Source organism: Anabrus simplex, chromosome 1 (assembly GCF_040414725.1).
Source record: "Anabrus simplex isolate iqAnaSimp1 chromosome 1, ASM4041472v1, whole genome shotgun sequence".
Lineage (NCBI taxonomy): Eukaryota > Metazoa > Arthropoda > Insecta > Orthoptera > Tettigoniidae > Anabrus > Anabrus simplex.
The window spans coordinates 139379109-139667466 of NC_090265.1; the positions used below are offsets into that span (position 1 = coordinate 139379109).

Genomic DNA, 288358 nt, shown 5'->3' on the forward strand with positions numbered 1-288358 from the left:
GCTAGTAAGGTTAAGTTGGTAGCACTAAGGTTTAAGCCCGTTAAGATGGCAGCACTGCGGATGACAGCTGTGACGAATTTACATCTACTACGATAAAGAGGGCAGCACTGTGCTCTATAGATTAAAGATGGCGGATGACAGCTGACAGAAAAGCACGTGAGTTTGTTTACTAAACAAGAGCACGTGGAATTTGTCGCCACCACATTTCAAAGGTAAGTAGCTAAAGAGGGCAGCACTGTGCTCTATAGATTAAAGATGGCAGACGGTAGCTGTCGAAAAAGCACGTGAGTTTGTTTCCAAACAAGAGCACGTGGAATTTTTCAATTTGCCGCCACCACATAGAGGGTAGCACTGTTCTCTCTGGATTAAAGATGGCTGCATGTCGAAAAGCATTTTTCAAATTATCCGCCACCACATTTCAAAGGTAAGTAGCTAAAGAGGGCAGCACTGTGCTCAAAGATGGCGGATGACAGCTATCAAAAAAGCACGTGGCTGTCAAAAAGCACGTGGATTTGTTTATCTCGAGCTAGTGAGGTTAAGTTGGTAGCACTAAGGTTTAGGTCTGTCAAGATGGCAGCACTGCCGATGATAGGTGATGAAAGAGGGCAGCACGGTGCTCTGTAGTTTAAAGATGGCGGATGACAGCTGTCAAAAAAGCACGTGGCTGTCAAAAGCACGTGGCTTTGTTTACCACACGCTAGTTAGGTTAAGTTGGTACTACTGAGGTTTAGGCCCGTCAAGATGGCAGTACTGAGGTTAGCGATGCGTTGTTGTCGATGACAGCTGTCAAAAAGCACGTGGCTTTGTTTACAAATCTGTCAAAAAGCACGTGGCTGTCAAAAAGCACGTGGATTTGTTTATCTCGCACTAGTTAGGTTAAGTTGGCACTACTGAGGTTTAGGCCCGTCAAGATGGCAGTACTGAGGTTAGCGATGCGTTGTTGTCTGTCAAAAAGCACGTGGCTGTCAAAAAACACGTAGCTTTGTTTACCTCATGCTAGTTAGGTTAAGTTGGCACTAGTGAGGTTTAGGCCCGTCAAGATGGCAGCAGTGAGGTTAGCGATGCGTTGTTGTCGATGACAGCTGTCAAAAAGCACGTGGCTTTGTTTACAAATTCAAATCTCGCGCCAAAATTCAAATTTCCCGCCAAAATTCAAATTTCCCGCGGGCGGCGGCGGAGGAGGAGGCGGGCGGAGGCGTGCGGCGGAGGAGGCGCCAGAACTCTCCCATTATACTACTGAGGTCTCAGAAATTTTCACAGTAGAGAAAGAGGTGGTTTGTCGCCTTTACACTTTCCACACTTAATTTCACTGTTGAACATGTCTTTCGAAAAAAAAAAAAAAAAACCCGTACACCTTTTAGAAACTCTCTTCGGGGCAATTACTGCGTAGCGGAGGTGACAAATTCCGTCTTTCACTGCAGAAGTGCCACCGACGATGATTTTCGGTATCTGAGGGCTCCTCGATCTTGAAAACGAATAAGACACAATGTTGGACTTTGAGTAGCTGGAGAAGAGATATGTTCTAAACAGCCTTTACAGTCTGTTTTTTCTTTTGCCACACGAACCATAATGTCATTTTATTCCGCTTGGTGTCTTAGGTAGCTGAAAAAGCGCTCGATGTCATAGCGCGTTAGGTTCCTCGTCAATGCATAATGTAAATGTATACTTATGAGGTTTTTACGCAGGCCACAGTGGATTGGGTAGTCAAGATCTATGCCCGATACCTTTCTCTCATGAATCTTTTTTACTTTCTCTGAATGAATTTGAAGTTTCTTAATATATGAGAGGAAATCATTAATTAACCAATTGAGGCGTTCATCTTCAGCACTCAAAGATGCTTTTTCTTGCTAGTGGCTTTACGTCGCACCGACACAGATAGATATTATGGCGACGATGGGATGGGAAAGGCCTAGGAGTTGGAAGGAAGCGGCTGTGGCCTTAATTAAGGTACAGCCCCAGCATTCGCCTGTGTCAAAATGAGAATCCACGGAAAAGCCATCTTCAGGGCTGCCGACAGTGCGATTCGAACCCACTATCTCCTGGATGCAAGATCACAGCCGCGCGCCCCTAACCCTAAGACCAACTCCCCCAGTTGAAAGATGCTCGTTTGTTCTCATTCCTGGAATATGTCCCATGTGAGGTGTTGCAGACGTCATGCGCATCGAACAATTCATAAAATGCTCCATAAAACAAATGGCTTATTTTAAACTGTATTTAACCCTAGAATGGTAACAAGGAAATTTAACGCTTATTGGTAACTATACGGTTCCAAGGCGTACACGGCGCGAAACAACGTATGTACTGTTGCTTACTGCAACCTGCTCATGGAAGCACGCAAGTAAATCGGCCCTCCGTTTAAGCGAATTTTGTAGGTGAACGGAAGCAGTGTGTGGTGTGGAAAAGTGCAGATCTGTGGAACTTGTGCCAGAATTCAAGTTGAGACCGGTTTTTAATCGATATCGTTGTGTATATCAGCATAATATTAAAAATGGGTCGTCATCGTAATAAAGCTAGCAATGGTAGTGCCAGCAGTGGTGCCAACGAAATCGAACAGGCGGTGAGAAAGGTACTGGACGAGGCCGTGCTCTCCGAACGCTTCGTGGAAAGTATTGTAAGTGCAGTGGCGAGACAGGTGACGGAAATTGTGGTGAAAGAACTTGAGCATAGTCTCCAGTTCAATGCCGAATTGGTGAATGACCTAAACAAAAAAACTCGAGTGCCGCGAAAGAGAAATAAAACATCTCAAAGAAGAAGTTGAGGCGAAGTGCGACTCCCTGGAACAGTACCAGAGGAGGTCAAGTTTACGTCTGTTTGGTATTGATGAAAGTGAGGGTGAGAACACAGACGACATTGTTGTGAGCCTCTGCAATAAACTGGACGCCAAGGTAACCAAAACTGACATTGACAGGAGCCACAGTGTAGGACCGAAGGTGCCTGGAAAAGCCCGGCCCATCATTGTGAAGTTCACGTCCATCCGCTCCAGGCAAGAGGTTTTCACACGGAAGCGCCAACTGAAAGGAACACCTACCACGATACGAGAAGACTTGACTGCAACTCGTCTAGCAATTCTGAAGGCAACCATCACTGTTCATGGGCCAAGGAACACTTGGACTGATCACGGGGATATCATAATTAAGTTGGCAGATGGTACAAGGCGTCGTATCAACCGCAAGTGTGATATTCCTAGATTGTAATCTGCAAACATCACCACATCAATACAGAACTACATTCGCTTTTAATGTGAGTACCGAAACATTGTCTTCCCTTGCTTTCATAGTAGGAATTCACTACAGTTAACTTTTACTTTCTCTTTCCCCCTCCCCTCTCTCTCTCTCTCTCTCTCTCTCTCCCACCCTCCCATTCACTCGATCTCCCATAACACACTTCCTATCACATCTTTTACTATACCAGGTATCTGTTTTCCAAGTATAACATCACTAATTAGAACCCTCTAATTTAAAATTAGATTCATTTGTGTTTACCTTGTATAATCTGTTTGTAGTGGGTTCTGTCAATGTTATTAGCTTTGCACTGTCTTTTATTTCTCCAGTAATCAGTATTGCTTGAACTGTATTTAACCGTAGTCCTCTCGTTAGTACTGTTTTAGTTTTAATTTTCTGTTCCGAAGTTGGCATACCATTTAACACAACAAGGACATGCTTCTGACGACAGCAGGCCTAAGCGCATTCCTGTAATTCCATCCCCTTGCCCCCCTGTTCCGTTAATCGCTCCCTTCACTCACATAGGTGCTACAGCAAACCCAGGTCCTATTTCAGCCGCTATTATCTTGAAGGAAACCGTGAAACAATTTCCAAGAGCTCTTAATGTTTGTCACTGTAATGTGCAGTCCCTGCTCTCCCAAACGCGCATGGATGAAATGCATAACCTGTTTTCTTCGCGCCAGTTCCATGCAATTCTTATGTCTGAAACGTGGCTGAGCAGCAAATGCCCCAGTTCACCTGTTGGCATAGACGGGTACGTCCTTCTACGAAATGACCGCGAGAGGAAAGGCGGTGTGGGGGGAGGGTGGCTGCTTATGTTGCCAGAGACCTCAACCCTCAAGTAATTATCCATTCACCTTCACAGTATGAACGTAAACCAGAGTTTTTTTTTGTAGAGATAACACTGTCTAGAACGAAATGCTTGCTAGGAGTGGGTTACAAGCCTCCGAAAGTAGGGTATTTGACCGACCTTGAGACTGAAATACTAAACCTTCTGCCAGACTATGAACACGTTATTGTAATGGGTGACTTCAACACAAATTTGTTAGACAGTACCGCAGCTTCACCTCGACAGAGTCGTAACATTTTCGAAGCATGTAACATGACAATTTTACCTCTCGGACCAACCCACCACACTAATAGCAGTCACCCCTTCTCGATCTAATAATAACAAACAATTCAGCGAAAGTCCTGCAACATGGACAGACATCAGCCCCGGGGCTATCTGGACATGACATAATCTACCTGTCCTACCAATTACAAACTCTGAAACCAAGGTCGAAGGTATTATCATTCAGGGACCTCAGACGAATTGACGCAGATAAATTAGAAGAAGATGCTCTTTCCGTGCCGTAGAAGGAGATAAATCGCACCAATAATCTACAGGAAATGGTCTCAACATTTAATAACCTAGTAACGCAATTCTACGTTCGGCACGCCCCAGTGCGTACGGGAAAAGGTTCCAGAGCTCCTAAACCGTGGATAGATGACGAAATTCGCCACTTAATGGCTAAACGAGACACTGTTCATAGACGATACAAGCACTACCCAACGGAAGTGAACCACCAGACTTGTAAAACACTGCGTAATAAAACGACCTCTAAAATTCGAAGCGCCAGACTACGTTACGCCCACAACTTGATTGGACCTGACGTACGCCCTGCGACGATGTGGAAATCTATGGAATATTTTGTCATCAATAACCAGAAATCTAACGATGAACTAACATAGATGAATTAAATGACCATTTCATTTCGCCAACGGGAATTAATCCGGTCATAAAGGAGAAAACTATTAATACATATGACAATACGCCATCTCCACAAAGAGATCAATTTTACTTCAGTCACGTCAATCAATCAATCAATCAATCAATCAATCAATCAATCAATCAATCAATCAATCAATCAATCAATCAATCAATCAATCAATCAATCAATCAATCAATCAATCAATCAATCAATCAATCAATCAATCAATACTGATCTGCATTTAGGGCAGTCACCCAGGAGACAGATTCCTTATCTGTTGCTTTCCTAGCCTTTTCCTAAATTATTTCAAAGAAATTGGAAATTTATTGAACATCTCCCTTGGTAAGTTATTCCAATCCCTAACTCCCCTTCCTATAAATGATAATTTGCCCCAGTTTGTCCTCTTGAATTCCAACTTTATCTTCATATTGTGATCTTTCCTACTTTTATAAACGCCATTCAAACTTATTCGTCTACTAATGTCATTCCACGCCATCTCTCCGCGGATAGCTCGGAACATACCACTTAGTCGAGCAGCTCTTCTTCTTTCTCTCAATTAATCCCAACCCAAACATTGCAACATTTTTGTAACGTTACTCTTTTGTCGGAAATCACCCAGAACAAATCGAGCTGCTTTTCTTTGGATGTTTTCCAGTTCTTGAATCAGGTAATTCTGGTGAGGGTCCCATACACTGGAACCATACTCTAGTTGGGGTCTTACCAGAGACTTATATGCACTCTCTTTACATCCTTACTACAACCCCTAAACACCCTCATAACCATGTGCAGAGATCTGTACCCTTTATTTACAATCCCATTTATGTGATTACCCCAATGAAGATCTTTTCTTATATTAACACCTAGATACTTACAATGATCCCCAAAAGGAACTTTCACCCCATCAACGCAGTAATTAAAACTGAGAGGACTTTTCCTATTTGTGAAACTCACAACCTGACTTTTAACCCCGTTTATCAACATACCATTGCCTGCTGTCCATCTCACAACATTTTCGAGGTCACGTTGCAGTTGCTCACAATCTTGTAACTTATTTATCACTCTATAGAGAATAACATCATCCGCAAAAAGCCTTACCTCCGATTCCACTCCTTTACTCATATCATTTATATATATAAGAAAACATAAAGGTCCGATAATACTGCCTTGAGGAATTCCCCTCTTAATTATTACAGGGTCAGATAAAGCTTTACCTACTCTAATTCTCTGAGATCTATTTTCTAGAAATATAGCAACACATTCAGTCACTCTTTTGTCTAGTCCAATTGCACTCATTTTTGCCAGTAGTCTCCCATGATCCACCCTATCAAATGCTTTAGACAGGTCAATCGCGATACAGTCCATTTGACCTCCAGAATCCAAGATATCTGCTATATCTTGCTGGAATCCTACAAGTTCAGTTTCAGTGGAGTAACCTTTCCTGAAACCGAATTGCCTTCTATCGAACCAGTTATTAATTTCACAAACATGTCTAATATAATCAGAAAGAATGCCTTCCCAAAGCTTACATACAATGCAAGTCAAACTTACTGGCCTGTAATTTTCAGCTTTATATCTATCACCCATTGCTTTATACACAGGGGCTACTATAGCAACTCTCCATTCATCTGGTATAGCTCCTCCGACCAAACAATAATCAAATAAGAACTTCAGATATGGTACTGTATCCCAACCCATTGTCTTTAGTATATCCCCAGAAATCTGATCAATTCCAGCCGCTTTCCTAGTTTTCAACTTTTGTATCTTATTGTAAATGTCATTGTTATCGTATGTAAATTTTATTACTTCTTTGGCCTTAGTCTCCTCCTCTATCTCGACATCATCCTTGTAACCAATAATCTTTACATACTGCTGACTGAATACTTCTGCCTTTTGAAGATCCTCACATACACATTCCCCTTGTTCATTAATTATTCCTGGAATGTCCTTCTTGGACCCTGTTTCTGCCTTAAAATACCTATACGCACCCTTCCATTTTCACTAAAATTCGTATGAATGCCAATTATGCTTGCCATCATGTTATCCTTAGCTGCCTCCTTTGCTAGATTCAATGTTCTAGTAAGTTCCTTGAAATTTTCCTTACTTCCACAGCCATTTCTAACTCTATTTCTTTCCAGTCTGCACCTCCTTCTTAGTCTCTTTATTTCTCTATTATAATAAGGTGGGTCTTTACCATTCCTTACCACTCTTAATGGTACAAACCTGTTTTCGCATTCCTCAACAATTTCTTTAAACCCATCCCAGAGTCTGTTTACATTTTTATTTACCGTTTTCCACCGACATAGTTATTTTTTAGAAACTGCCTCATGCATACTTTATCAGCCATATGGTACTGCCTAACAGTCCTACTTTTAAGACCTTCCTTTCTATCACATTTATTTTTAACTACCACAAAAACAGCTTCATGATCACTAATACCATCTATTACTTCAGTTTCCCTTGCGTCACACGCAAGAAGTGATTGACTCAATAAAACGCATCAAGACCACGGCTAGGGGCGTAGGTAATATAGGCCACGAAATGCTCATGGAAATTCTCCACCACATCATTTATCCATTGGTGAATATTTTTAATTACTCATTGCAACAGGGGACTTATTCAGAAATATGGAAAATGGCCATAGTTTGCCCGCTTCCGAAAATAAAACTGGCGAAGGACGTTGGTGAGTATCGGCCGATTAGCATCTTATGGATATTGTCAAAAGCTTTAGAATTCATAGTTCACAAGCAAATTACCGGATATCTTATTCAACACAATCTTCTTGATATCCACCAGCCCGACTTTAGACCGAGATACAGCACTTGCAGTGCATTAACGCATGTGACTGATGACATAAGGCAAGCTATGGACAACAAACAACTGACAGTTCTAGCGTTATTGGACTTTATAAAGCTTTCGATACTGTTGACAGGGACATACTTATATCCAAATTAAATAGTTTAAATTTCTCCGCGAGTGCATTCCAGTGGATCAGATCCTATCTCACCGGTCGTCGGCAGTGTGTACTTAATAACAACAATGAATATTCAAATTGGCGTACGGTCGACGTAGGAATACAACAAGGATCTGTACTGGGCCCCCTATTTTTCTCTTTGTACATAAATGGCATATCTTCCGGATTAAAACACTGTAAATACCACTTATTCGCTGATGACCAACAGATATATATACACAGCAAACCCTACACTCAGAAACAGTGGTACTCCGATACAGTATAGCCAAAATGTAAGAAATCTTGGTATAATATTTGACGAACATCTGTCGTAGTCTGCCCAAACTATATCTGTGTGTAGAAAAATATACGGAACGCTACGCTGTCTCAGTAAATTCAAATTTACTTTCCCTTTTAAACTAAAGAAAATTCTTGTTGATTCACTCGCATTACCTCATTTTGATTATTGCGATATAGTTTACAACAACCTAGGAGTAAACTGGGGAAGGAAATTACAGTGTGCTTAGAATGCTTGTGTAAGATTTATCTGTGGACTTCGTTACGCTGACCATGTCACACCGTCTTACGCGCGGCTCGGGTGGCTTCGCCTGCAAGAACGACGCACACTTCATACTCTTTGCTTCTTGCATACTATTCTTAAAAGTTCTCAACCAGCCTATCTCCGTGATCGAATGAAGCTCCTGTCCACAGACCATAACAAAAATACCCGATCCTGTAGCACCATGTGTTTATCCCTTCCTGTACACAGAACAGCAATCTACACGAAATCATTCACCGTTACCGCAGCCCGAATGGAATCTCTTACCAGTGGACGTCAGAAGTATGTCCAGCAGCTTAAATTTTAAACATGCCTGTGTCGAAATACTAGGTAAACATGCATGAATCATCAAATTATGACCTGAAAACACCTACTCCTACCGCTTCTTAATCATCATTTTCCTCTTCCTTTCACATAACTTCTTCTTCTTCTTTTCCTTCTTACTAACCCTAAGTAAAAAAAACTAGACTCTGAAGACAGTCTTACTACCTTGTTGAAAGTAAATTATTGTTCCAGAAGTAACTCAAGTAAAAAAAATAACCTACAACAAATTTGATAAAAACTCATATGAAATAAACTAGAAAGAATCACACCAATTGATGGTAACTACGCGCTTCTCAGGTGCACTACATTACGTAAGAGGAATTATTACTCACCAAACGTGGAGAGGAACACGGCTGGGACGTGACTGACACACGTAGTGGGGGGGGGATTGTTTGAAGCATAGCTGGAGGGTAGGGATGCCGTGTCAAGGTCACTCGCTTTGGCGGGTTTTTAAATTTGCGTGTACGTCTATGAGGCGTATTGTTACCATTCTAGGGTTAATGTTCTCGGGACAAACCCCCTCCATACTTTTCAAACCAGAGATTGTTTCAGGGAAAATACAATATTTTTAGCTCTTGCCACATTCATTTTCGCCAAGTTGTTGGGGCAAATTATTTTCCTTGTTGGTTTCCTAATTTAAGATTTATGAGTTTGAAGATGCCTCTCAAATGATCGCCGGTCACGGTTTACAAAAAAGTCCAGTGACAAATTTTGGGATCGCCCGATTCTTATGACGTAACTCGGTTCAAAACTTAGGAACAGAGGCCTATTTCGATCAGCTTGAATCCGTATCTCATGTGTAATACTTCCTCTATATAATGTTTCGAACATTCACTGGAAACTTGTGAAACGAAATTCCACTACCTTTAATTTCTCGTGAATAAACCATGACTGGAATGCTTAACATCAGACGAATACATATTACATTCACAACCACAAATGCACATGGCGCCTGCCGGTCGTATTGCTCCTCAAGCTGTTGAGGATTTTCAGAAATGTCATAGTTTAATGGAAAGTAGTGAGTGCATAGAATTTAACGACGGGAAGAAGAAGGTGTCAAATACCAGTGGAAGTGTGGATCAGGTCATAAGCCAAAGGGAAAATAATTCGCGAAATTTTTGTGTGTGTGACGGACGCATCGTGCATGCGGAAGCGGGAAAGTGTGTTGACTGTGTTAATTTATTATCCGAATTGGCCTCAAGGGATGAAATTATTCGAATGTTAAGGGAAGACATTGAAAGTATTAAACGTAATAGGCTTAGTTTAAATGGTGTGACTGAAGTGCAAACTGAGACATGGTCGGAAGTAAGTACGAGGAATTGCAACAGTAGGCCTAAAATTAATCATGATCGGGGCGTAGGCCTAGGTATTGAATTAAGGAATAAGTTCCAGGTCCTTGAATCAATTACCTCTAGTGAAGAAGAATGTGTAAAGATTAATAACGTTCCAGCCATTACAAGGAAGCCTGCACTGGGGTTGAAGAAGAAAGAATGTAAGGTAGTTGTGTACGGGGATAGCCATGGTCGGGGTATTGCTGTCGAACTAGGTGATATGCTACCGGAGACTGAAGTTGTAGGTTTTGTCAAGCCAGGTGCTCTGTTCAAAGAGGTTCTTCAGTCAGATATGGAAGAGATGGGAACACTTAATGAGAATGACTACGTGGTTATTATGGTAGGGACGAATGATATTGCTAGAAATGAAGCATCAAATGTGATTTCTGGGGTGAAGAAAGAAGAAGAGCTGCTCGACTAAGTGGTATGTTCCGAGCTGTCAGCGGAGAGATGGCGTGGAATGACATTAGTAGACGAATAGGTTTGAATGGCGTCTATAAAAGTAGGAAAGATCACAATATGAAGATAAAGTTGGAATTCAAGAGGACAAACTGGGGCAAATATTCATTTATAGGAAGGGGAGTTAGGGATTGGAATAACTTACCAAGGGAGATGTTCAATAAATTTCCAATTTCTTTGAAATCATTTCGGAAAAGGCTAGGAAAGCAACAGATAGGGAATCTGCCACCTGGGCGACTGCCCTAAATGCAGATCAGTATTGATTGATTGATTGATTGATTGATTGATTGATTGATTGATTGATAAACATTACTTTGAAAATTAAAGACCACCAATGTAATATTATGTAATATTCCACATCGACATGATTTAATTGAATGGTCTTGTGTAAATAAGTTAGTTGATGATACAAACAGGCGGCTACAGAAAATTGTCAAATGCTTTCAAAACACAGAAATAATTGATATGAGCAATATGGATGGAGGGTATTTCACGAATCATGGCATGCATCTTAGCAGAAGAGGGAAAAAGCAGCTATGTAATATGATAATAAAGAAAATACAACAGACTCCAGGAACAACTATCATGAATAATGCCATACCACTGCTGTTCGATAAAGATGAGGAAGTTGCAGAACATTTGCAGGTAATGAAAGTAAGTAGAGTTGTGGAAGTAGTTGAGGTGAGTGCTACCACTAAAGAAGGATGCCTAGGAGAAGAAAATCAGCTGAAAGGGATTAATGTGATTGTACCACAATCATCAGAGACACCAGTACCAGAAAGCACCGAGTACTCAGGGAAACCTTGTGAGGAAACCATTGAGATCGTCAGTAGCAGTCAGTTGGATGAACGAGGAGAGGAGTTACTGGAGAAGTTGGATGTTGGAGCACCATCAGGACGAACTGAAGGAGGGCAAGCTAAACAACCAGAAATAAGAACGTCAAGTAGGACAAGGAAACGACCAGTATTACTAGAGCAGGATTTTTTAAGGTAAAAGGTAGCAATAGTTATAATCTAAAGGGAGAGCTAAATTTGTTCCACCAGAATGTTCAATCTTTAAGAAATAAAATTCTAAGTATGGAGGTTCTGTTGGCAGATAACCTACAAGGGTATGATGTTTTATGCTTAACTGAACATTGGTTGATACAGGATGAGATTTCAAACTTTGTATTAGAAGGTTATGCTCTTGCAAGTAAGTTTTGTAGAAAGTAAATGAAGTGTGGAGGTTCATGTATATATGTGAATAATAATATCAAATGTAAGCAGTTGGATAAATTTGAATATCTGAATGTAGAGGAGCATTTCGAGGCTAGCTTTGTTGAACTAGTGGATTATAAGTTAATACTTATATGCATTTATAGAAATCCTTCTAGTAATGATGAAACTTTTTATAATAATATTGAAATTATTTTAGATGACCTACAGGATAAGAACAAACATGTAATAATCATGGGCGACTTCAATGTAGATTTTTTAGGGAATAATGGTGGGCGAGATAAGCAAAGGCTAGAAATGTTGTTTTCCTTGTACGGTCTAAAGGTAGTTGTAAATCAACCAACTAGAATATCTGGGGATACAAAGTCAGCAGTAGATCAAGTTGTATTGAATGAGGAAATGTGGAACTATGAAATAGAAGTTTATGATACAGGTTTTTCAGATCATTTTGCTCAAATTGTGCATCTAAATTTTAGGGTAATAGGAAACCATAATTTAAAAAATAACAATGTAATTTACAGGGAATCTAGAATGTGTAACAAGGAAAATATTTCATATTTTAACCAGTTATTGGCCAAGGAAACTTGGGAGAGTGTATATACACTGACTGACAGACAGAGCAAATGCAACACCAAGAAGGAGTGGTCAGAACTTTATGCCAATTGCAGGGTAGACTGACGTCACTGAGGTATGCTCATGATGTGAAATGCGCCGCTGTGCTGCGCACGTAGCGAACGATAAATGGGACACGGCGTTGGCGAATGGCCCACTTCGTACCGTGATTTCTCAGCCGACAGTCATTGCAGAACGTGTTGTCGTGTGCCACAGGACACGTGTATAGCTAAGAATGCCAGGCCGCCGTCAACGGAGGCATTTCCAGCAGACAGACGACTTTACGAGGGGTATGGTGATCGGGCTGAGAAGAGCAGGCTGGTCGCTTCGTCAAATCGCAGCCGATACCCATAGGGATGTGTCTACGATGCAGCGCCTGTGGCGAAGATGGTTGGCGCAGGGACACGTGGCACGTGCGAGGGGTCCAGGCGCAGCCCGAGTGACGTCAGCACGCGAGGATCGGTGCATCCGCCGCCAAGCGGTGGCAGCCCCGCACGCCACGTCAACCGCCATTCTTCAGCATGTGCAAGACACCCTGGCTGTACCAATATCGACCAGAACAATTTCCCGTCGATTGGTTGAAGGAGGCCTGCACTCCCGGCGTCCGCTCAGAAGACTACCATTGACTCCACAGCATAGACGTGCACGCCTGGCATGGTGCCGGGCTAGAGCGACTTGGATGAGGGAATGGCGGAACGTCGTGTTCTCCGATGAGTCACGCTTCTGTTCTGTCAGTGATAGTTACCGCAGACGAGTGTGGCGTCGGCGTGGAGAAAGGTCAAATCCGGCAGTAACTGTGGAGCGCCCTACCGCTAGACAACGCGGCATCATGGTTTGGGGCGCTATTGCGTATGATTCCACGTCACCTCTAGTGCGTATGCAAGGCACGTTAAATGCCCACCGCTACGTGCAGCATGTGCTGCGGCCGGTGGCACTCCCGTACCTTCAGGGGCTGCCCAATGCTCTGTTTCAGCAGGATAATGCCCGCCCACACACTGCTCGCATCTCCCAACAGGCTCTACGAGGTGTACAGATGCTTCCGTGGCCAGCGTACTCTCCGGATCTCTCACCAATCGAACACGTGTGGGATCTCATTCTACGCCGTTTGCAAACTCTGCCCCAGCCTCGTACGGACGACCAACTGTAGCAAATGGTTGACAGAGAATGGAGAACCATCCCTCAGGACACCATCCGCACTCTTATTGACTCTGTACCTCGACGTGTTTCTGCGTGCATCGCCGCTCGCGGTGGTCCTACATCCTACTGAGTCGATGCCGTGCGCATTGTGTAACCTGCATATCGGTTTGAAATAAACATCAATTATTCGTCCGTGCCGTCTCTGTTTTTTCCCCAACTTTCATCCCTTTCGAACCACTCCTTCTTGGTGTTGCATTTGCTCTGTCAGTCAGTGTAGAAATAACTCAACTAATGAGGCCTTCAGTGAGTTTTTGGGTTTGTTCGATTATTATTATCAAGTGGCAATACCAGTCAAAAGGGTAATTGTAAAGAATTATAGGAATGGGTGGATTACAACAGGAATTAGAAATTCAAGTATACGATTTTTTAAGCAAATGTGTGAAAGAGAGTAACACCTCATCTGAATTGAAGGATTATTATAAGAAATATAAAAACATATATCAAGAAGTTTTGAAGGCTGCCAAAAGATTGCATAATGAGAATGAGCTGAAAAATTCTAAAAACAGGTCTAGATGTATGTGGAACATTATAAAAAGGGAGAAAGGTACTCTAGTTCCTTTAAAAAATAATATTACTCTTACAAATGCAGGGAAAGAAGTCAGTGATCCAGAAGAAGTTGCAGAAATATTTAGTAACTATTTTCTAGAAGCAGTTTTGAGGTTAACGGAAAATTTTCAAACATCAGTGACAAGAACAAACTTGAATACAGTTCACAGGAATGTATCATCCATGTTTCTTACTCCTGTGACTGAGCAAGAGATAGATAAGATAATAAAACAGATGGGTAAAAAGAAGTCTTCTGGTTTAGATGGTTGTTCAAACTACCTTATTAAATGCTGTTACCAATACATAATCAAGCCTCTCTGGTATTTGATAAATTTGTCACTAACCACTGGTAAATTTCCAGAAAAATTCAAGGTAACCAAAGTTGTTCCGATACATAAAAAGGGTAGTGAAGAAGATGCTGGTAACTATAAGCCTGTCTGCCCCCCCTCTGTATTCTCCAAAATTCTGGAAAGAATTATGCACGATAGACTGTTATAATTCTTAAAGAAGCATAATATATTAGCTCGTTGCCAGAATGGCTTTCGTAAAATTTGATCAACTACCACAGCATTCATTAACTTTATTGAACGGATATATGACACAATATATGGGAAGGGTGCATGTTTAGGTATTTTCTTGGACTTAACAAAAGCTTTTGATATAATTGACCACAGCTTGTTTTTAGAAAAGTTATACATGTATGGAGTTCGGGGAATTACCTATGACTGGTTCAAATCATTTTTAGGGGATAGAAGACAGATTGTTGAAATATCATATACCGGTACTGATTTGAGCAAAAATGTAATTAAGAATGTGTATTCCTGTGCCAGAAACATAGATCATGGTGTTCCACAGGGATCAGTTTTAGGACCATTATTATTTTTAGTATTTATTAATAATATCGTCCAAATTGTCGATGATATTCAAGGAGTGCAATTAACTTTGTTTGCAGATGATATTACTGTTTTTGTAGCTGATGAAAGTTCTGAAGGGTTAGAATTGAAGGCAAGCAATATAGTGAGTAATATCCTGAGCTGGCTTGAAGATAATAAATTAATTTTAAGTAAACAGAAAACTTCTGTGATTAGATTTCACCATAATATTAATTTAAATATGGAAATTAGTCCAATATCATTTGGAGAGACCATAATTGAGTACTCATCATCAACAAAGTTTCTTGGCTTGTGGATGGATGAATCATTAACCTGGGAAAAACATACAGAGTTTATAGGGAAAAAGCTTAGTAGAATTTATTTCATGATAATATCTTTGAAAAATAGTCTTATTTTAAAGGCTTGCCAAATTATATATTTTGCATATGTCCATCCCATACTAACCTATGGAATCATTTACTGGGGGAATTCACGATATAGCGAAATCATCTTTAAGTTACAAAAGAAAATAATTAGAGGAATGGCCGGTGTTGGCAGGAGGACAAGCTGCAAGAAATGCTTTAAACTTTATTTTATTTTACCATTGCCTAGCCTTTATATCTTCCATACACTTGTATATATGAAGGAGAATGTAAACAGCTACACCATAAACTCTGATGTACATAGGTATAATACTAGAAATAGACACAGTCTGCACATAGAACCACACAAAACTAAGCTATATGAATCAAGTTTGAGTTATGCAGGAGTACATTTATTTAATAAATTACCAGACTACATTAAGCAGATAAAACCATGTTCAAAATTTAAGAAAGAATTATTCAAATTTGTTTCTAACCATTGTTTTTATTCTATTGAAGAATACTTAGTTCTTGAAAATTAACTTATGTATCACTTTTTTTTAAAAAATCTGTGCCTCTTTACCACATTGTATATTTCTCTTTATTTATCATGGTAGGCCTATGTATATTACTGTTTTACCCTTTGTTACTGTAAATATGATTATTGACGTGTCCCATATCACTGTATGATCAGCTGGACGAAATAAAATACAATACAATACAATACAAAACTCAGTTAATAAACACGTTTAAAGGTGCGAACCTGGTAGACGTGCGGGCAAAAAAGCGATCCTAGCGGCTCGGCAATGAACTTCAGTGTAACCACTTCCATAACGTGTTACGGGCTCTATTTCCAGGCTTTGCATTATAACGTAGGCTACTATTTGGAGAGTCATCTCTTTGGTGCCTATTTTCCAAGTTTAGTTTAACAGTTGGCCAGCATGAAGGTGTGTGGTAGTACTGTAACTGTGATAAGTTATTAATCGCTCCGTATTTTGAATGTTGGATTTAGCTGTCGTGTTCGATTGATAGAATAAGTAAAGAGTGTGCGGAATGTTAATTTAAATTGTTACCTTCTTCATCTCAGGTGTTGTAGTTTATCAGACTTTTCGACTTTCATCATTTTGCGTTGAGCAGTATGGCATTAGAGTAAGTAAGCTATGAAGTTTTGATTTTCTTATGAAGTAATGGTGCTTTGTAATTATTTATGAAGTACTGTGCATAGAATATCAAAATACGGGTAGAAAAACTGTTTACCGTTGGAGAGTAAACAAAAGGAGGAATTACTGTAGTAGTTGAGGCGGCTTGGCATTATATTTTACCGCACCGTATATTTCACAAATTACGTTTGTTGTAGTGGTTTGATAGACGACGTGTGGTTTCCGTAGAGGCCTGGTAATAATTTCGTGTGGCTATTTCTAGCCGAGTGCAGCCCTTGTAAGGCAGACCCTCCGATGAGGGTGGGTGGCATCTGCCATGTGTAAGTAACTGCGTTTTATTGTGGTGGAGGATAGTGTTATGTGTGGTGTGTGAGTTGCAGGGATGTTGGGGACAGCACAAATACCCAGCCCCCGTGCCATTGGAATTAACCAATTACGGTTAAAATCCCCGACCCGGCCGGGAATCGAACCCAGGACCCTCTGAACCGAAGGCCAGTACGCTGACCATTCAGCCAACGAGTCGGACGTAGAGGCCTGGTGCAGATCGTGAGACCCCATGGGCGACCGGCGCATCTGGATGTAAGTTTACAACGATGAGGTAGAGGGAGGGTGAAGCCCTGTGTCAGCACGTAACCTACGCCTGTGGAATAACTCCAAGGGGTCTGCTCAAGGCTTTACGCCTCCATCCAACGAAGGAATCTCTGTCAGCAGCGTCATTTACCCTTTCTCCATGTAAACACTGCAAAAAAAATGTTTGGAATTGAATCCAGGGGTTTAGCATGCGAAATAGTGATTAGAAACTGTGTACTACCACCTCTCCTATCCTGCCGGTGTCAGACCATTGAGACTTGACGTTTTAGCGATCATGGTTACCAGGCGGACTATACTTTTGTAGTAAAGCTAGCTGCTTGGTGGATAATTTAGTTTTGTATAGGTTTAGATGTCAAGTTATGCATGGAATATTGGAAATAAATGAGCTCATTACATATGGATGAAATTAGAGATTCTAACTTGTTAAAAATGTAGGATTGTCGCCATAAGACCTACGGTATCTGTGTCGGTGCGATGTAAAGCCAATAGCAAAAAATAAAAAAAGTTAAGAAATGTAGGCACGTGGACAGTGGGTGCCAGTTTGTTTCTACTTTTGAGAAATACATATTTAGGAATCACACCCAAATAGAGTTCAGTTGAGTTAGGTGCTGCCTTCACTACAGATATGTTTGAAATGAATAGCATGATGCATGCCATTAAAACTGTGGTGGTGAATTTGTGGGTATAGCAGATTAATTAATTAATGGCGTATGGCCTCCGGAGAGGCCTGGTGCAGGTCTTTTTCTAGTAGACTGCCTATTAGGCGACCTGCATGTCTGTGAAGATGAGGGCCCTACCTAGGATGATTTCTAATGTTGAATACGCCACACACACCCAGCCCCTGAGCCATTGGAATTAACCAATTAAGGTTAAAATCTCCAACTCGGCCGGGAATCGAACCCGGTATAGCAGATTACTTCCTCGTTAAGAAAATTGAAGCAATTTGTCCTTAGCAATAGGTCTACGCTTCGAAGTTATTCTTGTACATTCGATGAAATCTTCATATTTATGAAAAAAAACCTTCTACTTAAACACCAAAAACTCTGGTATTGTAGACCTACAGTATTTTAATTGCCTAACTTAAAGTATGGTTTAAAGTTGTTCAACCTAGTTTTCACTTTGTATTTCGTTGTGAACAACATGCCATGTAGGCTAGCCTATAGTTTTTGCCCTAGAATGGATTTGCTGTTCACTCTCCACTTTTCACATCAGTGTCCTATTGTCATAGTAGTGATCTTTCCAGGAGAATCTGCCTGCAGTAATCATATGAAGGGCTGACATGTATGTCCGCCTGGGTGAATATTTGTGCTGACAGAAATACATAAAATCCCAGAATCAACTGAATAATGTTATAAGACAATTTTCTGCACCAGGCAAGATGAACATGTCTTCAGACACTCCCGGCACTAATAGCCATACAATTCTGTATGACCTGTTGGGTACAGAGGGTAAGAACTGTAGAGGATGCTCAAAGATCAGCCTTGATAACACCTCACACCTTATCCATTACTTCCTGTTGTTTGTTCACTTATTCCACACATTCTCCACATACTGGCTTCACATGTTTCTGGCCTATTAGTTTTTTGCACATTACACAACATGTTGTGGCTTTTCTGTCCTTTTTATTTTCAGTCTTCTCATCTTCTTGCTTGACACTTTCAGAGGACTGTACTTTTCCTTTCCTCAGATTTTCCAGAAAGCCAATGAACACTAATTCGGAGATTTGTTGGTAGAGTCAGTATTTTACTTCTTGATGCCAAATGTTCCTTTGTGAGATAAAAAGGACAACATTTCCAAGCAATTGGGAAGGAATGTGTGTTCAGATTTGAGTTGAGGTGGTTTGATTTATAGATAACTTGAGGATTTGAAATAGGATACAATTGCCAATCACTAGAGGAAATAAACACGTTAGGAATGTTCCTGATCACTTTTTTCTACATTGTCAGTTTCTCAGTCATCACTAGCTGTGATATCGCTGTCTTCCTTGGGAGCTGCGTCACGGTGTGATACATCTTCAATTACTGAAATTCACTAAAATTTCCTGTAAACTTGCCGAAAAAATGCGCACTTACTATAAAGTACACTTGTTTAATAATAATTACTGCTTTATCCGTAAAGACAAAGTAGTTAACAATAAACAAGAATGGCATTCTGAAACGTATGAGCGAGTCACGGTAGAAATTTACCCAGGCGACGTTTCTCTCACAGTATGAGCGGAACTAAGAAACCTGCGCAGGTAATTCAAAGTCAAGACATTTGGAAGGGGTCACCCCGAAGGTACTGAGAGAGGAGGCCTGAAGAACATAAGAAATAACTGAAGTATACATTTCAATTTTGCCTGGGTGATTTTTACCCATGTGCGCATCCTTACAGGTTAAGGTGATTCGTGTTGGTGAATATGAGACTTGAAGATAACAAATGAAGAGCTCTGTTATATAGCAGTTAGTCAGTACTTAGGCTATTATTAAATTGTTCCTGAATGATGATTTATTTTTCAGGGGAGAAATATTAAATGATGGATTCGAGCACATACGAGCTGCTGAGAAGTCGCTACGGCATGTGACAGATGAAAATAAATTTCCAAAGTATTGGAAAATATTGATGGGACGCATTGCAGTAAGTATCAGTTTTCTTTCGTAGGTAAGGAGGTGGTCATTAAGAGCGAGTGTATGAATGAATCAGTGAATGAAAGAACAAATGAATCAATCAGTAATTAACTTAAGTGTATGAATATTTACTCATAACTTAGAACGTTCACAAATAAGATGTGGAGTTTCAAGGAATAATTCAGAGCAGTAAAAGTTTCAGAAGGTCTGAATCAAAGAAAAGTGGCTAACTGAATGTTGTTATTCATATTAAGTAAAGTCTGCATGATGCTTCTCTCGGTTTGTAATTTATATAGAAGTATTTATATTTGTGTATTCCTTTTTAACTAACACTCCTGAAAAATTTGAAAATACAGTATTTCGAAGGTGAATCAAAGAAGTTGTGCTCGATTCTTGCTGTTCAAGAAACTTTCATTGATACATAACAAATAAAACAGGAAGTTCAAAATCTTTAACTATTTTTTTATATTTTTGGCCAGTATTGAGTCCATGATGATTTGCCCACTAGAAGCAGAACCATTGTCTCGGTATTTCGGGGTTGGTATTTGTATTATCTGAGCACTTTTTAGTGATAGATTTTTGTACTCGTTGGAGAAGTAAGAAGGGTTCTGTTAATACTGCCAACTGAATGGAAATGAAATCTGAATTGAATCGATAATATGATCGATCGATATGAATTTTATAAACCTTTATTATTTTAAGCAAACAACTGCGTCACACACACAATATATAATACTATATAACATTTCCCATTGCGAAACGTGTTCCTAGCATGAATTCTATAGTTTGGCTTTACTGTGTAAACAACAACAGTACGAGTACTTAAAGTGTACGCCAGATGTCGCACAGCGATGATAAGTGATTCTTAGTTTGTGTTTCAAAGGTTGCCAATACGAATCTCGAAGATAACCGAAGTCGACCACTTCAGCACTAGGGTGTAAACCTATCACTAAAAAGTGCGCAGTTAATAGTAGTACCAGTAATATATGCCTTTGCTGTCGAGATGTAGTGTTTCCAATGCACTATGTCTTCTGGTATGGGTTAGGATAAATTTGTTACTTTCATCGACCTCTCTAAGTCTCATCCTTGGCTTTGACTTATGAAGGTGACCGAGGTATGAGCGATGCTAGTAATACCATTCCTTATGCAGCCAGTCCCTGTTATGAATGGTGTGAAAATATCACTCATAGAGTCAGTTGGTGCATGCATTTCAGTGAGCTTGGCAGACTGATATGTAATAGCAACTTCTGGCTCAGTGAGGAAAGCAACGAGAAACTACCTCACTCCTCATTTCCCTAGTATGCCTCTTCAGTGACGCCTAGGCTATCTGTGACAGCTGTTGGCAGAACTATGGAGGATCAAACCAGCCTTCAGGCTTAATACTCAACATACATACATACCGGTAATATGTTAATGTTTTTTGAGTAACACGTTGCTTATAAAATTGTACTTATACACGTTGTTTTGTATTCTTCATACTACTGTATTCTTGAACCTAAAAAAATCTTCTTTTTAAACAACTTTTATTTAGAACTTATGTAGAAACTGTTAAAAATGTGTGATTATATCAATGGTCTACTTGCTGTGAAGTGAAGGGGATTTCTTATATTGTCGTTAGACAAAATGGATCATATATTTCTTGAAAGAGGTTAAAATTCTGTGCACTACTGTAATGTCTGAAATCTGGAAGAAGGGAAAACAATACGAAAATACATATGTGAAAATGGTCAAATTGTCGTGTGTGGTTGGTTCTTAAGCGTACTCACCCCATGGTTCCTTCTCACATTTGACTCCGTTATTGCTACCTGCTGTACTGACAGTTGTTATCCGTCTGGTGTTATATCTTTGCATGGTTGTGGGACCTCTTTGCGCAGTAGGGAGGAGGGGCGGAGGAGAAGTGTTCCGTCTGTCAAGGAAGGGAAGTTTTTTTCCCCCCTTAGATAAGTTTTGTTATCGGTGTCTAATACTGCTAATAGGGAAGAGGTTTTCTCATAGAGGGGATTCTTATTGTCCAAACCATCATTTAGATTACTTATTTCTGTTTCGTCCATATGGGTACTCATTGCAGAAAACGTACAATATTTACCTGCATTCACGTGTTCCTTGTACCAGATTGTGAAGCTTCGCCCCATCTGTCCAACGTACGAAGCTTCGCAATGAGTACAATTAAACCTATACATGCCTGAGCCTGTGTAGTTGCTATTCTTCGAGTTAATGCTATTGTGATTAAAAAACCAAATTAGAGTTAGTATTTTGAGTAGAGTATGTTGGATCTGTCATTTAATCTTTGTTTAATGCTTCTGTGACAAAACACAGGGTAAGTCAGATTCAAAATGAGACAAAAAAATCAAAACAAAGTATCACAAAATCAATAATCACAGAAATCGCACCAACAATCGGGCACACGCTTTTACATTCATATACGCAAACTTATTTGATCTACTTTTATGTCTTTATTATTAGTTAATGGTCGCGCATCTAATGTGAGAAGATTGTTGGTCTATTTCTATCCAAGATACCGGTATTAGTGGAGTGGTGATGGAATTATGTACCGTACGTCACTAAATACAGTAGATCTATTCACATTCAATTACAACGATGACTTCAGAGAATAAAAATCGAAGAAAAGTAGGCTTAATATCCAATGAAATAAGCATCATAAGTCCAATAATAGAATGCAGATAAAATAGAGACATAAACTATACCAAGTTGAGTGTAGGAAATATCCATTTAATTTTATTCGGAATAGCAACGTGGCAATCACCACCACCAACACATTGCTTACGTTCTCAGGTGCTCCTTCATTCTCGATTCTTCAGAGTCATCAGCTCTGGCTGTATATTCCACCACCTAGTATCCTATAAGTTTAGAGCACATTTCGCCCTCAAACCAAACCACAATACAATTTTAAAACTATCAACTTTACTAAATTATGACGTTAAACCAGCGTGCTCATTTATTATTATTGAACTATTATTAGTCTTGTCCCTCGTCTTTTATAACTTAAGTAACTGCAAAGATGAACCTTGTTTTAACTTAGTTCATATGTCTTTCCGTAAGAAAATAATTTTACCACCACCATAATCGTGACAGACTAGAGAAATTATTTAATTTACCCTTAACATGAGGGAGCTTTACTTTTAAACTGTGATTATTAAATCCAACATCTGTCGTAAGAAATTCAGATACTGAAGACCGCACTCACACAACATTCTCAAAATACAATCAAATCTATCCCTCCCTCCCTCCCCCCCAAAAAAGAAAGGAAAGAATACTACAGTAGACAACTTATTAATAGAAATAAAACCGAGCTAGATAGCTGCAGTCGCTTAAGTGGGGCCAGTATCCAGTATTCGGGAGATAGTAGGTTCGAACCCCACTGTCGGCAGCCTTGAAAATGGTTTTCCGTGGTTTCCCATTTTCACACCAGGCAAATGCTGGGGCTGTACCTTAATTAAGGCCACGGTCGCTTCCTTCCCACTCCTAGCCCTATCCTGTTCCCTCGTCGCCATAAGACCTAATTGTGTCGGTGCGACGTAAAGCAAAAAAAAGAAAAAGAAATAAAATTGCTAACGAGAAGGATTGTTCTACAATCTATTGAAGAAAGTAAAATATAGTTCAGAAAGGGTTCTTAAATTAAGGTGAGATGAGGCTCAAACAGATGTCTGTCAACATCAGGAATCCGGCGTCTTCATCCTAAGTGTTGGGAAGGCACTCTCCATCTAGTGACACATGGCGATGGTGTAGAAGGGGCTGGAATTCCTCTTTCACGTCATCCTTAAATGGTACGCATTGTGAAATTTGTCTGTACAATTTACATCCACTCCAGTCCCACATAGCGAAATTCTTCAAACACTGAAACTAACAGATGAATTAAAATCTGTGCACGACCAGTAAAACACCATGAAGCACACAGGTTTAAAACTTAACTTCGTTCTGCACATAAGTAAGCCAGATGGCTTGTATAACACCGTGTTGGTCATGCACAGCTCAAATGGGAGCAGCAACTTTTTCAAAGTCAGAATCAGCTGTGTAACTCGGTGGCAGTCGAAGTCCACAGTCAGCAACTGCCAGAATTGTGAGAGAAAAACCAGAATGAGCAGGCGAGGTTTGTAATACCTAGGTCATGTGTCCTCGGGTAACGAAGGTGTGTCTCATAACACGCTTGTTTATTGGCTGTGCACAAGCTTCATTAAGGGCTCATTGGTTCCCATTATTTTGAGATACTTCCATTTGTCACTTATGCTGACGATACTCAAAATATGGGGCCGATGACCTTCGATGTTAGGCCCCTTAAAACAATAAGCAAGCAGCAGCAAGCAGATACTCAAAATACGTCATCTCTCCTCAATACATGCGGCGTGCGACGGCACAAACAGGTTTCCCGTTCGACTTCAGAGCGGATTCCCAGTCCCTTACTAGTCCCAAAAACCGAGCTCGATAGCTGCAGTCGTTTAAGTGCGTCCAGTATGCAGGAGATCGTAGGTTCGAACCCCACTGTCGGCAGCCCTGAAAATGGTTTTCCGTGGTTTCCCATTTTCACACCAGGCAAATGCTGGGGCTGTACCTTAATTAAGGCCACGGCCGCTTCCCACTCCTAGCCCTTTCCTGTCCCATCGTCGCCGTAAGACCTATCTCTAATACCAATATAATGGTCCGTTATTGGACATTATAAATTTTCCAGCTAACTCATTCCTGGTTGCCTGCGTTTCGCCCTCGTGTGCTAAGTTAGGCTCGTCAGTTGGGACTTAGTGTCGGTGCGACGTAAAACAACTAGCAAGAAAAAAAAACTAGTCCCAAAGATAAAATAAAATTTAACTAGATGTCAACTCCAATGACTTGGCAATCTTTTCACATATTGTACTCGAAATAAAATATGGACAATATATGTCCCACCAGAATTTGCCCTGTAATTAGGTAGTAATTATGAGCACAAATCTGAATTGCCATTGGCATCATCCATTAATCAAATTAGAGCACTGGCTAAGAAGACTGATAAGGTTGTAGAGGAAAGACCACGGAATAAAACAAGGCAAGCTACCTGATTTTACTGAAAACATGGCGATTTCTCACCAGACAGGGAGAACAATTTTCTTAATATTGATAATCATTGTCTTGCTAAGGAGGGGATATACCTGGTGAAGCAGCTGCCCGTACCAATATTGTTTTATGTAAACCACAGTTTTATATATGTCCTGAAAACATCTGTCCTTCTGGTATGCTTAGTAGACACAGTAAAATGGATAGGGGATAGGCATAGCTTTGTATTTATGACCTACACAAAAAATACGAAAATGTTATGCCAATATATTATTAAATACTAGAAACCATGAGTATCTAATATGTAAATGAAACTTCTGTGACCGAGCTCGATAGCTGCAGTCGCTTAAGTGCGGCCAGTATCCAGTATTCGGGAGATAGTAGGTTCGAACCCCACTGTCGGCAGCCCTGAAAATGGTTTTCCGTGGTTTCCCATTTTCACACCAGGCAAATGCTGGGGCTGTACCTTAATTAAGGCCATGGCCGTTTCCTTCCCACTCCTAGCCTTTCCCTGTCCCACCGTCGCCATAAGACCTATCGAGTCGGTGCGACGTAAAGCAACTAGCAAAAAAAAACTTCTGTGAAATATGAAGTGGACTTTGCGACCGTGTTAAAACTATCGCATGAGCTGTAATCTACACGCATTGTGCCGCAATGCAGAATAGTTGATATAGATGTTAATTCCCATAGGGAATCTGAAATATTTGTCCTGAATGAGTAAATTTATAATACCAATATAAATGGTCCGTTATTGGACATTATAAATTTTCCTGCTAACTCATTCTTCGTTGCCAGCGTCTCGCCCTCGTGTACTAGGGTGGGCTCATCAGTTGGTACCTAGCACACCTACCAATATGCTGGCTAGTGCATACCGTGGAGGCCACTGCGTAGGCTAACTGGAGCCACCGGCAGTGCCAATGCACTAAGAGACTTTGTCTCATCAGCAAAAATTGATGCCTGCTTGGCCATCAGATGATATAGATGTTAATTCCCATAGGGAATCTGAAATATTTGTCCTGAATGAGTAAATTTATAATACCAATATAAATGGTCCGTTATTGGACATTATAAATTTTCCTGCTAACTCATTCTTGGTTGCCAGCGTCTCGCCCTCGTGTACTAGGGTGGGCTCATCAGTTGGTACCTAGCACACCTACCAATATGCTGGCTAGTGCATACCGTGGAGGCCACTGCGTAGGCTAACTGGAGCCACCGGCAGTGCCAATGCACTAAGAGACTTTGTCTCATCAGCAAAAATTGATGCCTGCTTGGCCATCAGATGATATAGATGTTAATTCCCATAGGGAATCTGAAACGCTGGCAACCAAGAATGAGTTAGCAGGAAAATTTATAATGTCCAATAACGGACCATTTATATTGGTATTATAAATTTACTCATTCAGGACAAATATTTCAGATTCCCTATGGGAATTAACATCTATATCATCTGATGGCCAAGCAGGCATCAATTTTTGCTGATGAGACAAAGTCTCTTAGTGCATTGGCACTGCCGGTGGCTCCAGTTAGCCTACGCAGTGGCCTCCACGGTATGCACTAGCCAGCGTATTGGTAGGTGTGCTAGGTACCAACTGATGAGCCCACCCTAGTACACGAGGGCGAAACGCTGGCAACCAAGAATGAGTTAGCAGGAAAATTTATAATGTCCAATAACGGACCATTTATATTGGTATTATAAATTTACTCATCCAGGACAAATATTTCAGATTCCCTATGGGAATTAACATCTATATCATCTGATGGCCAAGCAGGCATCAATTTTTGCTGATGAGACAAAGTCTCTTAGTGCATTGGCACTGCCGGTGGCTCCAGTTAGCCTACGCAGTGGCCTCCACGGTATGCACTAGCCAGCGTATTGGTAGGTGTGCTAGGTACCAACTGATGAGCCCACCCTAGTACACAAGGGCGAAACGCTGGCAACCAAGAATGAGTTAGCAGGAAAATTTATAATGTCCAATAACGGACCATTTATATTGGTATTATGCAGAATAGTGTCGATGGCAAGAGCAAGCCGTATACTATGGTGTGCCAGTCTTACATGTGATAGGTTCGAGTCTGGGGAAGGGATACTTTTTATTTATTTATTTATTTATTTATTTATTTATTTATTTATTTATTTATTTATTTTATTTTAATTTTTTATCCAACATAGGACTGCTTAGTCAGGTTTATGGAGGTTTTTCTTCTTTTTGTCAGCCCAATACTGTTTCATCCTTTCTAAACGTAATTTTCTGTCTGCTTCTTTTTTTTTTTTTTGCGTCGCACCGACACAGATAGGTCTTATGGCGACGATGGGACAAGGAAGGGCTAGGAGTGGGAAGGAAGCGGCCGTGGCCTTGATTAAGGTACAGCCCCAGCATTTGCCTGGTTGTGAAAATAGGAAACCACGGAAAACCATTTTCAGGGCTGCCGACAGTGGGGTTCGAACCTACTATCTCCCGAATACTGAATACTGGCCGCACTTAAGCGACTGCAGCTATCGAGCTCGGTCTTTCTGCTTCTGGAATCACTCTTCCTATTCTTTGCTTGTTGATTTTTGTCTGTAGTTTAGTGTGTTTATCTGTAAATATGTTGAGTGTATTTGTTTTGTATTTTAGGCCTATATCTTCTGTTGTATGCAACTCTCTCATGTCTTTAAGTTCTATGATCCATCTAATATTATTCTTACTCTTCCATAATGTTTCTATTATTTTTCTACTGATTCTATTTTCTGGTGACCGTATTTGATGCCCTAAGAATGATATTCGTTTCTTTTTCATTGTGCTAGCAAATACTTTAATACACCAACACCGGACAGCTTGCTGTTTTCAGCAAGAAAGTTGATAGTGCTGCTACCTACATGGCTTGGTGTGACCAACTCTCCAATAACATATTGCCATCTGTATGATTCCTGGCGCACTGGTGTGTTGTTTATAATGAACAAGTGTTTGTCACTGAATAATCTTACATTGCAGTTATATATCAAGAAAAGTGTTATGCTCTGAACAAATTACCCAGCAACATAATGGCATGGGAACTGATAAGGACCGCAAGTATTTAAAAAATGGAATAATCTCGTATCTGTATTGAGGTTACATTCTATGCCCCTTATATTAAGAAAACAATCAAATACTCTACTGAAATGTTAGTGGGACGTAAAACCGATAACATTAACAAATATGGAACTCTAGTACACTCAAACTTGAGGGTTCACATAGTTAAAGAGTGCCATAAATTTCCCCAACGAAAACTTGTGGGCCTGTAGCATAATGGTTATCGCGGTAGTCTTGAAATTGAAAATTGAAAGCCAGGAGTTTCGAATTCGGTCAGCTTTTTTTTTACTGTAAGAAAACAATATTTTTCTTTACGTCCCACTAACTACTTTTACGGAGACGCCGAGCTGCCAGAATTTAGTCCCACAGGAATTCTTTTACATGCCAGTAAAACTACCTGCACGAGGCTCATGTATTTGAGCACCTTCAAATACCATTGGATTGAGCCAGGATCGAACCTGCCAAATTCGGATCAGAAGGCTGGCCCCTCAACTGTCTGAGCCATTCAGCCCGGCATAAGAAAATAATTTCAGTGTATCGTTGGCATACGGTGGAAGAATTTTAATATTGTAAATCTCGGTGATAGGCTTGAGTGTATGGTAATTCTTCATGCATAAATTTGTGAAAGAGACTTTAGGAAATTCTGAAGCTTCTTCCTTGTCAGGAACATCGTAGTTCACTCACATGAGCCCAATATGTATTATATATAAATCGATTACGCATTTCTGTCTTCAGAGGTAAAACAGAAAATTCAAAGTAGGCCTATAGCAAAAGCGAGATAGCAGCGTGAGGTAAGTTCCCCTGTAGAGCTCGGGAAGATCGACCGTACCGAAGAAAAGAAGAAGAAGTCAAAATAATGGACCAAAACTCAGGCTCCTTAATTGCAGTTTTTCTTTCCCCAAATATTAATAAATCATGGAAGTTGTTAAGTTATCTGCCCCCCTCCGGCGCTTTGGCTTCGTGGCCCTTCTCTTTCTTTTGATGATACCTTCATTCTTCGGAGTGTTGGACCTCTTCCATTTCCCTTCTGATTGGTTGCCCCGTTGTACTTCCTCTTAAAACAACAATCACCACCACGAAATGGTCAGAGTACTGGCCTTCGGTTCAGAGGGCCCTGGCATGACTACTGACTGAGTCGGAGATTTTAATCACGTCCGTTAATTCTTGTAGATCGGGGCTACGGGTGTGTCTTAGTATTCATACGCATCTTCAAAGATATTCAACACATCACACGAGAAACAACCACAGAAACACGCAACAGTGAATATATATCCTCCACATATGATTGGTGTTAGAAAAGGCATCCAGCTGCGAAACTAGGCTAAGTTCATACAACCGAGCTTGATAGCTGCAGTCGCTTAAGTGCGGTCTGTATTCAGTATTCGGGAGATAGTGGGTTCGAACCCCACTGTCGGCAGCACTGAAGATGGTTTCCCCATTTTCACACCAGGCAAATGCTGGGACTGTACCTTAAGTCCACGACCGCTTCCTTCCCAGTCCTAGCTCTTTCCTGACCTATCGTCGCCATAAGACCTATCTGTATTGGTGCGACGTAAAGCCAATAGAAAAAAGACAAAGAAAAGTCCATATAAAGTCCTGCGCCAGGTAATTGGGAAAAGGCTAGAAAGGAGAGAAGAGAATAGTTGTTAAATATTCCTACCAGAGGCTGGGTGGATCCTCAGACAAATTCTGCTTTTAATTTTTAAGACTTAGTGAAAGGCACAGCTAACATAGTGCTCATTTGGAGGTTTATAAAGGAGGCATTTCATATTTTAAAAATTCATCCTTAATTATAATGATTGTTCAATTATTTTAACAAAAATATTTCGAATGAGTGTATATACGTTCCTCTGAACTGTAGCATTGACAAGTATGCAGTTCACACCAACACGCTAGATGTCACCACCGTCGCTGTTCGCACTCCACTCAATGCTGTTGAGATAGAGCTGTCCGGTATTGGTGTATTAAAGTATTTGGTGCTAGTCACAGGTTCTATTTCTTTATAAACTGTCTGATTGGAAGCTAGTCTCCAGACTCCGTTTACTTGATAATTTTTATTTAAAAAGATTCTCACTATTCTCCTTTCTAACTTGAGTACTCTATTTATCGCAACTGTGTTTGTTGTTTTGAATAATGTTTCACATGCATATGTAATTTGTGGCTGGGTGACTGTTTTGTAGTGTTTCAATTTGGTTGCTATTGAGAGAGACTTTTTGTTATATGTATTCTTGGTAACATGGTGTGCTGTAACCAGTTTATCTATTCTATTTTGCCATGCTGGTTTCTCGTTCAGGTTGTATATGATTATTGCACCTAATTATTTAAATTTTTCTACAATTTTCATTTCTTGGTCTCCCAGCTTAATTTTGTTTGCAAGCGGAAGATAAGTTAGTATAATTTCTGTTTTTGAAATGAAATTTCAAACCAATATTTTGAGCAATTTCCTGTAAAAATTTTATTTGTTGTTTTGTTTCCTGAATATCATTGGACAGAAGAGCTAGATCATCAGCAAATCCTAGACAGTTAAAATGTATGTTATTATTCTGAGTTCCAATTTTTATATTTTTCGAGTTGTTCTTGTACCATTCCCTCATAAACGTACTCTAGTGCACAGTTAAAAAGAAGAGATGACAATCCATCACCCTGTCTTGAACCAGTTTTTACCAAGAATGGTTCAGAAAGTTCTCCTCTGAAGTCCAAAATATCTTAAAATTTTTAATAATAATGGTCTGTGGATGGAGTCCTGACCTTTTTTGAAATCTATAAACGTTATTGAAAGGGGCTTGTTTCATTTTCTGTAATATGCCATGACTAGCTCAAAAGTTGTTCAGAGCAGCTTCTCCACGGTTTGAAGCCTCCCTGGTATTCACCTAACTCTTGATCAAGATGTTCTCTAATCCGATTAGGCCTATATAGTATCTTGGAGAAAATCTTGTACGTGAAGTTAAGGATGGAAATACCTCTATAGTCGTCTGGATTACTTCTTTCACCTTTCTTATGAATTGGATTAATTATTGCTGTTGTCCATTGTTCTGGGAATTCTTCCGATATCCAAATCTTCTGTAATATTATATGGAGGGATGTTTTGAGTTCCACTGCCGGCATATTTCCTCATCTCTGCAAAAACCTGGTCTTCTCCACAAGCTTTGTAGTTCATTTCCTTAAGCACCGTTTCAACTTCTTTTGCTGTAGGTGGGTTTACATTTTCTGGTTTAGTTTTTATCGGGGTATATGTATCAATAAGAGCTTTTCAGGTTCATCACTGTTCAAGAGCTTGTTAAATGCTTCCCATCATGATTTCTGCGTTTTCTTTATTGTTATGTGCTATTTTTCCATCTTTATTTTTCAACAATAATATGGTGGGGGGTGTATTTTTGCAATTGTTTACCAAAGGCTTTGTAATAATCTCTAAAAAATCAAAAATCAAAATCTCTTTATTTGCAAACGAGGTGTCTATCTCGGTGGCAAACGGTACACTAAAATACATTATTGTCAAGCACTAAATTTTAAATTAATAAGAGAAGAAGAAAATTTTCCTAGAATACAATATTATACAATTTACGCTAACAATTTTTTTCTATTAAACACACAGCTCATCCTTAATAAATTTATATTGTTTACAAAATTCTGCTTATAATATCTCCTGTACTTAAAAACGTAGTCAACTCATATACAGTATATGGAATTACTTCAAATAATACCATACAACTGGTATAAGATTAAAATTTACATTGCATTTATTTATTTATTTTTTTACCCATTTTGGAACCTAAGTAGCATAACGACGTACTGCGTCTTAACCTGAGCCTCTTTCGCCACCACTTTTCAGAGTTCTTGAAGGGCCTTCACAGCTACCGTAGCGGTCCCAGGGCCCTCAAAGTCCCCACTGTACTTCACCCCTACAGGCAGTCCCCTACTTCGGCTGTCCAAACTCCATAGACCAGGTGATGGAATTAATTTATTCACACACATTTTTTATTTACAATAACCTGCACTGGTCGAATGCCCTCTAACATTTCATTTATTTTCTCTGTTGCTGTTTATTCTCTTCTTGAATATCTGTACAGATTTTGGAAAAGGATCAAACACTACTCCTGGTAAACTGTTCCACTCCTTTACACCCTTCCCAATGAATGAAAATTTACCTCAATTGCTTCTGCTAAAATTCCTTCTAATTTTATACTTGTGGTCAGTTCCGCCGATATAATTATTTTCCAACTGAAGCCTCTCACGGATTTCTTCCCATGCTTCTTCTCCTATATAGGCTCTATATAATCCTATAAGTCTAGTTTTCTCCCTTCTCTTACTTAAAGTTTCCCACCCAAGTTCCTCTAACATTTCTGATACACTACTTTTTCTCCTGAAATCCCCTGTTACAAATCTTGCTGCTTTCCTCTGCACACTATCAATTTCTTTTATTAGGTATTCTTGGTGAGGATCCCAAACACCGTTTGCATATTGCAATGATGGACAAACCATACTTAGGTAACTTTTCTCTTTTAATTCTTTGTTGCATCCTTTAAGTAGTCTCATTATGACATGTAACGATCTGTATGCTTTCCCAACAATGTCATCAACATGACCCTTCCAGTGCAAATTACTTTCAAATCTCACACGTAAGTATTTGCACTTGTCATGTTTTGGGATAACTACCTCATCCAAAGTATATACAAATTCAATTTTAAAGCTCCTGTTTGTAAATGTTGTAACAGTTGATTTGCCTGCATTAACCTTCATATTATTTTCTTCAACCCAATGTTCGATACTCTCAAGGTCCCTTTGTAATTCTGAACAATCCGCAATGTTATGTTATTCCCTAAATCATTTGCATATATTAAGAAAAGTAACGGACTGATTATACTACCCTGTGCAATTCCCTACCAAACTCTTCTTGTGATATACAGTATTATTTCCTACTTTGACTTTCTGAACCCTTGAATTTAGAAATGTTCTTATCCAACGTATAACCCTTACGTCCAATCCTATTCCCTCCAATTTCTTTAATAATATTCCATGTTCCACTCTATCAAAGGCTTTGGAAAGATCTATGGCTATGCAATCTAACTGGCCTCCTGAATCCAACTGATCTGATATGTCCTGCTGTAATTCCACCAGTTGTGCCTCACAAGAAAATTTCTTTCTAAATCCATACTGGCTCCTCATGAACCAATTTTTATCATTACATATCCCTCTGATGTACTTAGCTATTAAACTCTCCAGTATTTTACAAACTTTACTGGTCAGGCTGATTGGTCTGTAGTTCTCTGGTTTCTTTTTATCATCCTTTCCTTTATAAATTTGTATTATTATAGATTTCTTCCATTCCTTTGGTATTACACTATTATTTATGACATAGTGCCTTATTTAAAATTTATCTTTGACTATGTACCACCCCATTGTCTTTAATACGTCCCAGTAATTTGATCACTTCCTACTGCTTTTCCTTGCTGAAGCAGTTGGATTTCTCTGAAAATACCTTCATTTGTGAATGAGAAGTTTCTTGTTTCCCTATGTGTCTCTCCCTCTCTATCTTCTATTACGGTTTCCAACTCCCGACAGTCTTCTACTGAATCTCTGAATTCCCTACTAGATAGATTTGCTTTCTCAGTATCTGTTAAATAGTATTCACCCCCTTCTCCCACCATTGTAGGAATTTGGATTCCTTTTCCTTTTTGATTCCTAATATCTGAATACAGCTTTTTCCATTTCCATTTGTGGTCATTACCCTCTTGAAGTATGCCATTCATATAATTCTATTTTGCTACCTCTTTCACTCTGTTCAGTTCCCTCATTAGCTGTTTTCTAGTTTCTCTATTCTCCCTACCCTCTTTGATTTTTCTGTTTACTATTCTACATTTTCTTTTTAATTTTTTCATTTCCCTTGTATAATAAACAGGGTCTGAGGTCATTTTACCCTTCTTAACAGGAACAAATCTCTTCTCTCCTTCCCAAATGGTTCCTTTAAATTTAGCCCAAAGTGTATCCACATTACTCCCTTCATTTATCCAACAACTGAATTGTGATTTAACGTAAGTCCCAAATTCATCAACTTTAGTTTTTCTGTATAATTTCTTATCTTGTGTGACCCTCTTACTAAGCATTTTTGGTACGAGTCTACATCCATTACCGTATTACAGCCTTATGGTCACCTATTCCTTCAATTACCTCAGTTTTATCAGCAATTTCCCATGGTTTAACCAAGAATACATCTAGCAAGTTATTGAGATGAGTCGGTTCTTGTACTACTTGTGTAAATCCTCCCTCCCAAATTAACTTATTTGCCAGTTTCTGTTCATGGGCTTCGCTTGCAGATCTATTCCATTCAGCTTCAGGCAAGTTTAGATCTCCCCCAATTATTACCATATCATTCTTATTGTTTTTATGAGTATAATCTATTATTTTCTCAAATATTTCCATGTCTCCTCTCTTCCAGGCCTGTATGTTCCTATAATTCCCACCTCCTTCAAATTATCACAAACTAGTTTTATCCCTAAATATCGTCCCTTTCTCGGTAAACCATTCATATGGACAGTAAGTTTCCTTCACCAGAATAAACGCCCCACCCCTCCCATTTTATCTCCTCGGTCTCTACGATAGACTGTATACCCTTCTGGAAATTGGTTTCATAATTATTTTCCTCAGTAGAATTTATTCAATTTTTTGATAATTTCTCTTAATTCTTCTAATCGTTTGGGTGAATTCTTTTCCGACATTCTTGAGGTTCATGGCGTTTTTTTCTATTTGCGGGCTTGAAATTTCAACTAAGCTTGATTAGTGATGGGACATTCGATTCATTTTACTGAATCGATTCCTTTGATTCCGTTCACGTTACTGAATCGATACAGTGATCCGATCCACGGCTCATTGGTCACCGCTCCTACTGCATCTGTGTAGTATGTGCTGGTAAGACAGCAGCAACAGCATTCAGTGCTCGCAGCTGCCATCTGGTCTTCATACTATGAGCTCCTTTCTTAAAAAAATGCTAGTTACTCTAATACATCGAAGGTTTCCGGCGACGCAGGGTGGAAAAGGTTAGGAAGGTAGCAGCCATGGCCTGAATTAAGGTACAGTCCTAGCATTTCCTGGTGTGAAAATGGGGAAACTACGGAAAAACCATCTTAACGGCTGCCGACGGTGGGATTCGAACCCAAATGCCCCAAATGCAAGCGCATAGCCAAGCGATATTAACCGCACGACAACTCGCTCATTCTTTTTTTAAAAGTATTTTTCTATCAGCTGAGGATTTTTTTTAAATAGTCATATTTGTATAGGCTACCCGAGATGTACAGTAGCCCGCTGGTTTTCTGATTCAACATACTGTTATTGCGTCTGTCCACATATGATTGAAGTCTTGTGCAACGATGTGACATGAACTGAGAGAATACTGAGCCGTTCTTCCCAATATAAAACAGGTACTTTTGAGTGGTCATGACTCATGAGCATGACTCATAGTCATAGGGCAGGCTAGAGTCGAGTTTAACTGTCAAATGTCAACTAAGTTATAATACTAAGATTCATTAAACTAATAAATAGTATAACCTAATAGCCTACCTTCTTACTAGCTACTTCAGAATTATGTTGCGACTACCTTTTTAACACTGCAAATAAATCCATCTATTATTTAAACCTCCCTGTAAGAAGAGGACAGTGAATGCAAATGGGTATTATTTTCAAATGTGCTGAGCTCGAGAGTCCATTATAGCATACGATTCTTTCAGTCTAGCATGGCTCACTGTATGTCTCTCTGCAGCGGAAGCTCGGCTCTCCGTGTGTCCAGTGAGCCGATAAGGAGCCGTGTGTATCATGTGTCTCACTGAGCCGCGCTCGTTCACGATTCTTTTGATGTGCCATGATTCACTGTATGCCTCGCTGCAGCGGAAGCTCGGCTCTCTGCGTGTCCAGTGAGCCGATAAGGAGCCGTGTGTATCATGTGTCTCACTGAGCCGCGCTCATTCACGATTCTTTTGATGTGCCATGATACACTGTCTCGCTGCAGCGGAAGCTCGGCTCCCCGTCGACGTCCAGTGAGTGCGCCACTCAGCACTGTCCGCTGGGAGTAAGCTGAATCGTGTGCCGTGAGCTCGCCTTTCCTGTGAATCGATTCACTCGGACACTTGAATGACTCGATACACTGCTTCGAATCATGCATTCAGTAGCCAACACTAAGCTTGATGTCTTTCTTCATGCATTCTATCACAATCAGAGGTTCACCAGACATGTCTTTTACTTGGATTTAATGGAGCTAGATCTTCTGAATTCTGTTTTCGAATTGGTATTAGGTCATGTAAATTATCTGTTAGTCTTGTATTTCCTGTTCTTTGCCGATACTAGGCATTCTGGATTAACTGATGAGGGTTGTATGTCCTTTTCTCTCCAACTCTATTTTTTTTTTTTTAATGGAGTAGATTTAATCTTGATTTTAATTAAGTAATGATCTAAACCAGTGTCCATTCCCCTTAGAACGTTGACATTGTGGATTTTCTTGTGAAAAAATTTGTCCATACATACGTGGTCTAGCTTCCATTCTCCTTTTGTCCAATCAGGATGTTTTAAGTTTGTGTGGTTTTCTTTTAAAATATGTAAATTTGGAAATTAGTCCATGGGTTCTGCAAATTTCTATGAGTCTTTGGCCATTCCTGTTAGTATATTTATGAGGAGCCCACTTTCCTACTAAATCTCGATACTTTTTTTCCTTACCCAGTTGAGCGTTAAAGTCCCCTATAAGGATCTTGATGTTATTCATGTTTATTTTATTCATTGTCTAATCGAGGAGATCCCAGAAATTATCGACTTCTTGCAGAGTTTTTGTTAGGAAAGTTTTTCATTGGTAGGGGCATGAGCATCTATGATGATTATGATTTATTTATTTATTTATTTATTTATTTATTTATTTATTTATTTATTTATTTATTTATTTATTTATTTATTTATTTATTAACTTCCCTCAGTTGAAGGTTACCACAATGGACAAAGCATAATGAAACAAATTAAATTATAATTTTGATTTACAATAATTTTGTTGATTACATTATTTTCATAATGTCTTTACACTATGAGTTATAACACGTAGCAGTGATTTCTCAGTAATGAAATTGAATCTCTTAAAGCTAACAAAGACATAGTTTGTAGTTCCGGAACCTCTAAATTAAACTGCTTCCAAAAATTCACAATGAATTTAGGAATAGTTCCTCGAGCTCCTACAATTAATCCTATCACTTTAATGTCCTTCAATCCAAATTTATCTTTATAAAAAATTATGGTCGGTTCATAGATAAGCTTCTTTTCCCTATCAACGTTTTCTGGCTGGTCTGTGGAGATTTCAGAACGAACTGTGGGGTTTGTTACATATCCCACACCCTCTGATTCCTTGTAAGCTGTGATGTCAATTCTCCTATTGCTACCGTTATCGGCAAGTCTGGATACCTCTTCGGCGACCCTATAATTTTTCTTTCTGAGGGTATTTGCTATAAAGGACCGAATCTTGTTATGCCTGGTGCTCCGCATCATCTCTCCATGAAGACAAGATCCCAAACCATGAGGAAATATTTCTCTCTCTCTCACTCTGGCAATCCCGATAGAGGTTTCCATTCTGGGATTTGTCAGGCAGAGATCGAACAGCGCACACATTGGCAGTCAGTTTTATTTTATCACGCCAGTCACTGACTGATAAACCAGTAGGCTATGATTTTTAACCCAGTTACTGTCACTTAATGTATGTGAAATATCCCCTTTTTTATGCATATTTTCAGTGAATGAAAGTGTATGTGGCACTAAGAAGGGCCAGTAAATCATCAGGACCAAGCTCGATAGCTGCATTCGCTTAAGTGCGGCCAGTATCTAGTATTTGGGAGATCGTGGGTTCGAACCCCACTGTCGGCAGCGTTTGAAACCACAGTGCCTGACATTGAATGTGTCGCGCTGATCACCGGGAGCTGGCAAGTTGCTTCAATGAATCTGCTCGTCTTCAACTCCTACACGAATATGGACCTTCGTATGTGTTCGATTGTGATGTGACTTTATGCCTAACAGTGTTTAAATAACTGGCTTTGAACAGTTCTCCGCTATTCGTAATCATTGTGGGACTTTGCCTAGCGCTGCGTGTGCCTTGCTGCCGCTAAGAGAAATGCACACTGTTTTTCTTTTGAATGACTTGTATTTTACTTCTTCTAAGTTTTACAGTGTCTACCCCCGTTAATTTCCTTTTCATATTGCCTCTTCTACTGATCCTATGCATTGTTTTCCATTTCTTAATCGGCTGATGATGACCTGGACTAGGGTCGAAACCGGTACCATTTCTAATTATTATTAAATGAGAATGTAATTCACTACATTTCTTATTCTTTGGTATTGAATAGGTGGAATCTCCTTATCAATTATTTCAATTTTAATTATAAGACATATGTGTCGGTGCAACATAAAGCAACTTGCAAAAAAAACCCACTTTTGTTATATAGTATTTATCGATAGGAACACTAATAACGTAGATATTTGAGAAATTTTAGGCCTTACCCTAAAGTACCATTTCACACAGTGTGAATAGAGTTATTCATAGCATAAAGTGTAGTGCCTTATTCCCTAATGACTTCGCATACAGATTTTCATCAAAATCTGTTCAGCCATTTTCTCGTGATGCATGTACATACAGACACACGACGGAAAATGTCCTTACTGTGAACACGACCAATACAGAAATATCATTATATTTAAATTCTGAGTAATGTACAGACAAAACTCTTATTTTATATATGTAGATGGAATATAGCGCTTCGAGTTTCCATCTGTTTAATACTTTGTCACTATTCATGGCAAGAATTGAAATATCTTTGTGGATTTTAACTTTTCAGCTGAAGATGGTCTATTTGGGCCAAAATATGTTTGTAAAATATACAGGGTATTTCAGAAAAACACAGCATAATTTTGGGGGTAGTTTCTTCACATATAGAGAAGGAAAAAAGTGTATATGTACTTATCTGGAAATGCGTATTTTCCGAGATATCAGACTAGACTAGACTCTGAATTGTTGTGGGCTAGCTGTAGGCCTATGCTTTTTACAGATGTATGCTGGGTATCATCTTGCAGGTGCTGTTAAAAATGCCCGCTTTCTGCCATAATGCAGGCTTCTGCTTGTTTCCGCATGGAGTTCACACATGCTGGAGTATGCCCGGTGTTGTATGGTTTGGAAGGTCCTTAAAATTCTGTTTGAAGTGTTGCTTCATCCTTTACAGGTGTCGTGTACACCAACTACTTTGCATAACCCCACACAAAGAAGTCCAGCAGATTAATATCAGGTGACGGGAGAGGCCAAGCAGTTGGTCAACCTCTACCTATCCAAGGTGACATACATTAAGGTGTTTATGGACATTGTGACTAAAATGTGGATGGGCGACGTGCATTAAATACATTTTCTGACGTATTTGTAGTGGCACGTCTTCTAGCAGAGCAGGTAACGTGGTGCATAACAATTGCTTTTAGGCCTTCCCTGTTAGATGGTTGGGAAGTACATTGGGTCCCAGCAAGCACTCGCCAAGAATGCTGGCCCAGATTTTGATGGAGAACCTCTGTTGGTGAACTCTTCAACAGTGGCATGTGGATTGATATCTGCCAATATGTATTGGTTATGAAAGTTTTGAATGCTATCACGTGTGAACGTTGCCTCATCGGACCATAATACTAATGCTGGAAAATGCGGCAAAAGGAACACACTGTTGGAGGAACAACTGGCAGAACATCAGTCATGCAGGAGCATATGCCGGTGCCAGGGCTTGGACCTGCTGTAGGTGGTAGAGATACGGTTGGTGTTCTCACAAAAGTCGCCAGATACTGACATGAGGAAGGTGTGTCTGTCTACTTAAACTCCTTGTGCTGACGTGAGGATTCTGGTGTACAGCTTTGAGAACAGTTAAAGTGGTGTTCTGTGGATTAAAAACATCGTTTGTGTTTTCCTCAGTGAAGAAACTATACGCTGAAAGTTCTCCCAATGAATTACCGCTGGATACCTTTCACGAGTAAGGAATGTGAGAATCCACCAAACTGCTTTCGGATGTGCTGATACACCTGTCAGTCTGGTATTTCAGAACACCATGGTCACTGCCGTTATGTACATATTAGCAGATATATTTGATAGATTTCACATTACTGCAATAATAAGTGTAAAAGGTTCCTTTGGTTAGGTGGATTCTAAATACAGTATGTAGTTTGGTTGACATATATCAAGTACAGCTAAGAACTTGCATTTGGTAGATAGTGGGTTCGAGCTCCACTGTCGGCAGGCCTGAAGATGGTTTTCTATGGTTTCCTATTTTCACACCTAGCAAATGCTGGGGCTGTACCTTAATTAAGGCCACAGCTGCTTCTTTCCCACTCCTAGCCCTTTCCAATCCCATCGTCGCCATAAGATATATCTGTGTCGGTCCAACGTAAAGCAAATTGTAAAAGAAAAAGACATATATCCAGCGTAAGTTATTACTATTATTATTTTTTTTTTCAGTTACAGAAATTAGCTCTACATGCAGCCTCTTTTGGGCTATGTCTGCTTGCACTTGGACTGTAAAACATTCTGTTAATAAAATCTCCCATATTAATCCTCCTACTCCGCCTCTGTGGTGTGGTTAGCATGATTAGCTGTCACCCCCAGAGGCCCGGGTTCAATTCCCGGCTCTGCCACGAAATTTGAAAAGTGGTATGAGGGCTGGAATGGGGTCCACTTAGCCTCGGGAGGTCAATTGAGTAGAGGTGGGTTCGATTCCAACCATCCTCGAAGTGGTTTTCTGTGGTTTCCCAATTCTCCAACAGGCAAGTGCCGGGATGGTACGTAACTTATGGCTACGGCCGCTTCCTTCCCTCTTCCTTGCCTGTACCTTCCAATCTTCCTATCCCTCCACAAGACCCCTGTTCAGCATAGCAGGTGAGGTACTGGTCTTCCTCCCCAATTGTATCCCCCAACCCAGTGTCTTGCGCTCCAGGACACTGACCTTGAGGCGGTAGAGGTGGGATCCCTCGCTGAGTCGAGGGAAAACCGACCCTGGAGGGTAAACAGATTAAGAAAGAAAGATAATCCTCCTACAGAAAATGTGTACATAAGAAAAGTTTTAGAAATGGGATTTCCTTTTTGGTAGGTATATTTCAGTTAAGGTTGATCATCGATATTTTGTGGGACAGTAAAATCACTTGTTTCAGTCTTCCTATAAACCCCAATCCATTCCATGATATTGAAATGGAATATACTGGTGTACAGCTTTGAGAACAGTTAAAGTGGTGTTGACCCTAAAGCCTACCTTTGGATACGTTGATTATAAATATGAAGTTTGGTTAAAATATGTCCAAAATTTCCTATTTATAAAAAAATCAGCTGTATACTCCTGCTTTTGGGCTATGTCTGCTTGGACTTAGGTTGTAAAACATACTGTTAATATCTCCCTTATCAGTCCTCCTATCAAAAAAGTGTACACAACAAAAGAGTTTTAGAAATAATTTCCATTAAGGTGGATCATGGATATCTTGTGGGAGAGTAATATCACTGTTTCGTTCTTCCAAACCCACAGTCCATTCATTCAGGGATTTTGAAATAGAATGGAACTCAAATTTTACCTTTAGATAGTTTGATTCTAAATAGGAAGTTTTGTTAAAATATGTCCAGTAGTTTTCCAATTGTTAGAAATCAGATCTACATGCACCTGCTTTTGGTCTGTCTGTTAGGATTTTGACTGTAAAACATCCCATTAATAATATCTCCCATATTAATCCTTCCACCGAAAAAGTGTACATGAGAAAAATGTTTTAAGAATAGATTTCCGTTAAGGTTGGAAGATTTCCATTAAGGTCGATCGTGGGTACAGTATTTCATGGGAGAGTAAAATTACTGTTTTGGTCTTTTTTATAAGGAAGGTGGATAAGGGTAGGTGGATTCTAGGTAAATATGTAGTTTGGTTAAAATATGTCATGGAGTTTTTGAGTTATAAGACATCACTTCTATGCGCACCCGCTTTTGGGCTATGTCCACTAGGAATTGGGCTGTAAAACATTCCGTTAATATCTCCCTTATTAATCCTATGAAAAAATGTACATGAGGAAAAAGTTTTAGATTTCTATTAATGTTGGTCATGTATATTTTGTGGGAGAGTAAAATCACTGCGTCAGTCATCACATAAATCCCCAGTCCATTCAGGATTTTTGAAATGGTCATCATCAATTTCCCATTTCCAGCTGACACCGGGTGGAAGCAAATAGGATTCCTAGCCACTTTGTTCTGTCGTTCCATCATCCTTCTTCCGATATGATGTTCCAATCCATGTTTCGTTTTATAATGCTACTCTTCACCAAGTCCATTCACCGCATTCTTGGTCTTCCTCGTCCTCTCTTCCCTGTCATCCGTCCTTCCAGTGCTCATCTTGGTAGTCTTACTTCATTCATCCGTTCGACATGTCCAAACCATTTCAATCTGATTTGCTCCAGTTTGTCCTTTAATTTCTGTACTCCCAGTTCTTTCTGTATATCTTCGTTTCTTACTCTGTCCCTCCTTGTTTTTTGTACCATATTTCTCAGGAATTTCATTTCAGCTGCTTGTACTCTGTTCTTATCCCTCTGAGTCATTGTCCAAGTTTCTGCTGCATATATCATTATAGGAACATAATAAGTTTTATACATAACTTCTTTAGCCTTCATTGGTATATCCTTGTTCCATACTAGTCCTCTCACCTGTTGATAGAAAGCACTTTGCAGTTGTATTCTGTTAATTTCCAAATCTATTCTTCCATCTTCGGACAGTACACCTCCCAAGTATTTGAAGTGTTTTAATACTTCCAATTTCATATCTCCCACTTTGATTATTCCTTTTCCTTCTTTCTCGCCTCTACTCATCACCACTGTTTTACTCTTCTCCACATTTATCTTCAATCCCCATTTTGCAATATTTTTATTTATTGCATCTTACTGTTCTTGTACCTCCACTTCATTCTCATCCCAAATTACCACATCATCTGCAAACATCACCTTCATCTTCTTCCTACTGTAATTTATCATTGCTGCCTTCATGATGTCATCCATCACCATTAAGAACAGTAAGGATAACAACACACTTCCTTGTTTTAGTCATTTCTCAATTCTAAACCATTCTGATGCCCCGACTGTAGTGTTCACACAATCAATCAAATCAATCAATACTGATCTGCATTTAGGGCAGTCGCCCAGGTGGCAGATTCCCTATCTGTTGCTTTCCTAGCCTTTTCCTAAATGTTTTCAAAGAAATTGGAAATTTATTGAACATCTCCCTTGGTAAGTTATTCCAATCCCTAACTCCCCTTCCTATAAATGAATATTTGCCCCAGTTTGTCCTCTTGAAATCCAACTTTATCTTCATATTGTGATCTTTCCTAATTTTATAAACGCCATTCAAAAAAAAAACCCATCGACCTTCATTTCGGTTCTCCTCTTTCAAATTTTAACTCTTGTCTTGCACCAACTTCGAATACTTCAATCATGACCTAAAATTTTTTCAATTTAAAAAATAGCGCACTGTGCATATAAGTTTTCATTTGTTTTCCGATATTGCGCTTTTTACTATATTTTTTTCTCTTTACAGTTGTTTTTTCAAGTCAACTGTTTTCCAAGAACTTAGCATGAGCACAAGTACTCATTCAATTATACTGATTTGCGTTGTATATTTCTATATACACGTACTTAACTTCCCGCAACCGAGACAAATACTGGACCTTCAGGATATTCTCCATTCTACTTGGGCGTTCGAGACCGCAGCGCATGACTTTGAATGTGCCGCGCTGATCACCGGGAGCTGGCGGTTTGCTTCTACAAATCTATTCGTCTGCGACTTCAAGTTATTTATGATCTTCATATATTATTTGATAGTGTTGTGACTTTGTGCCTGACAGAGTGTGGAAACTGACCCTTTTGACTGTTCTCCAATATTCATAAACATTGTGAGACTTCGCCTATCATTGCGTGTGCCATACTACCATTCTTAATATTACGTACTGTTTCATCTTATACCGATCCAGAGTTTAATTAATCCTTTTCTTTTTCATATGCATTGTTTTACATGTTTTTACGGCTGACGATGACCTGGACTAGGATCGAAACCGGTCCCATTTATATTTACTATTAAATAAAAATGTAATCACTACATTTCTTTCCTATGTATTGAATAGGTTGAACCTCTTTTTCAATTATTTAATTTTTAACATACCACTTAGTCGAGCAGCTCTTCTTCTTTCTCTCAATTAATCCCAACCCAAACATTGCAACATTTTTGTAACGCTACTGTTTTGTCGGAAATCACTCGGAACAAATCGAGCTGCTTTTCTTTGGATTTTTTCCAGTTCTTGAATCAGGTAATCCTGGTGAGGGTCCCATACACTGGAACCATACTCTAGTTGGGGTCTTACCAGAGACTTATATGCCCTCTCCTTTACATCCTTACTACAACCCCTAAACACCCTCATAACCACGTGCAGAGATCTGTACCCTTTATTTACAATCCCATTTATGTGATTACCCCAATGAAGATCTTACCTTATATTAACACCTAGATACTCACAATGATCCTCAAAAGGAACTTTCACCCCATCAACGCAGTAATTAAAACTGAGAGGACTTTTCCTATTTGTGAAACTCAGAACCTGACTTTTAACCCCGTTTATCAACATACCGTTGCCTGCTGTCCATCTCACAACATTACTGAGGTCACGTTGCAGTTGCTCACAATTTTGTAACTTATTTATTACTGTATACAGAATAACATCATCCGCAAAAAGCCTTACCTCTGATTCCACTTGTTTACTCATATCATTTATATATATATAAGGAAACATAAAGGTCCAATAATACTGCCTTGAGGAATTCCCCTCTTAATGATTACAGGGTCAGATAAAGCTTCACCTACTCTAATTCTCTGAGATCTCTTTTCTAGAAATATAGCAACCCATTCAGTCACTCTTTTGTCTAGTCCAATTGCACTCATTTTTGCCAGTAGTCTCCCATGATTCACCCTATCAAATGCTTTAGACAGGTCAATCGCGATACAGTCCATTTGACCTCCAGAATCCAAGATATCTGCTATATCTTGCTGGAATCCTACAAGTTGAGCTTCAGTGGAGTAACCTTTCCTAAAACCAAATTGCCTTCTATCGAACCAGTTATTAATTTCACAAACATGTCTAATATAATTAGAAAGAATGCCTTCCCAAAGCTTACATACAATGCATGTCAAACTTACTGGCCTGTAATTTTCAGCTTTATGTCAATCACCCTTTCCTTTATACACAGGGGCTACTATAGCAACTCTCCATTCATCTGGTATAGTTCCTCCGACCAAACAATAATCAAATGAGTACTTCAGATATGGTACTATATCCCAACTCATTGTCCTTAGTATATCCCCACAAATCTGATCAATTCCAGCCGCTTTTCTAATTTTCAACGTTTGTATCTTATTGTAAATGTCATTGTTATCATATGTAAATTTTATTACTTCTTTGGCCTTAGTCTCCTCCTCTATCTCGACATTATCCTTGTAACCAACAATCTTTACATACTGCTGACTGAATACTTCTGCCTTTTGAAGATCCTCACATACACACTCCCCTTGTTCATTAATTATTCCTGGAATGTCCTTCTTGGAACCTGTTTCTGCCTTAAAATACCTATACATACCGTTCCATTTTTGACTAAAATTCGTATGACTGCTAATTATGCTTGCCATCATGTTATCCTTAGCTGCCTTCTTTGCTAGATTCAATTTTCTAGTAAGTTCCTTCAATTTCTCCTTACCTCCACAGCCATTTCTAACTCTATTTCTTTCCAGTCTGCACCTCCTTCTTAGTCTCTTTATTTCTCTATTATAATAAGGTGGGTCTTTACCATTCCTTACCACCCTTAATGGTACAAACCTGTTTTCGCATTCCTCAATGATTTCTTTAAACCCATCCCAGAGTGTTTACATTTTTATTTACCGTTTTCCACCGACATAGTTACTTTTTAGAAACTGCCTCATGCCTGCTTTATCAGCCATATGGTACTGCCTCACAGTCCTACTTTTAAGACCTTCCTTTCTATCACATTTATTTTGAACTACGACAAAAACAGCTACATGATCACTAATACCATCTATTACTTCAGTTTCCCTATAGAGCTCATCTGGTTTTATCAGCACGACATCCAGGATATTTTTCCCTCTGGTTGGTTCCATCACTTTCTGAATCAGCTGTCCTTTCCATATTAACTTATTTGCCATTTGTTGGTCATGCTTCCTGTCGTTCGCATTTCTTTCTCAATTGACATCTGGCAAATTCAGATCTCCTGCTACAATCACATTTCTTTTTATGTCGTTTCCCACATAGCTGACTATCCTATAAAATAATTCCGAATCCGCGTCAGTGCTACCCTTTCCCGATCTGTACATTCCAAATATATCAAGTTGCCTATTATCTTTAGAAATGAGCCTTACACCTAGAATTTCATGTGTCTCATCTTTAACTTTTTCGTAGCTTACAAATTCTTCTTTCACCAGAATGAACACTCCCCCTCCCACCCTTCCTATCCTATCTTTACGATACACACTCCAGTGCCGTGAGAAAATTCTGCATCCATTATATCATTTCTCAGCCATGATTCAGCTCCTATTACAATATCTGGTAAATATATATCTATTAAATTACTTAATTCTATTCCTTTTCTTACAATACTTCTACAGTTCAACACTAACAATTTTATGTCATCCCTACTTGATTTCCAGTTCCCTGTTCCCTTATCACCGCTCCCTAGGCCATCCCGTTTCCCTGAATGAACCTCCCTATTACCCTTCCAAACAAATTTCCTAACTTATACGTACCACTGCGGTTTAAATGAAGGCCATCTGAGCGCAGATCCCTATCTCCTACCCACCCATTAGGATCTAGAAATTTCACTCCCAGTTTCCCACATACCCACTCCATAGTCTCATTTAAATCCCCAATCACCCTCCAGTCAGAGTCTCTTCTACACAGTATTCCACTAATAACAGTCTCCGCTTTCTTCAACTTCACCCCTGCTGCATTTACCAGATCCCACACATCTCCAACTATGTTGGTACTTATATCAGGTTTCCTTACGTTGTTGGTACCAACGTGAAACACTACCACCTTCTCCTTCCCCTCCTCCTTCTCTTCTACTTTCCTCAACATCTGCCTCAACCTAATTCCTGGATAACACTCTACCCTGGTACCCTTTCCTCCACACACTTTCCCCACGTGTCTAACAATGGAATCCCCCATGACCAGAGCCTCAACCCTACCCACCTCATTTGATCCCCTCCCCTCCTGGTCAGCCCTATCTTTCCTGATAGCTGCAGAAGCTACTTCCTCCTCCCTTTTCTCCTTCCCATGACGTTCCACCTGTCTTTTCCTATCCTCTACTCTACATTTTCCTTTCCTACCTTTTCCCTTCCTCCTACTTCCACACATCTCAGCAACAGTTCCCTGTCCCTCATCTTCCCTCTGTTGTTCTACCTGGAGTGACTCGTACCGATTTCGCACAGACACCTGTCCTGAATTCTGATCCTGAATAGAGCCCTTAGCCTGTAATCTCGTTACCCTTAGAACATTAGACCACCTGTCTTCTACAACTCCTCCCTTTCCTTCCCCTCCCTCTTGTACACCTACTGTAACCTGTACATTGTTTGAGGAAGTCCTCTCTTCCTTCCTGTCTTCTGTGAGAATCCTAATTATCTCCCTCAAACTTTCCAACTCCTCCCTCATACCCCTCAATGCCTCGCCACACCCACAGTAAGTACACTTGCGCTCCTTAGCCATTCTTTACGGGGGGAAAAATGAAATTAAAAATAAAATAACTTATTTGCAAAAAATAAATGAATGGAGGGATATATTGTCTGGGATAGTACACAACAATAAGGTAATTAATATACGACTACACTACAATACTACTTAGTCGTGCTCTATTTTTTTAATATCCTACAACCCCTGACAGGATAAAAACTGCTGTTAATTACTGAATATCGAAGGTAATAGCCTACACAAGAACTACACAATTCCAAACTGCAATTAAGCCTATTCTAATTACAACAACAGTATTTTAGTAAGAGTTTCTACGGATACCTCTACTACACCAGTACTACACAAATCTTTTACAATAATAAAATAATCACACTAAATTCTAATAGGATATTACTCGTATACTACTGTACAGTACACTACAGTAACTTTAAACTACTTTCAGACGTATCCTAATTACGATACCGGTACCATACCGTATGTCACTAAACTAAGCACAACAGAAATGAAATTTGCAAGAACTACTGTACTCGAAGATTACCAACGAAGCTAAATGCTTAGACAAATTATTATTAGTATTACGGTCTAATAGATACACACGAATATAGCAGGCAAGATACGGCACTATCTAAATTTACTGTATCTATACTACCATGTATCTACACTACACTACACTGCGTTTGGTTAAATGCTTAAGTATCGAAAGGATTGCCGTACACGAAGAAAAACACAAATATAACTGGCAAGATACTATCTAATATATTCTACCTTATTTTCACTACAATTCTACTGAAATGTGGTTATGTGGTTATTACAGCTGGTGGATTACTATTATTTTCCCTACTCCACGGGACGGAGAATGAAAGTGTCCTTAATTAGGCCTACTGAAAAATACGAGGTTGTCTACAATAATTTCTCAAATATTTCTATCAAAACTACTACTACTACTACTACTACTACTCCAGGGACTTGAACTGCAATTACTGGGATATATGAACTTTATTATTATTAGCTAACCGCTCATAAATACTGAAAGATCGAGGGAGCGAAATACAAATTACGGATATTTTAACTACGTACTCAGAAGTACAAATGAATGGAATACAAGGTCAGCTGATTTTTATTTATATTTACTTGACTACACTACACCCTTTGTTCACGAGTGTAGCCAACAATGCAATATTTGAATATGAGGAGCGACAATAATCAAGAACAATATAACGACTGTTAACTATTACCGTGTAATCTCTTTAACTTCTTTTTAAATGGAAGTTTACAGGCGTATCGTGTTTTTTAAATGCAATCCTTGTACATGGCATTTATCATATTTCTCAATTCCTTGTCAATTCCTCTATTGTTTTTGAGCCCTAAAACCTACCTTTGGATAAGTGGATTCTAAGTATGAAGTTTCATTAAAATATGTAGAGTAGTTTTCCAGTTATAAGAAATCATCTTTACATCCATCCACTTTTGGGCTGTGTCTGCTAGTATTTAGACTGTAAAACATTCTGTTAATACTATTCTCTCTTATTATTCCTTCTATGGAAGTGTACATGAGAAAAAAGCTTTAGAAATAGATTTCCGTAAGTTTGGTGGATGTCCATTAAGGTTGATCATGGATATTTTGTTGGAGAGTTAAATCATTTTCGGTCTTCCTGTAAACCTCCAATCCATTCAGGGAATTTGAAACGATATTGATCCTAAAACCTACCAATGAACAGATGATTCTAAATATGAAGTTTGGTTGAAATATATCCAGTAGTGTATCAGTTATAAGAACTCAGATTGAGAGACAGACACCAAAGCTAAAAAAAATATGTAAATGGTCATTATTACACCTAACAAATAACTATAAGAACATTTTGCCAAAATAATAATTGTACAGACACGTGGTGATTACGATTTTATGTATATATATTCATTTAATAAGGGTTTAAGGAATGTTCTTTCTGTGCTACTGAGACTCTGAAAATTGTTCATTTACTTAGGATTTCACAACATTTTTCGTTTCATAATCAAAGAATCTTTTTTTGTGTAAAATCTTGCAGAAGTTCCCACTTGAATGTGAAATACTTGACACACGAGAAGAAGTTGAAAAAATGTGGACAAAATGTTTGAAAAATAAGGATGACTTGCATATCCTAAAGGAAACCTGGTCCACTGATTACACAGAGGACGTGCTGCAGAAGCATAAAACAGAATTGGCTGAGCTCAACAAATTTTATACTAATAACAGGTATTGTTTGCTTTTTCTTCTCTTTTGTCCTTAGAAGGACTTGCTTCTGTATGTGGATAGTATGGGTATAGTTGGGGACAAAACATAACGACCTCAGTTCCTAGAAGCGAGTTCGAAGCCAGTAGTCAACAACACCCTGCACCCTGCTGAGTTAACGAGTTCTAAGTGATCCTTGTTTGTTTTGGAGAGGCTGCCAAACCACTTTCTTCCTCACTCTGTGTAGTATTTATCCTTTCTTCGTGTAGAGTGCAGGATTGAAATAATAACATTAAGTTATTTATTAGACCACCTAATCAATACAAAATCGTCTTGGATGATTTACATAAATTTGTTAGCTAATAGTGGTACATGTTTCGCCTTCCCTGAAGGCATCATCAGCCATAGTCTTAACCTTAAATTAAAAATAAGCGTCTAAATAACATGTAGTAATGAAATGAATTTTAAAATCTTGAAGAGATTTGAAGTAAAATAACATTAAAAATAACAATGATGGTTTGAAAATACAATGTGATGAGATACAATAGTGGAAGTATTAACAAAATTAACATTAGAAGGCTGCTAAAATAAGTACAATGGATAAAACAACAGATTGTTATACAACAAGTAGTAAGATTGCATAAAAGTAAAGTTGATAGTCTGGCGGTTATAATTGGACGATGGCGAAAAATCTTATATAATCAAAGTAAAGAAGAGAGAATAAAAGTCAAAGTTAGTCGAGAGATCCGAAGTTAATCATGATCTTGAAGATAAAAGACGAAAGTCAGATGCGTATGGTGAAGTTGTAGAACACGTTGAGGATATGAAGTTGGTGAATAGAAGTTGAAGAACAGTTTCAAATAGGATCTATTCACCAACTTCATATCCTCAACGTGTTCTACAACTTCACCATACGCATCCAACTTTCGTCTTTTATCTTCAAGATCATGATTAACTTCGGATCTCTCGACTAACTTTGACTTTTATTCTCTCTTCTTTACTTTGATTATATAAGATTTTTCGCCATCGTCCAATTATAACCGCCAGACTATCAACTTTACTTTTATGCAATCTTACTACTTGTTGTATAACAATCTGTTGTTTTATCCATTGTACTTATTTTAGCAGCCTTCTAATGTTAATTTTGTTAATACTTCCACTATTGTATCTCATCACATTGTATTTTCAAACCATCATTGTTATTTTTAATGTTATTTTACTTCAAATCTCTTCAAGATTTTAAAATTCATTTCATTACTACATGTTATTTAGACGCTTATTTTTAATTTAAGGTTAAGACTATGGCTGATGATGCCTTCAGGGAAGGCAAAACATGTACCACTATTAGCTAACAAATTTATGTAAATCATCCAAGACGATTTTGTATTGATTAGGTGGTCTAATAAATAACTTAATGTTATTATTTCAATCAAATATCATCAATACGGACCAAGAATGATATTTGTTACATGTAGAGTGCAGGAGCCGATTTGGCAACTCTGGCTGCAGTAGAGGTAGTAAATCCTATTAGCCCCTAATAGACACCGAGCTGCCGCTGGAAAGTAGTGGTGTGAGGCGAGGTCGTCATGATTTGTCCCCAACTATAATTGCTAAATCCAACATTCCTTGTTCTCATCTTGTAATCTCAGTTGTACTGTAAGTAGTAATGAATTTCATATTCAGAAGTTGAAATAGATATTTTGATTATGATTTAATTGTACTAAGATATTGGACATGATGGCTTTTTGAGGTATATGATAAGAATGGTCTGCTTGAAATCTTTGTTTTATGTATTCTTTCTACTTTACCACTCTTGTATGCCTTTAATGTGATATGCGGTTTTGCAAGAAGTACCGTCAAACGGGGTGATTTCAGACAGTTTTGAGGTTATTTTAATCTAAACTCACAAAGGGAATCTTAAATTGTATTGTTTATCGTCCTCATAATGAGGAATATATCTAATTAATACAGTACCCTACAAACGGAAAATATATGCTAACATATATTTTCCTGAGAAAACAAAAAATAGTGTCCGAATTCACCCTGTACATCGGGATGATTTCGGACGCACATGCTTTTTAAACTGCTGTGTGAAGTTTCAAAGCGTATTAGGTGATTTCGGACACAAATAGTCCTTTATTTTACTTCTACGTTCTTTCCGCTTTAGTGTTGTGATGTTTAAAGTGTTCTGAGGGTGTCCAATATATGACTAGCTTGTTAAAATCATTGTAATGATAAATTGAATGTGTTACTGATCGATCTTTATTTCCTGACAAGGTAAATGTAAACATTTCTGGTCTAAATTGAAATATTAATAGTTAAAAACTGCAGAAATCCTACTGAACAATCTTAATAATTTTTCTTACATACAATACAAATCATAGCTAATTTTAAAAAAAAACTTGTCAATACAATTAACATGTAGCTGCCAAGACCTATAAATCCAAAATAAATTTTCTGTGAAAATAAACGTTCCTTTCTTCTCAATTGGGCTGGAAGTATTTTCGAAATTTATTCTTTAGCAATTGTATTCTTATCAGGGATGTTAGGGAACACAAACACTTTTCTGCTGGGCGCAAGTATTTGACATCCACATCCCTTGAATGAATATTTGAGGTCACGCCAACATACTGCCTCGTATGCTTTTTGTTCCTCAGCTTGTATTTGTAATCTGCTACAAGGAAAGCCTCTTTTTGCAACACCCCGGCAACACCAGAAACGTAATTACCTTGGTCATTCCCTTCATTGTGTGTTTCATCCCATTCATTTTCATTGCTGCTGCCAGCACTAACACTTGTTTCTGCACTGCTTTCATCTTGGCGGAAGTTACGGCCAAAAATTGACTTCCCAGGAAGAATATTTCATTTGCGACTGCGGGAAGTAGCAATTTGTGTTGGAGAGTAATGAGCTTGCTTGAGTATTTCCTTCTTCCTCATTTAGCACTGGTTGCATTTTTTCGGATGTACTTTCTGCACTTTATTTTGTAGGGTGGACCAAGGTATATCATACAAATCAAATGCTTTCCTATAAGACATTTTGCCCTTTTAATATCACGTAGGTCTACAGCTTTTTCTAATATTTTGTTTTGTAATTACACCTTGACTTGGCTCCTTTCTGCGTCTGATAATTTCTAGGCATTGTCGAAAATCTCCCAGGCTGCATTCAGTTTTCAATAAAATGTGCGTAAAACACTACTTTTCACTAAACCGTGCCAAAATTCCACAGCAGTCGTTTATAAACATTTCAGTCAGTTGATGTGACTAAGAACCACTAAGAACCATAGTTATAATGCATTCCTTCCGGTCGTGACAATCGAAAGTATCCACTTAATGATCCACTTTCAACAATGCCACTGCACACTGGATATTTTCCAAAGTAAGAAGCTGACTCATAATAAAAAACATGGAACGTGGGAAACATAACCTCAAGGTCAAACTAAAACGTGCGCGGAAGTGCAAAGCAGCGGTCGCTGGTTCTATGCAACAAAAAATGTAAATCTACCACACTGTCCGAAACCACCTCTGTGTCCGAAATCACGCTGTTTGACGGTACCAAAAAAGATGTAATTGTGCTGAATTACAGATAACTTACCTGAGAAATATTTTACTGAATTACAAATTACTTTTTCAACAGATAATCAATAAAATCGTTATTACAATTACTTCGTAGAATGCCAGTCTTCAGGAAATCACTGACTTTTTTTTTTTGCTTGGGGCTGGAATGAACCAAAGTTTGCAAGGGAAAATATATTACTTTGTTTTGAATTTTTTAGTATAGACACATTAAGTGGCTATCATTTTTTTTTTGCTAGGGGCTTTACGTCGCACCGACACAGATAGGTCTTATGGCGAGGAGGTGGCTATCATAACTGAGACCAAACATGATACGTTGGTTTTTAAGAAGTAATTTTTTCCCATAATTTTTATTTTAGCTAATGACTTCCAGTCTTCTGCAAGTCCAACCCCTCACCATGTCATGGAATAAGCGTGCTTTCAAGGCAAATACAAGCCTCAAATCAAAGGACTCAATATGACAACAGCTAGGTGCGTATGACAGCTTACAGCCCGAAGCTTCACCAGCTACAAAACCCTGCCAGATTGGAACCTTGAGTATTCTAACACTCACAAATAAAACTGAAGAGATAGTTGATGTAATGAGAAGAAGGAAAAGTCTCATCACGGGGATGAGTGAAACAAAATGGAAGGTAATTTATAAGACACCTCCGACAAAACTGTAAGGTATAGTGGTTTGGAAGTAATTTGGAGTCAAGAAATGAAGTGGGTTTTACATACTTCACAAAGATGTAGCTGTTTTTAGCCAGATAGATTTTGTCAGTGAAAGAATAATAAAAGTGTCAGTAAATTGGAATGAAGACAAATATCAAACAATCCGGGTCTGTGCTCCACAATCAGATAATCGAGTGAAAAAGAAAGAAGCCTGCTGGATCATCTTGGAAGAACATGTGGATTGTGGAAACTTGATAATAATGGGGAATATTGATGCTGAGGTTGGATCAGACAGACTGGACTATGAATCCTCCCTGGGTTCTTAAGGAATGAGGAATAGGACAGTAGAGGGCAAGCATCTTCTAGATCTGTATATGAAAAACAATATAGTTGTTAGTAAGGGACTCTCACAAGATATAGTTAGGAGAGTAAGTATGGAACACTGATTAATTACATACTCGAGTGTAGCTTGAGCAATCGGTGAGTGCAGGCGCGTGGTGTAGTGCGTGCTGTGAAATATCGTGGGAGTGGAACAGGGGCGGGCTGTGATTGGGAGGTGGCAGAGGAAGGAGTTCAAGAATGGTTTGGTAAGAAAAAGAAGAGATGGTGAAGATGGGTGAGGCGGTTCTGGTAGCAGCAGTGTTAGCTGTGCTTCTGGTTATTGGGGGAGTGGAATTAAACCCCGGCCTGAATACCAGTGGCACCTTCAGCTTGGAAGATTTGGCAGCACTGAAGGTGATAGTGAGGGAAGTCATTCATGAAACCTGCCCTTGGGACCAGGTGGAAGAAATAAAGGATATGATGAAAGAGCAAACAAAGGAGATAGGGAAAATCAAGAAATGGGTAGAAGCTAAGACAAGAATTGATGAACAGAACGTGTAGTAATGAGAAAGAAAGAGCTGTTAAGGGGGAAAGTAAAATATCTAGAAGAGGAGGTGTTGAAGAAGCAAGCAGAAGTGTGCAGACAGGAGAGGATGAAGAAATCTATATTTGTATATGGCGTGGAAGAAGATGAGAAGGAAGACAAGGTGGACATTATTTGTAAAGTTGTAGAGATCATACAGAATAAGATGAAGATAAATTTAGTGAAGTAAATATAGACAATGTGGAAAGAATGGGCAAAGCTATAGGTCGCAGACCAATTAGAGTAAAGTTATCTACCCTAATGGCAGAAATAGTTAAGAAATGTCAATAACTTACAAGGACAGAAATTATGGGTAAAGAGAGACATGAGTAAAGAAGGAAGTGAAATTATGAAAACTCTGAATAGACATCTTTGGAGAACGAGACAACAAGGGCTAAAAGTGCACATAAAGGGGCAGAGGCTAGTGGTGTCAAGTGGAAAATGGTTTAGAGGGCTTTCGGTGTCAAAATTGAAAGCGATGGATGATCATGACAGTACGGAGGTGGAAGTTACGGCAGTGCAAGATGGAAAGAAGGTCGCAGAACCAAATAGGGATAGAGTGGAGGGAAGTGAGGAGAACAACCCAGGAGGAAGCGGGCAGCGCAGTGCAGATTCAGAAGAGGAGAGTCAAGAAGTGGTGAGTGAGGGAGAATGGAAAGAATCGTTAAGTGCAGGGTGCAGTGGTCAAGAGAACAATAAAATAGGTGAGAGGCGTGATGAACAGAAAGGTAAAGTAGTTGTGAACAAAGGAAGAAGTAAGAGTCTAAAAGACTTGTGGCGTAAAATGTATAAAGGTATGGAGAATACTGAGGGAAGAGAACGACAAAAATTGTTAAAGGAGAAATGGAAACAAGAGAGTGAGAGGGCTATAGTAACAAGAAGTAAGAATAGGGGAGGTAATTTGGAAGGCAGGGAGGGTAAGCCATAACTAAATTGGAAAATAGTATTTGTGAATATTGAAGGACTATTAGCCAATAAAAAGGTTAAAGAAGTAATGGAAAGTTACAATATTTTGACACTCTTGAAGACTTGGCTTGAAATAGGGAAAGAGATAACATGGGAAGGGTTTGTGGTTAAATATGAATACAAAAGAAAGGAGAGGAATAAGGGACACACCCCAGGAGGAATAGTTCTTCTAATAAAGGAGAAATTAGTGGGCTAGTAGAGGATATTGAGACAGAGATGCAAGAGGTTATCGGGATTAGATTTAATATGGGGAGGGAAGGGTTAAGAAGATAAGTTTAGCATTCGCATATTGCCATCCTAGGAGTTCTTTGTACACAAATAAGCATTTTTTTTGAAGAGTTATTGGTGGCTATTAGCATGATAAGAGAGAAGTTTGCAGAAGAAGATATGTTGTTATTTGGAGACTGGAATGCGAGAATAGGGGAACAGAGCCCAGTTTATAGTAGAGAAGGAGGAGGATTAATGATGAAAGGTAGAAGTGAAGATAAGGGCACAAATAGTTACGGTGAGAAACTCCTAGAAATGTGTGCAGCAGGGAATTAATATATTCTAAATGGATAGGAGGGCAATAGTACTGGTAAAATGGCATATGTTTCAGAGCAAGGAGGAAGGGTGATTGACATAGTATTAAGCTCGGAAGATGTGCTAGAGGAAATTGTAAGGATGGGAGTAGGAGATTGGATTGAATCACAGCACTTTCCAGTGTGGGTGTTGTTAAAAAAGAGGGAAGGGAGGCACAAAAAGAAAGAGGTTAAGAAGAATGATAAACTAGGGAGAGAGTATATTAAATATAAATGGACGGAGAAAGCAGAACGGGAATGGAATAAAATAGTAAAAGAAGAGTTACAATTACTAAGGTATGGATGGGAGGTCACGTTGGAGGAAAATAACATAGATAGAGCTTTGGAATTGCTTCTACATCCAATCAAGAGGATAGCCCAGATTGAAAAAGATAGGAGAAAAAAGAGAGAGGGGAAGAATGGTTTAGTAAAGAGTGTGGGGTAATGCGAAAGAGGGTTATAGTCGGGTCAGGAGAGTATAGGAAAAAAGGGGGGAGCTCAGAAAGAGAAGTTTTCTGTTATTTAATTAAAGAATACAAAAGGAAAATCAGTGAGATAAAAAAGTCATGGATGAAAGAATAAACCGAAGCGATATTAGAGTGTAGGATGAATAAAAAGGTTTGTTTTGTTGGCCACCACCATCCCATGGGGGATCCGCTGGGTCTGGTCGACTGTGTCCTCGTCGCCGTTGATAACGATCAGCAAGTCCTCGCGTGGCAGCCGGAACTTCGGTGGTTTTCCTTCCGTCCGCACTCGCGTCTACTTTTGGGGCTTGAGCGCCTTCGTAGTCCTCTGGTGTGATGCCCGGGACTGGTTTGCTCGTCCCATATTTGGCCTTGCTAAATTTTCTTTTCTTCCAGGGTGCGGAATTTGATGTTCGTACCGGCACGCAGCCTTGTGGTGGAACAAGTGTCCTGGTCAGGTGTCATCCTCGTTCGTTGGTCATCAGTTCGTCTTCCATTGCTGCTCCGTCTCCTAGTATGGGTCCCTCCAGCCGTGGCGTTGCAATCGCTGCCTCTGTCTCTTGGGCCATCGTCAGAGCCTCTTCATAGTTCTGTTTCTTGCCGATCGTCCTCTCTGGAAGGATCTCAGCGCCACGTAGTTTATCACAGGCATCAGCCGCCTCGAGCTTGGTGTCACCTCACGATAACTCTTCCACGATCACGTCGCCTAGTCGCTCGATCTCGGCGTCGATTATCCATGGCGTTATATCTGTGTGCTGAGTTCTGGACTCGGTAGGTGACTCTCGGTTGGTGGACACCGCAGAATACGTCGAGCACTCCCACAACTTCCTCGTAGGTCGAACTTGGCTGGAGGCTGCGTTGTACTGTCATCTTCTGTACACGTAGTCCAGCAATCGGGTATTCTGCACTCTTCTTGGACGTCGATCCGGTCTCGAACTGAGTCCGGCATGTTCTCTTGGAAGTAATCCCGTTGTGCTGTAGGGTTTCCAACTTCACGATGGTGGAGCCGCCGTTGCTAGCAGGATTCATTCGCGTCTCCACAGCCATCGTTTCTGCACGCAGGGCACTCAGTTCCACCGCTGGGCCTCGAACTCCGGACTCCACAACCGTGAGCATCTCTTCAGATCCCTTCTCGTCCAGTTCGTTGTCATCCCGCACATCGTCATCGTCAATCTCGGTTTCGAGAGAGCGCACTTTGCTTTCTGACTTTTAACTGCTCACTCTTCCGATCACTTAAGTCTGTTTCCAGCTGGTCTGGGAAAGAACTCCGTTCAGATCTCAGTTCACTAACGAGTTCGTCATAGGTAGATAAGATTTTGTTTTCAAGCTCACTAAACTTGCTTAGAAAAATCTGAAGCTGTTCGGAATTAATTTCGCTAGTAGAAATTTCTGTCGACTACAAAATTCACTACAAGGTACTCGATTCTGACACCAGTTTTAACGTAAAAGGTTATCTACTAGTTTATCACACTTGTCCATCCCACTTCTGCCGCCAGTTGTAGCGTGTTGGCGGGGTAAATAAGTAAATAAACGAGTACAGAACCTGGCAGCGCCCTATTTCTAAGATTTATTAACTAAGCACTACAATTACAGATTTACACACACACAGATGATAGCCAAGCCACAGCTTACACAAGCACACGGTTACACACTTACACGGTTCGCGCTCTCTCCGTTAGTTTCTCATGTCCTGTCTACAATGACACACACACAGTCATCAATTATTTACAGTACACTCTCTCAGCCACTCAGTCACACTCGCTAGCGCTGTCACGGTCCACAGCCTACACGTCAGTCTCGCAGGTCGGGATAGTATCCCCTGTTCACTCAATCCGTCGAACCCCGCTCGCAGTCCGCACAAGTCGGCACCCACTGTTCACTTCGCGCTGCTCCAGAACACTCCAGGTTCTCCTCCAGCAGCCGGCCTTAAGGTACACGCACACACACACACACTACATCAGGGAAACAGGAACGAGTCCTCGGCTCCAACAGGCAGATACTCCATCAGGCTGACATCTCAGCCCAGGCTATCACTGATTGCGCTCTTCGCTAACTCACACTAGCAAACTCAATCTCGCTCTCACTCACTCACTAACTCTGTCAAACTCTCACCGACCGCAGGCAGGTCGTTCCTCTCTTATATCTATCTATATATATAAAATAACTTGTCCTGACTGACTGACTGACTGACTGACTGACTGACTGATTCATCATTGCCGGGCCAAAACTACTGGACATAAAGAAATAAAATTTTGGGCATAGATTCATATTAAGATGTAAGTGCTCGCTAAGAGAGGATTTTTGGATATTCCTTCGCTAAGGGGGTGAAAAAGGGGTTGAAATTTTAAAATGAGTGTATCTATATCTCAAAACTTTGAAAGTTTACAGATGTAAAAATTGGTATATAGAATCTTCTTTAAAAATAAGGAAACACGTGTTTTTTTTGTTTTCAGAAATTCCCAATAGGAGGGGTGAAAAACGGTGAAAAAGGGGTTGAATGCCTTTAATCAGGATACCAGTACTTATATCTCAGAAACTGAAGATATTACAGACCTAAAAATTGGTACTTTTGATCTCTTCTAAAAATAAAAAAACACATATTTTTTTGTTTTTGGAAAATCCAATTAATGGGAGGGTGAAAAGGGGGGTGAATTTTAAAAATGAGTGTATCTATATCTCAAAACTTTGAAAGTTTACAGATGTAAAAATTGGTATTTAGAATCTTCATTAAAAATAAAGAAACATGTATTTTTTTGTTTTCGGAAAATCCCAATAGAAGGGGTGAAAAGGGGTGAAAAATGGGTTGAATGCCTTTAATGAGGATAGTTATATCTCAGAAACTGAAGATATTACAGACCTGAAAATTGGTGTTTGGGATCTCCTTTATTAATGAAGAAACATGTATTTTTTTGTTTTTGGAAAATCCAATTAATGGGAGGGTGAAAAGGGGGGTGAACTTTTAAAATGAGTGCATCATTATCTCAAAACGTTTAAAGTTTACAGATGTAAAAATTGGTATTAAGTATCTTCATTAAAAATAAAGAAACACGTACTTTTTGTTTTCGGAAAATCCCAATAGGAGGGGTGAAAAGGGGTGAAAAATGGGTTGAATGCCTTTAATGAGGATACTTATATCTCAGAAACTGAAGATACTACAGACCTGAAAATTGGTGTTTGGGATCTCCTTTAAAATAAAGAAACACGTACTTTTTGTTTTTGGAAAATCCAATTAATTGGGGGGGGGTGAAAACGGGGTGAATTTTTAAAATGAGTGTATCTATATCTCAAAACATTTTAAGTTTATAGATTAAAAATTGGTATTTAGAATCTCCTTTAAAAATAAAGAAACATGTATTTTTTGTTTTCGGAAAATCCCAGTGGGAAGGGTGGAAAAGGGTGAAAATTGGGTTGAATGCCTTTAATGAGGCTACTGATATTTCAGAACCTGAGGATATTACAGACCTGAAAATTGGTATTTGAGATCTACTTTAAAAATAGTGAAGCAGGTATTTTTTCGTTTTTGGAAAATCCAAATATTGGGGGGTGAAAAGGTCGTGAATTTTTAAAGTGAGTGTGTCTACATCTTAAAAGTTTAAATGTTTACAGATGTAAAAATTGGTATTTAGAATCTCCTTTAAAAATAAAGGAACACGTATTTTTTGTTTTCTGTAAATCCCAATAGGAGGGGTGTAAAAGGGTTGAATGCCTTTAATGAGGATACACATATCTCAGAAACTGAAGATATTACAGAACTGAAAATTTTTATATGGGATCTCCTTTAAAAATAAAGAAACACATATTTTTTGTTTTTGGAAAATCCAATTAATGGCGGTTGAACAGGAGTGACAAATTGGGGTGAATTTTTCGAAAGACTATATCTTCAGAATATCTGAGAAACGTAAAATGTTACAGACGTAAAAAGTGGGTATTTGGAATTTCCTGTAAATGTAAAGAAATATAGGTGATTTGTTTTTGGAAACTCCCCTTAAGGGAAAAAAAGGGGTGAAATTTTAAAATGAGAATTTCTACAGTATATATAAAAAAATGTAACATGTTACAGAAGTGACAATGGTATTTTTTATCTCTACTAAAATAAAGAAACGTGTATTTTTAGTTTTCGGAAATACCACTTGGGAGGAGGGGGGATTAACTGAAAATGGTGTTAATTTCTTTTAATTAGGCTACTGATATCTCAAAAATGAAGATGCTACGGGCGTGAAATTTGATGTTTGGAATCTGCTTTAAAAGTAAATAAACACGTATTTTCGGAAAATCCAATGAGGTGCGCGGGGGGGGGGTGAAAGAATTGAAAAATTAATTGACTTAATTGTATGAGAATATATACATCTGATAAAAATTAAGTTGTTACAGACGTGAAAATTGGTATTTGGATTTCCTTTAAAAACAAAGAAAAATGCGTTTCGGGGGGGGGGGGGGGCGGCAGGTGAAAAATCTTGCGGGGCGTGAGTCAAAAGAAATTCCTTTCACGAGGACGCATAAATCAAAACCTGAACAAGTTAGAGTCGTGATAGTTGGTATTTAGAAGATCGTTTACTATTAAAGAAACAATATTTTTTGCCGGAAAATTCACTTGTGGGGGGGCGGAGGTGAAAGGAAGTGGAAAAAAGTGAATTATTTTTATGGGGATTTTTATATCTCAAAAACTGAAGGTAATAGACGTGAACATTGGTGTTTGGAATCTCCTTTAACATAAAGAAACACGCCTTCTTTTAATTTTTTTTGGGGGGGGATAAATAAACTTTAATGCGGTGGGTTATAAATGGAGGTGAGACCAATTGATTTTACTGTTCATAATGTACTCATAAGGAGCCTCCGTTGCTCAGGCGGCTGCGCACCGGCCTATCACAACTGGGTTTCGTGGTTCAAATCTCGGTCACTCCATGTGATATTCGTGCTGGACAAAACAAGGCGGGACAGGTTTTTCTCCGGATACTCCAGTTTTCCCCGTCATCATTCATTCCAGCAACACTGTCCAATATTTCGTTTCATTTGTCATTCATCGGTCATTGCCCCAGAGGAGTGCTTCGGCAGCCAGCACAATTCCTATTGTCGCCGCTAAATGGGGCTTTATTCATTCCATTCCTGACCCTGTCGAATGACTGGAAACAGGCTGTAGATTTTCGTTGTACTTATTCTGATCATAAATCGATCATTTTTAATCTTTCCTGGGTTCGATTTCAACAGCCATCTTTTCTTTCGGAGAACGTTCTCAGATTACAGTAGACTCTTCTGACATATAAATAAAAATTTAAACACATTTGAAATAAACGATAGGAATGAGATTGCCCGTCAAATTGTTCACCTCTATAATATGGTCAATAATGCACGGAGGTATGTCATTCATATCGCCAGAAATCCCGCACACTTGCCTACGCGCGACAATGGTGCTGGTCACATTGTCAACAATGACAATGGCAGCAGATGTAATTTACCGCCAAGTAGCGGTCTTGCATCTTGCTGTGGTGTCCTGAACATCCACTAATAATAATAATAATAATAATAATAATAATGTTCTGGACCGTGGTCAAATTGTGCGGACCGCGCTGGAAACGGCTCCTGACCTGGTAATGACTGCGAATACAGTCCGTCCCCGGGTTCAATACCGCCAAGGCACCCAAGACGACACTACGCCGGATCTCCTTCAGGATTTGATCCATACTAAAAATGCTTATAGGAAAAGATGGCAAAGCTTTAGGGACCCAACTGACCGCGTGGAATACCTGGATCTAGCCCGGGAAGTACGAAATCGATTACTGGAAACAAAAACTGAAAATGTGAGGAACTTTGCCGTAATCTTTCAGAAAATGAGTCACATCGCAAATTTTGGTGGATTATCTCAGAAAACGAGTCAGATCGCGAATTTCGGAGGATTATATATAAAACGTTAAGCATTCAGTTATAAATTTCAGAATAATACCGTAGCGAAGCACGGGTATCTTGCTAGTATATATATAAAATAGCTTGTCCTGACTGACTGAATGATTCATCATCGCCGAGCCAAAACTACTGGACATAATGAAATGAAATTTTGGAGATACATTCATATTAAGATGTAGGTGCTCGCTAAGAGAGGATTTTTGGATATTCCTTCGCTAAGGGGGTGAAAAGGGGGGTGAAATTTTAAAATGAGTGTATCTATATCTCAAAACTTTAAAAGTTTACAGATGTAAAAATTGGTATTTAGAATCTTCTTTAAAAATAAGGAAACACGTATTTTTTTTGTTTTCAGAAAATACCAATAGGAGGGGTGAAAAAGGGTGAGAATGGGGGGAAATGGGTTGAATGCCTTTAATCAGGATACCAGTACTTATATCTCAGAAACTGAAGATATTACAGACCTGAAAATTGGTGCTTTTGATCTCTTTTAAAAATAAAGAAACACGTATTTTTTTGTTTCTGGAAAATCCAATTAACGGGGGGGGGGTGAAAAGGGGGTAATATTTTAAAATGAGTGTATCTATATCTCAAAACTTTTAAAGGTTAGAGATGTGAAAATTGGTATTTAGTATCTCCTTTAAAAACAAAGAAACACGTATATTTTGTTTTCGGAAAATCCCAATAAGAAGGAAGGGTGGAAAAGGTTGAAGAATGGGTCGAATGCCTTCAATGAGTCTACTTATATTTCAGAACCTGAAGATACTACAGACCTGAAAATTGGTATTTGGGATCTCCTTTAAAAATAAAGAAAGACGTATTTTTTTGTTTTTGGAAACTCCAATTAATGGGGGGGGGGGGTGGATGAACAGTGGGTGATTTTTTAAAATGAATGTATCTATATCTCAAAACTGTTAAAGTTTATAGATGTAAAAATTGGTATTTAGAATCTCCTTTAAAAATAAAGGAACACGTATTCTTTTGTTTTCGGAAAATCCCAATAGGAAGGGTGTAAAAGGGTGAATAATTGGTTGAATGCCTTTAATGAGGCTACTTATATTTCAGAACCTGAAGATATTACAGACCTGAAAATTGGTATTTGGGGTCTACTTTAAAAGTAAAGAAACACTTATTTTTTTCGTTTTTGGAAAATCCACTATTGGTGGGTGAAAAGGGGGCGTGAATTTTTTAAAATTAGTGTGTCTACATCTTAAAACTTTAAATTTACAGATGTAAAAATTGGTAGTTAGAATCTCCTTTAAAAATAAAGGAACACGTATTCTTTTGTTTTCGGAAAATCCCAATAGGAGGGGTGTAAAAGGGTGAAAATGGGCTGAATGCCTTTAATGAGGATACATATATCTCAGAAACGGAAGATATTACAGAACTGAAAATTTGTATATGGGATCTTCTTTAAAAACAAAGAAACACGTATATTTTAGTTTTTGGAAAATCCAATTAGTGGCGGTTAAACAGAAGTGACAAATTGGGGCGAATTTTTTGAAAGACTATATCTCCAGAATATCTTGGAAACGTAAAATGTTACAGTCGTAAAAAGTGGGTGTTTGGAATCTCATGTAAATGTAAAGAAACATGGGTGATTTGTTTTTGGAAACTCCTTTTAAGGGGAACTCAAAAGGGGTGAAATTTTAAAATGAGAAGTTTTACAGTATGTCTAAAAAAACGTAACGTGTTACAGAAGTGAAAAATGGATATTTTATCTCTATTAAACATAAAGAAACGTGTATTTTTAGTTTTCGGAAATATCACTTGGTTGGAGGGGGGGGGGGGGGTATAAAGGTTTCTAAAAATGGTGTTGAATTCTTTTAATTAGGCTACTGATATCTCAAAAATAAAGATGTTACGGACGTGAAATTTGATATTTGCAATCTGCTTTAAAAGTAAAGAAACACGTATTCTTGGAAAATCCATGGGGGGGGGGGGGGTGAAAGAATTGAAAAAATAATTGACTTAATTGTATGAGAATACATACATCTAATAAAAACTAAAGTTGTTACAGATGTGAAAATTCGTATTTGGATCTCCTTTAAAAACAAAGAAAAACGCGTTTGGTGGGGGTGAACCATCTTGGGGGGCGGGAGTGTAAAGGAGTTGAAATCCTTTCATTGAGTTTACTGTACTTAATGTACTTATAAGGATCCTCCGTTGCTCAGGCGGCAGCACGCCGGCCTCTCACAGCTGGGTTCCGTGGTTCAAATCCCGCTCACTCCATGTGACGTTCGTGCGGGACAAAACGGAGGCGGGACAGGTTTTCTCCGCATACTCCGGTTTTCCCTGTCATCATTCATCCCAGCAACATATAATAATAATAATAATAATAGTAATAATAATGTTCCGGACTGTCGTCAAATGTGCGGACCGCGCTGGAAACGGCTCCTGGACGGGTAATGACTAAGAATGCAGTCCGGCCGCGGGTTCAGTGCCGCCAAGGCACCCAATATGACACCACGCCGGATCTCCTGAAGGATTTTATCGATATTAGAAATGATTATAGGAAAAGATGGCAAAGATTTACGGACCCAGCTGGCCGGGAGGAACACCTGAGTGTAGTCCGGGTAGTACGAAATCGATTGCTGGGAAGAAAGATTGAAAAATGTGAGGAAACGTGCCGTATTCTAATAGAAAACGAGTCAGATCGGGAATTTTGGTGGATTCTCGCTGAAAACGAGTCGGATCGCGAATTTCGGCTGATTATATATCTAAAACGATAAGCATTCAATTATAAATTTCCGTAAAATACCGTAGCGAAGCACGGGTATCTTGCTAGTGTATATATATATATATGCACAGTAGAACCTCGATAATTCAAAATCGGTTAATTCAAAATCCCACGTAATTTGAAGAAGTTCTCGTTCCCGGATACATGAGATGCAGTTTTGCATGTTATTTAAATTGTTTAATTCGAAATATGGATAATTCGTAATTCGAAGTACAATGTCGGCCCCATTACCAAAATTCAGACTTTTAATTCAAAACTGCCTTTATTTTAAAACAATAGTATGTTACAGAGTAATTTCAACTCGAAATTTATCCGCGTCATAATAGAACGCGTGTTCCGGAACGTGGAGGGGTAGCTTTCCGCACTTACACTCACTTCGGTGGGTCTACAGTGCGCTTCATGATTGCCAAGTTGAATGAAATCTGAATTCTTTTGTATTCAACCTTTTAATGGAATGCCGTAATATCACGCAACAGGCATTGTGCGGGAAAACAGAATGCGCGAACGCTGGCGATGCCGACAGTTGACGAAAAAGCGTGGCTCATATAATAAATTCGTAGGCACCGAACAATACTGTAATTGAAATAATAACATTAAGTTATTTATTAGACCACCTAATCAATACAAAATCGTCTTGGATGATTTATATAAATTTGTTAGCTAATAGTGGTACATGTTTCGCCTTCCTTGAAGGCATCATCAGCCATAGTCTTAACCTTCAATTAAAAATAAGCGTCTAAATAACATGTAGTAATGAAATGAATTTTAAAATCTTGAAGAGATTTGAAGTAAAATAACATTAAAAATAACAATGATGGTTTGAAAATACAATGTGATGAGATACAATAGTGGAAGTATTAACAAAATTAACATTAGAAGGCTGCTAAAATAAGTACAATGGATAAAACAACAGATTGTTATACAACAAGTAGTAAGATTGCATAAAAGTAAAGTTGATAGTCTGGCGGTTATAATTAGACGATGGCGAAAAATCTTATATAATCAAAGTAAAGAAGAGAGAATAAAAGTCAAAGTTAGTCGAGAGATCCGAAGTTAATCATGATCTTGAAGATAAAAGACGAAAGTCAGATGCATATGGTGAAGTTGTAGAACACGTTGAGGATATGAAGTTGGTGAATAGAAGTTGAAGAACAGTTTCAAATAGGATCACTATGGACCATCTCAAAATTTGAAGTGATGTTCAAATGTTGTAAATTGTGAGTTTGTAGATATTCTAGTTGAAAAAGCATATAAAAGTGGAATCTGTAAATGGAAGCAAGAAACAAAGAGTTAATTGTGTGAAAAGATATTTGAAAGATATTGAAGTAGAATCGTATGCACTTACCATTTGACGGTGACAAAGATAGCTTGTAATATTATGAGTTAGAAGTATTTGCAACAGTAGATTTCTTGCTACGTGTGTTATAACTGAAGTTTTGTGCTGGAGGGGGATCTGTTTGCATTGACGTAACTATTGGAGGGGGGCTGCTATTGGTGGGAGGGAAGGAAGAGAGTGTATTACTGCGTGTGTTGTAACGGTGTAAGGCTATTGGAGGGAGCGATGTTACGGTGGGTGTGGCTATGGGTTTATTGGTTGTATTTGAATTAGAGGTACTAGCGGCGGGGGGAAGGGAGGGGGGTATATTAGCTGTAGGGGAGGTGGAACTCTAATTGATGTGAGGTTGAAGATTTTTAAGAATTTGTTGGTGAGGGAAGTTGATTCTCGTAATAAAATAAGAATCTGTTCATACAAGGGGCTTTTTTTATCAATAGTGTCATTTAGATTTTTATCTTTATTAAAATGTTGGTCGAGGAAAATAAATAAGTTTTCATATTCTGTCATGAGTTTGCTTTTATCGACTCTTTTTAGGATATGGAGGTCTTGTTCTATTGTGGTGAATTTATGCCCGGTGTCCCTCATATGGTTGGCCATTGCGGAGAATTTGTTGTGTCTTTGGGCATTGTAATGCTCGGCGTATCTGGTAGAGAAGCTGCGGCCAGTTTGGCCAACATAAGAAAAATTACATGTAGAGCATTTCAATCTGTATATTCCTGATCCAGAGTAACTATTGTCTGTGATGTTAATAGGGTTGTGATTGAAGAATAAATTACGATTAGTGTTTTTTGTTGTGTAGGCTATTTTTATTTCGTGCTTCATTAATGAATTGGTTATCGGGTAAATGCTATGGTTAGTGAACGTGAATTTAGCGTATTTTGGTTTGACGGGTTTTAATGGAGTTAAATTGGTAGCTAGTTTCAGTTTGGTTTTATTGATGATTTTATCAATCATACTCGTGTTAAATCCATTGAATTTAGCTATTTCCTTGATGAATAGTAATTCTTTCTTTAAATTAATAGAGGACATAGGGATCTTTAATGCTCTATATATTAAACTGTGGTAAGTGGCTTTTTTATGTGAGTTGGGATGTAAAGAATCATTTTTTATGGTTGTTGGAGAAAAGGTGGGTTTTCTGTATATTTGGAAGTCGAATTTGTTCAATACTCGTGTGATTTTGATATCTAAGAAGTTCAAAGAGTTATTGAACTCATCTTCTTTAGTGAATTTAATATTATTATCTAAGTTGTTGAGGAATGATAGTATGTTATTGCTGTTGTTGATTTGTTTATCAATGATAGCTATGGTATCATCAACATAGCGATGCCAAAGACAGAGTCCGTTGATGTTATTAATAATCTTACTATGTTCGAGATTATCTAAGTATATATCGGCTAGTATTCCAGATAACGGGTCTCCCATCGCTAGACCTTCTTGTTTGTAAATTTTCTTATTGAAGGTAAAATAGTTGTTGTCTAAAACGAAATTAAGTAATTTTAACCATTTATCAATTTCGATTTTACTCAATGTGCTATGTTTCAACAGATTGTTTTTTATGATGTTAATAGTATTGTTGATAGGGATATTAGTATACATGTTAGTGATGTCAAAAGAACATAAAATGTGGTTTGGTTGTAGACTGAACTTATTTAGGGAATTACAAAGTTTGATCGAGTTCTTTATGGGGTTGGAGTTGTGAAATTTGAAGTGTTTTTTTTTAGGAATTTGTGTAGGAATTGAGAGGTTTTATAGGTAGGACTATTGATACAGTGATCTGACTGCCCAAAATTCATAAAAATGATGTCCCCATTCGGCCTATAATTAATAGTATCAATAGTCCTACCTATAAAACCTCTCAATTCCTACACAAATTCCTAAAAAACACTTCAAATTTCACAACTCCAACCCCATAAAGAACTCGATCGAACTTTGTAATTCCCTAAATAAGTTCAGTCTACAACCAAACCACGTTTTATGTTCTTTTGACATCACCAACATGTATACTAATATCCCTATCAACAATACTATTAACATCATAAAAAACAATCTGTTGAAACATAGCACATTGAGTAAAATCGAAATTGATAAATGGTTAAAATTACTTAATTTCGTTTTAGACAACAACTATTTTACCTTCAATAAGAAAATTTACAAACAAGAAGGTCTAGCGATGGGAGACCCGTTATCTGGAATACTAGCCGATATATACTTAGATAATCTCGAACATAGTAAGATTATTAATAACATCAACGGACTCTGTCTTTGGCATCGCTATGTTGATGATACCATAGCTATCATTGATAAACAAATCAACAACAGCAATAACATACTATCATTCCTCAACAACTTAGATAATAATATTAAATTCACTAAAGAAGATGAGTTCAATAACTCTTTGAACTTCTTAGATATCAAAATCACACGAGTATTGAACAAATTCGACTTCCAAATATACAGAAAACCCACCTTTTCTCCAACAACCATAAAAAATGATTCTTTACATCCCAACTCACATAAAAAAGCCACTTACCACAGTTTAATATATAGAGCATTAAAGATCCCTATGTCCTCTATTAATTTAAAGAAAGAATTACTATTCATCAAGGAAATAGCTAAATTCAATGGATTTAACACGAGTATGATTGATAAAATCATCAATAAAACCAAACTGAAACTAGCTACCAATTTAACTCCATTAAAACCCGTCAAACCAAAATACGCTAAATTCACGTTCACTAACCATAGCATTTACCCGATAACCAATTCATTAATGAAGCACGAAATAAAAATAGCCTACACAACAAAAAACACTAATCATAATTTATTCTTCAATCACAACTCTATTAACATCACAGACAATAGTTACTCTGGATCAGAAATATACAGATTGAAATGCTCTACATGTAATTTTTCTTATATTGGCCAAACTGGCCGCAGCTTCTCTACCAGATACGCCGAGCATTACAATGCCCAAAGACACAACAAATTCTCCGCAATGGCCAACCATATGAGGGACACCGGGCATAAATTCACCACAATAGAACAAGACCTCCATATCCTAAAAAGAGTCGATAAAAGCAAACTCATGACAGAATATGAAAACTTATTTATTTTCCTCGACCAACATTTTAATAAAGATAAAAATCTAAACGACACTATTGATAAAAAAAGCCCCTTGTATGAACAGATTCTTATTTTATTACGAGAATCAACTTCCCTCACCAACAAATTCTTAAAAATCTTCAACCTCACATTAATTAGAGTTCCCACCTCCCCTACAGCTAATATACCCCCCTCCCTTCCCCCCGCCGCTAGTACCTCTAATTCAAATACAACCAATAAACCCATAGCCACACCCACCGTAACATCGCTCCCTCCAATAGCCTTACACCGTTACAACACGCGCAGTAATACACTCTCTTCCTTCCCTCCCACCAATAGCAGCCCCCCTCCAATAGTTACGTCAACGCAAACAGATCCCCCTCCAGCACAAAACTTCAGTTATAACACACGTAGCAAGAAATCTACTGTTGCAAATACTTCTAACTCATAATATTACAAGCTATCTTTGTCACAGTCAAATGGTAAGTGCATACGATTCTACTTCAATATCTTTCAAATATCTTTTCACACAATTAACTCTTTGTTTCTTGCTTCCATTTACAGATTCCACTTTTATATGCTTTTTCAACTAGAATATCTACAAACTCACAATTTACAACATTTGAACATCACTTCAAATTTTGAGATGGTCCATAGTGATCCTATTTGAAACTGTTCTTCAACTTCTATTCACCAACTTCATATCCTCAACGTGTTCTACAACTTCACCATATGCATCTGACTTTCGTCTTTATCTTCAAGATCATGATTAACTTCGGATCTCTCGACTAACTTTGACTTTTATTCTCTCTTCTTTACTTTGATTATATAAGATTTTTCGCCATCGTCTAATTATAACCGCCAGACTATCAACTTTACTTTTATGCAATCTTACTACTTGTTGTATAACAATCTGTTGTTTTATCCATTGTACTTATTTTAGCAGCCTTCTAATGTTAATTTTGTTAATACTTCCACTATTGTATCTCATCACATTGTATTTTCAAACCATCATTGTTATTTTTAATGTTATTTTACTTCAAATCTCTTCAAGATTTTAAAATTCATTTCATTACTACATGTTATGTAGACGCTTATTTTTAATTTAAGGTTAAGACTATGGCTGATGATGCCTTCAAGGAAGGCGAAACATGTACCACTATTAGCTAACAAATTTATATAAATCATCCAAGACGATTTTGTATTGATTAGGTGGTCTAATAAATAACTTAATGTTATTATTTCAATCAAATATCATCAATACGGACCAAAAATGGTATTTACTACATGTAATACTGTAATTGCCGATGAAACTGCATTGCTTTATTTTAATGCGAGCCCAAACGGTCTTATGGTTTTGCAATTGCAATGCACATGGAAGCGAGAAACTTTATCCCCTCGTCATAGAAAAGTTCGATAAGCTACAATGTTTTAATGGCGTCGGACACTTTCCATGCCAGTACAAAGCATCTAAAAATGCAAACAGTACAGATATCCAAAAAATAATGCATTTGCACAGGGGAACCAGCATAATTTATCGTCGTCTTTGAATTGTGTGATTTTTTTTCTTTCGTTGCGTGAGGTTATGTTTGTCAGTGATTTATCCAAGTGCATTATTTGAACATTGTAAATGCACCTTGTTGGATACATTTCGGAAATAGTTTTTCCATGGCATTGGAAAGGTTTAAACTGTGAATCGAGGTGATTGCATGTATTAATAGGTCTTAGAATTCTTTGTGACGCGGCAAGTATTTATTTCTGAAGTACGAGAGAAGTGCCATGGCGGGAAATCGTACAAGGATAGAGTCATAGGAAAGTTTGATTTTAAGGGCATTGGGTACTTTCTGTGTAAATACAAGGCATCTAAAATGCATACAGTATAGTACTCCAATGAATAAAGCACTTGCACATGGGAGCCAGCATAGATTTCTCCTCGTCTTTGAATCGTGCTTTTTTTTTCTTTCTTTCGTTGCGTGAGGTTATATTTGCCTGTGAGATATGCAAGTGCATTATTTGAATGCTGTAAATGCACCTTTTTGGATACATTTTGGAAAAAAGTTCTTTTTTCATGGCATTTGAAAGGTATAAACTGTGAATCAAGGTTAACTGCATGCAGTAACGGGCCTTAGAATATTTCGTAACGTGGCAAGGGTTGGTACTTCTGAATTGCGAATTGGCGGTTAATTCGAAATCACGTAATTCGAAGTCCGATTTTTGAGTCTCAGCGACTTCGAATTAACGAGGTTTTACTGTATATATATATATATACCTGTGTGGGCCTTCCAGAACAGCCTGGATGCTTGATGGATCCAGGAACCTCGCGAAATGGAAGACTCGAGATTAATAGTCGAGTAATTTCCGCCGTCCCATGCGGTGCGACTACGGGTAGAAGAAAGAAGGGCCGGCCCAGCGCTTAAGTGTTGCTTGCGATTGGCGCGGTCGAGCGTAAGGGGGTGGGGCGATGGGTGACGAGCTCGGCTAGTAGCAAGTTGGCATGGCGGACGCTATAACCATTACAATATATATATATATATATATACATATATAGTGGCTTTAATTCAGTTCATTTATTGCTTTATGTTAAATACGCATTTCTTTATTTTTAAATGTGGCTTTAATCCAGTTCATTTATTTCTTTATGTTAAATACGCGTTTCTTTATTTTTAAATGTGATTTCAAATACCCCTTTATACGCCTGTAACATGTTAAGTCGACGAGATATATTCAGTTTAAAAATTCACCCCAGTTTTCACTTTTTTCACCCCCCTTAAATGGATTTTCCAAAAACAAAAAAAATTGTGTTTATTTTTAAAGGAGATTCTGTGTACCAATTTTCACGTCTGTAACAACTTCAGTTTTTGAAATATAAGTATCCATATAAGAGGGATTCCACCCTTTTGCTCTTATTTTTACTCCCCTTAAGTGGATTTTCCAAAAACAAAATAATTACGCGATTCTTCATTTTTAAAGGAGATTCCAAATACCAATTTTCACGTCTTTGAAGTTTTCAGTTTTTGAGATATAGATATACTCATTTTAAAAATTCAGCCCCATTTTCTCTCCCTTAGCGACAGAATATCCAAAAATCCTTCCTTAGTGAGTATGGACACTGTAATATAAATGTATTCTCAAAATTTCATTTTTTTATGTCCAGTAGTTTTGGCTCGTCGATGATGAGTCGGTCAGTAAGGACATGTTATTTTATATATATAGATATAGATTTTTGCAGCAGTTCAAGAATTATTTTATTCTGAGCCATGAAGATTTAAGCTGGGTTCTTGATCCATTTATGGAGGTTTCATATTTCATTCCCTTAAAATTTTAAAGCACTAAGTGATCCTAAGGGTTATGAACATTGACAGTAAAAATTTATCAAGTACATTTGGACAAATGTTAGTTTTCAGTAAGGAAGACATTAAAAATTTATCAAGCACATTTGGACAAATGTTAGTTTTCAATATGGAATGTATAAATTATTAGCTCTGAGATGGCAGTTAATGTGTTATTTTATGCTTGCAATAGGTGTGTGAACAGAGATATGTGAAGTATACTGAAATTAAGATGTTAGGGAGGGGAAAAAGGTTAGAAAACAATAGTTGTGAGAGACAAACTTGCTGATCATTAATCAAAACTCACCATTTATTCTGCTAGTACTAAAGAAGTGTGCTTTAGTTTCAGTTTTGTAGTATTTTGGATTTAAGAAATGTTTCAGAGTTTCCATACAGATTTCTGCTTCGAATATGATTAAGTTATTGTAATTGTATACTTACAGCTTCTGTGATTTGATTAATAAGCTGTACAAAGGGCACTAGGAAAGTTTTGCAATATGCAAAAATGGTTGGCTGGACACCCCTGTTATGGTGAGGAATGAATAGAGGGGTGAAAGCTGGTCTAGAAAACAGCAAGGCACGACCCTTCACACCAGTTGTTACCAAGTAGTGGGACTGAAAGCAACTTAAGATGTCAGTGTGGTCTAAAGGTGAATATCACTCAATTATCCGCTACAATTTTGCTCGTGGATTAACTGTTGACCAGTGCCTGGAGGAAATGACTCCTGTGTTGGAGGAAGACTGTCCACATCGGACAACAATTTTACGCTGGTACAAAGAGTTCCAGGAGGGAAATTTTAGGGTTGAAGGCGATCCTCATTCTGGGCGACCGTCTGAATCAGTGACTGAGGAAAACATTGAAGCTGTGAGGAAAATGTTACAGCAAGAGAGGTGGTTGACATATTGGTAGGGAGAAGAGACCCTCCACATCCCTGCACCAGCTATTCATTCAATTCTACACGACCATCTCCATGTTAGAAAGGTTTGTTCCCTTTGGGCGCCCCATTCACTTTCAGAAGAACAAAGGGCACATCGAGTGAAATGGTGCCGAAAAATGCTAAAACAGTTTCAAATGGAACTTCGCGTAACAGCAATAGCCTCGTTACAGGTGACAAAACTTGGCTTTATTATTACGATGACCCAACGAAATCCCAGAACAAGGTGTGGCTGTTTGAAGATGAGGGTACTCCTGTGACTGCGAAAGTCGAGGTCAGTGAAGAAAAGGATGATTGCAGTATTCTTCACTAAACGGGGCATCCTGACTCTGGTTGTGCTAGAAACACAAAGGACAGTTACTGTGAAGTGGTACAGTGAGACTTGTCTGCCTCAGGTCATCCAGGCGCTCTCAATTAGCTCCGTCCAAGGTCACGGCTCAACACTTGGCTCTTGCATCACGACAATGCTCCAGCACATCGTGCTAATGTAACAATTGATTTTCTTGCCAGATCAGGGTTGACTATGCTTGATCACCCTCCATACTCTCCTTATCTTGCCCCATGTGACTTCGCACTCTTCCCAGAAGTGAAGATGAAGCTGAAAGGGCAGCGTTTTGCATCCGATGAGGAGCTTCTGGCAGCATGGGATCAAGAGTGTGAAAATGTAATCGAAGAAAAGTGGCAGAGTTTGTTCTGTGACTGGTTGCGACGTATGGAGAAGTGTATTGAGTGTGGTGGAAATTATTTTGAAAAAGTCTAAAGCATTCACTCACATTGCAAAACTTTCCTAGTGCCCTTTGTTTATAATTTTGCGAGTGTAAGCATTTTGATGTACAATGTAGGGTTATGGATAAAGTTGGTGCTCTATCAATAGGAGAAGATTCATTGAGCACTGGGGTTGATATTTAGTTTCCTAATTAGAGCAGTATCCTTTGTGTTTGTATACATGCAGGAGACTGCCTGAAATTGAACTGCTGTTTTTAATTCGTGTCTAATTTTTCTAGTAAAATTAACTTTGTCTGTTGTTTACTTGTAGAGAACTTATTGACTTGCTAAACAAGTATGAAAGTTTATGGCAGTGTTTGGCCAATGTAGAGAAACAATCTCATGACCCAGAACGACTGTTTAAAAATAGAGGAGCACAGTTGTTAAAAGAGGAGCATGATCGCCGGCTCTCCAGTAAGGTAAGTTCTGCTTTTTCTCTTGAAACCTGATTGAAAATAATACTGTATTACAGTAAAATTGTATTTATCTTGGAAGTCTGTAAAATTAATCTTCAGTCCTCGCTGAGAAGGTTGCGATGAAGTGGGGAACTAAGTCTCCAGCCTTCTTCCTGCACCCTTCCATTGAAACAAGCTGATGTTGCCATTGCAGATTCTTCACTACTGTGTAGTTGAAAAGTTATCGCCTGCCTGCTTCATTCTGTTGTCAGACTTGGTTTCCGTGTTATTAAAACTAATGAAGAAATTAAATCCATGCAACATGCATACTGTCTTCCTAATAAGTATTATTCGATGCCATGTTTTTAGGAAAGCAGTTATCATTCAATGCCACAGAATCTGGAGTGTCTGGCATCCCACTGGTCACATTCCTGATGCTAGCTATCTTCTCAGAAATAAACAGTGGAGTTATTGGTTTGTTTTTAATTCAAGAAAGGAACTTGTCATAATTGCTGTGGAAAGTTGAGGCATAAGTCCTCATATGTCTTTCAAGTTATGAGGACTTTAACTGAAGTTTACTGAAGAACTTGCTATATGTGGACAAGGCCCACAGTATTGACTCAGTCGATGGTGAATATTATGTATTAGCATTAGCTTTTTTTAACTTTAATTTCATTCAGATAGTTATAATAGTCTTATTTCTTCTGGATTACATCTGACATGTTAATGCTGTTTTATTTTGTCCTTTGGTTACAAGGCAGCTGCAGATTCTTTTGTATGTTTCGTATAGTAAATATTCTACTGTATGTCTGGCTGGGTGATCTTGCTAGGTTTTGGGGTAGACCATACAGCCAATGTCTCAGTGAGTGTTGGGCAGCGGTAAATCGAATCCCTAAGGGGATCAATGGCTCTATCCAGATAAGTCCCTTTAGGTGGAGTGGTCTCTTGGATGGAGAAAATGCCACTTGAATCCATAAAACAGCATGTGTTCTCTGTGTTAGGAGCGGCTGCAGTTCTTATGCTGGACAGCACCAGTATAGGGAATGTCTGAGGTGGATGTTGACTTGTGTAACAATGGCAAGGAGAATGGCATGGGAGAAGGCAATGGTAAACCACTCCTGCATGAGGAAAATGGATGAAACAAATGAATTTATAGTACGTGAAGGTTGGATGGTACTCATCATACTACTGAGGAAGAACCTATGAATTTTCAGGCGACTGGTGATGCCAATGATGCAGCAAAGACTGTGGATGCTGCTATTCAAGAAAAGAGAATCTGAAGCAATAAGAACAGTTTGCTTGTGGGTACATGTAATGAGCGGAGTATGAAACAAATCAAATTAGACATTTTGAAAGAAGAAACAAGCTGAAATTGATATTTTAGGTGTCATAGAATTAAAATGGCCTCAGGTTGGTCATTTTCAGTCAAGAGAATACATAATGTTCTACTCAGGGCATGAGAATCAGACAATATGATTTGGCTTTTGTGATCAACAGTAGGATTGCAAGACCTGTTCTGGGTTACAGTGCTGTAAGTGATTGAGTGATGTCTATAAGCTTCAGGAGTCAGCCTTTTAATATATTTTATATTTTATATTTATATTTTATATTCTATATTATATTTTATACTTAATTCTATTTATTTACTGGTATTTATTTAATCTGCACATAGAGGAAGAAATTATTCATTGTGTTTTCATCATGTTCTAATAATGATCAGGAAACGCATACTAACTTTCTATGGGCACATACAGAGAATGGACTGCAACAGACTTACAAAGAAAATCTTTGATGTAGTAAACAGGTCAAGCAAGAAAACAAATTGGTATCATGAAATAGAGGAAGACTTCAGGCAGGTGGGGATCAACAAGCAAATGATTTTTTTTTTTTTTTTTTGCTAGGGGCTTTACGTCGCACCGACACAGATAGGTCTTATGGCGACGATGGGATAGGAAAGGCCTAGGAATTGGAAGGAAGCGGCCGTGGCCTTAATTAAGGTACAGCCCCAGCATTTGCCTGGTGTGAAAATGGGAAACCACGGAAAACCATTTTCAGGGCTGCCGATAGTGGGATTCGAACCTACTATCTCCCGGATGCAAGCTCACAGCCGCGCGCCTCTACGCGCACGGCCAACTCGCCCGGTAACAAGCAAATGATAGGAGACAGAAAATAATTCAGAAACAAAATTAGGAATACGAAATTTATAGTAAATGTGATGAAGAAGACAGGAACATTGTGGACAGAACAAAGGAACAGGAGCATAGCCAAAGGATGAAGAGATTTTGGGAAGAGAAGAGGAAGAAGGGAAAGAAGTGAAAATTGTCATCATGAGATATTAGAGTTCAAACACTGTGCATAAGGGCAAAAATGATATGAATGAATGAAATTTAAAATGTGAGAAAAAGTAACATAATATAAATTTGGAGAGAGAGAGAGAGATGTACAGAAGAAAAATACAAGAAACAGAAATGAAGCAAAATATAAGTACATAAATTAATAGATGAAAAAACATGATCTGAACTTGTATGTCTAGTTTTTGCCATTGTTGATACTGTCAGAAGGTCAGCGATAGTCCCGGAGAAGGCTCTGTGTGGGAATCTGAAGGTGATGTTTCATTTTCTGGAATTCTTCCCCAGTCACAGCTTGGAGAAGGCTGCAGGCTACAAGAATAAATCACAGAGCCACTTCTTCCATGCCTTGTGCACACTCTGTACAGAGGGACTCGTACACTCCGCGAAAGATGAAATCCGGGCACATAGTGTTGAAAATTGATCTTCATTCATATGGGTCTTTGCAGTCCAGTCTTCATTCCAGGTTTACAATCCTGAGTGATTTTCTTTCATCAGTTTTTGAGCCAGCAATTAATTAATACGATATTTGTACATGGCTTCGATCTCTGTAAATCTTTTGCCACTATTTGCACCATATGATATGAACCTGCGTGTAATTGTAATTGCGGGAGTGTAAAGTGTTGAATGCGAGGTAAGGAACTTTAAGGACGACACAAACACCCAGTCCCGAGGCCAGGGATATTAATCATTTACAATTAAAAACCCCTGACTCGGCCAAGAATCGAACCCGGTGCTGTCGGGTGACAGGCGGACGCGTTTCCCCCTACGGTGTAGGACGATTTCTGGTTTTCAGTTGGGTTGATATTATGATGATGATGATGATGATGATGATGATGCTTGTTGTTTAAAGGGGCCTAACATCTGTCATTGGCCCTCGGGTTGGTGTAATTCTGTGGATATTTTGATGAATTGGAAATGATTTATTGGCCTTAATTTTATATGCTAAATGGACTAGATTGTTCATATGGCATAATCTGGTGGAAGGATGTGGTTGAGGATTGGAAACCAGTTCAGTGGGTTGGTTTTATATGATACTGGTGATTATTCACATTATCTGATTCAGGACAGTGTCAGTTTTCTTGGTTTACAAAAAGGTATCGGTCCAATATCTAGCCTTGCACTGGTGTCATTCTAACACAATACCCTTCCACCAACAGTCTGTCCGCAAATGAGTTATACCACTTGTAAAGGAGAGTCAAATGATGGCGTCTGGGGTAGGTGATTGCTATGAGCTTCCTGTCAGTATAGCTATAAGATGGATTCACTAGTATCGCAAAATAGGAAATTGCAGTAGGCGTGTTAGTAGTGGATTGTGGCATGTTTAAACACCAGCCCAGGATAATGAGCTGGTGAATGCATCACATCAGAATCCGAGGATACTATTCGGTGATTACTCTGTTCCACTGCTGGCTTCCATAGTAAAAGCAAAGCCATTAAGTCAAAGCTGACTGACAAACATCAGCTGTACCACCTAGCATTTGTCTAGTAAAATATCAGTTGCGACTGGGTAAATGTTATTTCCTCTGACAAATTTTCATTTTCCTTGGTGAATGATGGTCTGGTACATGTGTATTGATCATCGGGTGCTCAATACAAGCCCCAGCAGGTCAAGGAGTCTTCCCATAGTGGTTGCGTGTCTTTACCAATATGGGGGTCTTGTGTCCTCCCTTGGACTTGAATGTTTCACAGGATACAAGGTCGGCTAGATGCACCCCAAGATATTCATATTATGAGTAATATTATGGTCCCATCAGTGTGACAATATCCTGAAGGAGTAATTCACTTTCAACAAGACCATTTTTCCATACACACCAGTCCGATGACCTAGATGTTAGGACCTTTTAAACAACAGCAATGGTCCAGAGATGGTTCCCCAAATTGGACAAAATCAATCTTAAGACTGGCCTCCTTGCCACCTGGATCTCAGCCCAGTCGAAAACATGTGGGCTGAGACAAAGCACGTCATGAGGGAGAACTGGCCTGACCCCACTTTCAGATCCCAAGATGACCTTTGGGTTCTAGACTTTGATGCTTGGGAGTAGGTTGCCGAGAGCAAGCAATATATTGCTCATTTCATGGCTTCTGTTCCTCATAAACCTCTAATGGTAATTGAAGCCAAAGTCCTCTGTATGAGTTACCAGACAAGCTCGTGGTGTGGTTTGGATGCTGTGTAAAAATATATGTTCTGCCCACTGTAAAATTGTCAGCAGTCACTCTCTCACTACGGTGAGATATATAATTCCACCAGGGTTCAGTTAGCTGCCTCCCCCACGGAATCATGATGGTAATGTCAAACATAAAAACATTGAACACACGAAAAAGGTACAGACTTGGATTCAAGCCACAATATTGTTAACCGTGGTATCCGTCACTATCCAACAGTTTTACAGGCTGAGCTATTATGTACGTCACAGGTCACCAACAGCAATTCTTATTATCTGTCTATTGCCTTCAGTCATAGGAATCACAGCCGAGGCCATTTATGTTATGGTTAATGTCAGATCAAAAATTAGATGGATGGCTTGTCCGGCGTTTGCTCTATGGTTAATGTAGCGATGAACTAACATTTTCAGTGCATTAAACGATAAAAGAATGTGTCTAATTACACGCGAGTAAGTAATAACAAAAACAAAATATGCCTTATCTGTACACTCACCATTTTACCGATCCTAGTAATGAACCAAATACTATTGTACATACTAATATACAGAGAAATTAAACAAAATAAGGGAATTACTCTAACTCTTCCCCTTTAATATTGTTAGTGTATTCCTAAAAGCGACTATGCTTACAGGTTGTTCTAGTTAGCAATTTAAAATAAGGGTGGCGAGCAGTGGATGAATCGAATCACGGCGGTTTATACCCCTTCCCCCATTTACAGCGCGTCTACCAATCATGCTACTATATCCCACTATCAGAGTAGGTCGCATAACCTCCAATTAATGATGAGGTATGATATTAATGGGTTTATTGGAAAGATAGCTGCTCCTTTACCTTCTAGAAACAATTTTCTGTGCTATTTGTTGTTTATAGGTGGGCCGGCACAAGGTTGCACTTGACAGTTGTAGTTCACGTTGGCACTACTACAAAAATAATTGAAGAACGTCACCCGTCAATCAGAACGACCAATCCAATTCTTTTTATGTCAGACGGAGTTATGCATTTTATACATGTTAGTTCGTATTAATTTTGTATAGCGCATGCAACCTTTTATTTACTTAACTAAAACGTAAGCATTTTATTTAAAAAATGTAATGTTTAAGCGAGCTGCAAAATAAAGCTGTACTATTTTCATTTGGTTGTTGTTGGCAATGTGGCTAGTATAGTGGTGCCATCTATAACTACCTTGACTTCCGTATTGAAGTGTTGCCGCTTGTCTGTCATCGCTAGCACATGGTCAGGTGTGATTCGCGTGTTGATGAAATTGTTGTGTGTGTGTGTGTGTGTGTGTGTGTGTGTGCGTGTGTGTGCGTGCGTGCGTGCGTGTGTGTGTGTGTGTGTGTGTGTGTGTGTGTGTGAGATGACTGAAGTTTTTTTTGTAACTAATGCAGTGCATTGTCATGGAAACGACAACATAGTGACGAATCGGGAAGTGATAATCCTTTGCGCCGAGGAGTGCCCCTTAATAGTTAGGGAATTCGTATGCTTGCGTGGTCAACCCTCTGTTACTGCAGATCAAGTTGTGGAACGTACAAGTCAAACATTAGGGCTTTCAAAGCGTACTGTTATTCAGAAAGGTGTTCTCCTCCAGGAATTGAAGGAAAAAAGTAAGTCTTTAGGACCATACTACACAGTACCTGAAACTCTGAAATGCATAAAATTAACCCAAAAAGCAATCTACCGGACGAGATGATTGTTAGACATTTTTATTCAGATAAATGCATCCCCAATATAATATCTAATAAATTACTGTAATTATGAATGTGTCAGCAAAACCTATATAACATTCCCTTCAACACTGAGGGGGGTTTTTTTTTTTTGCTAGTTGCTTTACGTTGCACCGACACAGATAGGTCTTATGGCGACGATGGGACAGGAAAGGACTAGGAGTGGAAAGGAAGCGGCCATGGCCTTAATTAAGGTACAGCCCCAGTATTTGCCTGGTGTGAAAATGGGAAACCACGGAAAACCATTTTCAGGGCTGCCAACAGTGGGGTTCGAACCTACTATCTCCCGAATACTGGATACTGGCCGACACTGAGAATCAGGTTACAACTAAACAAGAAAAACACTTCAAACTGGTTGAGTGGTCAATGGCCCCGTTTAGCATTAATAAACAAAACAAAAATTAAAAAAAAAAAAACATTGAAATGAAATTACACACTTAATAGAATGGTCCACCACTTGGGACAGAGAACTACGAACCCAGAATCATCACGTGAGTAAAATTGGAATTAATTTAGAACAATCAAATCACTTGCATAAGCAGTCAAGAGACACAAAGAAAAACAATTAAAAATGCAAAATCTATCACGGGCTGTATTATGTACATATCTGTCCAGGTCAAAGAAAACCCGGGCGATTTCACGTTGGTTGTGCTGGGATTCGAATCGTGGGTCTTTTGATATCGTTGCGGGTTGCTGAAAGAAAATTCCTATCTATTTTATTTGCGATAAGGGTTCCTCACCTACATTAATTACCTGGCCCTACGGTCGAACAGTTTCTCTGTATACGAACCAAACATAACGTTATTTACAACTCCCTTGTGACAGAAAATATGATCTTGGTCAAGGGTCTGTCTTTTACCGTAGCACTGTTCTCCTCTGTCATACATTTCAAAGTGACAGCCAAAATAGATGGGAAACCACGCCCACTTGTCTTCTTTCATTCACGAGTCCCTTTTAAAAATCTCAACTCTGCATGACGTCACAAAATACTCTAAACTTCTCATTCTATTTGAACACCAAATCACATATGCTTTAAAACTCATAAAGAAATGTCCGTACCAATATCCCTTGCAAATAAATCACAACTTTAAATAAAACGTCAAAAGGGATCTTCTTACTGTTGAATTCATACTGACACAGACTCAAGAAATCAGACCGGGGTTTGTGACCTGAGCATGCCGAAGAATAACAAAGAAACAACACTTAAACTCAATAATCAGACATATAAACAATATTATATACTTCTTTAAAATGCAGGGGAATAGAGGAATTAATATAAAATGTTTCCTTATGGAAATCTCTATCTAAATGGAGGTCGTGGATTCGAATCCCAGCGTCGTTCATAATACATCATACAGCAAATCTGTAGCCATGGACCTTACACTACAAAACTACTACTAATTTGACATTTATAAGAAAATGTATTGAGTGCTTTCCTACTTCAAAAAAAAAATACATGCATTAATTATGCTCTATTTTCATGCACTGATTATAGGCCTACTATATACAGTGTCATCCATTTGGGATGTCAGAAAAGTAAAACTCTATACACAAGAAACTATGCACATTTATTGCTTTTTAACGGTGCATACATGTTAAGGAGAGTCTGGAGTTTGTGTCACAGCACATTAGCACTCAACATGTCCACCATCGCGCGTGCGGCACAAACGATACCTCGAATCCATGTTGTGGCGTGCAGCATTTCTGGAGTGATTTGCTGAAAGGCCGCTGTAATCTCCCTCTGTAGGTCAGCCAGATTCTGTGGTCTTTGTGTGTACACTGCCGACTTGACGTAGCCCCATATAAAAAAAAATCTGGAGGGGTTAGGTCAGGGCTATTAGGAGGTCATGGGATTTTCTGTTCCCCAAATGATGCAGTTATGCGTGTTGACTCGGCCACTCACATGGAATGTGGCTTTGTCCGTGAACATCCGTTGTTTTAACCATTGATTGTCACCTTCCTGGCGCTCACACATCATCAATCATTGTAACAAAATTGAGTCGAGCTCCGTAATTCAGCTGTGTCAATGCTTGCATGCGCTGCATACGGTGTGGATGCATGTGAAAATAACGCCTAACAATCCTGTGACATGTTGTGAATGGTGTATTCTGCCCTGCGGATAAGTGGCTGAGTGCCTTTCGTGGACTCTGCGTCATGGCTTGTCGAATATCTTCCTCGTTGTTGCTGTCACGCCGCCTTTCACCTGTGCGAGGTATCTGCAGTCCATTAACAATGAAAGCGACGGTAGTGATGGCAGTGATCTGGAAGGTATAGAGCCTCTAGCAATGTGAATAAGGTAAGAATAACGTTTCTGAACTTTCGTAAATTTAATAGATTTTACTTGAAATCTTTTGTGTTAGCACCGTTGTATATTATTGTAATATTTATTGGTGTATTTAAAGTGAGATTTTTGTCTGCCGATTTCTTCGGTATTTTCTAACATCGCAATAATAAAAACTTTGTAGTAGATTTATCTTGTATCATTTTGTGTGATGATGTGTGTTATTGTAAACTTAATCGGTGTGTTAAGTGTGATTGTTGTCGGCCGATTTCATTTGTATCATGTATTACCGCGATGACATTAAAAACATTTGTCTCATGTTTCTAAAATATCACGTATCGTGCAATTAGCTGTTATGGTGGCAACATCGCTTCGTGCGCCGTTGCAGTGTTACCAACATTTTGCCCAGCTGTCATGTGCAACCTTACGCTGGCCCAGTTATAGTGTGTTATGCGTCGATCTAGAAATCGGATCACAGTGTTGTCAAGAAGCCAGATAGTATGTATGGTTCTGTTTTATAGCCAGAACTATACATGTTATCCTGATTGATCACTCTCTAACGTGGCGGATTCTTCTATTTTATCTAGCGGCTAAATTTGTGGTTGAGTATACCTGGAAAGAGATTACGTGTAAGGAAGGGTTTCCCTACAGTTGTCTTTGGATGTGTTTATTCTACAATTAAAAATAGGAGAGGATTTCCACCAATCAATACTTATTTATTGTATATATTAAACTACAGGACCGGTTTCGACCTCATATTCAAGGTCATCTTCAGCTGAACCATACATACATATTTATATAATGAAGCTTTGATTAAGATTGTGGTGTTGAGGGAATGCCATATGATGATGATGTACATTTAGTTACATACAAATGGGGCACGTCTTAGCCAAATGTATGGATGAAATTCAAGTAAAATATGTTCAGCTCTGCTGCGTGTTGGCACCTTTTTAAAATTGAAAGTGTTTTATCTCACATACGCAAAGGAAGACAAAACTTTTATCCATGCAATTTTACAAACTCCAAGAATAGCAGCTGAAGTGTACAACTGTGAATAAGACTTAAATACGGAAGTTAGTCGATGTATTGACCACCAAGCAAGAACGAATGTTCATATGCATGAAGTGTTTTTATATATTGTTTTTATCTTGTACATATATATAAGTTAGTTTAGGAAAAGACGTGTTTTATACACTAGTTTTAAGACCTTCAACATTTTAGACATACAGTTGCAATATTGTACAGAATGACATATACGCCAGTTCACGCTAAGACGTGCCCCATTTGTATGTAACTAAATGTACATCATCATCATATGGCATACCTTCAACACCACAATCTTAATCAAAGCTTCATTATATAAATATGTATGTATGGTTCAGCTGAAGATGACCTTGAATATGAGGTCGAAACCGGTCCTGTAGTTTAATATATACAATAAATAAGTATTGATTGGTGGAAATCCTCTCCTATTTTTAATTGTGCAATTGTCAATACGGAAATGAAGATTATAGATTACGATGTGTTTATTCTAGTCATTAGAAGAACCACGCATGTTTATCCAAGTAATATTTTCTATAGTATTCAAAATCTTCAAGAATGGGTATTAGGAAATATGAGATTTCCCAGAAATGTCTTGATCCATGCTTAACAGAATTGTTTGTTATGAAGGAAGCCATATTTCCCAGTGTTGACTTAGTGAAATATAACTTAAAAGCTTTCCAGTCTGTCAAATAGAAAGTTTCAAAATAAAATGGAAGTATAACACTAAAACATATCTGTAAAAATAAACACTATTAAACAAAGAATGACATGTTTTGTTCTACAAGAACATCCTCACATTCTATCAAATCAGCTAAATCATGCATGTGTATTGTTCACATTGCGTAAACTTGGCAATGCTTGAGAGTTTGGTGATAATACCGGGTGTCCACAATTAAAGCACAATTCAGCACGGGCTGTAATGATCATGGGAGTCTGGAATTTCATAGATATCCTAACTAAACAATGCGCTCACGAATTATGCTACAAAAAAATATTAGTTCCAAGTAAAAATATGGTGCTGTAAGCAATGGTGTAAGGGTGACAGAAAAAAGACAAGGAAAATCAAACACGTGATAACGGTGGTTCTGGGAGGTTTATTAACATTTATGGTTACGAACTGTTCAACATGGCCTCCGAACTCAGCAACATGCTGCATCCATAACACGGCATAGTTGAAAGTTGCCCACAGCATATCGGGTGAAATCAGAGTGACATGTCGTCATATGCTAGCCTCTAGATCAGGCAGAGACTGGACATTCCCTGATAGACATGATCTTTCAAAAATCCCCACAACCAGAAGTCACGTGGATTTAGGTCGGGGGACCACGAATGCCACACATCTGGAAAATGCCTAGAGACAATGCGGTTGTTACTGAAGATTTTGCAAAGAAATTCTTTCACCTGGCGAGTGAGATGTGGTGTTGCCCCATCTTGCATGAAAATGACAGGTGCGTTCCTGCAAAGCTGGAATCACGTGTTGCACGAGGAGGTCTCTATAAAATGCAGATGTCACTGTACACCTAGCAGGCCCATGAGGGGTCACCTCCTCAAAGAAAAATGGACCGAGAATGAAGGAGCTTGTAAAACCACACCAATCAGTCACTTAAGCTGAATGCAATGGTTGTTCCTGCACAACGTTTGGAGGAGTCGAACCCCATATGTGCAGTTCTGTGAATTCGCTGTACCCTCCAGAGTAAAATGCTCCTAGTCAGTCTACAGAATACCGGGCGAGTTGGCCGTGCGCGTAGAGGCGCGTGGCTGTGAGCTTGCATCCAGGAGATAGTAGGTTCGAATCCCACTATTGGCAGCTCTGAATATGGTTTTCCATGGTTTCCCATTTTCACACCAGGCAAATGCTGGGGCTGTACCTTAATTAAGGCTACGGCCGCTTCTTTCCAACTCGTAGGCCTTTCCTACCCCATCATCGCCATAAGACCCATCTGTGTCGGTGCAACGTAAAGCCGCTAGAAAAAAAAGTCTAGAGAATATTCGCTGGCCACATGTTGTCCACTTCCACGTGCGATAGAAACCGAAGGGTAAAGTCACGGCGTTGTGCAACATCTTGGGGTTTCAATTTGTGAACTGTACGAAGTTTGTTGGGATACCAGTGTAAAATGTGCCACAAAATCTTGTGAACTGTTGACCAGGGTAATGACAATTTATGTAACACAGTTCGAGTACTGTTACAGAATTGGGAGAATGTGCTGCACAGTCTGCTACAGCTACAGCAACTTCATCAACATCCATGGGGATGGGCCACCATCCTCTCCCTGGTGCAAGACCTAATTCACCTGTTTCCTCAAATTTCTTAGTCATTTTCTTCAGCCCATTACTTGTCATGGGACCTCTCTGCTGTTTCTGTCGGCAACATTCCCGCAATGCAGCGTTGCTATTGCTGCCATTAAAAACTTCACTAGTAGTGCACGGGGTCTCTCTTCCCAATAGGCATTACGTTTCACACGGAAAAGTTCAACTTTCTTACGTTACAATGAAGATTCACTTCACAAAAGGAATCCAAGTGTGTCACCAAGTAACAACCAAGGAACTGACACAATACAGTTCTACCGGAAGAACATTTTGACATCAGAGTTATGGAATATTGCATAGTCTGATCGCTTACAGTGCCATATTTTTGCCTGGTGGCAAAACTTTGAACTAATACTTTTTGAGGCATAATTTGCAAGCGCATTGCTTAGTTAGAACATCTACGAAATTTCAGACTCCTATGATCATTACAGCCCGTGCTCTACCACGCTGAATACCATAACTTTAATTATGGACACCTAGTATGAACAAGTATTAACAAAAACGATTGTATTAGTATTCAACCATTGCTGTATTAACTTAATGAAATATTTCTGTAATTATCTAATCTGCCGAAGTGTAGCCCATTGTTTTCAAACACTGTTTCTGGACTGTGGTCATGTAGAGGCTCAGTGGAAAGTTTTTGTGGGCATTGCATACTGTTCTGCGGAGAGGTGGTGGGGGGGGGGGAGCAGGGGAGGAGCGAGTGGAGCATCGTGGATCCTTCTTTCTATCAATTGGAGAGGTGAGAGAAGGTTATTTTCCTTCATGTTTTAATGTATTTTATGTATTGTGGAGTAATGCAAGTTAATTATTTTGGTTAAATGAAGTATGGAATTGAATTAGAGAGTATCTTGTGAGATGTTATTTTTAATGATAAATGATAATCTAAAAGATCTTAAGTGCTAATTCAGAATGTGTAAATGTTGTCCAGGTGTAAATTAAGTAGGGCAAAGGGGGGCATTTTATAGTTTTATGATCATCTCTGTTGGCTTGGCTAGCTTTGCTTTGTACATTTTGATTGTTTCCTTTAATATTCAAAGATTTTGCTTTTTCTATAAACTCTGTTCCATGTAGAGGGGAGGGGAAGTAGGTGAGCTTGGGGAATTGTTGCTCATGGTTCTATCTATTGAGCGGGGAGGAGTGTGTTTGTTGCTTCATTTCCTAATGTTCTAATGTATTTCGTGTATTAAGGAGAAATGCAAGCTAATGATTTGACTAAATAAAGTATAGAATTTAATTAGAGAGTTTCTTGTAAAAAGTTATTTTGAGTTATAAATTATAATCTAAAAACATAGTCTCAAGTGGCGAAGACAGTGCGTACATTTCAGAGAATTTACTACAGATAAGATTATCCTAACGTACATCCCTGATATTTGTCAAGAGTTTTCCTCCTGTGCGATTCTTCCCGAGAAGAACAGCCTGCCTAATATTGGCGTGAAATAGCATGCCATTCCTCTGGTTCATACATGTTCTGATAACTACTGCTAAGTGACACACGGTACGTTCCATATTCAGACTTTCACTCATGCTGGGAATCGGATTTATTTTCTCGAGTTACCCCAAACACTAAAATGGCCGACCTGATTACATTTTTCACAACATTCCGAATATTTCTGGAAATATTAATTTGTTATAAATGATCCATCTAATGACGATTATCGAATATATACCTTATAAACTTTTATAATTATATTTTTTTGTGTCTCATTCATTTTTACTGTATAATGGATATACAGTATTTGCAAATTTAAGATTATTGGCAAGTCCATCAATGGAAATTCTAAGTTTCCATGGAGGGAATTAGATATTTTTCCACCAATAGAGCATATAAAAAATCTGATCAAAAATTAGATGTCGGCTCTTCCAGCGTTTGCTCTATTACCAGCGTTTCGTCTTAGGTCTGACACTAGACTCGTCAGAGTGGGATGTGTCAGACCCTACCCACTATCTCCCGTATGCAGTTATCAGACTGTGCCTCTTAAATAGGCTTCTGATAAGTTCACCTGCAAACACCCAGCATCAGTGGATAGGGTCTGACACACCCCACTCTATAATCTATCAGCTTCATTGTCCGTATTGATGAATTAAGAATGCATACTTACACCCCACTCTGACGAGTCTAGTGTCAGACCTAAGACGAAACGCTGATAATGGAGCAAACGCCGGAAAAGCCAACATCTAAAGTCCATCAATGGCGAGCATTACCAACGGGGTTAGCCTGTATTGTTCTGTCGTCATGGTAATCAACTATTTAATAATGTTGGTGATTGCTGTGATTGTTCAAATAAGCTGCAAATCTGCTCAGTCATTAACCACCATTGATCAGAAAGATAATGAAGATTACTACTGAAATGAGAAGGAAAACTCAGTCACTCGAAGAATGGGGGGAGGGGAAGGAAATCATAAGGGAGGTAGTTGCTCTAATGACACCGAGCTTGAAGAAAACAAAATGTGATAGTGCGGAATGTCCTTAGTCTATAAAACTTATCAACTGTAACATTACATTGACTCACTGTTGTTTGTCAAGGTGTTCTGCCACTTTACTGCCTCAGTTATACAAACAGTAACCCATCAACGATGAATACAACAGCCAGTAGCCAATAAAGTAAAAAAAAAAAAATGTACTAAACTAGTCACAAATGCAAAAGAAAGAAAAGTTTCTCTCATTTACTTACAATAAATAACGACAATAATCTCCTAGTCACTAATATCTTTAAAAAACTAAACTTCAATATAGCTTTAAACTAACCACACCAATTCTAATTTTTTTTTCAACGCCCACACCATTAACAATAACAAATATTCAGATTCTGGTATTTACAAACTCAAATGCACATATTGTAATTCTAGCTACATAGGTCAAACAGGAAGGGATTTTTATATAAGGTATCAAGAGCACATAAACTCCAAAAAATACAACAGATTTTTGGCCATGAATGAGCTTATGATTGGTTTCAATCATAGTTTTACTTCTATCAACCAAGATTTATTAATACTCCATAAAATGCAAAAAACAAAGTAATTCAGTGAATATATACAAAAAGTTCATATTTTATTAGACCAAAAAAATCATCCCAGTAGTAATTAAAAGGAAATTCACAAACACACCAATATACTTTTTGAGGAGGTAATTAACATACTTTAAGAACAAAAAGTAATCATTAATGATCACAATACTCAGCAGAACGCAGTCCCTCTTACTTCATGCATCCCTCCTCACTACTTCCCCTTAATCCAGCAATACGCTCTCCTCGCAGTCCTATATTTCAGTTAACCTTCAACAAGGCATGTTTCCTTTCCAAGCGATATCAGGTGATAACGTTGGTCTGCACTCTTCAACAGGTTATATAAAAAGAAAAGGAAAGTTCCCTTTTGATTTCACCGGTCAACACTCGGCGTGGAACACACGGCATCTAGTCCCGTCACATAAAATTCACCGTCGATCACAATAGACCTAAAATGTCACATCCACCACCTGATTAGTTTAAGATTTTGTTCACAACAAAATTTTACTTTATGATCTCAAACATTCTATTATGTGGCATTTATGTCTTAGATCCATTAGGTAGCTTGTTGATGAAGTTGTAGAATTAGTCCTTGTAATGACTGTGAGAATTGGAAGTGTTTGTTCACACAATGACTGTAGTTGTCAGGTGTGCAGTATTTATGTGGCTCTTCTTTCTTCTGTTCTCCCTTTGCTGAATAAAGTTGACATGTGCTGGAATTTCATCTTCAGGCGGATAATACAATTTTAAATTTTCAGAGTTAAACATGATCTTCCAAGTCTTCCATTACTTTCTCTATTGCAGCGAGAATTTCTTCTGGGTCTTCATCAATGCTCTTCCTGTCCCATGAATACATTTCGTCTAAGACTTGGGCATTAATGCCTTCTGAATCCTTAGCTTCCATTTCAATGGACTCGTGCATAAGAGGGTTATCTAGAGTGAATGACATCCTTTCAGTACTGTCTGCTCCACGGAACCTGATTTCATTATTGGGAACGTTGATAATGGCATTGTGCTCCTTCACAAAATCAAATCCTAGGATAATATTGAAATTAATTCTGGGCATGACAACAGAGGGATGCGAATATATAGTATTGCCAATCGTTAAGTCAAGGAAGGTCTGTTCTTTGCATGGAGCTGATTTATCATTAATAATTCCTTTAATTTTGACTATATCATCACCAGGCAATGTCATAATAAAGATGTCCTTGTTACAAGGACTGTAAGAAACGTCGATCACTGCTGGACAGATCCTAAGCTCCTTTTTTGCTGGTTGAGATTCTCAATCTGTTGCAAACCAAAAAGATCCACCCCAACCTTCCCAGAAAGAAATACGATACAGTCGAACCTGCCGTAACGGACACCCTTATTTAGCAGACACCTCCCTGTACGGACAATTTTCCTTAGAACCGAATTTAATTTACATAAGACAAGTATTAAATTTGCCTCATTTAAGCGGACACCTCAAACTCCGGACAGCGGACATCGCCATTTGTCCCATCCACTTGACTTAAGCGGACACTTTACACGTTGCTGGACAATTTATTACGCCGGACCACATGTCATACTTTCTCTTAAAACCATTCTTCACACATAAGTGCAAGGGGAGAGAAGGTACATCGGAATGCAGTTTTACCTAGTGGTGTATAGGCCTATTCCGAGAATTCTAATTGCCCAGAAATGCTGCCAGATACTGTTGACTCACAAATTACCTGGAGATTTTCTTTCCTTCTTGCATCATTCTTTTCATAACTCGGATTGTCGCTGATAAGGTCGAGCTCAGGTAGTCAACTTGAGAAGGAAAAGACAGAACAGGTGCTAATTAGTGAAACAGAAATACCATAGCATTTCAGTTGTCTGTTAAACATGAGTAACAAGGAACGATCATGTTTAGATCTCGAGGCAAGAAGAAATGTTTGTAAATGATGTAAAATCACTTATAATAACTCTCTATGAAATACTAACACAGAAATGACTTAGAATAATAAAAATAAAGATATGTATGCTTATACTGTATTTAAGGTGGATGTTCTTTGCCGTTAAAGTGTTTGATTATTTTTACAAACTTGTTTTAGCGGACACCTCTCGTAACGGACATTTTTCCTTGGAACCGACGATGTCCGCAGAAGGGAGGTTCGACTGTACTTCTAAACTTCAAATTGAATCCATTGCTACAAATTACAGAAATGCAATCTCAAACAAACTGGATAGTCATCCAGTCAGCAGTGAAAGAACACGCTTCAGGTCATCACTGAGTCAGCTCAGGAAACAATTGGTTTTGTGAGGAGAAAAAGACAGGACTGATTTGATGAAAATAATGAAGAAATTAAATGTCTGATCAATGTCAAACGGGAAGCCCCATCTATTGTATCTTCAAGATCAGTCTTCCAATGTGAAGAACTCACATTTCTTGGAACTTAAAGGAAAATGTCAGGCACAAATTAGGGAAATCAAGAATAACTGGTGGCAACAAAAAGCTGAAGAACTACAAAGACTATCTGATTCCCGTGACCTGCAAAACTTCTATGCTGGCATAAAGGAGATATATGGTCCAATTCGACCTTTTCTACTTCTTCCCCGCAAGTGAATCTATCAGTGTTCGCCAAATTTCCTCCTTTTCTGGATTTCATTATTTTTGTCTTTTCCCTACTTATAACTAGGTCATTTTCTTGGGACCACTCTTCCAATATGTTTATGGCTTCTTGCAGGGGCTCTCTCCTTTCTGAGAGCAGGATCATGTCGTCAGCGTACAACCACATCCTCACTTCTTCTGTTTGTATCCTTTGTATCACATCATGGGGAAGTACGTTAAATATAATGAGGCTTATAGGATCTCCCTGAAGTACTCCGTTTGTTTGCTGGATTCCTTTGGATTGGATTAGGCCATCGTGGATGCTGATTGTATTTTCTCGGAGGATGCTTGCTATGAACTTAAAGATCTGACTTTCTTCGTCTAACACAGGCTTTAGTTTTTCCAGTATTCTATCCCTGTTTATCCCGTCAAAAGCTTGTCTGTAATCAACGAATGCTGCATATGCATGGCCTTTGGGTTTAGCCAGGGCTTCGCTTATGAATTGGAGTACGTGTCCCACCGCATATATAGTTGATCTTCCGGGAGTAAAGCCGTACTGTTCCCGAGGTATAACTACCATTATGTTGTCATGGATCTTTTTAAGTAAGATGTTGTTCATTATCTTCAATGGTGCACATTCCAGGGCTATCCCTCTGTAGGCCTTTGTAGATCACCTTGACCGTCGATTCTCTCCATACTGACGAGGTGTCCATGATTTCTAGGCACTTGTTGTATAGAGCTGTCCATATCTTAATGGTATATATCATTGATGCTTTCATCAGCTCGTTCGAGATATTGTCTGGGCCAGCTGCCTTTCGAGGTTTGCTCTTTCCAATTGCTTGCCAAACCTCGTCTTCTGTTATTCTTTCGTTGAAGTCGTGGATGACAAGCTCCATTTACGAATCTTGGCTGCGTGGTTTCAAACCTACATACAGAGTCAGTCTAATATAAATGGCAGTGTTTCTCACAGCAATAAATGTTGGTGAAAAGTATATTGAAGAAAAGAAGGTTAACAGTAAAAAACAGAAGAGACTAATGAATTTTTTTCCAAAGGTGTTAACAGAGGTATGTTTGTTTCCCTATTGTATGTAATGTTCTAAAATGTTACTTTAATAAGAGTCATAATTAAAGCAATGCCGTAAAATACGAGTTTGTTAGTATATTTCTAAATATTGTAAAACATACTGTTCATTATAAGCCCGTAGATACAGATGATTCAATTATACGCTATATATGCTCAAGAACAGTATTCTCTATATCTCAAAATTTTGATAACTCGAAATAAAATTTACCTCCCAAGGTGATTTGAGATATCAAGGTTCCACTGTAATTGCATAAAGATTTAATTTTTTTAAAGAATGTGTGTTATTTCACTTACAACAGTACGGAGTATAGTGCTCATTCATAACCAAATATGATAACCCTGTCAGTCCGATCACTGCTGTGCTAACTGAGTGGCAAACATGCTCTTTCACTATCTAAATAAATTCTATATAAAATTAACACATTGATCGAAGTTTTCCATAATTGTTCTTTATAAAAACCCTGACTCAAGTTAGAGGAGAGGAAGGTGATAGAACTACAATCTTCACAGGAAAGGAGGTGAGAAAGGCCATCTCAACAAACAAGGTGAACAAGGCACCGGGAATAGACGAACTCTGCGCAGAACATCTAAAAGCTACACTACTCTATCTAGAACCAGTGTGGACATTGCTAATGAAAAAGTGCGTGGAGTCCAGTAATATACCCAGTGCATGGCGGAAGGCAGTCATAAAGCTGTTATATAGAGGACAAGGGGACACGAGCAAACCAGAATCTTAAAGAGGTACAGCCCTGGAAACGGTGGCATTTAAAATACTCACCAAACTATTAGCACAGAAAATAAGTAACCTATTGGAACCACTGTTACATGATGAACAATTTGAATTCCGGAGCCGGTGGCTCCAAGTAGCCTGCACAGTGGCCTCCACGGTATGCACCAGCCATGCGTCTTGGTGGGTGTGCTATTTATCAACTGATGAGCCCAACTTAGCATACTGGGGCAAAACGCTGGCAACCAGGAATGACTTAACTGGAAAATTTATAATGTCCAATAACAGCCATTTATATTGGTATTATAAATTTACTCATTCAGGACAAATATTTCAGGTTCCCCATGGGAATCAACATCTATATCCACCCTGATAGAGGTGAGCTGTCTGCCAAAGGACATACAAGCAAGAACACAATCTCATAGGAAGAAGTGTAATCTTCATTGAGTACACCCAAGCCTTTGACACTGTCAATAGAAGGAAATTAGAAACTGGGAAGCCTCGTGGGACGCTCGGATATGACGAATTTTATATCTAGGATACTAGCGGCAAACCAAGTGCAAATCGGTGACGGGGCATCCCAGTCAGACTGCATAGATCAAACCATCGGAGTGCTACAAGGGGACCCATTGAGCCCTTTTTTGTTCAATGCGCTGACCCAGGATCTCCTTACAAAAATCAAAGAGGGATTACAAAATGTAAACATATACATATATGCGGATGATATCGCACTAAATGGTAATTCTAAATTCCCATGGAGGGAATTAGATATTTTTCCACCAGACCTAAGACGAAATGCTGGTTAATGGAGCAAACGCCTGAAAAGCCATACATCTAATTTTTGATCTGATTTATGATATCGCACTAGTCGCTGATAACATAAAAGACTTGCAAAATGGAATGGAGCTTATCACACAATGGGCAGATGACGTGCTAAGGGTGAATCTGAAGAAGACAGAATTAATTCTATTGAGGAGAGGAGGACACTTATCGAAAGGGGGCTACATTCTATATGGGAGACATACATTAACACAGGTTATCTAGGGATTACACTAAGTCTCTGGGACGACCTTCTAAGTATACATAAAGAAGAGACTAACTGCTGCACTTAGAAGCATAAGTGACATCAAACATCTGCAAAGAATGTCACTGGAGACGGCCATGAAACTTTTCCAAGTCTAAGGTTGATATACTTATGTTCAAGTCGAACTAAAATCTTGACTTTATTCCAGATACAATTCCTTTAGTTTTGCCAATTGCCACCTTTTCAATACAATAAAAATATATTACAAACTTACATCAACAAGTTTGTTCACGAACAATTTTACCCCATTGATAATATAAATTAATACCAATACATTTTATAAATGTTACTCCAGCAACGAGAACAAGTCTATCGACCATAATGACAATTATCAACTGCAGAAAATATTCAATACTGTTATGAAGTTTTAAAGACAATTATACAAGTTAAGCAACGGGAATCAACGCTCGAGGAAGAAAAGGGAACACCTCACGGAAACCCTTAGGAAAAATGGCTACTCGCTCAATAACATCCGACAAGTCCTTAAAAAATCAGAAGAGAACAAAGAAAAGGCCGCCGCAGGAGAAAACAACGGGAAAGAAGAACTGACCCGCCAGAAAACAGCGATACTGCCATACATTAAAAACACTACAGACAGGATCGGCAAGATACTGGACAAATACAACATAAAAACTATCTATAAACCTCACCGTAAGCTAGCCCGTTATCTACTATCAGTAAAAGACACAATAGAATTACAGGCCCCTGGAGTGTATCGCATTGAATGTAGCTGCGGAGCTTGTTATGTAGGTGAGACAAAACGTCTGATCTCCACCCGCCTAAAAGAACATATCCGTCACACCAAGAACCAAAACACAGATATTTCAGCAGAAGCCAAGCATTCCTACGAAACTAGGCACGGAATATCATTTGACAAGACCAAGATCCTAACAGCTATCCCTTGGAATCTGGAAAGGAAAATCCGCGAGGCTATCGAAATCAAGAAACATCCGAACAACATAAATTTAGAAGAAGTATACAAAATCAGTAATTCTTGGATGCCTATCATTCATAGTTTAAGACATACAGACCACAACATAAACACACGGGCCGCAACCCCATTACATAACAGCGCGGGCAAGCCCCCACTACCTGGTTGTGACATATACTTTCCAGAAGTCTCGCGAGACAGCCAGGGCTTACGTCAGCCAGAAAGGCTAGGATATAAAAGGCCAAGATCAAGGCCACTTTAGTAGTGTAATTTCTGCCTGGGAGACTGATTACCTCGGATCGAGTAGGGCTATTTCAGTCGCCTTGACAAAGAATACTGCAATGTATTCGAAACGTCGGCAAACTGTACGTGATATGCGTACAAGTACAACATGGTTCAACCCGGAAATTAAATTAAATAATTTTAAAAGATGTTCACCGGATGAGTTTCGGCGATAAAATGTTTGGACTGAAGAAAATTTTAGACAAAACGTGTTAACTTAAGACATAATTTTATTGTTGTGTGATTTTTAAAATGTTATAAGATTGTCAATTAGTTTTATAGGAGTAATCTTGAACCAAAAGAATTGTTTTATGATCTTATACAATCTTAGATTAATGATAGTTTGGTTGATGATGCTCACGAAAAGGAGCGAAACATGTACCATGTAAACATCATAATAAATATGTAAGTTTGTAATATATTTTTATTGTATTGAACAGGTGGCAATTGGCAAAACTGAAGGAATTGTATCACAAGTAGATCTTCAATACGGACAAGGAAAATGAAGTTTATAACCTGCAATTTATTCCAGATTCCGGCACAAATAAGTCCTATTTAATAGTGATATACTGTACTTCATAAAGATTTTGAGGAAGTGTTAGAAGAAATCTGTGCTCCAAAGCGATACTTTCAAAATGTTTGGACCCATTTGAATTTTACAGTGAAGTGGAATTCAAAAGGAGGTTCCTGTGATGGCATTTCATATTTGCCCATACCTCCTGCAATTGTTGGAATCTCGCTATAATAAATTATAACCAAATTAGTGCTAGGTATAATATACAATCTTCGCTTCTGAAATAGTATTTTTTACCATTATAAGAACATTACTTACATTTTCTACAATATGTGTTGAGGAATTGAATTCTTCAGCCATACTTAACCAAGCATCTTCTTTTTGCATAGAAGATACCACGTTCATCTTCTTATTCTCTACTAGCAAATGAACCCCTGCTTCGTTACGGTATTCTACATTGTATACAGATTTCTACGTGAATTACTGTACACGCGGTGAGTGAGATTTTTTTAAATAGCATGTCTCTTAGCGTTATCGAAGAAATGCCACGGGAGGACCCCATACGTTCTTTCCCGTGTAAGGTACACGTTGTGGAGTTATGATGATACGGCAGGCTCACTTGCCTACTGCCATTCACAATCGAGTTGGAAAATTTCATTATAATGGTAGGTTTCCTTATCTACTGCCGGTCACAATCGATTTGAGGAGTTTTCGTTACAATGGCAGGCCCCCTTTCCTACTTCCGGACACATTACAAATGAGGAGCTTTCATTACAATGGCAGGCACCTTCCCTACTGCCAATCAGTATTGAGTTATGCTGTTATCATTATAGTGAGAGGCCCCACTTTCTAATGCCAGTCAGCTTACTGTCAGTCACACTCAAGTTGGTGAGTTTCAATTGCAATACCAGGCCACTTTGCCTAATGCCAGTCACATTTTAATGGGTAAAATTGTTTATAATGGCGGGCACCCTTGTCTACTGCCAGACACAATCGGGTAGGGGATTTTGAACAAAATTGCATGTTCCCTTGCCTTCTGCTAGTCAAACTGAGAAGGGAATTATTCATTAAAATGGTAGGCCCTCCTTACTAATGCCAGTTACACAAGAGTTGGAGAAGGACCCCATTCTTTTTTTTTTTTAACAAGTTGCTTTACGTCGCACCAACACAGATAGGTCTTATGGCGACGATGGGATAGGAAAGGGTTAGGAGTGGGAAGGAAGTGGCCGTGGCATTAATTGAGGTACAACGCCAGCGTTTGTCTAGTGTGAAAATGGGAAACCACGGAAAACCATCTTAAGGGCTGCCAACAGTGGGGTTTGAGCCCACTGTCTCCCGAGTACTAGATACTGGCTGCACGTAAGTGATTGAAGCTGTCGAGCTCGGTGGATCCCATTCTTACTGCCGGTCAAAGTAGATGTGGGGAGAATTTATAACAACAGGAGACGCCCTCCTGCTGACAATTAAATTGAAATAAGAAATAATGTAGTTCAGCCTATTCAATACAAATAAATAAGAAATGTAGTATTACATTTCTGTTTAATTATAAGCGGAAGAGGTACCAGTTGTGATCCCAATCTGGGTCATCATCAGCCGAATAAAATACAAAAACAATGCATAGGTAAATAAGAAATTAAAGAGTGTCTTTCACAAAAACAGTTAAAGAGGAGGCAAATTATGTTAATGAGGATTGGCACTGTGCAATTTTAAATCGTAAAATCTAGAAGAAGTAGAAAGTCAGTCACTTATAAGAAGTAAGGCACGATCTTCTGAATAGTAGCACAACACACGCAAAGTTCAGCACTGTCTCATAATGTTTACAAGAAGAGGTGAAAAGTTAAATGAGCCAGCATGCATATATTATCAGTTCAATACGGAACATCATGAAATTTTTATCTTTAAAATTTTTACCTCCTGCTGACAGTCACTATCAATTTGTAAAGCATTAATAATAATGACACACACTTTCTAGATCGCTCCAAACCGACTTGCTTTTATATATAGATGACAGATAAACATGGGCATGTTTGTAAGTGCAGACCTTCATTTCTAGATTTACTACTCCTAAACGGTTCATCACATCGACAAACGGTTTAAGCCGTCAGACGCCACTTTTATTGTTCTACATATTTGGTCCTCAAACATTTTCTTGTATCCCCCATATTTATGGGTTCAATTGAGTTAGAAAATTTGAATGGGGTGAAATTTGGGTACATTTTTAACACTTTATATTATTTTTTGGATACTTACGTGGAAGCTAGAATCATGAAATTTGGCTCGCATATGGCCAGCATTGGTCATGTCAGTGTGCGTGCCAAATTCGATGACTCTCTCTTTCGTATAAGTGTGTCAAACTATGAAATATACATGTAAAAATCACAAAATGTACGTACCATCAAGAAATACAGCCACATCTAACTTATAAGACAGAGAGAGAGGACAAAAAATCGGGAGTAAAAGTGAAAAATTTAATATTCTTGGAATTTTTCCATCGCTTACAGGCTAAAAGCTATAACTTCGCCAGACTTCAATTTTTTAGCTCGTCTGGCACATTGTGCCGCCAGCTTGATTTGGGGGGGGGGGGGGGGAAGGGGGATAAAAATTATGAATTTCCTGAAAGTTTTTTAAGCCCACTAAACGTATAGGTTATCGCTTTGGGTAAATATATTATATGAGAGTGTTCTCATGTTGAGCCCAAAATTTGAAGCCTCTCCCCCTCCCCCCCCCCCAGCGTGCCCTCAGGGAATTTTGAGAATTTTCGATTTTTCTCGTAAGTTGTAAGTTTCTGAGATGCCTGGAACTGCCTCATTAATTCACGTCTATTTTCATTTTAGTACCTATATATATATAAAATAATTATTATTAATGTAGTACCGTAACTGTATATTTTTATTGTATTACCAACTTTGTATTGTTTGGGTGGTTCATTGTATTCTTTGTATTGTCTTTTCTCATTTAATGTTTAGTAGTGTAACTATTAATTTTACTGTATATTGTGAACATTGTAATTGGGCATAAAGCCTGTTATGTTCATCACTGAATAAATAAATAAATAAATAAATAAATAAATGTTTATAGACCGACTTGCTTATATTAGGTAGATAGATGATTTGAGAATGTTTCAATAAAATATCCTTGAAAGCCTCCTTTTCAACGGAAGTAAAATGCTTGCGACTGCATTTCATATCTATTTAAGAAAAAGTAACTACAATTTTAGCAGCAGAGGAACAGGTAAAGGGACAAATAAATAAACAAATAAACTCGGAATAAGGAGCGTAGCGTAGATCTAGTTGGCCATTCTGAAGGATGACTCGCATATTCAATTGTTGTGATGATGGTTGTACTATTTCTCATACTATAAAGTTCTACTTAATTGTGCAGAACTTGACCAACGACTATGAATACAAGAAACGTTTGTCGACTTCACGAATATGTACAGCTTTGTTAAGTCGTTCTTATTAGAAAAATAAGTCACTGACTATGAATACCGGCCTAAGTGCTACCAATGCTCGCATACAGATTAGAAGAAATATGGGAGTACTTAACACTTAAACAGCTACGATAACTGGAAAGCATGAAACCGGGATACCTTAAGAGGGTTGTACGGATATCTAAATTCACCTGATCCCGGTACGTATATGTTTTAGCCTGGGAAACCTTCTTGATAGAGGATTTAAGATTGCAAATGCCTCTACAGCAAACTCGGACATGCGAGGAACTGTTACAAGAAGTACGAGAAAAAAGGGAAACCTTTTACAGTACAGACACACTGATAAATAAGGATTGGTTGAAAGAGGAATATGAGTTGAGACATTTGGTGACACGCTTTGCAATACATGGCTTTCACCACCATATTTGTGCCGAAAAATCCTACCACCAAGCCAGCTATGAGTGTGTATGTATATTGTGCAATGAACAGTGTGATACATATCACGTAATGAAGTGCAAGAAGAGAACACTCTCTCTGACTCAATTTTGCTCTGAACAAAGTTCTCCTTGTGTGAAATGTAATATACTTGATGTAATATACAAATTTTGCACATTTTGTGCTGTAAAATTTGTATTATAAAAACCCTGATTAGAGCACTTGTAACAACTCTTAGCATGACTTCATCCAAGTTCTGGTACTTAGAAAATGTTTTTTTACTTAATTGACGACTTAAAAAAAATGTGTTAATTATTATTCCAGAAACTTGTTATAAGAACACTTGAAGCTAGATTGGATTAAAGTTTGGTTACGATTGCATGGCAGGTTTTATTGTAAGTGTTTCTAAATTGCAGGTTCATCTGTAGATGATCGAAAAACAGGTTCTTTTTCCAATCCCATCAAGCATTTTTTTGTACAAGTTGCTTTATATTGCACCAACAGTTAGCTCTTATGGCGACGATGGGATAGGAAAGGGCCAGGAGTCGAAGGAAACGGCCATAGCCTTAATTAAGGCCGCACTTAAGCGACTGCAGCTATCAAGCTTGGTCCATCAAAATTTATCTGAAGTGTTAAAAATACGAAGAAAGCAGAGTGGAGTGAGCACTTGTGTTAATGTGTTATGGCTCTGGAGCCAAGCTCTGCATTCAGAAGCCGATGGCTGTTCTAAGAATGGTTTTCTGTAGTTTTCTGTAGTTTTCTGTTTTCATGTCCAGGCAAATGCCGGGACAGTTCCTATTCGTAGGTCACGGACAATTCTTTCTACCTCCTCACCCAATTTAATTCCCCTTCATTCATTTCATCTTCGTTAGTTCCTCAACTGAGATTGGCATCGGGAAGGGCATCTGACCATAAAAGTATGCTATATAAATTCATTTCAACTTATCCCCGACCCATTATCAAGAAATGTAGCGGGGGGAGGAAATAAATTTTGGTTTAAGTAGAGATCGGCCCACTTGTTCGATGTCTATAGAGCTTCAAACTCAAATCTACACAATTTTGAATGCAGTAGCATAGTCTTGCATGGAGCATGAAATGTTCAACACTCAAACTGGTTTAGAAGTGGGAGAAGAACCAAAAACATCATTAGTAATGTGCATTGGTTGATAGAGAGAGCAAAAGACTATTAGAAGGTGCTCTACATTTGCTTAGAAAGATGGGAATTCCAGAACGTCTCATTTTATTGATGTCTAACCTTTATTTGGGACAGGAAGTGTGGCAGCATGGAATGATTCTTAATTAGTGTTGGGATAAGACAAGGTTACATACTCTAATCTTACGTATTCAATATATGCTAAGTGCATCATGAGAAAAGCAAGATTGGATAACGCCACTTGTGCATTTTAAATTACTGGTCTGAATATAAACAATATGTTGTACGCAGACGACACTACTTGGTTACATAAAATCAGCTTCATGGTCCGTATCGCACTTCAATAGATTCACAATTAAGTATTTATTTTCCACCTAGTCGATACAATGATTGCTTAAGGCAATTTTTAATGGTCAAAAGTGGTACATGTTTCGTATATTATCAACATCTTCAGCCACATAACACTGTTTAGATGAAAAATGTATAAAATTGACAAAGTAATGCTTTAGAGGAAGTGTCCTTAAAATTATGTTAATTTATGTTAATTTTAAGGACACTTCCTCTAAAGCATTACTTTGTCAATTTTATACATTTTTCATCTAAACAGTGTTATGTGGCTGAAGATGTTGATAATATACGAAACATGTACCACTTTTGACCATTAAAAATTGCCTTAAGCAATCATTGTATCGACTAGGTGGAAAATAAATACTTAATTGTGAAACTACTTGGTTAGCTGAAAGGAAGGATGATTTGGAGGATATCATAATGAAAGTTAAAGAACTGACTAAGGATGGTACTGTACCTTAATGTTAGGGCAAAGATTCTATCAACATGTTCGCTATCAAATATCAAGATAAATAAGTACATTATCAAAGTTGTGGGTAAAGTCTGTCTGCTGGAAGCAATAATTAGTAGTAAAGGCTCTAGCAGTCCAGAAATTCACTGAATGTTTGCACTTGGTAAGGGAGGTCTTAGAGGCCTAGATAAAATAATAGAATACATGGATGTTTCTGTGCACATCAAGGTCAGTATGGTTGAGACATTGGTCTTTTCCATAGCTAAATATGGTTGTGAAAGTTGGGCCATAAAAAAAGCAAGATAGAAAATCCGTTTAAGCATCTGTTCTATGGTGCTAACGAAGAACTTTATGTATATCTTGGTAATTCAGAAGACCAATTGTGTCCCTTGAGGCATTTATTAGATAGTTGGTGCTGTCATACCTTGGGTGTATTATGAGATGATCTGAAATGATTATGCTCGGAAAAATGGAAGGAACTCGGAGATGAGGGCAGTCAGCATGGAGATGGATAGACTTTATCACTGATACAGGGAATATTACAGTTAGCCTCCGTGGCTCAGGTGGCAGCGCACCAGCCTCTCACCGCTGGGTTCCGTGGTTAAAAGCCCGGTCACTGCGTGTGAGATTTGTGCTGGATAAAGCGGAGGTGGAGCAGGTTTTTCTCTGGGTACTCCAGTTTTCCCTGTCATCTTTCATTCCAGCGACACACTCCATTTCATTAATCATTGCCCCAGATGAGTGCAGCAGGCTTCGGCAGCCGGCACAATTCCTATCCTCGCCGCTAAATGGGGGCTTCGTTCATTCCATTCCTGACCCTGTCAAATGACTGGAAACAGGCTGTGGATATTCATTTCACAGGGAATATTACTCAGTTTTTTACCGATAAATTGCAATATAAGGGTTCCTAGATACTTTTTCAAATAATACTAAGCCGCAGAGGAGATTTGTTTGCCACACCTTATGAGTGTACTATATTTGTCATAATGTTCTGTCATATGGAGCCATTCTTAAAGTATCCATGTTGGTCATTTTCTGTGTAAATTTAAAAGTTATGGTCATTCTAATTTAATTCACAGTATCAACAAAAAGTAAGAGATAAGAGCTGAAATAAAATCATAACATAACATAGAATTACATAAAAATTTACACTAGAAAATACTGTCATTGACAAAAGAAACTAAGCACTTAAAATGAATGGTGGGAATGAAATGAAACTTCTTGTGTTGAAAGGTTATGGAACTATATTATAATATCAGATAAAATAGGCGATGGACTTGGCTGTACCACGTCAGTAAGCACCTTGCATGGGTCTAATTACATGTGCCGATGTTGTTCTGCAGGGTGTCTTACAACTGTTCTGTCCTCTCCTGAGGTGAGTCAGCCCATAGACATAATTTTTGTTTGATATCCTGCAGTTTGGTTTTAGGTTAGAGCTGACATATAGCTGATCCCAGACTTCCTATTAAGGGACCATGCTGGCCACAAGAGGACCTCAGTGTAACACAGGAAATCCATAAACGTATGCCATAACAAGAGGATAAGTGTGTGGATGATCGTTGTATTGCTTCCTACCAAGGTGGTCAAAGTTTAGATTCCAGCCATTGCATGTGGAATTTTAAAAATGAAATATAATGTCTCTGTGGTTTGGATTCCATATGAAACTGGGAAAGCCACGACTGCAATAACAATAGGTTGCATTAAACAACATTCTGAGGTTTTTATATTTGTTTATTTTATTTTTATCTACCACTGTGCTGTGGCATTCACTAAATTACAACTAGAAATGACTGAAGCTGTACATTATGGCTCCTCAAACAATGATGCCTGGTGTAATGCCACCTCTCTCTCCACAATATTGGCAGGGTATGTCCTCTCCCCTCCATGCCGCCTTACCTGTGCACAGTGGTCTAATGCAAAATCCATAGTCCAGCTAGCAGCAGTCATTGAGACATGATCTGGGATGACACAAGATAATGGAGAATGTCCAGTAATTTTGTCTGGATGGTAGGTTCAGATGCAACGGGATTGCATAATGCTGGACTTACAACGCAGCAATCCTACCATTGTGCGTTCTGTCATGGTTGACCAAAATCTTTGCATTGTGTGTGGGTTGGTTTCCTTGTGTGTTGATTGGTTACATTATCAGACCAACCGAGCAAGTGGCTGCGTGGTTTGGGTCACATAGCTTGTCAGCTTACATTCAGGAGATAGTGGGTTTGAACCCCACCGTCAGCAGCCCTGAAAATGGTTTTCCATGGTTTCAAATTTTCAGACTAAATGCTAGGGCTGTACCTTAATCAAGGGCACGATCAATTCCTTCCCACACCTAGCCCTTTCCTCTCCTATCATCACCATAAGGCGATCTGTGTTGGTGCGATGTGAAGCAAATTGTAATCATAAGACCATTGTGACTTATGAATGCTCTGGATATTGGACAAGTGCATGATCCAACTGGTCAACCTCATCAAACTCCATGTGCTGGTAATGCAGTTTAATGCATCTACAAGACACTCTGTGTTCACTATGTTGACTGATTGTCACTCTGCAGTGCCCAACAGTACTATGGCTGTGATCATTGTCACCCCATTAATGAATTCTGGTGGCTGTTATAGGCATTACAGATCATTGCAATTAATGTTCATACCTATCGATGTTATACTTGCGGATCAGATTTAATAAATAAAACCAGGACAACAATTAAGGCAGGTAATTTTCAGTGTTTTGTGATAAACTTTTGATCACTTAAAGTGAAGAACCCTGCTGTTTTAATCCAAACTGTTAATATACGGTATAACTTTCCACTCAGAAAATATTCTTACAACTAGCTAAGAAAATATCTTTATTAAAGTGATTGTTACCTTTGACTTAAAACCTGGAGAATCCCAGCTTTTATTTTAAGCAGATACTGTCTTTTGATTAATTTTGTGGCATATAAAATTAATTTAAGTTGGTAATTGTTTCAGTTGCCCCACTTTGAGAAGATAATATTACAGTTATTGGAAAAAAGAAGGAAAGAAGGACGAGAAGAGTTCCTAGTACATGGAGAACTGTTTGCTGACCTAGTCAAGCGACGATGGCAAGAACATAAAGAGAATATTAGCTCACGAAAGCGATCCCAGGTAATGTTGAACTTATTGTTCCATTCGGTCAGTTTTTCAGTACTTCAGCTTCTGTTCCCCCACCCCCCAAAAAACTGCACATCATCAACCAATACCAGGACATTCGGTTCATTGTCCATTTTCGTGACAGAGTTTATGATCTTGTCAATTACTGCTATAAACAAGAGTGCAGATACAACACTTCCTTGTTGGACATTTCTCTTTATCTCAAACCATTTTAATCATCCACTGGCTATTTGAACACAGCTGGAACAATTCTGGTATATCATCTTTACTTTGAGTGTGATTTTTTTGGCTTAATTCAATAATTCTTTGTTTTATTTTGTATTTCGTTTCCAAATTCCTTCGTTATATAAATAATTTTGTTTTACTTTAAATTTCTTCTCCACTTAATTTGTTCAGAGAGGATGATTACCTAGTTGTACTTCCTCTAAAAACAAAAATCACCACCACCACCACAACTCAAACCTCTGTTTGAAAGGAACCAATTTTGAATCAGTTTCTCACTGGAAACTCTATTTCGAAAGACAACACTGTCAAGCAGGAAATACTCATTAGGACCCAGAGAGCTAAAAACTTTTACAATCAAGTAAGAAACTTACTCTGGGGCTCTAAAATCCCACAAAAAACAACAAAAAGAAACTGTGTGCAGGACATACTTTGTAAGGTACCAATTTTTGCATATGGTTAAGAGATATGTACTCTACTAAACAATGCCACTAGCAGAATTCAGGCAACAGAAATGAGATTCATTACAGCTATGAATTAAACTACTAGACAGGACAAAATAAGAAATGAAGTAAATAAGAAGTAGGTCCGTATTACTAGTGTAATAAAGAAGCACAGACTTCAGCGTTATGGGCACATTATGAGATTAACAACAAAAGACCTGTCTAAAAATACTTTGACCTTACTGTCCAAGGAAGAAGACCAAGGGGAAGTTTAAGGAAATAGTGGATAGAGACACTAAATTCAAATACGGAAGAGAGGGCTCTCAGATGGAAAGATGTCCTAGAACAGAAGATGTATGAAGGCAGGAGATGGCAAGTGCTTGTACACCACACCTGGGCAACTGGAGTTGGAAAATGATGATGAGGATTTTATACTTTTCTTACATTTGAGCAAAATCATTCACTTGACACATCTGTCTTTGTGCTTGTAAAAATTAGTCTCCCTCAAACAGTAGGTATACAAGAGGAAGGGGAGGAAGGACAGAAGCTGTGGCTGTGAACGATATGTAGGTTAATGTTCTAAGGTGAAGGAAATTCAGGGTAAAGTGGTCTAGTCAGGGGGAGAGTTCAGAGAGGTATCGGTGAGGAATCTGTGTGAGTCACTGCACGCGAACAGCAGAGGATAGAAATAGTGATGTGTTTAAGAGGAAAGGGAAGGTAGGTAAGGGAAACTTAAGATAGAGCATAGGAAGAGGGATGTGGAACAGGATCAGGAGAGGTAGAAAAGGAAGGAGGAAGTAGGTTCTGCAGCTGTTGAAGGAGATTAGGGAGACCAGGAAGAGATGGATTCTAAGAGGTGGGTGGGATTGAGACTCTCGTCATGGGGTTCTCCATTATTAGGCACATTGGGAAAGTGTGTTTGGAGGAAAGGGAACCAGGGTAGTGTGTTATTTAGGAATTTGAATAAAGCAGATGTTGAGGAAAGTAGGGTCACGTTGGGGAGGCTTGCATGTCCCAACGAAACAGATAGCAGAGTGCAGGTGCAACTACATACGATGGGTATCTGTCGAGAGACCAGACCAACGAATGGTTCATCAAAAGGGGGGTAGCTGCCTTTTGAATGTTGCAAGGGCAGCAGTCTGATATGGGTTAGATCTGTTGATACTGCTACATGGCTGAAAGCAGCGGGAAACTACAGCCGTAACTAACTCCCGAGGACATGCAGCTCTTTCTGTATGAATGATGTACCGATGATGGCATGGTTCCAGCAAAGAACATAGAGGTAAGAGAAGACTATAAGAACAAACAGATGGAAGCTAAAATGGTGGTTACAGAGGAGAGGAGGAAGTGGATGGAGAAGTGGGCACAGATGGTGGAGGAATATAGCAAAGGCAATCAGAAGGTATTGTGTTGAATGGTGGGAAATAAAAGGAAGGGTAGGCAGAGTGAAGGGGAGAGAATAGAAGATAAAATGGTAACCTAGTGGAGAAAACGGAGGAAATTAAACTAATCTGCAAGAAATACTTTGAGGGCTTCCTGAACGTGGTTGGATCAAGTGAAGGAGGTCGTATTGAGGAAATTGATGACAGGTGTGAGGAGAATATGGAGGAGTTAATCTGGGCAGAAGTAGAGGAAACTGTTCAAAGGATGAAACTGGGAAAAGCACCAGGAGTGGCTGAGTTAAGCGTGGAGATGGTAGGAGCTGCAGGAAAAGGGGGTACATAGTGGCTATACATGATAATGAGGGTAGTGTGGAATAAGAAAAATGTTCCAGAAGATTTGAAGAAGGGTGTAATAGTACCCATCTTTAAGACAGAAGAAAATGTCAGAATTACCATGGTTTAACCCTGATGTATCACTGTGCCAAGATCTATGAAAAAGTACTGGAAAAGCGAATAAGAGCTTCGGTGGAAAAAGAATTCAGAGAAGATCAACCCTCCTTAACTCTTTATCTTCTGACAGGAACTTGGACGTTTTTTTCTCCGTATGCCTCCTTTAATCGATTCTTCCTTAACGTAACCTAGTTCATTTTCTTCATATTCCTTTTTTTTTCTCTTCTCATTGCTGTCTTCTCTTTTGTACATAATGTAATATTTATTTATTTATTTATTTATTTATGTATTTATTTATTTATTTATTTATTTATTACTGTACTATACCATTAATTATGTGTTATATCTGGATTTATCTTACTGTGCCTAGCTATAAGTTCTTCTCTTTGTTTTACGTTCAATCTTCAATTTTCCCCATTGTTTCTTTTGCCTTTATGTTTCGTTCTTAATTGTTGTGTCTCTATTGTTATTTTGTTAGTTTTTAATTTTTTCCCTCTATTTTTATCATTAAACGTTTTTTCCTCATTGTTCTTCCACTTAATTTTTTATGTTTGCCTTGTGCTGCTCCAGTGTAAATATATTTTTCCTTTGTGGAACTCTGTAATTCGGCTTCTCGCTGTTTTGGTTTCCAAAATAAATTAAAATAAATAAATAATCACAAAACGGGAGTTTATGAGCGTTCATTCTTGAATGGTTTCTTCAGTCTCACTGATTTCACTTCGCAGTTCACTTTCCTCCACAACAGTCTCTTTCTCTAATATGTACTTAAGCGCATCTGCATTCTCCGGTTTTAAAAACTTGAGTAAAGATAGACCATTTTTCTGTGTTAACTTCAAGCCTTTTCATCACTGAGGCCACACAAAAAAAGTGTCCTGCACTATCTTATCAGTCAGTTCCCAAAACATTAAACATTTCTTCCTGTCTTTCTCTGGGAAAAAATGTGTGGCAGTTTCTCTTGCAACAGTTTTCAGTATAACTGAATACTTTCTTGGAAACATTCTTGCCACTAGTACTCGCATAGCTGTCACCATGTTCCTCTTGAATTTGTTCTGCAGGTGTTACCAAAAGTCTCGTTGAAGTAATCTCTTCTTTCCTTTATTCTGCATTGTTCCTTCATTTAACTTCTCATCTGCCTCCTGATCAACGATAAGATATCTATTCGGTTCAACCTTTTCAATACTAATTAGGTATGTGTTTATGTTACAAATACCTATTATTCAATTTGGGGACCGGTTTCGACATATATAATGTCATCATCAGCCATAAAATGAATCACAAATATATATATATATATATATATATATATATATATATAAGCAAAGACATAATCTTGTAACTGACCATTCACACCATGTGTCATAACAGAAGAGTAATGGCTTAATAATTAAATCTGGTGCAGTGACACATTGAAGTAAACATAAAGTCTCTCACTATTCAAAGAATAAAAGAAGGTTCTTCAATATGTAGTCTTTGTGCATCCGTTCAATAGAAGGCTCCGATATGCTTCCAAAGTAAAGAGTCATTTGAAACACTCACACGTGCTATGCGTCAACCAGAGCATTGAGAACTTATTTGAGTCACTTGTAATTTATACCAGATAAAATTATTAATACTGAAGAATATGAAATTAGTCAGTGGTAAAAGACATTAGTCTTGTGAGAAGGAGATATAAAATGTGGTAGGTCTGGAGGGGAGGAAGATGGGGGGGAAAGAAAAAGATCTTGTTAGGGGATTAGTAGGTTTAAGGTGGGTCTTGTGAACAATGTGGTGGGGGTTTGTAACGTGATAGGGTACTGTGTATCGCAGTAAATATTGACTTCCTATTCGGAAGATTAAAATATGTAAATACTTTAAATAAAAAATCAAATAGAATATTAGTTTTTTTCTGAGATTTCGTTCAGTTTCGAATTTGAGCGCAAGAACTCCTCTAAGTGAATGAAGCAATTTTCTGCAACGTCAAGAATGGGGCCTTTGTCCATATTCATGAGCACCTCTATATCCTGTTGTATGTTACTGAAGCTATGCTTTGAATCTTGAATGTGCTGGCCAACTGCCGAGTATCTGTTATATTTTGTATCATTAACATGTTCCACGTATCTGATTTTGAAGCTCCTCCCTGTTTGACCAATGTACGAGGATTGACAGTTTTGACATTGGAATCTGTAGACACCTGATTTTTGATAAATGTTAGTCTTGTTAATTGAGCTGGTATTATATAAGATATCCATATTTCTATTGTTAGTTCGATATGCAATTTTGGTGTTGTGTTTCTTCAGAATATTTGTAACTACATAAATATCTTCATTGAATGTGAAGGTTGAATAATAATCAGGTTTAATTTTCTCTCTAGTTAGAGTTGAATGTAGGCGAAATTTTAGTTTGCTAATAATGTGCTCTATAAATGCATTGTCGTAACCGTTATATTTGGCTATGAAGCGGATTGTATTCAATTCTTTATTTAGATTTACTGTATTGAGTGGTATACTGAATGCCCTGTCTACCAAAACCACACGCAACAGTCACAAAACAAACATTCACTGATTCCCGCACATGTGAGATACCGCCTAAGCGCGTTCACCAGAAGAACGACTTGCTACACAGTGGTATATAATGCAAGCTCCTGCCATCTAGCGTTGACATAACGAAATATTTGAGGGATTGATGAAGAACATATTGAGGGTTATAAAAAAGCATTCGCTGGAAAAACAACTTAAGTCGACTTAAGTGGTTATTGCACCCATCACCTCAATTGTTGACCTCATATTCGCAGTGAGGCAGCTATATGAGTGGCACTATGTGTATAGAGAAGATTTGGTGATGGCCTTCATGGACATAGAGAAGACCAAGGAAGAGTATCGGGAATTAATAAGAAAGAAATTACCAACAGACAAACCAAGGATGGGAGAGGAAGAAGAAGGTCTGGGAAGCTATGAGAGCAAAAGCAGTAAATTAGCCGATAAAGATGAGGGTGAGAAATATGTATGATGGAAGCAAAAGCTTTATCAAAGTCGGAACTGAATGGTTTCAGTTAACAAATAAAGAAAGTACTCACTCATTTCTATTATTTATAGTGGTAATAGAGGATATAATACAGAAGGTAGCACAGACCATTAGGGAGGGAAGAATGAAAGCAGTGCTGTTTGCAGATGATCTACTTATATTTGGAAACAGTGAGAGTGAAGTGCAGGAACTAGCTAAATGTATGGGAGGAAGTTGTCATCGTATGGAAAGTAGTTCTCAGCCCATAAGAGTGAAGTTATTGCTTTACAAGTGGCGAAAATCTGAAGACCCATTCTGCAACTGTGATAATGTGCCTCAGACCATCCAGCACGTTGTTATGGACTGCCCAAAAAGAAGATTTAGTGGATCGGTTCAAGAATTACATAGTGCCTCTACAGAAGCAGTGGACTGGCTGAAAAGTCCGGACATTTAGTTTTGCTTGCTGACCTGTAAATTACATACTTATTTAAGAAATATGTATTTATATGTATTTATAATGTATCCTTGTTTTGCCATACATAATAATAATAATAATAATAATAATAATAATAATAATAATAATAATAATAATAATAATAATAATAATAATAAGAGTGAAGTGCTGGTGAAAAATGAAATGGCGTATGGCTTTTAGTGCCGGGAGTGTCCGAGGACAAGTTTGGTTCGCCAGGTACAGGTCTTTTGATTTGACTCCCGTAGGCGACCTGCACGTCATGGTGAGGATGAAATGATGATGAAGATGACATATACACCCAGCCCCCTGCCAGAGAAATTAACCAATGATGGTTAAAATTCCCAACCCTGCCGGTAATCGAACCCAGGACCCCTGTGATCAAAGGCCAGCACGCTAACCCTTTAGCCATGGAGCGAAGTGCTGGTAACAACACAAAACAAGAATTGAACTTACAAAGGCATGAAATTAGGAGGGGAGCAGTTGAAACGAGTTGAAAGCTTTAAATACCCTGGGAAGTGTAATTGAAGAAAATGGAGGAAACAGGATGGAAATTGATGAAAGAGGAAAGTGTGCAAATGGATTCTCTAAGAGTGTGGGAGGATTCATACTGAACAGGGATGTACCACAGAGATGTGAAGGAATTATCTACAAGACGTATTTTGTGCCCATTTTAGCGTCTGGATCAGAAACTTGGGTGATGGAGAGGGATAAAAGTAGAATATGAGCAGTGGAAATGAAGTTTCAAAGGTGTCAAGTACTGTAGAATGGACAGAGTAAGAAATGAGATAGTTTGGGAAATGAGGTACCCTTACAGAAAAAAAAAAATTTAAAAAAATAGAAAAATCAAGGTTGGAATGCTATGGACATGTTAAGAGAATAGGGGGGAAGAGAGAATACCAAGGAAGATAGAAGAAATGGAGGTGAAGGAAAGGAGGCGTAGAGGAAGACCGAGGCACAGATGGCTGAAAAGTGTAAAGAAGAGCATCGAGGCAGTTGGAGAGAACTGGATGACATTGACAGAAGGGAAGTTGTGGATGGACAGAAAACAATGGAGAGGCTTATGTTCCAAGCAGACCCAGCCTGTGATTGGAAACTGCTCCAGATGTTGATGATGTTGTTGTAAGAGCTCCTTCTCTTGTCTTGTGTATTTGTTCCAGAATGTTGTGAAAATTTTCTTTATAATGTAGGAATTGTGGACAAGTGTGCATAAAGAAAGAACATCATGTCTTACGATAGGAGCTGATTGAGTTTGTTCTTCTTTTACAGATGGTGTTATTGTATCTGTCACACGGCAAGTTGCAGAGATCATACATATACACAGTTCTGTTGAGTTTCATGGAATGTTTTGTTTTTACATACCATATAATCCCGAATCCCACCCGCCACCGAATAAGACCCGCATCCCAAATTTGAGATGGCAAAATACGGAAAAGGATAAAAAAATCAAATAACTTACATACCTGTTTAATTTTCTTCAAATATACCACAAGTATAAATTCAAACAGCTTACAATTAATAAAATCATCACAAAAATCGTAAATAAAATCGGTCCAATACTCGGTTCATTCACAATTCACCGTCGTCATCTGAAGTTTCACCATAGGAACTTTCATCGCTGGCATCTTTCCACAAATAGTCGTCCTCACTACCGTCCACTGAATTTGAAATTCCACATTTCTTACAGCTTTTGGACTCTAGATCGTTCGGAATGCGCGGCCATGCGGTCTTGATCCAGCTGCATATTAGTCCCACTTCAGGCCTCTTCACTCGTTCGGTTGGTGTTCACGCATGATCACCATCAGACATCCATTCGGTGTACAACTGTTTCATTGCAGTTTTGAAAGGCCGGCTCACGCACACATCCAACGGCTGTACAATAGAAGCGAGTCCTCCAGGAATTATCGCAAGATCGGTTTTTCCTTTCATCATATCTTTTACGCCGTCAGTTGTATGCCCTCGGTAACTGTTCAACACAAGCATGTTTCGTTTTCGTAAGAAAGCTCCTGGGCGATGTTGCCAAACGCACTTCACCCAGTGCTCAACTAACGCACTGTCCATCCAGCCGGACTCGTGTTCTAACAGTAACACCAGGCGGATTCGGAAGTGTTTTCCTTTTCAGAACCACATAAGGAGGGAGTTTGGTTCCATCCACTAATACGCACAACATTACCATGCATCGTTGCTTTTTGTTACCACCTGTTCTGATGGTTACACTTTTAGAACTCTTCATATCCACTGTATTTTCCAATGGCATTACAAAATAGACAGGTGTCTGGTCAGCATTCCCAATTTGCGATAGCAAATAAGAATTTTACTTCCTCAGATGAATAATGTGACACTGAAGGGCCATTAATTTTTCTTCATACACCCCAGGGAGACGTGAAATAGATGTACGTCTCCGAATGTACAATCCTTTTCTCCGATAGAAGTTTCGGATCCATCCACGGCTTGCAGTAAAATCCTGTATTTTGAGTTCTTTTGTGATCTCTAGTGCTTTTGATTGACACATTTCACTAGAAACACCATATCCTAATTCAAGTTTTTCTATCACAAATTTGTGGAGTCATTCTTCGATTTCTGGAAACACTGCTCTCCGCCCGCGGAACGCTCCGCGATCACAGTTACTTTTTAGAAGTTTTTCCTTCTTCTTCCGCTAATCACGAATACATGATTCATCAGTATCGTACTTTTTGCCAATGGTACGATTTCCGTATATTTCAGCTTTGCTTACAACTTTAAGTTTCTCACGCACAGTAAATGACCGCAGACACCGTTTTGAATCCATCGCTTACTATCGAGACAGCACTTTCATGGGACAGATACGGAACTCGAATGTGAGCGAGGTAGACTTCCGTAACCAACAGTCTTGACTCTCACAAAGTACAATATCCTACGAGATCAGCTATTCGCACACCCAACATGCCAGCAACACTTGTGAAACAAATGACGATCGAGCAGCTGCAGCAGCGGCTTTCATATTTACCGCATATTCACCCATATTCTTTGATTTACTGTATTTCATTACCTTACATTTCGCGTTTACATGCCACTGTAACTGTGTTCAGAAAAAAATCAATCTTGTTTTCTAGAACACAACTAAAACACAATAAGACCTGAATGCCCGTTTACATGTGGTATATTGAGTATGGTAGCCACATTCAAATCTATTTAAATACTCCCTGTAAACGTAGTAAATATTTACGAGAATGAACAGCTTGAATACGACCCGCACCCAAGATTTAGAACCAATATTTGGGGGAAAAAGTGCGGGTGGTATTCGGGATTATACGGTATTTTATGGTGGTAACCATGCACCACTAATCCCATTGACAAATGATAGAGGTCTTGTTTGGGTCTTGTCCATCACCGATCTAGCATTGTTTTTGTGGTGTAAAACTCTGGCCATATCGTTTTCCTCTTTTCTTGTCTTGTACAACTTTTGCCCAGTTAGTTGTAAAGGGATTTCTTTTTTACAAGTTTGTATACTAATCTTGATGGGGTGTATTTGGAGAGTCCGAAAGCCAACTTTAACCTTTTGAACTTCATTACCCTTAGCGTATGCTTCCTGCTCCACTCCTAATTAATTTCTGCACTGTGAACAGTTGTAGGAAGTGAACACTGCAAAATAGTCTACCACAGTTATAATTATATTACATGAAATATATTTACAGTTGCAGTGTTGAAGGATTTTTCCTACATGATGCCTTATATCAACAAATTGTTTTGTTGAATAAGAACGCAGGTAATTTAGAATCGCCAGCTTTCCACTTGCGCCATGGATTTGGAGGAGCATCACCCCCTCCAGTTTCATTTTCATTATCACTCTGTTCACGTTCAGTTATATTTTTCACTATTAAATCATCCAAGTCAGTTGTTGCTTCATCATTGTCACTATCATTGTCCACTAACTGTTTTAAAATATCAATTTCCGTGAGCAAAGATGAAACAGAAGCCATGTTTACATTCAATCTTTATTATCAGTCAACTTTCATAAACATTCGAGAATAACAGTGGTTACAAAGTCATATCGATACCCGCATACTATAGTAAATGGGAAAATGTTCTCAGAGACCTTTAGATAGCTCTACAATACTGGAACAGAGCACAGTCATCATACGAATGCTGCAAGTACAAACTATTGTCATGTCGAGTGGGACTCCACATCGAAACGCAAGTCTAATATTTTAATGTCGGCCCCACTTGACATAGGAGTGCAAAAGGTTAAGAAATGGGCCTTTGTTTTCTCCAGATTCTTGAGGTCCTTTACACTGAAGTTTTGCCAAATGATTTTTATACCGTAACATAGGGTCAGAATGGTTTTAGCTTCGAAGAGTTTTAAGGCAGAAGGGAGATTTAGGATTTTGATGTTCTTGACGTTGAACATTTCCTTCGTCGCTGCCGTGACTCTCTCCATGACGTGTATTCTAAACAACTTTGTTATTGGCTGCAGCATTACCCCCCAGGTACCTGAAGGAATTAACAATTTTCAATGGCTTCTCTTTTATCTTTTATCAAGATGATGTCTTCCTTCAATATTCTCCCACCTTTTTTGAGTATCATTTGGACTGTTTTCTTGTGATTTATTTCAATTTTATATTGGTCTGCCGAGTTTATAAGGAGGTTAAGTGATCTTTGTAGGTCATTTTTGTTTGTTGAGCTGAAGCCCATGTCGTCAGCGTAGACATAGAGTGATGTTGTAGGTAAACATATTTGTATGATGTCAGATGTGGCGATGTTGAAGAGAAGCGGACTAAGGGGGTCACCCTGTAAGACCCCTCTTGTTTGGGTGATTTCTTCTGCCAATGTGATTGAGTCATCTATCCTGATAATGTTGTAACACAGTACAGTCGAAACTGGTTAAGATGACCCTCTCTAGCGCGTTTCCCCGGTTATTATGCCATTATTCCAAAGTCCCAGGTGACAACTGGCCTGGGTGAAGATTTGGTAGAGAACTTAATTTCACGGTGCCGGAATGCGGTTGTGTGTCGGCCTACAGCTGCAGGGAGCATCAGTCCCAAGCCAGTCTTATTATCTTTGCATCTGACGTGTTGGTGCTTAATTTTACATTCATGAAGCCTCTTTCAGACGGCGTGGGTTCGACCCACTTCCATGCTTAGCCGCTGAACCGCGTAGGCCTAACTAAGAACTGATTGTTCAAATAGTATCTTTCAGATGATGTACAGGCGGAGAGTAACAGTGCGCGGGAGAAATGTTTCAGCGGGCAGCCCGTGGTGAGTTGCGGTCCCACGCCCACAGTTGCTTGTTATTGGACATCAGTTTTTATGCATGTCGTCATACACAGCGGATCGACTGTGCTCGCGGCATCAGTAGTGTGACCTGTATCAGAACCCAATAGTGTACCCATTTGACATACAGTAAAACCTCCCTGTAACGGACACCTTCGGGACCGAAAAAAATGTCCGTTATGAAGGGGTGTCCGCCCGCGAGAGGTTATGAAACCGGTACCATTAAACATAAGTTGGAACACAATAACCCATGTATAGTATGTGTTAACAATTCTCGCAAATGTACCTTTAATTGTATACTGTATACAGTATTGTACAATATACTGCACTGTACTCACAAGAGAAAGTCGTAGATGGGCTGCTGCAGCTGCGATGCACTGTATTAAAGAGACAAAAACACTTCTATGGAAACCTCTATTGAGCACACTGTACACTATTACCGTTCACCATGTTAAAATTAAAAAGAACGTATGAGTTTTTGAAACGTCAAATCAGTATGTAGATGTAGCAATATCTAACACAGTACAGTAAAACATTAGCACTTGAAAAAATCCTTAATGTTCGTTTGTTTTGTCCATTTCGGTTTAGCAATGATGTTTTCACTATGTGCAATTAAATCCTGGGTCAAATTTACACCTTTTTCATCGTTTTATTTACAATAAAATTCTTTCAGTCGCTTAACAATGTCGAGAGCCTCACTGTACGAGGTTATTGGCAGCACATTCATTTCCGTATTTTCTTCAAAGTCGTCATTAGCATCATCTTCACTCCCGCTTTCGTCAGAATCTTCATTTTTGTCCCTCTTCCCTTGGATTGACTGAAGAATTGTTTTCGTGTCTCCACACTCTGTTGGAATATCTGAATCAATTTCGATATAGGTGTTCACTTGTACACTGTAACATGCTGCATTAATCAACTCTTGTGTTGTTTCCATGCTGTCAGGAAGGGTATCCGATTCTATTTCGGGATGTCCACCACTAGCGGGAAACCCAGCTTTCAGAAAGCAGTTACGAATTGTTGAGGCCGTGACGTTTTTCCATGCATTGGTTATCCATGAAATTGCTTGGAGAACGTTCAGCCCCTTTGTCAGTGTTTGAAGGGTTACTTCATTCCCGTTAAGTTCTGATACTATGTGCTTCATCACTAACTGTCTGTACATAATCTTGAAGTTCTGGATCACTCCTTGGTCAAGCGGCTGAGAAACTGATGTTACATTTGGTGGGAGAAAGACGATCTTCACATTTTGCAACTTAATTGTATCCGGATGCGATGCTGCATTATCGAGGAATAATAACACTTTTCGCCCCTGGCGTATCATTTTTCTGTCCAATTGTCCTAGCCACTCTGTCATTATTTCTCTGGTCATCCATGCTTTCCTATTCGCTTTCCATTCAATGCCAAACTTCGTAACGTCCATATTTTAAAACACCTTGGTTTTGCAGCTTTTCCTATCACAAGGGGCTCCTCCCGTTCTCCACTCATACTTGCACATAACAAGACAGTAAGACGTTCTTTCGCAACTTTTCCACCAGTACAACGATTTCCTTTGAAACACAAAGTTTTGTCGGGTAAAGCACGGAAAAGTAATCCAGTTTCATCGGCATTCAAAATATTTTTCGGAGCATACCCGTCTATGATTGAAGGTATTTTTTCTTGCCAGTTGTCAACAACCTCCATATTAACACTGGATGATTCTCCTCAAATCACTCTGAAGTTGATACCATGTCGCTTTCTGAATCTTTCTAGCCAGCCATTCGAGGCTTTGAAATCTCCAATACTTAATTCTGTCGCGAATTCTAACGCTTTTGCTTGTATCATTGGTCCTGAGACAGGGACATTCTGACTTCTTATTTTAGCGAACCACTCTAGCTTTGCCTTGTCAATGAGAGCTCCACTACCACTTTGAAACAGTTTAATGCGCTGTTCGTTGCCATTTAAATGCCATTCTTTCACTAGTTCCTCTTGCTTTTTCACAATTTCAACTGCCTGTGTCTTTCCAATCTTAAACACTTCGGACAGTTTACGCACACCACACTTCTCACGTTTATGATAGTCTATTATGCCTACCTTTTCTTTTAAAGTAAAAAACTTCCTCGGAGCCATGTTTACACACACTTACTAACGTAAAATTGCACACATCAAAAGCCCACGAGTCAATGAAAAGTAACCTGACAGTGAAGGTACGAATTCCAGGGCTGTCGAGCATGTCAGATCACACAACTTCCGGAAGTGATAGCGTAGCATAGTGTTGCCTTCCAAGAATGTGTACAGCCAGGATCAAAAGTTACGGTGTCTGTGATTCTTGGAAGTACTGGCTGTGCAAAAAGTAAGTGAATACATACTGTACAGGACACAAATACAGAATTTTTTGAAAAAGAAAGTGTCCGTTAGGAGAGGTTTAATTGGAGTTTCTCGTGGCTATGGTGTGTCCATGTCCATAATAAAGGGTGTCCGTATAAGAGGGGTAAATTACTCATACACAACATGACATTTAATTACGGACGTAGAAAATCGTCCGCCAATGAGGAGTGTCCGCCGGTGAGAGGTGTCCGTTAAGACAGGTTTTACTGTATTTATTTCTCATTTTCAATTTAAAAGTTATTCGTGTGTGTTTTTCTTTTCCCTTGTGTTTTACAGTGGTTGTTATGGAACCCGAAATAGACATTGAGAACTTAATAACTTTTATGTTGGAAATACCATTGGTCTCTTGTTTTGGAAAGCGTGATATCATTTAGACCCATTAGTGAGAGAGTATCCTCAAAATTGTACCTATCTCCTTCTCTAACGAAATGTGAAGGACATATCAAAATAGTTCACGCATGCTATTTTCTTACATGTAGAAGGTAAACAAAGACTATGATGGTCCATATTTATTACCCACACTGAAAAGTATATTGAAAAGGATCCGCTGGAAATCTCGGGGAGTTTTGCATTACTCGATCTGTTGTTTGTGTAAGAGTCAGCGGAAGCGGGTGAACCCGCGCATACACACAGGCGCGTTTTACTCCCGCGCCGTCTGAAAGAGGCCTGAGTGACTGGTGTACATAAATTAGGCCTACTGTACTTATGTGTGTAACAATGTACGTAAATTAGGCCTGTTGCACTTATGTATACAGCTGACATGTTGGTAAATGAAGTGTGTAACAACGTACATAAATTAGGCCTGCTGTACTTATGAATAGTGGTTTGCAGAACATTCAGTTATGGAGAAGAAGAAAGATAGCCAGTGTATAGATGATGAAAAATGAAAGTTTATTGAGAAGCGAAACGTGTGCAAATAGCCCAGATGTTGTACTTTCATGTTACAACTATAAAGATAATTGTCAGCGATGTGTATAGTTTGCATTTCTAAGAACATTTATCCTTGACGTTTTACTATGTTGTTCTTAAAGCGTATTATTTCTTTATTTTATTAATTATAATTGTAAACACTTGTTTCTTTGTTTTCATCGTAATTATTTTTACGTTCAAACTGAACCTTAAATTTAACAGCGAAATTGTTTTTAATTTTTTAGCACGTTCCCTCTTCAACATTTTTTTTTTTTTTGGTCCCCACAAAAACATCCTAACCCGTTTTGACTGTATGTTGTATTTATGTCTGCTGAGAGTATCGTTCCATTTATGCTGTCAAAAGCTTTGGTGTAGTCCATGAAGATCGTATAGAATTTCTGTTTCAGCATACGAAGAGCTTTGAGGATGTCATCTAAGAGGTTTTTTACAGCTTGTAGGCAGGAGCGCCCTTTCCTGAAGCCATATTGCCATTCGGGGATCTGAGGGTCTGCAACTTGAGTTAGAATAATTATGTTCAAGAGATTTTCTTTTTGCTTCAAATTTTTCTTCATTGACAAACAATCATAAAATCCGCTATCTCACTTTCAACCTGTTCTCCCATCACTTTGAGTCACCTACTGGACTGTCTCAAGAAATTCAGAGATCTATCTCATTTCAATGAGACAAAGCTCCAGTTTATTCATGTACAGTTGGAGATGTATCTCATTAGCGGTTTCTCTCTGGGCAGAGGTCACTGCTGAGACAAAGCGTTTTTATTCATCTGCATCTCAGACTAATTTATGTCACCCATTGTCCATTGGTAGAGCCCTGTGCGGATATACAAAATATTATCCGCATCAGCACTTCCTTCATCCTCATCCACAAATGGTTATCCGCAGATATTGGAAATATTTAACTACAGTATATTGCTTGAAAGGGTTTTAGCCTGCCCAGCGACCACTGCTCAGCCCGAAGGCCTGCAGATTACGAGGGGCCCTGTGGTCAGCACGACGCATCCTCTCGGCCGTTATTCTGAGCTTTCGAGACCGGGGCCGCCATCTCACTGTCAGATAGCTCCTTAATTCTAATCACGTGGGCTGAGTGGACCTTGAACCAGCCCTCAGGTCGAGAGAAAAATCCCTGACCTGGCCGGGAATCGAACCCGGGGCTTCCGGGCGAGAGGCAGGCACGCTACCCCTACACCGCGGGGCTGGCAACTACAGTATATTACACCCAAGGTATTGAAACTGATAGATTTGTTAACATAAAGGCCGGTCTCCACTGATTAACATTTAACAACAACATGTTAAATGTTAAAAGTGTTAAATGTTAACTGGTGACACCATCAGCATGTTAAATGTTAAATGTCAAAAACTGTTTCATTTAACATTGTGTCCACACTTAATAAACATGTTAAACTTGACATCCTTTGTTTATATACAGGTAGTTCATCATATCAATTTATGGTAATACATTTAGATGGTGTCTAGTATTTTTAAATAAGGACAATGGAATCAGATGAAGAGGAATTGGCCTTTGTTATTGCCACTGTTGCTTCTTGTTATGATTTAGAAATTCAGTTTTATTAGGCACATTTCCTCCCCTCACTCTGCTCATAGCTTCAAAAGCAAACCACTTTGAAGTACAGGGTATAAACTTCGTCCGCTCCCGACTACTGACTTTTCTGAACTTTCTGCAATTCTCGACTGTACTGGGAGCGGAGGGACGCTAGTTTTTTTTTTTTTTTCCGATTTACTCGCGGGAACAATTATAGATATTTTCGAGTTCCTGGAAACTGTCGGCTTTCTTCGCTTTATATCTGTATTCCTCTGGTGAGACATCCCACAAATAAGGCCTTTCTATTATATCTCTAAGTCCAGAGTAATCTCCTTGCTCTACCCCATTTCTGACATTTTAGTATAGTGCAGAGAGAACGACACACATGCGTGTACTGTATTTGTAGCTTATAACAAAGAGAACGAGTATTGCGGAGTGTTGTAATTATAATCCTGCTTCATGAGGAGCACGTCGTTTGCATCGTTTAGGTTATGTGTTGGCATGGAAACATCATGGAAGTTGCCGAAGCTGTGCCGACAACGCACGAACAACGAATTGACTTGACATGTTTTCCACTTGGAGCGGAAAACACGCCAACATGTTAAAAGTGTTAACTCAACATTCCGAGTTAACATGCAAAGTCAATTGGAAGACACAATCACAATATACATGTCAACTGTAACATGTTAAATTAAACATGTTGGTGTTAAATGTTAAACAGTGGAGACCGGCCTTAATACAATAGGCCTGATACTTGGCACCAGAGCCCCTACGTCACTGGTTTGAGGGATTTTCTCTTGCGACAACTACCGACCTATTGACCTTTGTTCCTTCCTTCCACTAATTGCGGGCAGAAACCAGTTAGGCTTATGTCGGATTTACGGCTTTATGGTCTCAAGGCTGTTTATACACCACCACCACCACCACCACTGTCAAGGGTCGCTTAACCACAAGCAAATACAAGTGTATACCTGAGTGAAAACCAATAAATTTCAGTATTGATAAATTATAAGCAAAATCATCTGCACAGCCATACAGTTTGCATCCGCCAAGACACTAACTTAGCAGATATCCACATCCGTGCAGGGTTCTGTCCATTGGGATCTTCTTCAGACTACTCTGTGAAAATTTGTCATAATTCACATCACTTACTCAAACTTGCTGATGTACCTGTTCCCTGGCTCACTGTTAATTACTGCACTGCTGACTGCTATAAACTATGGACGTGAGATCACTCTGACCATTATAAAACCCAATTGTTTATCATCACAGCCATATTGATACTAACAGCACCCAGATTAACATGGGTGATCATCCTGATTAAGGATAGCTGCAGTCGCTTAAGTGCGACCAGTATCCAGTATTGGGAGATAGTAGGTTCGAATCCCACTGTTAGCAGCCCTGAAAATGGTTTTCCGTGGTTTACCATTTTCACATCTGGCAAATGCTGAGGCTGTACCTTAATTAAGGCCATGGTCACTTTGTTCCCACTCCTAGCCCTTTCCTGTCCCATCGTCGCCATAAGACTATCTGTGTTGGTGTGACATAAAGCAACTAGCAAAAAAAAAAAAAAAAACCTGATTGAGCTGGGTACAGTAAAACTTGCTCAAAGCGGAATCGCTTTCATCATGTTTTACTGTGTTATAAATGAGCATGCTCTGAGAGGAAAAGGGCTAGTTCAATTTTCTACAAGGGTCTCACAGGCCCATAGTGAACTCATGGTTAAGGGTAAAGTCATCATTGTACTTTGTCCTGACTGGGAGTCCCATACCTAATCTGTTGCCCATCATATACCACAATGTGGGCAGGGAGTTGGTTTTTGTGAGATCAACAATGATCTCCAAGTTAGAACTTTGCCATTCAGTATGTCCTATGATTTACTAGGGATAGATTGAATTCCTTATCGAAGAGTTCATTCGGTGAACTTTAGATGAAATGTTAGTGTTTTGATTATTTAGTTTAATGATATATCAGTATACTAGATTTAGTATTCTCTACAAAGTTTTGTGCTATTCATTTTTCAGGAAGAAGTGCAAAAGCCACTATCAGTTGGGCCTGAAGCAAAACGAAGACATCTTATGGAAGTGCAGCCACAGCCACACAAGGTGCAGTCTGTTGGACGAGACAGCAAACTGAGACATCTTCAGGAAAAACATAGACCTGTTAGTGTTCTTAAAGGCCCAGAGTGTAAGGTTTCACGTTCTCTCAAGATGGTCTAACTTTTTTATAGACTGGTAGGTTGAAATAGTTTCCTTCATTTGTACTGTACTTTCTATTATAATAATTTTTTATTCCTTTGTGTGGTGCTTTCAGCATCGTTTCCCTTATTTTCCTTCAAGATATTATCTAAAAAACATCTTTCCTTCATTACAGTAGAAGTCCGCTATAACAAGTACGGCATATAACAAGAACCTTGTTATAATGAGAGATTTTGTCTTTCCCTTCAAAATTCCTATATTAAACTGTGTGTTATCCTTCAGTTACAGCAAGAGCCCTGTCACTGATGCATCTGTTATTATGAGCAATGAAGCATGCATGATTTGTTTCTGTTACCGACATTTATGCGCCCAGCGATTATATTGCTTGTGATTGATCATCTTCTGTATCGTTTACTTGCTATGTCCACTCGCAAGCTCTCTCAGTGATATTAGACTGTGTTGTCGGAGTCGTTTAGTAATACTCGTCAACTGCTGTTCCGTAAAGAAAATTAGAAATGAAAGAAGAGAACATGTTTTTGTAACATATACATAAATAACATGGTAGGTAGCAGTTGTCAATTTGTTAGAAATAAAGGCTAAGTAAATGATTGCTTAAGTTTAATACTCTACACTGAAATAAAGTAAGAATGCGATACACCTCAAGATGTGGCAGAGCCCATCACTGATTTTGGAGGTTAGTTTATATTTTCTCGCATCTGGTTAAATTTCGGACAAGCTATTTCCATGTAAATGTATAGCGAGAATGTTATCATTTCTGTACTGTGGCTTGGAATATGTTTTCATGATACATATAGTATGGTTAAGTTAGGTTAGGCGACTCTGCTTGAATATGAAAACTGAAACATTAGCTACAAAATGCGATCGGTCATCTTCGGTACCACATCGTTTTCTCGCTACGTACACTTGCGAGCTCTCTCCTTGACATTCGAAGGCAGTATAAGAATTAAATTGACAGGAGGGTCCACCTTTTCAATACAATATATCAAGTAAATAATATTACATCAGTCTTGGAAGAACAAACTGTTTCATATTCAGCCTCTTCTTCTGTTCACATCATTCGATTTCCCGCTTCAATGCTTTCATTGCACTCCTGGTAAATCCTGGACAAGACTGCAGGAATTGATCTTGATAGTCAACGTCTTCATGCAATCTCTCCTATAGAGAGCTTAGTTTCTCCCGAAAAATTTTGTCAATTTTGAATGACTTGGAATTGCAGCCCGAGACAGACTTTGAAAAGAAGGTGGCTTACGCCGCAGATTCTGACCTTATTCTTGACAAGGACAATATGATTCATCCAAAGGATCTTCACACATCATATGAGTGTCGGTTTGAAGAATTGAAAGCCTTGTCTGACGAATCGCGGGAGAACGAACGCCAAAAACATTACCAAAGCTTGGTAATGTTTTGGGCGTTCCTTGACGGTTGATACGGAATGAACCAATGGGATTTGTACATTTTGATAGAAGTTTGGTTTTAAATCTTGGTACGCCCAGTGCAAAGTGGAAATTCGAAGAGGGAATCCTGAATTTGTGTCCTTGGTGTTTTGAGGCTCCTGTTATTATGGAGAATGGGAGAATAGGAGCAAAGTTTTGATTCAGAGCCTATATCAACTGCATGATACTCATATTCCCAAACTCAGAGGAGTGTGGCTGCACTGAAGAAGTGATCAAAATGAGAGGAAGAAGTAAAACACAATGTGGAGTCAATGTTAATCAATATGGTTAGAGAGGAACATGACACTAAACAAGAGACAATAAGAAATATTGAGGCTTATCTTGAAGAATGTGAGAAATTACCATATTTACTCATGTACTACACCCCCTCGCGTCTTAGACAGCCCCCCCCGCCCCCCCGGCTGTTTGTGACAAAGAAAATGAAAAAAAAATCTTGCGTACAAGACCCCTCAATGTAATTCATCAGAGAAGAACAATGATTCCGTTTTGAAGCGGCTACAAGCCTTACTGCAGCTCCGATAACATCACAGAGATTTGTGAATAGTTTCGTCCGTACGACCCTCACAATGAAAACACTCGTCATCTGTGTTTCGTAGTTAGAAATGTCACCTCTGTAGTGTAGGCCTACTGCAGCTCTGATGACGTACAAATAAGTGAATAGTTTCGTGTCCGACCTACGCAATTAAAGCATGCATCAGTCATGCTATAGGCCTATGTCTGTTTTTTATAGTTAAGGATGTCCGCCAGTGTAATGGTTAGCACAGTTAGCTGCCATTCTCAGGGGCCTGAGTTCAAATCCCGGTACCGTATTGCCAGAGATTTAAGATTGACAGGAATGTTCATATGCGGTGAAAATGGTACATGCAGCTCCCCTCCGTTGGGGGCGGCACCATCTCGGAATGAGAAAACGAGTTTACTTTAGTTAAGAAATATTCAGGGTTGTTGCTATTAATATAGCAGGCGAGATCATTAACAAAGTGATTGTTAATATCTCGTGACTTGGGCCAATATGGCCTATGTAATCTTTCGAGAGAAGTAGGTTAAAAACGCGATAAAAACAATACAATCATAATGATTGTTTTCCTCGCCAACATACCTAAATAATAATAATAATAATGGTATTGATATTACGTCCCCACGAACTACTTTTAGTATTTCTGGAGATGCCGAACAGAACATAAATATGCGTTAATAAAAAAATATGGAGGCAACGAGCATGCGAAATTAAACGTTATGATAATACAACGCATTACCACCACACCTGTAGATATCCATAAATGCAACAAGCTTTCCTGTTATTTATTTTTATTCTTCCCATGGAACTTCGACGCTAGCCGGGCACTAACCTAAACAATGCGGTCTCTCTTATCTCGGTTACAGCTGTAAAGGTAAATCCTGATGTGATAAATGCAGAGAACAAGCATGAAATATACTGTACCAGTAAAAGAGCCCGACTCTCAGATTAAATTTTAAAGTAGCATGACTATAGTTCTCAGGGCGAAAAACTGGATTAATTGCAGCTAGGGCTCGGTACAGGAGGTAGGGTCCTATCTACAGAAAAACTTTGACTCTGATTGCACCAGAGTTTATTCAAATAAGTCATGAATTTGCACATCACCTCCAAGTAGAAATGGATTGTCTTCCTCGTATTCCAATAGTATGGCTCGGGTTCTCCAGTTCACCAAGCCAAGCTGGTTGAAGCACATTCCAGAAGACTCCAGGGATTCCAGGGACTCCAGATACTCCAGACAGAGGCAGCTGGACTGTCTGGATTGACGGCAAGTAGAGATGTCTTGAACTCTGAGGCCCGGGTTGAACCCCGGTGATCCAGGCGATGTTGTAGATAGTCATGTACAACCTCAGCCCAATGAGACTGAGAGGATTGATGTTCCCAAGGTCACTAGTAGCACTGAGTCCATGAAAACCTTGGATGATCAACTTATAAGCGGAGTTCTTGATAATTGTACATCAAGACTTCCAACACTCCTAAAACGATATGAGTGGTATTAATAATTTAGAGTTCATCACTAGGAAAATCCTCATCCCTGAATAACTTTTGGCAATGAAAAATACAAGTCCCTTCTTGTGAAATTATAGTTAAACTCAAAGTTCATTACTGGCGAAGGTGCAAGTCTTTGCCTAAACTCGAATAAAAACACAAGTCCATTCACTTGGAAGTTTGAATATATTTAAAGTTAATCACTGGTGAAATTCATAAAGTCTTTGAGTGACCACTGACGAAAACACAAGTCCTTCCACATAAATAAATTCACTGACGAAATTTATAAGTCTTTTAAACCAACACTGGCAAATGTACAAGTCTTTTAGTAAATGTAAGTGAAATCCTAACTTCGTTTAAAGCCGTTGGAAAGTTAAAGTTCATCACTAGCAATGTTAATCAATCACTGTCTATTAGAAGGATGAGTTCCTCAACAGTCGCAAATATTCCACGTAAATAATATAAGTCCATTTCATGAACACTTAGAAAAATTCCAATCTCGAATACTCGTAAATAATACAAGTCCATTCAATGATCACGTAGAAAAGTTCTGGTCTCGAACACATGAAAATAATACAAGTCCATTCAGTGAACACTTAGAAAAATTCCAGCTTCGAAGACGCGTAAATAATACAAGTCCATTTAGTGAACATTTAGAAAAGTTTCAGTCTCGAAGGCACGTAAATAATACAAGTCCATTCAATGAACACTTAGAAGAATTCTGGTCTCGAACCCATGTAAATAATACAAGTCCATTTCACAAACACTTAGAAAAATTCCAGTTTCGAAGACACGTAAATAATACAAGTCTAAACACTTAGAAAAGTTTCAGTCTCGAAGGCACGTAAATAATACAAGTCCATTTAATTAACACTTGTAAATATTCTAAGTTCAATTACGAAGACTTAGAAAATTTTCTACAACACGCAAAGTCTTATGAGTCCACTTTATAGTACTTGGAAGAATCGTCTTCCCACACTTGTATAATGACAGAGTTCCACGATGATAGTAGCAGCAAGAGTGTCCCCGCTGACTACTCAGCTGAGACTGTCTGAATAGGCTACAGTAGGTCCTCCTTTTATTCAATCCGGGATGTCTACATCATAATACGGTTTGATTGAATATCTCCCGAATCCCTCGATGGATTTGCTTGAAACTCGAGCATTGGGACGTTTAGGTGATCCCAAACAAGATGACATATCACTCGATTCGCTAGCATCATTGTTATAGAAATTTCAACATTTTCTCCATCGAACTCTCTAGAACAAGTGACGTGGAATCCAGAAAATACCAGTCAAGGCTGGTAACACGTGTTGAGACGAGCGGGCGGTCTGGCTAGCCCCTGTGGCTACGTCACAGCTCACAGTCGTCATACACTCGCTAGCTGGTCCTCGCTGCTGGTAAACAAACCAGGCGCGCTCGGAACATTACGCGTGGTAAATAAACTTAACTTATGCTCAAAAAATACTACAGGTCGTAACCGGTACAATACTTAGAAATAAAGGTCTGACTTTCAGTAGCCGCAGTTATGGAAAGAATGCTTCCAGTCACTATGTATTACTTTCGGAAGTACAACTCGAAACATACGCTTGTTATCAGCTAGTGGGTTGGCACAATTTTTACAGCACAGCTTTATTCAGAAGGGGTGGCTTCTACTACACATACACCAACTGGGAATAACAAAGACCATCTCCAGAAACCATTTGCAAATAAATTCTCACTGTCTGGACTATATAGTCAGGAACAAAACTATTTTTTAAGTTGCAAAAAGATGGGATCTCGAATACGGTACTCGCGATTGCCGTGAAGATGACTTTATTTGGAATGACGACATGCTGGTAGCAGGGAAGTTGGCGGCACGAGACGACAATAATTCAAATGAAAGCAATGATCAGGTTTACTGTTTGGTAGGCCTACTGCTTAACTGACAGACACAAATGACTGCCATTACGTTCTTTTGTATTAATATTGCATAATACGATACCCTTATTTTTTTTTCTCTACGGGGTCGAGTATGAAGCAAAACGAATCTTCGTAGCACGTTTTTACGACCACATGCCCTTCCCGACGTCAACCTCATCAGAGGAGTTAACGAGATGAAACATATGATGTGATATAAGAGTAACTAAAACTGACTATATTTACTTTATATGTAGACCTAAAAGTCATGTGTTCACCATTTATCCTTTTTAAATTTAGAAATACTGCCTTCCAACAAAAATAGTCAGTAAAACTCAAAACACATTCGTAGGTTTGTTAAAGAATAGTGTCGAATATTAACATGTACAATTTATAGCTCTTTATAGCGTAGAAGTCATGTGTTCACAGAACAAAATTTGAGGTTATCGCATATTGGACCTCTCCTTACTTTTCTTGGCTAAAATGTGATGGAAAAAAAGGGGGGGTTCTAATACGCAAGTAAATATGGTAAATTTGGAACTAGGTCTACTTATATTGGTGGAAGATGTGGAAAAACTCCCATTGTATGAAGTTCAGAGGGTTCTGAAAGGACGGGTACAGGAGGGCCATAAGATCAAAGAGAATTGCTTGGCTCGATATCACGACTTGCTTAGAAAAGAACGAGACTTGTGTGCAGTTCTTGCATCTGAAGAGAGATGTGTATTGCAGTCCGTTCCTACTGAAGATCAATTGAATGGTGAAAGATATGGACGAGGATGAGGACGCAAATTTACTTACTTTATAGTGAGAATTCAGAATAACGAAAAATTTACTCGCTATAATGTATTGTCGTTATATCCAATTTTTCGTAAAAATTTGGAAAAAGCCCATACACACATTAAAATCAATATGAAACGGCAATCAGTTTGTTCAAAACTTGCGTTTTCATGGATGATATCCACACTACGGCTTGCTCCTTTGTTATTTTTCAAAATCCTATACTACATGAAAGTGTATGTTTAATTCTCAAAAAAATATAGTATCACGCTAGAGGCCTCTGTGGCAAATGTTCCAGTTTTCTTCTTCAAACATCACCTAACCTCACTGTATATGTATCATGAACACTTATTTCAAGCGCCCGTACAGAAGTGATAACCTCCTCACTACAAAATTACATGGGACCAGCCTTTTCGAAATTTAACTAGACACGAGAAAATATAAACTATCCTCTGAATCAGTGACATTCTCTGCCATATCTTGAGGTGTATCACATTCTTACTTAATTTCAGTATATAACATTAAAAATTAAGCAATCTTTTACTTCAGCCTTTATTTCTAACAAGTTAACAACTGCTGTCGGCCACTTGATTTACGCATTTATTATAAAAACTTTTTACCCTCTTTCATTTTGAATTTTCTTTTTAGAGAACAGCAGTTGATGGGCATTACTAATCGGCTCCGACATCGCCTTCAAATTATAAGCTATAAATTTCATTTTTGTTCCGTATTGAAGTGCAATTATAAATAAATAAGGAATTTTCAACACTGTAATGAATTCCCAGGTTTCTTGCAAATCTTGAAGTAAAATCATTAAAAACAGGAAAGAAATGAAAATTGGCCATTGATTGTCCTTTTCTTACATTAATATCGTAGCAGCTGCTGAAAGTGATTCCAATTTTTTTTATGCAGACCTACAACTGTACACTAGAGTTTCTTCTAATTTTAGAACCATATTATGGTTACTTTTAACTTCAATACGTCAGGTAAATAATATTACATCTGTCTTGGAAGAACAAACTGTTTCATATTCAGCCTCTTCTTCTGTTCACATTGCTCGATTTCCCGCTTCAATGCTGTAATTGCACTCCTGGTATATCGTGGACCAGACTGCAGGAATTGATCTCTATAGTCAAGGTCTTCATTAGAGAGCTTAGTTTCTCCTGCAGTTCATCAGGCAAGGCTTTCATTTCTTCAAGCCGACGCTCATACGATATTTGAAGATCCTTTAGACGACTCATATTATCCTAGTCTAGAATAAAGTCAGAATCTGAGTCATAAGCCACCTTCTTTTCAAAGTCGGTCTTGGGTTGCAGTTCCAATTCATTCAAAATTGACAAAATTTTGCCTTTTGTTTCCATAAGAATTCGGGTCAGACGGTCTTTTTTGCCTTGCTTTTCTTCCAAGAACAGTGCAGCTCTTTTTAGGCATACCCCCAATGGAGGTGAGCTGCATTTACCATTTCAACCACGTACCAGCCCTCCTACCATTCTTAAATTTCTGGCAGTACCAGGAATCGAACCCGGGCCTCTAAGGACGGCAGCTAATAGTGCTAACCGTTACGCTACGGAGGCAGGCAATTCTTCTATAACAGACTTCAACTGCGTATTCATTACATTATTAATCGGTTTCATCTGATGAAGATTGGAGGTCTTTTAATGCTGGAATACAGAATTTTATTCCCAGTGTTGCCACTTTAATGGACAGTTAATCTTTGGAAATGGAAATTTTGCTGAAAAGCATTTTATTCTAACACACATGGATCTTAATAAAACTCCTTGATCCTCAGTATGTAGAAGTTTCCAATACCTTTTTTAAAGAACTTTCTGGTATGACTGGTATTGAACACACATTCATGCATGTTCTTTGAAAGTAGTGCCAATGACTGCTAAGCTGAGCTAACTGCCGTCATCCAAAGCAATAACCATAGTGTCTATTGAACACTCTTTAGTACTCTTTTTCAACACTGCAATGAATTCTCAGGTTTCTTGCAAATCATGAAGTAAAATCATTAAAAACAGGAAAGAAATGAAAAGTGGCCAATGATTGTCCTTCTCTTACATTAAGGTCGTATCAGTTGCTGAAAGTGATTCCAATTTTTTGTTTGTGCAGACCTACAACTGTCAACTACAGTTTCTTCTAATTTTAGTACCATATTATGGTTACTTTTAACTTCTAAGGCAAATGAATGAACAGCCTTATTAAAACCCTTGATGCATAATATTTTACTCCCATAACAAAAATGCCACATGGCTGTCATAACTTGCTGTATTTGCTTACATCTTATCTGAACAGGACATGCTAAAAGCAATTTATTTTATTTACAAATACTGCCTTCCAATGAAGGTAGCCAATAAGACTGTATATACTCACAAGTTGTAGTTTACTCCCCACGTACACGTAAAAGGTATTTTCTTCTTCCGTGTAGGGTAGCAGTTGCATACACATTGTGTAACTGGATGAAACTTTATTAGTGGAATGGAAAACCTAATACACATAGTCATAGATAGGGGATTACGATTTGTTTATGAATAATTTTTATGTATTCTCAGAATGAGCATTAAAAAGAATAACTGGTCATACAGGTAGAAGCACTTGCAAATTCAGTTTTTAAAACAATGTCAGCACCAAACTTAAATAACAAGCATGAATTTTCTCTCTAAGAGTTTACAAAAAGAAAATTCCAACATGAAATGTAGGATTTTGCTATCGATATTGTGTGATAGTGACTAATGGGTTTGCTAGATGTCTGTGCATGAAAAATATTTATAGACCTAAATATTTTTTGGGCATATTTCAGTGTGACTGATTGTTGTGATTGGAAACAAAAGAAATGGGAGGAGCATGACCATTTTTAAAGTTGATTGTATCAGTTGTCTCCATTTTGACTGCAAATCTACCTCAGACATGGCAGCTTATATTTCATGTGTCCAGCAGTGTTTATCATCATATCATATACCCTTTCACTTTTGAGAATCTGCTAGTAGTTTATTTGCGTTTCAACGTAGAATGTCAGAAAGCATCCATAAAGTCAGTGTCTTGTAAATACATCAACTACCCTGTATGTGTGTGATATGTGCACTTTAATCTTTGTTCATTTCTGAGTGACAGTAAATTGAGACTGAAAAGCAATAGAACATAAAATAAGAGGTCACTAGTTTTGATACTTTATTTCATCAGAGGAGGTGACTGAAATATGCCTAACAGTTTGACTGTGCCTTGAATAGAAGTCTATCAACCATCATTGTTGTCTCTAAAAAGTACATAATATCTGCAGAAATTGACTTTCAGAGTTAGATAATGTTTATACTGGTGGTCGTTAGAAAAAGTAGCGAAAAAATGCTCAATGTAATTGCGTATACATGCAAGTTTTTATTGTAATCAACTGTATCAAATGAATTAAAGTAACTTGGCTGTCAGACTCTAAAAATTATTGTTGGATAGCCATGTCTTGCTCAACGGCTAATGTGTAGTTATATTGTGGATTTTATAAATGCAATTTTAAAATTATATGTAACCAAAATATTACCAGCTGTGTATACAGGTTGGCCAGAAACATGTACTGGGTACATGAGTGTTAGTGTGTTGGTCATCCAGGTAAGTCATTTTTCAAAAAAATAACTTGATATCTCACGCAGTTGTCGTTTTATCAGCTGCTGAAATTACCTAATCAGATTGCTTTGCGGGCGATTTCAAATGGGTTTTGTGTGGCGGTGATGCTAAATTTTCACATGGGTTTAGGCCCTCGAGAGCACCAATTGAAAAAGCCTTGCTCTGCAGTGCGAGTCAAAGTCCATTGTACGCCTGCTGGACGAACATTTCCATACATGCCCAATCACTTGCGTGCTATTGGTGCCAAGAAATCAGCATCAAGCACAAACGTACCGTGGGTTACAGTCCATGTAACCATACATAGTTGCTATGGCACGATGCTGTCGGCTTGGAGGTCAGCATACAAATCTCACTCGTGGCAAAGTTTTTTTTACCTCAATTGGTGCTCTCCAGCTGGTCTTAAGCTACATGTAGATTTAGCAACACTGCCTTAGAAGCCCATTTCAATTCGCCCACGAAGCAATATCTTTTATTAACTTCAGCAGCTGATAAAATGACAACGTTGTGAGATATCAAATTATTTTTTACAAATTATCTATCAGAATGCTCATTATGCCTGGCTCACGTTGTTTCTGACCACTCTGTATAGTTGCAGCTAAAGCTTATTTGGACCAATATGAGCACAAAAGGTTCAGATGTTATATTTATTTATATATGCAGTATACTTGTATCTATACTTTTTGCATTATGTATTTGTTGTTTTGGCATATGAAATAAAAGTGAAAAGAAATTAATTAAACTTTTTTTACCCAGATAAGGCTGCCATCCTTCCAGAAAAATTTGTGTCGGCAGTGATGGGTAGTCTGAGACGAGGTCTCGAGAGCGTTGTTTCCACATTGTGTGGCGAGCAGTGTATCGTAGGCCTACAGGTAAACAAAGCTGAATGTTGTTTGTGCTGAGTATGTGAGTAGCCAACCATGCGCCTTCCCAATTCCGTAAATATGTGTCAAGAAGTGACTAGGGCGTTCATTTCTACAGCAGTCTACTTTTACGCAGTATATCATAATTATAAACGATACACATACTGGCATTGTATGCAGCGGTAAGTACACGAATGAGTAAGCTAAGTACAGAAACTGATGGCTACTGTAGGTACACCTACGTGGATTCTAGAGCCATACATTATTTGACATAGAGACGGGGGAAAACGCTGCTTGCTGCATATGCAACCACCATTATGCAATGTGTAATCTAAAATACCCAAGTTTGCTCCAGTTCTTTCGACAGGTAGGTGTACATCTTTATCAGACATCACATTCAATATCTTATGGCCACCAGATTAAGGGCCGATGACATAGATATTAGGTCCCTTTAAACAACAAGCATCATCATCATCATATGACCACTGCTTGTGTTTACCAATATTTTGGCGATGAAGGAAATAATTCCTTACAATGTTAACGAGTATTCGTGTCATAATTAGGTTCTTCGGTATATTACTGTGCAATGTGTAATTTTCTCTAATTGTATGCGACAACTTTAAGACGATGTCCGAAACGCAATGTAAGTTGTGGATGTGTGTAATTTTGAAGAGATGCCACATAGCACAGCCCGCTGTGTTGTTTATTCAAAAGAAGTAAAATACGTCAGCAGAAATTCTTCTGAGATGATCCGGCACTTAAAAACACACACTGGTAATATCGCTGAATGGGAATTGTCAGAGAGAACATTTCCAGCCCGGCCTGCACCACGAGAAGCTATTCTGTTGATAACAATTGCGAGGTATCTAGGTAGGTGTACGTCCTATCTGCAGTTATTCACAAATTAAGCAGGATTATTCAGCTATGATGTCCACCTCAAATAACTCGTGAACCTTTTAAGATACTGACATTTTGTTTTCACTTTCATTAATGGTAATAAGGGGCTCATAGTTGAACATGCAGTACTTTTCTAGGCTTTTGACAAAATTTATCGTAGTTACTGCGACATCGCAAAGATCGCAGCACTGAAGAATCTTTCTCAAGAGCATTGCCCATCACTACCCTGTCGAAAGAAATGAAGCAAATGCAGGCATTTTGGATTACATGTTTCACTCATGCAGCAAGGCACATCTTGGCCCGTGTGATGTTCGAATTATGCACGCCTCTAGAATCCAGGTAAGTGTACATCCTGTCTACAGTTATTCACAAATTATGCAGAGTTATTCAGCTATGATGTCCACCTCAAATAAGTTGTGAACAGTTTAAGATAGTGACATTCTGTTTTCACTTTCGTTAATAGTATTAAGCCAACGGCCGTAGCCATGTTGAAACACCGGATCCCGTGAGATCTCCGAAGTTAAGCAACATTGGGCGTGGTCAGGAGTTGGATGGGTTGCCACGCGCTGTTGGTGGGGGGGTAAGGGAATGGAGGAGCGGAAAGGAACTGGCCACCCTACCGCACGTAAACTCTGGCTCAGGAACACCTCTGCGGAGGTTCGGACCTGCCTTCGGGGAGAATAACCCTTACCTTACCTTACCTTAATAGTATTAAGGGGTTTATAGTTGAAGATGCAGTACTTCTCCAGGCTTTTGACGAAATCTATCGGCACACAAGTTTCCATATGAGAATGTTATTTCATGCAATAACTGACGATATACTATCAAGTTTACACTCGTAGTTACTGTAACATTGCACAGATCGCAGCACAGGAGTATCGGTTGCAAGAGTCTCGATCTGCGATGGCAGTCTCGAGTGAGAGCATTGCCCATCACATCCCTGCATAGCCCACTGCAATGTCTTTTAAGCATCAGCAGTGTGCCTGTTTCCTTGTTATAGGTAGTAGCTGCAGGCTTGAAAAACATTTATTTGTATGCACAAACAAAAAACTGCTTGGACTCGTACTTTATGGAAGGAAAATATTTCTCAAAATAACTGGAATGAAGTTTTTTGCAGATCAGTTCACCAAGTGAAGTGAATGTATTTCATTTTCAGTGTACATGAGAAAGTACGTAGTAAATATTTCTCCAAATTATCTTTGGTGCCGGTAACTTACAAACAGCACTTTCTATGAACAGGAAAGAGATATACAGGCCAGTAAGTTTGACATGCATTGTATGTAAGCTTTGGGAAGGCATTCTTTCTGATTATATTAGACATGTTTGTGAAATTAATAACTGGTTCGATAGAAGGCAATTCGGTTTTAGGAAAGATTATTCCACTGAAGCTCAACTTGTAGGATTCCAGCAAGATATAGCAGATATCTTGGATTCTGGAGGTCAAATGGACTGTATCGCGATTGACCTGTGTAAAGCATTTCATAGGGTGGATCATGGGAGACTACTGGCAAAAATGAGTGCAATTGGACTAGACAAAAGAGTGACTGAATAGGTTGCTATATTTCTAGAAAATAGATCTCAGAGAGTTAGAGTAGGTGAAGTTTTGTCTGACCCTGTGATAGTTGAGAGGGGAGTTCCTCAGGGCAGTGTTATCGGACCTTTATGTTTTCTTATATATATAAATGATATGAGTAAAGGAGTGGAATCGGAGGTAAGGCTTTTTGCGGATGATGTTATTCTCTATAGAGTGATAAATTACAAGATTGTGAGCAACTGCAACGTGACCTCGAAAATATTTTGAGATGGACAGCAGGCAATGGTATGTTGATAAACGGGATTAAAAGTCAGGTTGAGAGTTTCACAAATAGGAAAAGTCCTCTCAGTTTTAATTACTGCGTTGATGGGGTGAAAGTTCCTTTTGGGGATCATTGTAAGTATCTAGGTGTTAATATAAGGAAAGATCTTCATTGGGGTAATCACATAAATGGGATTGTAAATAAAGGGTACAGATCTCTGCACATGGTTATGAGGGTGTTTAAGGGTTGTAGTAAGGATGTAAAGGAGAGGGCATATAAGTCTCTGGTAAGACCCCAACTAGAGTATGGTTCCAGTGTATGGGACCCTCACCAGGATTACCTGATTCAAGAACTGGAAAAAATCCAAAGAAAAGCAGCTCGATTTGTTCTGAGTGATTTCCGACAAAAGAGTAGCGTTACAAAAATGTTGCAATGTTTGGGTTGGGAAGAATTGAGAGAAAGAAGAAGAGCTGCTCGACTAAGTGGTATGTTACATTACATGTAATAAATATCATTTTTGGTCCGTATTGATGATATTTGATTGAAATAATAACATTAAGTTATTTATTAGACCACCTAATCAATACAAAATCGTCTTGGATGATTTACATAAGTTTGTTAACTAATAGTGGTACATGTTTCGCCTTCCCTGAAGGCATCATCAGCCATAGTCTTAACCTTAAATTAAAAATAAGCGTCTAAATAACATGTAGTAATGAAATGAATTTTAAAATCTTGAAGAGATTTGAAGTAAAATAACATTAAAAATAACAACCATCATTCAAACCATCATTGATATTTTTAATGTTATTTTACTTCAAATCTCTTCAAGATTTTAAAATTCATTTCATTACTACATGTTATTTAGACGCTTATTTTTAATTTAAGGTTAAGACTATGGCTGATGATGCCTTCAGGGAAGGCGAAACATGTACCACTATTAGTTAACAAATTTATGTAAATCATCCAAGACGATTTTGTATTGATTAGGTGGTCTAATAAATAACTTAATGTTATTATTTCAATTAAGTGGTATGTTCCGAGCTGTCAGCGGAGAGATGGCGTGGAGTGACATTAGTAGACGAATAAGTTTGAATGGTGTTTATAAAAGTAGGAAAGATCACAATATGAAGATAAAGTTGGAATTCAAGAGGACAAACTGGGGCAAATATTCATTTATAGGAAGGGGAGTTAGGGATTGGAATAACTTACCAAGGGAGATGTTCAATAAATTTCCAATTCTTTGAAATCATTTCGGAAAAGACTAGGAAAGCAACAGATAGGGAATCTGCCACCTGGGCGACTGCCCTAAATGCAGATCAGTATTGATTGATTGATGATGATAAACCTAGAGGTTGGATAATGGAATGGGGAGTTCTTGTCTGACTTGAAAATTGAGATCCAAGAGGATAGAGTGGCTATTTGTAGTTATCAGCTTGCCTTTGCAAGTAGTACAGGATACATCAGCCATGATCTTCACATACACCAGGGGAGATAACTGTGGTAGTCTGTATAGAAATTGAAAGGAGTGAGATACTTCCACTAAATTTTTGAGCTAAACAAAAAGGAATTCCACGAAATTACAAATCTATAGGCCTATATTAAAAAAAAAAAAATGAAAACTAAAGTCAGTCAGTCTGGCCATTCTATCCGGTGGATTTTCTTCATTTCTTTTAAAACTGAAATGTATTCATGCACAGATTTGTCATCAGGTACTATAAATCACTTAACTTCCGCCTTCCTCAAATTATTTCATTTTTTGAATTTTTGTCTCTATGAAGCAATCATGTCTTTCGTTCTAATGGAGGTACGCAGATCGTTTTGGTCTAAAAGCACTCGGTTGATCAAGCGCTTTCATTTGAGGTAATAACTACTTAAATTGGTAAATTCTGAGAAAAGTTATGAGTACATTTGTCTCCATGACGAAGATCTTTGAAGGACTTTTTAACAGTTCAGCCCATAGTGTTGTTCCAAAGAACGTTTAACCCTCTAAGCGCCAACGACCTTTTGAAAGCCCGTTTGGTTTCTGTCTTAAAAATGCCAACGTCCTTTCAAAAGGACGTTCAGTATTATATTTTATTATTAAAGTTAGTCATTTCCTTTCAGAATTTCCCAATATAGTTAGTTAAAGACTTATTATTTTTGCAATAAACAGCCTCTTTTATTTTCAAGGACATTGTTTCAGTATATCAGTCCAATCAGCAGGCATATTTATTGGCGCGGCAACAACACTAGCAGTCTCGCTGCATACCTTGTCCGCTCTGTGTCTAGTTGCTCTCGATATTTTACTTATTCATTTATTGCTGTGAAAATTATTATATATCCACTCTCCTTGACAAAACATAAGTGTGTTTGAGAGGTCTTGGAAAATATACTTGTACTGAATATGATGATGATGATGATGATGATGATGATTATTATTATTATTATTATTATTATTATTATTATTATTATTATTATTTGTATGTTATGTAACTGTTATATAAAAGAAGTTTGTACCGTATTTCGTTAGTATTGACATATAAACCAAACAAGTGTAATTAGACTTGTATTTTTGGCTCATTTGGATATATAAAATAATTGATTTTACTACAGATTTATTTTAGGGTCGAAATTAACAAAATTTTCAATATAGCTTCATAATAGGTTGTACTATTCAATAAATATGTTCGCGATGTATAAACATTTTCTTGTTCTACCTAAATTTGATTGCTAAACTTTTGTTTTGTTTTATTTTTAATTAATATTTTTGGGTTTTGGCTACCAAATATTTACTAATGGTCATAAATGAACTGAGTAAGGTTTTTATTTGTATGGACAGTCATATTAGTAAAATAACAAATTTCAGGTTTCTACCTACAATAACAGCTGCACTGTGAGTGATCAAACAAAAGCATACAAAAAACGGAAACTGGCCTTGGCGCTAAGCGGTAGGAAAACCGTAATAGCACGCGGCGCTCAAAGGGTTAATTCAATTTCTTTGTGTGATGTATTTTCAAGTCTTTTGTTGACATAATATTACATTCTATTACCACAGCAGATCATGTGCTTTATTTCATTAACTCGACAGACCAGGAGGGGAGGGGATCAAATGAGGTGGGTAGGGTTGAGGCTCTGGTCATGGGGGATTCCATCATTAGACATGTGGGGAAAGTGTGTGGTGGAAAGGGAACCAGGGTAGAGTGTTATCCAGGAATTAGGTTGAGGCAGATGTTGAGGAAAGTAGAAGAGAGGGAGGAAGGGAAGGAGAAGGTGGTAGTGTTTCACGTTGGTACTGTAACCGTCCATTGCCCGGGGATATTGAAGGTTCGTGGATGTTGTAATAAACCTCGGCCGGAGTCAGTGGTGACGCATCAGTCTCCACTCAGGGCATGGACGTTCAATAAATATTTATGCAGTTCAACTGACATTCTGACGCAAGATTCTTATGATCGTAATAATAATATCCAATAGACTATGCAAGGCTAAGTGTATCTCATTTAAATAAGAAGATGAATGTTAGTTTCTTGGAAGGATTTTTTTTTGTTTAATGAAGTCAAATATTTAAGTTAATACAATGATAAATACATCATAGGATGATTGGATAGTAGTTGAATAAACGAAATTAAAGTTTTTGTTGGCTAATATTTATAATCCATCATTATCAAAATCTTAATTGAACTGAAACACAAACTTGATGGAAACGAATACGGACCTTGCTGAAGGCAATTCATCATTATTTGTTACTAATCGTCCACCCATCATAAATAATAGAACGGAATGAAATTTCAAAAATCAAATTCACTTCACTTGCTTTTATCATAAATTATCCAAGATTTCATCTTCAATGCCCTACACTTCATCCGTTATCTCATAAATCACCTAATTGCTAACCAACTTGAGTTCCCTAATGGTGACCAGTTGCCAGTATGACTATCCATAAAGTGCGATCCTATAGTGTAAAAATACATAATAAGTGGATCTCACAATGACATAATTCAATAGACAACAGCATGTCCCAGGAATTCACATCAGCCACCTAAAAGAACACAATATCTAGCTGATACTAAAATAATCAATGATCTAAAAAAAAAATTAACGGCATCTGCTTCCACTTGCACTGTCCTCCTGAAAGAAAAGTCTTGAAGGCATACTATCTACAAGAAACACACTATAAGCAACTATGCAAGAATACAACCTACTACCAGGTGACGATAATTTGATTGGTATGACCTTCTACTACACACATATTATGCTTATTAAATGTTGAAGACTTATTATTAGTGACCATTCCTTCAACTAAGCGGTATCTGTACCGTATCATGTCGCGAAAAACAGTGTCTCGATGGCCCTACATCAATCCCTACTCCTAACCTTCAGACATATTACACAGTAGAGAATAATGACGACATAACTGCTTGCCTATTTCGGGTTCGTAATTTGTATGACGAGCGCTTAAGTCCATTTCTTAATTGTAAGTTCATTGAAATCTCGAAGAATTATTTATCACGCTCCCATTATCTATTTTTCAATGAACCACTTTACTATAACAGCATTAATTCATCATAAACATTTTACCGACGACCCTATCCTTATTATTCACCATATTCAAGCACACCATACATATTCACACTTACTTACCCAAGAAATTCACAAGCATTTATCCGAAGAATTTTATCATCATCACCAATGTATCACAATCAATGCAACACTAATATCACAAAAATATTCGCAACTGCACAACGAACGCACATGGTATTATTACGCAAGAAGACCTTCTACAAATGAATATTAAATTACATCACCTCACGAAGTATTTGTGCAATACTAGTATGATTCACTAATGAGGACAGCGCCTTCTTACATTCACCGTAAACGTGAGGAAAATTCCGGTAACTCACGGTAAGACACGCATTTACAAGCTAAATCTTCCGTATGACAGATGATCTCGATATTATAATATCAGACTTAACCGTAATCACAAATAATTGGACCCTAGTGACAGTCGCATTAGGTCACTCACGTTGTTTTAATTTTATGTCACTTAATCATGAAATTAAAATGCACTCTACTCTACCGCTATCCAACTACAAGAAGATAGGGTAAAGAAATGAAATATTGGTACTTATCGGTGAAGATTATGTGACACCGCTCTCAGTCCTTCGCTCCATTGATCGTAGTTTGGCCCTCATTTTTGGCATAATCTTCCAGGCCTGTTAGGACACTGGGTTGTTTAAGCCCTCATATTTGCTTTCATCATTACATCACTAGAAAAATCTTCACACATTTGAGTCCATGGACCTGAAACTTAGGAAACAAAATTAACACAGTGACACAGGCGTTTACAATATCTCACAATTATTCTAGAAGACTCGCCTTATTCAGTATTAGAATCTCAGATCGCTATTCGATACAGTAATATTATCTTTTACAACGTCCTTTAATATTTCTTTTAAGTCCTACTAATGCAGACGTTCCCTTTAAAGGCGTGCGAATTACTATCAGTTCAACCTTCAATCTCAATTTTTATGCGATACAATTGTTCATAAAACAAAAGTTCACTGAAATTGTTATACTAATAATATTGGTCTGCATTTCATATGTTAGACTTAACTCGCGGACTTGTAACCTCTTCCATCTGTTTTGACAGTTAGAAAGTGAATTCCAAGATAATGTCATCACATCCGATTGGAAAGGTGCACAAAGGAACACTTCACCATTTTGTCTTCACGACGTATGTAATTGATCTATCCTCTTCAGTGCCTTCTTGATAATTTAACCTGTAGTATCAAGTCGTGGCCTCCTCTGCGTCGTCGCTGGACCTGAGTACCATGTGGTAGACTTGTTTCTTAATGCTCTTGAGAATGTAAACTTACTTTACTAACTTCTGCCCACATATAAAATAATATTTCATGACTGTAAGCATCTGGTGACCACTGGGTTCTGAGCTTATGAATTTTGTTCCTCATCTTATATCCATCCAATTTCCTGTTTGATTGGGCGAGTTATTCTGGTTATTTGATACAGCTGGATGTATTTCCAAGTAATTCCTGTTAATCATTTCTTTAGCATAACCTTCAATGGCTCAACAGCTGACTCACTCGTCATTGAACGGTTATAGTACGAACAACGTAAGGCAAGCTGATATAAGTACTGAACCCTTTTGGTCCATATTGAAGGATACCTACCTTTCTTACCTATCAACAAAGTTCATGAGATCTGTCTCTTGGGTCGTATCGAGTTCTTTGTCACTTGCTGAGGTAAAGGTAGGGTTCAGTAATTCTAATCTATCTACTCAAATGAAAGGTCTGTTTAAAAGATTCCTATTTATTCATGAAATTCTTTAGCATCCTGATTTGTCAACGGTATCATTGAAATTAATTTTGTCCACTGGACACCACAATCATTTTTATTACATAGAAGGTCAGAACACTGGTGTGAGCCTTTGACATAACTGCCTGATGGGCACTCTTACTAGAAACCATTGTCTCAATTATTAATTAAAGAAAGGAAAGTCTGGAAATCCTTAAATTCGGCTTCCATGTGAGACTACATGTACCATCATAGCGATTCTTTGTGGTCCAGCCCTCATAACACAAACTCTCGACTCTGGGTATAATTAAGGCAGTCCAATCGGTGTGTGCCACACAGTAGTTATACGGCATGGGCCCTTAATTGAATCGATGTGACCTGCGACTATGTCGTGGACCGACATCTAAACTTCTAAGTTACTTTAAAGTCATTGTGGATGATGACCGCACGGAAAATGATGCTACAGTGGCATATGGCCCTAATCTAAGTCACTGAGGTTGATGACCCCCTGACCATCCAAGTTTCTAAGCTGAAGGCTAAACACAATTAAGTTACATCAGTTGATGACCAAAGTTTCCACTTTACTATCCCCAGCACATTCACTGCTCAATCAATTAAAGTTAAATAATACAACAATAGCAATGCTCACAATACTTTGTGGCAGTAAAATCCATTACCTTCGGATATGTCCCCTTAATCATTACATTAACATTTACACATTCCCCAGAAAACAAACTAAGATTTCCAGAATGCATCTCCAAGTTCTTTGCTTGATTTTAAGTTATTTCAAAATGCGGTTTCACTGAATTTAATAATTAAATAAATTTAAATGATTTAATGAAATCTTAAAGAACAACAAATTCTATCTCCACGGACTAATGGTTCCTTCACAAATTCTACGCAGTTGTGACTCAAAATTTTAATCCTGTGATGTTTATCTGTTGATTCCTATAGCTGGAAAAGAACTATTACATCATTCATGTGCCGTTTATATCTTTTTTTTTCATGACCTCACACTTTAAGTCTAGGCTAATCCTAGCCATTATCATCACTTGGATAACCCTAACAATCTACGTACAAACCAAAAGCAACTCGCCATATAATTACGATGTCATATCTCGTCATAACATTTATAAAATTTGCGCACCCCTCACAGACAAACAATCATCACTACCATCGCTCTATATTTTGGACATGCACATTACATCCCCAATTAAACAAACTTTACAGTATCTAATAACACTCAGGTTATTCCTGGATGAAAATTTCAACTAAATCCAACATTTAACGTTATCCCTTGCTGAGAAATACAATCTCAATTCCACGTGTAACATACTTTGCATGTCCCGCTATCCCCGCTGTGTTCCCCTATCAGCTGACGGCCTCTCGCCCAAGCCTGCTTGGCAGTGATATGATGCATCTGTTCCGTTCTAACTGACTGGGTTCTCAGAATGCTCCCTTTTAAACTCTGCCGACATAATTAAACAAATACGATATTCTAACCAACAAAATACACATAGATTATACTTCAAGATGCCCACAATAATTATACACGTCGCAAATAACGGCGCGGATCCTTGTATACTGCTTTCCATTCACAACATTATGAAATCTTCCTCGGGCTTCCACAAGTCCCGGCTTCATTGACAGGTCTCCAACCTGATTCACAAATCTCATCTCGACTCACACGACAAAACTAACCTCTGTTTCCCAACTCACGACTATCACTGACAAAGGAACTGGAATAAAATCCTTACTAGAATCCACGATGTCTCATAAAGCTCAGTGCTTTAATAATGAATAACTTAGCATAAAATGATATCGTATTTTAATAACTGGATTTTCATGAAAATGACTGAAAATTCTACTAGATCTTTTTATTGTCAGTCAGACACAGTTTAAATGGGCCTAGAAAAACGTTTCACTCCATGACCAAATTCATCACTCTATACTCTCACCCGACAGCGTGCTTCCACTCGATTGAAAATGAGTAACCATGGATTTCTCATATTACTTACGACAAAATTTCAGGCAGAAAAATTTTATGTCGAATAAACATCATAATTTGACATCACAAAATATAGGCAATGAACACACGGAAATGACGATCTACCTTGGACGTGATATCACTTCGAAACCCTCTTTAATAACTTTTTACATCATACAGCACTCGCAAGACTTCAAAAATTTATCCAAGTGGAAAATAAAACAAATGACCCTTTTTAGTCGTATTCTAACATTTACAAAACCACATAGGGGTGACCAACTGCGTCGTATATACCCCATTCAAATACACATATTTAGAGATCATGAAACAAGATATAATAGGTAGTAAGATGGTAAGTCACATACCTTATGTGGTCACGCCAGTATTCATCATAGGGCTCACCTGTGACCCTGGCATTTTTATTTACCCACTTTTACATTTCAGGCTTTACAGATCATTTTATTCTTCCGGTTTCCTGGAAATAAAGCATTAAAAAAAAGAAAATGCCCTTCACTTGTTCTTGTTGAGCGCACACGATGGACTGTAATTACTTCCGCACACGAATTACTTTATTTATCACATAAGAATTTATTCAGTACTTTGACCGTTCTATCTGGTACAATTATTTCCACTCAAGAAAACTATCTCCACATGGAGTCAAGACCCCAGCCACAATCACTGAAATATGTTGGTTGGACTTAGTCTACTTTTGTCGTTTGATTTCACAGAGCAGCTCAACCCTCTGTCGTCAGCATCGTAACACAAAATGCAGGGGGCTTCGTCATGGCATAAATTCTTATATATAGCAGCTACCCCCTCTCTCCGGGCATCTCCCTTTGCTGCCAAGAAAATTTCTATAACTTTTCTGACTTAACTAAACTGTAATTACAGGAGTTTTGAAGGTGATTACATACTCGCTACATTTCTGGCGGTAGTGTTCATGGACATTTAAAATTTATACATGTTCGATTTGTGGGATAAATGACCTCATTTGATAGGCACTATATTTTCGACTTGGCTTGGGCACGCCATATACACACGCTTTGAAATAGTTCACAAAAATGACTTAAGATTCTTCTGCCGTTGACACGTGCGAATGACGTCATGTATCCCACAGCGTGGGACCGAAGGTAATCACCCCCTCGCCACGTGTCAATTCCATGCTATCAAGAATCGAACTTCTTATTAAACTGACAATTTAATGCATGATATTCTTAGGGCACAAAGGTCATGGGTTCAGTACCAACATAGTTGGGGATGTGTGGGATCTGGTAAATGCAGCACGGATTAAATTTAAGAAAGCAGAGATTGTTATCAGTGGAATTCTGTGTAGGAGGGATACTGACTGGAGGGTGATTGGAGATTTAAATGAGACTATGGAGTGGATATGTGGGAAACTGGGAGTGAAATTTCTAGATCCCAATGGGTAGGTAGGAGATAGGGATCTGCGCTCAGATGGCCTTCACTTAAACCGCAGTGGTACGTATAAGTTAGGAAATTTGTTTGGAAGAGTAATAGGGAGGTACATTCAGGGAAACGGGGTTGTCTAGGGAGCAGTGATAAGGGTATAGAGATCTGGAAGTCAAGCAGGGATGAAATAAAAATGTTTGTGTTGAACTGTAGAAGTATTGTAAAGAAAGGAATAGAATTAAGTAATTTAATAGATATATATTTACCAGATATTGTGATAGGAGTATAATCATGGCTGAGAAACTATATAATGGATGCAGAAATTTTCTCACGGAACTGGAGAGTGTATCGTAGAGATAGGATAGGAATGGAGGGAGGGGGAGTGTTCATTCTGGTGAAAGAAGAATTTGTAAGCTACGAAAAAGTTAAGGATGAAAAACATGAAATTCTGGGTGTAAGGCTCATTTCTAAAAATAGGCAACTTGATGTCTTTGGAGTGTACAGACCAGGAAAGGGTAGCGCTGACACGGATTCAGAATTATTTGATAAGATAATCAGCTATGTGGGAAACGACATGGAAAGGAATGTGATTGTAGCTGGGGATCTGAATTTACGAAATGTCAGTTGGGAAGGAAATGCGAACGACAGGAAGCATGACCAACAAATGGCAAATAAGGTAATATGGGAAGGACAGCTGATTCAGAAAGTGATGGAACCAACCAGAGGGAAAAATATCCTGGATGTGGTGCTGATAAAACCAGATGAGCTCTACAGAGAAACTGAAAGAGATGGTATTAGTGATCATGAAGCTGTTTTTGTCATAGTTAAAAATAAATGTGTTAGAAAGGAAAGTCTTAAAAGTAGGACTATTAGGCAGTACCATATGGTACCATCAGGCATGAGGCAGTTTTTAAGAAGTAACTATGATCGGTGTAAAATGGTAAATAAAAATGTAAACAGTCTCTGGGATGGGTTTAAAGCAATTGTTGAGGAATGTAAAAACCAGTTTGTACCTTTAAAGGTGCTAGGAAATGGTAAAGACCCACCTTATTATAATAGAGAAATAAAGAGACTAAGAAGGAGGTGCAGATTGAAAGAAATAAGAGTCAGAGATGGCTGTGAAAGTAAGGAGAAATTGAAGTAACTTACTAGGAAATTGAATCTAGAGAAGGCAGTTAAGAATAACATGATGACAAGCATAATTGGCAGTTATACAAATTTTAGTGATAAATGGAAGGGTATGTATAGGTATTTTGAGGCAGAAACAGGTTCCAAGAAGGACATTCCAGGAATAATTAATGAACAAGGGGAGTGTGTATGTGAGGATCTTCAAAAGGCAGAAGTATTCAGTCAGCAGTATGCAAAGATTGCTGATTACAAGGATAATGTCCAATAGAGGAGGAGACTAATGCTAAAGAAGTATTAAAATTTACATATTATAACAATGACATTTACAATAAGATGCAAAAGTTGAAAACTAGAAAAGTGGCTGGAATTGATAAGATTTCTGAGGATATACTAAAGACAATGGGTTGGAATATAGTACCATATCTGAAGTACTTATTTGATTATTGTTTGGTTGAAGGAGCTATACCAAATGAATGGCGAGTTGCTATAGTAGCCCCTGTGTATAAAGGAAAGGGGATAGACATAAAGCTGAAAATTACAGGCCAGTAAATTTGACATGCATTGCATGTAAGCTTTGGGAAGGCATTCTTTCTGATTATATTAGACATGTTTGTGAAATTAATAACTGGTTCAATAGAAGGCAGTTCGGTTTTAGGAAAGGTTATTCCACTGAAGCTCAACTTGTAGGATTCCAGCAAGATATAGCAGATATCTTGGATTCAGGAGGTCAAATGGACTGTATTGTGATTGACCTGTCTAAAGCATTTGATAGGGTGGATCATGGGAGACTACTGGCAAAAATGGGAGCAATTGGACTAGACAAAACAGTGACTGAATGAGTTGCTGTATTTCTAGAAAATAGATCTCAGAGAATTAGAGTAGGTGAAGCTTTATCTGACCCTGTAATAATTAAGAGGGGAATTCCTCAAGGCAGTATTATTGGATCTTTATGTTTCCTTACATATATAAATGATATGAGTAAACAGTGGAATCAGAGGTAAGGCTTTTTGCAGGTGATGTTATTCTGTATAGAGTAACAAATAAGTTTCAAGATTGTGAGCAACTGCAATGTGACCTCGATAATGTTGAGATGGACAGCAGGCAACGGTATGTTGATAAATGGGGTTAAAAGTCAGGTTGTGAGTTTCACAAATAGGAAAAGTCCTCTCAGTTTTAATGACTGCATTGATGGGGTGAAAGTTTCTTTTGGGGATCATTGTAAGTATCTGTGTTAATATAAGGAAAGATCTTCATTGGGGTAATCACATAAATGGGATTGTAAATAAAGGGTACAGATCTCTGCACATGGTTATGAGGGTGTTTAGTGGTTGTCGTAAGGATGTAAAGGAGAGGGCATAGAAGTCTCTGGTATGACCCCAACTAGAGTATGGTTCCAGTGTATGGGACCCTCACCAGGATTACCTGATTCAACAACTGGAAAAAATCCAAAGAAAAGCAGCTTGATTTGTTCTGGGTGATTTCTGACTGGGAAGAATTGGGAGAAAGACGATGAGCTGCTCGACTAAGTGGTATGTACATTAAAACGAGAATAATAGTTAACACCACCTTTCCAATACTTATCTTTCCTTATATTTAGGAAATAAACATTACAACAGGCGTTGTAAGATGGGACATGTTTCGCTTAACAGTCGTAAGCAACATCAGCCGAAAATAAATCTTAGCCTAAAGTTATGCCATAAATTAAACAGACCCCCCTTGAACGGCTAATGTCTCCGGTCAACGCTCATCCAACATAAGAGATTTCAGTTCACGCACTTGGCATCTTATTTTTCCATTTTGGTCTTGAACTCCCAGCAAAAATGAAGCGTCTTCAGGCGTGATCAATCCTGTTTGAAGTGTTACTACTCCATGTCTGCTACAATATATGATTTCTCTCTCCCGTTCTCACGTATCTATACAAGAGTGGGATTTAATTATTTCTTCACTTAAAAGAATATAACCATCATGTTTTGTTATATATGAACATTCTTACTAACTGACTGGCAGCCATGATTTTGATTATTGCACTCCCAGCTCTGTGTTGTACCTTATGTTTTTAACCTCTGGCAACACGATTACGTGTTTTTTTAACTCAGCCATGATGAACACTCTTATATATTTTCACTCTTGTTTTTATGTTTGAACATTCTGATCGACTGACTGGTAACAAGATATCCTAATGATTTTAATTATTTCACTACCAGCTCTGTATTGTACTTTCTGTTCTTATCCTCTGTCTCAACTCGATTGTGTTTTTTCTCTTAGCCATGTTGTAACATTCTATGTTTTTTCACACTAGTTTTAGGCCTATTTTCATTTTCTAAATATAAATGTTGATTCTTAGGGTGCCATATATGTTAAGGACACTAGGTTCTGGGCCCTGACCTAACTGTAGGCTAAGATTTATTTTCGGCTGATGATGCTTACGACTGTTAAGCGAAACATGTCCCATCTTACAACGCCTGTTGTAATGGTTATTTCCTAAATATAAGGAAAGATAAGTATTGGAAAGGTGATGTTAACTATTCTTGTTTTAATATTCATATCTGAGTCCAATACGGTCTACAATGAGATTTATTACTTGTAAGTGGTATGTTCCGAGCTGTCAGCAGAGAGATGACGTGGAATGACATTAGTAGACTAATAAGTTTGAGTGGCATCTTTAAAAGTAGGAAAGATCACAAAATGAAGATAAAGTTGGAATTCAAGAGGACAAATTGGGGCAAATATTCATTTATAGGAAGGGGAGTTAGGGATTGGAATAACTTACCAAGGGAAATTTTCAATAAATTTCCAATTTCTTTGAAAACATTTAAGAAAAGGCTAGGAAAACAACAGATAGGGAATCTGCCACCTGGACCACTGCCCTAAATGCAAATAAGTATTGATTGATGTACATTCAAAGGCAGTACAGCATCTGACCTCAACCTGATAAACGTAAGACAATTAGACATACAGTAGATCAAGAGAAATCTCTTCCAGAAGAAAGTCCTCACACAGGCATAGTCCTAGAAACCAGGATTAAATTCAAAATTTTAGAACTTAGAACTACGAACTTTGGTACAGAAGACAAAAAGGGACAGGGTAAGGAATGAAAGAATAAGGGAGCAAGCTGGTGTGTACCCATCCCTGAATGAAAAAGTGACAAGGGCCCGTTTGAAATGGTTTGGCCATGTCACACAAATGGACGATGGAATGACAGCAAAACAATGGCTACACACAGTCGTGGCCGGAAAACGACCGGTAGGAAGACCTAGGAAGAGGTGGCTGGACCAAGTGAAAGAGGACATAGGAACAAGAGGAATCAGCTGGGATGTCGTCTTGAGAGAAGAGTGGTACATGGACAGACAGAAGTGGAGGGTGCTCGTAAACCACACCCGGGCAACTGGAGTGGAAAACTGATGATGATGATGAGAACTTAGTAGATACAGAACTACGACATTAAATAGATTTTTAACTCGCACAGGACCAGGGCCAGTTACACTAATTGTTCAATAACACTCAGCAATTACAAGGTTTAGTAAAAGGAAGATATCCTAGTGATTGAGGTAATGATTTTCAAGACAAGGGTAACGTTGACAGCTACCTCTAGATCAATCAGATGGTGAGTGCGCGTTAAAGTTTGTCATCGTCTACTGAACTATCAACAATACCAGACCAAGAATAATACTAGGTTGGAGCACAATAAATTCATAATGACACCTTCGTTAACACCATAGGAATAATGGGATAGAAAATGGATAAAGGAATTTCAGGAGGGAAAACCAATCTGATGTCGCATAATCCCCAACTTCATAGAATTTCCAACAGTATACCTTCACACAGTACATTCGATTAAATGAAAAGGCAACATTTTACACCTCAAACTAGATAACTAAGTGAAATAGGAGCAATGACCCACACAACACAATCTACCGGTTGCCTGAAAAGGCCTCTGCATCACCCGGTATATTAATACGTGACATCCACATCACCCTGTCGCCACATGGCTAAACAGGTACCACCTCCAACTCTCCAGGAGACCAGGTAAATAAAATATGAGGTAGAAAATGAGTCAGGACAATATCAAATGCTCCAAGACAATGAAGAAGGAAGGAACACGACTAAGAGACCCCATAATCCATCAGCTGGGTGACTTCAGTACCACCTAGAGACCACTAGCTAGTGCCATACCTAACTAGTAACCCCACAGAACGGTAAGATGACCTATCAACCATGCCAAGCAGCAATTAAGATCCACTGAAGAAAGAAAAACACCATAGAGTGGTGGATGAACATTAAATGAGCTTTACAGTCATACCACTAGAACACCAGACTATGACAGATCACAAGTAATGCAGGGCGACATGAAATGAAGAACCCAGGACACACAAGCCAACAAGAACTTCACGTATGACAAGGTCATTCCATCAGAGTTATAGACCCATGCAAGGGTTTATTCCCTTATCTACAGAGACACAAGGTTCAATTACAGGCAACACACTGCCCATATCTGACATGCCATAACAAATCAATTACACAATAAAATAAGAATAACACAACCATGATAAACCTGAACGAACATGCATTACCCCAGGAGGGATAAAGTACCACTTGCAATCCTCAATGACATGCCATGAAGCCATCATGCCCACCCGAAAAACAACCCACGGTACCACGACATATCACCCAGATACAGGACCATAACCAAACCTGCTAGGCTAAAAACATCTCCAGTCCTCAGGTTTATGACCCTCACTTGCACAACGCAAGATCACAATACAAGTAGATAAGGTAGGAATACATGAACTCTAGAACTCAGAATGGAACAAGGGAAAATAAGAATATGTTGAGAAATTTTTACAGCAGAAAGATTCTCAGGACATAATGACTACGGCAGTGCACCAAACTAACTATACAGAGAACAGCCAGGCACAAGAAAAGTAAAAATGTCAACCAACATTTACACCAAGATGACAACCAGAAATTTTTTTCAGGAACGACAGGTTAGGTTAATAGATTCACAACTGAAAATTCACAATTAGGAAACTTGAAGCAGGCCACACTCCGGATGGATACTCTACAACCCGGTGAAAAATATAATCCATAATAGGACACAAGACACATGGAGAAACACAAGCAACCAGTAAGAGACATGGTGAATCAGTAAAGACTTACTATATAAGCCCAAGCACAAGGCTAACAAGTCACCCACACTAATACCGATTACCAGTGCCCAACCATAACCAATAACCACCCGTTAACTACACAACATGGGTAAAATGCCACTAACCTGCACCATAGCAACACACCAACCGATACTAACTACGAGAACAGGGTAAAAATGGGAAACCATTCATGCGATATGCACACACAAGTCTCACAATCACCATCGATCAGCAATCACACGGCAAACATAGAAGCACATCCCTAACGATAGGTTGAATAACACAAATAAATTGCTTAGAGGCAAATATAGGGCATCATACTAAAAGTCAAGTCCACATTCGAAGATAGATAATTAAACAGAGCTAGGACTACTGTATAGGATTATTAAAAGTTAAATTTTTAGACTAATAACAGGCCCAAGTTACTCAAGCACCACAAATTGGATGATATTTAAGATCACCTTAAGTGACACACGAGCATTAAGTGTTAATGACTAGAAGGACATAAGTTGATTTCAGAAAGTTACACGAGCCCATTTATTAGACTACTTAAATGGATTAAAATTAAAGTTTTAAACCTAGGGAAAAACCACTCATTAAATAAGTTCCAGTGAAAATTACTGACAAGGTGAGGCTTCACAGGAGCATAGAACTCTAGCCCAATTAATAAATCATGAGGGCTCAAATCATTTCAAAGAACTGAAATCACAAACGAAAACAGGGGGAAAAAAGGAACTGAGATCATGAAAGGAGCAGGGAAATATTTCACCAGAAACCAAAATTAATAAGTAAACGTAGGTCGCACAACCAACTCGCAAAACCAAACAGGCTACAATTACACTCAAAAAATATCGTTCCCATAGCAATGAATACACACGCCCGCAAACGAGTACAACAAAGGTCAGAAACACAAAATAATCAACAGAAAATTAATACATCCAAAGCATAAAATACTAGAAAATAGAGGAAGCATGGATTTAAATAACAAATACAGGGACCTAGAATTATATGCCTCTGCAGAACCTCACGTAGCCTTAAACCACTGTGTGCCACGACACATTTAGAATTTACAAGATCAATTAAAGTTCTTTAACATGTGAAAAATGATGGTTAGAAAAATTAAAATATTCTCAATTTCATAGTATTTACATGTCTATTAATTAGATATCTTACTTGAATTAGCCACACGATCTTCGGTATTATCATTTTCAAAATTTATTACTTTCACAAGCTTCCACGTGCAGAGAGTTAATTTCAAGGCATAGATCACACAAATTTTCGTGTAGTTTCATAATCACAGGAATAACTTGCCAAATGATGAAGCCGCTTACTTGTGTGAAGCTGGCGCTCAGCCATGATGAGCCAGATCCTCAAATACTTATATACGAGTTCGATTTCCCAGGTTATAATTAATTAAAACATTTTCTAGTAGGACGACACACAAAAATAAGATGGGTTAAAAACCTGTATTTCAAGACCCTCGTCCAGGATCTATACTCCAACATGACGTCAACATCTTGCGAGTCCAACAAACACAACCACACGCCATGACTTCCACTCAAGTTAAGCTTCACTAAAAATGGCGAGGCTCGCTCCTCCAGGAAGTGGCCGCGCTCCCATTGGTTGAAGAGCGGTCAAAGAGGGGGAACTTATTTGGGTAACTAGCGGAAGATTGCAGCACTTATCAGAAGGAAAATGAAACAGTCTGCACAATATTAAAATACGAGAATCCAATGAGATTGCCATGAGTCCACAATAAGAAATATAATTAAAGTTCGTTGAGTATCTCAAAGTCACTTAGTAGTACAAGGAAGACCACACACCTAGGCATATTGAATAATAAAAATTTCTATGGCGAGATTGCCAGTTCAAAACAGGTTCTGTGGGGAGGCTTTTAATTGCTACACTCTGTAACACATTAACAAAAGATAAAACTAAAGCTACTGCATTTTCCACTTTTACTTTCACTCAAAACTCTTATAAACACAATATGAAAATATCTTTTACAATTAATAACAGAAATCTGATATATTATGCAACTCTAACTCATTAAATAAATCTAATGCTTTTTCTAAATCTGGAGTATACAGATTCAGATGTAGCTCTTCATACATTGGACAGACTGGACGCAACTTTAATATGAGATACTCCGAACATATCAATGCCATAAAATATAACAGATTCTCTGCAATAGGACAACATATACAAGACTCTAAACACAATTTCAACAATATTGAACAGGACATGGAAATACTTAAAATTATGAACAAATGCCCCCTTCTAAACACAACTGAAAATTGTTTTATTCACCTTGACCAATACTTCAACCCTAATTTCAATTTAAATGACATTTCCGAAAAATCCAATATTCTATTTGACTTCCTCATTCACATTTTCAAAAATGCTAAATTTCTAAACACAAATTCAATTTTCCATGTCTTACACAGTTCCTACCCATGTTTTCTACCTCCAGTAACCCATCCACCTGACCCACCTTAAACTATTACTACTCCTCCTTTATTTCCGTATCCTATCCTTTCCTTTCTTCTTTCCACTTCCCATTCTATTAATTATCTCCTATCCACTGCAATGCCACCCCAAGATTACAAAGAATGACATTATGCTCAACAAAGGACAAAGAAGGGAAGCACAATTAAAAATATAACACACAGACACTGAGATATATAAACTTACCAGGACACAAGTGGAAGCGAGAAACTGCACTAAAAACCCACCCCATACAAAAAAGAGGTTTAGATCCCCGGGAAATGCCGAGCCAGGCATCAAAGGAGAACACCAGTATTCTTTAAGGTAACGTATATTAAAATAGGTAATAATTTACATTAAATAAAATTTGAAAACCCTCCAATTGTTTTGTAAATAAAAGAAAATTTTAAAATATGAGAAAACAGATGAGTAATAATATAAATAAAATATTTGCAAAATTAATAAATAAGTCGATGAAATTAAAATAAATATTAGTATTTAAAATGAATTTTCTTCTTTTCACAAACAATTCTTAGATAAGGTGCACCTTAAACTATGCCTACTCCCTTTTCTACCCATAATATTTTAACATTAATCAACTTTAGTTAAATTAAGTGCGGAATGAATAGTTAGGCTGGATTTAATATGTATGTATGCTACTTCCTTTACGTTGCACTGACACAGATAGGTCTTATGGCGATGATGGGACAGGAAAGGCCTAGGAATGGGAAGGAAGCGGCCGTGGCCTTAATTAAGGTACAGCCCCAGCATTTGCCTGGTGTGAAAATGGGGAAACCACAGAAAACCATCTTCAGGGCTGCTGACAGTGGGGTTCGAACCCAGTATCTCCCAGATGCGAGCTCACAGCTGCCCACTCCTAACCGCACGGCCAACTCGCCTGGTGGCTGAGATTTAACAAGAGGGGCTTATGACCATTCCCAGTGGAGGTAATACAACGCCGAGATATGTTCAGAAGCATTGCTCCATAATCGTGACATGAAATAAAAATGTAAAGACCCTTTTCAACACAATAGTCATACTAACACATAACAGGCCAAATATTTTAAAATAACGCAGATAATTCAAATAAATTACAAATTAAATAACACGGATTAGTAAATCAAGACAATTAATTCTATGTGCCACAAAATAAAAATCAAGGCAGGTCTGGTAACCCAAGACGTCAACACACAAACAGAGTGTCAAACACGATCTCCCTACAAGATCTAAACAATGACCACATTAGCGATGCCACGCAGGAACAAAAGAAGCATGCCCAAGATAAAAACGACACAGTTACGTAATTGGGCAAGGCAGAGATAAGATAATTCAACAATGTGAAGTTAAGATAAGGTTAACAAACGTTAGAAACCCTCCATCAAGTATTGCATAAAACCCCACGAAATAATATATATTTAGTGAACTACTTCTTTAGAATATTACATTTTAAAAATATAACCTTCAAATAAAACTAACTTAAAATTATCTGTATTTCCTAGTTATACATGAATAATACGTAGACACATAGCCAAAATATTAATTATATATATAGGGATAGTAATACTTGTACTTAATATGAAGTTTTAAATAAATAAAATAACATAAAAGGGAGCAATAAATTTTACATTACTAAAATTAATAAATAATAATAATAATAATAATAATAGGATATTAACTACGAAGAAAAAAATAAAGGTGACAAAAATGGTGATTACGCAGCGCATAGGTCAACACACGGTCATAACGGAGTCGAAACGAACGTAATTAATATGAATAAACCAAAACGGAATGACGGAATGACAAAATGAAAACTAGCACGAACACGGGGCAAGGATTACCATAGCAACAAGCCACAAGATAATTTAAATAGCAATAACATACGCACCAACAAAATAATGCAAGGAAACACACCAAATGAGCCGAATAAATATAAATCAGAGAGGGAAAATAAAATTTAGAAAAGCAAAAGAATTTCAAGTTAATGGCCAAAACAATGGGCATATCATTTAAATGGCACCAACATGGAGTACAAGCAGTGAGCAAAAAAGAGAATACCAATGCAGAAATCTCACCACAAGGATCACACAAAAAATTAAATGACAAATCAAAGTAATATTACATGACCAAAAGAAAAGGTTTAAGATGAAGTACTTACATGTATAGCGAGATATCCCACAGCAACTTACCAGTATCAACCTATGCACTGGTAACACCCAAAGAAGAAACTAATTAAAAATCTTACATACTAAGGTTACATAAGAACATTAAAAAAAACAAAAAAATTAATCCCTAAATGGGATATTATACTACATTTCAACCGACTCCAGTCAAGTAGTCTTTCATTTTAGCAGAGTAAAGTGAAGACATGGTCACCAGCGTCTGTCCTCGGTCAGTCTTAACAGCAGACAGCCTCTTTCTAAACTAGTCCGCGCTAGCAGTAGTGTCTGACGATAGTTGTGCACTCTGGAGATGAGTCCATACACAAGAGTAGTAATAATGTTCTTAGATAGATGGCGTCAGAGTTCACTTAGCCGTCACACACACAACACATACGGCAACACCAAGGAATGTTTCAGGATAACTTGATGACGATATGCCACAATAGTTTCATATGAAATGAGCAGAAGGAACACTGACAATGTCCCATACACATTAACATTTAAGGTTAGCCGTGCCGTACAGACACGTAATTTTAAGGTATACGTCGTCTCGAGTAGACGATCTTCCAGCATGGTCTTGTGTTAACAAGGAGGTAAACAAGGTTAATAAAGAACTTTTGAAAATATGTAGGCACTTCAAGAATGAAAATATGTAGATATAAGTAATTTAGGAAGAAGATTTTATACCTGGCATGGTCTGCACCTAAATAGGTTGGGAAAAAGGTATGTTGTAAATAGTATAATAGAGTTTGCTAATGCGATCCAAGATGTAGAATATAAAACTTCTCCCATCTTCTACAGTTTATAGGCCTAATTGTTTCAGTTCGCACAGGTTCATAATTCAAATTCAACTCGAGCTCTAATTCACAGTTCAAATACTTACTCTCCATCACATTAATCTTATCCTTAAGTCTGTCGTTTTCAGTTTTAAGATCTTCAGTGTCATTTTGCAAAATATTTATAATATCCAACGCATTTTTATACTCTCTATCTTTGGATTTCGAGCCACCATCACCAATAACATTCGCAACGCATTGATTACAAAACCTGTCTTCAATTGCATTCATTTCTTCCTCCCTGGGCCTCTTCCCACACTTAAAATGCCACCAACGATCGCACAATTCACACAGATTGCCGTTTTTAACTGTTTTACGGCATTTACCACACTTAACATCAAGTTATACACTTACTTTCTCGGGAGTAGACATAACCCTGTTCATATTACTGGACGCCATATTTGAACATCACGTACGGTTCAGATCATTATAACATTCAAATTTAAATTTATACCTTAGGCCACCTCAAGAACGACCTGACCGAGCTCGATATCTGCAGTCGCTTAAGTGCGGCCAGTATCCAGTAATTGGGAGATAGTGGGTTCGAGCCCCACTGTCCGCAGCCCTGAAGATGGTTTTCCGTTGTTTCCCATTTTCACACCGGGCAAATGCCGGGGCTGTACCTTAATTAAGGCCACGACCGCTTCTTTCCAATTTCTAGGCCTTTCCTATCCCATCGTCGCCATCTGTGTTGGTGCGACGTGAAGCAAATAGCAAAATTTCTCGTCACAATTGTTTTTTATGTCAACTGTTCTGCATCTCCAAAGAAACTGACACACGAGATTTTATAAACATTAATGTATACTTCTATTGTCAATTATATTAAACTGTATTGTACAATTTTGCGCCTAGCAGCATTTGCAGGCTTGATCCTTGAACCATTCATTGAGTTTCATGAACATTTGGAAGCACAGTGTCGGTCAGCACGTATGTCTTGCTGCTCTCCAAGAACTTGTGTCTTGCTTCATTTATGTGATTGATCCTCGACTTCTTCAGGATTTTGGGAACTTTCATCACGCAGTGCTAATCCCTAAAGTGTTACAGTGCTTCCTGAACTACAACTGATGAAAGATTTATACATCACCTATTGTTTTCCTATGCATTGTTTTTATGTGATCGGCTGATGATGACCCGGAATAGTGGTCGAAACCGGTACCACTTGTAATCAAACAGGAATGTAACATTTCATTTCTAATTCTACTTGTACTGAACAGGTTGAACCATTATATATCTTATCTCAATTTAATAAGATAGCAATGCGGAAGAAAAACAGTTACCTCTTATCTCAAATTGGCAATGCAGATAAAATCCTGATAAACTTGAACATGCCATGCAACACCACTATCAACAAGAAGGGAGAATCTAGCGTGCTTGTACTGGGTGTGAAAATCAACGTTGCACTGTCATGCTAGCAATAACCGCAGACAGAAGAAAATTGCCACCGTACATTATTTTCAAAAGAAAAACAGTGCCTAAAGCGAAGTTTCCCAAAGGCATTTATATGCGGATTCAAGAGTAAGGATGGATGGATACAGCTCTTGTCCACGACTGGGTCCATATGGTGTAGGGAACATGGCCAGGGACACAGTTCAATGCCCAACAATGCTAGAGAGGGACAGTTTCCGCAAACATTTGGTAGAAGACACGAAGCAATGTTTTCAGGAAATGGAAACTGATCTCATCGTTCCTGGTGGACTCGCACATTGTCTACAGCCCTTAGATGTTTCCATCAACAAACCTTTCAAGGACAACATACGTAAGTTGTACACCGAATGGATGGCAGGAGAGGAGCATGAGCTGACTCCAGCAGGCAAAATAAAGAGGCGGTCAGTTGAACTAGTGTGTGATTGTATTATGGTGTCGACAGACGTTGTTGTGCAGAGTTTCTTCAAGACAGGCATTGCAAATGCATTGGACGGAAGTCAGGATGATGCAGTATGGGATGGTGTCCAGAATGATGCACGTGAGAATAGCTCGGAGACTGAAGGCAGTGACAATGAATACGGTAAGTATGCCAGTTGTCTTGTTTCAATAGCCTAATGCAAATTTTACTTTTTTTTCTGGAATACAATCTTTTTTCACACAAATCCCTGCATATATCATGTACCAAAAATGTTCACGCTTACTTTTTGTCAAAAAAGTGTGAGTTATATGCGAGCAAATACGTACTTGGTTCAAACACCACAAACGACAACTGTACACCTGGACAAGACCTGCAGAAACTGAAAGGTATCAAATAGACTTTATTATGATTAGGCAGAGATTCAGAAACCTGATGTTGGATTGCAAGATGCTGACTCGGACCACAACATGGTGGTCATGAAACGTCATCTAAAGTTGGAGAAATTGAAGAAAGGAAAGAATGTAAGAAGATAGGATCTAGATAACTTGAAAGAAAAGAGCGTGCAAACCAGCAATAAAAGAAGGAATCAGCTGTTCGGATCTGAAAGTGAGCCGGGGTTGGATCCACAGATTCATGACACAAAAGGGATTATGTCTGTGAAGGCGAACTTCTCTCTGCCAGAGAATGCCACAAAATCATACATTTTCATCGCCATATGTTTCGAGGAACATGTTGTGAAAGGATTAAGTGAAAAAGCTGAAGGAAACACGATAGATGAAGAGTGGACAGTTGTGAAGAATGATATCAGTAGGGCTGCTGAAGAAAAGTTAGGAAGAAAGGTAAGATCAAGTAAGAATCAATGGATAACTTGGGAGATAGACCTGATTGATCAATGGCGAAAATACAAGAATGCAAAAAAGTGAGGACAGAAAAGAATACAAGCAATTAAAGAATGAAGTAGATAAAAAGTTCAGGCCAGGTAAGGAAGAATGGATGAAAGAGGTTGTAAGATTGTAGGAAAGGTAGATACTGCATAGAGGAAAATCAAGGAAACCTTTGGAGAAAGAAAAACTAGGCATGTGAATATCAAGAGCTCAGATGGAAAATCACTTCTAAGGAAAGAAGATAAGGCAGAATGATGGCAGGAAGATATTAAACAATTGTATCAAGGAAAAGAACAACAGGGTCTTTCTTATAAACCCAGACCATCCAGCGACGTTTCTACTTTCCGAGAACTAAGCAGCTGAGGTGCGCGCATAGTTCTTGACCTTGTAAGGAGCGTTGAGGTGTTTGACCTAGCATCAACAGCCAGTTTGAATCTCAGTTGTTAACATAGTGAGACAGTTATGATTACAACACCGTATTTTCGTATACAGAAGTCATTTTAACCCATTCCCGTACAAAGACGGATGTCTCCGTTCCGGCTCTCGACCGCACTCCGGTACAAAGACGGATCACTCCATCCATGCATAGTGTTAATTTCTGGACCCGCTCCTAGCCGGTTTCCTTTGTGAAAGGATTTGATATTAGTCAGGTAATCTCTTGACAGATTGAAGCACTGTTTTATTTCATTGATGTATTCGATAAGCACTCCTGTGCAGTTATTCTGTGGAAAGAATGACCTGTATCTTAGCAACCTCATTGTAAGCGAAATCATGGCTGCCTCCAAGTTGAGTGACAAAGCGATTACAAGGGAATTTTTAGAAGAGAGTGACATTGATATAAAAATAAGCAACGAAGAATTTAGTGGCAATGAAGATAGAGAAAATAGCTCATGTGACAGTGACGTGAGCGCTGATAGGAGTGAACAAAGTGCTGTTTTGCCATCGAGTATGTCACTGAATTTTAGGCCTACAACTGATGCCACACCAACGGCTTCTACTCATATTTTACACGATAGGGAATGAAACTGGGAGCACATAAGTGATACTCCAGAGTATCATTCATACATCGCAACTGGTCAAATAAATAGTGTAGCTGTAAAGCATGCTTTTTCAGTGTCTATGATAATATCATGTTAAGTCATGAAAATAAATGGTACACCAAGGCACAAATAAGTTCAATTAAATGGTACGTGAATGGGTGGAGTACGAGTCGGCTCGACGGATACGCGATGCATTTGTCCAGCAATTTCCTGATTAAGTGCCACCTTCATGAGCACAGATTCATATAGTTGTAAATAAATTTGAAACTACTTGTTCAGTGCGCAATAAAAAACATGCACACATACGAACAGTTTTAACAAAGGGAAAGCTAGATGACATTGGTGACAATATTGAATGGTCACCGAATAAATCACTCATAAAATTAGCACAAGTAGGGATTTCAGTTTCTTCTGCACACAGAGCTAAAAAGCTGTTACACACCAAACCGTACAGGTTTACATGGGCCCATTGTTTAAAACTTGCTGATCCAGCCACAGTGAGATGTTGTGAATGGTATCTCGCATCGTGGAATGATCGTTTATTTGACCCATAGCTTGTATTCTTTTCAGATGAGGCATGGGTTCATCTTGATGGTCGTGTGACCAGTCATAAATCTCGCTATTGGTGTGTAGAAAATCCTAATGGTGTTTACGAAGTCCCTCATTATGAAGGATGACGCTTCCAGTATCTTTTCTTCTTATTATTATTTTATGACCACATAGGATCACTTTAGTCAGTCCATCGTTCAGGTCTCTTTGAAGGGATTGTTCGGGCTTTGCGGTCCTCCCAGTACTTCTTCAGACGCTCCGATCTTTGTGCCCTTTCCTCAGTTGAAAATGTGCGTGGTGTTGGTTTGTTTTGTGTAAGGGTAAAGCGGAGGTTTGTATTCTTGAGTTTTGTATTCTTGAGTTTTGTATTCAATTTTATCTTATTTGTGGTGCCTTCTATTGTAAGGCCTATTTCCTTCAGATCCTCTCTTACTTCTCTGATCCATTTACATTCCGTTGTGGTATTTTTTGAGACGAGATTGTGTTGTACTAGTTGTTTCAGAAGTCTCGAATCCTGCATTCTCATGATATGTCCAAAGAATCCCAGTCTCCTCTTACGCATAGTATCTGTAATGGGTTCTAGCTCTTTGTACACGACTTTGTTAGGTATTAACCGCCACTGTCCATCTTTCTGGTATTTTTTGTTGATGCAGGTTCTTCCAATCCTCCTTTCAATTTTTTGAAGTCTGTCAATCTTTGATTGTTTATTCAGGTAAAAGAGTGTTTCTGCTGCATATGTAGCTTCCGGTTTTATAACTGTGTTGTAGTGTTTTATTTTTGTATTTATTGATAGACATTTCTTTTTGTAGATATCCCATGTTAATTTTTGTGCTTTAGCTAATCTATTTGTTCTTACTTGGATTGAGATTTTTTCATTTAAGTTATGTGTTATTACTTCTCCAAGATATTTAAACTGAGTTACTATTTTGATTTTATTACCATTTATGGTGACTTCTTTTAGCTGTGTTGGTTTTTGGGGCATAATTTCTGTTTTCTCAAATGATATTTTGAGGCCAATTTTATTTGCAATGTTTTGTAGTTCTGATATCTGGGTTTTTGCTTCTTTTATGTCCACTGCAAGTAATGCTAAATCGTCAGCAAAACCCAGGCAATTTGTTTTGATTTTTCGGCCAATCTTTATTTTGGGGGGACATTTTCTAAACCATTCCCTCATTACCATTTCTAGAGCACAGTTAAATAATAGTGGTGAGAGCCCATCTCCCTGCTGTAATCCAGTTTTAATTTCAAATGTCTCTGATGTTTCACCCCTAAACTTCACTTTTGATTTGGTATTGGTGAGAGTCAATTTTATCATGTTTATTAATTTGGGGTGTAGTCCATGGTGTCTTAAAATTTTAAACAGAGATTCTCTATGGATGCAATCATAAGCTTTCTTGAAATCTACAAATGTTATCACCATATCTCTGTTTCTTCTCCTGTTATAGTCCATTATCAACTTAAGATTCATGATCTGATCAGGACAGCTCCTCCAGTGTCTGAAACCTCCTTGATATTCTCCTAATTCTTTCTCAAGTTGTAAACTTATCCTATTAAGGATGATTATTGAAAATATTTTGTATGTTATGTCTAGGAGCGAGATTCCCCTGTAGTTATTAGGGTCGGTTTTGTCCCCTTTTTTGTGCAGTGGATGAATGAGGGCTGTTGTCCAGTGTTCTGGTAGTGCTTCTTTAATCCAGATAGAGACAAGTTGTTGATGGAGGGCAACTTTTGCTGATGTTCCTGCATATTTCCAGATTTCCGCAAAGGTCTGATCTTCTCCTGGTGCTTTGTAATTTTTTAATTTATTCAGAGCTTGGTAGACTTCCTTTATTGTGGGGGATTGGTGTTCTCTGGTGATGTTTTTATCAGGGTGTTGGTGTCCAAATGAAGGAGTTCTGTAGGTTCCTCACAATTTAAAAGCTTGTTGAAATGTTTAGCCAGTATTTCTTCATTGTCTTTATTATTATGGGCCAGCTTACCATCTTCATCCTTCATCAGTAGGGTTGGGGGTTCATATTTTTGGAGCTGCTTTCTGAAGGTTTTGTAGTAGTCCCTTGATTGAGTTTTACTGAACTGTTCTTCAATTAACTGCAGGGTGTCCTTATGATGTTGTCTTTTTATTCTTCTTAAGACTTGGGTAGTTTCTTTTCTCTGTTTTACTAGCTTTTCATAGGATATTTCTGTCTTTTGGGACTGATGTAATAGCCGTGCCTGATGTCTTTTCTCCACTGTTTCATCACATTCACTGTTCCACCATTGGTGTTTTTTACGTGGTTTAATTGGAGCTAGGTCTTCTGCAATTTGTTTAAGGTTGTGTACTAAGTCTTCAAGTTTATCTGTGATTTTTATTTTTTCAGTTGCTTTCTGGTAATTTTTGTTGTTGATTAGCTGGGTAGGATCTATTTTTCTTTTAGTTTTAAGGGCTTGCTTTTGTTGTCTCCTCTGGGGAGTGAGTTTAATTTTAATTTTAACTACGTAGTGATCTGAACCTGTGTCTATTCCTCGGAGGACTTTGACCTTATAGATCTCTTTGTGGTGGTATTTGTCCATGCAGACGTGATCCAGTTGCCATTCTCTTTTAGTGTAGTCAGGGTGTTTCCATGTTTTGAGTTTTTGAGGTTTCCTCTTAAAACATGTAGATTTTGAGATTAAATTATGGTTTCTACACAGGTCAACTAGTATCTCTCCATTTTTATTTGTTTTCTTGTATGCTGGCCATTTTCTGATGATGTCCAGTATCTTTTATAAGGTAAGATTTCATACAAGATTGTATACATGCGCACAATGTAAGTTGGGCTGAGGCAGCTGCTGTAGTGCAGAGTACAAACAACATGCACTCGGTCTGGGTTTATAAGAGAGACCCTTTATATACATGATAAGGTTCTTGAACAAGAAGGAACTTTATGCTGATGAAATGGGAGACCCAATTTTGAGGTCAAAATTCGACACAGCCTTCAGAGGCCTAAGTAGGAACAAGGCACCTGGATTTGATGACATACCCTCACAATTACTGACTGCCTTAGGAGAAACCAGCATGGGTGTTATTCTATTCAGTGTGTATGTTACAGGAGAAGTGCCATCCTATCTTAGACAGAATGTTGTTATACCTGTTTTCAAGAAATCAGACGCTGACAAGTGTGAAAACTACTGCAACATTACTTTAGTATGTCTTGCTTGCAAAATTTTAACGCTTATTATCACAGATATTTTCATGTATTCAAGAAATGGTGTTACGAGAAACTTCTATTATGCTCTCAGACTCAAAAGACTCTTACAGACACGAAGTGCGCCTGCGCTATGAGTTGAGTGTATTGTTTCTACATTGGTTGTTCCCCCTCCTGTCCCTTCCCCTTCCCTTCTCAGTCGTAGTCTTGGTGGCTGGTTGTATCCAGCGTTTGGTTCGCATTATAATTTTGTCGCTCGCTAGAGCATCTACTTGGAGGTTTCTTTCGAACCCAAGGCTTCTGGGCTACGAACATCGGAGCGTAAGTCGTGAGTGAATGTTACATGTGTATATTGAGTGAAAGGTTAATGCTTGTGGCCGCAAATGGGTGTGTAATTGGGTTTGAGTTGTACTTGTGTGTGTGCTGTGCTGTGCGGGGTTCGTAGCCCAGGGGCCTATGGCCAGTTAAAGGCCGGTTTCTTTTTCTTTAATGTTAACGTTTAATATTACATTCTAGTACTACTTGTTTTTTCTTTGTATTTCCTGGGGTAATAGATCTTTTGTTCTCTCTTGTATGTATGAGCCCAATAGTAGTGTATTGGTTTACTTTTGAAAGAGTGCTTCAGTTATAATGTTGTAAATATGTTACCAGTGAATAAAGGACGGATGAATTTACAGATGGAACGCTCCCTAACCTCGGTCCACCTAGCTTCCTCTCTGGGCATGTTCCTATTTTCCTAGGCCTTAATGCTAGCACCTTCTTATTATTATTTACAGAAGAATGGAAAGACAAGTTGAAGATGAGTTGGGAGAAGATCAGTTTGGCTTCAGAAGAAATGTAGGAAAATGTGAAGCAATCCTGAATTTATGTCTGATCTTATAGTGACAAATTAAGAAAGACAAGGCATTCATAGATCTAGAAAAGGCATCTGATAATGTTGATTGGACCAAGCTATTTGAGATTCTGAAAGTGATGGGGTTCAGATACCGAGAAAGAAGAATTATCTACAATCTGTACAATACCCAGTCTGTAGTGATAAGAATCAAAGGCTATGGTAAAGCAGCAGCAATCAAGAAAGGAGTGAGGCAAGGCTGCAGTTTGTCCCTCTCCTTTTCAATGTTTACATAAAATAGGCAATGAAGACAATTAAAGAGGAATTTAGAAACGGAATCACGATCCAAGGAGATTGACGGGAGGAATGAAAGGGGTGAGGAACTATAAAATATGATTTTATCGAGTGAAGAAATGGAAGAAGAACATTGGGCATGATAACTGAATGGGAAGGATGAGGAGCTGTAGCATGCGCAAGGGAGCGAATAGCATTCCATAGGCTGGATGCAGAAATGCGATGATTTAGGGAGGAAATAAAAGATTTCCAGGAATCACGTCGTTTGACATTAAAAACTCGTTTGATACGAGCATTGTGTCTTTTCAGCGCTTAAAACTGTTTAAATGAAAGCTTACGCTACATTATCAGGTTGTGACATTCAGTATCCCACCAATGTATCCGTTGGTAAGGACGCAGATATTGAGGAGAGATAAATTTGTAGGGATGGAAGATATGTACGTACTCAGAGAGTATGAATAATCAAGTGTGGGTGGCGGTTACTTGAGATGTTTATGTACAAACGTACAATATGTTTGCTTGTCAAAGTTACGAAATGACGTAATATTGCTTAGATGGGGAAGAGTATGAGATGTCAAGGAGGGTTTACAGATACCATATGTAACACAGATGGGAAAGTGATCACTGGAGTGAGTGTCACAAAGTGTTTATCAGACAACATTGGGGGTCATATGATACCGACAGAGAGATAGGTCCACTGCACTAGGTGGGGCACCAGGTGTGTTGGTGACCCGTTGTTTAAAATTATAAAGTTATGTGATTGGGACTCTCATAATAAGTTTGTGCCTTTAGCAGTATCTCTTTCGCTACCCCAGAACGTATGATGGCAATTGGCATCTCCTAGTATTATAAGAACATAGTCTAACGAATCAATTTGTGCAAAGAATCTAGACCATTGGAAGGCTGTTATCCTCCTCAGTCCGTATGTAGCATATGCTCTACATGTGGTTTTCTTTACTTATAATAATACAAAACAATTTAAAGCAAAAATAATAATAGTACGAAAGTCAACTTTGAGTCCTGATGTAGCATATATGCTACACGTCATAAAACAACTCAGTGAAACATACTACATTCTTTGGTGAATTTTTTAAATTTATTTGAGAAAACTAATCCATCGAATGCAAAAGCAAGCTTGGGACTGAAGAGGTTAAATACACATCTGGCGGAGAATAAAGGTTAATTAAATGTAAATTGTGAAAAACAATACCAAGAACTAAGGTGTTGGGAATATGATTCTGAAAATTAAAGAGGTGGTAGGAAATATACTTATGAATAAAGATCGCTATTCCTGCAGTACCATTAGTATCGAGGTGTTCAACATTAAATCCGGGTATGTGAAAGGATATATCAGCAGAAAACCATGTTTCTTGGATGACGAGAATGTTAGAAAGAGTTTCTTGTATGAGTAATTGTAATTCATATTTTTTTACATATGAGACTCCTAGCTTTCCAATGTAAAACGTGAATGATAAAGAGCAAGTATATGTGTGATTCTTTCCTGTAATTGATAGATCAGAGGGGAGGTGGGCAATTCTCATCCCAAATTCTGTAATAAAAAAGATAATTTGTTGTATTTCTTGTTGTAAATGATTCCTTTGCATCATAAGCTGCTGTTTATGTTGGAAAGTTGGGTTACTTGGACCCGGAGTAGTTAATGGAGTAGCCGTAGAAGGGGTTTGGGAAGTATGTGTCGGAGACGACGTAACGGCACGTCCCGAGGAAATGCTGTCTGGACGCACAAGTGCCATATAACCGGCACGGTCAAAACCTGGTGCCGGTACAGGTTTTACTGTTTTCTGCACCACCTGCGTAAATTTCCGTTTCCTGTGATTTTCCTGAGTAATAGCAGGGGAGGTCTGATCTTGCAGAAGGGTTGGGAAGTCTTGAGGATGTTGGGGAGGGTGGTATACAGGTAAGGAAATTTTTGCCTTGGCCTCTTGAAAAGAAATATGTTCAACACTCATAACTTTTTTGATTTCCTGTTGATATTTGTGTTCTGGGCAGACCGATGCACCGGTTGGATGGGCACCGCTACAGTACACACATTTCTGATGCTGTGATGTACACTGATCAGTTGTGTGCCCCGTTGTACACTTTCCACAACGAACTGCCTGCGGGCGACATTGTTTGAGGGTATGTCCATAGCGTAGACATTTGCGGCATATAACAAGTGATAAGATAAAGGGTTCAACACTGAGTTAAACCTGAAAAAGGGGGACTTGTTGGGGTAACTGCTGTGAATGAAATGTGACTGATAGACCCTGTTGGGACATAATCAATACCATCATTGGTAAACACTCTCTGTTTTATTTAATTTAATGTAATGTGCAGACAAGTACAACATGGTTCAACCCGGAAATTAAATTAAATAATTCTTCACACTGTGGAAGCTTCATTTCTAAGATACTCTCTGTTTTAGTCTTTGGACTGCTTTAACTGGAACTCAAGACGTAAGATACATTTAAAGATAAAAGTTTCATGATGATCCGTACTGAACTGTATCACAATTAAATTGAAATAACAAATAACATAGTTCAACCTATTCAATACAAGTGAATAAGAAATGAGGTGTTACATTCCTATTTAATTATAAGCGGGAGCGGTACCGGTTTCGACCCTAATCTGGGTCATCATCAGCCGAATAAAATGTAAAAACAATGCATAGGTAAATAAGAAAATTAAAGAACGAGTCTTTAACAAAAACAGTTGAAGAAGCATATATAAAATACAATTTAATATAATTGAAGTATGTAACTAGGATCTTGTAGATTCTTTAGAACAGTTGACATGGTGCAAGCTATGCGACGTACCAGTACCTACGACTGTAAACTTGATAGTGTATCATTGGCAGTTATAGCATGAAATAACGTCCTCATATGAAAACGTGTTAAAAGCCTGGAAAAGTACTGCATGTTGAACTATGAACCCCTCAATACCATTAACGAAAGTGAAAACAGAATGTCAGTATCTTAAACTGTTCACGACATATTTGGGGTGGACATCTTATCTGAATAACCCTGCATAATTTGTGAATAACTGTAGATAGGATGTACACCTACTTGGATACTACAGGCGTGCATTATTCGAACTTGAGACGGGGAAGATGTGCTTTGCTACATATGCAACCCTCATTACACATGAGTGGAACGTGTAATCTAAAATGCCCGACTTCGCTCCAATTCTTTCAGCAGGGGTGATGGGCAACACTCTTGAGACCGATTCTCGTGTGCTGCGAGCTGTGCGACGTCCCAGTAACTACGAGTGTAAGCTTGATAGTTATCATCAGCAGTTCTCATATGGTAATGTGTGTGACGATAAATGTTGTCAAAAGCCTAGATAAGCACTGCATGTTGAACTATGAGCTCCTTAATACCATTAACGAAAGTGAAGACAGAATACCAGTATATTAAACTGTTCAAGAGTTATTTCAGGTGGACTTCTTAGCTGAATAACCCATATCATTTGTTAATAACTGTTATTAGGATGTAAACCTACCTGGATGTCTCCCAAACGTTGTCGGCAGGGTAGCTTCTTGTGATTCAGACCGGGCCAGAGGTGTTCTGTGACGATTCCTCTTCAATGATATTATGCGTTTGTAAGTGCTGGATCATCCTAGAAGTATTTCTGCCGACGTATTTTATTTCTTTTGAACAAGCAACACCGCAGACTGTGCTATGTGACATATCTTCAAAATAACCGACATCCATGACTTACGTTGCGTTTCGAACATCATCTTCAAGTTGTCGCGTACAACTAGACACAATTTCACATTGCACCGTCATGTATCGAAATACCTAATTATTACGTGAACACTCGATGACATTGTAAGGAATTATTTCCTTCGTCACCAAAATATCAGTAAACACAAGCAGTGGTCATATATTATTGAATGTGGGGTCTGATAACGATGTACACCTAACTACCGAAAAAACTGGAGAAAACTGAAGCATTTTAGGTTACACATTCCCCTCATGCGTAATGGTGGTTGCACATGCAGCAAGGCGTATCTTGCCTCGTCTCGAGTTCAAATAATGCACGCCTCTAGTATCATGGTACATGTGCCTACAGTAGCCGTCAGTTTCTGTACTTAAACCACTCATTCGTGTATCTACCAGTGCATACAGTGCCAGAATGCGTATCCTTTATAATTATGATATACTGCGTCAAAATAGACCTCTGTAGAAATGAATGCCCTAGTCGCTTGTTGACACATATTTACGAAATGGAGAAGGCCCTTTGTTGGCTATTTGCATACTCGGCACAAACAACATTCAGCTCCGACTACCTGTAGGCCTACGACACGCTGCCCGCCGCACAACGCTCTCGCGATCTCTCGAAATTTCTCGCAAGAAATAGTGCCTGCGCTAGTCTCGAGAAATCTCGAGACCTCATCTCAGACTGCCCATCACTAATGCAGGGCTTATGGAATACGTTTGAGTGCCTTGTGTTGTGATAAGTTGTACATTCAACATGTTTCGTGTGCTTTTTTTCATTACTATTTACATTTTAAATTATTCAGTTTATAATCAGTTATATTTCATTAAACATAACTCTTCTTAACATGGCTAAAAGGCAAAGAAATTATAACTTTAACAGTGAATGGGAGGACCAGTATTGCTTTATTGAAAACAAAGGAAAGTCTGTGTGTTTACTGTGTAATGCTAACGTGTCTGTTCCTAAAAGAAGTAATGTACACCAACATTTTTTGACTAATCACAAAAAATTTGACAGTGAATTTCCTGTTAATTTTGAACTAAGAAAACACAAAGTGAAAGACCTAAAATCTAAATTAGCATTGCAACAATGTGCGTTTAAGAAGCCAGTTCAGCAAACACGTAACGTGACAATAGCTTCTTACAAAGTTTGATACGTCCTAGCTAAAAGGAAAAAAGCTTTCATTGATGGGGAAGTAGTGAAAGAAGCTATGCTAAATGCCGCTGAATCTCTGTTCGAATCTCACAAAGACAAATCTGAATTATATCTTCAATCAAAGGACTTTAGCTGTCTCACCAAACTGTTGCTAGGCGGGTTGAACAAATTTCTAATAATATGGAATCTCATTTACATCAGGATTTGAACTCGTGTGAACATTTTTCACTCCAGTTTGATGAAAGTGCTGAATATGTCTGACATTGCTGAGTTGTGTGTATTTGCTAGAATGGTGTTTAATGATTTTGCAGTAAAGGAAGAATTTGTCAAGCTATTGCCACTTCATGGATGTATCAGGGGAGAAGACATATTTAATGCTTTCATTAAATTCACCAAAGAGAGTAACTTACCACTGTCAAAGCTTGTCGCTATAACAACAGATGGGGCACCGTCTAATGACTGGTAAAAATAATGGATTTCTTTCTCTCTGCGCTAAGGCCACCATAGCTCAATTGGTAGAGCAACCAACGCGAAGAAAAAAAAAAGACTGGTAGAAATAATGGATTTCTTTCTCTCTGCGCTAAGGATGAATCATTTCCAAAATTTCTTTCTTATCATTGTATTATTCACCAAGAAGCTTTATGTGCAAAGGTTTTAAAGTTTGATCATGTCGTGAATTATATAAGATCGTCATCGATTGTTCAGAAATATTTTAAGTATGTCAGATTCGGAGTATGGTGACGTCATCCTTCATGCAGACGTAAGGTGGCTTAGTAGGGGAAAACACTCGAACGGTTTTGCTGCCGGTTGGATGAGATACGAGACTTTATGAAATCATCTCCTGGGAAATATTATCACGAACTTCATGATATATCTTGGCTAATCGAATTAGCATTCTTGGCAGATATCACCTCAAAATTAAATGAGTTAAATCTCAAATTGCAAGGAAAAGATCATATTTCAGGTATGATAAGTATTGTCAATGCATTTGAAAAGAAACTTAAGGTATGGATTGTCCATTTAAATAGAAATTCCCTTTCACATTTTCCAAATTTGAAATTTATGGCAGATAAAGTAAATGGCGGCAAGCGTGATTTTTCATCTCTGGCTAAACATCTTGAAAGTCTTGGGTCCGAATTTGGTAGCAGATTTAGCCAGTTTTCAATGCTTGAACCAGTGATCATGTTTGTCAATAATCCCTTCGCTTCTGTTGACGTTTGTGAGCTTGGAGGGTGTGTGAAATATTCGAAAATTATAATCCTGAAGAATTAGAAATGGAAATTTTAAGCCTTCAGTCAGACCTTTCTTTGAAATTCTCCTACGCAACATGTGGCAATTTCTGGACTCTGGTGGACGGTTAAAAGTATCCCATTACCCGCAGTGTTGCTCTGAAGATGCAATCTTGTTTTGGTTCACCTATCTTTGTGAGGTCGCGTTTTTGACTATGAACATAATAAAAAACAAATACCGATCCTGTCTGACAGACTCACACCTGGATGACGCGTTAAGAGCAGCCTGTTCCAATTACACACCAGACTTTCCTTAACTTACAGTGAGCATGCAGTGCCAGATTTCACATTCATTATGTGAGTAAATATATTTTCATATAATTTTTAATTCTAGATTTATTATTATTATTATTATTATTATATAGTCGTTGTAGTACCGATAACAGTAGTCGAATTAGTGGAATCGCACCTGGCGCCCGCATACCCTTAGTTTTCATGTGAATGTGCTCGCGTAGAAACGAACGTTGGACAGCCCTGGTCTACAGTGTGCATCATAATTGCTAAGTTCGAGTGAAATCGGAATTCTTTTGTATACAACATTTTTAAGGAACGCCGTAATATCACGCAGCAGGCAGTGTGCAGAGAAACAGAATCTGCGATGCCGACAGTTGACGAAAAAGCGTGGCTCATATAATCAGTTCGTAGGCACCGAACAATACGGTATTGTCATTGCCGATGAAACTGCATTGCTTTCTTTTAATGCCGAGCCCAAACGGTCTTATGGTTTTAAAAGGAAAAGTGCCAGCCAGGAAATCGTACAAGGTAGGGGTGTCATTGTACTGTGCTGTAATGCACACGGAAGCGAGAGATTTCTTCCCCTCCTCATGGTAAAGTTCGACAAACCACAATGTTTTAAGGGCATTGGGCACTTTCCAAGAAAGTACAAAGCACCTAAAAATGCAATGGTAGAGTAATCCAAAAAATAATGCATTTGCACAGGAGAACCAGCATAATTTATCCTCGTCTTTGAATCGTGTGATTTTTTTTTCTTTCGTTGCTTGAGGTTATGTTTATCAGTGATTTATCCAAGTGCATTATTTGAACATTGTAAATGTGCACTGTTGGATACATTTCGGAAATAGTTTTTTTCCATGGCATTAATGGGTCTTAGAATACTTTGTGACGTGGCAAGTGTTTACATTTCTGAAGTACGAGAGAAGTGCCATGGTGGGTAATTGTACAAGGATAGATGACAGTATTGTGTTGTCGTGCAGAAGGAAGTGAGAGACTTTCTCCCCTCGTCATTGGAAAGTTCGATTAGCCACAATGTTTCAAAAACATCGGGTACTTTCTGTGCAAGTACAGGACATCTAAAATGCACACAGTGCAATAATCCAATGAATAAAGCACTCGTCCTTGAATCGTGCTTTCCTTTCCTTGTGAAAGGTTATGTTTGTTAGTGAGTTATCCAAGTGCATTATTTCAATACTCTAAATGCACCTTCTTGGCTGCATTTTGGAAAAAAAAATTTTCATGGCATTTGAAAGGTTTAAACTGTGAATCAAGGTTAACTGCATGCAGTACCGGGCCGTAGAATATTTTTTAATGTGACAAGGGTTGGCACTTCTGAATTACGAATTGGTGGTTAATTCAAAATCATGTAATTCGAAGTCCGATTTTTTAGTCCCAACGACTTCGATTTAACAAGGTTTTACTGTATAGCTCGAGATCCTTATTCAAGAAAACTCTGTGGGAGAGGTGGCCGTAAGCTGCACAGGCAGAGGGTATTCTATTTTTCACATCCTTTTATAAGTTGCAGCGTGTAGTTAGAATATTACCAAGGTAGGTGAATTGGTCTACTTTTTCAAGAGGTGTTTCTGCTATGATGCCATTTAGTTCAGGGATGGTAAGCTGTGCCAGTACTTGTCTTACGGATGTTGATGGTCGGACCAAATCATATATAAGCTTCACCAGGCAAATGAATTGATGATCACAAGCAACTAACAAAAAAAGTTCATCTGTGCTAAATTGGAAACACATGAGATTGTGTTGGATTTCAAAAACTGGTGGCCTCTATAATAAATGACCCCTATCTCAACGAAGTGTAAACAAGCAAACAAATGGATGAAAGGTTGTTTTTTGGAATAAGTCTGTATTATTTTCATTATACTTCAGATAACCAGGGAATATGCATTGCTTCCATGCATATCAAGGCAGTTCATTAAAGGAGTACCTTTCCTTATCCTGCCAATAAAAGCAAAATACTACTACCAAAGGCTAAGCTTGAGAACATTACCAAGGTTATCCAGAATGTTCCAGATGAACATGAGGCTTTCTGTGAACAGTTTGGGGAATAGCCTGTGTATGCAAAAACATACATCAAAAGAGAATGACCCAGGAGTGGGTGTGAAATCAGAGGGGATAGTAAACCAGGAAGAACACTAAAATAAATCATATAAACATTATTAGTAATAAACAGTTAAGAATTTGAAATAAAAATGGTATATTTTTATGTTATTTTCAGTTCTTCGATTTCATTTTTTGCTAAAAGGGCATAATTTTAGATTTTGGAATATGATTACTCTTAAGACTTCTTGAAAACTTTTTTGGTGAAGCCATTTTATTTCTTTAACTCTTTCCTGCGGATTGCGTACTAAAGCGTACCGGACTTGCAAGTTGTCTCCCGCAGTTGGCGTAGTAGAGCGTACTAGTGTTTCAAACTGTCTTCCTCTGATATCTGTGGGCCAAACATATAACTTCTTGGCACCAATGAATTCTCTAGGCTTCCTAGATACAAATGACCAGCACAGTTTGCTAATATACCGCCTGTTTGTATAGGTTATCTTAAGGAAAACAGACAGCTGACTGAATGTAAACACATCGTAGCAAGATGGCTGCAGATAGAGAGTTGAATGAAGACGATATTCGTGAAGAATTATATCAGTTTGTTGACGAATGCAGTGATAGTGAGTTCGAAATTTGTAATGACGATAGTGAAAGTGATGTAGAAGCAGTTGCTGCGGAAGATGAACCTGAAGAATCTCAAAATGCATTGGATGGGAAAGGAGATGTTCATTCAGGTACTGTCCCTGCTCAAACTATTAGGCCTATTTGGACAAACAATATTAGTTTCAATCCCCCAGCTAATTTTGTTTCGGACTATGGACCCATGCATAATCTTCCAAATGGTAGCGCTGAATTAGAATATTTTGAGGACATTATTGGTGGGGATTTTTCTCAAAATTAGCTGACACTACAAACTCACATGTGACCTATAAGAGAGAAAGTGGTCCAATAATAGAGAAAGATTTGGACAACACTACACCTGGAGAAATGAAAGCTTTTATAGGTATTCTCATTTATATGAGGAGATACCAGCTACCCAAAAAAGGGATTATTTTTCTTTCAACCTCATTCAGTGTAATTTAGTTAGTAATTGTATGTGTGAAAGGTGGTACGACTTTCTCTGTAAATATCTTCATCTGACGGACCCCAAAAATGAAAAGAAATAGGGAGATTTAGAGTGATTGTCTTCAGAAGGTAAGGCCTATTCTAGACAGGATATCTAAATTTAGAGAAAAGTTAAGACCAGGATGTGAACTTTCCGTTGATGAAGCTATGATTGGCTTCAAGGGGAGACATTTTTTGAAACACTATCTTCCTAAAAAGCCCACTAAATGGGGTCTCAAAGTGTGGGTTTTAGCAGCACCTGGGGACTATGTCTTGGAGGCTACTGTTTACTTGGGAAAGAAGGAATATCGCTACAAGGACTATTTACTTGAGGAACAAGTTGCGCTAAATCTAATGAAAAACTATCTGCAGAAGAATCATCACGTACAAGTTACTTCGATAGTTTTTTCACATCCTTTAGACTTATGACTGAACTCTATATCCTAGGCACTTATGCATGTGGTACTGTGAATTCCAACAGAATGGAATGGCCAGTTGAATTCAAATATTCCAAGAAACTAAAAGTAAAGCAAGGGGAGAGTATAAGTTTGCAGTGTAGAAATGTGTTTGCAACTGTTTGGAAAAACAAGCGAGACATTACCATGTTGTCAACAAACACTGACCCCATGGTACAGTTTGAGGTACAGAGGAAAGTGTGAAAATCCAAGGAAAGGGTACAAGTGAAGTGCAGTGAAATGAAATGGCAGATGGCTTTTAGTGCCGGGAGTGACCGAGGACAAGTTCGGCTCGCCAGGTGCAGGTCTTTTGATTTGATGCCCGTAGGTGACCTGCGCGTCGTGATGAGGATGAAATGATGATGAAGACGACACATATACCCAGCCCCCGTGCCAGAGAAATGAACCAATGATGGTTAAAATTCCCGACCCTGTCGGGAATCGAACCCAGGACCCCTGTGACCAAAGGCCAGCACGCTAACCATTTAGCCATGGAGCAGTGTTCTCTGTCTATACAGAAATATACAAAGTACATGGGAGGGGTTGATCAAGCAGAACAGAAGAGGAGATACTACACAGTTGGTAGGCCTTGTAAGAAGAGGTGGAAGTATGTGTTCGGTTTTGTAATCAATGTCTGCATCATAAATAGCTTTACATTATTTGATGCAACTAACTCTCCATCTAGGACAAAGCATGGGCATACACAGCTGGAATTTAGGAAGCTTCTTATACAGGAAATGATTGGAAATTTTTCTTCACTGAAATGGCGGGGCAGGAAACAGTCCCTTCCCGTGTCATGCCCTTTACCAGCAAAAAACCACACTCTTATCAAGACTGATGGGAGGGTGAAGTCCTGTGTTCTCTGTATGAACAAGAAAAGAAGAGCCCCATCAGGTAGAGCAATTCAGTCTGCCTTTAAGTGCAAGCAATGTGACATTACCTTGTGCCGTGTTGGGTGCTTCTTGATGTTCCACACTGATCTGGGGGTTCCTGTGTGTAATTAGGTAAGCTATTTGTATCATTTTAGTATAGTACAAGGTGATAACTTAAGCGATTTTTACAAAATAAAAAATTTAGTGAAGGTACCCCACAACTGTTCCTACAAGCAAATTATTACTCCTGGTTTCGATAGATAGTCAGTCAAAGAATATCCATGGGAAAGGGTTAATAGTTGTATGTAACCCTCCTGAGATCAAATACATTTTTCTTCTGGTTTAGATGAAAATGTTCGTAATTTTTCCACAAATTTGGTTAAGTGGAAACAGGCTCTTTTGACAATTTAACATTCTTAATGTTCTATTTGGCAAGAGAAATTAGCCCCAACCTCTTACATGACAGTCAAACACATTATCCATCAGGCCTCTTCCACCATGGCAAACACTGTTAATTTTTATCCATAAGTTAAAACTTCATTCCATATACCATACAAATAGTTATAAACACAAGAATTAGGGGCAGTATTAATAAACACGGTCATATTTAAAATAATGAAGTGAAACAGAAACATTGACAGTGTGAACATACATTAAAAAATTGACAATTTTTCTCCCAAAATTTGTTGACTGGAAAAATGACAGATTGATCTGTTAAATAAACAATAGGAAAATATGCCCTTTTCTAATACCTGTATATCCAGTGAGAATATTAACTAATGTTAGCATTAGTAATTTATTCAAAAATATGCACAGTACATGCTCTTGTATGAACAAGCAAATTTATTTGCAGGCCAATTCTCTTGCAGCTTCAGTATCATCTATACATATTGCTTGTGGATTCAGTAAGATTGCTCAAGCCTGCCACAGCCACTCCCTTGCTATTCAGTTAGAACCTGAAGACCAGACTGCTATACAATGTATATAGAGGGGTTCAAAAACATGTACACACACTTCAACGTGAAATTTCTATTACTAGATTTATGTTGATATTCAAGGAATGTCTAACTACTGCAATCACTTCCGGTGCTCCAAATGTCACCATTACCACCCAGACTCTTCTGATTTTGGTGAAGAACTGCACGAATGATAGCTAAAGTGTTTACAGGGATTGCTCTACAAGACCACCTCAATTTCCTCTCATGGTGCAGACAGTGTAACTGATTTTCAACAGTACTGTGATGGTGTCTGCTATTTTATTATAAGACCTTGGGGGGAGCAACTTAGCCTGATCCTGGCCATGAGCGACACCTACTTATCACGCAATAAGCCAAACAGGAATGAGCCAGGTGTGCAAGGCCAATCCTCTCTGCCACCACACCATTATCTCACTGAAGGTCTTCCAATGATGGGAGAAATACCTGGAAAGTGAACTCAGATCATTCGGAATCGAGAACACTCTAAGAGTTTCTCCTTTAGGGAAATATTTGGAAGGGTCGGTTTCTCTATTTACGATGGGCCAGAAGAGCTCAAGTAGTTTGAGTTGAGGGACAGTCCGAGTTGAGAAGTCAGTGCAACGAGGGCAGTTCTGTCTGAAGTGAGCATTCGTTCTGTTCGGTCTGTCACCGAGGAATTTAGTCTTTCGTGTCCAGCTGCTGTGAGTGAACGTGTGTGTCTCTGGTGAAGAATGAGAGAAGTCAGCAAGCAACGAACAGTGAATGACATACAGGATTTGAGGAGACTGTGGTGCATGAACTGTAAACTAAGTGGCTGCACTAGCGTACTACAAAAATAACTGTGGAACTGACTTAGCCTTGTGACAGGAGAGAGAGAGAGAGAGAGTGTGTGTGTGTGCGTGCGCAAACTGGTTCCTTGTTGTTCTGCACCACTATCCCTATTACTTCCTTTAGTTCCTCTTTCAAGTAATCCTTCAATATTCTCTTAATTCCTTGGCTTGAACTTCTAGAAGTTACCTGGGCTGCTCCACCAAGCATGCCTCCTTGACAATTTCCTTTATCTCATCCAGCAGGACCGAGTCCAGGATTTGTTTCCACACCTTCGATGATCAGTAGGACCGCTACAACCGAAGCTGCCATCAATATTGTGGTAAGCCCCATCTGATGTCTGGTCCTGTATTCAGCAGCATGCCTGGCGAGTCCACTTCGATCGTACCAATGACCTATCGCCACAGGTATTGCTGAATAGGGATCCCCATGTCTGAACCTGCTTACTAAAACCATCTTCTGCTTCCGTTGCTGGATTACGCGTTCCTGTGCAGTTTGTAAGCAATTAGCAGCAGTAACTAATAATAAATAACACAGGTAGAAGTTGAAGGGTGTTAAGTCAGAGAAAAGTGAACAAGGGATTCAACCATACCTCTTCATTCTATCCATTGTCCTGGTGGCATTTTACCAAAATATAACCTCTCAAATAATGATGGGAGTGAGTGAGCTTATGCACCACCGCGCCAGAAGTAAAACTGCTCATGCACACAAGGCACATAGAGGGCTGGTAAAATGGTACACGCAGAATATTTTGAGGTATGCAATGCCAGTGAACTACTAAAAAAAGAATGGTAAAAATACCCTCAGTAAATCGACTGCTTTGTCCACATGAATGCAAGGATTTTCTGGAGCCCAGTAAACACAAACATGGTGGGCGAGTACTATTTAATTTAAACTGAACTTCATCAGACAATAAAGTGGTGAATATCTCCATTTCACTTCCTTCAGAATTGTACATGTTATCGACATGGAAATACCACTCCAAACTGGTGTTGTTGTTTGAACATCAAACATGCCTAATCCATTTCATTCGACTCTCCCGATAGACCACAAGAAGGTGTAGAGACTGTAGCCCATTTTAGAGACAACTTAATAATACACTAAATCACATAATACAGTACAAATTTGCATTTAAAAAACTGCTATAAAAATTGTGTATACATTATTTTGGACCTCTCACATGAAATAAATTTCATGTTGAAAGTCCGTACCGACAGTAGATTGATTAAGCATTTAATATTTTTTTTAGAGTGGTCTACCTTATTGGTACAAAAAACAATATATTTATATAATAGAATACAATTAATATCAAGTGAGACATGTTTCGTCCCTTTTTCTTGGTCTTCCTCAGCCACTTATTGAATCAGAACAAATTTCAAAAGCTAGATAAATGATGTACTCTAATACTCATAATAAATGTCCAAATATTTCATACTACTGCAACATGTTTTTTTAAGATAAACAGCAGATTATATAGTCACATCTTTTAGTATATATCTTTTATGTATCTATTGGAATTTGTTCTTATTCAGTAAGTGGCTGAGGAAGTCCAGAAAAAAGGGATGAAACATGTCTCACATGATATTAATTGTATTCTAATATGTAAATATATTGTTTTTGTTACTGATAAGGTGGACCTCTCTCCAAAAATATTTACATGTCTGTAAAAAATATCATTCTAGACAGACACTTCACAGTGTTATGAATTACTTTGCAGTTCAAGCTTCACTTCTGTTCTCTCATCATCATATAAATTATCGGGTATGATAATATCCTCCCCCTTATTCAATTTATTCCCAACAAATTTATCACTAACAATTACACTGCTGTGCTGTACACTGTCAGTATTTGTAATCTGTTTCCATGGCTGGTTGAAAGCTGAGAAGGACCTAGTATCAATCAATCTCACTGCACTAGTTCTAGAAACCACTGTATTTTCCAACATACTAGTTGCAGGAAGAATAAAGCGTTCCTTTGATCTGTTTTTCACACAGGGGAACATTGGAGGCAACTCGGGTTCCCCCACCATCACAGACACCTTTGATGTTACAACAGAAGGCTGTGCTCCTATAGTCTGTGGATGCTGAATTCTTGGCTGGATGGCTATGGGAGCAGGTTGCTGTCTAGGTTCCACTGCAACTGGACTTGATTTCTTCCTGGAAAGGACACCTTTCTTAACCTGTCCTGCGTGGAGAGGAGCAGCAATACCAATATTTCCTTTCATGTTTGGATCAGTGCTACACAAATAAAAAACAGGGACTTTCCTATGTGCTTCTGATACTGAAGAATTACTAGCCAACCCCAGGTTAGTTGGTACACTATTATCAGTTGCGCTCAAATGAGTCAATTTTTTCTGACATTGTGAGCCGAGAGACGAAGTTTTTACAGTAGGATCTGTAACAGTGCCTACAGTCTTACTGTTAGATGATAAAGTTCCATTGTTTACTGTATTAGCAGTTACAAATGTGCTGTCCTCTTTATTATTATCACCACTTGAAGAGCAAGGTCTCCAAGTTACATGGCTAGAAAGACCAGAAAACTGTGAATGAAGAGATAGAATATCGTATCTTAATGATATGATGCTTTTTTCTACTGCAATTCTTTCACGTTCCTCTGAGAGTTTCTCCATTTCCAAAAGTAGCTTAGCTCGTTGCAGGCGAAGAATAACCCCCTCCAATTCCCTGGAATAGAAAGAAAAACAAAGGTAACTAATGAAAAGAATTGACTGGATGTACCAGGTGTACATGTGTTTATTATGGCTATACAACCAACTTTAGCCGTCTGTTTTTTGAGCTGATGAAAGAGCAACTCAAAGTTTGTATTGCATGTAGCAAATTATTGTTTCCTCACCCTGTCACTTGGCAGTGCCATACTTAGTGTTCTAATTACAGATGGTACCTTCAAAGCGCAAAGCTTTCTGCGTTATTTAGCTGTAACAACTTAGGACGACTAAGCCAGTATATTGTACAGGGTCTGGAATAAGATCTGATGGTTTGAGAAATTAAAAAACAAAGATGTACTTAAATATATGTTGATATTTATTCGTTCATAGAGAAGAAATATTGCTGCCATTTAAGGCGACACTCCTGAGATAAACAGATATTTTTACCTAATGCATGGATTTTCACGAAAATTTGTGGGAATGTCACCTATAGTACAGTAGAGATATCACGAACATTTCTTCCATATACAATTAATAGTTTTTCCAAAATAACTTTGAATTTTTTAATTCCATTTCTTTCATGAAATTTAACTAACATGTTAATGAAAATTTGCAATTAGGTTGATGATACTTCTTTAAAAAGCACTACATATCAATTTTTCTGTACATTTGTACATATCAAATAAGAGTTTTGTCTGTACATTGCTCAGAATTTAAAAAGGAAGGTATTTCTGTATCAGTCGTGTCCACCGTAACAAGGAAATGCACTTTTTAATTTTCCGTAATTTCTGTCTGTCTGCATGTATGTATATGTATGTATGTATGTACGTACACGCATCACGAGAAAACGGCTGAAGAGAATTGAATGAAAATCGGTATGCAAAGTTGTGAAATAAGTCACTACAATCTAGGCAATAAACAATTTTATTCACGCTGAGTGAAATGGTAGTTTAGGGGAAGACCTTAAAAGTAATTCTCAAATATTTATGTTATTAGTGATCGTACATTAATGAAAATTGGTAGGCAAAGTTGGGGAATAAGTCGCTACAATCTAGGCTATAAATAATTATATTCACGCTGAGAAGAAGGGTAGTTTAGGGGAAGGCCTCAAATGTAATTCTCAAATATTTGTTATTAGTGGTCCTATCTTAATGAAAATCGGTATGCAAAGTCGGGGAGTAAGTCGATATAATATAGGCCATAAATAATTGTATTCACACTGAGTGAAATGGTAGTTTAGGAGAAGGCCTAAAATTTAATTCTCAAATATTTATGTTATTAGTGGTCGTATCGATAAATACCACATAACTATAAATTTATATAGTATTAAATTTCTGATCATTTATGTCTTATACATTGTTACCATACTGGCTATGATTACAGAGACATTCATGAATTTGGATTTTTCTTACTAAGTCCATATTAGCACGGAGTAATGAGAAAATGGGTAAACAGAATGTAATAAAAATCTGTGTGTACAATCTGAGAATAAGGAAATACAGTCTACGCTATTAATAATTTTATAAGATGCCATAATATCACAGAGTCGAAAGAAAACAATGTGAAGGCCTACAATATAGAAAGCTCATAAAATTGACCAACAATAACATTGCATTGACCATTGTTGTTATGTGCTTTGTCTCTTCTGTTGCCTTCATCTCCGATAGACAGGATTACTGCTGCGTACCGAGTATTTTTAAAAAATGTGCTTTATATCGCACTGACACAGATAGGTCTTATGACAATGATAAGATAGGAAAGGGCTAAGAAGTGGTCTTGGCCTTAATTAAGGTACAGCCCCAGCCAGCATTTGCCTGGTGTGAAAATGGGAAACCACGGAATACCATCTCCAGGGCTGCCGACAATGGGGTTCGAATCCACTATCTCCCGGATGCAAGCTCAGAGCTGCGCGCTCCTAACCACACGGCCAACTCGCCCGGTCATACCGAGTGTAACAACCTGTCTGAATATTGGTGGGAAGTAGCTGGGGAGTTAGATAACTTTCTTCTTTCCTCTGGTTCATAAATTTCCTGATATTACTGGTACGTAACAATGGTTCATCATAGTATTCCAGCTATTCAATCCCTACTCTGAGGCACTGATTGGAATAAGCAGTGTGCATATTTCACGGAATAATGGCAGAAGAGTGTTCACGACTGTCTGCGGCCTGGTCATTCCAGCTCTGGATCTTTGGACTGTTAGATCGGCACCGTAGTACTGTTCATTAAAAGTGAGAAAATGTACATTTTTTTTTATTTGATTGAGTATTTTACATCACAACATTGCTTTTAATCGTTACATTCTTACTGACGCTTTTGTAATGACCTATGTTGACTTCAGTTAGGAAAACCACAAAGTCAGTCTATTGGAGAATCCCGTAGTGAAGCACGGGTACATCAGCTAGTAATTTACATAAGGAGATATATCGTACTAAGGTTTGTGTAATTTTTATGTTCTAAAATTTTTGACTTACAAATCCCTACTACTTGAAAAAATTCTGCAATAAAAAATTCGATATGCAGGTTTCCTAATATAGCTGTGATACATATACCACACAAATTTTGTTACATTTGGCAGAGTATTATGGGAGAAAAATGGGATTTAAGTGTAAAATTACAACTGGCGGGAAAATTAAAGCAAAGTTTAAGTTATGTTCTTCCCTGATTCATTACCTAAAAGTCACCAGAACCATATGTTTTTCCTTTCTTTCCTTTCTCAGCAGCTTCTGAATGAATACTGGTAACTCTGGAAGCTTGTCTCTTCTTTTCCTTCTCCAAAGAATGGAAAATGATTTACCTGCATTTTGTTTTTCACAATGCAACTTTTCCTGAGTCAAAATTATGGGGATTTTAGGTTCTGTCATATCACGATTGTTGGATATAGGTGCAGGACATACATGGCTCGAAGTTGATGTGACACTTTTCTGATGAGAACAATCTGATTCCGATAACATTTCATGACCTTTTATCCCTGGTTTCTTCAATAGGACTCTTGTTCGGTAACAGCTTGATCCCCATCTCTTTCCTATCAAAAGTTCAGCAAATCGTCGCTTAGCTTAGGCTGATTTATGTTTACGCCTATTGTTTATTCCATTGGATACAAGCTATCAATTATTGCAGCACACTATCTTTCAATAATAATAGTATCTTGATACGCAACTACACGAGGTTACTTGTGTGCGTACTTCACAAAAGTCAACAGACTGGCTACTAACACAGAACTCACAAAAAAGATTAAATGTACAAGAATAACAAAACTTACAGTTGTTGGCACTATTGTGGTACCATCAGGAATACCAATACAAGCTTGTTGCTCAATGACAGTCGAGTACTGAAATATTAGACTGTTGTTGTTGTTGTTTGAGTCATCAGTCCATAGACTGGTTTGATGCAGCCCTCCATGCCACCCTATCCTGTGCTAACCTTTTCACTTCTGCGTAACTATTGCATCCTACATCTGCTCTAATCTGCTTGTCATATTCATACCTTGGTCTACCCCTACCGTTCTTACCACCTACACTTCCTTCAAAAACAAACTGAACAAGTCCTGGGTGTCTTAAGATGTGTCCTATCATTCTATCTCTTCTTCTCGTCAAATTTTGCCAAATCGATCTCCTCTCACCAATTCGATTCAGTATCTCTTCATTCATGATTCGATCTATCCATCTAACATTCATCATTCTTCTGTAACACCACATTTCAAAAGCTTCTATTTTCTTTCTTTCTGAGCTAGTTATCATCCATGTTTCACTTCCATACAATGCCACGCTCCACACGAGTCTTCAAAAACATTTTTCTAATTCCGATATCAATGTTTGAAGTGAGCAAATTTCTTTTCTTAAGAAAGCTCTTCCTTGTTTGTGCTAGTCTGCATTTTATGTCCTCCTTACTTCTGCCATCGTTAGTTATTTTACTACCCAAGTAACAATATTAATCTACTTCCTTTAAGACTTCATTTCCTAATCTAATATTTCCTACATCACCTGCCTTCGTTCGACTGCACTCCATTACTTTTGGTTTGGACTTATTTATTTTCATCTTGTACTCCTTACCCAAGACTTCATCCATACCATTCAGCAACTTTGAGATCTTCTGCAGTCTCACATAAATAACAATATCATAGACAAATCTCAAGGTTTTGATTTCTTCTCCTTGGACTGTGATTACCTTTCCAAATTTCTCTTTGATTTCCTTTACTGCCTGTTCTATGTAAACATTGAAAAGGAGAGGGGACAAACTGCAGCCTTGCCTCACTCCTTTCTGGACTGCTGCTTCTTTTTCAAAGCCCTTGATTTTTATCACTGCAGATTGATTTTTATACAGATTGTAGCCTAGATAATTCTTCGTCCTCGGTATCTGATCCCTATCATCTTCAGAATCATAAACAGCTTGGTCCAATGAACATTATCAAATGCCTTTTCTAGATCTACGAATGCCATATACGTGGGCTTGTCCTTCTTGATTCCATCCTCTAAGATCAGACGTAAAGTCAGGATTGCTTCACGTGTTCCTACATTTCTTCTGAAGCCAAACTGATCTTCTCCCAACTCAGCTTCAACTTGTTTTTTCATTCTTCTGTAAATAATACGTGTTAAAATTTTGCAGGCATGAGATACTAAACTGATGGCGCGGTAGTTTTCACACCTGTCAGCACCAGCTTTCTTGGAAATAGGTATAACAACATTCTTCCGAAAATCGGGTGGGACTTCTCCTGTCTCATACATCTTGCACACTAAATGAAATTAACCTTGCCATGCTGGTTTCTCCTAAGGCAGTCAGTAATTCAGAGGGAATGTCATCAATTCCAGGTGCCTTGTTCCTATTGAGGTCACTCACAGCTCTGTCAAACTCTAACCTCAAAATTGGGTCTCCCATTTCATCAGCATCAACAGCCTCTTCATGTTCCACAACCAAATTATCTACATCTTTACCTTGATACAACTGTTGTATATGCTCCTGCCATCTTTCTGCTTTGTCTTCTTTCCCTAGAAGTGGCTTTCCATCTGAACTCTTAATATTCATACACCTAGATTTCCTCTCTCCAAAGGTTTCCTTGATTTTCCTGTATGCAGCATCTACCTTTCCCAGGACCATACAGCCTTCGACATCCTTGCACTTATCCTTCAGCCATTCTTCCTTAGCTATCTTGCACTTTCTATCCACTTGATTCTTTAATCGTCTGTATTCTTTTCTGGCTTCTTCATTTCTAGCACTCTTGTATTTTCGTCGTTCATCAATCAAGTCTAGTATCTCCTGAGTTATCCACTGATTCTTAGTTGATCTTTTCTTCCTTCCTAACATTTCTTCAGCAGCCCTACTGACTTCATTTTTCATGACTCTCCACTCCTTCCTCTATAGTGTTTCCTTCAGCCTTTTCATTTAGTCCTTGTGCAACATGTTCCTTGAAACAATCCCTCACACTCTTTTCTTTCAACTTGTCTAGATCCCATCTCCTTGCATTCTTTCCTTTCTTCAACTTCAGATGGCATTTCATGAACAACAAGTTGTGGTCAGAGTCCACGTCTGCTCCTGGGAAAGTTTTGCAATCCAACACCTGGTTTCTGAATCTCTGCCTAATCATAATGAAGTCTATTTGATACCTTCCAGTGTCTCCAGGTCTCGTCTATGTATACAGCCGTCATTTGTGGTGTTTGAACCAAGTATTGGCAAGGACTAAATTATGATCAGTGCAGAATTCAACCAGCCGACTTCCTCTTTCGTTCCTTTGTCCCAATCCAAATTCTCTTACTGTACTACCTTCTCTTCCTTGGCCTACCACTGCATTCCAGTCTCCCATCACAATTAGATTCTTGTCACCTTTTACATATTGTATTAGATCTTCTATCTCCTCGTATACTCTTTCGATTTCTTCATTCATCCGCTGAACTAGTAGGCATATAGACCTGCACTATTGTGGTGGGCATTGGTTTGGTGTCTATCTTGACGACAATAATTCTTTCACTATGCTGGTCGTAGTAGCTTACCCGCTGCCCTATTTTGTAATTCATTATTAAACCAACTCCTGCATTTCCCCTGTTTGATTTTGTGTTGATAATTCGGTAGTCGCCTGACCAAAAATCTTGTTCTTCCTGCCAACGTACTTCACTTATACCAACTACATCTAACTTTAGCCTATCCATCTCCCTTTTCAGATTCTCTAATCTACCACAATGATTCAAACTTCTAACATTCCACGCTCCGACTCACAGAATGTCAGTATCCATCTTCCTGATGATCGCCCCCTCTCGTGTAGTCCCCACCCGGAGATCCGAATGGGGGACTAGTTAACCTCTGGAATATTTTACCCGGGAGGAAGCCAGCATCAGTACATCATTCATACAGAGAGCTGCATGTCCTCGGGAGTTAGTTACGGCTGTAGTTTCCCGTTGCTTTCAGCCGTGTAGCAGCATCAACACAGCTAAGCCATGTTGAGTATTATTACAAGGACGTATCAGTCAATGATCTAGACTGCCGCCCTTGCAACTACCGAAAGGCTGCTACCCCCCTTTCGTTGAACCATTCGTTAGTCTGGTCTCTCAACAGATACCCATCCGATATGGTGGAACTTGCGGCTCGACTATCTGCATCATTGGACCACGCATTCCTCCCCACCGCGGCAAGGTCACATGGTTCGCAGAGGAGGTATTAGTCTGTACCAGGCTTTATAAATTCATTCAGAAATATGGTAGATCTTAGAGATGGATTCCGCATAAATATATCAGGAGAAGGGGGGCAGGTGGTTGTTGGCCCATCCCATGGGTGCATAACTGCCAAGAACAGGCATATTTGATTGAATGGAAACATGACAATGACATCACTACCTAACAAATCAGTTCAGCAAATGCCACGCCAATTTCTGCTGTGTGCAGACCGACAAACAAAGCATTATTAAAGTGATAAATTGTTTGAATTCAACGGAATAACTTTGTGACAAGAAAGAAGAAACTCGATCCTTTCAATTCCAGTCATAAAATTTGTCTTGCCAAAATATCAATTTTTATCTTTGGAGTGTCGCCTTAATAAAGTAACGAGTTGGCGGGGTAGTGGGATCAATTAACACTAGACTGGTAGCTTCTATACTAAGATTTATTATCCACGCATTAAACTACACACAACTTTTGCTCATAACACACACTTACACAGTTCCCGCGCTCTCTCTGCCTTAGTTTCTCACTTGTTCTCGCGCTACACAGTTTTACATTCACACACAAGGTTCCACGTCGCACGGCTACACGTTCTCTCCTTCGCCGTCAGTCCGCACTGTAGCACGCTAGTCCGATAATCACGGCAGTGCACACGCTTCACTACACTGGCAGTCGCTCACGACTGAACCGCAACATCATCCAACTCAATCTAACTCTCACTAACTCCAGGCAAGACACTCCTCTCTTATATAGCTGCGCCGACCCTTCTAGAACAGTCTGGATGCTAGATGTATCCACGAACCTCGCGAGATGGAAGACGCCAGATTAATCGTCGAGTAATTTCCATAGTCCTCTGCTGCTGGACCGCGGACGGAAGCGGGAGGGGCTGGCCTAGCACTTAAGTGTTGCTCGTAATTGGCTCGGTTGAAGCGTAAGGGGATGGGCCTATACGGTGACGAGCCCGGCCCATAGCAAGTTGGCATGGTGGACGCTGTAATCGTTACACTGCCCCCTCCTTAAGGCTGCTCGTCCCGAGCTGCTTCACGATACGGTGCCAAGCGATCCAGATGAACAACCATCATCTTCCCTCGGGGAGGCCGCCGGATCCAGTAGACGTCGTTGATTCTGGTGACGATTGTATATGGGCCTTCCCATTGTGGCTGCAGTTTCGGTGACTTCCCTTTCATCCGCACCGGACAGTACAGCCACACTCTGTCACCTTCCTGGAAACCCGCAGATTTCGCGAGCATGTCGTACCAGGCTTTCATCCGGTCGCTGGTTACACTTAGATGATGTCAGGCATAATTGCGGATGTCGTTGAGCTGATCCACATACTCCCATGCATAGTCTGTCGCTGGTTGCTGCTGGTCTGGTGCCGACCCGAACATTAGATCGCATGGCAGGCGGAGCTCCTTTCCAAAGACCATGTTGGCAGGTGTCATGCCCGTTGTCTCATGGGTGGACGTTCGATAGGCCATCAAGAAGAATGCGACCCTCTCGTCCCAGTCCTTCTGGTGCGCCGAAACCACCTTCCTGAGGTGCTCCTCGACGGTTTTCACAAAACGTTCCACCATGCCGACCGAGGGTGGAGAGGCATCGTACGGGTCTTCCGCACTCCTAAGCGTTGCAGAACCTCTTGCATTAGCCTGGACTCAAAGTTTCTGCCTTGGTCGCTATGAAGTTCCCTCGGAACACCGAATCGACAGAAGAAGTTCTTGACCAAGACATCGGCCACTGTCGATGCCTCTTGGTTCGGGACGGCGTAGACCTCCGGCCACCTGAAGTAGTCCATAGCCAGGAGTAGGTAATGGTTCCCGGCGTCAGATTTGGGGAATGGTCCAGCGACATCAATGGCGATCCTTATGAATGGTGCTCCAACGTTGCACTGCATCATTCGGCCCCTACTTCTGGTACATGGTCCCCGGCTCGCCATGCAGGTGTCACACAGCTGGCACATCCTCTCAACATCGTCCCTTAAGTGCACCCAGTAGTAACGCTGCCAGGCATGATCTAGGGTCTTATTTACTCCCAAGTGGCCGGCAGTAGTGCCCAAATCCAACTCAGTCAGCACCTCTTTTCTCATGTTCCTAAGAATTATCAGCTGTGCAATGTGCTTCTTTCCGTCGGTTGATTCCCACGCGTGGGTAAGTACCCTATCACTAACCATGACAGACGACCACTGGGCCCAGTACGCCTTATAGGTTGGACTGCATTCGGCGATGTCTTTCCATTCCGGCCTCTGTCACGACTCTACTTCTCGTATGATCAGCCCGATGTCGTCGGCCTTCAGCTGCTCCTTCCTGAGGGCGTCTCGATCCCATCCTTCAGCAGCGGTGGCCTTCACGGCCCGGACGTCAACGATGCCCGCTTGTTTCTCCACTTTCTGGCAGTGTGTACAGTTCTTAGGGCACGGTCTTCTGGATAGAGCGTTGGCGTTGCAGTGCTTCTTTCCTTGTCGGTGCTCGGTGGTGAAGTCATACTCCTGAAGGCGTTGCATCCAGCGAGCTGTCTGTCCTTCCAGGTTTCTAAAGCTTAGGAGTGAGGTCATTGTGGAGTGGTCGGTGTGCAGGCAGAAAGGCTGCCCATACAGATACTTGTGGAAGTGCTCCAAGGTCTTCATGATGGCCAGCAATTCCCGGCGCATCACACAGTAATTTCTCTCAGCTTTTGACAATGTCTTGCTAAAATAGGCGATCACCTTCTCTTGGCCGTCTTGCGCTCGTGACAGCACCCCACCAATTCCCATATCGCTGGCGTCTGTATCGACGATGAACTTCTCCCCAGGCTTGGGGTATCCGAGGATGGGTGCTGTACACAGTGACTCCTTCAGCTTCCGGAAGGCAGCCTCCGCCTCGCTTGACCATTGGAAAACCTCTCCTCGGTGAGCCGTGTAAGAGGCTTTGAGATGTCTGCGTAGCCAGCTATAAATCTGCGGTAGTACATGCAAAGGCCGAGGAAACTCCTTAGTTCTCGCTTGTCCTTCGGCACCGGCCAGTCCCTGACAGCTTCTAACTTCTCTGGATATGTGGCTACTCCCTCCGATGACACAATGTGGCCTAGGTAGCGCACCTCCTTGTGGAACAGCTGACATTTTCCGGGATTTAACTTTAGGTGAGCCCCAAGTAGCCTCTCAAACACTTTCTGCAGGTTCTCCACGTGCTCACTGAACGTGCGTCCCACAATAATTATGTCGTCCTGATACACGAGACAAGCGTTGTGAATTAGCCCTCTCGGTATGGCCTTCACAAGTTGCTCGAAAGTCGCCGGCACGTTGCAGAGGCCGAAGGGCACCATGGTAAACTGGTAGAGCCCTTGGCCGGTTGAGAACACTGTCTTCTCTTTGTCTTCCGGATGGAGCGCTACTTGCCAGTATCCAGACTTCAGGTCCAAAGTCGAAAACCACTGGGCTCCAAATAACGTGTCCAGGGTGTCATCTATCCAAGGTAACGCGAAACAGTCCTTCTTCGTGACGTCGTTCAACTTTCGGTAATCGACGCAGAAACGGAGTTCACCATTCTTTTTCTTCACCAGGATGACTGGCGAGGACCAAAGGCTGTTCAACTCCTCGATGACTCCCTGCTGCTCCATGTCATCTAGCATCTGGTCGATTTCCACCTTCTTCGCCGGGGTACCCTACGAGGTGGCTGTCGGATTGGAGCGGCATCGCTGGTGTTAATGTGATGGTACACTCTATCCGTCTTTCCGTAGTCACCTGCGGTAGCAGTGAAGATGTCCTGAAACTGATGGATTAGTTTCTTAACCTCCCTGAGCTGTCTTGCCTCTAAATGTTTCCAAGCGTAGGATATAATCTTCCGGAGCTTATCCAATCCTTCGCCTGGTTCCAGGGTCTGTGCGTCTTTGTCGTCCACTGGCATGATGCACATGACTGGTTCACAAATCCCAAGCTCAGTCCCACTGGATACCCTCTGCTCCCGCGATGTCGAATTCAATATTCGTACAGCCGGGACGAGCATCCTGTCCAGGTAGAGTCCTTGATCGGCGGTCGGCGAACCGGGTTCCACGAGCACGCTATCCCCTTGTATGGGTTCCTCTAACCGTGCCATAACCATCATCTTGCTGTTGGCTGGTATCACTTTGTCACTAGCCAACATTAATTGTGTTACTCGAGGTTGCATCCCTGGGCGTCGCAGCATTATCTCTTGTTTGCCGAGCCACAACACAAGTCGTCTCACGTCGGCACTCGCCTCGTATGCCCGTAGCGCGTTTAGGCCCAGGATGATCTCATCCGTGATGGTGGTGACTAAGGCCCAGACTCATAGGCGCTGTTGTCCCAGTGTGAGTTGAAGTAACGCCTCCTTCAAGACAGGGATGGTGTCTCCTGAGGCCGTTCGCAGCGCGCAAGGGCGGTTGGGTTCCCTCTCTGGCTGTACCTCAGCGATGTCCAGCCTGGCGATGGTCAATGCCGCCCCCATGTCTATCGTGACCCGGCACGGCCTGTCTCCGAGCCACCGTCGGCGATTAAGCTGTTGTCGCTCCGCTCGGTGACCACATTTAGCATGAAACGAGGGGATGGTAGTTACAGTGTCAGTAAGCCCCTCTCCTTGTCGGCCCTTACTTGTTTTACTGATCAGGGGCTGCCTCCATACGGCAGTTCCTCCGCAGGTGGCCATGCTCGCTGCAATTCCAACAGGTGACCTCGGTGCACCGGCGTCTCGGCGTGCATCGTTTTCCTGCAATGGCGCGGGTCTCCGGCATGTCCTCGCTTCTCACGGCTCGTATTCCTGGTGACGGTGCCTCTGTTCCCGTCACTGCCTCCATCCTCCGGGCTAACGTCAATGAGCTCCCCAATGAGCATCAGCTTTTGACGGATCTCAGCGTCGTGGAGCCCATCAATGAATGTATAGGCTGCTTCCCGCTGAATGTGGTCCTGAGGCAGCCCATCCAGAGCCTTGTGGGCTAGCTGATCCACATCTTGCGCGAATTCTTGCAACGTCTCATTTGCGCGCTGGGTCCTCTTCCTCAGCTGGTCTCGGAAGGCTGGTGGTCACCATATCGGTTTTTGACCGCTCTAACAATCTCGTCGTAAGTGGCACCCGGCTGAAGGCTGTGTAGTACTTCCGCTGCTGGTCCTTGTAGTCCAGCGATTAGGTACATGGCCCTTTCCTCCGATGTTCAACCGCTGTGCCCGCACACGGTCTCGAATTGGGCCCGGAAGGTCCGCGAAGATGTTGTCCCATCGAAATGCAGGGGTTTTACCTTCCTGGCACTGGAGTCACTGTAGGTGGCCCTACCACGAGTCTCCATGGCTGTCACTTGTACGCAGGGCAACTTCTTCTTTCAGGTCTCGAACCCCTGACTCCACAACCTGCGGTATTTCTTTGATCTGTTTTTCAACCAATTCCTGTACGTCCTGCATAATATCACACTAATTTTCTTTCGAGAGAGCACATTTCCTGTTCTAATTTACCTTGTCCAACCTTAAGTTCATTTAATTCCAGTTTCAGTACATCTTCATTTCGTCCTGTTTGGATGAGATTTCGGTGAACTTATTGAGGAGAGCCTGAAACTGTTCGCTATCCATTTTACGATTCACTAGAAATTCCTAGTTACGAAATTACTGCTACCAGTCGATCCCGATTCTGACACCAGTTGTAATGAGTTGGCGGGGTAGTAGGATCAATGAACACTAGACTGGTAGCTTCTATACTAAGATTTATTATCTACGCACTAAACTACACACAACTTTTGCTCATAACACACACTTACACTGTTCGCACCCTCTCTCTCCCTTAGTTTCTCACTTGTTCTCGCGCTACACAGTTTTACATTCACACACAAGGTCCCACGTTGCACGGCTACATGTTCTCTCCTTCGTCGTCAGTCCGCACTGTAGCACGCTAGTCCGATAATCATGGCAGTGCACACACTTCACTACACTGGCAGTCGCTTACAACTGAACCACACCATCTTCTAACTCAATCTAACTCTCACTAACTCCAGGCAAGTTACTCCTCTCTTATATAGCTGTGCCAACCCCTCTAGAACAATCTGGATGCTAGATGTATCCAGGAACCCCGCGAGATGGAAGACTCCAGATTAATCATCAAGTAATTTCCATAGTCCTCTGCTGCTGGACCGCGGACGGAAGTGGGAGGGGCCGGTCTAGCACTTAAGTATTGCTCGTGATTGGCGCAGTTGAAAGCATAAGGGGGTGGGCCTATACGGTGACGAGCCCGGCCCATAGCAAGTTGGCATGGCGGACGCTATAACCATTACAATAATGACCAGGAAGAAATGTCTTGGAACAATACTTAGGTTTTGATAATATCCTCCAAATTATGTCCACTGTATCTCGTGCACTCCTTGAGCCACCTTCTGAAGTTCCCCATAGCACGCTGTGCCATATCTTTAGGTATCGGCGAAATTTCATCACGAATTGCTTCCTTGAGATCATTTGCTGTGCGGGATTTGGCCTTGTAAACTTTTTCTTAAGGTACACCCAAAGAAAATAATCACACGCAACTTCACTACGGCGGGAAATGACACATTCAGGCATATGGCTTAAAACTGCCACTGAAGTTCTAGTTCTGTATGCTGTTGCATCATCTTGCTGGAACCAAAGTTGTCCTGTATCAACATGGCATTTGTGTAGTTTCGGTGCCAGAAAGTTGCTAAACTTTACAATGTAGCGATCCAAATTCACTGGAACAGCACGACTGTCCTATTATTCAATTATTCCAAAGCTGCTTCTCAACAACACCACACAGTTACATGTTCACTGTAAAGGGGACGCTCAAGAAGGATGTGTGGATTCGTGTTCGAACAGTATCGAAAGCGCTACTTATACCCATAATCGGAGAGGTGGAAGTGTGCCTCATCAGTGATCATTCCAGCATTTTTCACTGAGAAAGCTCTTCGATTTTTGTAATCATGAGGCCTCAACTTCTGCCCAGCCACCAACTTGTTCGGGTGGAACTTAAAATATTTATGCAGGATTCTCCTTACCGACCATTCAGAAAGACTCAGAACAATGGCATAATGGGGTGACGAACATTCAAGGCTGTTCTGAAATGCTTGTCCCACTGCTGGATGATCTCAGGCCTTCTTGTTGATTTCTGTTTAGATGCTGGTGCAGTTGTTCTGAAAGTGTTAACCCACAGCAATATCATGTTGCGACTAGGAACTTGGCCATGTCGACGCACACTGAAATGTTGCCAGAATCTTTGCTGCTTAATAATTACAGATTCATCTGCTTAAAAAATGTCTCCACAGCGTTCCACAGCTCCATCATGAATAGAACGGCATGGAAAGTGTAGTTCATCCTCTCTTCTCCTACCTGCGTGCGCCTTTCCTAACCAACGTTATAGCCAGTCTAAAAACATCCATATTTTGGTTGGATCCTGTATACATTGTTCATTATTCTATTTTTAAGCCATGTAGATACAATAAATATATAAATAAATCAATAAATAAATAAAACAAATAAATATGTCACGTAATCATGGGAAATTTAAGGTGTGTGTTACGAGGAGGAAGCTTGTGTAATACAGTGCAAGATAATGACTGCACGAGTCAACATGCTTAGATGCAAAGGTAGCCTGAATGGAAGGAACAACTAAACAAGTCAAAAGATGTGACATACATTTTCTCCTGTTTCAACTTCTCCTTCTGAAGCTTCATTTTCATCTCCTTCAGTTTAACTTTCACTTCTCGTTCCTTCTTTGATGCTTCACTTGGTTTATTTTTCTTTCTTTTTCGTTTTGTTGATACATCATTCTCTGGTGAATCAGAATTCTTCTTCCTCTTCTTAACAGGAAATCTGAAACATGCAGCATGATATAAATACAATGAATGGCCATGTCTTCTAAATATCTGAGAGGCATAATGGTACAATGCTAACCAATTTTCTATACCATAAAATGAGATTATTCTGATCAGGTGGTGTAAACTTGATCATTTATGTACTTTTCAACAATAGGAAATGTTGGCATGGCAACATAACAGTCCTGTACCTGATCACTGGTTTGAGTTCTAGATGAACTGTCCAATAACACTGACGTGCGAATTCAAACTTTCCGACCATTGCATGAAGTTTACATAGTGATCTTTTATATTTCAGGCATGATGATTCTGGAACTGAAGTCAGTTTTTTCCTATAACATCAGGTTTTTGTGCAAATTCAAAGTGAAAATTTGATAAATATGCAGCATGCGCACATGCAAGATTACTATTATCACATGTAAAGAATGCTTCTTTCTTATTATTTTTACCCATCTGAACACTCCTATCTTACACTGGTATACTTATGAATATATGTAGGTCGAGTCATAAGTCATGGCAACTATTTTTTTCCTCGCAAACAGGAGACAACACGGAAAATCTAAGATATGCATTTGGAAACATATGGTATGTACTTGCGTATGATGCCACTAGATGGTGTATGTAAACAACAGTGTGGGTCTAAGCATGCCCCCAAGTTCAGTGTGTGAGTGAGAGCATCACAAAATGGAAGTCAACAAGCAGGAGCAATGATCGTATATTAAAATAGCAGTTCTCCGTGCCAGAAATGCATGCCAATGCCATGCAGAGCTGCGGGAAGCATTAGATGTGAATGCCATGTCCTATAGAACAGTGGTGAGGTGGGTGGAGACGTTCAAACGGGGTAGAGTATCAAGTGCGCCTGCCCCACCCCTGGCAACGCACAGTAGAAACCCTGGGTGATTATTTCGAAGGCCTGTAACCAGTGGAGACCTGTCCTTTGTACGTAGTCTTGTGTATTTGCTGTCTACACCATAATAAAACAATGTTTACCAATGGCCTGTGTTCTGTCGCTTTCCTACGAGAATCTCCTGAAGTCAGAATTTGCCTTCAGGCACTATGCATAAGTACATGCCCTATATTTCCAAATGCATATCTTAGATTTTGCGTGTTGTCTCCTGTTTGCGAGAAAAAAGACTCGACCCTCATAATATGAAGATATGTAGTGTATTGTGTTTACAGATCTGTAGAAAAACACAGCCAAATCAACCAAAATTTACCACGCATTAAGCCTCCTAACGTACTGAGAATGGTAAGTCTACGGTTTCAATTTTATAATGTCCTACCTTAGTATAAGAAATGTCTTCGCCTTGCTTTTCGTGTGTGAGTAGTAGTTGGACCTTCCCTCTTTAGTAACCAGCAGTAATCTGCCAGCATGTTTTTGTTCTATTTCCCTTGATATCTGCATTCCATTTCCTGTACATCCTGATGGAATCTTTCTCCTTGCTCTTCGCTCAGCATTCCTCGGTTCTCAGAGAAATAGTCCAGATGTGAATGTAACATATGCACTTTAAAGTCATTTTGCAGCCTAAATCTTGGAAAGAAACAATCTATCCACCATTTGTTTGTAGTCTGAATCCTTTGTGTTTCCAAGGAAGATTTTGACCACACTCCGGAATGCTGTCCAAGCCGATCGCTCTGCAGCGCACATAACGTCTTCAAAATTAGCATCAGAAAGAAGTTTTCTGATATCTGGACCTGTGAAAATACCCTCCTTGATTTTGGAATTACTGATGCCTGGAAATTGATGGCACACAGGTACTGAAAGCATTCTCCTTAATTGTTTAGGGCCTTAACGAATTGCTTCATAAGCCCTAGTTTGATATAAAGCGGAGGTAACAGTATTGTGCTCTTGTGAACAAGAGTTTGTTTTATGTTTTTCGACCCTACAATCCATTGTCTATGTGGTCATTCTTTTTGAGTCCAGCGATGTAACCTTGCTCGACTGTCCCACTCACACAGAAACCTAACAGAATACCTCTCACTTTGAAATCACCACACACTTGCCACTCGTGTTCCTGGTACTTCAGTTTACACAACAGCATTTTGAGATTTCCGCATGTTTCTTGCATAATAACTGAATGAGCAAAGCGAATAGATGCAAGTTTGTTTTCATTATGAAGAAGAACGCACTTCAAACTACGCTTGGAGGCGTCGATGAAAAGTCTCCAGTCAATAGGGTCATAGTGTGGTGCTCCTAGTTTTAAGATAACCTCCAGACTGTTCTTGCAGTAAACCAAAGCTCCCTCTTCAGAAAAAAAGGGTGTAAATTTTTGTTTGCGATGTCTGTACCAATAGTACGTCGTCCCTGCTGCCAACATGTTCCTTTCACAAAGTCTCAACCCAAGTAACTCGGCAGATTCCTTTGTAAGGCCAAGATCTCGAACGAAGTCATTTAATGCACTTCGCCCGAACAAGTTCTTTTTCAACACATTCAGGGGAGAAATCATAGAGTTAGTGCCCACCATTTCTGCATCAGATTCAGAAGAGGGACAACCCTGTAAATGTTCTGGATGCTGTGGTACTGGTGTACCAGGGCCATGAGGAACAGGTAAAACTGCAGATCGAATACTGCTTGGATACATGTTACCTTTGTTGCTGCTGTTAAATCCCTTCACATTCACAGAACAGAAGTAGCAGTGAGTACTGGTCTGGGGGGGTCTCGCCACACCACTGGAATACCGAATGGCAACGCAGTTCGCTTACCGTTCACCAATTGCCGTAACTGCTCTATACAGGTTCTAGAAGCCTTATGTGGTGCCCACGGCTTGTCTTGGTCTCCAAGTTTCAAACTAAAGTAGGCACTGTAGGTCTTTCTCACGAACTCCGTTATATTGCTCCACTGTCTCATTGGTACGAAACTTCCACATGCATAGCAGAATGTATCTGGATTGTTCTTGCAGCCACGAGATGGCATGTTGATATATGTTCAATAAAAATATTAACACAGTGTGACACTCACATCTAGAAAGCTTATGAAGACAAAAATCTTTTTTCACTAGCAAGCGAAACACAACTCAGACTGTCGCGAACGAAGCACAACGAGAGAATGACGCCACTCAGCCAAAACCGCATGTTGCCGGCTTTGCTGTACATTGCAAGTTGTAAATCTCATTATAAAGCCGTATTGGAATTCGGAATAAGAAATTGTTACAAAAATAAAAACCACCTTTCCAAAATATAGTAATCCTTCATATTTAGATAAAACCATTAACAGATGTTAGAATTAGGACATGTTTCACTCATGCTTTGTGAGCATCATCAGCCAAAATAACCGAATTCAAGGTAGGTCAGGGCCTGATCCAAGTACATATAATGTAAAAAACATCTAATAATACAACAATAAAACTGATTACAACAATTTAAAAATGATCAGTTAGAATACCTATAATATGTCTATTAAAACATTTAGTGACCATTAAAATAGCTTGAAGTGTAGGTGAATGATATGAAATGTTAAAGATACGCCTTGACAGAAGGCTGCTTCAGCTGTAGCTCTTCCAAGGTCACAGTAGAAATGGATTTTGACAACAGCAAGAATATGGGGAAGCTCTTTTATTAATAGCAAAATGGCAATCAGCTTGAAGGTTCCTGAACTAACCCAATTCAAAATACATTTTGTAAATTCAAAAACAAATAGCAGCCACCTTGGAGGGAGTGAATGAAGTGAACACTTAACAATATTCAGAACAGTGTCAATGAAAAGTCATACATTTTGTCAAAAACTTTTTACTAGAAGACAAGCGGAATATTTTAGTGAAAAAGTGCTGGAAACTTCTTAACAACAACTGTTCAAGTGAATAGAAATAGTTTTTTAAAATAGGCTAACTATAAGTAAATCCATTTCCATCTCATTTCACTAACCCATTTAACCACCACATTGTTTTTAATTCATTTTAATTTAATTTATATTTATATAGTATTTAAGAAGAACAAGGTACCTGATTATGATGTACTTAAAAAGATAAAAACTTAGTGAATCACCTAAACAATGTAAACAGCAGAAAATGTTCTAAAAAAGAACTAAACATGTACTGTGTGTAATTAATTAATTTGCTAAAATGCAAATATAAGTATCAAAAAAGTGGAAGATTTTTATTGTTATTACGTCTTTGTAAATAGGATTTGATATGGAAAATGAAGCTGAAATCTTGCAATATTGGTATTAACGATATCAAACATTGCATTTATTCAGTAAAGTTACCCGTGATAGTCATTTACTGTACCAACCACCTCACCCTTTCCTCAAGTTAACCAAACTGAAACATGCCCCTCCTCATGATGTTGAACCTGTAGCATATATTTTGATTTTTAAGACATATTATCAATCCAAATAACATAGTTTTATCCAAAACGACAGTCAAGAGAAGAAATACCATCAGTTAGTGTGTCATACTGATTTTTAGAACTACATATTTGCCTTAAAAGGTGGACTTTCATTAATTGTATTTTAAAGTTTTCAATTCATGATTTATTTCAATTTTAACTATTAATGATTTTACGTATAAAGTGCCATTAATTCAAAGGAGCATTCCTTTTATATAATAGAAAAAAGTTTCACTGAGAATGGGTGTAAATTGAAAGAGTGATGACTTTTTTTTTTTTTCTAGAGAGTTGCAAATCGGACAAAAAGTGGGTGGCACTCTTGTATAGTACCTAACAAATATGCCCAGCACTGAGAAGTTAAAATGGTGCAGCATGAACATGACATGAAGTCCAGTTGTAACACAGATTAAAATGTTATATGCGTAGAATTGCCCAAATATTAAACAACGAGTGGCTATGCAAATAAAATTGTAAATACAGTAAAACCTTGTTAATTCGAAGTCGTTGGAACTCAAAAATCAGACTTCGAATTACGTGATTTCGAATTAACCGCCAATTCGCAATTCAGAAGTGCCAACCATTGCCGCGTTACTAAATATTCTAAGGCCCGTTACTGCATGCAGTTAACCTTGATTCACAGTTTATACCTTTCAAATGCCATGAAAAAAGAACTATTTCCAAAATGTATCCAAGAAGGTGCATTTACAGTATTCAAATAACGCATAACCTCGCACAAAAAAAAAAAAAAAACAACAAAAAAAACAAGTGCTTTATTAATTGGATTACTATACTGTATGCATTTCAGATGCCTTGTATTTACACAGAAAGTACCCAATGCCCTTAAAATTGAACTTTCCTATGACTCTATCCTTGTACGATTTCCCGCCATGGCACTTCTCTCGTACTTCAGAAATGTAAACATTTGCCGCGTCACAAAGTATTCTAAGACCCATTAATACATGCAATCACCTCGATTCACAGTTTAAACTTTCAAATGCCATGGAAAAAACTATTTCCGAAATGTATCCAACAAGGTGCATTTACAATGTTCAAATAATGCACTTGGATAAATCACTGACAAACATAACCTCACGCAACAAAAGAAAAAAAATCACACAATTCAAAGACGAGAATAAATTATGCCGGTTCCCCTGTGCAAATGCATTATCTTTTTGGATTTCTGTACTGTTTGCATTTTTAGATGCTTTGTACTGGCATGGAAAGTGCCCGACGCCCTTAAAACATTGTAGCTTATCAAACTTTCCTATGACGAGGGGATAAAGTATCTCGCGCCCATGTGCATTGCAACGCACTACTATGACCCCCATCCCTCACCCTTGTATGATTTCCCGGCTGGCAATTTTTCCTTTAAAACCATAAGACCGTTTGGGCTCACATTAAAATAAAGCAATGCAGTTTTACCAGCAATGACAATATTGTTCGGTGCCTACGAATTTATTATATGAGCCACGTTTTTCGTCAACTGTCGGCATCGCCAGTGTTCACGGATTCTGTTTTCCCGCACACTGCCTGTTGCATGATATTACGGCGTTCCTTAAAAGGTTGAATACAAAAGAATTCCGATTTCATTCAAAGTGAGTGTAAGTGCGGAAAGCTACCCCTCCACGTTCCGGAACGTGCGTTCTATTATGAAGCGGAGCGGATAAATTTCGAGTTGAAATTACTCTGTAACATACTATTGTTTTAAAATGTAAAGGCAGTTTCGAATTAAAAGTCTGAATTTTGGTAATGGGGCCGACACTGTACTTCGAATTACGAATTATCCGTATTTCGAATTAAACAATTGAAATAACATGCAAAACTGTATCACATGTTTCCAGGAACGAGAGCTTCTTCGAATTAGGCGGGATTTTGAATTAACCGATTTCGAATTATCGAGGTCCCATAAGACATAAGAGGACGAAACATGTATCACGAATATACTCTAATGTAGTCTTTTCAATAAAGCCAATTATAGTATTGTAAAGGTGGAATTATAATTTAAATTTTCACAAGTTGATAACCAATTAAGGTTAAAAATCCCCGACCTGGCTGGGAATCGAACTCGGGGCCTCCCTGGACCAAAGGCCAGCATGTTGATCATGGAGCTAGACATCAATAGTGGTAATTGCAGTATACTGCTCTCATCTCAATATGGATACTGGATGAGACAACATAAAATATATCTGCCACAACCTAACGATGAACTTGTAAAACTTAAGGTTTTTTTTAAATTGCTGACTACTTATATTGTGGCTGAGAGTAATATCCATACAACCGTTTTACTTCACCACTGCAAAATGTTTGTGTGTTGGTATTCTATCAACACCAGTTTGACTTTCAGATAAGTACTCTTTCAGAACGAGTTCTCGTCTTCCCGAGCAGTCTCCACCCCGTTTACTCCAGCACATCTTTTAATATCATTTTGCCAACAGAGGTGGAGGGCATCCTACAATCCTCAAAAATGTTTTGTACACCAGCATAGAAGCCACTTGGGTCCATTTCTTCTGAGTTTCTGGCCACATGCCCACCTCCATTTCAGCATTACCACCTGCTTGATAGCTTCCATCGCTCTTGTCCTGCTTCTTAGGGCTTTGCTTCTCGCACAGTCCTTTAAGCTGATACCCAACATTGTCCTTTCCACAGCTCTTTGGTTGACACAGTTTCTTAGCACTGTTATCAGACAGCGTGATTGTTTCAAAACCGTAATTTTACCAATATATTTTCTGTGCTCCAATCACTGTTAATTGTGACCTGAATAGCCACATTTTCAAACATGTTTCTGACAAGCTTTGTGTAAATGGTGTCTATTTCTGCCAGGTCCACTGCCATCTCAACTGAATTGTGTGGTTTCTGGTAGCCGACATAAGCTAGACGTAGTGGGATGTTGTACTCTGTGCTCTTTTCAATAAGCATCCAGACACTCTGGAGGTCGTCGGTGGTACCAAATCCTTTTCTACATCCAGTCTGTTCTACTGGCTGATAGAAGTCAAATGTGTTCATCAAACGTTTGGTGGTGATTTTCGTCAGCAGTTTATAGATAATACTGAGAAGACTGATAAGGCGGCAGTTGTCTATGTAGACAGGATCAAATTTTCTGAAGAGAAAAATGACTTCCGCATTTTGCCAATTTTCAGAGATGTTACCCTCTTCAAGACATTTGTTGAGCAGCACACAGAGTGCATTTTCAAGCGGTGGACCACTTCCTTTCAGCATTTCAGCAGCTACCCAATCCTTTCAAAGATACTTTCGGTTTTACAGTTCTTTCAGTATAGCCTTCAGTTCACACCATGTTAAATAGGAATGTCTTCTGAGTCAGTATTTCCGACTTATTTGCTTCATGTGCGTAGCTGGTGAGGTGAAAGTCACTCGCTTGTTGAGCAGGTCTTTGTAGAATTTATGGATTATCGATTTCTTCTTTAAATAATAAAACTTTAAAGCTTTTCAGTCTATCAAAAACAATTATAACACATATAGCACTGTAACATACCTGTAAAATAACACACACACTAATAAATAAAGAATTACTTATTTTGTTCTGCAAGAACATCCTCAGATTCTATCAAATCACCTTAAATCATACATATGTGAGGAGTGTCTGCTCAAAAGGTGTTATTTCCATCTTACGACAGTTGTTGGAAAAGCAGAAGAAACGTAAAATAAAAGGCACATGGAACGTATCCATGATCAGGTTTGGTATTACTTTTAAAGAATTACATCTTCCTGGTCTGGATTGCTCATAGCAATCCATAATATTCAACTACTGTAATGCAGTGGACAAAATATTGATTTGGTTTTTGGAAGGGGAAATAGCACCTTTTGAACAGACACTCATATATATACAATATTGTTTACGCTGCTTGAACTTTTCAATGAATTTATGAATTGGTGATGTGAAAAAGTGAAACAAATTATGATTTTTGTTGTCCTCTACTGTCACCTTGATAATTTTCAGAAAGTTTTCTGTACTCCGCCTAAGTTGCTGACTGACTGTTCACTTCAGCAACTACATTTGGACTGAAGCTAGTTCCCTTGCTCTGGTCATGGTTGCTGTGTAGGGGTTTGAGGGGGAAAGCTGTAGGCAATAACCCTGTTCAGTGGCAAGGGCAGGGGTTGAGGAGAGTACTATGGGAATGACTCTTCAATGGAGAGGTGAGGGGGAAGTGCTGCTTTGTCATCTTATAATTTATTCTTGTGTATTAGGGAGTAAATGCAAGATAATGATTTTGATGAAAAAAGAGTGCAGAATTAAATTAATGAGTATCCTGTAAGACATTATTTTTTAATGATAAATAATAACCTACTAAAACATCTTGAATTCTGAGAACGCTGCCTAAATTCAGAAATTTTTTTTGCTATTTGCTTGCACCGACACAGATAGGTCTTATGGCGACGATGGGACAGGGAAGTGGCCTTAAGGTACAGACCCAGCATTTGCCTGGTGTGAAAATGGGAAACCACAGAAAACCATCTTCAGCGCTGCCAACAGTGGGGTTCGAACCTACTATCTCCCGAATACTGGATACTGGCCACACTTAAGCGACTGCAGCTATCGAGCTTGGTAATTCGGAAATTGAGTACAGATAAGAATATGTGATGAAACCATGTCACCCCACCACCGCAGGAACCTAGAGGGCAGCAGCTCCCAGTGAATGGCCACGAGGGTGAAAAAAAAAAAAAAAAAAAAGCCATGCCAAGCCAATCCCAGACAATGAGTGACCTCGCCACACGTGTAATATGTTTGTCCATGCCATAAAATTTATCTTATTTAATGATGTGTTAATGTAGTTGAGAAGAGTAGTGATCCTCACATTGGTGACCCTGACGAGATCTGACATTATGTGGTACAGTTTTCCACCATAAAGTTAATACTTTTTACATGCTATGGAGCAATTATAACAGCAACTACAGCACGTATAAGAGCAAAATCGCAACCTTAAACAGCAACTTTACAGGTTAGTACTGGAGTTAAGTTACCCATTTTCTAGCCAGACAAACTGACACTGGTTTGCTGTCTATTAAAGAAATTGTTTAAAATAGTTTATGTTGGGTCCACCTTGTCAATACACTTTAATGATTGAAATTATTTATTTCATCACACATGTTTCAGGAAAAATATTCATTCCCTCTATCAGTGATTGCATGACGAATATAAGAACCAAGTGTGATGACTCATCGAGTTCAGGCGCGCCCCGCCAGGCAGCGCTAGAATTTGGTAGCTCCACAATACCTATCAGCTGGTCTTAGGAATGGTGACACAGGAAACGTATTACTCCGTAACTAATAAGTATATACACTGTCTTTTATTAAAAAAAATGAGAGATTACAATTAACATACCACGGCAGAGAACAATGGAAAAATATCATACACGGAAATAAGAGCTACGACTTTCATCACATGTTGCGAAAAGCACAAGTTACTCGAGTGTACAAATGACAAAACTCCCAGCATATTAAAAAAACACCCATGAGCTATTTAATACTCTACTTACCATCTCAGTTTGTCGGTTACTGGACTTTCGAAAGCTTGCGTGAAGATTTGGCGGATGTTCGAGATTGTAAATCTCGCCGGATTTCTTTCACTCTGAAGAAAAATCGGCACTTCAGATAATGATAAACAAGGCTGGGGATTATATCCATAACATGTTGAAGACAACAGCCAGCACCTGAAGGATCAACTGAAATTTTATCTATAGAATCGATAAAATCAAAAAATATTTCGCTCCACGTCGATTTTGAGTTCAGTTTTTCACTAAATACTTTCTCGGCCTGGAAAAGAATGTCACATATACTTTTCGAAGGGCGCGTTAAAAACACTTCATTGTTGCTTGAACCGTAGTCTTTTATTTCGGAGAGAACTGAAAATGTACTATGATTATTATCACGTAGAGAATGGGCACAGGGCGAACACTTAATAAAGAGTGCTTAACAACGTACCCAGCCAAATGGTACACTAAACACTTCTCAATCAAAGAGTTTCGAACTGTGTATTTCTAACCTGTTTCTCCAATAAATTAATTCTCGATTTTGCTGAGTTTAGACTAGATCTAGCTCGAATTAAATTTCGATTAGCATTTTTAGGCGCCTTTTGAGCGATAATATTGTTTTTTGGCATCAGAAAGCACACTAGAATAACCCAAATTTTGATCAACATTAGACTGACCTTTTAATTCTCTATTTGCTGCTACACTCCCGTCTTTCTTCTTGTCCTAGTGGTGTCTAGATTCTTTTTTCCTGTTGGGAGTTTCACGGGACTTAATCTCACTTGAAAGGTATTTCGGCAAATTAGGGAAAATGTGAGGCACTGCTCCTGGACGTAATTTCCATCTCTCATGAGGCATAACCACTTTTTCACCATTCACTATAAAGTTATCTGATTTTACTCTCAAATCATCAGAGAAATGAACTTGACAAATTCTACTATTACGCGTTAACACAGTATCCTTTCGTAGAAAAGCTCTGGCCCATTTTTCAAATTTATTTCTATCCTTCGGTGGTGAAAATAATTTTATACCATTAACTACTCTACCATAGCCTGACTTACAGCCAGGCACAAAACAGTACGGCATGTTGAACTATTAATTTAATCAGGCCCCATAACACACGTGCTTTAAGTGCACAACACACAGTGAACTGAGTTTAGGAACTGAAAGCAAAGGAAATTCAACTTATTGACTTGAAATATCTCGTACGATAACATCTCCCGCACTTTTCCAACACACGGTTTGCCGGTCTATTGAAGTACGTGTTGGACACCGACGTTTGCAGTGCTCGCAGTGGCGGGTACACAAACTACCACGCAATAACAGTTGAGTCATCACACTTGGTTCTTATATTCGTCATGGTGATTGTAAATTGACATTCTTGTGTATTAGGGAGTAAATGCAAGATAATGATTTTGATGAAATAAGAGTGCAGAATTAAATTAATGAGTATCCTGACATCACTGATGAAGGAAATGGATATTTTTCCTGAAACATGCCCTATGATAAAATAAATAATTTCAATCATTAAAGTGTACTGACAAGGTAGACCCAACATAAACTATTTTAAATAGTTTCTTTAATAGATTCAGACAAGTCAATACAGAATCAAATAAATACCTATTATAGTTAAGTTTATCAACACTGGTACACTCAGGCGGAAGTGCAGTTCAATGTGCCTGGCATCACATAAGTGGTTGTTTCCCAGCTGAACAGTTGCTATGCTGCAGAAGTTGAAGATATTATTATAGATGAGTTTTGCTAGGAATGTGGCCGGGAATGCGTTAGCCCTTGCTTCTCCCCTCGTCCCTGGCTTCTCATCACAAAGCTTGTGTATGTACTTGCGTTTCTGAAAACGTTGGCCCTCGCAGTCACAGTGTCCTCATGTGGTCTCTTCCTGCAAGGCACTCGATGTATTTTTGTATATCGCAGGTGGGTAGCATTATTCATCTATTAACAGACTACATCTGACCAGCGAAATATTAAGATAAGGCAGTTTTCAACTAAAAGTATTCTAGGTTATTTCCACTGACACTGGGAATTTATGCCATCTTCAACATTATATATCATCACAGGGGCAGAGTCCATCCTCAAGGGGCAAATAGAACGAGCTTCTGTTATTATTGTTTTATTTTAATATATATATATATATATATATATATATATATACTGTATTTATCATAATAGTTTTTACATATATTTATATTCCGCACAGCTACCAACAAAAATGAGATTGCCAAAATGATCGCCAGCATCCGATGACGGTTACAGCACTAGAAGACGACGATATTTATTTCCTATATTTCAAATGCAGTAAGTTACATGAAGTGAGCTTCAGGCAGGTCAATTTCGTTTGTCAGTCTGCCGAGTTACGAATGCATTCTCTCTCACACACACGTCCCGGCGTGTTCGTTATGTGAAGAAAATAATAATAATAATAATAATAATAATGAACCAGATTGAATATGTGCACATATAACAATTTTCTGATTAGAATCCAATCATTCAACCCATCCAGACATGCAGTCATTCATTCATTTAATTTATAATGTGTATTGTAAGCTAAGGAGAAATCTGTTTGGACACTTTATATAATAAAAAAAAAAAAAAAAAAAAAAAACCAAACTTGCACTAATTAAAATAGGGGTACCAGTAAGATACATGTTGTCCTAGACAATATAACACTGTTAATGTCAAGGACAAAAATTAATAAAACTACAATTTAGGGATGGGGTGTAAATAGTGATTAGGAGTAATTGTGATGTTTAATGTAGTAATAGATACATTAATTGTAAGAAGAAATGCATTCATATAAAAAAAATAGCATGGATTGCAATAAATGATTACTCTGTCCCCAGTTCCAGGCGATCTGGAACTAGGGGATGGGAGTATTTTATTCTACTATTCTGTATAACAATGTTCTCGCTTTTGCATCACAAATTCTGCCCCGCAAGAGTTATTTAACGTGTCGATAAAGCTGTCGACACGAGGCTGACGTAGTTCAGCACCTTCAAATACCATTGGACTTAGCTGAGATCGAACCCGCCAAATTAAGCTCAGAAAGCCAGTGCTGTTCAGTCTGAAAAGGGTGAGAGAGGAGGGAATTTATTCATTATTCGACGAGTTTGTTTACTAAAGAACTCAATTTTATAGAATTTTATTTAATTAGCTTAATCAATCCTTGTGTCCCTATGTCACTTTTCTTAATGATACACATTAACTATGAAATAAAATAACATTTAAAATACCGTAATAGACTGTAGGCCTAAATTAGCTTTAACAATCCTTGTGTCCCCATGTCACTTTTCTTGATGCACAAAACTATGAAATAAACTAACATTTAATGATGATGATGCTGCTTGTTGTTTAAAGGGGCCTAATATCTAGGTCATCAGCCCCTAATGGTGTGAAATGAGACGAAATGAAATGACAAATTAAAATTCCAAAAGCCTCCACTGACCAGAATTCAAAACGTGAGGATGAAGAATGAATGGATGGATATGAATTTAAAGCAATCAGTGGAGCCAACCCACAGAGCCTCACATGCACAGAAGCTGGCGTAAAATAACAGTATTACTACCCAAGGGACTGCTACTATAGCACGATACTGAATCAATGATGCTTATAGTCGAAAGGGGTCCAAAATCCAAGTCATCGGCTCCTCATAATGGTATTTATCTCTAGAAAAGTAGAACCATGGTATTTGTCATGTTGTGGTACTAATCAAAAGTAGCGTAGACTCGCAGTATTCCACACATTATAGTACTACTCACAGGTAATGAAATTCGCACATGTAATACAGACCTACAGTGTTTCGCACATTGCGGGGCCATTTACAGGCAACACAAACTTATGGTGTTCATCATTGGCATTAAACTCGCACATGTAAGGCAGCAATTGAATTACGTCATACCCATGTGACCTTAAAAGCTCATCAATCCGGAAGATTTCCTCGGGACCTTTATTAATTTCAATCAAATGGAAGAGTTCAGATTTTCTCATGTCCTCACCGTATAGCACATTGTTCGTTTCTAGCCAACTTTTCATTTCCTTCTTAACAGCATACTTCATGGGGGGTTTTATCTGTTGCACACAATGATATGAAGCATTATCTAATACTATAACGCTGTTCTTAGGGAGGTTACGCAACAGCTTCTTACGAATCCACTTCTCAAAATTCTCTGCGTTCATCTGGCCATGATAATCTCCTGATGATTTCCCGGCCTTAAAAATAAGCAATGTTCCTTCCAGGAACCCATCTTCACATCCCATGTGTACAATTATTAAGCGCTTCGATGAGCTTCTGTTGGTCATAACACCAGGCTGATTGTCACTTTGCCAACACTTATTAAATGTTCAATTATTATCTACCCATGTTTCATCTATATCAACAATGGAACGATTATCTCTTCCATAACACCGCATAGCTCTTAAATACGTACAGCACCAACTGGCAATGTTTGGGCGCACCACCAAAATTTTTCTGAAATTCTGACACTTCTTCCACTTAAATCCCATACCTCTTACAATTCACCTCAAGGCATGAACACCCCTTGGAAATTTGATTTTCTCCTTGATGGCACTCAAAAGCTTGGGACATGTAGGCACTTTCTTCTGGACTACATAAAAGTCTTGAATTACTACTCTTATTACCCCTCTATTAAAACCATCACACTGCACTTTTCTTTCTTCGGGCTGTGCTTCCCTGGTGTTGATAGTGACATATCACCAGCTGCTGTACTTTCCTTGCGAATTCTACTTGTTGTGCTGACTGAAATGCCTGTGTAATTAGATACACACAAATTAGTTTGCCTTAGTGTTTCAGTTGCCCTTCATCACATTCTCGGATAGTATGTCTGATAAGCCATAAGCCATAGCCGAGGTGACAGAGAGAGAAAGCTGCTCCCCCGTGTCCCACCTCACATTCCACTAGTCATCTCTTGAGCTTGCATCTACACCAGCCCTCCGGCACAAAATGTGTATGTGTACCGAACTCATTCAGCGTCTTTCCCTATCGGAAGAGCAACATGTTCGTCAGCAGCTCATGGAGGAAGAGCTCAGCGACCATAAGCCATCCCAGTTCTTATGATACCTTAGATCTCTCGTGGGCAGCACATAAGTACAAGACAAAATCCTCAGACAGTTATGGATACAGCACCTGCCGTCAAAAGTGCAGGCCATTCTACAAACACAAAGTGAGATCCTGTTAGATAAGGTTGCTGTCCTGGCTGACAAAATTCTTGAGGTTTCATCTGCATCCCTCCCAGTCACACGCCACCAGTTAGTGAAGTCAGCCAGCTTGAGAAGAGGATAGATGTTGTCCATCTGGAGCCCCACGAGAAGTACACCATCTTATGGTACATTTCATCTGCACGATACCAGGACCACCTGTCTTCTACTGAGCTTGTCGTCTCACCCTTTATCACTTTATTCTACGACACTTTGTCTACAATAAATCATTGTGGCTTCTTCTGTTGAACAGCACCTGCCCTTGAACAATCTTTTACTGGTACGTTAGCTTTTGTTTTCACTTCAGTAAATAAGGTTGACCTTGAACTCTGACCAATTTCTTGCGGAAACATCCAGTTCAAAACACATTCGACATTTGTCTTTTGAGACCAGCAACCATACAACTCTTGGCCAGCAGGTAAATCGCTCCAAAGCTGTCGGACAGTATTGGAAATTTCCAGCAGGAGGGAGTGTGCCAATGATGTTCTGTTCTGTGAACTGATTTTATTTCAGCTTGTATGAAGGCTGTTTTTATTTTTTTCAAATTCCGATAGGCCAGAAATAATAGGTGTATTAAGATAAGATTATTACCAAAAGATTTGTACATTCTTACTTATTTTTCTACATAGTCTTCATGAAGGTTGAGGCATTTGTCATAATGAGATACCAGCTTTCCTATACCCTCTTCAAAGAAGTCTGCCATCAATGAGCTCAGGTAAATCCTTACAGCATCTTGAAGCTCTTCGTTGATAACGAAGCGTTCCTGAAGTTGGGTGTGCAGGCAGCAGTTAATAGTCCAGCTGTGATGTCGCTCACCTGTGGGTGGGGCAAGACCAGCTTGCTTCTCTCAACTCAGAATCAGCACACCAGGCAACAATAAATTTCCATGAAAGTTCTCGTCGAAGTCCAAGGTTCAGTTTCAAATGCAGAGTCCCATATGTGTGGATTGTGGAATTATTGGCAGCAGCAAGTTCATAACTATTCTGATGGCAAGGAGGAATGACATTCTTATTTATAAATCTAATCATCCCCCTCAAAATATATGCAAATTAATTACAGTGAAACTTTGTTAGTACATTCCTCATTAACATGTTTTCCCGCTTAGTACATCGTAAATTCGAAGTCCCGATTCTCATCGTATTAAATCTGTATAAAAATACCTCACTTATCGCGGCACAAATTTTCGCTATTACCGCTTAGTACGATCACATATTTCCTAGCCCTGAAAATGTTATTTGCCATCCCTTGTGAAACAAATGTGATTTCCAACTTGGGTAAGATCCGTCGTCACAGTTGCGTGATTATGGAAAAAGGCCTTAAATTCCTGAATTTCACAGGATAAGTTCCACGTTTGGGGAGCAAGCTGTTAGCCTTAGGAATGTTCAATTTTGCTTGCCGGTTAGCAGCAAGATTGCTGAATAATACAGCGAGTCTATTTGTGCTTGTATTTCGGATTCCACGCAGAAGTTAGAAATTGATTTTGTGTTGAGTGGTACAGTGAAGTATAGCTAATATTTGACGTGTGATACGGAAGCCTATATCTGGATTAGGAACATATAAACATAGGCACCTATCGCATCACGAATTTTTGCCATTACCGCTTACCAGTACAATCACATTTTTCCTAGCCCTGAATATGTTATTTGTCATCCCTTGAGAAAGAAACGTGATTTACAACTTGGGTAAGAGCGGTCGCCACAGTTGCATGATTACGGAAAAGTGAGCCTATTTGTGGTTGTATTTCGTATTCCATTCAGAAGGTAGAAATTTATTTTGTGTTGAGTGGTAGGGCCTACAGTGAAGTTTTTTGCATGTGATACAGTAGCCGATATCTGGATAAGCTGCTAGGCCCCTTTAGACAACAATCATCATCAGGAACATAATCGTGTGAAATTGACTAGCATGGTGCACATCTGTCTTGTGATAGCCCACGTATGGATACGGGAAAAGTAAAATTCCTTTCTAATGAAGAAAACATTAAAATCTTTCAGAAAGTGGACTGGCAAACGTATCTTTAAGCATGCAGAGGTCGTGAATGTTGAACTCGCACCTTCGAGTTATGACTCGATCGATTCGACTTGGTCGAAGTTTTTCGAAATGATGGCCAAAGTCATTCTATCACAGTCGCACATGGCCGAGTATAACCTCCAATTCAATGTCTAAGAATGTGACCAGAAAATAATGTTTTATAACTCACTGCTCCAAAATAAAAGGCTCCTACTAACATTTGTTTTAGAAAGAGTATGAGCTGCAATAATACTTGGCTATTTTTATTGGCCCCCATGCATATGTTTTCATATTTGTTGTTTAGGTGTTTTTCACACCATTTTGGGCCCTTGTTATTTTATAAGCCCCAGCAGAAAAGGTTTTCATATTTATTTTCCTGTGTTTTTCACACCTTTTAATACTTTTCTATCATTTTGAGAAATGGTAGATACAGTTTCATATATGTGGATGATCGAGCTATTGCTACTCAAGCAAACTGCTTTGAGGTTGTGGAAGAAAAGTTATCAGAGGCTCTTTCTGAACTATCCTACTACTACAGAGGAAACCAATTGAAGCCTAACCCATCTAAAACTCAGGTATGTGCCTTCCACTTAAAGAACAGACAGGCGTCAAGGAAATCGCAGGTAGTATGGGAAGATACTCAACTAGATCACTGCCCAACACCTAAATATCTAGGTGTAACATTGGATCGTGCTCTCACCTACAAACAACACTGCATGGACATCAAGCAGAAAGTGTCGGCTAGAAATACCATCCTTCGCAAGTTGTCTGGAACCAGTTGGGGTACACATCCAAAGACGTTGAGAACTACAGCCCTGGCTCTGTGTTACTCCGCTGCAAAGTACGCTTGCCCTGTTTGGTACAGATCAAGTCATGCTAAACAAGTTGACATTTCTCTAAATGAAACATGTCGACTCATTACTGGCTGCTTGAGACCAACTCCATGAGATAGAATCTACTGTTTGGCTGGAATCACCCCACCAGATATAAGAAGAGAAGTTGCATCCACGAATGAGAGAACTAAAACACTTGCCTCATGTGCACACCCACTGAATGGATATGAACCTGCCCACCGAAGATTGAGGTCTAGGAGGAGTTTCCTGAATACAACCGAAGATTTAAACGAATCTGCTCAATCCACAAGGTTGAGATTATGGAGAACTAGAAATCCTCAACTTGCTGGTTGGATGCTACCAATTGAACATCTCCCCCCAGGACACGAGGAACATTGGTCTACGTGGAAATCGTTGAACAGGCTTCGCACTGGGGTTGGTAGATCAAGAATTAATATGGTAAAGTGGGGCTTTCCTGGCATATCCAGACAATGTGAATGTGGTGAAGACCAAACCACAGCCCATTTCATGAACTGTAGTAAATGTCCTTTAAGTTGCACAATAGAGGACTTGATGGCTGCGACACCTAATGCCCGTGATTTGGCAAAATTCTGGGCAGATACTATTTGATATGTATGTCATTAAGTACCATTATGCTATGTAAAATGTATGCTTCAAATAAATAAATAAGTAAATAAATAAATAAATAAATAAATAAATAAATAAATAAATAAATAAATAAATAAATAAATAAATAAATAAATAAATAAATAAACAAACAAACAAACAAACAAACAAACAAACAAACAAATCAATCAATCAATCAATCAATCAATCAATCAATCAATCAATAAATCAATAAATAAATACGAAGGCAGTGGTAGTACGTTTTCCCACTAAACACGTTCATTTTTGTTGTCCCCTGCAGAAATGTCTTACAGAGGTTTTACTGTATTTGTTTTGCTATTTATTTTATGTTGCACTGACATAGGCAAATCTTGCTGCTGTCAAAATCCGTTCCTACTGAGACCTTGCAGGAGCTATGGCTGAAGCAGCCTTCCTTCTTGTGTAGTAACGATGTGTGTTCTAATGAGTGCTCCACCTTCAGGGCAGGCAAGTGCCTTTGCTATTAGCAAACGGCAATCAGCTTCAAGGTTCCGTAACTAACCCAACTCAACATACAATATGTAAGTTCAAAAATAAATGCAGTCACCTTGGAGGGAGTGAACGAAGTGAACTTTTAACAATATTCTGAACAGTGCCAAAGGAAGGTTATACATTTTATCAAAAACTTTTTACTGGAAGACAAGCGAAATATTTTAGGAAAAAGTGCTGGAAACTTTTTAACAACTGTTCAAATGAATAGAAATAGTTTTTAAAATAGGCTAACTATAAGTATATCCATCCCATCACATTTCACTAACCCATTTAACCACCACATTGTTTTTAATTCATTTTAATTCAATTTATATTTATATAGTATTTAAGAAGAACAAGATACCTGATTGTAATGTACTTAGAAAGATACACACTTAGTGAATCACCTAAGCTATGTGAACAGCTGATGTTCTAAAAAAGAACGAAACATGTACTGTGTGTAATTAATTAATTTGCTAAAATGCAAATATAAGTGTCAGAAAGGTGGACAATTTGTAATTGTTAGTCTTTGTAAGTGTTATGTTCCGAGCTGTCAGCGGAGAAATGGCGTGGAATGACATTGGTAGATGAATAAGTTTGAGTGGCGTTTTTAAAAGTAGGAAAGATCACAATATGAAAATGTTGGAATTCAAGAGGACAAATCGGGCCAAATATTCATTTATAGGAAGGGGAGTTAGGGATTGGAATAACTTACCAAGGGAGATGTTTAATAAATTTCCAATGTCATTGAAATCATTTAAGAAAAGGATATGAATCTGCTACCTGGGCAACTGCCCTAAATGGAGATCAGTTTTGACTGATTGATTGACTGACTGCATTTCATCAAGCATTTGAATTAATTTGAAATGAACATTTCTGGTTATAATACACAGAATGTCAGGTAGGCCATCTTGGATCAGAACGCTGACCATGTTATTACAGCAAACAACTAATCAACAAAATGCAAATATTATAATCATAATTATGATTTCTATAATACCCACACTGCTTCTTGTACAGCCAGCTCATTTTCTTCTACAGCCAGCTCATTTCCTAATCTTGATTTTTCTAACAAAGAGGTTTCCTTATTATGTAATGTACCAGATATTGTATTTGAAATCTTCTCAAGTGATGCCATCTCCTCCCCTTCTCTTCACTTAAAAGATTTTGTATTTCCTGTAACAGTAACAAGAATATTATATTAGTTGCAAGAATCTGAATTATGAAATCCAGCAGTCACCAGAGACCTGAAGAATTACCAGTATTTTATCTTCCACGAGAAGATCAATTAAATTTACAGGGTAGATAAGAGGAAAGGAATATATAGAAATTTCAATGAGAATCATACCTAACCTCTCCTCCCTTGTTCATATTCCTCCTAACCCACATTAAACTTATTTATCCAAGCACAAGCAAGTTCTAGTCTATTGTCTTTTCTTTTCTCAACTGTGTTTATCTTGTTTCATTTAAATGTTCAGTGCTGCCAACTGTAAGCATTAAGCAAATTTCCCATAAAGAACTGCTGATAAAGGGTCCAATTATAACCACACTTTGTGCAATGAATGAAGTGTATTACAATTAAACTCTATTGAATAGTGTGTGTGGGGGGGGGGGAGGGGGGTAAGGAGGGACTCCTACAATGGAAAGGGAACAAGCAAGTGCACAATGATGATTACATCTACCTATACCTGAATAACATCTGATTGGCAAATCAGTTATCAAGTTAATGTGTGATGAAATACTTACCACTGGGAGTACAGAATTTTGAAAGTTTTAAAATAGTCAAATTAATGTCATTTGTAGAACTACACAGGAGACAAGTACAAACATCAACACACAAAAGGAAAAATGATAAACTCCTTTTCATTCTATAACCTAATTGCGATCTTCCTCATTTAACATTCTTGCACTTCAAGTGTTCTATTTTATTATCTTTCTCTCTTTCTCGGCCCTTTTCCCAATTATCTGGGAGTTAACAATAATGTAGATGGTCCAGCTCCATGGCTAAATGGTTAGCATGCTGGCTTTTGGTCCCAAGGGTCCCAGGTTCGATTCCCGACAGAGTCGGGAATTTTAAATGTAATTAGTTAATTCCTGTCTCGGCCACATCTCGGCACTAAAAGCCATACACCATTTTTTACTAACGTAGATTAAGCCCACTTTTATGGCTGGATAATTTTCTTGACGCCAACCCCACGTGCAGAGATGTATTCACTATTGCATCGAAGTGTGTTTATATGGTGGTTGGTAGTGTGATGTGTTGTATGATGTGTGTTCTTAAGAATGTGTGAATGTGTGTCAGCAAGTAACAGTCAGCTGTCTCATTCTCCAGGAAGTTGAGGTGAGTTTCCTTTTAAATAGCATATATTATTATCTAATAATGTACCTCTTGGATATCTTAGCATTCAGCTAGACAGTTATTGTGCTCCTCGACCTGACCTTGACAGTGACAGTATCAAAAATCCCTTCCACCTGGGCTCTCCCTTCTCAGCGGGCACTCTTGTTTTTTTTTGTATTTTGCTATTGGCTTTACGTCGCACCGACACAGATAGGTCTTATGGCGACGATGGGACAGGAAAGGGCTAGGATTGGGAAGGAAGCGGCCGTGGCCTTACAGCCCCAGCATTTTCTTGGTGTGAAAATGGGGAAGCCACGGAAAACGACCTTCAGGGCTCGAACCCACTATCTCTCGAATACTGGCCGCACTTAAAGCGACTGCAGCTATCGAGCTCGGTCAGGCACTCTGTTGAAGTAAGCAATGTTGTCCTCTTCGCACAGCCTGCAGTGTTGTCATGTAAATGCTCTTTCTCTTCCAGTGTATTATAACGAAATTCAAGCAATACTAACGGAAAATAAATTACATATCCTTTACATTTTTGAAACCTGGCTGGCTCCTAGCATTCTGTCCTCCATGGTTGAAATTGATCAATGTCATTGAACACGTTTCGATTGGTCAGATGGAAGACGTGGAGGCAGGATAGTGATTTATTGTAGAAATGACCCAAAGAGCTGAGTGATATGCGTTTATATGGTGGTTAGTAGTGTTGTGTGTTCTTAAGAATGTGTGGATGTGTGTCTGCAAGTAACAGTCAGCTGTCTCATTCTCCAGGAAGTTGAGATGAGTTTCCTTTTAAATAGCATGTGGAAATGAAAACCTACAACCTGTTTTCCAGTCATTGACCGGGTCAGGAATGAAAGGAATGAATCATATATAGGCTATTAGTACGATGGGGTCGCCACTCCCAAAGTGATTTTATTAATGATTGATAGATGCTATGAAATGAGAATGGAGAGTGTTGCTGGAATGAAAGATGACTGGGAAAACCGGAGTACCTGGAGAAAAACCTGTCCCGCCTCTGCTTTGTCGAGCACAAATCTCACATGGAGTGACCGGGATTTGAACCACAGTATCCAGCGGTGAGAGGCCGACGCGCTGCCGCCTGAGCTACGGAGGCTCTTTAAATAGCATGTATTATCTAATAATATTGTTGGAAATCTTAGCATTCAACTAGACAGTTATTGTGCTCCTCGACATGACCTTGGCAGTGACAGTATCCAAAATCCCTCCCACCTAGCCATGAATGTGTCCAGAAGTCATGTTCATAACTAAATCTCATTTTGTTCCGTATTGAAGATACAATAAGTAAAACACTTTCAAGATTAAAATGATTGTGTCCACCTTTTCAATACAAATATATTTTTAGTGATTAAATTCTACATGAATTAAAAACACCAATTAGGGACATGTTTCGCCCTAGTTATGGGCATCTTCAGCCTAATACTATATCTTAAGGTCAAGAATTAAAACTATAAACATCGGAACTTAATAGTAAACTAAATACTAAATACAATGGTCTTATGCTTTTTACATAGTTTACAATATGTACAGTATGTAGGCCTACATTAACTTTGTCAGAATTTACGAACAATGAATTAATTTATTTTATAATGAATAGACATCCAAATTGTAGATTGGATTGATAACAGCGTGAACTGAGGTTTCTCAAATTGTATTGACTAGAGATTTATCACAGCGTGAGTTGGGGTTTCTTCAATTGTTACGGTCGCCTGAGTCATAAGAATTTTTACAAAACCGGAACCTTGGTTAAAGTCATTCTTGTGAGCGTATGAATCAATTTCAATATTCCTTTAGAAAGAAGCATGGTTATGTTTTAAGGATGAAGCATGTATGTTGGAAACTATTGTTGATCGGATAAAAAATTTTTTGGAATATTACGTCATTCTTGTTGTTAACTTCCCATTGGTGCATTGTTCAACCTTGAGAGGAATATGAGTTGTCTGTAACTGGATAAGAGAAAAAACGGGGAATTAGAATGATAAATGTGGAACCCAATATGATAATTGCAGAGTGAGTGTTTATCACATGAACTTACTCGTCTTGTCGACGTTAGCTGGGACCAATTGTTCTGGTTGTGTCTGAACGACTAAGCTTGCTACTCCTAGTGTAGTATTGATGCTGTAACGGAGGGGCGGAGTGTGGAGGGGAAGAGGGAGTGAGATTCAAATCGTGCGTCTGTGTTGTTGCTTGAGAGATGTTACTCGAATTAGATTGGGCGGGCCTGGCATTAGGCGTGGCTATTGGAGCGCATGCGTTTTGTGGTTTAAACATATTGGAAACTTTATTCACATTTACGGCCTGGATTAACCTCGGAGTTGTCTCATAACAGATTTTTGTTATCAATGATATCATTAAGATTATTATTTTTATTATAAGTTTGTTCCAAATAAATGTACAAGTTTTCCGTTTCATTCAATAATTTCCCCTTGCCTAGGGTTTTAACGATCGTCAAATCACTCTCTATTGAGGTGAACTTTTGGCCTGTTTCTGTCATATGCTGCCTCATGGCCAAATACTTGTTATGCTTGGAAGCATTGTAATGTTCCAGATACCTTGTGTAAAAGCTCCTCCCTGTTTGTCCAAAATATGTCAACTCACATTGGGCACAATTTAACCTATAAACACCAGATCCCGAGTAAATGATGTTATTATTGACTCTATTGTGGTTGAGGAATATGTTCCGATTATTATTTATTGGCTTGAAGGCTATGTTGATGCTGAGTTTTTTTAAAAATATCAGTGATATCAGACTGAACGTTCGTCAAATTAACTACTGTGAGAAAACTGAATGTTCGTCAAATTAACTACTGTGGACGAATGTTCAGTTTTCTCAGGAGGAAATTAGGATATTGGATAAAGGCCTAAAGTATAATTGGCCTAACAGTAATAAAACAACGGACATCATCAATACAGTAGCAGAGGTAGAAACCAGTACTTCGAAACTCCCCATTGAAATTCAAAGCGATGTTAGATACGAAGTAAAAAAGAAATTATCTAAATTGGCTGAAGAGTTAAATGTTAATTTTGATTTCAGTCATAACAAACAAATTCAGAAATTAAAAACAAAAATAGACGACAATAACATTATCGTTACAAAGGCAGATAAAGGAGGTTCCACATTCCTACTAGACAAACAGTTTTACACTAAAAAAACAGAAGAATTTTTGAAGGATACAAGTTATTCGATAGTTAAAGATACCACTGTAAGAATTCAGCGAAATTTAAAAACTTTAGTAAAAAGTTCTAATTTCCTTTTCAAAGAACAAGAGCAACAAAGACTTTTCAACATGAACCCCAGTATCCCTACCGCCAGAGCTTTACCTAAGATTCATAAGGAGGACACCCCCAATGCGTCCCATTATAAATTGTAAGAATAGCCCCACCTATAAAGTATCGAACTTCATTCATAGGTTTTTAAGAAAATATGTTTTCAACGATAAAGCCCCCTTAAAAAAATTCAATCAATTTCTGTGAAATATTGAAGAAATTTGAACTGCAACCCAACCATATTTTATGTTCTTTCGACGTCACAAACATGTTTCCTAACATTCCTACTAAAGAAACCATTAAAATTATCCATGACATCAATAAACACGTGGCCTTAGTAAAATGGAAACTGAAGAATTCATGAAGATATTGAATTTCGTTCTAAACAACAATTACTTCTCCTTTAATGGTAAATATTATCAACAGAAAGGCCTAGCTATGGGAGACCCTCTATCTGGCATTCTAGCAGATATTTACATGAACCATATAGAACATACAAAAATATCACAAATAAAGGGCATTAGTTTGTGGCTAAGGTTTGTTGACGATACTTTTGTGATCATCAATAAGGACATTACTGACAGTCACGATATATTAGTCTCACTGAACGAAATAGATCCTAATGTCAAATTCACCAAAGAAGACGAGGTCAATAATTCTTCAAATTTTTTAGATTTAACAATTACACGCCTGAATAACACTTTTGAATTTTGAATTTTGAATTTTTATGAAACCTACTCATTCACCCATAACTATTAAAGATTCGTCCTTACATCCTAAGACCCAAAAACTAGCTGCCTATCATAGTCTAATATATAGGGCAATAAAAATTCCTCTCTCGCCAAAAAGTTTAGAAACAGAGCTAAATTACATAAGACAGTTAGCTCGGTTCAATGGCTTTAAATTAAATGTAATCTATCGGTTAATTAATAAGATCAAAATTAGGCTATCTTCCAACCTAGTCCCAGAGAAATTAAAGATAAACAGCCACTCCACATTTACATATAATAGCCCGGCTATCCATCATATCACTAATATTTTTAAAAAACACACCATCAACATAGCCTTCAGAACAATAAATAATAATCAGAACATATTCCCCAACCACAATAGAGTCAATAATAACATCATTTACTCGGGATCTGGTGTTTATAGGTTAAAATGTGCCCAATGTAAGTTCACATATTTTGGACAAACACGAAGGAGCTTTTACACAAGGTATCTGGAACATTACAATGCTTCCAAGCATAACAAGTATTCGGCCATGAGGCAGCATATGACAGAAACAGGCCATAAGTTCACCTCAATAGAGAATGATTTGACGATTGTCAAAAGCCTAGGCAAGGGGAAAATGTTGAACGAAACGGAGAACTTGTACATTTATTGGGAACAAACTTATAATAATAATAATAATAATAATAATAATAATAATAATAATAATAATAATAATAATCATCTTAACGATATCATTGATAACAAAAATCCGTTATGTGAGACAACTCCAAGGTTAATCCAGGCATGTGCTCCAATAGCCACGCCTAATGCCAGGCCCGCCCAATCCAATTCGAGTAACACCTCTCAAGCAACAACACAGACGCACGATTTGAATCTCACTCCCCCTTCCCCTCCACACTCCGCCCCTCCGTTACAGCATCAATACTACACTAGGAGTAGCAAGCTTAGTCGTTCAGACACAACCGGAACATTTGGTCCCAGCTAACGTCGACAAGACAAGTAAGTTCATGTGATAAACACTCACTCTGCAATTATCATATTGGGTTCCACATTCATCATTCTAATTCCCCGTTTTTTCTCTTATCCAGTTACAGACAACACATATTCCTCCCAAGGTTGAACAATGCACCAATGGGAAGTTAACAACAAGAATGACATAATATTTAAAAAAAAATTTATTCGATCAACAATAGTCTCCAACATACATGCTTCAACCTTAAAACATAACCATGCTTCTTTCTGAAGGAATATTGGAATTGATTCATACCCTCACAAGAATGACTTTAACCAAGGTTCCGGTTTTGTAAAAATTCTTATGACTCAGGCGACTGTAACAATTGAAGAAACCCCAACTCACGCTGTGATAAATCTCTAGTCAATACAATTTGAGAAACCTCAATTCACACTGTGATCAATCCAATCTACAATTTGGATGTCTAGTCATTATAAAATAAATTAATTCACTGATCGTAAATTCTGACAAAGTTTACTATCAAGTTCCGATGTTTATAGTTTTAATTCTTGACCTTAAGATTTAGTATTAGGCTGAAGATGCCCATAACTAGGGCGAAACATGTCCCTAACTGGTGTTTTTTATTCATGTAGAATTTAATCACTAAAATATATATTTGTAGTGAAAAGGTGGACACAATAATTTTAATCTTGAAAGTGTTTTACTTAGTCATGTTCATTGAAGTAAATATGAACAGACTAAAGATGGTGATTTCAGTCATATTGTAACAGATATGACCTAATTTGAAACATATTTACTGGACTTCCAGGCCATTTATGAACACACAATTATTATGGGTGACTTTAACCGACTTAATAAGACCCATGACACTGTTACAAATAAAACTCAGTCTGTTTTGTTATTCTTAATTTATTTAAGGATGACCCAATAACAGCACACCCACATACACACAATTCTAATCAACCAAAATGGCTACACATACTAATTGCTGTCTGTTTACAAGCCCCTCTTCCTTACGGCTCAACAGGTTGTCCCACCCGTTGCTATATCTGCGGACGGCTAATCCTTACTTTCACAAGTCCAGTCACCTCGTACAACAGCTGTGTGTAGACTGCTGGATTTGAACGCAGGCCTATTGCTTTGTTCGACTCCAGAGACAGTCCAGTAATTCACACAGTCACATGCATTGAACAACTACAAACAGCAACAGCTCAACAGTATTCAGCAGCAGGACAATACTCACAAAGGCAAATATTAACCCAGATCCATTTACCCTCACACTCAGGATAGCGGCTTCCCTCGCTGACTCACGGCAATCCTCAGTACACAGAAGTACATAAGTGATTTCAGTCACACCTAGTGAAAGAGATATGACCTAATTCGAAACATATTTACTGCATGGAAACAGCTGATAGTCCACATTGGTCATCAATCAAGAGGGATCGACTGCATGGAAACAGCTGATACTCCCGCCCAGTACCGTACAGGCTACAGATGTATTCGTATTAATGAGCGGAAAAGAATGTGTTGTGAAAGCGATAATTAGGGTGAAGATATTATTCCAATGTATGAATATATCAGGAGAAAGAAGAGAACTAGACTCGCAGTGGACAAGGCAAATTTTCCTTAAATGTGAGAGCCTTGGAGAATTCCACCAATGTGTGCCTTCGTTGTGGAATGACTAAGAAAAATTCAAGAAATAGTACTGAATGTCCATCAATAGGCCTACTTATAAGGAATTTGCGGAAAAAATGAAGTCACTAATAGACATCAGGCAAACAAATTACTATACGCGCACTTTTTCTTGAGCCCGGAGCTCCCTAGTGCTGAATCGGTAGACCTTGGTTATCTTCGACATCCATATTGGCAACCTTTGAAACACAAACTATGAATCGCTTATTCATCGCTGTGCGACATCTGGCGTACAGTTTGCAAACTAGTACTGTTGTTGTTTACACAGCAAAGCCAAACTATATAATTCATGCTAGTAACAAGATTCGCATTGAGAAATGTTATATAATGTTAATAATGTATGTGTGACACAATTGTTGACGTAAGATAATAAAGGTTTAGAAAATTCATATCGATTGATCATATTATCGATTCAATTCAGATTTCTTTTCCATCCAGTTGGCAGTATAACCGGAACTGGCAGCACTCCCTCCTTGCTCCTCACCCCGCAAAAATCGGGCTCAAGAAAAAGTGCACGTATAGTACAGGAAAAGTATACGTTTTGAGGAAAGGCTGACAGTATCATTAAATTCATTATTCACACAGTTTTTTTAAGGTTTAAAGTTAGAAACCTCCGAAACAACTATGTCCATGGCAAAATATATCATATAAAAGATCAGTGGCAGGTACATTTCTTTGCATTCTACAGGTTGCTAACAAAGTACTGATTTTAAAAAAAAAAGACTGAAAATGGATGCATTTGTGTACATCAATTTGAATTCTTTTTTTTTACTAGGGGCTTTACGTCGCACCGACACAGATAGGTCTTATGGCGACGATGGGATAGGAAAGGCCTAGGAGTTGGAAGGAAGCGGCCGTGGCCTTAATTAAGGTACAGCCCCAGCATTTGCCTGGTGTGAAAATGGGAAACCACGGAAAACCATCTTCAGGGCTGCCGATAGTGGGATTCGAACCTACTATCTCCCGGATGCAAGCTCACAGCCGCGCGCCTCTACGCGCACGGCCAACTCGCCCGGTACAATTTGAATTCATAATTAACAGCAGAAACATGTTTATCCAGGCCTACAGGTTTCTGGCCATTGGTGACTCGTACATGTCTGCATCTTACAGATTTAGGATTGCTCACATTACAATCAGTGGATTTGTTCCTATTATATGTGATGCCATTCATAGAGCATTACAGCCAGAATTGTTGACTGGGTGAAAATTGCAACAAAAGCCTCACAACAATGGCTCATTGTACTTCAATTATAAGACTTTATTACCATTTATGCTTATTTTTTTTTAACGATGCTGGTTCTTGGGACATAATTACTATCTTTTCAAATGATATTTTGAGGGGTTTATTAGATGGAGGTTAACAGCTTTTTAATTTTTTTCATACCACTTGGTACCACCAAAATAATAGAAATATCAAGAAATGCTTCCAGTCAAAATTTACATTACCTAATGTAGAAATACGGTGTCAAGTTTCATTACAATCCTATAAATAATTTTGAAAGAAAGAAAAATGCACATAATGATGTTCTGAATATTGTGAAAATGAGAAAAACAAGGAAAAGCAATGAGTTCCTTTCACTGTTTAATATCCCTCAAAACTGTATTCTTTCTCTCCCTCATGATCTGCAAATCTCTTGTTGCCTCTCCTCTTATTTGTTATTGTGCCATGTTCAGAATAGTAGCATATCACTTCCATGATAAGCATGTTGCTGAATTTCTGTACTGTCTTCTGTGCAAAGAATCCAGGTCCAAATCCAAACTTTTGAAGAATGACAATCCTGTATTAATTTAGATCATTGAAGACTACAGCAGCTTCAAAAGCAGCTAATTTTACCAAATGGCTGTGAAGAAAGATTGTCTATGGACATCTCTTCAAAGTAGAAAATTGAAATTTTTATTAGAGTTCTGTGTATTCACATGTGTATAGTTCGCGCACCTTTTAGCAATATTACTTTGTACGGGGGTAAGGAGGGAGCACTCCCGGTTCCGGTAATACTGCCATCTGAATGGAAATGAAATCTGAATTGAATCGATAATATGATCAATCGATATGAATTTTCTAAACATTTATTATCTTACGCCAACAACTGTGTCACACATACATTATTTAACATTATATAACATTTCTCGATGCGAATCTTGCTCCTAGCATGAATTCTATAGTTTGGCTTTGCTGTGTAAACAACAACAGTACTAGTACGTAAAGTGTACGCCAGATGCCGCACAGTGATGCATAACCGATTCATAGTTTGTGTTTCAAAGGTTGCCAATACGAATCTCGAAGATAACTGAGGTCGACCAATTCAACATCATCAACATCATCAATCAATACTGATCTGCATTTAGGGCAGTCGCCCAGGTGGCAGATTCCCTATCTGTTGTTTTCCTAGCCTTTTCTTAAATGTTTTCAAAGAAATTGGAAATTTATTGAACATCTCCCTTGGTAAGTTATTCCAATCCCTAACTCCGCTTCCTATAAATGAATATTTGCCCCAATTTGTCCTCTTGAATTCCAACTTTATCTTCATATTGTGATCTTTCCTACTTTTATAAACGCCACTCAAACTTATTCGTCTACTAATGTCATTCCACGTCATCTCTCTGCTGACAGCTCGGAACATACTACTTAGTCAGCAGCAATTCAGCACTAGGGTGTGCATGTATCACTGAAAGGTGCGCGTACTATACATTTCTTGAGGTGTTCAGATGAGGCTAGTGCTCAGTACACTGGCTTAATAACTAAAGAAAAAGCTCCTGGAACATTGTTCCAATGAGCAAGTTGGCAGTGTAATACACTGATACTTGTCACATCTACTGTACATGTGTGCATATGTACCTTCTTTACTGATGTGAACACTACCAAGCCTCTCTATCCATCCTGAAATACTTTCCTTATGAATCAGTTGAAGGAAAATGAAAACTTGGCCTTCAATTTCACCAAAAATGCAAAACAATATTAGGTGCTAATAACAAGCACCTTGCCTTCTGTTTTTAGAAGTAAAGAGTATGCCTTTCTAACAACTAAATACTATGGCCATCTACAGTAGAATGTTGCTGTTGCTCAGTTGATAAATGATTTCATTTTGCTATATATTACACTGCCTGTCAAAATTGTTTGGGAATACTGATTATATAAAATAACGTTTGACAGAGTAGGGTGCATGGTTCTTGTAAGATCTCTGATTAACTTGTGTTGTTTGAGTCATCAATCCATAGACTGGTTTGATGCAGCTCTCCATGCCACCCTATCCTGTGCTAACCTTTTCATTTCTTCGTAACTATTGCATCCTACATCTGCTCTAATCTGTTTGTCATATTCATACCTTGGTCTACCCCTACCGTTCTTGCCACCTACACTTCCTTCAAAAACCAACTGAACAAGTCCTGGGTGTCTTAAGATGTGTCCTATCATTCTATCTCTTCTTCTCGTCAAATTTAGCCAAATCGATCTCCTCTCACCAATTCGATTCAGTATCTCTTCATTCGTGATTCGATCTATCCATCTCACCTTCAGCATTCTTCTCTAACACCACATTTCAAAAGCTTCTATTCTCTTTCTTTCTGAGCTAGTTATCATCCATGTTTCACTTCCATACAATGCCACGCTCCACACAAAAGTCTTCAAAAACATCTTTCTAATTCCGATGTCAATGTTTGACGTGAGCAAATTTCTTTTCTTAAGAAAGCTCTTCCTTGCTTGTGCTAGTCTGCATTTTATGTCCTCCTTACTTCTGCCATCGTTGGTTATTTTACTACCCAAGTAACAATATTCATCTACTTCTTTTAAGACTTCGTTTCCTAATCTAATATTTCTTACATCACCTGCCTTCGTTCGACTGCACTCCATTACTTTTGTTTTGGACTTATTTATTTTCATCTTGTACTCCTTACCGAAGACTTCATCCATACCATTCAGCAACTTCGAGATCTTCTGCAGTCTCAGATAAAATAACAATATCATCCGCAAATCTCAAGGTTTTGATTTCCTCTCCTTGGACTGTGATTCCCTTTCCAAATTTCTCTTTGATTTCCTTTACTGCCTGTTCTATGTAAACATTGAAAAGGAGAGGGGACAAACTGCAGCCTTACCTCACTCCTTTCTGGATTGCTGCTTCTTTTTCAAAGCCCTCGATTCTTATCACTGCAGACTGATTTTTATACAGGTTGTAGATAATTCTTCGTTCTCGGTATCTGATCCCTATCATCTTCAGAATCATAAATAGCCTGGTCCAATCAACATTATCGAATGCCTTTTCTAGATCTACGAATGCCATGTACGTGGGCTTGTCCTTCTTGATTCGATCCTCTAAGATCAGACGTAAAGTCAGGATTGCTTCACGTGTTCCTACATTTCTTCTGAAGCCAAATTGATCTTCCCCCAACTCAGCTTCAACTTGTTTTTCCATTCTTCTGTAAATAATACATGTTAAAATTTTACAGGCATGAGATACTAAACTAATAGTGCGGTAGTTTTCACACCTGTCAGCACCGGCTTTCTTGGGAATAGGTATAACAACATTCTGCCGAAAATCGGATGGGACTTCTCCTGTCTCATACATCTTGCACACTAAAAGAAATAACCTTACCATGCTGGTTTCTCCTACGGCAGTCAGTAATTCCGAGGGAATATCATCAATTCCAGGTGCCTTGTTCCTATTTAGGTCACTCACAGCTCTGTCAAACTCTGACCTCAAAATTGGGTCTCCCATTTCATCAGCATCAACAGCCTCTTCATGTTCCAGAACGAAATTATCTACATCGTTACCTTGATACAACTGTTGGATATGCTCCTGCCATCTTTCTGCTTTGTCTTCTTTCCCTAGAAGTGGCTTTCCATCTGAGCTCTTAATATTCATGCACCTAGATTTCCTTTCTCGAAAGGTTTCCTTGATTTTCCTGTATGCAGCATCTACCTTTCCCAGGACCATACAGCCTTCGACATCCTTGCACTTCTCCTTCAGCCGTTCTTCCTTAGCTACCTTGCACTTTCTATCCACTTCATTCTTTAATCGCCTGTATTCTTTTCTGCCCTCTTCATTTCTAGCATTCTTGTATTTTCGTCGTTCATCAATCAGGTCTAGTATCTCCTGAGTTATCCACTGATTCTTAGTTGATCTTTTCTTCCTTCCTATCATTTCTTCAGCAGCCCTACTGACTTCATTTTTCATGACTCTCCACTCTTCCTCTACTGTGTTTCCTTCGGCCTTTTCATTTAGTCCTTGTGCAACATGTTCCTTGAAACAATCCTTCACACTCTTTTCTTTCAACTTGTCTAGATCCCATCTTTTTGCATTCTTTCCTTTCTTCAATTTCTTCAACTTCAGATGGCATTTCATGACCAACAAGTTGTGGTCAGAGTCCACGTCTGCTCCTGGGAAAGTTTTGCAATCCAACACCTGGTTTCTGAATCTCTGCCTAATGATAATGAAGTCTATTTGATACCTTCCAGTGTCTCCAGGTCTCGTCCACGTATACAGCCGTCGTTTGTGGTGTTTGAACCAAGTATTGGCAAGGACTAAATTATGGTCAGTGCAGAATTCAACCAGCCGACTTCCTCTTTCGTTCCTTTGTCCCAATCCAAATTCTCCTACTGTGCTACCTTCTCTTCCTTGGCCTACCACTGCGTTCCAGTCTCCCATCACAATTAGATTCTCGTCACCTTTGACATATTGTATTAAATCTTCTATCTCCTCATATATTCTTTCAATTTCTTCATCATCCGCTGAACTAGTAGGCATATAGACCTGCACTATTGTGGTGGGCATTGGTTTGGTGTCTATCTTGGCGACAATAATTCTTTCACTATGCTGGTCGTAGTAGCTTATCCGCTGCCCTATTTTCTTATTCATTATTAAACCAACTCCTGCATTACCCCTGTTTGATTTCGTGTTGATAATTCGGTAGTTGCCTGACCAAAAATCCTGTTCTTCCTGCCAACGTACTTCACTTATATCAACTACATCTAACTTCAGCCTATCCATCTCCCTTTTCAGATTCTCTAACCTACCACAATGATTCAAACTTCTAACATTCCACGCTCCAACTCGCAGAATGTCAGTATCCATCTTCCTGATGTTCGCCCCCTCTCGTGTAGTCCCCACCCGGAGATCCGAATGGGGGACTAGTTTACCTCCGGAATATTTTACCCGGGAGGAAGCCATCATCAGTACATCATTCATACAGAGAGAGCTGCATGTCCTTGGGAGGTGGTTACGGCTGTAGTTTCCCGTTGCTTTCAGCCGTGTAGCAGTATCAACACAGCTAAGCCATGTTGAGTATTATTACAAGGCCGTATCAGTCAATCATCTAGACTGCTGCCCTTGCAACTACCGAAAGGCTGCTACCCCCCTTTCGATGAACCATTCGTTAGTCTGGTCTCTCAACAGATACCCATCCGATATGGTTGCACCTGCGGCTCGGCTATCTGCATCATTGGGACACGCAAGCCTCCCCACCGCGGCAAGGTCACATGGTTCGCAGAGGAGGCTGATTAACTTATAGGGTAATTAATCTACTCAACCTTGTATTACAAGCATGTAACTGTCACATAAATATATTTTTAATAAATACATTTTCTGCCATCATATCCCCTTAATATCACAACACATAAAATGCAGTTTTTATTTTGTAGATTAAAATCTACAAAACTTTGGTAGAAACACCTATTAAAATGGTTATGAATAAATTTTCACCTCTGTTTTTCATTGTTTACATGGATCTACAGCACAAGAAATAAAAGAATGAGTCTAACTTGATGCCCTCAGTAGGCCTATTTGTTATTAATCATCGGCGGCGGCCATTACTCGTATCGAGTGTATGTTTTTCACTTGCAATTAATGTACAGTCTTTTGTGCACATGACGTTGATGACTCATCAGGCCAATTCTTGCATAAAACATTCTATCACATTTGGCACACCTGAGAGAAGGGGGTGGACATGGTTGAGTTTGTCTGAGTTTTCTTCTAAGACGAGCCTCTGTTTGCAGTCATCGACACACTGTTTCAAACTGCAGTACACCAGTGGATGCGATTGCACACCAGCGAGGGCGATCTTCAGCAAGCGTGTGCCAATTACTGGGGTCAATGTTTGTGCTCTTCAAGGTTTTTTTGAGCCGATCCTTGTAGCATTTCAGAGGTGTACCACGTGGCCTCCTGCCAGAACTGAGTTCACTGTATAGTATCTGTCGGGGTAGCCTATTGTCATCCATGCGTTGGACATGACCAATCTATCTAAGCTGGTGACTTATGATGGAAGCTTCTATACTGTTCACCTGTGCCCTTTCAAGTACTACAACACTGAAGACATAATCCTCCCATTTAATATTTATAATGATCCTAAGCTTCTGCTGGTGAAAACATTCCAAGTTTTTTGCCAAACCAATGGTTGTCACTAGCCAATGGTCCAAAAACCCAGATCAATGGTCTTGTGACTAGCCAATACAGTCACACAGGATACTAGAAGCCTGTGGACATCACAGCTCTAACCTGGGGGCAATGGTCTAACTTATCCAGACATAAATATGGGAGACACGATGTCACAATCAGACAGTTCTATTATTAAATAATATGGCCTCTTGAATTCTGCAACTCAAATGTGTGTGTGCTGTACATGAAAAAAAAAAAAAAAGAAAGTATTTGTCAGTGCAAAGGAAAGGAATAGAACACTGACAAGAATAGTCTTGTCACTACATATTGGTCTAACCAAACTGGACCAATGGTCTTGTCACTGGCCACAATTAAATTGACAGCATTGTGTGCTGTATTATGAGAACATGTGAGTCACACCATGTTGGATTTCTAGCCTCTCTCTTCTGCACCCAAGTTAGTAAAGTTTTACCATGAACTGTTACAAAAGAGTAGTAGTTCCTCTTGATTTTGTACCAAGACAATATGATTGCCTAAGAGAGGAAATGCCATGGCCTGCTCTGATTTCAGAACCCTCTCTCTTCTCTCGTATGCTTCCAAAAATAATGCTCAACATAACACAATTAAAGGAAAGGTACATAGGCGATGACCAATTTGGTTTCAGGGTTGGGAAAGGAACCAGAAATGCTATTCTTGATCTATGCAAAATTTCTGAGAGGATTTGAATTGAATGGGAACGTCTAGTCACTCTGAAAGAAATGAGCACATGGTATTGTATTGTATATCAGTTATACGATACCATGCACTCATAATTTTTTTTAACAACTGTATATATGATAATCAATCAAGAGGTTGACTGGAAACTGTTCTTTCAAACAATGAAACAGGCAGGGCTGACTGGAAGGACACATAATGCTGAATCTGCACAAACCACAGCAAACAAAGTGAATGGAAGCAAAGCAACTGTAAAAATAAGAAAAGGTGTAAGACAGGGCTGCCAGCTTTCAACTAACTTATTCAATATGTACACAGAAGAGGCAAAAGCAATGACAAAAAAGATTAAAAATAAAATAAAAATACAGAGCTGGTATCAAAATTAACGGGCATTTGGTACAGTTTTATTTTCACGTCACACAACACAGGTAGGACTCGTAGCAATGATGGGATAGGAAAGGAGGGCCAGGAGCAGGAAGGAAGTGACTGTGACCCTAATTAAGGTACAGCCCCAGCATTTTCTTGGTGTGAAAATGGGAAACCATGGAAAACTATCTTCAGGGCTGTCAACAGTGGAGTTCAAACCCACTATCTCCTGAACAAACGTTGACAGCAACATGATCCAAACTATGCAGCCACTTGCTCAGTTGGTGCACTGTGTAAGAATCTGCAGATGATATTGCAATTATTGCTGACAGTGAAAAGGAAATACAACACCAACAGCAGTATTGACGGAAACTTCAAGTTTTTTTTTTTACACAACTGGCTTCACGTCGCACCGACAAATAGGTCTTACGGTGATGATAGGAGAGGATCTATCATCAAAAGTCCAAATCTTCTGTGCTTCTAAAGTGAGCTGCAGAGAAAGGAAACCAAAACAATGATACTTCTGCTTTTTCCACATCCTGGTGGAGTTGCAGGTGCAAATGGTGTTGCACATGACCGTGGCCACGGTCCTATTCCAGTGTTGGAAAAGCAGTATCGAGATCTGGATAGACTTTGCACTAAAAAAAAATAATCCTACAATGTTCAACAACATGTAGGTCTATCTAAACCTTACTTATGACTCCAAACACTGATCTATTATCACAAACAAATGAGGACTGATAAAAATATTCCTTTCTACATATTGTACTGAAATCAGTGTTACTTCTACTTTCTTTTATTGTAGTGTAGTAAGTCAATTTTTGTGTTGTTTTTTTCTACAGTTCTAAATACCATAATTTAAGAAAATCTATAGCTATTCTCATGACTTGCATTCCTTAAAATCAATCCCTGCAAAATATCATAAACACTGCAAAAGCCATCATAAGAGGACTGCATTGTTAAACAATGCACTCTACAACTACCCATCATGAGCAACATTCATAATTTTTAAATAAGTTCATTTTTGCTACGATTGTATAAATACGTAAGCCTAACCTAATATGATAAGGTGAAAAAATTAACTTCTGGAGTAGAAAAAATCCAAAACTGACTACAGTGTACGTATTCGGCTTGCTAATAATTTTTTATAGTCCCCTGTAAAATTTATCTTTTGTTGCTTAAGATGATTTTTTTTTTTTTGCAAGTTAGTTGCGTTACGTCGCACCGACACAGTTAGGTCTTATGGCGACGATGGGAAAGGAAAGGGCTAGAAATGGGAAGGAAGCAGCTGTGGCCTTATTTAAGGTTCAACCATCTGTGTGGTGTGAAAATAGGAAACCACGGAAAACCATCTTCAGGGCTGCCGACAGTGAGAATACTGGATACTGGCCGCACTTAAGCGGCTGCAGCTATCGAGCTCGGTACTTTGCTTTTCTAGGGAAGATATGAAGAGGAGTGTACTGGGACAAAAACCCAATCCCTGAGTCACAAGAATTAATCACACCTGGTTCAAGCTGGGAATAGATTCGAGGACCCTCTCTTAGAATCCCATTTCAAAACTCCCACATGCATATGCTGGGATTTGAACTGAAACCACCTTAGCAAGGAGCCATTTCAATGCCACTTGACTATCATGCCTCAATGTTGTGAGTTTCAATTTCTACAATAGGTCTTACCAGATTTCAGAATGCCACAATTTTGCAATTTCATAAGTGGGCCAACCAACTGACATTAGCCAACCAACTGCGCCACATTCAACCCTGTAACAGAACTAATTGTACTGTACTTCTCAGGTTTTTTTGGAATTCCAATACAGTGGGTTTCTACAGTAAAAATATTGTTTCCATTCTGCAAATCAGGAACATTCTCAGCTTCAAGACTCAATTCCCTTCAATTACTTTAGACCTGCCAGTTTGTGAACAGATAAAGAGAATTTACAAGGTATTCCTCCCCTGTCTGCTACATTAAATCCACACTAGCAATTAAAAAGTATGCCTACTAATACTTCAAACAAACATATTAAAACTAGCCAGAGGACTGACATACAAAAATCACACCTACGGTACCACGCCACTATGTAGTTAAGTTGCACTAAAAGGACGTTACGCTTAAAATGTAACAGATTATCAAAACGCAGCTTGTGCAGTACTATGTCAAGAATGGAGCAAAATATATCCTGATTATTCCTTTAACATTCCTACAATAAACATATATACTTATACCCACAGAGCACCAATACCGGTAAATAAGGTACCTACTGTACTTACTCAAGCTGAACCCGCAAATACTATTACCGTATTTGATATAATTACGACGCTATACAATATAGCGAACCAATGTTTTGATGTTGTTCAGGAATTCATGCATAAATTTACACATGTATAAATACGTCTCAATCACGTTGAAAACGGTTGGTCAGGACCCTGTGGCTAGTGCTCAGAATGCTCAGCAACACTGCAGCAAGTCAGCAACATAAAGTAAACACAGCTGGCACCAAAGAGAATGAGTACTTAGCGCTGTGAACAGGGTTGCCAACTCCTAGATACTCATTATCACCAGATATGGATTTGAAAAACACCAGAAATCTCCAGATCTGGATATTTTTTTTTTTTTTTTTTTTGCTAGTTGCTTTACGTCGCACCGACACAGATAGGTCTTATGGCGACGATGGGCAGGGAAGGGCTGGGAGTGGGAAGGAAACGGCCGTGGCCTTAATTAAGGTACAGCCCCAGCATTTGCCTGGTGTGAAAATGGGAAACCACGGAAAACCATTTTCAGGGCTGCCGACAGTGGGGTTCGAACAGATCTGGATTTGAAAACTCTATAAATTCTCCAGATGTAGTAAGATAATGCATTAAATTTACACTTACCTCCTTTCAGTTGTGCTGTTCTGCCTCTAAAGTTTAGTAAGTCTAATGGTGTCCAGCCTATATTATAGCCATATGATCAATTCAATACAAGTCACACTCAAACACTGGCACTATTATAATAATAAAATGTTCACTGCGTGTTATCAATTGTCGTAATCCTAACATAAATGTATTTAATTGCAAACTATATACACACATTAAAAACTGTACTATATTTGTTTATTTATGGCTGATCTGTATAAGTTGAGGGTACTTGACCCGGATAGTTGTATGACTCTAATGTGCCTATTTTCTGCAGTACTTCTTTCGGTAGATCGTATGTATAACAGCATTTCCCTGTCCTATTCAATCCAAATTTTACACACAAGACCGAATGGAGAGTTTGTATTGACATTCTATTTCTCAGTTTATTTTTAGTTATATTGACTTGGCTGAACACTCGTTCTACATCCGCATTAGAATGAGAAAGTACGAGAGTCGATATAACTAAATTTGCAAGTTCGCTGAAAGGATTTTCACCAGTTGAATCCCTATACATATCAACTTCTGCCCAAAATTTCACAGTGTCCTTAACTTCAGTCCACTGGATATGATGCAGATTTCTCCACTGGTTTTCTACTTTCGCAATAACATTATTGTCAGCATAAAAGAGTTGTGCTATATCAATAATTTGCAACTTAAAAGGCCTTAAACAATTTTCGGGTGAAAAGAGAGACATTTTTTCAAGGATCCCTATATTTTCAGGTAATCTTTGCCTCAATTGTTGGATAAGTTCAACAATGAATTGCACGCATCTATCGCGTAGTTGTTTCTGTTGGTCTTCAGAAAGCGAGGACGATGATACTTTAGTTTCGAAATCATAACCTAGATAGGGCTTTGGGTCCAGATGATTATTAATTTCTGTTTTCAGGACATCTACTTTGACAGTGGGCAGCAGAACCTTGGTGCATAATGACTTAATGAGAAGGATTAGGTCACCTAATAATTTTGTAGGATCTTGGTTTCGACTTTCGAACTTCTTATTTACGATCTGCACTTCAACCAAAATTGGCTTCAGAAAAGACAAGTACAAGTAATTCTGAGGGTCGCTATACATTGAATATAAAATATCGGCTGTATAACAGCGACCTTTAAGACGAGCGATTTCAAAGTGTGTTTTTAACTCGGTCCACTGTTGCATTATTCTTGTCACTGCACTTTCGATGGACAGCCACCGAGTTTGGCTTAACTGTACTAATTTCAGGGGAGAGTCGCCTTCATTTATTGTCTCGTATAGTTCTTTGTATACAACCTGCCGTAGAAAACCAATTGTAACTTTTCCTTATGAGGAAATCTAAGTTCCTCGATAAACACCCTGATGCATGTGAAACTGCCAATTGTAGAGAGTGACAAACGCATCTGATTAATTGTATATTTGGCACTTTAGCCTTTAACTTTACATACACGCCATGATTTATGCCTACCATAACAGACGCATTGTCTGTTCCTATTGCTTGTAATTTAGTCAAACCCAAACCTTTATTACACAGACATTTCTCCAAAGCCTCAACTATAGCATCAGCTGTACATTCTGACAACTCTACTAACTGTAGATATGTCACGACAATCTCTCTTTTTCTTTTTGAATAGTATCTTATAACAATGCCTAGTAACTTGGTAACTGAAATATCATTCGTTTCATCCAACAACAAACTATAACCGTTTTCACTTTCACGTAAATCATCTATCAAGTCTTTTTCAAAATGAGGAGCTAACACGTTTTGTATTATAGCGGTGCATTTTGTACGATGCAACTTCAAATTATTAATCCCTTTGCTATCGGGAAAATTCACTTTACACAACTCGCTAAGATGGTGAACCACGTGAACCGAGCAGTGTTCTGCTATGAAAAGTGCCGTTCTTCCTTCCACTAAATTTGTCTCAATATTAACTGGTTTAAAATTTAAAGTTTTCTGCCTATTAGAACTAAAGGGTTCGGCTGCCTTGAGGTGTTTAGCAGTGTTCCTATGTTTTTCAATATCTCCTAATTTAGCAGCTAGTTGAGTTTTACAGTATTTGCAAAAGCCTTTTGTGGCATTTCCTTCTACTTTTAGTAACCACTTATTATACCTATCATCCTTAAGCCATTCGTCTCTAAATCGCTGTTTATACTGAGGCTTCCCCATGGTTCCCAACTACACTAACTCTGTAATTAACACATTTAACATAAATTAAGAAGTAGACACTACCACACAATCACAACTCAAAAGCCCAGCGCACTATCTTTAATCACACAGCGACATTGGCACTGGAGCTGGGCTCCTCGCATGATTCATTCTAACTTTTCCAGTTACAACTGTTACAAGTAAGAATGATGTCGACCGCGCTATTATTCACCTTAATAATAAGATCACCGAGCTCGATAGCTGCAGTCGTTTAACCCGCGGTTACTCGCATGGTGAGCGCGGCGCTCACCTCCGGAGTTTATTGCTTTTTGTTGGAATTTTACAAGACCTCTACTTGTGAAATTCCCTATACCTTTCAATCACATTGTCAGGAAGGGGATATTTCAGTCATTTCCATTATCTTTGAAAACCAAGACGCTCAATCCATTATTAGGCCTGATAGTGCATGTTTGGTGAGCGGTGCGCTCAGTAGCGAGTAACAGTGCTACCCATATTGCGCGCTTTGTAATAAGCCAAGGTTTGTGTTATGCTTGCGTTTAATGTGATCTGTTCATATTGTGACTGCTGTTAGTGAATTTATACAAGTTATAATGGCATCCACTGATCAGATACCTCCGTGTTGTGGTGAAACGGTGCAGGAAGTGGACTTCAACAACAAAAGTGATGACAATGAAACAAGTGAGGTTTACGAAAGTGATCATAACTCTGAAACAGAGTGTCTGCAAGTTCTGAGTAAGAAGAGGCACTTTCGTTGATTGAAGGCTGTAGGCCCTATTCCATTAGTTTTACGAAAGTTTGGAATTACATCTGAGCCTCCATGGTCCCACTACAAATGTTGGAACCCGCAAACAACATTTGCAAAGTGCTCCAGGAAAGATGATGAAAGCAACAGAAGTGATGACTATGTACAATTTTTGTTTCCTATTTTGCAGGATTATATGTTTACATGATTTAGTTCGTACTAAGCACACTATTTCTCTCTCAAATTTGTTTAAATTTAAGTATAAATTGTTTGTCTACCCTTTAGTCCCGTTTCTTGATATGAGGTCGGAAATGAGGTGAGATGAATTTATATCGCTTGTTTTACGGCTGGGTGTCCTTTCTGATGCCAACCGTTGTTAAGGAGCTAATGAAGATGAAATGAATGATGGGGAGTGGAGTTGGGTGAGCAGATGGAAAGAACAGGCTGTGGCCTATGAATAGAAACTGTCCCTGCATTTGCCTGGAAGCTTAAACAGGAAACCATACAAAACCATCCTCAGGACAGCCTTCGGTGGAATTCGAGCTCACGCCTCTCCCGAATATAGAGGTTGGCTCCTTGACACTCCGCTCGGCCGTGTTCCTAAATAAATAAATATCTTAAATTGACTTATAAAATTACCTCGATCTTTATATGGGCATATTTAAACCTAAAGGTGAGCGTTGCGCTCACTAGCGAGTAACGGCGCACGTAAAGACCTAGCGAGTAATGCTGGGTTAAGTGCGGCCAGTATTCAGTATTCGGGAGATAGTAGGTTCGAACCCCACTGTCGGCAGCCCTGAAAATGGTTTTCCGTGGTTTCCAATTTTCACACCAGGCAAATGCTGGGGCTGTACCTTAATTAAGGCCACGGCCACTTCCTTCCCACTCCTAGCCCTTCCCTGTCCCATCGTCGCCATAAGACCTATCTGTGTCGGTGCGACGTAAAGCAACTAGCAATAATAATAATAATAATAATAATAAGCTCAATAATGCACGGAAATACAACATTGATGCTGTTAAAAATCCAGCGCTCTTGCTCACACGCGACAATGGCGCTGGTTTTATTGTCAAGCGAGTCGCTTACGTAAACATGTTAAGATCATATTTTATATGATAGGTCATAATATTTTACTAAGTTATACGTCTCATGACCGTAGTTCTTTTTTAAATTGACATTTTATTATAAAATCACCAAATATGTCACCAAATTTTAAAGATAAACTCCATATTTTCGACTTGTCGCAAAATTCAAATTTTGTCACCATACACCTTCCTGAAAACACCAGATCTGGTGACAAAATCACCAGATTGGCAACCCTGGCTGTGAAGAAGAGGCGGACCTCCTGTTGATTGAATCGGATAATACGATTACAGCGCTCCTCCGGTGATCTCCGGTACTACCGACGGAGGCAAAGCAGTTACAGAGCTCCGGAGGTTAACCGGAGGGCCACCTCCTATTCGCAACAGTAACTCCGAGTAGAGCTGGGAACGGTAGGAGCGGAGCGGAGCAGTTGTTTCCGCTCGTCCTCCGGAGACCTCCGGTAGTCCTCCGATTGAATTCACGGGCGGAAAATTCAAATGCTTTAATGTGGGCAATGTTGTAACGGTGATCTTAGGAGGAATTACAATTTAAATTTCATTACTAATTCCACAGATGCATGTGTTCCCCCACGTATGTCATTCAAATGCTGTAGTCGTTTCAAGATCGCCGCATTATTTGTTACGCTATGAACACCAGATTTTGATCTGCTGACATTCAGTTTGCAATAGGTGCAGGTGGATAGAATACTGTAGATTGAATATTGGCACATATTATACCATTGCAAATGCATTTACAATATTATTAATAGTAAAACAGTTTAAGCAATAAGTATATTCCAGTGCATGTAAACATGTATTATATACGATGCTTTTCCATTGTGTTATATGTGTAGCTCATTTATTTCGGAAGAGTACGTCCGGCTCCATGGCTACATGGTTACCGTGCTGGCCTTCGGTCACAGGGGTCCCAGGTTCGATTCCCGGCAGGATCGGGAATTTTGATTTTTAATTGGTTAATTTCGCTGGTACTGGAGCTGGGTGTATCTGTCGTTTTCATAATCATTTCATCCTCATCACAACGCGCAGGTCGCCTAAGGGGGTCAAATCAAAAGACCTGCATCTGGTAAGCCGAACTTGTCCTCGGACACTCCCGGCACTAAAAGCCATACGCCATTTCATTTTTTAATGAAGAGTACGAACTGATTGGTACTGGTTATATGCTGTACCGGGCTGAGTCGTTCAGACGGTAGGCTCTGGCCTTCTGAGCTTAAGTCTGCGGTTTCAATTCCGACTTTGCTCGGCGGTACTTGAAGATACTGACATACGAGAGTCGCATGTCGGCAGGTGTACCGGCACATGAAAGAACTCCTGTGGGACAAAATACCGGCACCTTAACGTCGCAGAAAACCAAGGAAGTGGTTATGGGAGTACAATAATAATAATAATAATAATAATAATAATAATAATCTTTCTATCAATTTACCCTCCAGGGTTGGGTGTTCCCTCGTTCGCAGAGAGGGTCCCACCTATACCGCCTCAAGGACAGTGTCCTGGAGCGTGAGACTTTCGGTCGGGGATCCTTTTTTGTTTTTGTTTTACGTCGCACCGACACAGATAGGTCTTATGGCGACGATGGGATAGGGAAGGTCTGGGAGTAGGAAGGAAGCGCCCGTGGCCTTAACTAAGGTACATCCCCAACATATGTCTGGTGTGAAAATGGGACAGCACGGAAAACCAACTTCAGGGCTGTCGACAGTGGGATTCGAACCCACTATCTCCCGGTTGAAAGTGGGTTCGGACCCCACTGTCGGCAGCCCTGAAGATGGTTTTACGTCGTTTTCCATTTTCATGTCTAGAAATTGCCCTCCTTAGTCGTTCCTATCACATCGTCGCCATAAGACGGCATGACGTAAAGCAAATTGTTACAAAAGTAATTGACAAATGAAACACGAACGATAAATGAGAATGTATATATTTCCTATATTCGCCTTCGTCATACTTATAAAGCAGTATTTACGATGTCGCTACCACATCCGTTGCGCACCACGGATGGAACGGCAAGGGAGCAAACATTCAATACTGTTCCTCCGTCCTCCGTTCGCCCTCCGCTCGACCACCGAACCACCGATTGGTTTCCAAGCAACAGTTTACTACCAAAGAATACCGGAGGGAGCGCTGCACTCGCACTACCGATTGCAATCATAGGAGCAACTGCTCCGTTCCCAGCTCTAGCTCCGAGTGTAAGGACTTAGTGGGCTGTAATTTCAAACTTACGTCCATGAATGTAGGCGCCCTATAAAAATCGTTACCTACATACACAAAAACTGATCTATATCACCGATATTCCATACAATACTCCGTAACAAAGAACGTATAGTCATTCAGAATAATTAATGGATTGTTATCAAGAAAATGCAATTATATCGACATATAATACATACCCCATATACCTGTAGATACAACAAACAATATATCTAAATAGGTTCAGTTGTTTCTCAGAAAAGTGCAGGTCCTACCTGTACAGAACTTACACAGTACACTTCGTTTATTATTATTTTTATCAATATTATGGAAATATTCTTATTATATTGGCGCTAGAATACAGTAGTTTCAAGTTAAATTTGAATTCACTTTTAATTTCTGTGCATATGTAAAAAACGCGAAAGACGTGCAGAAGTAAGGGATGATTATTTACGAGCGGACGGAGGAGTTCAAGCGGTTCAAGTCTGTAAGTGCTGCGCTGTAAAATATGGCACAAATGACTTGTAAACACCGGCCTCGCGGTGTAGGTGGCAACGCGTCCGCCTGTCACCCGGCGGTCCCGGGTTCGATTCCCGGCCGGGTCAGGGTATCTTATTTGAATTATTAATATCCCTGGTCTGGGGACTGGGTGTTTATGTCATCCTTAACGTTCCTTTCCTCACATTCAACACTTTACACTACCGCCATTTACATAATACACACAGGTTTCCTCACATATGGTGCAAGTAGAGGCAAAAGATCTTCAAAGGTCGACGCCCCGAACATATAGCATTAAAAAAAAGTTAAAGAAGGAGTGTAGGTTCGCGCAATAATAGCGACAAGTTATAAATTCCTGTGAAAATGCTCGTTCATTCCTCCCGTATGAAGTTCACACTACGCGCTTGTCATTCAATGTGTGGTGTTTTTTTTTTTCGTCGCACAGACACAGATAGGTCTTATGGCGACGGTGGGACAGGGAAGGGCTGTGAGTGGGAAGGAAGCGGCCGTGGTCTTAATTAAGGTACAGCCCCAGCATTTGCCTGGTGTGAAAATGGGAAATCTACCGAGCTCGATAGCTGCAGTCGCTTAAATGAGGCCAGTATCCAGTATTCGGGAGATAGTAGGTTCGAACCCCACTGTCGGCAGCCCTAACAATGGTTTTCCGTGGTTTCCCATTTTCCCACCAGGCAAATGCTGGGGCTGTGCCTTAATTAAGGCCACGGCCGCTTCCTTCCCACTCCTGGCCCTTCCCTGTCCCATCGTCGCCGTAAGACCTATCTGTGTTGGTGCGACGTAAAGCAACTAGCAAAAAAAAAAAGGGAAACCACGGAAAACCATTTTCAGGGCTGCCGACAGTGGGGTTCGAACCTACTATCTCCCGAATACTGGACACTGGCCGCACTTAAGTGACTTCAGCTATCGAGCTCGGTCATTCAATGCTTGTACGTAAGAATGCTATCTGTAATATCGTCCAATAATTAAGGTATTAACTGAGGGGCCTAGTTTCGCACAATAGTAGCGACAAGTTATAAGTTCCTGAGAAAATGTTACTTCATTTCTCCCGTACCAAGTTCACACTACGCGCTTGTAATTCAATCGGAGGTTCTGTTACATAATTATTATGTTTGTACGTAAAATGCTATCTGTAATATCGCCAAATAACTTAAGTATTAACGGAGGGGCGTAGTTTCTCACATTAATAGCGACTTAGTTATAAATTCCTGTACAAATGCTCGTTCATTTCTCCCGTACCAAGTTTAAATTACGCGCTTGTAATTCAATCGGAGGTTCTCCGGAGGCACCGATTGAAAGCGCCCGGAGCCTCCGCTCCGTAAACAGCCGCTCTGTTAACAGCGCTAATGAGTAGCTGGCACTGAGTAGCGCATACGAGTCCAACACTCGGCCTACTGGATTCCTCGCTGCGCACCTTGGTTTGTATGTGCCATCTGCCGGCATTCAACTTAACTCTCGGAATCTGTAATGGCTGGTTGGTTGCGATAGCCGAAAAAAAAAAAAAAAAAAAAAAAAACGTATGCGTATAGTACGCGAACCTTTTCTTGAGCCCTAGTTCCAGTCAAACTGTAAGAATACGATAAACATAATTACCCTATTTATAAATTACGGTGGCATTGCAGATAGATTAAGCTTTCCATGTTATTTTCTCTTCTGCCCTATTATTACCATACATATTTTACTGAACTCGTTTTTATTATTTGTTATTATTATGAAAGGTGTTGTGACACAGTCTACAGTATATGATCGGACCGGAGTCTCTACCCGTCGACAGTCTTACGTCTACCTATCAGGAAGTTTCTAGAAGTTACGCGATGAGTCCTTCACTGCCGCCATCACCTGCGCGATCACGTTCGCCCAGGTCGCCACCAAAGGATATGGAAACTACTCAAGTAAAACAACTTCGTCGTTTATCGGAGTCTGGTTCGGGAAATCCTGATGGAGAAAGGAAAAGAATTTGTCCGACGCAATCCCTGACACAACGTTCTCCAGGCTCTGTCGAAACCTCACCGGGATCTAATGCTCGTCTGGAATTTTCTAGAACGGACCTTGGGATCCATTTGCTGGGCTCTGGACCATCGACCGCCCACCAACTGCCCAACCTGTTGGACCAACATGCCTGCACATGTACGTATTTATAGTTATGCTCAGGCGGCGCAAAACCCAGCAATACCACCTAATATTCGCCAGCGCAGTATTGTTACTCCATCGCTCCAGCCCAAGGGCGCCCATACCCGGGGGTAAGGTGCCCCCCCCCCCCATCTAGATGTCAGGGAAAGGCAAAAATCTAGTCTAGTCAGGTGTTTTTCTTTCAAGAAAATGTTTTAAAAGTCAGTATTACGTAGAAGCAGTAGTACAGTTCCCCACCAATAGGCAGGGTTCACCGTGGATTATTCTACCACAGAATACAAGTCGCCATTTATTTTACAAAATTTTAAAAATACTACTTACCCCCAGGTCTGTCCCCCCCCCCCCCTCCTACAAAATATCATATGGGCGCTGATGCTCCAGTCTACTGTTCAACCGCCTTTCTATCTGATAAAGCTTACAAATCTGGACATCACCAAGGCCAATGTCAGGTGCATCTATCAACTAATTACAAAATTCATGCCAAATCTTCAGGATTATTAACTGGAAATCCAACGGACGAGGGATGGTTATAATCTTAAAACCTGCCAACCATTTTACCATCACTTCATGAGTAACATCGGAGCTCATCAACTGGGGCCACATGCACGGGCCAGTAATGTCACTACACAGCGTCCAGCACAACGTCCTGCACTGCCCACCCGACCAGCACCAATTCTATATGTGGTTGCTTATGGAGTCGACCGAGACTACACCGACGATGAGATGGCTGCTCAACTCCAACTCGAGGGCCACCACATCTACCGAGTCATCCGTATTCGGAATGCTCAAGGACCCACTTCATTGGTTCACATTCTATCACACGACGTCTCGACGGTCAACGCCCTACTCCGCGACGGCGCCATGATCTACGCCCAGCGCCATCGGGTGGAACCCTCCAGAACATCACCACCTCAGAAGATCCGCTGCGGGACGTGCCAGAGTTTCTACCACGCCCCAGGGACACCGTGTGTTCATCCGGAGGTATGTGCCATCTGTTCACGTGAAGAGCATCCTACTCATGCTTGTCCCAATAAGTCGAATCCAAAGTGTGTTAATTGTAATCAAAATAATCCTGCTTTCAGTTATAAGTGTCGTTCCAAACCTGCTCCTGAACCTGATCACCCTGAAACCGTTGTACCTGTTCAATCTCAAGACCTCCCTACCCCTGTCTCTTCCTCCTCCCTCCCCTCCCCGAGTTCTGAGAACATCATTTGTTTTATTACGATGGTGTTACAGAATGTCCTCCCTTTCCATCGTCCACACATCCTAAATCAGATCCAGCCAGCGGCTCGATTGGTTTTGAACACCCATGTCGACGTGGCGTACTCGGGGAATAAGATGCATTTCGCATTTTCCCTCCTAATTACTGTTCACTTTATGCGTTAGCGTATTGAAGCTTTACTATGCTAACATAAGATCTCTTAAGTCCAGTCGGCCGCTGCTGGACACCTCCCTTTCCTTGTATGCCCCGGATATTTTTGTTCTGAATGAGACATTTCTGACGCCAGCCCAAATGCCTCAATTTTCCCTGTTTCCTTTCTATCGCGCTGATCGTCCGACTCAAGGCCGTGGTGGCGTGGCTATCGGCGTTAGACAGGTTTTTACTGTTATTCAGCATTACTTTCACTTCCCTACTAATTTCTCTGAATATCTAATACTAGAAGTAATTACTACTCAGGAAACTATTACGGTAGCTACTAACTACATACCGTCTAAACCTTTAATTCCCTCTGATTTTATTAAATACATAGACGCTAAATTCTCTGAATATATTATAGTTGCAGATCTTAATGTTACACTCCTATACGCCCACTCAAATCTCCGAGTTCACTAATTTATGTACGTCTCTCCGGGGCGTGCACTTCCATTTTTTCCTTTCCACACCCTCCCAGCCAATAATTCCACCCCTGATGCCCTCCTTCTTTCTCCCTCCCTTGCCACATCCATCTCCATCCAGCAGCTCGTTTCTGTAGGTAGCGATCACGCCCCAGCCCTTCTCACCTTTCCTGGTATCCTTCCCCGTCAAACCTTACCCCCTCCTCGCCCTCCCTCTACTCGTCGTTTCATTCACACTAATTGGAATGCTTATCGCACTACTCTCACTAACTTACTCAGTGATGCTGTACCGCCTACTAACATTCCTACTCTATTTGCCCTAATTTCTAAAATAGAGCGAACTATCCTTACCGCTGATTCTCTTCATATTCCTTATCACTCCTACCACCCCTCCAAACCTCCTATACCCCACAAAGCTCTCTGTTTATTGCAGCTAGCTCATGACTACTTTACTGCATATCTCGAACCAAGGACCCTACTACGCTTCAACAACTCCGCCGAACTTTATGCCACGCGCGCTCATATATTAAAGCTATTAAACGTAAATTGTGGATGGACAACTGTTCTGAGCTAGCTGATTATCACGACCCTAGACATTTTCTGGACGACTTTTCGACAACTAACCAAAACTACCAACCATCTTCCTCGCTACCCTATTACACATCCCCCAGTCATCCACAAACTGACCAAGACAGGGCTAATCTTTTCGCTGACTTTTATCAAACTGTTTTTCCCCTCCCATGCCCCTAATTTCCATCATCCTCACGAACCCAACATCATTGTTTACTCTGATCCTAACCTCCCCGAACTTCAACCTTCATTCCTTCATTTTTCTCATGTTGATTATACTCATCCATTAAATGCTCCCATTACACCCAATGGCACATTCGGCTTTTCCTGAAACATCGGAAAAACACCTCCCCTGGCTCAGATACGATCTCATATCGTCATATTCAAGAAGCCCATCCTATTCTTTTTTATCTTCTTAGCATTATTTACACCTACATTCTCTATACTGGCGCCTACCCCGATCATTGGGGTAACGCTAACCTTCTCTTATTCCTAAAACCCCATAAACGCCCATCTGACATTCGGTCTTATCGCCCAATCTCCTTACTCCCTGTCCTCAGCAAGATCCTAGAAGGGATTCTGAGTAGGAGACTTTCCTCCTATCCCGACTCTCTAGGTCTTATTCCATCCTCTCAAGCCGGTTTTCGTTCCCATCATTCCACTCAAGACCACCTCTTTCACATCTCCTCTTCTCTCAATGCCTATCTTCGCCCCCGTAAAACTGCCGCCTTAGTTTGCCTCGATATGAATAAGGCTTTGATTCAGTCTGGCATGCTGGGTTGCTTTTTAAGTTACGCCATCTTCCCATTCCTATCACTATCATTTACTTTATTTCCAACTATCTTCAACATCGATCAGCACAGATCCTCATCTGTGGTACCCGTTCCTATTCATTTCGTATGACTACGGGTGTAGCCCAAGGTTCCCGCCTTTCCCCACTTTTATACACTGACTGACAGAGCAAATGCAACACCAAGAAGGAGTGGTCAGAACGTTATGCCAATTGCAGGGTAGACTGACGTCACTGAGGTATGCTCATGATGTGAAATGCGCCGCTGTGCTGCGCACGTAGCGAACGATAAATGGGACACGGCGTTGGCGAATGGCCCACTTCGTACCGTGATTTCTCAGCCGACAGTCATTGTAGAACGTGTTGTCGTGTGCCACAGGACACGTGTATAGCTAAGAATGCCAGGCCGCCGTCAACGGAGGCATTTCCAGCAGACAGACGACGTTACGAGGGGTATGGTGATCGGGCTGAGAAGGGCAGGTTGGTCGCTTCGTCAAATCGCAGCCGATACCCATAGGGATGTGTCCACGGTGCAGCGCCTGTGGCGAAGATGGTTGGCGCAGGGACATGTGGCACGTGCGAGGGGTCCAGGCGCAGCCCGAGTGACGTCAGCACGCGAGGATCGGCGCATCCGCCGCCAAGCGGTGGTAGCCCCGCACGTCACGTCAACCGCCATTCTTCAGCATGTGCAAGACACCCTGGCTGTTCCAATATCGACCAGAACAATTTCCCGTCGATTGGTTGAAGGAGGCCTGCACTCCCGGCAGGCACGTCCGCTCAGAAGACTACCATTGACTCCACAGCATAGACGTGCACGCCTGGCATGGTGCCGGGCTAGAGCGACTTGGATGAGGGAATGGCGGAACGTCGTGTTCTCCGATGAGTCACGCTTCTGTTCTGTCAGTGATAGTCACCGCAGACGAGTGTGGCGTCGGCGTGGAGAAAGGTCAAATCCGGCAGTAACTGTGGAGCGCCCTACCGCTAGACAACGCGGCATCATGGTTTGGGGCGCTATTGCGTATGATTCCACGTCACCTCTAGTGCGTATTCAAGGCACGTTAAATGCCCACCGCTACGTGCAGCATGTGCTGCGGCCGGTGGCACTCCCGTACCTACAGGGGCTGCCCAATGCTCTGTTTCAGCAGGATAATGCCCGCCCACACACTGCTCGCATCTCCCAACAGGCTCTACGAGGTGTACAGATGCTTCCGTGGCCAGCGTACTCTCCGGATCTCTCACCAATCGAACACGTGTGGGATCTCATTGTACGCCGTTTGCAAACTCTGCCCCAGCCTCGTACGGACGACCAACTGTGGCAAATGGTTGACAGAGAATGGAGAACCATCCCTCAGGACACCATCCGCACTCTTATTGACTCTGTACCTCGACGTGTTTCTGCGTGCATCGCCGCTCGCGGTCGTCCTACATCCTACTGAGTCGATGCCGTGCGCATTGTGTAACCTGCATATCGGTTTGAAATAAACATCAATTATTCGTCCGTGCCGTCTCTGTTTTTCCCCAACTTTCATCCCTTTCGAACCACTCCTTCTTGGTGTTGCATTTGCTCTGTCAGTCAGTGTATATTTTATATACTTATGATATCCCACATCCCGACCCCCCTTTAAGACTCTATCAATAGGCCGATGATCTGGCTATTCTTGCACTTACACCTACTACTGTTACTGAATGAAAATGAAAACCTACAACCTGTTTTCCAGTCATTGACCGGGTCAGGGATGTAATGAATGAAGCAGATATAGGCTATTAGTACGATGGGGTCGCCACTCCCAAAGTGATTATTAATGAATGATATATGCTATGAAATGATAAATGGAGAGTGTTGCTGGAATGAAAGATGACAGGGAAAACCGGAGTACCCGGAGAAAAACCTGTCCCACCTCCCCTTTGTCCAGCACAAATCTCACATGGAGTGACCGGGATTTGAACCACGGTATCCAGCGGTGAGAGGCCGACGCGCTGCCGTCTGAGCCACAGAGGCTCAACTACTACTGTTACTCTTACCCATTATTTACAGACCTACCTTCCCCTCCTTGAATCCTGGTTCGACGCCTGCCATATTGCTGTTAATCCCACCAAGACCCAATTTATTGTGTTACGGAAAAAATCCTGCCACTCTAGACCCCGTCACCGAGTTCTTTTAACGTTGTATAATACTTCACTAACAGAAACTAATACCCTAATCTACCTTGGTATTCAATTCCAGAACAACCTTCATTGGGAACATAATTTAACACAAGTCTGCAAACGTGACCTTCAACGCTTCCGAGCCCTACGTATTCTTACTGGTAAAACGTGGGGCCTCCGTCCTTCCCAAATCCTCACAGTTTATAAATCTTTTATCCGACCTGTCGTAACATACAGTTCATTGACCTGTCTCACAGCTGACAGACAACAATAAGTGACCTTGCTTAAACTTGACAGACATGTTATGTGTATTGCATACAATCTCCCCTTTGATACCCCTTCTGCTGTCTTCCAGCCTCTTTATTCTTTTCTCACCATCCTTACTCATGTCCATGATCTTCGTCTCAAACACTTACAATCTGCCCTAGCCATCAATCATTCTGCGATTAAAGAAGCCCTCAACCTTTCTCCTCTTGCCACCGCTATCCTTAATAATGACCGCTCTCCTGCTATCTCTTACCTTTTCCCCACCCCTATCACGTAACTTCCCCCTCTGTCCCACTGCCTTTTGTATTCTAAATTTTTCTTTTACTGGATATTATGATGCTCCTCGCGGCAGTGGTACCGGCCTCCAATATCTGTGTCTAAGTGCTTTACAACACCACTAATGACATCTCTATACATGTTCATTTTCCATCATTCTGTGTTTTTCACATCCTCATTGTTTCACTAGTGTTCGTTCATTTCATTCTGCTTCCACCATAGTGTTTTTCGTATCATACGTCAAGATGAACTGAAGACAATTCTCTCTCAGTACGATGTGTTGTGTGTTTATATTTTTATCTTTTATTATTATTATTATTATTATTATTATTATTATTATTATTATTATTATTATTATTATTATTATTATTATTATTATTATTATTATTATACTAGTTACTATTCATTTCCTCTTTAGTCTCTTCACAATTCTGTTATGACTATAGTGCTTACATCAAGTGTCGTAATCGTCGGCACGAGATTGTTCTTTTGTGTGCCAACCGAAATCAATGAAAAATAGACTGACATGGAAGAAATCACATATTTCCTTGTTATATACTTGTGTGTGTTTTACATTTTCTCCGTCTCACTCTGTATTTGACTTTGTTTTGTTTTCAATATGTACGAGACACACTTCTATGAATAGGTTCCATAATTCGACTTTTATATACTTACTCACCGGCCAAAGAGCTACATGTTTAGCTGGTGGCCCGCCTGCCCCTTACCGAGCTGGAATGAAATAACTATTTGAATAAAGGGAATAAAGGTGTTGTGAGTACAATTTGAGGTTAGGTATATATGGTACATAATCCCCAATGATGTTGACAGGGAGGAAATACCCATGTAAGATCCATCTGCGGTGTTAAAAACGTATAGAATCTGTTGAAGTAAATAAAAAATTAATGTATGGTACATATAGCATACTTGAACAATATTTTATATTGATTTAAAGGTGGCGTCCGCGGCATGTTCGACCTCTAATCTAAGTGTCGCCCAGTGGGTACCGAAAGTTTTACCGATTTATATACATGTATTCACTTTGGAAGCTCTTAATCTGTTCAAAGATCTCTAGCGTCACTTGGACATTTCATTAGTCGGAGTTGGCGTCTCCAGATAAATTCCCTTCTGTCATTGACCTTCAGAAATTGCTGCAGGCAAGCTCCCCACTCCATTGGCAATCTCACTGCTCACATATTCAGGCATCGCAGTAAACATTTCAATGCCTTGCTTAAAGGTCTAGAATGAAAAATTCCTAAGTCCGTTTCCAGTCATACGACCGGGTCAGGAATGGAATGGATGAATCCCCCATTTAGCGGCGAGGATAGGAATTGCGTTGGCTGCTGAAGCTTGTCACATTCCTGTGGAGAAATGATTAATGAATTACAGAGGAAATTAAATGATTGTTGGGGATTCGAGATGGGTACCAAAGACACTACTTTCCAGGAGTGACATATGTTTGGATATCCTTCTATTATGCATGAGCGATACATTAAACCCAATACAATCCAATCTCCACTTCAATTCTGACACAACTGCACACTAGTTCCAAGCTTCGGACCATAACAATAACAAAGACTGCTACATAGTCTTCTTCTTTACTTCCTGTCAAGTTTTCGGTATTTATTTATTTATTTATTCGTATCAGAAGCATTAATACTATAAATACATATACATATATACTCTTACTGAATTAAATACATTATATACAAAGTCAATCTTATCAAAAAAACAAAGGTCTATACTACTTTTGACCAGAAATTGGCGACATCCAGTGCATTTTCTGTTGCCTGAAGTAGATCTTGTAGTGTGCATGTTTTAGGGCACTTACTACACTGCAACAAATGAGACGTCGTCTGGATTGCACCACACTCACACAATGATGACTCGATGTTGAAACCCCACTTCTGCAGGTTGCTTTTACATCTAGTCACGCCTGCCCTTAATCTGTTCAGTGATCTCCAGGTACTCCATTTCTCCATGTGACCAGGTGGTAATTCTTCACTTGGTGTCAACCATTCTTCGGAGCGAGTGCAGCTTGCGCGCCACATAGCAGTTCGGGATTGCTGAGGTGTCCCATTAAGAGCCTCTGTTGTTCTGAGGAAACTTTTCCTTGATTTGAGTCTTGGAGTAACTGGCCTGTATCCATACAGAGGGTGAGCTTCAGAAGTTTCCGCCTTTTTCCTCTCGTTTTTTGCTGCAACCTCTCGACGGATATCAGGAGGGGCAATACCAGCAAGACTATACAATTTGTTCAACGGAGTTGGTTTTAGACAGCCGGTAATGATGCGACAGGTATCGTTTAGAGCAACATCTACCTTCCTGGCATGACTTGACTTGTACCATACTGGGGATGCATATTCCGCTGCAGAGTAACATAGAGCAATGGAAGAGGTTCTCACAGTATTGGGATGTGCCCCCCAGGTAGTACCTGTTATCTTCCTTATAATGTTGTTTCTGGCAGCCACTTTTTGCTTGGTGTTCGAGCAATGTTTCTGGTAAGTTAGAGCACGATCAAGGGTAACTCCAAGATATTTTGGTGTGCTGCAATGTTCTAATGTGGTTCCTTCCCAAGTGATTTTGAGAGTTCTGTTTGCCATTTTATTTTTGAGGTGGAAGGCACAAGTCTGGGTTTTATTGGGGTTCGGTCTCAGCTGATTCTCCTTGTAGTAAGTAGACAGCACTGAAAGTGCATTAGATAATTTCTCCTCAATAGCGTCAAAGCAGGTGTCTTGAGTGGTAATGGCACAGTCATCTGCATAGATAAAGCTCTGTGTTCCTTCGGGTAGCGGCTGGTCATTGGTGTAGATGTTGAACAATGATGGAGAGAGTACACTTCCCTGAGGTAATCCATTCCTCTGTGATCTCCACCTGCTTCTTTTCCCCTGAAATTCAACAAAAAATCTTCTATTTTCAAGGAGATTCCTAACGAAGCAGGTAAGCTGGTAGTCATTAGTTGCATTATATAGTTTCATAAGGAGTCGTCTATGGTTGACGGTATCATATGCAGCTGTAAGGTCGACAAATACAGCTCCAGTGATCTGTTTCCTTTCGAAACCATCTTCGATATGCTGCGTTAGCTTCAACACTTGAGATGTACAGCTCTTCCCAGTTCTGAATCCAGCTTGCTGCGGTATGAAGATTGCCTCTAACTTCTCCGTTAGCCTATGGAGTATGAGTCTTTCAAGGATCTTGTACAGATGACAAAGGAGCGAGATAGGCCGATAACTCTTTGGATCATTTGAGTCCTTACCTGGCTTGCGAATAGCTATAACTCTGGCTTTCCTCCATAATTTCGGGATCTTGCATGATTGGATGCAGTTGTTCATCAGCTCGATTAGCCAGTGCTTTGTGGCTGGACCAAAGTTCTTAATTTGCTCAACTCTTATATCGTCAAGGCCAGCAGCTTTACCATTCTTGGTTTTGCTCAATGCATAATCAAACTCAGCCTGAGTGAAAGGTTGATATAGAATGCTGGATTCTTGATCAGGTTTTCTCTCAAATGTCTTCTTACTAGTCTTGATGGTTCTAGTAGTTTTACCATTTTCAATGAGCTGGTGTGCAATTTCATCAGCTTTGACATTTGCATGTGTACTTGTTCGAGAACGGTCATTATTTAGGCGCTGTAGCAATCTCCAAGCCTCTTGGCTGCTCCTACTCATATCACACTCTGCCATCAGTTTCTCCCATTGGTCTCTCTTTGCCTCAGAGATTGAAGAGAGGATACGTGTTGCAACGTTGGAGGTTTCCTCACTAAATGGGTTTTCGTTGTATGATTTGTAATATTCATCTAGTAATACTGCTGTCTCTGCAGTTACCCCTTGGAGATAGTTAGTCCTACAGCCTCTTGGGAAGAATGGGAAGATTTACGAGTGTTGCCTGAACGGGAGGAGCTTCTGCTCTGGTTACGCCTCTGAAGACTGAATATCTTGCGTAGAAGTTCATGCACCGTAACCGGATCATCATTGAGCTCCGACAGTTCCAAAACTATCCTCAAAATCTTCGGCGACAATGTTATTCCAGCCAAACTAGCCAGTTTAAGAAATTCTTGTTGCTGCACAACTTTCACTGCAGCAAATCATTCCAGTGTTCTACAAAATACGCAAATGTAGTGTAGAGAGAGACTTTTGTTCTGAGTTTATAACCATAGAGTACTACTGACTTTTATACCTATGCCTTTATTCTTGTCGTCACTGTAAGGACTATAGGAAGGGGACACTACCTCTGAGCCATGGAGGCTCCCCTATAGCTTTGTTTTCAGTCAGTCACTACTGATCTGCATTTAGGGCAGTCGCCCAGGTGGCAGATTCCCTATCGGTTGGATTTCAAAGAAATTGGAAATTTATTGAACATCTCCCTTGGTAATTTATTCCAATCCCTAACTCCCCTTCTTATAAAGGAATATTTGCCCAAACTTGTTCTCTTGAATTCCAACTTTATCATCATATTGTGATCTTTCCTACTTTTAAAGACACCGCTGAAACTTATTCGTCTACTGATGTCATACCATGCCATCTCTCCACTGATAGCTTGGAACATACCACTTATTAAAATTAACAATTAATTTTTGTAGTCGACAAAACATCATGATCTTACAATTTTTAGCAATTACGCATAGCATTGCATGCGATTAATTTCAAGTAATTGTACATACCACATAGTTGAACAGCTCGGCTCCTTTCTCCCAAGTCTTCCCATTTTTGTAACGCTACTCTTTTGTCGAAAATCACCCAGAACAAATCGAGCTGCTTTTCTTTGAATTTTTTTCCAGTTCTTGAATCAAGTAATCCTGGTGAGGGTCCCATACACAAGGAACCATATGCTAGTTGGGGTCATACCAGAGACTTATATGCCCTCTCCTTTACATAGTTACTACAACGCCTAAAACCCTCAAAACCATGTGCAGAGACTTGTGCCCTTTTACAGTCATATTTATGTGATTACTCCAATGAAGATCTTTCCCTATATTAACACCTAGGAACAGTACTTACAATGATCTCAAAAAGGAACTTTCACCCCATCAACAAAGTAATTAAAACTGAGAGGCACCGAGCTCGATAGCTGCAGTCGCTTAACTGCGGGCAGTATCCAGTATTCGGGAGATAGTAGGCTCGAATCCCACTGTCGGCAGCCCTGAAGATGGTTTTCCGTGGTTTCCCATTTTCACACCAGGCAGATGCTGGGGCTGTACCTTAATTAAGGCCACGGTCGCTTCCTTCTCAGTCCTAGCCCTTTCCTGTCCCATCGTCGCCATAAGACCTACCTGTGTCGGTGCGACGTAAAGCCAATAGCAAAAACTGAGAGGACTTTTCCTATTTTTGAAACTCACAGCTTGACTTTTAACCCCATTTATCATCATACCATTGTCTACTGTCCATCTCACAACATTATCGAGGTCATTTTGCAGTTGCTCACAATCTTATAACTTATTTATTACTCTGTACAGAATAACATCATCTAAAAAAAGCCTTATCTCTGATTCCACTTCTTTACACATATCATTGATATATATAAGAAAACATAATACTGCCTCGAGGAACCCCCCTCTTAATTATTACAGGGACAGACAAAGCCTCACCCACTCTAATTCTCTGAGTTCTGTTCCCTAGAAACATAACCACCCATTTAGTCACACTTCTTTCTAGTCCAATTGCATTCATTTTTGCCGGTAGTCTCCCACGATCTCACCTATCCAATGCTTTAGATAGGTCAATCGCAATACAGTCCATTTGACCTCCTGAATCCAGGATATCTGCTATATCTTGCTGGAATCCTACAAGTTGAGCTTCAGTGGAATAACCTTTCCTAAACCCAAACTGCCTTCTAACAAACCAGTTATTAATTTTGCAAACATATCTAATATAATCTCAGAGAATACTCACCCAAACTTTCATGCAATGCATGTCAAACTGACTGGCCTGTAATTTTCAGCTTTATGTCGTTCACCCTTTCCTTTATACACAGGGGCTACTATAGCAACTCTCAATTCATTTGTTATAGCTCCTTCATGCCAACAATAATCAAATAAGTACCGGTACTTCAGATATTATGGTACTATATCCCAACCCATTGCCTTTAGTATATCCCCTGAAACCTTATCAAATCCAGCTGCTTTTCTAGTTTTCACCTTTTGTATCGTACTGTAAATATTACTGTTGTCATAGGTAAATTTTAATACTCCTCTAGTATTAGTAACCTCCTCTGTCTGGACATTCTCCTTGCAACCAACAATCTTTACATACTGCTGACTGAATATTTCTGCCTTTTGAAGATCCTCAGTTACACACTCCCCTTGTTCATTAATGATTCCTGGAATGTCCTTCTTGGAACCTGTTTCTGCCTTAAAGTACCTATACATACTCTTAAATTTTACACTAAAATTTGTATGGTCGCCAATGATGTTTGCCATCATGTTATCCTTAGCTGACTTCTTTGCTAGATTCAATTTCCTAGTAAGTTCTTTCAATTTCTTCTTACTTCCAGAGCCATTTCTAACTCTCTTCTTTCCAGCCTGCACCTCCTTCTTAGTTTCTTTACTCCTCTGTTATAATATAGTGGATCTGCACCATTCCATACCACCTTTAAAGGTGCAAATCTATTTTCACATTCCTCAACAATTGCTTTAAACCCATCTCAGAGTCTGTATACATTTTGATTTACTGTTTTCCACCAATTATATTTACTTTTTACCAACTCCCTCATGCCTGTTTTATAAGCCATATTGTACTGCTAACAGTCCTAATTTTAATACCTCCCTTTCAATCACATTTATTTTTAAGTATCACAAAAACAGCTTCGTGGTCACTAATACCATCTATTACTTTGTTTTTTCTATAGACCTTGTCTGGTTTTACCAGCGCCACATCCAGAATATTCTTCCTTCTAGTTGGTTCCATCACATTCTGTATCAGATGCCCTTCCCATATTAACTTATTTGCCATTTGTTGGTCATGCTTCCTGTTGTTAACATTACCTTCTCAACAGACATTTGGTAAATTGAGATTACTCGCTACAGTCACGTTAGTTTCCATATCGTTTCCCACATAGCTGATTATCTTGTCAAATAATTCTGAAACAGCATCAGCGCTACCCTTTCCCGGTATGTACATTCCAAAGATATCAAGTTGCGTATCATCTTTAGAGATGAACCTTACACCTAGAATTTCATGTTTGTCATCTTTAACTTTTTCATAGCTTACAAATTCTTTTTTCACCAGAATGAATACTCCCCCTCCTACCATATCTTGGATTCAGGAGGTATCTATATCGCGATTGACCTGTCTGAAGCATTTGATAGTGTCGATCATCGGGGACTACTGGCAAAAATGAGTGCAATTGGACTAGACAAAAGAGTGACTGAATGGCTTGCTCTATTTCTAGAAAATAGATCTCAGAGAATTAAGGTAGGTAAAGCTTTATCTGACCCTGTAAAAATTAAGAGGGAATTCCACAACGCAGTATTATTGGACCTTTATGTTTTCTTATATATATAAATGATATGAGTAAAGAAGTGGAATCAGAGGTAAGGCTTTTTGCAGATGATGTTATTCTGTATAGAGTAATAAATAAGTTACAAGATTGTGAGCAACTGCAATGACCTCGATAATGTTGTGATATTGACAGCAGGCAATGGTATGATGATAAACGGGATTAAAAGTCAGGTTCTGAGTTTCACAAATAGGAAAAGTCCTCTCACTTTTAATTACTGCGTTCATGGGGTGAAAGTTCCTTTTGGGGATCACTGTAAGTATCTAGGTGTTAATATAAGGAAAGATCTACATTGGGGTAATCACATAAATGGGATTGTAAATAAAGGGTATAGATCTCTGGACATGGTTATGAGCGTGTTGAGGGGTTGTACTAAGGATGTAAAGGAGAGGGCATATAAGTCTCTGGTAAGACCCCAACCAGAATAATTAAATCAAGAATTCCATCCAGAATCCAAGACAAAAACGCTACGAAGTACGTCGCTCTAAAAATTCAAATCATCGACCCAAACGCTAGGAAGTAGAACGCGGTAAAAATCCAAATTCGATAGGAACTAGTACGAAGCTAGTACGCGATAGAAATTCAAATCGCCGGCTATTACCGCCATTCCAAGAGTTAGTTGAATGCTGACAGATGGCACATACAAAACACACCTTTAGCGCTCACACGGCTTTTTCTGTTCGAGTCTCCTTACCGCTCCTTACAAGCATTCTCCTTGCTTGCAAGATGTGCAGCGAGGAATCCAGCTGGACGAGTGTTGGACTCGTATACGCTACTCTGGAAGATGGCTTCATTTCTTGCATTCTTGTCGGTACCGTATGTACTAATTATAGAAATCTGTGATCCTATATGATGTCTATCGAGTAAACTGTATATATATAATGCTGGTAAAAAATCACTTGTTAGATAAAAATGAAAGATAAAGTTGAACTGAAGAAATATTTTTTATTCATCTGCTATCCTGATGTTACTACTCGTATTATTGTAGCAAATAATATGGGATAAATTTGATTAGAACTTTTTAAATAATTATATACCTCAACACACATCACCTTTCTCAGCACACGGACGACTTCGGCTTTTTTTCTGTCACAACAGCTGACTCTGTACATCCTTATCCTCTCATTTTTTATTCGGCCGGGTGACGCCGCAATTCTACCATCGCACCCAGCCGACCCAACAAAGCATATAGGCCGGACACCAAATCGGAAGTCAGCCTTCCAATATGTACACCTGTATTGTCTTGGACGTCCAACAATCCATTACTGAAGACACCATCCTATCTGAACTCCGCAAGTCTGGAGTATACAGCGCCACTAGGCTACATGAAGGTCTGCACCATCAAACGACGTCCTGCTTTTCTTCAAAACATCCACCGAACGTGTCCATCTTCTCGCCACTGGTGCACAAATCTGCCAACGCCTCCATCAAATGGAAGACACTCCCAGCAATATTTTAGAGCAACTCCCGGACTATTCTCCTGATCCACCTCCTTACACACTCCCACCATAACCCTTGTCCTTTCCTTACACCACTACAACAACCACCACTACTACCACCCTCACAACCTCCCCAGTTCACACCTCCCTCACAACTTCGCTCACGACTACGGTTACAACCCACCCTATCCCTATCATGACCACTACTATCACCACGCCTTCCACCTCTACCTCATCAAGTCAAGAACCAGCGCATGCAACTGACACTACCACCGATACAATGCTGCCACCATCGACCGTTTGCACCTGCGTCATCCGAGGAGTGGACCCGCTCTTATCCAACGACGCCATACTTCAAGACCTCCGCCTGACGGGAACACCAGTTCGCCGAGCAACTCGCATTTTCAACGCTAGAGGACCTACCCACCTCGTTCGCCTTCATCTGCCGACTCCGGACATCGCCCAGCATTTCATCAACAACGGCATCCATCTTCAAGGCCGCCATCATCACACTGAACCATCTCGCTCGCCTCCTCAACCTGCTAACCGATCTCGTGCACCCCGTCGCCGTCCCCGGCCGGCTCCTCCTTTCCTTCCACCGAGTCCACAAATCTGTTTTTACCCTCCTCCACCCGGTTTCTCTCCTCCAATACCACACCCAACAAACCCTCTCCACAACTTACTCACTTCCCTGCATAACTTCTCCTGTATCTTTCACATCTTAGCCCTTTCCCTTACCTCTAGCACTAACCCCACCTTCGTCCAACAGCCTTTATATCATCCTACTACGTACTTTTAAATCTGTGTAATATCTAATAAATATCTAATAAATATCTAATAAACTCCCTCAACGAAATTCAACACCTAGGCATAGGCACAATTCCCCTCCCACCCCCTACATCTTCACATCCTTTACCCACCTTCTTCTTCCGTCACATCTCCCCAAGCCGCCCGCATCTCTTGGTCAGAGAGAGGGCGTTACCCTCTAGGTGGCCCTCCCCACCCCTTCAGGGTGGGGAATGAAAGCACTGTTAGTCTAGTCTAGTTAAATTATGACGAGACTTTCAGCTACTAATAGTTGAATATATAATTTTTGGAAGTTCCCTCAAAGGGAATTTATCTTGAAGGAAATGTGAAATACCTCCGTGATGTGTTGTTGGTAGTCATGACCTTAAACCGAGGATATCGGTGACTTCCATCGGTGATTCTGTCAGAGATTGCACGAGCATATGATTATCTCGTCACGGTCCATCGTGGGCGACCAGTATGGAAATACTATTACGATGACTATGTCAGGCAGAATTTTTTCCGAGGTAGGATAGGAAGGCCTAGGAGTTGGAAGGAAGCGATCGTGGCCTTAAATAAAGAACATCCCCAGCATTTGCCTGGTGTGAAAATGGGAAACCACAGAAAACCATCTTCAGGGCTGCTGACAGTGGGATTCGGACCCACTATCTCCCGGATGCAAGCTCTCAGAGACGAGTGTTACACAAACCAATTTCTCTCTTTATATCTCCATAAGCCAACAACATTTACAGGTACTCTCTCTTTGCTTGTTAACTTTGCATCTCCTATAGGCCTACTTTATCACAAAAGGTAAGAATAGTACATCTTATGATATGCTCATCACTCTAAAAAAATAAAGCAGTCCTAACACCAATATCAATTGAAAATTCACTGTACTTTCTATATACATTTATGGATTGTAAAATACAAATTAAAAATGCGTAGGCCTACCTATTAAGTTATAACATTGTACAAATTTAGCAAGTAGCCTACTAATAATTAGACTTCCCCCTTACAACCTGGAAGAAATTTTACAGCCAATTTTCCTCTTTCTTGCATTTAGTATTGAAAAATAGAGTTTATTTGAATGGAAATGAATGTGCTTTATAATGTAGCAATTAACTAAAAAGATGACGTGGTTCATAAATGCACATAACTAAAGTTGCTACTTTACCGTTGTAAAATCAGAAAATAGCATTACCGGTACACAATAAGACACGTTCTTTATGAACTGAATTTCAAGTTTAAGAAACAAATAAATAACAATCAAGATCACTTAATTAGCTCTTTGAGAAATATAACACACATACTATGAAAGGTTGTGTTCATAATTAAAAAGCGTATCAAGGATATTGCATAAATAGAACATGTCCGTATTTCCGAATGTACACAAAACGTAGGAAAAGCACTAGCATGTTTTATTACTCTTCTTCACGACACTCTCTTCAAGATGACAAACGCAGTCATTGAAATAGTTGTTTTACTAATCTTGCAAAACAATACCTAGCTTCACAAAACCAGTAGCACAACAGCAAAGGTGCGGCTACAACAAGAAAGCGCCACAACACAGATGAACTAGGCAACAAACGTTGTGATCGTTACCACATCATAATGTGTGAGAAAAGACAAGTGTCCATAACCGAGTTCTGTACCAGAGAGTAATGAAAAATTAAATGGAAATGGCATATGGCTTTTAGTGTCGGGGGTGTCCGGGGACATGTTCGGCTCGCCAAGTGCAGGTCTTTTGATTTGACGCTCTTAGGCAACCTGCACCTCGTGATTAGGATGAAATGATGATGAAGACAACACATACACCCAGCCCCTGTGCCAGCGAAATTAACCAATGATTGTTAAAATTTTCTTGGGAATCAAACCCGGGACCCCTGTGATCAAAGGCCAGCACGCTAACCATTTAGCCATGGAGCCGGACACCAGAGACTAGTGAAAACATTATTTACAAGCTTATGTACATTGTGCAAATTTCTTCTTCTTAATAATAATAACTGAATCATAGGGGAATGGATATACAAGCAAACATGATTTTATAGAATAATAAATATGAAACGAATACGCTCAGAATATAAACATAATACATAATACATTGAAATATACACATTAGAAACTAGAACTGCAAATGTAGAGTGTTGCTAGGTTTGGAAGTTGCAGCACGTAGACTTACACACGACAATGAAAAAACCCTTTTCTACACTCCAAGGTTTGTTATTGAGGAACAAGGTTTGTTGTGCCTTTTTTGCATGCAGTCTCATTCTCCTGTCATTGAATACTAAGCTCCCTTTGAAGATAACTCGTTCACAGGGTACCGAAGTAGATGAAACCACAAAATTTCTTGAGCTCTTTCACTCAAGAAGGGAAACTGAGCTTTGTGTTCACACCACCATTTTAATACATCTAAAGTTCTACTTAGAATATCACATTTTAAGTATGTCTGGACTTCAATAATTGACCAGTATGTAGGAGTCCCTTGTGGAAGTGCTTTAGTGACCATGGTGAAAATTCATTTCTGTTCTCAACAGTGGGACTTTGGGGTTTATCACCTTCCAGAGACCTAATTTTCGAAGCTATCAAATTTTGTAGCTCCTTTTTTAGTTTTCCAATGCTTGGTGATTTTGGAAAGCACAGTTTTTAAATCTTAATCAAGAGAGGTACATAAACCAAGAGTGTTGCTGTCTTCAACATGACCAAATAACTCCTTGAGCCCAGAGCTCAATGTTTGTATAATATTTTCTGACATGTCAGTAAAACTTCCAGTACCTACTACATTTTTCATAAACTGACTCTAGCCCATTAGCCAAAACTATGACAAGTGATGAAGATATGTACTTTTCACCACTAGCTGATTCTGTCACAATTTCAAGGGGCTTTAATATTTTACACATTTCATGGATAACTTTCCACTCTTGGGAGTTCAGAACAAGTAGATCTTAGTCAATGAGTGCTGTGGTGCTATTGATAGCATCTTCTAACTCACAAAACCGTTCTAACGTGTGGAGTGTGGAGTTACATCTTGTTGGTACATCAAGAATGAACTTCATTTGAGTGACTCCACTGTTTCTCTGGAAATTCAGTAATTTTTCAGTTGCTTGAGAACTCGTTTTAAAAAACGCTGTTATTCTCAGTTTGTTCAGGAGTCTATCGATCAGGTGGTTAGCCTTTGTAACAATGTTGCAATTGAACTTTGACATAACCGTGGCTGAATCTGACAGGCTCCTTGCACTTCTGTCGAAGCTGTTGCTGGTTGATGGAGTAGGTAGTCTACTGTTTAAGCTGTGATGGTTGATGGAGTGTGAGTAGCAATTGTTGGGCTCAATGAGAGTGGCTCAATAAAAATAATGATAAATAGATTACCCATGCCGTGGCATTATTGGTGTGTAATTAACATAATTTAATTTAATATAACATAATGAATCTATATATATATATGTGACCGTTCATCACCATGCCATAGGCATATTAGGAGGTTTAATCAAGCATATATGCCGTTTTCCGCAACATTCTGGGACATATAATGTAGTAATTAGCAGTCTACATGCCGAACCGGGGTGTGATTTGTGATACCCCAGCCCGAAGGGAGCAGTTTTCTGCGCTGTAACGAGAAAAGGATAGCGCATTGCCGCTGGACCTTGAAATCGCGCTCTCTTTTCGTGTGAGCGAGAAGAAGCGATGACGCTACGCGTGGAAATACAGGTTGTCGGAGAGTGGGCTTAATTAAGATGTGTTAACTCTTGTGAAATAAATGTCCTCTACTAATTCAACACCGCATTCATTGGTGCCACTTCACCATAATTTACTAAAAAGAGGAAGAAGAACACCATCTGAAATATTTTTTGGAAATTTATGAGTCAGGTCTCATTCGAACCGATGTATTTAATGTTAATTGTTGATGCATATAAATACAATACTTGAATGGTGGATCGGTAATGACGCTTGTCATATAGTAGTACGCAGATTAAAGATGACTGCTGAAATCTGACAACGTGTGGAAAAAAGTGGGAGATCTTGCGTGATGAACCATGACAAAATTAGCGTTTGCATCCTCCATGGACTCTCGTGGTGATAGACTGTGTGATTAATGGGGAAATGAACAGTGATTTCTACAAATTAGTCACTATTTTCATTAATCTATTTAAAGTTAGTAGTGGATCTTATCATCAGTATATTTCTTTTCTAAAAGGACGCTTTTGAGATTGTGAATGACCCACTGATCGCTTTAGTTTTATATGTGATCAGTAGAAAGTAGAGGTCACAAGCTATAATTTGAGTGTTTTCACGTCGCTGAAAGATTCCGATCACCGGACCTTCAATTTCAGCAGGGGCATAATTTACCTCCCCCCTGATCATTTTGTCCGGAGGCTATAAGTAGAGCCAGGACCTAGATACAGTATCCCATTGTCATTTGTGTAGCTGCAGTACTCACACGTTAGGAGTGAACTTGGATATCAGTGTATGAAGTGTTGTGTCATAGAAGAAAAACACATCAGTGCGATGTAAAATATCGCGAAATAAGCCGTGTGGTACCAGATAATGTGCAGTACTGATGAATAGAAGGCTTATCTCAACATTTTACTTTTTAAATATTAATGACAGTCAGTTGCGGCTCATGGTGCAATCATCAGTGAAAGGGAAAACGCGTCAGGTTATTTAGAGGTAGTGAGACAGCTAATTACGTTCAGTAATTAACAGTGACCGATCTAAAGCATTTTAAGAGTGAGTGACGTTCAATAAAATTAAAGAATTATTCCTGACAAAATTAGCGTTTGCATCCTCCATGGACACTCGTGGTGATAGACTGTGTGATTAATGGGGAAATGAACAGTGATTTCTGCAAATTAGCCACTATTTGCATTAATCTATTTAAAGTTAGCAGTGGATCTTATCATCAGTAGATTTCTTTTGAAAGTACATAAACAGTGTTTAATAACTGATTTCCCATTTTTGCCTGGATGTTCGTGAGTGGTCGTTGAACCCCGAGATCTGGAGCCTACAAGAATCGCGCCTAAGTGCCTGCAGTCATTTCTACAGCGAACGTCCAGAGATTCAACTAAGAAGACCACAGTTCGCTACATGGATCGTTGCAGTACGAAGAGGAACCAAGGACTATCAAAGAGAAGACCGCTCATCATGACGGAGTAAAAATCTAAGAAGTACCTCGAGATGACGGCAAACCATACCCAGTATTTGATAAGTACAACTTATTTTGAATACATTAAACCACGAGATTTGCATTCCAGTAGCAATTTTTATTCTTGTAAATATTAAAATGTTATAATTAACAACAATATTGATTGTAGGGAGCACTATACGCGTGTGACTAGGAAAATACTTTTTATTATTTTAATTAGGGTTTTCAAGTGATTTAAGAATAATCATTGATATTTAGCAGGCTTATTTGCATGAATTATTATATAGATCCCATAAATTCTTATTATAGATGATGCACATATTTTAAGAAGAATGGCGCTTTAGCTAAACTTATAACTTCTTCGTAAGGTTACTATCTGGTAAAGATTTTCACAGTGGTTTGAATATAAACTATATGTTTGCTTCAAGGTGATTCAGGTATTTATAAATCCCGTATGATAATAGATGATCATTGAAGATGTGTCAAACTGAGGTATTATGTGAATTATATAGATATGCGAGAAGAATTAAATAACCTGTAAAAATGGAGTCTTCTCTGTAAATTAATAGAACGGATTTGAGATGCAGTGGTATGATATGGAGGGTAAAGCCTGTGAATTTTTGAGACGTTGGAATGATAAAAGATCATAATAATTATGGCTGTTGTGATATATTGAATTAGGCTGAATATATAGCCAAATTTGAATAATAAGAAGTAATGGCTCTCAAATGAATGCGTTCTTGAGAACAAACCGAGATGATATATAAAAGAAAGAAAGAAAGAAAGAAAGAAGCGAGGAAATGACGAGTTCAATGTGTTTTTGTAGCTACGGAGCTGGACACACAGCTGTTTTCATGATTGACAGTTTAACTACGTGAGGACTTGAAGGGTCTGAGGAAGATTCTGTTGTCCCAGGAAACTTAATGTCTACCTGCTGGATCCCTCTCGTTCGCCAATGCAGTCTCAATTCCATTCTAATGATACGTTATGAGTAACGTGGATAATTTTCCGATTTTGCGAAGGATAGATCCCTTCCCATGTTTATGCATTAAATTAGCTCGTGATTGGAGTTTTAAATTTTTTACCTTGGAAGCTGGAGTACTTGAGTTCGACCCATGTTGGAGCGAAGAATTTAACCAGATAATATGGCTTGATTAAGCCATATCTTCAAGATGTATTGTATGATATATGTTTGATATTTTTTCTATGTAATGTGTTTAAATGTTTTATTATTCCACAAAGTGTTCTATGGTGATGGGTTCGATTTCAGCGTTGGCTGATTTTTCTTTGAATATAATTTCTTAGGTAAACCCAGGAGACACGTATGTGTTCAGTGTAGTATATAATTGTCATGGTACCGGGTGAGTTGGTCGTGCGCGTAGAGGCGCACGGCTGTGAGCTTGCATCCGGGAGATAGCAGGTTCGAATCCCACTATCGGCAGCCCTGAAGATTTTTTCCGTGGTTTCCCATTTTCACACCAGGCAAATGCTGGGGCTGTACCTTAATTAAGGCCACGGCCGCTTCCTTCCAACTCCTAGGCCTTTCCTATCCCATAGTAGCCATAAGACCTATCTGTGTCGGTGCGACGTAAAGCCCCTAGCAAAAAAATTTTGTCATGGTCAAATAGACCTTGTGTTTGATATGCGGCAATGCAATCTCGTGTGTAAAGTAGACGTACTTATGACATAATCCTTCCCAGATCATGACTAATAATTAATTAAAGACATGATTAATGATGATTTATGATAAATTAATTAATCGACAGGATGGATGCCATTTAGCATCACTGTTATAGATAAATAAATCCACGTATCAGTGTGTATTAATCAAATGATTTGAGGTATGCCGAGGACCAACTACAACTATGAATAAACTACAAGGACATCAAGGCATACTATATAAATAATTTTTACATTATTCTCGATTGTTTCTTGTTTATGTGTTGTAGTATGGCACCATCTCGTGTGATTTTATCAGTATAATAAAATGTTTAGCAAATAATATTTTAACGAAGATTCTTCTCATTTAATAATATTACTGTATTCCTCTCACATTATAGAGAATCCTACTTTCGTTATATTTCATGTAGTGCCTATTTTCTTTTTCGAACATTCCATTGCCCGTATGCTTTATGAGTTCAGCCGGTGTCGCAATGAAACTAGGGAGGACGAGACTTCAAGCCTGGTAAGTGACTTCTGGAGATTCTCATCCAACTATTCCATCTATACATCTGTTTGTGAAACCGAATTACGTAATTCTTGCCCTAAATTACCCAGTATGGGTACAATAAATATATGTATAAATTCGGTCTGGAGCGATGTATATATAAATATTTAAAAATGAAAAAAGACGTGAATTAATCTCAGAAATTTGAAACCTGGTACCGGAGAAGCTGATGACCCCAGGATCACTAGAAAAATCGAAAATTCTCAAAATTCCCTGATGGGGGCACGCTGGGGGGCTTCAAATTTTGGGCTCGGCATAAGAACGCAGTCGTATAATTTATCCAAAGCGACAACCTATAGGTTTCGTTGGCTTAAAAGTTTCAGGAATTTCCTAATTTTTATATCCCTTCCCCAAATCAAGATAGCGGCACAATCTACCAGACGAGATAGAAAATTGAAATTTGGCGAAATTATAGCTTTTAGCCTCTAACCGGCGGAAAAATTCCAAAATGTTCAAATTTTTAATTTCTTAGCCCCAAAGGTATCGAAATATGGAGGCAATTTTAAAGACTGTGCAGACATTCTTTTTGAAATATTTTTTTTGGCTAAACGGTAAGTCGTATCACGAAACGGATGGCGCAACCTCGGTTCAATTTGGAATGATCTACAACTGTGGGCGGGGAATGAAAACATATGTTGCTTGCTTGCTTGTGAAGCCAATTCACCTTGTACCACAGCCGAGATCGGACGGCCGGCTGTTGGGCATTCTGCGCTCATAATGTAAGTCGTCAGTTCGACTCTCTGCGAAAGTTTAAGTCCGCGTATTACGACGCACTGCAAGACTGTGCCTAAGTTGAGATGTGAACAGTTGAGGAGTTCTACTATTTATGAGACAGTGTGTCTGAAACTTACATTTTCTCACCAGTACGATGTTAAGCTAATATAATTTGATGTTCGTATTTGAACGACAGTGATTAACTTTACAGAGCTATTTTACACTGAATATTGAAAGTGTTGAAACGCGATCGTCAGTGAAACGTTAAAACTGTCCATGATCTTTTATTTAATCTTGACAAATTATGAACTGTGCTAGTAGTGAAACATAATCAAATATTTTCAGACTGTTCAGGTTATTGAATTTACGGTAGTGAAGCATCACAGTGCATAGTTGTTCTACCAAAGGTGTTGGAACACTTTTCAAACTGTACGTCCATGTTACGAACGACTGATATAATTAATCGTATTTAACAGTGTCGTCGAACTTTGATTCTATTTTACAAGTGTCCAGATTCTTAAGCGAGCATACACTCAGTACTGTATTTAAGCGATCTGGTGCATTTAACATTCCTTACTTATCCTGATAAGACTTGTGTCGAACCAAGGACGGTTCCAGGAAGGACAGTGTATTCTTTTGCCATTTTCGATAGTGAACGGGACTAAATTCACGGAACTTATTCTTTTTCCTTTAATGTTGTGTGAAGTGTCGGGATACCTTGTTTTTCTATGTCGTTATTCAGACAATGTTCTCACACTCAACTTTAAGAAGGTGACTTTTACTTTGTGTGGTTAAAACATCACAAGTTTAATTTTGAGTTCAATTTAATCCATCAGTAATGACTGTGTTCTTCTAATTAATTAATGAAATCCCACTGTGATGACAATTGAGTGCAGCTTGTGATCACTACTAACAATAATCTCATTTGTGCAGATCAATTACTTTGAATCCATTTCATATCCCAGTGCCGCGTTACCACAAACACCACGAGTGCTCCTAGACCATCCAGATGTCCGAGATATTCGAGACCTTCTAGATATTTGAGACCGGCTCGGAAGATGGTGGCACCATGAGCAGACATTGCGACCCCGCAATGTATCAGGACCAGTTTAACCCCAGGATAAATACTCATTGTAACTGCTGTGCTGAGGTGATGTTAAATTCTGACTTTATTTTATGAATAAACCTTTTTTAATAATTAGCATTCCATTATATTTATCTTACTTCCCTCTCCTCTGTAAAAAGTCAGATAAGGACAGGTCACCCCTGTGCCTAGTCTTGTGTTCAACTAGCCATCGAAACAAACTTTTAAGGTTACAATACATAAAAGCAGGTCGGTCTGGAGCGATGTATATATATACATATAAATGAAAACACGACAAAATGTCCAGCTCTTCCCGAGAGTGCCGCGCTTCCATAATTGTTAGTCTCCCGGTCAGATCTTATTTCTACTTTGCATTGTAGAGCAAAGGCAGCCACATGGTTGCCGCGCTGTGATGTTACACTGCGCTCCGGTCTGTATACATTTTTGGTCACGTGCTGGACCCTCCGCCAATCACAGGTACGAGGTACGAGTACATAACAACCAAAAACAACACGTACTTCCTAAATCTGTCGCTCGAAACTGAACGGGTTATAGCACTTCACCATACTTTACAGCCACGAGCCGCCACTGACGTTCATTGTCAAAAGCCGTGAAAAAACTCCACACACGACTCTTAATAAATATATTTATGTATTCATTAATTTATTATAATTAATCTATCTGTTTATCTATGTGTTATTATTATATGTATCTATTATAAAGAACCAATTAAAATTATTCACTACGACGCACTTGTTAGTAAAACAGCACTGATTTACTGATAGAGCAACCACATAAAAACAGGAAGGGAAATGACGATTCCCTTGATCTGTGAGGTAAATGCCAGATTTTCCCTGCAGTTACAATTTTTTTAATTCAATGTGAAATAAATTTAACTTTAATGAAAAGTTAATTAATATATTTTCCATTCTATAAATATATTTATAAACCATAGGTTTCAGTACTAAACTTACTTAAGTATAAAAGCAATCACATGTAGATGCCCTATTCTCATTTAAAAATGCCGCCTTGTTTTCTGTGTTTAAAAGTACAATCGCGCTATCTCTCGGGTAAACCTCTGAAACAGAAGTTCGCTTTACCACGGCCGACTTGATGCGTCGCTCTAGCTAGCTCTTTACCGGCCTTGACAATCGGGTCCACGCACTGTAATCGGAGTACTATCTGCGCACTTTTTAGCGATAGATTTACACCTTAGTGCAGAATCGGTCGACTTCGGTTATCTTCGAGATTCCTATTAGCAACCTTTGAAACAAACTAAGAATCGCTTATGATCGCTGTGCGACATCTGGCGTACACTTTACGTACTCGTAATGTTGTTGTTTACACAGCAAAGCCAAACTATAGAATTCATGCTAGGAACACGTTTCGCATCGAGAAATGTTATATAGTAATATATATTGTGTGTGTGTGACACAGTTGTTGGCGTAAGACAATAAAGGTTTAGAAAATTCATATCGATCGATCGTGTTATCTATTCAATACATATTTCATTTCCATTCAGTTGGCGGTATTACCGGAACCGGCAGTGCTCCCTACTTACTCCTCAATCGAATACGATAATCTATCACTAAAAAGTGCGCGTACAGTAGTTACACAGCTCGACACGTGGTGCTGGCGGCCTATCTATTTGCGGTGGAAATGCAAACTTCTCTATGGAAAAAGATATTTACTTTGATTGCCGATTTATCGTAATTTAGAGTTATGGAGAATGTTACATAGGTTAATACTGTTAAAATGATTAATCTTAAAGGTTACTTTCATTGATATGTGCCAAAATAACGACGTGAAATGAAACTGTGGAGAAATGGAGTAGTCCAACTGATGTTCCTTAACTGTGAGGAATATAGTAATCGCTTTTATTATCATGGCATTTCGATACATAGCAGAACTTACCACAATACTTTTGTCTTCTGATGTTAACCTTGAGATTAAGAGTCATTGTTTAATTAGAGTTTTAAAATTCTTCAAGTGCTGCTCTCAGGTAAAAGGCTGGACAAAACATATACATTCGTTGTATGGATAACATAAATATTTTGACTCAAACATGTTTAAATTTTAATTTCAATACAAATAGTTTCAGATTACATTTCATTCATATCTTTCACTAGAATTTTAAATACCGGGCGAATTGGCCGAGCGGTTAGGGGCACGCAGCTGTGAGCTTGCATCCGGGAGATAGTGGGTTCGAACCCCACTGTCGGCAGCCCTGAAGATGGTTTTCCGTGGTTTCCCATTTTCACATCAGACTGTACCTTAATTAAGGACACGGTGGATTCCTTTCCACTCCTAGCCATTTCCTATCCCACCGTTGTCAGTGCAACGTAAAACAAATAGCAAGGAAAAGAAGAAGAATTTTAAATAAAATTCCGTGAGAGAAAAGTATTTTGAGTAAATACATTGTAAACTGTTCATTGCTCAGGTAACAACACTTCATACGTTGGCTTTGCCGTCGTAACAGTAATGGTTCTTACTTGTCAGTGTTTAAATGTTAACGTTCAGATTATCTTGGATAAAAATGTGTTGTGTTGCTGTCATATGGCAAATACGACTCCGCCTAAAAATTTAGGGGTAAAAAAATACCCGATTACCGTGATTAGCTGCCCGGGTTCGATTCTTGGCCCTGCCACGAAATTTCAAAAGTGGTACGAGGGCTGGAACGAGTTCCACTCAGCCTTGGGAGGTCAACTGAGTAGAGGGGGAGGATCGATTCCCACCTCAGCCATCCTGGAAGTAGTTTTCCATAGTTGCCCCACTTCTCCTCCAGGCAAATGCCTGGATGGAACCTAACTTAAGGCCACGGCCGCTTCCTTCCCTCTTCCTTGTCTATACCTTCTAATCTTCCCATCCCCAACACAAGGCCCGTATTCAGAATAGTAGTTGCGGCCGCCTGGGCGAAGTACTGGTCATCCTTCCCAGTTGTATTCCCGACCCGGAGTCACACGCTCCAGGACACTACCCTTGAGGTGGTAGAGGTGGGATCCCTCGCTGAGTCCGAGGGAAAAGCCAACCCCGGAGGGGTAAACATATTAAGAAAGAAAGAAAGAAAATAAATACCCGAAATAGAAAAGGAAAACTAAGATGAAAGTGCCAACTGCTTTGAGCCACTCCGTAGTTTTGTCATGGTCTACAGAGAATTCGTGAAATTATAGTGTCCCTTTGCTCTTTTTTTCCTGTTCGAAATACAAAAAGGCACACAGCAATACATATTCAAATATTTTCAAACACAGTTAAAGAAAAGCAAATCACTACACCATAAAGAACGAATTAACGCAGAAATTAAAATTCTTGTTTAGGACGAAGTTACAGCGGGAAAACACTTTGAGCTACTCATTACATTTGTTCTTGTTTGCAGAAAATTTCTGTTCGAAGTACAAAAAGATGCACAGTAATGTCACAAATTCCAAGAGTTGTAAACACAATTTAAAAAATATAATCTCCAACACTACACAATAAAAAATTAAACTGACTAGCGCATAACTATCAGCTCAAATTATCAAGCCAACAAGCACCTTATTGCGAACACAATGCCAACATTTACGACAGCAAAACAATATAAATAAAACTGGAACTGCGGCAATTTGCGGTATACAGCTTCCTGTCAGTGAGTAGGAGGCCAGCGCTCCAGCGGCAGTACGGTGAAACTTTCCAATTACAGCTTTATACTGAGCCTTCACAAGCGATTGCCAAGGCCGGTGTAAGGAGCGCAGCAGGGGATCCAGTCGGCCGTGGCTTTACTCAAGTAGTTGGTAGTTATAACCTAGGTAGCGCTGGTAGATCTGTGAACGTGTTTTTTCGGGGGGAGGGTGAAGCCCGCTCCCCCCCCCCCTGCGTGACAATCGAATCAATCTACATCGCCTCCGACATGCTATTAATTTCAAGAAAAAAGTAGATAGCAGGGAAGAGGGGGAATGGTACTACAGGAGTACCTGCCTGGTTTCACGTCAGACGCGTTACCAGGCCAAGTTTGTTTTGGTAAGGTAGTGTTAAGGTGTGGTATTAAGGGTCAGGAGAAAACTACATAGGCGGAAAAAAGGTAGAGCCTACATGTAAAACCTGACAAATTTTGCTAGCACATGCAAAGGATGTGGTTTCTGGATAGGGCAAGGTATTTGTGTTAGTTGAGAAAAAGGTAGGCCCTATCATGCACCAGCCATGAACTATAATCTCGCCATTCCAACTATCAGGGGATCAGTCCATCTGGGCACTGCCGTGACTAGCGTGGGGCTTGCCATTTGTGGAGCCAGGCGTCAAGTACCACTAGGGCCCGCCGCACAGCGCCATCTCTTTGGGGTCCCTCGGACCCAGTCTCCGATCCCGGAGAGTGAGGCCAAAGCCGCCTCGGCGGGGGCCTCCTGGAGGAGGGTGGGTAATGACGCCGGGTCTTCTTCCTCTCTGCCCGCGCCATGGCCCGGTAAACAGGGCAACTGCGATGGGAGGCCGAGTGGCTCCCGCGCAGTTGGCACACACCGGCGCCTCTTTAAGTGCTGCGCAGGCCGTGTAGTGGTGATCACCCCCACAACGGTTGCACCTCACTAAGAGCCCACACCTCACCTGCCGTTGGCCCCATCTCAGGCAGCGGAAACACTGCAAGAGCTGCCGAGGGGGACGTTTCGGTCTCATCTGATTGCCGCTTCCCACTGAGGTCTTCTCCTTATTGGCTCCTCGGTCGACTGTTGTCCTGGGTTGCGGCTGGGTGGCCCGCGCTTGGTGGGTCTGCGTCGTCTTCTTTCTCCCGGTCTGGGGCGACGTCTTCTTCCCGGGGGTCTCTTCTCGGCAGGGGAGGAGGCCTCGTCCTGGTGGCCCTCCTCCTCCCGGCCTGGTGACCTCGGGGTAGTGGGTGGCCCAACTGCATCGCCGTCTTCTCCCTCTTCCTGGCTGGCGGTGGCGGCGTCGTTCGGTGCTGACACCCGACTGCGTCCGCTGTCCTGTAGGGCGCACGTCGATGTCTCCAGCTCGACAGACACGCTGGCATGCTGGGCCTGGATAGCAGCCTCCGAATCCCAGGGGGCGTCCTCCTCCACTGCTGTGCTGCCGTACGCCGTCAGGGGCGCTTTTCTGGATTGCGCCCGGGTAACAGGCCCTCCCTGGTAGGCCTGGGTCTGCGTCCACTTCGCCCTGGCAGGTGGTCGACGTTCCTGGTTGGCGGCCTTGGTGGTCTGCGGTACTTCGTGAAGTACAGCAATCCAGTTGCGGTCGCGCCGTCGCGGCGCTCGGGAGTGCAGCTGCTCTCTGAGTCCGTGTAGTCGGACAACCTGGAAGTGTTGAGACGCCAGTCTCTCGTAGACGCGAAGGTGGCTTGGGTCCTTAGGGCGGATGACGACCGCCCAGCCAGAGATCGCCTCGCCGATGAGCTGGACGATCGGCTCCTCTCCGAGGAACTCCGCAATCGCTTAAGGGGATCGATTATGACAATCGTCTCCCTGTAGGCGTGCTTCCCCCACCGGATATACACCATCAGCGCCGGGAGTCTAAGGTCGGGGGCGAGCTCCAAGCTCAGCCTAGCTTGGAGTTTCTCTATGGCTGCCCTGCAGTCGTAGTCGGCCGGTCTCGCTGGAATGGAGAGCTGCTCCATCCTTGTCCTCTTGAAATAAAACCTGAAAAAGAGCTATCACTGAGAAGAGCTTCCTGACAATGCTCTATATCATCACCATGAAAAGTTTTAATTTCCCTCCATGAGGTAACGCTTTCTTTCTGGCCAGGAGATTTCGACGGGGTTGGGGGTTTAATGAAGTAAGAGAATGGGCTAGGGTGATTTGGCATAGTGACGGAGGTGGGGCGGGGGGGGGGGAGTTTGCTCTGGCTGTGTGCTTTATTCTTATTACCAAATTGGGTCTTTTACATTTTTAGCAGAATTTTACAGCGTATCATTTAACTTTAACAAACTAATTGGATTATTTACAATATTAACCAGCTAGATAAATATATCTTACATACATAAGGTGTGTACAATCAACATCTTTATTTCGTCGGTTAGGGAGTGGGAAGGGTGTCGACTAGGGCTCTTTAAAGATTAGGTATGCTTGCCCACCATTATGGTTCATTCCTGCACTACGTTGGTAAGGCAGTTGACCGCCCCAGCCTTATATATCCCTCCTTTTTACTGTTCTCGACGCTAGAAAATAATGCTAAACTAACACATTGTAAAAATACTCATTCTCAGTATTACTCAAACGGTTACACAACAGAAATATTAGTGTATTTCGTACACTATTGTGTAATTTTTACTCGAGACGGTGATTGTAAAAACAAGGTTGTTGATAATTTGCCTTTTAATATACAAACTAGGCATGTACTCTCACTGGAGAAATATTAGAACAATAGCTTACTAATAAATCGTTTTTTTTACTATTATATTACTGATAAGTAGACAGGTTGTTCGTAAGCTATGCTCCGCGGTACCGTCTAATGAAATGAGGGACACCGTGGTATTGATATAGGCTACTGTCAATTTTAAATCTTGGAATTTGACGAGGTAATCGGTCAGTGTCGAAGATATATAAATTGTGATAGAAGATTTTGATACCACATGATCTCAGTCGGTATTTCATACTTGCGTAAAATTGATTCGGCGCTATTTTCATTGTTGTCGAAATAACAAGAAAAATATTCATCGAACAAAAATAACGCTGAAATATGATGTACCTGTCTGCATATAAGCCTACCACAGATCTTGGTTTACAAAAATGCATTTGTTGTACTACCACCAACGTTAAACAAATTATTTCTGGCATATGAAGTTAGTTTTGACAAATATTGTAACTGTGGTGCTTGGATGTTGAACTCCTGTTCCCGGACTTTGGGGGCAGAACTGAATATTGAATGATCAATGTGACTGAATTAAAAGGTGTAGTAGTGTCAGTGGGAGCTGGATGCAGGTTTATGTCAGCAGTTGAATTAGAAGGTGTAGCATAGGGAGTGGATGCATAATGCAGACCAGAAGGGAATCTATACAACCTGTATCCCGCAGTAGAGACATTACTACAATTAGGTGCAGAACAACCCACCATTATGTAATAAATATCCACACAAATATGACACTACTCTGTCCCTGCACGCGGTGATTAAAGCAATACGTTCGATGTGACGAAGCGAGCGCTCGCAGGAGAAACACATGGCCCATTGCGCATGTATGAACCAAAATGGCGGCTAAGCATACCCATCTTATAGAGCCTTAGTGTCGACGAGGGCTCACCGAGCTTGTGACTTGCCTTGACGATGTGATTTATTGTCTGGTTGGGGTGTTAGGAGTGCGGGTGTGGTGAAGGGCGTGGGGTGGTAGTTGGGAGTGGTGGTTACCGTCACAGTTCTCTTGGAAGCATCGCCTTGGGGTGGGGGTAGGGATCGGTAGAGGTGGTAAGGTGTCTGGGTGAAATGTGGGGAAGGGGGAGATGAGCCATTGAGGAGGTCAAGGGCTCGACGATAGGTGCGATGGAATTGGGTGAGGACATAGGAGTCTAGTTTTGGGAGGGGAAATATGTCGTGGAGGTCCGAGGTGGGGTAGTGGAATGGGAGCCGGAGGGCGTGGCCAACCGTGCGTCGTTCTATGCAAAGAAGGGGGCGATAGAGGTTAGGGTTGAATTTGGCTATGGCTGCACAGGTGGTGAGCCCATAGGGTGGTCGGACAAAGGACTTATATGTGTGGAGGAGGAGGGAGGATTTAAGACCCCATCGTGTGCCGGCCGGACGGTGCACCAGTCGGGCACGATTGGCTGTCTTGGACTTGAGGTGTTGGATGTGGGGACTGAAGGTTAGGTGCTGGTCAAAAAGGATACTGAGATATTTTAGGGTGGGTTGCGTGCCGATGCGTGTGTCGCGGACATAGAGGTTGATTTATTCGGGATTGCGGGTGGTGCTAAATTTACCGCGGTTGCGGCGGAAGGGGATGGCTTGGATCTTATCGGCGTTTAGTTTCAGGTGCCACCCGTCGCACCAGGAGAGGAAGGTTGCGAGGTAAGGTTAGATGGTTCGGTTGATAGTTTGTACTGAATATAGGGGGGGGGAGCAGGATTACTGTATCATCTGCGAACTGTAGGAGCTGGGTGGGAACAGGAGGTTGAGGGTCATCTGCTACGAATAGGATAAAGAGTGGCGGGGAGAGGGGTGATCCCTAGAGGACTCCAAGAGTGAGAGGAAAGGGTGGGGAGAGTTGGTTGTTTATGGATATCTGGGTAGTGCGGTTGGTTAGGTATGAGGATTTCACACGGATGTAGGAGATGGGGAAGGCGAAGAACCTTTGTTTAAAGAGGAGCGCGGGGTGCCAGACAGAGTCGAAGGCTAGTTGAAAGTCGAAGGTGATTAGGAGCGTGGTTCGGGCGCGGTTAAAGTTATTGGATGTAGTTTGGATGAGACGGAGGAATTGGTCTTCGGTGGAAAGTTTGTGCCGGGAACCGAATTTTGAAGGGGTAAGAGATGGTTGGATTGCAGGTGGGAGTGGAGGCGGCAGACCAGGATGTTGGCTAGGACTGCGATGAGGGTTATGGGACGGTAGGAATAGAGTTCGGAAGGGGGTTTACCAGTTTTAGGGAACAGGAGCATTGTGGTATGTTTCCATGAAGTGGGGTAGTATCCAGTGCAAAGGATAAAGGTGTTGAGGTCGGCCAGTAGGGCGAGCAGGGATAGCTGGGCATGTCGGATATGGAGGTATCGGGTTGTATTGGGTCCGGGGGCTATGTTACGGGATTTGGACAGAACTGATTGGATTTCTGTAGGTTTATGGGGGTGTTAAGGGCGTTGTGGGAGAGGGTGTAGGTATTTGAGTGGGTGAGTGGGGGAGGAGGCTAAGGAAAGATATAGTGGGGTATCGTTGTCGAATTTGGAGTCGAAGTTGTTATTAAAGCGGTGGGAGGAAAGCTGATCGAAGATCTCCAGTTTCTCCTCGGTGTTCGCTGGAGCTATGCCATGTTGGATTATTGGGTATTTGGAGGTGGATTTAGTCCCGAGTAGTGTATTGAGTTTTCGCCAGAATTTGGTAGTGTGGGTGTGGAAGGAGTTAAAGTTGGTGCAGGTATCGGCCCAGGTGCGGCGGGAGTGCAGTAAGGTAGTTTCTAATAATTCTGAGGATTTTTCGGTTTAGGCGAAGGAAGTAGGGTCCCGAGTAGTCGTGAATTCTCGAAGGTAGGATTGGGAGAGTTTCTGTGGGTGGAGAAAGCGGGGGAGGGGCAGTCTTCGTTGGGATGGGGAGTGTAGGGCGGTGGGGATACTGAATTCTGGGGCGGAGACGATGAATGTGTTGAGGGTATCGACTGAAGTTTGATCGGTGAGGGGGAGAGGAGGATTCTCTAGGGCTTGGTTGACATTGGTTTGGTAGGATGGCCAGTCGACTTTGGCGAAATTGGGGACGGGTATTGGAGGGGGGATTTGGGTGGGAGTTTGATAATGGGATTTGAAGGAGGACTGGAAGGTGGTCGCTTCCGATACTGGGGAGTAGTTGGATGTTGAGTATGAGGGCTTGTGAGTTGTAAGCTGGGGTGGTATTGGAGGCGGGGCGAGTGTGGCCGGGTATAGGGATAAGGGAGTAGTCTCTGTCACTTACGAGGTTTTGCAGGTTTTTTCGCGACGGGATCTGAAGGTGAGTTTGAGGTCGGCTAGGAGAATAATTTTTTTTGCTAGTTGTTTTACGTCGCACCGATACAGATAGGTCTTACAGCGACGATGGGACAGGAAAGGGCTAGGAGTGGGAAGGAAGCGGCCGTGGCCTTAATTAAGGTACAGCTCCAGCATTTGCCTGGTGTGAAAATGGGAAACCACGGAAAACCATTTTTAGGGCTGCCTACAGTGGGGTTCGAACCTGCTATCTCCCGAATACTGGATACTGGCCGCACTTAAGCGACTGCAGCTATCGAGCTCGGTGGAGTAGGATGTGGGGAAAGGTATCACTCAGGTAGGTTATGAAATCTAGGGGCAGGGGGAGGTGGGACCGGTGGTAGATGGTTGCTAGGTGTAGGATTTGGGAGCGGAAGTAAACTGTGGCTAGTGATTCTGGGAAAGAGAGGAGGTGGGGAAGGGTGTGGGTGCGAATGGGGAGGGATGTGTGGGTGGCAATTGCGGAGCCTCCTTGGTCTATGTCGAGCGGGTGGTCTGCTCTGTGAATAGTGAAGCCGGGGAGGTGGGCTGATTGATGCTGGCGGAGCATGTTTTCATTGAGAAGATGACGTGGGAGGGGTATTGAGTGGTGAGGGCTTCGAGGTGTAGGCGTATCGACTGAAAGGACTGGATATTAAGAAAGATGATGGAGATGGGATCGGGTAGCTGGGTTCTTCGTGTGGGGACAGGGTCCATGGTTAAACTAGGGTCTCTAGATGGGTGAAGTGGGTGTTAGGCCGGAGTGGGAGGTCTGAAAATGAACATTCAAGGTCTGGTTGGCGGCAGCCTGGAGTTGGGATAGAACTAGGGGGCGGTGGTAGTGGTGATGGTAGGGAAGATGGTTAGAAAACGGATGATATCTACAAGGGTTAGGGGTGGGAAGAGGGATTGGGATGGTTGGGTGGGGGCGTCAATGGTTGGGACCGGGGCGACCAGGTCAGGGCGGTTGTCAGGTGGTTGGGGGCGGTCTTTGCACTTAAGGGAGTATGTGCGGTGGGATTCTCCACAGGTGTTGCATTTGGGGGGAGCAGGACGTTGGGGCATCGGGTGTTGGTGTGGGACTGCAAGCAGTGATTGCACACCGGATGTTCGGTACTGCAGTGCGCAGTATCGTGTTTATTATATGATAAGCAGCCCTCACATCTGAGGGGACTGGGGTCGGGGCGCGGGAGGGTTCCACCCGGTAGTGATGCCTAAATATGGATACCCCACTCTCCAGTTCGCGATCCACATCCTGGGGAGTGGGGAGGAGGATTCGGACCATGAAGGTTGGGCCCGAGGAGTTCTTGATCCGAAAGGCCTTCCTTACCGGAATGTCCTCCTCTTTTAACTCTTGTATGATGATATATTCTGAGATATCGGGGTCTACCCCACGGATGACACAACTGAAGAGACTGTGAGGAGGGTGGTTGATTGGTTGTGGGCGTGGACAGGGCCGTGAGGGGAGCTGCTGAACCAAAGTAGGCTGACACAACTGAGCTGGTGAGCCGTCGTGCGGCGTCCTCACCGTTGATTTTAATAATTACCCTGTTGCTGGTGTGGCGGACATCAGCAATTTCCTCCCTCTTGAAATTAAACTGAAAAAGTTTGAGGAATTTTTTTTTGTGTTTCAATACTTGGCTGGTGGTTGTAGGAGGAGGAAAGTATGGGTGCCAGAGGGAGCTTTCTGGAGGGTCCTGGGGTTAGTAATAGGTCGCCGGGCTCCTGAAAGCGGAGGGAATTCTGTGTTTGAGTAGGCATTGGGTGGTTGAGGGGAGAGGTGCTGGGCAAGGTACAGTTTGAGGGAACTAAGTTTGCTGCGCTGTCAGTGATGAGTATCTTCTGTCTCCTGGCGGAGTTCTCGGCGGGGCTGGTGTTGGGGCACTTTGCCACCACTCGTGTAGAATCCCTCGTGGAGTTGGCGTTATCGGTAGATTGAGCGATGACGAGAGCTGTGGCTGGTCAGTTGACAGGCACATTACTGCTTGAGAATGAGCCAGACTGTAGAGTAGGTAGTCCGTCGAAGCTTGGGTAACGGTGGTCGTGGGTATGGTGCAGGTGGTTGTGGCGGTGTTTTGAAACATAGTGATGATCACTGTTCACCAAACTTATATACACTTATACTGTTCCACTGAATCACAGCTGAGAAATATATTCCTGAGTCCTTGTAACTCGCTTCAGAGCGTCTTTGGAGGTTGGTACCCCTGACGGTCCTTGGGCGAGCCCAGGAGGGTCACCTCGTGCTGCCCTCTGTAGGCACCTACACCAAACAGTACAAGTCCTGGGGTGATACCACACAAGAGGCCGCTCAGTCCACCTGTCTGATAGCAGTTTAAGCCCTCTGCGGAGCCGCGTCAGCCTGCGGTGTAGGTGCCCTCGTTGGACGTAGAGAGATAATATATAAACATCACTCACCAAGAGCTTACAAATTGTCCCATTGTGCTTCACCGAAGGCAGCCGTCTGTCACGTCCGACGTCGTCTTCCTGTGATGGTGATGCTCGTACTGCGTACTTAGAAGTACAAACAGTAGACAATGCTCTTTTGGAAGATCCACTATCAAGTACAGTTGCTTGGCTGGTACTTGGAAAGTACAGATCTCCGGCGAGGAGAGTAACTCAGCGGGAAGCACGTACGTCTGCTCACTGTGACTGACAAACTCGTCCTCACCTCTGAACGTGTTTTTTTTCTGGGGTGGGGGCGTAGCGTGGCAATCAACACTTTTCTACGTTGCCTCCGACATGTAATTAGCTATAGGAAAAAATATAGCAGGGAGGAGTGGAAGTGTGATACCGGTACTACAGGAGTATCTGCCTGTCCCCATGCTTATCATGTTACCAGGCCAAATATGGTGATTGGTATCAAATAGCGGTGTAATCGGGTAATAAGCGTCAGAACAAAACCACATAGGCGGAAATAGAAAGATGCCTACATGTAAAACCTCACATTTTGTAAGTATCACATTCAAGGATGTGGTTCTGGAGAGGTGCAGGTAATTGCGTTAGTTGGGAATAGGTATCATGTACAAGTCATGTCCATTTTCCTGTCGTGTTTGTTATAGGGAATCAGCCTTCTTGGCACTGCGGGATTCCATGCGCGGGTCCAGTGGCGTGCGGGCTTGTCCAGCTGCCAGTTTTCCCTGGTGCCAAGTCTCCATTTACGGAGAAGGGATAAGCCAAGCCTGCTGTGTATTTGGGGCTAACGTCTTCTTCTCTTATCCCTTGGGTGTGTCCCGGCGTTGTGGTGTTGGTCACTCATGTCACTTCTATTCTAGAGATAAACATAAACATACAAGAACATACATGCTTGATTATATAATGATTACTGTACACTAGGTTTGAGTGAGGGTTCGGGGTTCCACTCTCTTGTCGCTGCAGCCAATCTTATGTGATTGTTGTCCGTGTGATTCTTGAGGTGCAGGTCGCCTGTTTTTCCCGCGCGTTATTGTTTGAGTGGTGCTCGTTTCAGGGCCGGCTTTTCAAGTGAAGTAGGTGAAGTGCCACTTCACCACTTATTTTTACCATAATGAATTACTTAAATTTATTTTTCTTATGACATTTGTTGGTTTTACGGAAAGAAAATGTTTTATTGTACGGCGTTTGGGCCACCTCATCACCTGATGAGAACCAGGGGAACTCACGAAAGCGCCGGCTTTCGGCCACAGTACGGCGCGTGAGACTGAGTGAAGACGAAAGATTCCGCAGCTGCCTCTACCTCCCAAATGCTCCCTCCTAGCGCTTGGCCTTGGCGGTTGCCATGACAACCGTGACGTCACCTGCGTACTTTCCACATAGCGGAATGTGCTAGTGAAGTTGTCGGAAGAGCGGAATGTTTCGTCTTCCGTGCGTCATCCTGTGTGAAGTACGAGTACTTACGTCTCGTGCTTCATTCGTAGTGTTGTGCTGTTTTATTTAAACATGTATTCTATTTATGACATAGTGTGCATTTTATTATAAACACCATTTTCACGTTGGAGAAACGAAGATCAGAATATTCTACGTTTTGGTCGCCCTACTGAATCACTGCAGATTTGTGCTACAAAAGAAGTGAAGCATTCCGGTAAATCTTACAATCTTAGTTTCAAACGATCGTGGTTTAAGGAATTTCCATGGTTGTGATCCTCTCCAGCTCTACAGAAGTTGTTTTGTTGGGCCTGCTTGCCTTTTATCATTAAAAATAACGTTTGGAATAAAGAAGGATTTTCAGCCCTTTTGAACATAACACGTTCTTCACATAAGCACTCAGACTCTTCAGAACATATAATATGGCAGCTAGATTTGAAGACATTGGAAACAAACCAAAATACGATCTCTGATGTCCTGAAGGAAAATGCCAGACTGTATATTGTAACTGTACAATTCAATAAAAATGTACATTTAAATAGGCTTTTCCTTCAGTTGGTAATTGATGCAGTGCTCTATTTAAGTAAGCAAGAACTAGCTTTTCGTGGTCATGACGAAACATTAAATTCAATAAATCGTGATCACGTGCTGGACCCTCCGCCAGTCACAAGTACGAGGTACGAGTACAAAACAACCAAAAACAACACGTAATTCCTAAATCTTGTCCGCCTCTGTGGTGTAGTGTTTAGTGTGATTAGCTGCCACCCCGGAGGCCCAGGTTCGATTCCCGACTCTGCCACGAAATTTGAAAAGTGGTACGAGGGCTGAAACAGGGTCCACTCAGCCTCGGGAGGTCAGCTGAGTAGAAGTGGGCACGATTTCCACCTCAGCCATCCTGGAAGTGGTTTTCCGTGGTTTCCCACTTCTCCTCCAGACAAATGCCGGGATGGTACCTGACTTAAGGGCACGGCCGCTTCCTTCCCTCGTTCTTGCCTATCAATTCCCATCCCTGTTCAGCATAGTAGGTGAATCCGCCTGGGCGAGGTACTGGTCATTCTCCCCAGTTGTATCCCCGACCCGATGTCTCACGCTCCAGGACACTTCCCTTGGGGCAGTAGAGGTGGGATCCCTCGCTGAGTCCGAGGGAAAAACCAACCCTGGAGGGTAAGCAAATAAAGAAATAAAGAAGTTCCTAAATCTGTCACTCGAAACCGAACGGGTTATAGCTCTTCACCATACTTTACAGCCACGAGCCGCCACTGGCTCGATTGTATATTTTTGGTGTGGTGGACGCCTTAGAAGGGGTGATGCGAGCCCATTATATTATATTCCTATGGCTGAATAGTATTTGTTTTGGCGTAGGGTACTTTTTGTATTGGTCAGGGTCGTACCTTCCAATGCTTCTGATCAAGGGATTGATTTTGTTGCCCCACGCCTTGGTGTACATTCGTAGCCTTTGCTGTCTAAGGTGGTGTCTTATAGAGCGAGTGTTCGTTAGAGTGAGTAGGTCTCTTATTGCCGTTCCGTAAGGGAGTTTCGCCGCTGCCCGCAGGCATTTGTTTTGTATGTTTCCGAGGCTGTTAATTTTGGTTTTGGCCATGTATCCCCATGCAGGGGCAGCATACATGATGATTGGCCTGATTGGGGCTTTATACATGTTGACTGCTATATTGGTGTTTATACTAGATTTACTGTTTAGTATGGGGTGCCGTTTGACAAGCCTTATGTGAACGTTTCGCCTTAAATCTCTTACACGATGTAGCATCGTTAGCTTTTTGTCCAGGATTATCCCTAAATATTTAGCTCTTTCGTACCATTCTATTTGCTTGTTGAATAGTGTCAGTGGTTTGATGTTGGCGGGTTGGTGTGTGCGTCTGTTTTTACGTGTGAACATCACTGCTTAGCACTTCTCTACGTTGACTTTGATGTGCCATTTAGTGAGCCACGGTTCCAGTGTGCGCTGCGCTACCTGGAGCCTCTTTCTAGTACACAAGAGCTGAGGATGCTGGACTGTAATTGCTGTGTCGTCCGCATAGAGGTACGTGGTAGTGAGCTCCGTTGTCGGCATATCATTAGTTTAAAGGACAAGCTGGATCGGCCCTATTAGTGAGCCGTGGGATACGCCCGCTCTGATGTTTCGCGTGTTATATAGGTCTACTTGAAATTCCCTGTCTTTTAGGTACGACTCTATGAGCCTTACATATCCAGGATGGAACTCGTAGTCAATCAGCTTTGCCAGCAGGCCTTCATGCCACACTTTATCGAAAGCCTTTTGGATGTCTAGGAATACCGTGCCCGTGTCCCTTCGCTTGTTAAACCCGATGGTGGCATGTTCTAGAAACCGCGTAAGGAGTTGTGTGGAAGAATGGCCGTTACGGAACACAAATTGTTCGTTCCTTAATATTCCTTTCTCTTTGATGTGGGCTACGAGTCTTTTTAGCAGAATTTTCTCAAATACTTTGCTTATGGCTGCTAGTAGGCTTATAGGTCGATAGTTGTTAGGGTCCGATTTATCTTTCCCTGGCTTCCCAAATACTAGGATTTTCGCTAGTTTCCATTGTTCTGGGAAGTATTGCAACTTAAGCATGGCATTGAATATGTCGGTGATTATTGTGAGGGTTTTGTTGCTTAGTTTCTTGAGAACTATGTTCATGATGTCGTCTGGCGCGGCGGCTTTTTTAGAGTTGAGGTGATGAAGATCCTTTTAATTTGACGTCAGGCCTGGGTGCGTTGTTGAGAAATTCCTCTACCCTTGCTTCCGTTCGCCGTGCGAATTCGGGGTCCGAAGGGTCGTCATTCAGTGTGAAAGCCACCTCTAATGCATTGGCTATGACTTCGGCATCCTCCCGTGTGTCGAATACCGGGCCATTCGGTCCCTTGATGGTTGGGATTACGTGTGGTTCGCGTGTGAAGTGTCTGGCTAATTGCCAGACTGGTCTAGTGTTCATGTCGAATTTTCGCAGCTTGTTGTTCCATTCATTTAGGGCATTTTGAATTTCAGTTTCAGCTGATTTTTAATTTACCTGTCAATGTCATAGTGATATTGGGCCCGGCTACGCCTGTGCCGGTTCCTTCTTCGAATGAGATCTTTATGTTATTCTGGATTTCGAATGTGTTCTCCTTATATGTGTGGGTTGGTACGCTCGCTTCCGTCGCTGTTTGTATCGCTTTGATGAGGTTTGCGATTGTCTCCTCAATCTCGGCTGGGCTTTCAGGGGTGGTATTTTCTATTCCCTGTAAAAGCGTATCGAGTTTCAGTACGAACTTGTCCCATATGGCTGCTGTATAGTTTATCCTTCGCTTGGGATTTAGTTCGTATCCCTCGGGGTCAGCATCCAGTGTTAGACGTACTGGCTGGTGTTTTGATGTTAGGCCATTTATCGCCTTCATACTGTATTCCAGTGGGATATGGTTGAGTAGGTCAATGTCTAATATATCAGAAGTTTGCCCTTTGGGAGCTAGGAATGTGGGTTCCTTGGGTGCCGCTATAACGTATTCGCGGGCGATCATGTGTTCGTACAGTGTGGTGCCTTGTTTATTAGGCTTAAGGCAGCCCCAGCTTTCGTGTTTTGAGTTGATGTCTCCGCCTATTATCGTGTTCCTGGCTAGCCCTAGGTGTATATCAATGTCGCCTGCGTTGACTGTCTTTGGGGGGAGTACGTTGCTATGATGTTGATTAACGTCCCACGTACTAGTCGGCGTATTCCGCATGCTTCCATTGCCGCTAATTCTGGAATTTCGAGCTCCATGTGTTTTAGGCCCCTTCTTACCAGAACTGCCACGCCGCCTCTGGGTGTAGGTCTGTCGTACCTGTGTACTGTGTAACCTTTAATTGTTAGTTTCGAGCCGGGGGCAAGAAATGCCTCCGTGATTAGCGCTACATGTATTTCGTGTTTTACAACGAAGGCTTCGAGTTCTATTTTTTTGTTGCGTATTCCTCCACAATTCCAAATTAGAACTCGTAGCCCGTGTGAGACGTGTATATTTATGTGTTGTGTATTTTATGCAGACATTTCAGGGTATAGAGATAAATGATTCGATGAGATTTGCTATTATCCTCCGCCACTTAAGATTTTCTTCCTCTGCCACCCTTTTTTTAGAAGTTTAGAATGGTGGGGATTAGGATGCTCAGAGGTATGTTTATGCCTACAGTGACTTCAATATGTCTTCGGCTGTATTGGTCTTCTGAC

General features: G+C 39.7%; 2 protein-coding genes across 7 annotated transcripts; one reads left to right on the forward strand and one right to left on the reverse strand.

The window, feature by feature from the left end:
• Positions 1 to 16382: 16382 nt before the first annotated feature.
• On the forward strand, positions 16383 to 181683 carry LOC136884942 (protein regulator of cytokinesis 1). 3 transcript variants are annotated; one of them, XM_067157290.2, is made up of 7 exons: positions 16383 to 16547; positions 19648 to 19765; positions 49672 to 49859; positions 75329 to 75476; positions 106305 to 106460; positions 124515 to 124724; positions 180959 to 181683. In XM_067157290.2, the coding sequence occupies exons 1-6, from the start codon at positions 16537 to 16539 to the stop codon at positions 124707 to 124709; spliced, it is 816 nt and encodes a 271-aa protein (XP_067013391.2). In that variant the 5' UTR covers positions 16383 to 16536; the 3' UTR covers positions 124710 to 124724; positions 180959 to 181683. The 3 variants fall into 3 exon arrangements, with proteins under 3 accessions (XP_067013391.2, XP_067013382.2, XP_067013374.2); XM_067157281.2 differs by having other exon boundaries at positions 180962 to 181683; XM_067157273.2 differs by lacking the exon at positions 180959 to 181683 and having other exon boundaries at positions 124515 to 126562.
• A 138-nt stretch (positions 181684 to 181821) lies between these two features.
• LOC136884920 (uncharacterized protein DDB_G0284459) lies at positions 181822 to 236748 on the reverse strand. Of its 4 annotated transcripts, XM_067157254.2 has the most exons (5): positions 236675 to 236748; positions 234716 to 234923; positions 217820 to 217991; positions 197625 to 197801; positions 181822 to 183397 (listed from the first exon to the last, which is right to left on the reverse strand). In XM_067157254.2, the coding sequence occupies exons 3-5, from the start codon at positions 217951 to 217953 to the stop codon at positions 182416 to 182418; spliced, it is 1293 nt and encodes a 430-aa protein (XP_067013355.2). In that variant the 5' UTR covers positions 217954 to 217991; positions 234716 to 234923; positions 236675 to 236748; the 3' UTR covers positions 181822 to 182415. The 4 variants fall into 4 exon arrangements, with proteins under 4 accessions (XP_067013355.2, XP_067013360.2, XP_067013339.2 ...); XM_067157259.2 differs by lacking the exon at positions 234716 to 234923; XM_067157238.2 differs by lacking the exon at positions 234716 to 234923 and having other exon boundaries at positions 236553 to 236742.
• Positions 236749 to 288358: the final 51610 nt, after the last annotated feature.

Excerpts from the sequence above, each read along its gene's own strand:
- LOC136884942 (XM_067157290.2), top strand. Across the intron at positions 75,477-106,304 it reads ATCGCCGGCTCTCCAGTAAG|TTGCCCCACTTTGAGAAGAT; the intron begins GTAAGTTCTGCT and ends TAATTGTTTCAG. Across the intron at positions 106,461-124,514 it reads GCTCACGAAAGCGATCCCAG|GAAGAAGTGCAAAAGCCACT; the intron begins GTAATGTTGAAC and ends TTCATTTTTCAG.
- LOC136884920 (XM_067157259.2), bottom strand. The coding sequence starts at position 217,953 with ATGGCATCACTTGAGAAGATTTCAAATACAATATCTGGTACATTACAT. Across the intron at positions 197,802-217,819 it reads CTGGCTGTACAAGAAGCAGT|ATTTCCTGTTAAGAAGAGGA; the intron begins GTGGGTATTATA and ends TGCATGTTTCAG. Across the intron at positions 183,398-197,624 it reads AAGTTGAAACAGGAGAAAAT|GGAATTGGAGGGGGTTATTC; the intron begins GTATGTCACATC and ends TTTCTATTCCAG.